We start from the raw sequence: 231,461 nt of genomic DNA, 5'->3' as shown, positions 1-231,461 counted from the left end.
CAACGTAAAATTGAGGCTTTCATCCTGGGACGACATCACAGTTTTGCTCATGAATATGGAAATGTCTTTAGCATAAAAACCAAACAGGACTTTAAAATACCCTTTGAAGTAGTGGAACAAAAGTTGAAAATTAGGTTAACTGAGAAACAAAGGCGTAGTTGAAAGGTCTGTATTAAAACAAATTGATTGCAGCTACCTTTAATCTCTCAACACAGGTTTAGAATGTCCACAAATGTTAAATCCTCAACCACCACTGCTAATAGACGTGGCAAAAGATCGCATGATTTTCAATAATTTACTACATCTTGCTACACCTTTTCTTGGCGTACATGAATAATTATGAGAAATTTCCATTAAATTTTGGGATGGAGGAAACCGCCGACTCGGACACAGAGTATAGTTTTTTGTGTAACGTCTACTACCTGTTTCGGTTATTACAGGCCTTACGTATGTTATCAGTTCTCTCTGTCTGTTCAAGTTTTCAAGTGAAACCTAATCAAAAATCTTTTGGATATTACGTGGGTGTGGTGAATCGACGCACATACATTCACCAAACACATACCGACAATATGCACTTCTGGGCCACAAAACCTATTTTCGTGCAGTATCGGCTTCCCTGTATAAGTATGTAACAATATCCAGGCATAAATTTAATTTGTTGGAAAGCTTTCGGTGGTCATTTTTTGTGCTGACACATTTGGGAGTTATCGCTCAGATTTCTGTTCCCTCTCTCATTCTTCGAGTGGCCGCAATATTCTCTGTTGGCCACCATGGAATTGCGTTTAATGTGACACGATGAATTCGGAAACATTGGCGTGTTACACTGTGCGGATATGATGGCACTTCCTCAGGGGCCTTTATGCGACGGAGGAAGACAACGTGGCGATGTACAAGTACATATTGGCACAGCCTACAAGAACATGATAAAATGACAACACCTTAGAAGACCGAAAGGAAGATTATATGCAGCATCACAAACAAACTAAAATCTCACGGCAAAAGTCTGACGATTATAAAGGCTTAGTGTGATTTACAAGGCAAAAATAAAAAACAAAAGACCCATAAATGATTTTCATAAATGTTGAGTCTCTACATATTTGCACTTGCCGTGGTACCTCTGGATCTGAATTGTCGTCTCCAGCGGAGGGGGGGAGGGGGCAGGACCGATTTTTTTTTTTTTACAAAGAATATTTCTTAGGTAAGAAAGTAATCGCTATATTTATTTATCAAATATTAGCACCAACATCCTGACAAAATAACACCATGAAATGAAAGCCAGAATGTCGGGACCGTGAGTGAGGCTTTGGATATTTTTTCTCCCACAACATCATGTTTAATGAGCCCAAAGCTGCATTTGCTTTAGAGTCCCGTCCCCCACCACCGCCACCAAAAGCTTGATATGCCGCTGATTGGCTACTCCGTCAAAAGTAGGTACTTGAGTCTCAACTGAGGTTGACCTTTATAGTTACATGGGTGTGCAGTGTTGTCCTTTGTTTTGGTTTCGCTTTCTCTTTTGAAGGACAACCGCAGAACCCACAGAAAAACGCATGCGACAAAGGAGAGACGCAGTGATCAATTCTACATAGGCCTGCTCGCGTGTGGCTGGGGACACGACATCGAACCCAGGCCTTGGTATAAATGACAGGCGAGCGCGATACGTGTGCCACGTGATCCAGAGAAGTGATCCTCTACCTCATGTTTCCACAGCAATCCCGACGATATCTCTTTTCCAGGATGTGGCGGTAAGAAAGCCAGAGTGGTGGGCGGGTTTCCCTAGTCTAGTCATACATGCATGCACTGATGCGTTGAAAACCGCCGACCGGTCACTTGTGACAGCTTCTACTGAGGCTTCAAGAAGTCAGTTAGGCCGCTTTGCAAAGTGGCTACAAGATTGGCCAGCAAGATTCATCGGGAAGGAAAGAAAACAGTGAGAAAGAAATAAAGTGGGTCTGTAAATCTGATTTGAGGATTTTTCACTTAAGTCGAAGGTGTTCGGAGGAGATGTAAAAAATTATTGAATTATCAAAAGCAAATAGTACAGACTCTTTCGGCGTGAGAAAGCCTGCATATGGTTAACGCATATGGTTTTTCACGAAACAGTTTTTGAGTGAAGATAAAATCTTCTTGTCCAAATCAGTAGAATCCTATACAGCAGTTGCTGTGAAAGAAATAAGACGTATGGCTCAATCAGACCTTTCTTTGACTTCGTCCTTCCATATGGTGTGCCTTGTCATTAAAAGTTGGGGCCAGACAACAGTTCATGGCATGGATTTAGGAGCGTTAAGCAATCGTGCATGCTTATACAAGCACGAAAGTAAAGAGCAAGTGACGAAATATGCTCAGCATCAAAGCATCTATTTAGACTGTCCAAAAGGCAATTTAGTTCAACAGCTATGAACAAAGGTCCCAAACGCCTTAGCCAGCACACAGGCGCTTAAATTGTCCTTAACCGACATCATTCTCATGTATACTCCAAAAAACTGAAGTTGGATTCTCGGTTGGGGGTTAAAGGCACTGTGTCTTGACTCCTCCCCGACATGACACCAGGATCTACTTCTGAATTCATTTCAAACAAGGTTTTGACGAGGGTGGAAAGCAAACATATTCCCCGTCGAGTGATGTTTCACTTAACCGTCCCGTTTCTGAATGAATATTCCCGTTCATCGCTGGCTAATCGCCGGGGAATCTGCTCTGCACGCAATTGCCCTCCGATGCTGGATGAGCGGCCTTGCCTAAGCATTTGGCGCGAAAATGATTGAGTAAGCCGAGTGAACCCGTACGCAGACCAAAAGTGCTGCTGATAAAACTAAGGGATCCGTGTGGAGAGACGAAGAATCGACAGACGCTGCCACGGACGATGCCGCTGGCGACCTTTAAGTATAATCTCCGATTCAGCTGATGGCAAGGGGTTTGTCTCATCATGGTTCAACTGGCTGCAGTTTTAAGTCAAGGCCATAAATATTAATGTAACACCGTGTGTTATCGAAATCAAACACCCGCTTGTCAAAGCTAGTTGACTATTGAGGTACATTAAATTGCTTTATCTGTTTAAAGGTGCTTGTGAATATCCGTCAAATATTCACACGCAGTTGGTTGCCTGGCGCCAAGTGCATGTTAGTTGTTACACGAGCACACGGAACTTCGAAGTTTGTTACCTCACAGCGCTGAACCTTAACGTCTTAAGCAAACGGTATATTTTCTTCTAATGTTATTCTGGAGTTTTGCGAAAATTCAAATGAAAATGGCACACTAAGACTGCAGTGTGCTGTACATGAGCACTAGAGTGCAGTGCGCCTGCAGCTCCAAGAGACTTTTTTTGCCAGGCCCTCTTGGCCAGGCACGACATTTTGCTACTTTTCTATTCCATCGTCAGTCAACACCTGCATCAGTTGCCTTCCAATGCTGGGGAAAATACATCCCAATGCACTTAAGTCGACATGCAGGAACGTGGCGGTGACAAAATGCCGATGATTTAAGTTCTAGAGCTGTGGGCAGCCATTAATAGATTGGATGTGGTCATGACTGCACAACTTAAAAAAGAATGTATAATTGAATCTAGGAAAAAGCTACCTGAATTAGAAAAGAGAGGGTTTTGCAACAAAAGAAAGCAGCAAGAAATCCCACGACAAAAGTCAATACTTTTTTCTTAAAAATATCACTAAATTAACTTCAGAGATTGAACTATACATATACAACATTTTGGAATGAATGAATGCTACGCTCGCTGCATCCAGCTGAAGGAATTCCACTTCAAGCTAGGCCTATCTTGCACAAAATATCAGTTAGTGTGAGTTTTTCAGTCTTCAAAATAAGATGGTAATTAAATGATTTATTTCTGACTGAGACCAATGTGTAAAATTAATTTCGACAATTACATCTATGGAACTCATATAAAAAGCGCAAAAAGTGTCCCTGCAGATGTTGCAATGTACGAGGTCATTCGCCTGAACTTGGTATTGATGAAGCGTAAGCCAATAAGATTTGCAACCGGTATATCGCGAGTTTGATCTGACGGTGAGTGGGCAGGCCAGATGAAATTAAACTCGAGGCAGACATAGAAAGCATTTTCCAGCTAATTCGATTACATTCAAGGTTGTATTCCTCATGAAGCGCAACTAATACAAATCACGGGACGAAATCGTTTGCCTCTGCCGTCTGAAGATATTTTAATTGGCATGTAATAACAAAACCATGATTTTACATTAATGCAGTCAGACCTCATCACTTCTACATACCGTACTAGAAATCCTTGAATGTAATCGTATAGACTGATTTCTAACACAGTTGTTATTATCGTCTCGTCAAACTTTGAGGACAAAGTTGAGGCTCAAAATCGTGCTGCGCATGCGCCGTGGGAAACAAAGATTGAGCGAGCGGCAACAGTGCTTCGACGTCTTAAATTAACCTGTAACAAGTCCAGTTAGTATAAAAGAGGTAATGGTTTCTCCTACACGTGAATAGACCTCTCACTAGTAAATTTCATAATTATGCTCGCATGCGCACAAACATTCTTGGCGGTAAGAAGTGTGAAGTACAGGGGTGCGACTTCGACGATCATTTTCTCTGAGGTTTTTGACATTGTTAAGTTTTTCTTCAGAAAATCCCATTAAATCTTTTGCTATTAGTTTCTAATTTTAGTGGAATTGTTGGTGCTCTGTTAAAAGTTTTAATGTCGTAATTTTTCCTATGTGCACGAGATCGTCGTTTCTTAGTGTGGCCCCCTTCCACCCTAAACTATATATATAAACTACATCGTCAGTGACCATGGTGCACCAACCTGTGCATTTTGTAAAACACCGATGTTCAATGTACATGTATACTGTGCGTACATGTACCTGTACATAGCTTACCATTGATCTTGGTCTTAGCTTGGAGTACTCCCAAAAGAAATGGTATCCAGTTGTTGTGTTTGGAGTTGTACAAGACAAAGTGCAGATTCCAAAGAGAAAGAGATTTGGTTCTTCAGGTTTCTCAAGTGCAGAAAGCAGCGAATCGAATGGGTATAGTACTGATACATGTACATTGAACCATGGAAGTAGACTGAACATCAGTACGCGTTTTTACAAATGTACAGGTTGGCAACGATGTAGTTTATATTACTATGATAGAAGGGGCCATACTAAGAAACGACGATCTCGTGCGCACACGAAAAATTACGATTTTAAAATTTTTTCACAGAGCAATGGGATTTTCTGCAGAAAAAATGAACAAAGTAAAAAAACTGAGAAAAAAATGATCATCGACGTCGCGCCCCTGAACATGTACATTTTCAATGGCCCTCTCACGCTTCTTGCCGCCAAGACCATTTGTGCGCATGCGTGCATAGTTATGAATTTATTAATGAAGAGGTGTACATCATGGTGTTTGTGCTTCAATATGAATGCCCTTTGACATAGGGGCGAGCCATCCGAATAACTCTCACAACACACCATCACTGTTGTTGGCCCGGGCACCCACTGCGATACCGGTGTTGACATGCACTTATGGTACTTTTTGACAGGAAAGAATATTGATTTGAGGGGATGAGAAGAGTGGATAAACAAATGAAGTGACCACGTCGCGCGTGACTGGAATACTGAGTAAAAACGGAGACATGCAGATTTTTTGATAAGGTCGGAAGTAGGCATACCGCAACAATTGCCAGCAGTGCTTAGATTGTAGGGTTGCAAGCAGAATGATTTGTTGGGCTGCAAGATTTGGTATGAGGGCGCAAAACTTTGGAGATGCAGCATAGCATGTTCCTGAGTTATTCCAACCATAACTAACAATTTTGTTATTTGTTGTATAAATCTGCTGAATATTAGGCCAAGTTAAGAAAGAAGTGCGATGCCATCAGAAAAAAAAATGATGAAATGATGCAATGGTTTTTTGGAGAGAAATCTTCCAAATGTTTGTCAAACTGTACTGAAATTAAGCAAGATGGACTACCTTAAACGAAGGAGTATGAAAAAAGTTCTCACAATGCATAACAGGACTCGGTAGTTACAATTATTTTGTTATTCTGCAAAAACGTGATCCTACCGATGGGTAAATTTTGAACAACGACAATAGCCTTATCCGATTAGACGTCATGACTACGGTAGCACCACACTCACGCACATTCTTCAGCTTGACAGACGTGTGTGTGTTTCGCAAATCATGACACTGTACTGGTCGAAGAGGCATGTAACGCCCACGTACCTTTCCACGAGCCTTGTGCAACCAACCTTGTTCTCATGGGTACGATCTTACAGCGTCATGTTGGTTCCCACCTTACCTTGCGCGTTCTATTGAAGGCACACGCACATAGCCCATCGGGAGTCGAGGATGTTGTGCAACCACAGAAATGCCTTCTAGTAATTCAGGTTGTTTAAATTAACTATAGCCACGTATGTTTATGCCCCACAGATACGATCATTACAAGTGCACATGCGCACTTTATTTTCAAGGAGACAACAACTTGGTTTTTCGTGCTAGCAGACGACGTTATGGCGCAGAATGTTTCAACCTGGTCGCGTAGCTGAGGGTTCCGCACATCACAAGTCCTCGTCCTAATGAAGTTCCTGGTTGTGGTCAATTTCCAAGGCTACCACTCCCCAAGACTCCCAGGCCATAATTTTACAACCACAAGCCTGACCACAGTTTCAGGAAGTTATACTACCCAGCCTGCATCCCCCTAGGCTATATAATCACCCCCCCCAAATGTTTCATGGTCAGTCTCCATAGTCTGTCCATAACGTGTCCACTAGCCTTCCCGCTAGTCTTCAACTCAGTCTTCCTCGCTATTAGTTTTCCTAATAAATCATTGTCGACCCAAGTATCATTGTCACCATGTCAGTTCTCAATTTTAACTCAACTCCTTGTCAGGCGACGCTTATAAGCTCTTGTGTGACAAAATTTAAGCGTTACAACTGGTGGCAGCGGTGGGACAGTTCTCAACTTCAACTCAACTCGTTGTTAGGCCACGCTTATGAGGTCTTATGTGACAAAATTTAAGTGTTACAACACCTTCGCGGAGGAGAGGGCTGACTGCAGTTTTTAGGCATTGGTTTTCAGAGCATTTACAATTTTTATCTCTGTGTTTTCCTGGACGTCGTGTTTCTCTGAGGAAGTGACCTTGTACTCCTAATCTGTAAAATATATAACTTTTTCTACAGTGCAACTTGGTATGTACTAGCCAATTAGAAGGAGTTCGTCTGGTATCAGAGAGCATGTGAAGTTTTGTGGATAGTGCAGATCTTTATACTTTTAGCTCGATGACGTAAGTATCTATTTTTTCATTCCATCATAAATGTGATGTTTGAAATCGCTAGGCGGATTTAGGCAAGTGTGTGAACGCATATACAGTACTTAGAGACGAAAGGAGAGACATTAACCGAGTAGTCAGTAATACTAGTAGTTAGAAATGTTTTCCGACTGCAATCGTTTGTCATTTGTGCTCATGTGTGCATATTCAAGGAGCATACAAGAAATGTATTATAGTTTGTTTTTATCAATAAAGTACATAGCTTTGAACGTTTTAATGATAGAAAAGCGTATCATGTATTTATGAACAGCCGCCATGTTTGTAATTTTCATATAGCCAAGAGAAGCAAGAAGTTGAAAACCACATTTACATGTATATTGCGAGTTGGAGTCTTACTTTATTCAAGTTTCAGTCGATTTAGCTTGGTGTTAGTAAATAGTTCCGTAAGAAAGACTCTTATTCTTAGGTCTACATAAGACGGTCGTTGTTTTTTGCTATGAATGTTTGTTACCATGCAACAAGGAAATGCTAAGTTGGGTACCACATGTGTATTTCTAGTACATGTCTCGTTCTCATTCTTCACTTGATCTGATCAGTATAAATGGGTATATCTCACGACATGCCAAATATTTATATTTAGGTTTGATCTTATTTTATACGAGTGATTGTCATTGCAATTTGCCAGTGCTGTACGAATATTCGTACTGAGACAGTCAAAACGTATAGACGAATATCTCAACAGCTGTAATGGCGTTTTGTAATCGCTATGTTACCAGATAATGATAGAATTAATAAACGGCGGAACAATATTGGCCGGAGCTCATGGTACTTCGCTACCGCCTTTTAGGGCCTAACAACTGGTCTTGTGTACAATTCTGTGTAGTTGAGTATAATTAAGACTACATAGTCTCTAACATCTTGCACATGACAACGGGCCCCTCTTCATCTAATAACAAGAAGGATATTGATAACTAGCGATGCAACTGTGCCCCACTAGTGGTCGTCTAATCCAACCATCCATCATTCGGGAACTCAAACTATGGTGAACTATAGTCGTTGCTCTAACTTGTTGTAAGCTGTTTTAACTCTGCTTCCTTTTTATATTGAAGATCAGCGTGTGCCCTCACAATTCCAACTTAGTCCTCAAGGTAAAAGGTCAGGACTACCAAAAACTCAACCAGGTCTCTTTGCTGTTTCAAATGATAGAAAACAGTGTTGGTGGTAAAATAATTTGCACCTGTGCGTCTACTGTGAGATGAAGACAGGCCGATCGTCAGAAGCTCAAGTCGATTGAATCCAGTGAATGGAGATCCTAACCCCTACGTATAAAATTAATGTCCACCTTAACGAAAGCCTAACGGTGCCATGAAGTATATAGGCTATTTCAAAAAGTTCAGTGTATTGTAGCGCCGGCGGGTCCGGCCGGTGGGGGCGCCAGCTCGGACCCGCATGGAGTTGGCTGGCTGCCCGCGCTGGTTGCGAACGGCCCGCGGTTTTCCCGCCTCGCGCCTGCGCAGTCCCTGCCGTGAGGCGCCATGTTGAAAAAAAAAAGGGATTGTCGGAAGAGGACATTGTGGTGCTGTCAGATTGCGACAGAATAAAGCAGACATTTTTGTGACCAGAACAGTGAGTTGCACCAGCGTGTCGTTCTTACAGCGTCGAACCCTGTGCAGCGGGACACACTACAATATAGTTTTCCTATAAATGGAAAATAAATACTTTCCAAAAGTTGTTTTAAGAAGATTCTTTTCTCAAGTTCGTTTTTAACAAGGAACTTTGAAAACGCATTTGAAACATAAAAGAAGTAAAAAGAACTCTACTTTTAGAAACACTCAGTTGCTAGTCTCAGGGAAAATTTTTACAAGAGGTTTTTCAAATGCGTTTTTTATGAGATATGTATGTTTTCAAGTTCATTTTAGGAATACGGTTTGCTTTCGGGTTTGTTTTAATATAAAAAAGAAACTTAAAAAATATATGAAACGAACTGTGAAAATAATGTTGTAAATATAAATCCTCTCCATATAGGAACAATGTTCTTTTTTAAATTAGATCTCGTGAAAACGAAGCTTGAAAAATACATCTCATGAAGAGAGCTTGAAAACAACACATTTCACGTTTGAAAATGTATACCTGATGGTGAACTTGTGGGCTTCGTGGGCGATAGACAACCAAGATCCCTGAGGGAGCAAAACCAAGACCGGACTAAACTCTTAATACTAAGATAAGTAAGATTAATTACATTGTCTCTGATATCCGAGAGAAGTTTTGCTTTCTAAACCGGAGGGGACTTCAAAATATTTATTCAGATGGTGTAGTCGATAGATATATATATTCTTAAATTATAATAGGGCTAGCGTATTTAAGGCATAAGGCGTCAGTTCTGAAGTAACGCTTACACCCTGCGATTTGCACGTCTCTGACATTCGGAGGTCACCAGATGTTGACTAACTAGTTCACAGCTATATCGGGCCAACCTGTTTCTAAATCTTGGTTACCCTCTGGCGTCAAGTTACATTTTTACAGACAAAACCTGTGCATGGCTTCTGTGTGTCACTCAAAATAACGGCGGACATTTTGCGAGAAAGGAATTTGGACGGGCGGAGTATTTTTCCTATCCTTCTGCGGCCTTCTAGGCGCATTGAAATGAGAGACCGTCAAGTATTAAGCCCGAATCTCGTCAGCAGCGAGACGGGGCGTTGTGTGGCGGGAAGAGGAAATTGCAGTTGAGGTTTTTATTGGGCCCTGAGGGCCGAGGTGGCGCGGGCGCAGCGGCACGTGCACATAGGCCTGACCAGTCACGATCACTCCGCTGCATCGCACACGTCGCGGTAAGCTCTGGACGCGATGAGGGACGACCCGCATTTACAGCAGAGGTGTGAGCGAAATGAGAAAATCCACGACAACGATTCTATGGCTGAACTCACAGACGGCATCGCAGCAACCGTCTGTTTCTTACACGTGGTAATCAGAAGATAATGAGAAACTAAGTTCATTATCAGTGGGTTGCTACGGGAGATATTTTGATGGAGCGGTTATAATCTGTCTCATGAGACGGTAGAACAACGATTGTACTAATTATGATCGGGTGATTCTGGGCTATACGATGATTGACGGAATTTACCTGAGACGTCACCGTTCAATTGTCAGTCAAATCCTGTTCAGTCATTGTGCCATTTACAGTCAGGTACTAACTCTGACTTTCCGGAGTCCAAAATATAACACTAACATATTGCAAGGATATATCCCGAGGTTCAACAAGCGAGCCTCAACGATTATGAACGACCCTACTACTTCAAGGAGTGGATAGCTGTCTGGGACGTTTTTCCCAGCTAATTCCTTTGACGTCAAGTGCTGGGTTTTAGAGACAGTCGACAAATGACAAAGTTTGAGTAAAATTTCCGCACCTCCCCGACCTACAATGACATGGCCTTTCTGGCGCCATGCACAAACATCAGGGTAACTTGTACAACAAATTAAAGGAGTCCCATCAAGAATCACTTCAGTGGAAAGTGTGAGGGAAAAGTAGCTTTTCTGCCTTCTTGCATGCCAATATTGAAGACGTTGAGTTGACCGCGTATTCCTTCTGAGTGGCCTTTGTAATCAAGTCCTTTGCTGTTGTATAATGTAAATGACCGGAAATGTCATTGAGACAAAGGTATCAGTGTGAGGGAAAATCAGGAAAAAAAATCAGGATGTGTAAACACAGACTAGTCCGATCGATTTGCACTTACCTTGGACTATTAAATGAGATTAAAAAAAAAATGTCATGGACTTTCCAGACTGAGCTCTTGTGACCGGCCTGACCCTGCCACAGATGGCGGCAGGCTTGATAGAACGTGTATGCCCTCGGGGACGTACAGTCAACAAGCAAATGTCTCAAGCTATGACCCACTGTAACTAGATGATGTCCCACCACGGAGAGACTCAAATCCAGGGGCTTGGAGTGGCGGGGCTTTTCTTTAGGGGATTGTCAACGATCGATAATAAATGCGTTAGATTACCAATGAGAGGAAACTACTGGACACCCCAAAAAGTGATATTATGGCTCCATTTCCTGAAAAAAGGCTGAATGGTGATGCGACTTTCTTGAGATGTGGCGTACAAGAATAATCTGCGAGATGATTTTCTGAAGTGATCGGACAACATTTTCGTATTGTGCACTCAACTACCTTGTAAGGCGAGGTTTGGGGGAGCGGGTTAGCGTAGTGGTTCTTTCCTCGCTTTTCGGGACCAATGAGGCCCGGGTTTGAGTTCCGGCTTGGCCCAGGCTGGTTTCCAGTCCACAACTCGCACTTGAAGTTTTCCTCCTGGTACTCCGTTTCCTCCTGCTCCTAGTACGGGACCATCTTCCTAACTCTGTAATGTGATGCTGATTAATAAAGTGTATGAATTAACGTATACTTATTGGCGCAAGTTACCTGAGTTGCTGAAACCGCTATTAAAAACAACAAGGCGAGAGTTTTTCGTAAGTTAATTGGTGCTCGTTTTTTTAAGACAAAGCTTAGAGGAGGACGAAAAGAAAGTATTTTGTATGGTCTAAAGAAAACCAAAGAAGGGTCGACAAGACAGAAGGAAGAATACAACCCCCCCCCCATAAAAAGAGGTTTCCCTTACCATTAATTTTTGGGGGGACAACATAACCACACCGCCGCCATGTTTGTGCTGCTTCCACTTTGACCTAGACTGGTTCCCGTCCCATGCGTAGTCTCCACACGTCTTACAGACGTCCTTAGAACGTAGGGACCGGAAGCAGGTAATGATTCCGGAGGAATCCAGCCAGTTTTATGTCAATAAGGAAATTAGCGTGTAACATTCCCAAAATACAACGCTATCACGTGACAAAACCTTGGAAGCCTTTCTAGAATAGATTAACACTCTCTCTATAGAGTCATTTCTGCACGCAACACAACTTTCCGACGTATTTACCTGTTTTTTTAGGCATAGGCCTAACCGCTTCCATAACTATTGGGGAAAAAGTTTATGAAGTTTTACTTGGAGCCACGTGTTCGGCTGTCACGCGCACGAAAGGTTGTATGTAAACATCATCTCTATGAACACAAAAACGATTGCGAGCTAAACGAATCAGACACCAGCAAGCTACTGTCTCTATGGGTGCACCCCCGTAAGTAGGCCAAACTATGTCCGTCGAGCTCATTAACCAGAGTTATACACTCAAAATATTCTACATCAGGGTGTTATCAGAGCCATGCAATTTAGAATTGAAGAAACATGGCACTGAAGCTGTGGCCTCGACTGAGGGGTTCCAAATTCTGAGCAGTTTTGGATGGAATCAAGTCCAAAGGTGGCACTGTTCAGCCGTTTTGCAGAGGGATGCTTTTCCAAAATAGCAATTTCTAGGGGCAGGGAAATTGATTGCATTTTTGGGTGGTCTGCTTTGGGCGAAAATTCTCAAAAAGTCATTGGTTAACTTACCAATAATTGAAAGGAAAACGAAAGACGACATGTTGATCATCATTTTTCTGTGCAGCCTGAACACCTGTAATAGTTGTTAGTATTTATAAAAGAATTTCAATTTATCACTGGTGTTTACGGGAAGGGCGCACCATTCAGCGCTGCCCTGGCCACTGTGCGGAGGACCGGGAACCAATCTATACGGTCATGACAACGTTTTCCTAGGCCATTCTTCCTACTTCACAACTTTGTGTTTGTAGGTCGGGAAAAGCCTTGAGAATTCATCTAAAGTGGAATATTCGAAACGGTCTCCAGAGCATCGTACGGCTAAGCCTATTTTTGGTGTGTCCCCCGCGTATTTCCAATACGCGAAGCTAACTGCCGAGGACGAAAGCTCGCAAAATTGAAATCGGGAACTTCGCCGTCAATTGGACAGCGAAGCAGACCAAAAAGGGTGTTTTTTATTTTGTTTTGCCCAGATCTGAATCCGGAATATCGGTGGATCTGAGCACTAACTTAAAAAAAGAGAAAACCTCTGGCCTGATACTAGTAATGGTGGAGGCTAAAAAGACAATCGTATTTAACCGGTGCATGCTGCAGAGGTACATTTAATGTACGGATTTATTGTGATAACCCTAAGTTAAAAAAAAATAAAAATCAACGAAGATGACAATATCAAGGCATTATTTTTGATAGGTCCATCTTCAGCTTCCACTGATGTGAACCGTAAAAGTCGGAGAGAAGAATGGAATTGTGAAGTTGGGGAAAGAAGAGGTACACTCAAGATAATAAACATCCTATCCGCGGTGATTTTAATCAAATTCTAATGGTAACAAACACTGGAATAGATTTTTTATAGTACCGCTATTTACCGCTTTTTATGTACCGCTAAATCCAATCCTTTTCCCTGCCGTGTAGTACTTCATTTGGTAGATTTGCTAAAGATACAGCGAATTTTAGATTTATTTCCATTACAGCAAATCCTTCATGGATTTTATCAAATTATCTGACCGCTGGTTGACGTTTCACTGGCTTTCTTCAATTTCAGTACTAATATGTACCGTACCGTATTGCCTTGGCTGGATTTAAAAATAGAATTTAATCATTTGAATGGTAGCTGACAAAGGGGAAAGTTGATTTGATGTTCCTAGCTTTCAAGGGGGGCCAAATTACATGGCACGTAATTGCAATCCCATGCATGCAAGGTTTAACAAAAAAGAGTATATAACTACTTTAAACGAGGAATGAAAATACGCATGAAGTTGAATGCCGTCACCAAAAACCAATATGAGATTCAGTTTACTCACATGGCAAGACATCTCATAATGCATCTGATTTAAAATCATTTGGTGACAACCACAATGAGAGTTTGTCGAGTGTTTTATGTTGCGCCAAGTTTGTCGTTTATGTACAACAGATCAGGCCGGTTCTGTTTGTCGGTATGCGACCACACGATCCACCGGTCAGAAGTTAATTGGTACGTTTTACATATTCCATGACAAAATACCCTGCGTTGAGTCGCGAGACTGGAAGTTGCCAAGATTTTGTAGAGCTTTCGTTTCATCTGCAGTCGGCAACGGTTTTCTCGTTGTGGTTACAGGTTTCGGAGGTGAAGCGGTGACGATAGGGATGGGCGGGGCATAGAAGGTATCATGGCATCTATGTGCACAGTCTTTAGTTTCAGAGGATAATTTCGCGATAGTGCAATTTCTTGGCAACTTGGGGAAATCGGCCTGGGAATGGGACACCACTGCTAGCGTTTTTATCAATCTTCGTCCCAGATATGGACTGAAAGTGGTGATAGATATTTGTCAGAAAGCCTGGAGCTTGCACAATGCCTGTCGCATTCAATCCGCTCATATTTCATGCCCTCCCCTGCAATTTGAGAACGATCCTCATCTTTTTTTGTGTGAGTTTTGAAAACGCCAAGGGAGAAAATGGCAAAAGTATAGGTAGGCCTAGTGAGGCCGTAAGAATCGCCATTTCTCTCTTCTGCATATTGTGGCCACTGGCATCAAAACAAAAATCATATCGGATTTCGATTTATAACCCCTCAAAATGTGGTAGGGAACAGCCAATAGTTTTCTTTTTCTTTTTTTTCCATTCTGGTCTTCCCCATCTGCCTCTGAAATAATGCATCCTCTTTGCGCTTTGGGAACACATTTTCACTTGACACGTTTCAACATCTGTAACTCTCACAGAGGAATACACCAAGGAGAGAGCGAAAAAAGTCGTGCCAGCCTGATAAACAATTCTGTCCTCGTCCCACGCCAAAAAAGAGCAGAACAGCACGAGAGTTACACATAGCTGAACAAACATGGCATTCCTCTTGAAACGAAGGCTAAAGCAGCGGCAGAGAGGAGATTAGGGCCCTGAGAGCGGGGAGACGGAAAGGAACTTGAAGATTATGAGGACGACGACAGCAGAATCTGAGGGGAAGTACACTATGAGGTTAGATCTTTCACAGGGGAGTAGAGGGCATCTCATCCGCTACATTCGCGCTGCGCTTGGCCACTTCAGTAGGTATTCTGTCGATAAGATGATGTGGTATCTCCCATTTGATAACACAGAAAAGAACTGCAGCTTCACTCACCAAATCAAAGTAGCTCAGAGTGTACCATGTTTACCAAAATATGAAAAAGTAGAAGGATATGAGGCATGTCATACCTCACACACAGTGGTGTTTCTGACGGTTATATCTCAATAGATGATCAGATTTAATTTTATTAAACCTCCCCGGTCAATTTATCACACCTGTTGTGGCATAGGTGTATTATCCGAACACTTCAAAGTATCCTCTTGGGAGGTGGCGTAGCCACGGGGGGGGCACTGGAGGAGGCACGTGCCCCCCCCCCCCACGAATTCCCAGTGACCCCAAGGTGCCCCTCCCCCACAAAACAAACGGATGAATGGCTATTGAACAAGGCTAACAAAAACCTGCCAAAAAACCCACACCACTGAAAGCTGGTGCCCCCCATGAGATGCTGGTGCACCCTTTGTGCCCCCCAAGTAAAATCCTAGCCACGCCACTGCTCTTGGTCTTTAATGGGTTTACGTTCAATCTTTGCGGGGTTGGTGACTGGCCCTGAGGGTATTTGATGTACCTGACGGCTCGATTTATCTATAACTGTATCAGCTCCGTATAGCCTCTGTGGGGGCCAAACTGCATTGGAAAAGAGAAACGATTGTAAGCTTTAAAGTCAATGAATTTTAAAACAAACTAAGGGGGAAACAAAGAAACAAAAACAAACAACTGTACATTCCAAATCTCTAGCGTCTCACCAAACGCTGATATCGCGTGGAAGACGTAAACCCTCTACACATTCCTTGCTGAGCGAAGTGCTGATTTAATTCACTGAAGTCATCATCAATTAAGAAAATCCAGATAATCCATCTTCACACTTGATTTGAAAAGTGTTGGGGAACATTGTGTTAAAGTTATTACAACGCATGTGAGGCGAATAGACATGCTAGGCGATAACGAGTTGGCCACTTGATTACAGGTCATACATCGCCAGTGATGACATCGATTAAAAGCAGGAAAACTCGGTATTAATGATTTTGTCATGGGCAAACCGTGAATTCAGTTCACGAGTGTATTGATCTCCACTTTTTCTTGGGCCTGGAGTGAGCCTCAGTTTCCTACAATCAGTTCCAAACTAGCCATGCATTGAAATGTAATCCCTGAATAAGTTTACCCAGACATAACTAGAATGGCTTTCGAAATATAGGCCTTAAGTTTGAAACATTTGAAACAATTTGCTGCCTACTTTTACATGCGTGAAAGAGACACAGATGTTTAAAAAATTGCTACAATAAACTGCAGGTGAGAATAACGTAAGCCGCTGAAAACTGAATAAAATTGTTACCAAACTGCATTTACAAGCAAGTAAAGAGCTCGGGTGGGAAAACCGGTGATGAGGAAGCAACAAAAGAATAGGGAATTACTTTTTCAGCAAAATGCGTCCAAGCCATGGTCAAGTCCGATTTGGCCTAGGTCCCAGTAGGTCTCGGCCCGACTTAACCGCAATTTGTGTTTTTTTTGGGGGGGATCAAATTAATCTTGAGACGTGACCGATACCCGCAGTAGGCTGTGGTGAAAGAGTTTCATTATTTTTGTCCTGTTTGTTAGAGGGGCGAAAGTCAGAGACAGGCCTTTTACTGCAAGTCCTAAAACACTTTAAAGGGACTTCAAATGAGTTCACCGCACGTGAACATTTTGATTTGCTCTAAATTTCACCTGTGTCAGATATTACAACAGTTGCTTTCCCCATCATATTTCAACCCATTTGACCTTTAAGAGGACATCGGAGAATTATGACGGGGCTTCCATGCCCGGCGGGCCATGCATGGAAGTGACACCTCAAACCGTTACATCAAAATTGCTTTGACATCAACAACAGGTTTCTACTCCGGAGAATTCTTCGGCCGCCACGGAAATCCAATTACGAATTTATATCTCAGTTCCAGAGCAATTCAATCAAAAGAAGATGAGATACGAAATATATGGAAGAAAGGACGCAAACATTCATGAGATGCCGGAAGTGAATGGTTCAATTAGAAAAAAGAATATTCACGGTTTGGATAGCCTATTACTGTAAATACTGAACGCCAAGCTTGATAATTGTGGTCTGGTCAGAGTACCTACTTTCAACCTGCAGGTAATTGCTATATATCTTTACACCTAAAAACCCACAGAGAGCAATGACACCGAACATACAGTGATAAAAGTACCATATTGGTTCCCTACATACCCACGCGGGATGCGTTGGTTGCTGTGCTATGAAATTTGAGATATTGATTGAATAAAGGTAACCAAATTATGCAAAGATACCATGGTCACGTGTTTGAAATCTGTATTTGCCTCAAAGTAACAGTAATTTACGAGTCAGTCCCTTGTACATGCAAATACGCTGTAGTCGACCTGTACTGCATTCTCACAGCGCCTTTATCGGTCAAAGCGTAACCTACTTTTAGCAAGTGTAGCAAACCGCCTTTGGTGGTGTATGTTTTCTGCGGCACTTTACTGGTTTGCACGGTATGTGATTGACTCTCGAAGTCTTTTTCCAATGCTACCGCAACCTCAACAGGCTGAACTCTTCGAGCACAGTATTCTACACATTTTAAATGTTCATATAAGTGTCACTGACTGGTGCAGTCGAGGGTTTGAAAAAAAAAACATTCTGAAGGGACAAAAACCTGTTAAAGTAGTTAGACATACACGCTTGAATACTGGAAGGTAAGATTTACCTTAACTAGCGATTTCTTATTTGGTATTCCTCATAGTTTTTGTCACGGAGATTTAATTTTCACTGGCATAAGTAATCCACTACGACAGGCTCCGATGTTGACGCGGAGCCAAGAATTCTGCCTCTAATCCTGCGGCTAAGATCCATCAAGATCGAGTGTGAAGCGTGGTTTCTGTTAAGATGACTTGCCACGCTGCATGCGGGGTGTCTACAGAGCTCTTAGCAATACATAATGCTATTGAGGGGCGCTTCGTCAACAGTAGAGATTTTGAGCACTGGTGTGAACCGAGCCTTCAAAATGGCTTGTGCAGAAAATGTTCGTCAAAATTTTCTAAATGTATGCGTAGGGGCCTAGACTCCTGTACTATACCTATTACTCAACCACACCCCATCTAAAACACGTTAAAATTACGCAGTAGCAGGATTACAGTCGATCAAGCAGACCAGAATAACCAGAGACTTTTTTGGCGTAAGCAACAATGGCGATCATTGCAGGAGTAGCGATCAGCGCCTACTCGTCTTCCACGAACATAGCGGGCTGCACAAACAGCACTCGAGTGTGACGCACGGGTTTCTGTCATGGTCAGAATGGAAAGAGCAGCAAATGCGAATACACGCAGTGCTTTAATGTCCCCGGCGCGGGGCAAGGAGCACATCTCCTACACTAAATAACGCTTAGGGCCAATAAAAAGTTCCGGTTTCTGGTCAGAACGCGCGTCACCATAGACCTGCATTTCAGTAAAATATTTTTTTTTATTTTAAACGTATCGTATAAACTACGATGTCCAAAAGCTGCCAAACTTCCTTAATCGACTGGAATCCTGCTACTGCGTAATTTTAACGTATTTTTGATAGGGGTACGGTTGAGTAATATGTAAAGTAAAAGAATCCCTCTAGTTCCCCGTACATTTAGTCGGACACTCTTTTTCAGATGACGTCATTTCTGCATTATACATTTACATCTGGGAACTAGACAAACGAGGAGGTCTTATGTCCTGTGTGCATGTACAAGCTGAATATGCTTTTAAACAGTAAAAAGTGCGGGGACCAGTCTATTTTGGTGTTGGTAGCGGTCGGTGCTACGTGCGCATGCAGTGGCGTGGACATCGTGCGTTATGCAAACATCATTTTCAAAAAAAAAAAACAAAAAAAAAAGATACCGAGGTGGAAAAAAGCCGCACCAATTTTGGAGCCAGCTCCTGACCAGAAATTGGAGATTTTTTTGGCCTAGTGCCAAAGCGGCTATCCATCCTCATAACTAAGATTACACAACTACAACTCAGTGGACACGACACATCAACTGTGAGAAAAATCATCATTATGCGTAATATTTTGTAGCCTGGCAACATTGCCCATGCGCTCGACGCGTAAATGATACATGCGTGCTTGTAGCATATTGTGATCAATTCAGTGATCAATGCAGTGTGCACGTATTTCCTTTTAAACCCTTCTCCATTTTATTCTTAAAGTAAAGGTTCAAGACTTCACAGATGGGTCAAAAGTCATAAGCTAAAAATCTTCAAGACCAATAACTCTGCGGCCAATGACTCGAGAGCCGGGTCATACCCCAGCCATCGAGAGACTGAGGGACATTTTTCAGGAAGGCTCTAGGGGATGGAGGACGGGGAGTACCATTGCGCGGCAAAGTACGTGCGGCCATCGATGCGCAGCTAAAGACATGACAATCATTTTGTTCTTTGCTAGCTGATGTAATCATCCCCAGAGGTCATTGACCTGTTCCGCGAGGAGAAGAATCCTCTTTCCTATAACGCAATTAATCACTGTTTTCTTGAGATATCAGATATAAGCAGTTAACCGCAAAATGAAATGTCAAAAGACTTGAGCTCCACAGATTCTGTGAAAACTCCGAATTTAAGAAATTCTGTAGAACGACTTTTATAAGATATAAGAGGCGATAGTGTCATTACAGTAAATTAAAGACGATCCTGTATTCGAGAAAATGGTTCATGATTCATGATGGTTCATGGTTATGACCTTCATAAGCCATCACAGAATACCCACTGCTGTCTAAGAGAGAGTGCAATTTAATTTGTAACAGCCACATGTGCTTCTTTTTATATTTGACCTAAAGACACCCCAGGTGCAACACTGGATAAACCTGAATGTGAAAAATTTGTTTGACAAGAAGTTAATTTTTTTAAATTATAGTGGATGCTTGATTGTGCCTTCACGTCTTCGCGTCTTGTGGATGTCTACGATTCAAACGATCATATGGAAACCAGGCTTAATCAGCAGAGTGATAGATTGCAAACAACCACGAATTCTTGGAGCAAACAATTATTAGATCTAGCCATTCTCTAAGGATCAAGTCATTTTAGCTAATACTTCTGTTAGCAATGTCAGTTTGCAGACGTACATTTCTATAACACCTTGAGTATAGAGTACGGAGGGGAATAATCCACTTCACGCACACCCATGTGTGTAAAGGACATCTTCGTGAGAACCAGCTCTTGAACAAACACGCTCGCGTGTTCCATTCGTTTGCACTACATTCCCTAGTCTGGTTCCCTGCTTAAAGATTCCCTGACGACTCTTGATAAAAAATCTTAGGTCAGGCATCACCCACAGATATAAACAGATAAGACGCAAAGGTGAGGGGTTACAAGGTGAGAGCCCGGTTGTTTTTGATTTCATTACAGTGGTGCACCCTGCATGTGTATTGGTCAGTCGTCGTCAGGTCCTTATTCTTCCTAAATTCTCCTCTAGAGAGGTTATCCCGAGGACACCTTCAGGGTAGTGATATTTTATTCTATATTTTATTCTATTTCATTCTATTTTATGAAGTCGTTGAAGTCAAATAAGTTCGGATCAACAGCTGTCATCAGGATACGGGAGTTTACCGTTCAACAGCTAGCCTACCTTCCCGGCCGGGAAAAACCGAACATCAATGGTACCATCCGAACATACTGAATATAGACGGAACGACTACGCAATATTTAGGTCATTTCCGGAAAACCGGAGGAATTCCTCCTGTCTTGGAGCGTTTTCGAAAAGAGTAGATTCGACTTAGACTTCGGTACTAGTTCCAGCCAAAGCTAGAACATGTGGTTTCATGTGGTTTCAAACGCTGCTCCAAAATGACCGGAACCAGCGAAACCAAAGTTTAAGCCGATCCACTCGTTTCGAATACGCTGTCTGTAACGTACGTGGACATTGGGTGATACCGGATCGTTGAGTCGTAGAGTAGTCAGAATCATCGGGTCTGGTATTCAGACTATACACTTCCTAGTTGTGCGTGTGACGTATTCACTTCGGCATCTTTCCGGTTCGTAAGTGTGACGTCACTTCAGTTTACCCCCCCCCACTCCACATAGAACTACATGTAGGTGTAACATGGAAACGGAAGGTAACGCGCAACTTGAGTGCTCAACCAATGGAAACTTGCAACATGCAGTGGTGCGTGTTATGACGAAATCACTTACGAATTGGATAGACCTTATACGCTTGACGTCACATTAAGGGCTATTTCTTCCTCAGGGATAGGTTCGGGTAAACGTTTTGAGCATTCATTTTAAGTAAATTGAAGTAACAAAGAATAGCCTCTGACTCTTCCTCAACGCATAAGGTCTATGGAGTCGTTTCATAAACGTGGTACCTGTATAAAAGCGGGTCAGAGCGTCAATTTTCCGTCCATAGTTTCCATTGGTGGGTCAACTCGATGTTTGGTTCTGAAAAAAAAAGAACTTAAAGTCGTCTATTGCATTCATACACTGATCGATTTGATTTTGGCCATGCAGACGAATGCTGTTATCTTTCAGTATTCAAATCATTGCCTTCTCCCCGTATTAGACCTATCAGGCTCCAAAATTAACTGACTTCCGAACGAAGAGAAAACATTATTTGAAGGATTTTCTGGAAAAACACAAAACTCATTTGAATGAAAGGTTAGTGGGAAAAAATTACAAGAAATGCCACCCTATTGGAGGTTATAATTGACAACTGAGTGTAATTTATAATTGTTGACTGCATAATTATGATTCGGGACAAGGAATTACTGAACGATTGGTGGCGGAAGTCTAATTCTCATTGTAAAGTCGTTCTGAGCATGCGCATGAGTTCATTTGAAGTTCAAGAACCGGTCAAGGGACCCATGCCAGTCTGCACCGTTAATTACCATGTAGGCCAAACTGTCAGCATGCAGGCATGTTGCTTTTTCCTCAAGGCCATTGGTAAGAGCTATCTTTAGCAACCAACGTTGGAAAACAAGAGCGAAAATGAAGTGAGAACAAGGCTGGTGAACCCGCAGCCATTTTGCTCATTCTTCCCAAGAGATGCAAAGCCAATTACTGGCGATTTAGAGTAATTGCTTTGCCTTAGATTGTTAACTTGCGTTATGTACATACGAATATCCAGCTGATATGTTACCGTTTTGTAACTGCATGCAAAAGAAGCAGATAAATCTCCCCAAACAAGAAATATAACACCTCTGGCGGATTTCCCAGGGGATTTGACTAGGGTTCTGAAAACGATGATCGGACCAGCCATCGATGTTTACTTCCATGCGATTTCATGAGACAAAACCGTGATACAAATGCGGTGAGGCGTCAAAACAAACCAATACGCATTCATTTGCGATAATTGACTCATTTTATGGGAATGAACTGATCAAGAGTTTTAGGGGTAGAATCAATCCGGCCCAGCCAAGTGCGTTTGTTTTAGGAAAAACATGTTTTTAACTGTCCCTTGGCGTTTGGAAGAAAACCCTGTACTCTTTTTGTACATTATGTTCACCTTGAAACGATGGTATAAACGTCATAAACGCCATTTTGTTGGGCACTGTAGCCACACTTTGCCTTTCTGGGTGTGTGAGATAATAGTCCATCCAAATAGAGCCACTGAAACTTCAGACAGGTAAATAGAATGAAAAGGTTCGCATGCTTTAACCCTGGAGCACTCCTACAGTTTTTAAGTGATTGACGTCAACCGTGTTGTAGTGGTATTAATGATTGGAAAATGATAAGAGCCTTTGTCTTTTATCGCCGTGAACCTGTACGCACGTCATCCGAACTTCAGGAACAGACTAACACGTTGATTAGGCAATGTGAGTTACCAATGACAAAAGGGGTCCACTGTGGTTCAGTAGCCATACTAGTAGGCAAGTAGATTTATCTCTGAAATGATTCGAAGCAAATCCTTTCTTTGTTTCCAAGACGTTGCATTAAACCTACTTTTTCACTGGTGAAAAAAGTGTAAGTGATGCATAGGATGTATACAGAAATATAGTATACAGGACTGTTGGTCATGAGGCATGGCTGTGATTTGAAGCAGCGGACTTGAGTAAAGACTGCAAACGCCTATATAGGGAAAGGTAATCGGCACTTTATTTTTTCAGCAGTAAGGACGGTTTCGGATCTGTGATATCGAACTCGAACTAGTATAATGCCTACTGCTCTTCCAAGGGAGACTCGCGGCAGATTCTATCCCTCGCTAAATACCTTCCTAAAATCCCACGATCAGGTGAAGTCCCCGGCTTGGTTTGGTGAAGTGGGGGCTTGGAAACTGTCCGTCTTCAATCTCAGGCGATACCATCACCAGGCCTTTTACAAAAGCCTGACTGCAGGCTCCGCGCTCGCCGATGCCAGCTAGCCAGGGAGTAAGGGGTGAATGCGATTTTTATCAACGGGTCGTCGATCACCCACGCACTGACTGAAAGCGCCAATTGGGTCACCCTTGGGGTAACACATAATTTGTACCCGTCAAAGTGAATTCAGCCTCCAACGTCACTTGACATTTCTGTATTACGTTCTCTTGAATTAATATATATCTTTATACTGCAAAATTGCCGTATTTTTCATACTTGTGGTACACAGGTATAGAGGATTTTCAGTCGCGTAGTTTTTGACGGTCAACGTTCAGTTTACACGGCTGTGCGCGGAAACGCAAATCTCTCAACATTCTGGCGTACATGAAACTGCCAACAGAAATACATGTACACATACACACATTCGAAAATGCACGCGCCTCCACAGACTCGGCACGCTTCCTGCAATACCTTTGCCTGTCTCGTTATGTCACGTGAAAAAAACTTCTATAGGGCAGTGCACGGACGTCGTAAACGTGGAAGCCCAGGTGTTTGTCCCTTCTGGAAAAAACAGAAAATTTAAACAAGAAAATGGAAAGGACAGGGGAAAGAAACCAAAGAAAAAAGCGACAAAAACCACCACTTTACTTTAAAATACCTCGCAGTCGACCCCCTTTTATTGTAGATGGTTTTGCTGATGAGTGCGTTTCCAGTGGCGGTGGAGTAGGCGCCCCCAATACATTCTTCTTTATGGAAGGCGCGCCATCATTTTAAAAACGGCACTGCCACTTGTGGAGGGGATTCTTTTGGGGATGAAACGGTTTGGACGGTTGTTTTCAGAAAAAAATCCCATTTTACCTTTCTTCAGGGCACAAGACCTGGATACGCTCCCCCCAGCTTATGTCGACCAAAAATACGAAATACCTTACAGTATGTAGTGTATCTTTTCAACGTTGCATTGAGGGAGAACCACTACGCCGACTGAATTGTCATGCCATGTCATAAGCCTTATCTGAAAACAGATTCATAAAGAAACATTAACCTTGCTGAGACAAGAAAGAAATGCGAATTATACTAAACAGGTTTGCCGTAGCACCATGGATAGGCTATATCATTATTCGCCTCGAGCTGAACTGCACCCCCAAACGGCAAAAAAAGAAAGATGGTTGTAAGTTTTCCAAGCAGGTTCTTGCACGCGTTCTGCGTGTATGCAAAGACCATACATTAAGGAATAAATTCATTACGCCTACTCGGTGCGCTCCGCGCAAAGCGTGCCATTGATTTCCATTATAAACGCCCGGCTATATGGTGAGTACCTAAAAAAGAACGCCCTCTTTTGTTCAACTCGAAGCGGATATCCACGGTGCTACCTCCACCATGAAAAGATTCAAATCTCAAAGATATGTAAAGTAATTTTCAAACTCACATGTCAATAGCATTTAAATATGGAAAAAAAACGGCAAGCATAGGTCTATTCCAAGGAGGAAACCTCAATGTTTAATATGTTTGGATATTTCGCTGTCCTCATTTTTTTCTTGTTTGTGATTCATTGTTACACATGGCAATGTTTAGTCAGCAAGCAGCCTTTCTCGGAAAATGCAAAATTGGGGTTCACTATTGAGAACGAAGTAAAATGCTTTCCCGGAATGATATCAAAACAGTGTCCTAAGCTGTCTGAAAAAGCGTGGATAGTTTAAATGTTTAAAAGAAATACACTGTCCAGTACGCTTTACTAAAAACAGATATCAGAAAGCTTAAAGGTTTAAGTTCAATTGTAAGCATACGCTAAAAAATCTTCCACATTGGTCGCAGATGCTCCTTGCATTTGAGACAATCTTTCAAAACATCAGCGTCTAGTAAGTGGAAGTGTGTTTTCAAAGACAACAAAATCGAATCCGAATCCCAACCAAATTGTATAAGCAAACAGAAATTTCAGAGAAAGCCAAAAGGAAAACTACAGAAAAGGTCCGTCGTAAATATTTGTGGTTATTGCCCATGGGTATAAAATGATATCTAGGAAAATAATTGAAGGGCATCGTTGACGATCCGAGTTGATTATAAAGTTGCTTTAAGTCGTAATCAGATCAAGTTGACTTGGAAACCGACGGTTCGCGTGCTGCAATTTTGCGTGGGACATCGACAGCATTGAGCAGATGGTCGCGCCGTTAACGGCGAAGTAACATAAACACTCGAAGGCAGTTCACTCTCGGTCAGAGTTGCACGTTCACTTCCTTGCAAATTGAGATTGGAGCTGGGTGGCTTCTGAAGGTCACAAATTCACATCCCATTTTTGGAAATATGTTTGTTTCTCCCAAAATTGAATTGTTTACCTATATTCGTGAGGCCCCCCATGATTACGATGGTGCTTTGACATTGGAAACGATCTCTCAGTGAGAATCGGGGGGGACGGAGAGCTCTTGTTTTTTATGTCTTGATTTAAAAAAAGGGTATTTGTGATACTTTCGACAAACTCTCAATTTGTTGTTGTTCATCACACATTTCAGACTTTGGCACAAAAAAAGCCCCTATCAATATCGCTTCAACACACTTCTTGTGAGATTTCCCTCTTTGCATGTGACTTTCGTATGGGTTTTTATTGGAATTAAGATGGACCAAAAATCGCGTTATTAACAGCAGCCAAAGAAAACACATGTGCATACACTGTCAGCAAGTAAAATACGGCTAGGTGAAGATGTTTTCTGTCTTTTTCTCGCTCTACTCAGTCCACCTGCCTTAGTGCTCTGCTTATTGGTGTAAGCTTTCACGTCGTGAGAAATTTGAAGTTACTTTTGTGGATCCATTGAAGCATTTTTTTGGGTGAAACGTAGTGATTTTCAGCAGAGATCCAAGAGCTATTTTTGAAATATTTCGGGGGAGCTTTAAGACTGTTTACACCGTAAGCACATTGGTGTAAATTGTCCTATAGATGCCAAAGCGTAAATTTAACACCAGTTTTACACCAGGGTTTATGCAGTGCATAAAGTTTATAGCTTTCCACGATAACCCGGGAGACGCATAGTTACTTGATCATTGATGCAAAGCGAGGACGTCTGATTCCCATTGGAAACTGCACGGCTTGACAAATGTAGGCAAGTTCGCATACGTAGCTCGACTACTTGCATCGGCGCGCAAGCCGGAAATTTAGTCCCACGCAGCCGACCCTACTCGAGCTATTTTTCTAAATCCCGCCGCCACATTTTGCCGTTAATCTTGGTTCCACGGTCGTAGTATTCATGACTGACTCTACCGTCTATGTGGTTGCCTCGGTGCTAAATACAACTGCAGGGTCTGGTGTGAAATGGTTGCTTAGATAGCTCAACTGTGACGTTGGTCGAACTGTTTGAACTATTTACTCTCCACTAAAGTGTACCGTACAGTGAGAGAGTCTGACCGTCCTGTCATTGAATTGACCTCAAAGGCCTATTGCACTATAATTGCAGCCTTGTCAGTTTGTCAAACAGTGAATGGTGCCTTATCATTTGTTCACACTAGATGCCATGCTTTGACCATGTTCATGGACCTTATATAGTTCTTGCCCTTCCCTGTACTATTTGAAGGACAGGAGATACCTGCTACCCCTGGGATGGGCACTCGTGCTTTCACTAAATGAAGTCCCATTGTAGGTACCAGCCTGTGTTACAAGCAAGCAAGTTATCGTGGACTCAAGGGAAATATAAGCGATGGTCCTGCGGTGACGCGTCCCCTTATAATGAGGCTGCGACTTGTTTCTCCATACATTTTAGTTCTTTTCACTAACGATATTTTTGCTATTTTTTAAGTGCATCGTTTCTCACTGAGAATGAAATGAGGAAATTACGTGCAAATCCATTCAAACTTCACGTACATTACAGGCTTTCTGTCTGTGCGTGTTATGATCGTGTGCTCTGTATGTTAAAAGAACTTTTTTTTTAAAGATGACATGTTTGTGAAGCAGCATTTAGGCATTTTTGTTTCAATTCTTCACGTTTTTCTTCATTCCTCAAACGTTCCAATGTGCAAAGTACAATGCGGTTTAAAACTTTTCCAACGCACTCTTGCTAGCAGTTTGTAAACATGTTTAAATACATAACATATTGATGGATAATGAATATTTAACTGAGCATTGATGCTTATGAATCAAACACGTAATATAATCGCTTCTCAATATATATTCACGAAGTGATATCAAGACTGTCTTTAGTTACTACACGTTGTCTTTTCAGTGTATTTTAAGGGTACCTTTTAGAGCACTTAGTTTTAAAAAATGTCAAAATATTGTCATGTATTAAGAGGTATTTATAACGGGACACAGAGTGTTTGAGGAAACTTCATCACCCAAACCCTTTAAACTACAGCCAACGAGGACATATAATAAAGACATAATTCTTATATCTCCGTGTTACACTCCGGTCACACATGTACCACTTAAAATCGACTAGGAATTGATCGGTAACGAAACGAAATACCCGAGTTTACGCCCAGAGAGTCTTAACATCGTCTCCGTCATTCACCGCCCCAAGCGCTTTGTTCAATCAGTTCCGCCGATCCTACATCGCGATCATCGGGGAGCAGCAAGTAGGCCGTGAGCGTTCAAAGCTTGACCGTGCACCGTCCGGGGGCCGCGAGATACCCGCTGGACCGCGGTTTGGTTTCCCGCTCTAGGGCTAATCATTATGGCCGTGACCTCCCGTGAATTGACTGCCTCTCTCGCTCCTTAAACAACAGGCGCTTCGGGAAGTTCATAACGGCGCAAGAGAAAAAAAATGACATTAAACAAAAACATCGGATTTCTTAAAAGTTAGTAAGGCCGAGAGATAGAAAGGAGGGCTCGTCCCACTGACATTTAAAAGAAGGTTAAAGCAAGGAGCAAATTTGAAAAAACGGCTTGTACTCTTTGTGCTTGGGCAATATTTGGGCAATAAATTAACAACCTTAGGGTACATGTACTTTCTCAGTTGGCAGACGATGTTATTTTCACGTTGAATATAATCTTGGTTAAAATGACGACAAGGTGTCAAAGCTGTCATTTGCCAATTGGGTTGCCTTGTAAATATTAAAACAAAATGAGCTGAAACCTCCAATTTATTGCCATGAAAAAAATATGTGTTTGAACATATAAAGAAAAAGATCCTTGTACCATGGTAGAAAATGAACACTGTAAAAACAGATCAACTGCACCAAAATTCGCCCTGCTTTTCTTAGTTACTTGTTTCTAGTCATTTAATAAAAAACATTTACTGTTGAGACAGCCCCCCCGTGACTTCAAATTTATTGTCAATGAAGCTTTGGTGCCCCAAATATGCCCCACCAAGCCCGTTATAAATTTTATTCATGTCGGGCCGGGCCAAATTGAATGTTTTTGAATGTTGAGAGTACAAAGGAAGCAATAAAATTCAAATTTCATGACAAATTTGCACCTGTTTACTCCGATTAATCATTTCAAATTATGATTGAACACAGACTTGTGCCTTGCCAAACTCTGAAAATTATTGAAAAGGAGGCTTGGAACGCACAGAAATTATAAACAGTCTGGTACCATTCCAATCGAGAGTCTGCAATACATAAAACAGATTTTGGGAATAAGATCAAAAATGACTTTAACATGAACAGGATCCATAAACAACGACAGCTAAAGCGTTATACCGTTGAATATGTGAGGAACATGCGTAGCAGGGTGAAACAGGCAATTTAAGATGTCAACTGACACTTGTGATGAAAAACTCCACCATGCACGTTACAAGACATGCCTCGTAGAACTGGCGAACTTTGATGTTGTTATCAGTCCGATGTAATCGCATCAATAGGCTATTCACGTTAATAATGGTCAGTTCATATTAGTTTGTTTTCCAGTCAACGATGCCCTATCTTGAACTCGAGACCTCGCCGGGGTCGTGCCGCTGCAGCACAATCAGCAATATGACGGGGTTGAAATTCGAAGATGAGAAATGGGTTATCGGCTGGAACTGGATGAGCGGGGATTCGTTTTAGATTGCCGCATGTTGATATGAATCGTGTTGCCGGGTAAAGCCACATATTCGGGGCCGGACGAACTGTGGCACAACTCAGTCGCGAGTTCCGGAAATGGCGGGCGCAGCTCAAGTGATCCGCGTCTGGCCACATAAGCCTGCAGCTCGCACACGTCTAGACACCGAAGCCTAACAGTATTTGCGATGATTATAGGGGACAAATCAACTGGAATATAAACCGGGTCATGGAATGAGCTGGTTACATTGGGACTTACAGGAATAAAAATTATGGGGTCACGAGCCAGACCACTGACGACTGAATAATGAGTAAACTGAAGGCAAAATAGCGTGATTGGTTCTCAATCGTAATAAACATAAACGAGCAACCGTATACAAGCAACATGCGTTATTAACGAACTAAGCAACCTGACTTGCCGACTGACAAACAAGGCAACTGACTAATCCATCAACCTCCCAACCAACAAGTATTGAATTAATTAAAAAGGCAAAACTGAAATCCGTTTAAAACAATCACTCATGTAATGGAGTCGCTGCTCCATACTCACGATCTTATTGCCAAACATAATCGATAATCTCCCTCATCCAGTTACAAATTAGATATTAAAGCCAAGTAGGAAACACATATGTTCCAATGGGTAATTTGAAAATGGATCAGCAAGTACATTAATGTTATTTTAATCACGACATGCCTTCGCATGTTGTTCAACCATTCATAAAATCGGACCACGGAGCAATAACTAGCTTGTCACGCTATCACTTGTGTCCAAATAAGTTGACGAGATTGTCACAAGTAGGCCCTACACCCTAGGTTGCAAGACGGAAAACGGATAGCATTTCGACGTGCTCGCATCATTCTCGCACGACGCAATTAGTTCTGTGAGCGAAGCGTTCCTTGGAGGGATTTACAGAGGATTTCCGGCGAATTAGCCGCATCTAGGTATTTCCAGGGAAAACGGCCTGATGGCCGGGGGGGGGCTGGTTGCATGACATACCTTTCAAATACCTCTCACGCGAGTGTTTAGAAAAGATTACAATTAATTGCAATTATGCCTGCATTGTGTACAATGTTTCGCTTGTCTTCACGTATCCTTGCCCATGGTAATGATGCGTGAGAGGGCATCCGAAAGTGAAGTGACAGTTACCACCGCATTTATAGGCCTACAAAAACAAATGCCATAAGGGGATTACCATGGTAAACAGTAAACTCCCACAGACCAACAGCAATGTCACTGAACGGAAATTCGGACAACTCAAGTTCAGAGAATAATTTCGAAGTTGAAATGTAACGTAAGCTTGAATTAATGGGCTCCAGCACTATAAAGAAAGCTTATCAGTGTGTTAAGTTCATTTGGCAATCAGCCGCCAAACACTTCTAAACCAATCCAACTGAAATGGGATGCATAAAAGTTCCTCTTTTTGTCACGTGACATTGGGTGATTCCGGATCCCTGAATGGAAATAGAGTAATCAGATTTATCGGGTGTGGGAACCAGTCTATGGCAACGTATTCGAGCGAATGTCCTTAAACTTGAGCGCGCGCGCGCACACATGGCAAGTCATCACAGCACCCGATTGGTTGTAGGGGAATGCAATGCACGCGTGGCAGTTGTTGGCGATGTTGATGCCAGTCGTGGCTTCCAATTCCGGGCCACCGGTTTGGCTATATGAGGATATCACAATCCATGCATCTGTGGACAAGCATGTATCGCCCCCTGTCTTGCCAATCACTTCAGAATCTGGAACAAAGTCAACACAAGTCAGACGTGACTATGTGAAGATTTCAGCCCAGACCCCAGCTTGACTCCGGGTCATTCATTCAATGAGCGGAAAGAGTGTCCATTGTACCTCTCTCACCGCTATGATTAATGGGACGGACAAGTTCACTAACATCCCGTATGCCTTCCTCCCCACTCCGACCACGCACATTGTTGACGATAGCGAAGTCTAATGATGAGTCGCTGGCACTGGCAAATCGAATATCTGGTCTGACATCCCTTCCAGAGTTTACGCTGACTTGATTGCTTTTAGATAACAAAAAGCTAAGCCCCTTTGGAATATACATGGATGTCTCTTCATTTCAGCTCTTGTGCTTGGAGTGACTAGCTCGTGCCTCTTGTGCCGGAAGGCAAGTGGCTCAAACCTGTTCTCGTTTTCCGGTACAAAGTTCGGCATTCCCAATTTCTACGCCTCAACGTCCCTTGCGGGGGTGTTTCATCAAGCCCGTAGTGTCGTTGCTTAAAAACGAGTTTTAGACAACCTAAGGCTGTCTGAAGACATTGCCATAGAAGCTTTGTCGAGACTGCGAAAACTTAGAGATTTCTTGCTGAAAGAAAAGGCTGCGGTTGAAATATACTTCTTAAACCATTATTTCAACTTACGCCGTGTCCGAAACGGGCTTCCAGAGCTACGGCTAGGTCTACTGTCTACGCATCTCCGCACATTTCCAATGGAGGGAAGACCTAGACCTAGCTCTAGACAACAGATTCTGATGCAGCCGTTTTGCATTCATAGGGGTAATAAACTGAACTGAGCCAAACGGGCACAGGTTGTTTATTGATTTCTTGTGTGTCTAATTTCATCATGCACAGGCATGAATAACAAGCAATGAATAACAAGCAATTACAGGTAGTCTCATTGGCTGAGTTGTCTATTTGTTTACTTTGTATTGTTCGCTTTGTTCTGCAGCACTGCTCTTTATTTTATCACATAAGACAGGCAATGGAATAATTACTTGCTAACAGACTTGTCCCTACTTTTTGACAACATAGGCCTACTGCAACGTGAAATCTGACATGCACATCCCTTGTTTACGATCATTTAAAGTTCCCCAAAGGAAAATGTAAATGTTTACTGATAGCTCTTTGTCACCAATTATAAATTCATGAAACTACTTCTCAGCAATTTTTTTAGGAAGGATACCATGCCCGTAAGAAGCGCGCTTTTCCCCGAAAGGTAAATTATCATTTCAAATATTGAACAAATTTATACTTATCTTGGTTTACACTTTTGTACCAAGAAAGCCTAAAGGTTAATTTTTTTAAAGAATGAATGCTAATCGAATTCTGAGTAACGAGCCGGCCGAAATGGATCTATTGACATCTGGACTCTCCGTTTCCACGTAACGCGGCGTTTGAACCAAGCTGAAAGTGGCGAACTAGGTCACACGGAAAGGGCGCTGGGACAGCAAAAAAATAATGAAAACCATGGAAAAACAAAAACTGTCAAAGCGACTCGAGAGTAATCATTCAACTTAATGAATGAGATTGCCGTGGTATTATAACACAGGACATGCAACCAACTAACCACGGCTCAGTGGTTTGTTGGAAGCCAAGGATAAGGATGGAATCAGCGAGGCCTAAAATTCCATCTCGAAATTGAGTCTTGGATGGGTTGCGACAGAAATCCTGCGCCTCGACACAGTACAGGTAAACTGCACCGGCGAGTGCAAGCCACCTAGATTGGCAGAGCATGCAGGGCCGTTCCACTTGGTTTCCAGAGGAAATCAAGCGCTTCAACATCGAACTGTAGGCGGAAACGAGCTCATATAAGCTGTCTGATGAGTAGACTTTTGAGTAGACAAGGTGTTGGTCAGTCACTGATGTCAAAGGGGGTGCCAGGATTCGCTCAGCTGAAGTCAAACTATAAAACCCAACGATACAACTGTCCTACGCACTGTACTTCGCAACATAAGGGACTCGTTCCGTGCGTACGTCTTTGGTCCATAGTGTATCGTGTATCCGTTTCTTCCATGTGCATTCCAAATAGACGCACCCCACGACTTACGCATACGTACCACGACACGCACTTAAGTTGTGTCCGTGGAAACCACACCCTTAGACATACGAAGAGAGACCCTGCGTCAAATGGTAAAAAGACAGCGCGTGAAAATTGTGTAGCAAATACAAAATCTGGTAAAGAAAATACATGTAGGCCTAGGCCTAGATCGGAATTTTCAGACGTGATCAAGAAAAAACTAGGGACGAGGTTATTTGTTTGAAAATAGCCCGATTGGATCGATTGAGTTTCCACTCGAATACATTTCTCCTCCGACAGTAACACTTCTAAGAGAGTAAGTTGCAATCTAAATTGTTCGGTCCTGAATTTCAGGAGCCTGGTGATGGAGTGAAATTTCAGCCTCTGTATTCCACATACAAGAGACCCTAATTTCAAATTGGTCTTTTCTATAATCGAAGCCATCTATATTTCAGAGACTAAGTTATCTACTGTACTTTGTATTAATTAACATGTTTGTTTTTCTTTCCATGTGGATGCATCTTCCATTCTCCACCTATTTGTTCCATTCGTTTGTTTCCATATGAATCCAGCCTCCATTCGCCATCCATTTTTGGATCACTGTCATTCTTCCGTTCACCGTGCACTTGCATGTTTAATCAATCCTGAATATGACATCGAATGATGCTCTAAAAATGTTTGTGACATATTCAGTACAACCATGCCACTGAAACTGAACGTGACTTATTAAGTACGACCCATTCGTTTTCTTCTTGAAGGCTCACGGGTCACGCTTGCTGTAGCTGTTTGAGTATTGACCATTGCATGCTCTAATTAAGTCCACCCAGTAATCATTGACAGGAACAGGAACTTTGCTGTTCTTGCGGCTGATCATTAACTCACAGCTACCGTAAGATTGGTCCATCGATGCGAGACGACGTCTTTCTGGCCACTGCAGTACACATAAAGCCCTCTCTGTTGGCAGATTCTAAGAAGCCCCTCAGAGAGAACTGTCACCCCCGTTCGACCAGCAAACCCATTACTGCACGTTCCATCAACGCTATGACTTCTTGACAATGACATGACCTGCTAAATGTAACTGAACCAAACGGCAGAGACGGTACCGGTACTTGTAAAGCCAAGTGCATCGTTGCTAGCCTATGTAAGTTGCTCAGCAGTTATGTCAGAATACATTGATGTATACTCTCTCTCAAATCAAACACTACAGTAGAAAGAATTGGGTTCCTTCAACGCGTCTTCCTCGGTCTTTTGCGGAATTCCAACTACCATTTTTGAAATGTCAACTACAAGAGTGTAAATCCAAGACAGATCTGCTCATCTGTTTAAATAATAATTAAATACGATACTCATAAACTATTGTGAGGATTTATCGTGCACCAACAGAGGCACCAATTACTAAGCACTAGCCGAGATAATGTGAATGTCGTGGCACACAAGGCGTTGGCTGGTAATCCATGCGATTAAGGAAAGAGGTCGATAACGCCATGAAATATACCGGTCAACAAACTAATTACAGTCTGCATGAGTGTTGTATGTGTGAAAGAGCTAAAGCACGGACCAATGAGGAAAGGTGACCTCAATCAGTTTAATACCCCTGTAGGTTATATTTCCCCGCACCGTCCAAATCAACAATATCAACATGTATTATTTTCCCCTTAGTATTCGCTGGCCTCTTCTTTGTCCCCCATGGGATCATTTTGACACTTGAGAGTCCGTCTGGTTACGAGAATGTACAATTTCCTTTCACCCGTACGGTTTGTTTGCTCGCCTGATTCAATATCCGTTAGTCCAGTGTCGCAATTGTACAGCTAGGAAAACATGCCGTAGAGCGGCGTCCAGAAGTCCTCGCGTGGTCACATTTTCCGTTACTTGATAAACGCAAACCCTATATGGGTAATAATTACTGCACACCTTGTAGTCTGTGTGAGTGATGCAAGGTTGTTGTATTGCTTAAAGGAATATGAGAAATTTTAGAGACACGGAAACTGAAATTGTAACTAAGGTGTATGGCTTCAGTAGGTACTCATAAGGTACCACGACGTTTACGGCAGTGAACGGATGAGAACCGTCATATGCCACGAGTAGGGGAAATGACCGACATACGAGTTCCATGTGATCGGAAGAAGGTGATATATTTCCTTTTTCAGTTCCATATAATTCCCCTGAGATTGATTGTGATCGCAGTGTATGGTGACAAATCAAGGTATCCATTGTCCTCGTTATATTCCAATATGCACTGCGGTAAACATTGTTACGTCATCAGTACACAGGGCTATTGCTATGGTGCACGTATGAGACACTGAAATACCATCAAAATGGAATTTTAATTTGTTTCACCATTCTCACTCACCCCTGAAACAACCGAGACAAGATTGTTACTAACCATACCAACCCAAGAAATCGATTGCTAAAAGACATCTTCAAATAACAGCAAAAGCCGGCAAAGATTCATCGGCCCTAGCCAACCGGCTGCCAGCTTACATTAGATCTTCTGAGATCTCAGCTTAGATTAACAACATGCGTGCGTATTTAAGCATGTCTACTGCTGCCATCGTTCTCTCTATATCAGAGTTCTAGGGACCTAGATTTTGCTCAGGTCGTTCAACAGAAAAAAATGTATTAAAAAGAGTATATGACACATTTGTATGTGTGGGGACGGACACGTCTTCTGAAGATATACATTACACTTCATTAAAAGGGGGGGGAGCATTTCAAAGACATCCCGAATACAAATTTTCTAATTACACCTCTGACAGCGTTGAGTCAACACCTTCTAGTGTTTCCAGAGAGTTCATGACTGCAGATGTATTTGTTTTAACACTTTTTAATACAAAAAGGAGGATGCGCACAATTGATTAAGTGCATCCGGGAGGCGTTTGGGAGTGCGTGGCGCACTAGCACTAGTGAGTCGGAGTCTCTAAGTCACCTGTGAGAGAGTTCTCCAGGGTTGAGATCAACAGGAAGAGTACTATGCAAGAGGCATCTCCAGTAGTTTATTTTCCTATGTGAATCATCGTCTTTTTCCCCCAAGATGTGATACCCGCAATCGACCCTTTGACGACTCAAAATGCCTCGCAGTATTCAATAAATCACGATTACTGAGAGCCCGATGAAACATCCAAGTACAGCTGACTCGATTGGCTTTGACAATCTAATGGACGATGATTAGGGAGAGTAATAAGGATGATACAATGACGAATGGGCAAGGAACTTCTTCAGTTTAAGTGCAAAATATTTTGTGCAGTGTCGATGTTGAACAGTGGCCACTCAACCCACGACACTTGTCGTTAGCATTTGAAAAAAAAAAGACAAGAAACTTGTATCAACAATTCACAAAAGCTGAAATTCGACGACCTGTTCGTTTTTAACCCTTGAAGAACCCCCTTTTATCTGTTCAAAGTAGGGGGAAACGATGCTAACCATTTAAAGGCAGGCTTTATTCAGATGATGTGGAGTAGAAATTGTTTTAATTGATGCCCTGTAAATTTGCAAATTACAGACATGCATACCAAATAGGACAGAACGCTTTGGAACGAGTGTTTTCACTTCGGTTAGGTGCTCATTTTCAGTGGGCTGTTGCCGATATTACAAATACATGTACAATAAGATTGCACGACAGGCTGCGATGAAACCTTGACATGTACTTCAGAAGGACAGTGTACAAAGCAAGGTGAAAACCTGTGGCATAACTGCGAGGGGGACAACGGGGGCACGCCCCCCCCCCCTTCGAATGCCCGTGTCCCTCCTTCCGGTGCCCCACTTGAAATCTGTGAATAATCTTTGTTGAGTTTGTGTAGCTGCAGGCTATTTCCCTGTGGTGCTCGCTTGAAAAACTAGGTGCAGCGCGGGTGCCCCCTTGGCATTTAGCCCCAGTTACGCCACTGACGAAACCTGATTTAAACGCCATGGGGAGAAAATCAAACTAGAAAAACTGTACACAATCTACAAATGTACGTGGCGACAATATCAATAAAAAACAGAGTGGCGAATCCCGAAAGGCCTTTGTTTTCATGACGACTCAATACCTCGTCAGATACGGCCCTTTAATCTCTGGAAGTACACTTGTTAATTTTTCATATGCCTTCAGTTACCATCAGTTGAAATTTTCGCGAGCAAATTAATCTCCTGCGCTCCCGAGGACACGCCAATGGCAATGTGTACAGGGAGGGCCCTGCGGTGCTTGCCGTATCACTTACTTATTTCCAATTGGTTGTTAATGCATGATCGGGTACATTTATTTTGCATTAGCCAGCATCGTATGGACGATCTTTTCACTTTGTCAAATTAAAGATCCGTCAGAATTGAACTGAGCATGACAATGATTCGCTCTTTTAGTTTGGTGGTAAACAGCATTTTGGAAGCGGTACATGTTATTTAGGTCGATAATAAAACGTTATACGCATCAAAGATCCAAAATGGATCCTCTGGAGTAGTTTCTATAGAACACACCGGTACGGCTAGCCTGTCCAAAATTTACAGTTCATTACTCTGAGTGCACATTGGTGTACAGTTCTAAAGACAGTAAGTTTTATCTTCAACACTTTTTTTACTTTTCTTCGTAGATTTCTCTGGTAGAATTTATCTAGTAGATCATGATAAACTGCATGAAGTCTTTTAAAATAAACCCGCTTTACCTTGTCATACACCTGTTTGCCGTGAAAATATATCACTTTCTGAAAGAATTTATGCATAAGTACAGTATATCTCCAGAGAATCCTGTTGCCTCATTAGGGATGTCTTTGTTTGAATTTGACTCTTTTTATCTATTCTCTATACAAACTAACGACAAAGGGTGCTATCTTTAGATAAATTCTTTGCCAGATGAAATAATCTCACACAAAGAGATATCACTTTTGAATGGGAATATATTTCAAAACTGCAGATGATATTTTTTGTGGCAAATGGGTGCATCCTTTCATGTTTGTCTCTATAGTTAAGCCCTTCTGAGCTGTGGAATATTGGATTTTATATAACCATATACCATAGAGGTATATCATATAATATTAAAGGGTCACCCAATTTGGATAATCACAATAGTTACCAAGGAAATACACGAACTACCGAAACACTTGAAATATGATTTCAAGTAAAATGTAGGGAATGCAAGCAAGGCAACGACATCAGCGGAAGAAATTTAAAACATCACTTTTTCAGAGAGAGCCTTATGTAACCTCTTTTTTTTACTCTAATGAGAAGACACGGTGGATGAAATCCTGTAGCACTTAGCTCTTCCCGCCACATGCAAAGGCACTTGTCCTGTAATGACTGCGCAGCGACAGCAATAGTTTCTGCGGTGATATAAGGCACAGGCCTACATTTTTTTCCCACAGAGATCAACAGGCACACATTTCGGGCCATCTTGTCCACTTTGATCATTGTAACCCTATTCCGTTAATGCGTCTTCTCTACCGATGCATTTGTCACGTGCATCTCTTAAGAAGCTTGCCCCTGGAAATGTCCGTGGTAGAATTTGACAACTGTAGGCCCTAAAGGCTATTTGTGTCATAGTGCACATAAGGAAGCACTAAGGAGAGAACTTCGAGTGCGAATGCCATTTTGCAGCAATCGTGGTGCAGAGGAAAACTTTTTAGTCTGATTCCCTGACTGACGATTCCCTGACGACTTTTGAAAAAAATGTAAGGCTGCTATGACTTGAAATTACGCACCACTCTACGGGAACTGTGTTGGGTCAAAACCATTGCCTCGTGCATAGTTTCAGGCCACAGCCAAGTAATTCGGACATGGCCTTATGTCAGGTATCGCCAACGGATATAAATTGATCATGACGCAACATGTCAAGGGTCACAAGGAAAGACCTGGGCGGATCCTATGTTTATATATTAGATGTGCTGGCATACAAGCTCTTTATATATGTTGACAGTCACTTGAAAACATGGACGAAACTCCAAAAAATGCGTAGGAAGGGAGCAACATTGTGTCTCGTGGGTAACAAGCACAGACACGGCTGGAAATATCCAAACATCAACGATGCTCTCCGAGTGTAGACGGAACGAGTTCGGAATATTTCGGCAAATTTCGGAAAGGGAGAGGGAAGTCCTTTGGTTTTGGTCACGTGGATTCCGGACCCTTGATTCGACAAGAACAGACGGGATCATCGGGTCTTCTATCCAGACTATTAGCCTTTCGGAAGTATAGCGGACACAACAGGGGCGCTATGTGAAGTGGGTAAATTTGGAGTTAACACCAAAAAAATTACCCAAACCAAATAACGTCCCCCTAGTGTGTGCGTAAGGAGCGATATTGTTAAACATAATGTATAGTAGATAGGGAATAAAATTATGGTCTTCACTCCGTGCATATGTGAGCCTGAATAGCCCATATTTTCTGGATAGAAATAGCAGCATCAACGAGTGTGATACCGTTGTGCTGTGAATTTTCGTTGATCGGAAACATAAGTCAAATTCTTCGTGGTCAAGTTCATAAATGTCAGCAGCCTCGTTCCGGACCAAGTTCATTCGCGGAATCTAAAAACGACAAGCACTTCCCCCGAGAGCAGTTCCATTTAATTAAATGGGAGGAAAGGGGTAGAAAACGACTTCATGTTTTGGTCGTCTATGTGTATGGGAGGGTAGACATGGGGAAATCTTTTGATGAAGAGATAGCGGTACCGGTACAGATGAATGGCACGAGTAAATAGAATTTTCACTGGTCAGCCGGGAATAACATTTGTGTGTGAAAGCATGTAAACTTCAAGGCATTCGCAAACTTGGAGGCAGAACAATGGAATATATTTTTTTTCTCAGAAATACTCACGGGGAAGATCTACTGACCACGGGGTACCTAATTTCGTGGTATCCAAGGCTGCGGGAAAGAGTTTATTATGTCTCGCCAAGCTACTGCCCATAATCACAACAGCGAAAATGACATGCTGTATATTTAAACTTACAGTGCCTCAAACTTTCCGTGTTATTTAATACAGTCACAATATATTAACATATAATTGGCTGGAATATCTTTGTGCTGCTGATCGATGGAACTATGTAAAATATATTGAAGCCATATTTCCTGTAAGAAGTTGTACAATATAATTACATGCGCATGTTTGCACTAACGGTATTCCATGATAAGGAGCCTACACATTTACAAATATTGTGATATATCTCTTCAGGGTCTTGAAAAGCCCAGGGTGAATATAGGATTGAATATAAAAATCAGTTTTGGCCACGTGGTATTCTACATTAAACAGAACTCGGGGAAATGTTTAGCCAAAATTTGGACTTTTTCTTGGTTCTATTGGATGAAACGGCGTGATTGTCCTTGAACAGCCAACAAGGGCACTTAAAATACGGTACAATTTTATTTGCCTATTCTAACGACATGAGTGACACTTCGGTGGTTACGACCCCTTACGATATACATGTATAGGTTATATTGAGTGTTTATGTTCGTGCTGATCCGATGGACGCTTCATGTGAGTACTTCATTTACTAAACAATATTTACAATAGATTGATTGGTTGGGGGAAATACCAGAAAGCTGATGTGAATGCAAGAATTGACATCCTTTCTGAATGGCTACGTACGACGTGCAAAAATCAGCCAAGCTGGACGACACTCCACTCATAATTACACTGATGCGGTTGCAAGTTTGATTGCCTCTGGTTCTAGGAGGAGCAATCCATGGTTAGTTGAAGTATAAATACTTTATGTTGCATATCACATCAATTTTTTTTAAATATTAATTCCACAGGTTAGTTGAGAGGGTGTACCTGAACCTATTGATTAATAAGATCTCAGTAAATATATTAGGTCAAGTTACCAAAGCTTTATATACACACTTTGACTGTTCACTAAACGTTTCTAGACGTGCAATGTGCTTTCAAGATATGACTGACGAATTATGAAATATTATGTATGAATAATTAACAACACAGAAATTGCAATGGCAAGAATTCTTCAAATGAACACTATCATGGCCTACTCCACAAAATCGCTGCCGCCGCTGCGATAAAAGGAGTACTTGGCAAAGACGAAAACGCACCGTGCAGTTTTTGTTGGGAGTTTCGCAAAGAACGCAACGAATTCAGTGCTTCACGCTGAAACTCTTGTGAATGATGAACCGGGGTACGGGTTAATTGTCTTTATCAACAGACATTAATTACCGGGCGAACAATGAATGTTTCTAGTGAATTCTCCGATGCACTATTTGTAAAATGCCTGTGGAGGTATGTGCTGAGGTTATTAGAACGTTAATCTCAGTGCTACTTTATTTTTGAAGGACTCGTAGCGAGCCTTTGTATACCAATGCACAGCAACGTTGAAACTAATACTGGTTCTGGCTTAATGTAAAAACATTAATTCACATGATACGCTTTACTGTCAAGCAGGGATACAAAATGGGAAAAGAGAATGCCCATTACTTTGGACATGCTAGTATTTGTACAGTCTGTTTAGAGATCAGAATTACGTCATACCAATTAGTATAGCACACTTCACGACAACATCATTAACTAATCAATTATAATCCAACGTTGACGTGAGGTAGAGCACAAGGAAGAAAAACAAAGTAAATGTTTGAAAACCAGCTTCTCATGTCGATATTCGCGGAGAAATAAGTCATGTACCTACGCTACGTTTACTACTGCCCTTTTCCTTAAAAAAGTTACTCCATTCAATACGGAGCCACAGGCAAATATTTAATTTTTTTCTCTTGATTTCAAGTGAATGACAAAACGACAGCTGAATGTTGACAACTTGAACGTAGCTTATATATTAGGTTATCATATTGCAGAAACGTTGTCTCACTGTATGAGAGGTCTTTAGATATACGAACGGTCAAAAAATACAATCCCTTTCATATTTTTTAGCGAATTATGTTAAGACTGCTAAAGAGAGTTCTACTCCCAGCACTGTGTCATTCTTACGGACATCCACAAACTCAGCCACAAAATGGTTCTGCATTTTTTCATTACGGCCGCAATGTGTTGCACGTAAAAACTGTGGCACGAATCTCGGCATGCATAAACATCACACAACTCTCTGCTTTTAACCCCTCTCCCAAACGCAAATTCTGTGTCGATTCGTGGTAACGAAACAAAAGAGGCTAAATGTCCCGTAAAACATCTCATAATGTATAATTGATAAAACATGCTTTATAAAGACAACTTTACCCTGTTAAATGAATAGCCTTTTTTCACCAAAAATTAGAGTGCAGCTTCAATCAACCATGGCCTCTGGGATGCAAAATAGTTTTTAAAAACCAACAATGTGGAATATATGCATAACACTAATATTGCGGTAGTATTTTACAGAGATGTCAATGTTCTAGGTAATAAAAAAAGACTTCCAAATAAATTTCGTCGTCATAAGAGCAGTATTTTGTGTTCATTTTTTGTCATGTCAACTCTATCGCTTTAAGCTGTGAACTTGTTTCCTTTTGTCACACATATGGCATTCGCACACGGGATGAAGCATTTTTCACCTCATTATCGAACGCGTCTTCCCCTATATTCTTGTCATATCCAGTCCTCCACCACTAACTACTTGTGCAGATTCCCAATACAGAATAACCGCAAATCTTTAGACTCGACTTACTGAAAAGGATCTTGTCCTATTGTATCAAGGATATGTTGACATTTCAAATTGGTCGTTACTTTAATCAACGAGAACTCGATTAATCCTTTTACAGCTGCTCTGTTACAACTTGTCTTTCTACTTGCAATTCTGAAAGAAAAGAACTGTTTTTCATATCTATTTGAGCAGTTCAAGGTTTGCAAATATCTCTCATTTATATCCTTAACTCATCTCATTTTATTCATATCCTTTTTCACCTCACGTCCATTGCATAAAATCAGTCATTTTCTCCTCTTAAATTCCATTCATTCCATACTTCACCGTGTATCTTCTCTTTAACGTCAAATTTTCATCATCGTTGCAAATTCTTCTTTGCTGTCTCACACTGTTGCCATCTACACTTACAAACTCCTCTCAATCTGGTGTACAACTCTCTCTCGTTGGTGGTGTAAGGATAACGTAACCTACTCAGCTCGAAAGAATTGAGTTTTTTAATCCCTGTCATGAACTGCATTGGTTAATCTGTTAGTCTGGAGGTAGAGGTTTCCAACATTTTCCCGTTGTTAAAATATACTGGGCTAACGTAAAATTCTTGACACGATTTGCATTTGAAAGGTGATTGTAGTTTAACACAGTAATCTGTTTGCTAAATACTTTCCGACGCTTTGTTGGACGAACCTGTTACTGCGAGGTCACAATTCATTACTCGCATCCAATGAAATGCAATCTTAGATATCCTCTGCTTTAATATGTGTTCTGTTGGTACCCGACTCGCTGGTGTAAGAATGAAATGTAGTGACAGTCCTGCCGTTGTTGCGCATGCGCACCATGCGATATCCGCCAGTTTCATCTGCATCCTTTCCCCCGCAGGAGCAAAGACATCTGGCGATTGCCCGTCGATGGGTCGTGCTGATAAAATACAGGATCCAGGGATTGAAACAGGAGTTTGTGTACGCGAAGACGCGACTACAGCGGCGAAAGAACTGAAACGCGGCCATCTCTGAATCATTAAGCTCGTAAAGTGTTTTGAAGTGCACCTGGAAGTACAGACTGAAAGCGGTGACTGGAAACCAGAAAACGCCAAAGAAAACTGCCATGATAATCATGGCGATGGCTAGCCGTTTTCGAGCTTTGTAGTTGGTGCTGCTGCGACTATTGCTGTTCGTCTTGTGCGCCCCTTTTGTCAATATCACAGCGACTGACGTGTAACAAAATCCCATTACTAGAAGAGGCAATATGTACAACAAAGTTATTTGGACGCTGACGTACGCAATGGTTCCCGGCTCTCCAATATACATATCAGCACATATTTTGGGTGTATCTTCGTTACCTTCATACAAAAAACCAGCGGTTATCAGTACAGGTAAGCTTATGAGGAATGTCATTCCCCAAATAAAAATCATCGCGCCCAGGACTCGCCGACTGGTCCTCATCGAACGCATCTCCAAGCCATGTACTATGGCACAGTACCGCTCCACACTCAACGTCATCATAGAAAGAACAGTCACCCCCTTGCCAAATACGGGAAAGAAGTTGACAAACTTACACATCCCTACGGTGTCGTACTGTGGTACAACACCCAGTTCCATTTGGATGATGATTGGTAGGGTAGAGACTATGAACAGCAAGTCACCAATAGTCAAGTTGATCATGAGTATATTGGGCATGGTTCGTAGATGTGGGAACCGGATGACAAGAAAAACCAGACTACCATTTCCTATGACACCAAAGACGCAGAAGATGCAGAAAATGGCGATGAAAAGGTGTTTGTTTGGTACCAATCCCCCAATGTCTGGTTCGAGAGTGGAGTTAGCAAACTCTCCTGACATATTTCCATCCATGCTGGTGGGGCTCTCGCTCATCTTTTACCCGCAAGATGATTTATTCTGCTTGAAGTTCAACCAACCGATCCTCTGCCGGGGAAAAAATGAAAAATACTTTAGGCAAGACTCACAAGACAAAACGACAGAACAATCGCCATATTGTGAAATTGTTTCATTCAATAAATGCAATATACTTTTGGAAATACTGAAAATGAAAACAAAAAAGTACAAAATTACCAACTAAAATCAAAATTTCGTTGTGTAATGATATCCTTCTGTGTTTATAGCAAATTTAAGGACATTTACACAAAATTATTTTGACCTTAATTTTCACCCGATCCGACTACCGATACGATAATTTATTACCATCACAGTTTGAGAATGGCTATTTTGCTGCATAGGCCTCACTTATAAGAAGCGGTAGGTAGTCGGATAAGGTGTAATTTTACAACAAGTTCAACTTTGAATTCGTGAATGTATGCTTTCCGTTAATGAACTTTTTATAAAGGTCCAAGATTCAAAGAAAGTGATAGGTTCGACCAGAAAAATAAAAATCATCGTAGAATTAAAATGAAGATCTCACAATTAAAAATACAAAACGAAACCTTCGAGCGAAAATCCCCGATATAATGTCTCGTTGATCATTTTTGTCACTTTATCTACATTAATAAGTGTATATTTATGGGTTTTTAGCATGTAATTTCATGCTTCTGGTAAAGCCTGGTTTCCATAAGGTCGTAACAAACGCCGACGCCACACAAGGCGTCAAGACGTAGCCGGTCAAGGAAGAGACGCTGCGTGACTTTTTTCCACGAAAACTGTAAACAAAATGGCATCCGAAACCCGGCAATTTTCGCATCAAAAGCCTTTGCTAGCCGGCAATACCACCTCTTGAAGCCAAGCTGACACTCCAGTGTGATACATCAAAATGAGTGGAACTAAGCGAGAAGGACATCCTTGAATGCCCTTCATGCGAGCGTGCGTGTTTGTATAGGCTTTCTCTGGCGACTCAACGCAGACAGTCGGTAAAGTTGAACCCGATCCAACGTTCTCAACTGCGTCGATGTTTGCGCTGGTCACTATAAAGTGTTTCCATATCATTGCGTAAAGTCGGGGACTGATCAGCGATGCCCTCTGCATCTCTTGATGTCAACATGGTAAGACCCATGGGACATCAGTGGACTCCACTGGATGGGTCTAAGAAGTAATAAATGAACAATTGCTAACGATTTTAATCAACAAGCATTTCATACTGGAAAGGCTAAAACAGTTTCTCTAGATCAGGATTAGAGAAAACCTTTGCTCCTATGCAGTGTTTTAGTTGAGTACATTAAGAGTCCATGACAAGTTATCCAGTCTTAAGCCAATTAAGTTACAAGCTATTCAAATAAATGATTCCTTTGTAATTGTTCACCGTTATTTATGACTTGTCTTGGAGAGGAGCTGCAACGGGATTGATAACGAAAATGATCACATCTGCTCTTTTTACAAGTACATGTAACTACGAGCCCCATGGCAAGAACTGACGAACAAAGAGGTTTTCATGCTCCTTCACTCAAAGACAATGAATACACAATTTCAACTTTGCCAAGATGTATCACAAGTCCTTCCTCACAGGATAGCCTCGCAGGCACTACAACATGATTGAAAGGGCTTTTACGACCGTACAAATAGTTGAATTGGTACTTGAATTCAGATCAGTTTAAATAGCCATTTCAACCAAACAAATGCTTACAATCTTATTTGCCTGAACTAACATTCGTAGAGCGAAGTAGCCATATTACAACTGAAATGACCCATTTGCAACATTGAAATGGTTACGAAGCCCGCTTTTAATTTTTGTTTTCCGTGCCTTCTTATTCACTACAGTGGTTTCCTTTTGAATGGTGTGAATGACACACTGAACTTCACGCTCAGAAAAAAACTACAAACCAAACCAGGCACAAAAACGTGGGGTTCGGTATTTAATACCTGTATCTCTACCAAAAGAAACTTGGAAAGAAAATATCCTGCCTTATCCGAACGGAATTTCCTTCTTTCCACCTTTCCAGTACGTTTCCTTTTGATCATGTACTAAGGTATCAAGATTAAAGCCAAGCACGGTTTAAGTTATCGTTACTAGTTGAAATCATTGGATCGTTTCTAATTTAAGAGCAAATAATGACGAATTTCAAAAGAGACCCCGTGTCAGGTCTGGTCTTATGGATGTCACAAGAGTGGTTGCAATATTACGAAATCGTCCTTATGCTGAGGTTATTGTCACCTTAGGCCAAGCCGCAAAAGTTAAGGCGGCAAGAAACTGGCGCCAAAATACGCATGCGTGGTCTCATAGGGTATCTATAGGAGCTTCTCTGTGGTCAAGATCCAACAAACAGCAAAAGTATAGCCCGCAGAATGAAACTCTGAGCTCAAATCGTGTGTGCACAAGATAACCAACGCCCTAAATAAAGTAACTTGTGTCAGAATCACTTGGCTGCGGCTGGAACATACACACGACTCCATACAGGTAGAGGCTGTAGCCACAATCATTTACTCTTGTGTGCTAATGACCTACCGTCGGGTACTGTACCAATATTCAAATGCCAGCTTTATTTTACTCAGTAATCAACGTCATCGTGTAGGCTCATTTTCGTGTTAACATCCCTTATGGTGCTTGGTTTATTCACCTTTGAATTAGACTTTTATACCTTGACGGGTTAATATGTCCTTCCAGGACAAAATATGTTTTCTTAAGTTGAAATCTTACCCATATAATATTTCACTATTTTATTTATTTATTAACTTATTTAATTTATTTTTTCTATATGTTTATATATTAGTCAATAGTATTGGAAGGGGCGGCTCTCAGACTCACGTTTATTAACTTAGCCTTTTCTCTTCCTGGCATTTGCTGCTGGTTTATCCCAGATCCCTTGTCCTTGGAATTTTTACACGTGTTGTATCTTGTTCTGTGTACTGTTTTTCCTGAATGCCAAATAAATAATAATAATACCACTATATCAGACAGAGGACTGAGGAGACGCCATTCCCAACGCGCGATGAAGACATTGGATGAAGAAGCATTTCCGTTTGCTTAATTTCATTGGTAGCTGTTGCAGTCTTATAAGCTGGCATACTGCGAAATATTTTCTTCCGAAAGACAGTCGATAGTCGTATCTTGATGCGTGCACTTGCAGTCAAAATACCGAAGTGGTCATTTTTGGTCGTTGGATTAACTTATAAGGTTTTTTTTTCTGTAGTTTGATTTTCCTTGTCTGTTCGTGACGAATGCACGTAGAACACAGCGTCAGCATGATGAGCGGGTAAATATTTGCAAGAGTTGACCACGCGCCGTGGAGCAGTCAGACGGACAACAGGGTCTTGCAGTTCCGGAGTCTTCAATGAGAGGCATATCTCGAACTACGAGGCCCACAGTTTCGGGCTCCTATTCCCTGCCCAAGCTTTTCAGGGCTGTTGATTGCGATCTATGGACCTATGCTATTGCCGCTCCGTCCATTTGGCTGGTTTCGACTTCGTTACACGCAAATCTACGTTGTGACTGTACCTACTTCCCATAAAGTCGTTTGTGATTTAAAACCCAGGTAAGTAAATTTGGCGCAGCCTCAGTCTTTTGCACATAAACAAAACAGAAGGAATCATTGGGCATACTTCGCTCCCCCCACCACCAAAATATGACATGCAAACAAAGGTTGGGCATGTTGCCCTTCAACTGAATCAATATCTGTGGTTCGAGTACTAATTAGCCTTCTGAAATGAATATATGTAAGACTTAAAATACGAAACGAAAATACTTGAATGGCAATTGGTCTACTGCGGCTGGCCATTTCCTGCTCAGAAAAACAAATGTTTGCTTGTCTCGTTCACATCGAGGAATAACAGTCAGACAAAGAATGATGAATCTGTTCTGAAATCGAGCATTTCGACCAAAATTCTGAGGTAGCAATTTGTTGCCGTGGAAGAGCTGGTCAATCAGGTCCGGAAACCCAAGACTAATGTGTTGACTCTTGCGGTGAGAAATCCTAACAGAGGCGATTTCCGGGCATTGAGTTCGGTAAAACTCAGGTTATTTGTTGTTTGCCCTGACTTGATACTGACGGTGCCCAGGAAACAAATTCTAACTAAACAGAGCACTGATAAACGATTTCATGAGAAGCACTGAATTGCTAAAACTGCTCCGAGAATGTCAAACACTGAACAACGTACAACTGAATTGATATTCTTTCTTCTTAAAAAATCCGAGTAGCTCCAGCAAAAATTTCACATCAATTACTTATCTGAAGATTAGTTTTTAAACTTTGATTCATCACAACAGTTGGCTGTTTATCATGCACTTCGCTTAGCACGTGGCCCGTTAATGTTTTGAAAAAGCCCTATTTAATTTTAACGGCAGCATGAAGGCAGGGCAATTAGCGACTCTCACACACAATGAGTGTATGTTTGCAGCATAGAAGGCAATAAATAAAAAGCGACAAGTTTATGGCGACCAGCACCGCTGAGGCGATCAGCAGCAATTTAATACACCTTTTTTTGTTCTGCACTGCCCACCCCTTCTTAAGATGATGAGGCTGTCTTAATACTCGGAACTGCAATCCTTCCAGGGACAGCAACCGACAAAATAATATCTCGTGGAAAGAGCCGTCCAGTGTAATTGAGAGTCAAACATCTCGTGCAGAGATGGGCCTCTTTACGAGCAATATCCTCGTTTTGTTCAACGCCAGCGTCGGTGCATCGGCAGTCTCTTACCGAGTACCAGACAAGGATAGAATTCCGCCCCGCATTCGCTATTGACAAGAAAAAAAGTCAGAGCGTGGGCTTTCTGGTCAAGTCTTTGAGCGGTGACTGTAGCCTAATGATGGATATAACTTGAAAACAAAAGGGCCAAAGAAGACAGCCTAACAGCAGAATTCCAACATCTTGGAGTATAGTTTGAGCGGCTTAAAGGGCGTTAGGCCCTATGATTATTTGTTATTGAGGATGCAGTACATAGTCTTTTTAGGTTCTACTTCCATCAGTGATCTTTGGGAACTTAGTCGAGGATCAAGTTCTTGAAGGTGGCCTCTGTAGTATTATTCCAGTTCCCCTCACAATTAATGTACCTCCGTGTAGTGAGACCACAGCAAGCACTTCTCAAATCGCTGCCATCTGAACAATACACTCAGCCCTCCTTACAGCCCTAAATTAACTTTACATTAATTTGACATCCTTGCTTGAAACCTCTAGGAACTTAGGAATACATGTAACTACAAATACACGAACAAGTCTATGAACAAGTTCAAAAGAGAAGAGGATGTGCGTTGGCTTTGAAAGTGGCGGGATCAATTTAGACCCTATTCACGTTAAATAGACACGCCTGTAATTGTGCCTACCAATGTATCCAAGGCCAACTATCCCAAAAGCTTTAGTGTGGTAGAGGTTGATAATACGTATGTATCATTGCGTTGTTACTGTTAACATTGTCGTGTACCGGAAAGGCAATCAGTTGGACACCTGAAAACACCTGGGCTCTAATATACCACTCGTATGTTAATTTCCTGTGGTACTGAACTGCCCTCGTGCTATTGTAATGATCTTTCTCTATGAAATACATGTAATGCAACTGCATCCAAGTCACTTATTTCTTCTGCTTAGTGAATCACAATCTTATTATAGAACCAGCAGTCATACTTGCAAAGGTTGGACTCGTTATGGATACAGTTTTGATTAGTTCTCTCCTAAAATCTGAACAGCCGTGGGCATTGTCTGGGGCGGCCCAGGCACATTGTGCACACGCTTTGCCGACTAGGAAAAAAATCCGACACACAATGGGACCATATCTGATCGGAAAGACACGGCCCTCCCGTTATTAATTTTTTTAACGACTCCATTAGTTGTCAGAAGGAATTTTCGATAGCAACGAAGGAGGGGTGGGAGAACCGAATTGCATGTAGGCCTACTTGAGTACCTTTCAAGATTACAAAACGATGCGGACTTTGGACCATGGACATTCAAGCCTTTTTGCGCTTCTTGTAGTTGTCTGTCAAGAGTTGTTTTCTTTAAGTTAATTTTTTATGGAACTAGAAAAAACGTATTTTTCCATATTTATGTGGTAGAACGACGTGTTATGAAAGAGTTCAGGAGCTGAAATTAATCACCGATCAGCAAATATGTTCCAACAAGTTTCATTTTCATTAACACAAAAATGCCAAGCTGTTAGTTTGTGTTCGCAATTTCAATTTTATAAAAATGAAGTTTCCTTTCCTCAGGCAATTATGAAAAATCTGGCTGTCGGGGCGTTCTTACTAAGCCCTGAAAGCGTGTTATTTATGTTGAAGTGAAAAACTCAGATTTCTAGAAGATGCAATTTTAAATACGTAAATACATTTTAAATTAATCGACATCTTACGACTTTGGTGTTTTGTTGAAATACGTAATGCCCGTGTCTGATCAGAAATAATTATTAACTCTTCTTTGGAAAGTACTTGGGAAAATGCTTTGCATTCTCTAGACCATTTATTGCAAGGAATCGAGGGTATCTCCACTGCTTTTTCTAGCAAAACTTAAATAAACAACATCGGTAAACTACATAACAAGTCGTTAGCTGTATTGCTGTGGCCCTTCAGTCTCAGAATACTTGAGTCAGTCGAGCCTTCCCTCTTCAGCAGCATCTTTAGCCAATACTCCTTCCATTTCCGATGATCATTTCCCCATGGTAGACAGTTCTGGTGGACGGCTCAATTTCCCCCTAATTACCAATGACGGGAATATGGTCCTTACGGACTGATATCACCTGTCTACTCTTGAGGGCTCTCGAGGGGAGAGCAAAGAAAAGTAATATCGATTAGGAGGAGTCTTTCACTAAATGCGGGGTACGAAAACATAAAATAATGAAAGGTAGAGGAGGAAGTGCTGCCTTCAGGAGGGTATGTGCCGTGTTTTCGCAGGGGAATTGAGTCGTCTTGACTTGCCATAACGAATCCTCAAGACTAGCATCCAGCAGGGGACCTGACCGCACAAAAACATTTTATGGTAATAAACACAAGCGGGGCTGGGGACCAAGGACTAATTAGACAGCCAGTCTCCAGAGGGCGTGTACCCATGGAAACAACGCATCGGCCGAAGAGGCAGAGGTCTGGTGCGAAATTTACTCAGGATTTCATTTTTTAGGTTAGAAATAAATAGTGAGCAGATACTGCAGGATAATTTTGGATATAGGCCGTCCAACCACTTTCGGCACGGTGGCAGCTTTCTGATGGCGTACAAAAATATAATGGTGGATTTTCTTAAAGAAATTTAAGACAGTATGCTTCCTGCCCAGACGACGGTAAAAATACTAACCGCCTACATCTTGAGCAAGTGCTTCCTAAAGAATGATGAAATTTTGCTTGCATTAACAACTTAGGAATTGTCAAGGATGGCTCTTGATACCTTTTAAACCATTTTTCCACCAAGTGCATACAGGTACACGTTTTGAAGTCACGCAGCACATGGACCAATATCATTCAATTTATTAAGCAGTAAAAAGGGCTTAGCCAATTTCTGTGCTAGGCATCGGCCAACTGAAAACCAGTCACGAGTGACAGACATCGACGGAATCTTTGGCTGTTTTTTTTCATTCAGCAAAACACTTCTTTGCCCAAGTTTCTGTCCTTGGCGGTGGTGACTGCTCCATGTATCAAATCTTGTTGAATAACAGGTAATGGCATCTGTTTGGAAGGAGTCCTGAACCGTCAGAGGTAATACATTTTCGTTAAGTGAGCAGATAAGTTCCTGCTGTTTCTGACAACTTCTTTCATTTCTCCAAACGACTTGTGGGGCTATTTTTACGCATTGCCTGGCAAAAGCATGCAGTGTTTAACCAATCGAGGGCAGGTACGTGTAATGAAACGGGGCACTTTAATAAAACAGGTTCAGGAATTTTCATTGTACCTTTCGACCATGTAAGCGATCTTCAGGCCCAATTTCCCGTTGCTGGTATGAGATTTCTCTTCTGCGGATGCCATGAGAATCAATTGCCTTTTAAGCAATTTGCATTTGAATGAATTGGGGAGACGGCTATCTTTCCTTGCTCAGTATGGTGGGCCATGTTTGCATTTATCATATCAATACCCAAGGGGAGTAACTGACCGGGTAAGTTTTTTGAACCTCAACTGAAAGACACGTCCCTATGGGCAACCTGCAAGATTGCGATGGATTTGCCTCCTCTTGCCTTGCGCATGTAGTAAAAGCGTAACCTACTGGCTCCACCGAGGTTACCAATGGTAACTGATACTGAGCCAAAGATGGACAAAACAATCCATCGTAGACCTGATGCCCCGCCACGTAAGACTTTATTTGCAAAATTCCTCCCTGGAGATTTCCAATTAAGAAAGCATATTTATGATAGTGTAAAACTTTGTAGCATCAGTTCAGTCCTTCAGCGTTGAAGAAAACACACTGGCGCACCGGAATAGGAAAAAGAATTCAGCTAGGTAACGAAAATTATTTTAATTGGAAATGATGTCAGTTGACGTTGGTATAATATGGACAGGTCAAACAGTTTGGAGGGAATAGAAATATCTTGAGAATGAAATCGAGTTCAGGTTCACGACCGACCAGAAAAATATTACCTTTCCAAGAAAAAATCTTTAGAGCTTAAATTATCTCGCATTGAGAATAATGGATTTTCTTCTTAATGAAATCTACAGCAATCGTCATTATGGTCGTTATCTTTCCATTAGGGAAAAAACTGACGACAGATCTACTTGGAAAGCAAAAACAGGTAATTGCAGTTAATGTGACTGTCCACCTACGCTAATGGTGGTGGACAAGCTGGCGTAACGTTTCGGAATATCATGACGGCATATGATCAACTTTAAAGCAACTTTAAGGAGAAACCACTGTTGTAAATTTCATCGCACAGGGGAAGCGAAACTCACGTGGGTTCCACACAACGAGTTTTGGTACTCTACGACAATTGTAATGCAACAGCTGACAAAAATAATTTAATTTTCACTAGAATGTGTGAATGGGCCTAAATTACGATTTACTGTACAACAGAATGAGGATAACTTTAAATCACAGTTATTGACAAATTAAAAAGGCGATTGATTTCAGCTTCCACAATCGGTATTAACCCCCTTTCAGTTATGCCAAACAAAAACACATCAATGAAAGAATTGGCGCTGTGTTTCAAATTTTGCTCATAATTTTGGACAACACGATTTAAATTCCTAGCCACTGGAGGTTTGTAGCAAGATATTGCTATGAACATGCATTAACACTGTTACTGATTGTGATTGAAAAGATTTAAGGACGGTTTATGGGCCCTAATGGGGTAAGGTGGCGGCAGGAAAAGCGTGTTACAGTAGAAAACAAGATTAAACTCGGGGATGTCTGAACAAAAAATTGCCAAAATAAGAGAATTCAAGAAGGTCAGTGTAAAAGAAGACAACTATTTCGAGAAAACTACTGAAATTACTGACAAAAGTTGATAAGTAATTTACTTAACAACAAATTAAGAAATCCTTTGAGGGAGAGGATTTAACTACTAGAGCTAATCCACTTCCATCCAATGGACCTTTTCCATGATATATGCAAATTAAACAGGCGTATGCGCGCTATTACCATTGGTTGCAAGCGCAGCCGTCAACACTGTCAGCACTGTAGGAGACCTGCTGTAACCATAACCTCGCGCCTTGAAGGTCAATAAAACTTTGTATCAATATTACAGCCTTTGTCTGATACATCAGCAGGCTTTTCTCGAAACTAAGTGAAGTTTTCAGTGTCCTGAGGATGGAAAGTAACAATTTCTTGTCTTTAAGTTTGGCACTCATGTCAAACTAAAAGAGTATAGAAACGGCGTGTATGATGAGCTCATAGTTGCGCGCACATGGGGATTTGTATTGTCACGTCGTAGCTTTTAGCAACTTTATCGGCCAGTGGAAGTAATGCCATTACATTGTAATACAAAGGGAGATAGATGTGTGGGGCATGGCATATGGGAACGGCCATGGATAGTCAGAAGAGCAAGCCAGTGGTCGATAGCCGAATCCATAGTCCAATTCCATGCCACCGAGACGAAACGATAAAAACCACTCAAAATCAGTTATATCTGACGAGGGGGAGGAGACGGCCGAAAATCTGTACAAGTAAGTTTCAACAGGGAGACATGGCTTCAAGAAAACTACGTACATATCAGGAGAATCCTTGTACAAGGTCAAGAACATCATAAAGTGTGTTAAAAATCAATATTGTTCTCACGAAACACTGACGTCAGCTGCCGTCACAAAACATCACGTCAAAAATTAAAGCAATCAATAACGGAGTGGTGATTATTTCAACGACAAGACAGCGAGTTCGTGTATTTAGGCACCATCATGTCTTGCAAGTTGGAACCTCCCCATAAAAAATCAAAAATGGCAAACGAGACTCTAAGGTAATATTAATATGACATCGATGGAATAATAGAAAAGTGCAGGTACTGGTTAATTTGCTGAGAGACAATTTAGAGCAGTAATGAATTTTCATGTCGACGAGGAAGCCCATTCAATGGAATATAAAAAGATGGTTGAGGAGCTAGACTTAAGACGGCCGATTTATTGTGATTAGGTTGTTTTCTCAGAGTTCATAATGAATTACACTCTGCGTAAACGCTCATGTAACCTGTCTCTCATGTGTAATTACAGGTTTATGAGATTTTTCAGCATTAGAACCGATGTCTAGTGTGTCCTTGAGAAGGCTAAAAAATAGCACTAATTTATGTGGAAATTACAAAGTTGATGTGGGATTTTCTGGTAAACGACTCCAGAAATAGTACCCTGACACGACTCCAACTCCGGTTAAGCCCAGCATTCAGAACAAAACGAGGTATGGAATCGCCGAAAAGGTTGCTTATTGGACTTTATTCGGAAAAATATGCCCTTCAGACAGTATGAACATTTTTACCCACTGCAATTTACAACCAGCTTCATATTTTTCGGGTCATTTTGTTTGTTTCTTTGTTTGCGCTTTGTGAGGTCCGTGTGAAAGCAAACAAAAAGTAGCAACAACGGAGTTTTAAAAAGTGAATTTGACAAATCCTACAAAATATAGTGGAATGACTGTCAAAACATTCCCTACAAGAGGGGCGGACGAAAGAGATAACCGATAGACTGCCTCCCAGGGCGGTACCATTTGCCAAATTACACCTGTTGGCTTGCTGTGAGCGGAGGACTCCAATTGTCCGTCCTTCGAAATGTGTCTTGGTCATTTGTGGTGTGTGGGCGGCGCTGATCATACGAGACGATTTCAGAGCAACTGAGAAGAATCCCGTCTCAGGCATCCTCAACACATGTTTTACATGCTAAATCTATTTTGCTCATTATCCAGAGTAATAAACGACTTAAAGTCTACATGGCGACACTTGCTTGAGAAATTAAAGAACGTGTACTTCCCTGTTTAACCTTTCCGACTGCTAATTCAACTCGTCTTTAGTAATTTTGCTTAGTTTCATGCACGAGGGAAGAATTTGAATTTGTTTTCAGAGAAGAGAATATGAAGGGTAAGATCTTGCAGGCCAATGTGCCATAAATCAAATCCTTTCAAGTTCTGTGTTTAATAGGTGACCATGTGACATCAGCGGTATTTTGACTTTTGGCGGTGAAGTCATGCGCAAAGTGACAATGCAACTCCACATATGGCTGACACTGTAATTGATCACGGGAGGGAATCACTGTGCAGGGAGCTATTGACGATGTGAATGAAATGTAGTAAGTGGTGCAAATATTATTGGGTTGGGGAGTGGGTTAGCGTAGCGGTTCTTTCCAATGAGGCCCTGGTTCGAGTCCCTGCTTGGCCCAGGCTTTAAGTGCATTTGGTTTCCAGTCCATACTCGCTCTAGCAGGTTTCCTCCGGATATCCGGTTTCCTCCTGCTTCTAAAACTGGACCTTCTTCATAACTCCGTAATGTGATGCTGATTCATAAAGCATATGAATAAACGTGCAGTTATTGGCGCAAATAGCCTGAGATGCTGAAAGCGCCATTAAAACAAAACAACAACAACAACAAATATTATTGGAGACGAACCAATTTCAGCCGAAAAAACGTAACGACTCAACACGTTAGGAACGTCACGTCATGTCAAAGAGAAATTCAGAAAGCATGCAAAAATACTATTGAAAATACATTCTATTAGCTGAATGTCTATTTTCTTTCAGTTTCTTGGCCAACAAACAAGATCATGTAACTGGGCTAATAGGTGCCAGAATTTCTACCAGATATTCATTCAAATGGGCAGTTAGATGCTGCAGGAGAGTCAGGCGTGAAGCCACCCCCAACTCCCAACCCAGTTTGGATCCAAAAAATAAAGCAAAATAATAAAAAAAAATAACAATTAAGGTTCTAGTAAAAAAGATGACGTCATACTCTGTTTATACAAGGGTAAGTGCATCAGTAACACTGTAATGTGTTTTCTCTTGGTTGCTGCCCGTCTGCACCGATTGGAAAATTTGACAGACCTGCTCCCAACAAACTTTCTGAATCCACCCCTGAGACGGTGTGATAAGAACTGGCTACCGTTTCCCTCTTCCGTGCTAGCGTGAGCAATCTGGATCAACTTCCATATCGTGCTTGGGGTCCTTGATTACCATACCGTATTTGTATCGACCAGGAATTAGTACAGGGGACTCCGGCCTTACCTCTCGGATAGTCTGCTTCAGACACTCTGACTACGATCCCACGCTCCGAATCGATAATATTAGGACCAGGCTATGAGAGATCCCATTTACAAATCGCGCACTAGGCGTCTAGAAACATAAATGGGGAGAAATTGAAAGGGGGCACGTGAAATTAACTTTTAAGCGTTCGTTTCTAGAAAGCCCAAGATCACTGAAACGAGGTGACATTTGATATTTTTAATGTGAGGAAACGTGGATGAGACATGTGCCAACCTTCAATCTTGACGATGCAAGTTACTTCTTTTGGATTATAAAACGTGAAGATTGAATCGGCCATTCAAGCATATGCCCTGTAGCGCCCTCATCTTTGTACAGACCCACTGGTGTCTATCACTGATAATTGCCTGAGCTATGAATCTGGAATAGGGAACTATCTCGTCAGAGCACGATTTCGATTAATGTCTGGACATGGAGGGCTTGATGTGTGTCAGCTCATCTCAGCCAATCTCCTCTCTTCCTGTGAGTCGTCAACACTTCCTTTGGTTGAAACATGTTAATGCCTGGCGAATGTTTGCAGAATGTCCCCCCTTGGTTATAGCAACAACTTTTGCCTAAAACCAGACACGCCTGGGGGGGGGGGGGGTCGGGGTCAAACAAAGAAAATAATGAAAACGAGAACCAGAACATTATAGTACTAATAAAAAAGATGATACCTTACTTATGTATGAAGGTAAACGCACCCGTATTGCAATGTAGTACCTAAATGTATCCGCCAGTTCGCAACAATGCGACACAAACAATGTGACGGGCCTGAACCAACCCTGAAACACTGAAAAGTGTACATTTTGCTGCATCAGTATTGAATTGGGTGTCATTTCGCATAAGTATTATTAGTGTTCTAATGTACTTGCAGCAAGGTTTTTGTTAAGCCAGTGAATTGCTACAATGGTTTGAACTCACAACCAGCAATGTTGGCTGGTAAAACAGGACCTAGTGCGAATGGTAAGCTTCATCATATAGGCAGCATCATGTTTAACCACCACTAACCTGACAATTTTGACGGACATACTTTGCCTCACAACCGTACAGCAACAGGTTGTTGGGCCTATAGGTGCATTATGGAATATGTTGCATGAATTATCACAGTATACACGACACAAACTGGCCAGGCCCTATTGAACACCAGTTGAAAAACACGGAACTTTGAAAAATGACTCGTAGCATTGGATGAACCCTTTATACAAGTCATGAAGGTTTCTAACGTCACGTACACCTATTTGGAAAAGTATCAAAAAGCTATTGTCCTATTACTCATGCAAGCATAACGAGCGTTAAAGGCGGAAGTACGATGATCCTTCAAAAATAACAGGACTGAATACTTCAATCAGGTTTCTGCACATATTTTTTCAGAGAATTCAGATATTATTGTTATTTGTAAGTACGGCAATTGTTATTCTCAGTAACTAAGCCCAACGTATTGTAAAATATAAATCTACCAAAGCGAAATGTAAAACATGGAATTTAAGAAATGCGTATGCCTATCCCAGTGGATGTGGCACGAACTGCTTTGTAGTAACAAATTGACACTCTTTAATTGATAAACGATTGAAAAGTTACTTTGGGTGGCGATTTGAGCCGCTTAAAATGACACCCTTTCTGCCTAGTAAGCCAAACATATGTAAAAAACGCAACTTTCAATAACCAAAGAGGGGGGCAGCGTCTGGAAAGGCAACGCTACTGTTATTTTTAAGTTTTAGTTACCTAAAACGGGAAAAGTGAACAAAAAATTGATTTGAAAACACCCCCCCGTTAACGAATACATGTTCAAATATAAAAAAAACCTACTTAACAACTCTGACATAGCAAGTACAAACAAGTGGCCAACATTTCCAAAAGAGTCTCGCAAGGGTCGAAAAAATGCATTTGACAGGTTTGAGCCAACACGAAACGAAGAATCACTTTTTGCCATACAACCCCCTTCCAAAAAGTATCATTTGGCAAATGATGGGAATAGGAGGGAGAAGGCAAAAAGGAATTTTTGAAATGAAATTTGAATTGCAACGTGAGGAAACTTGGATGAGCACGTAAAGGCCGATACCGTCCATGCATTTTCAGACCAACAATGCAACAAAGGTTGGAAAGGCGATTCAAAGCCTACAGTGTGACGCACTCATTTTCACATGGTTTGAACTATTGCTTTCTGTTGCTTTAAAGGGACAAACTACCACACGCGTGCAGAACCTGACATGCTGCCACTTCATGCTGTAATTGATTGGGAATGAGGAACTCTATTGGCAGAATACGGTATCGACTAATAAGCCAACAAGAAGAATATTAAGTCTGGCAACTTGAATCAACCAACAATCTTTCCTCCAGTACACGTAGGCCGCAGACTGCTTTATTACGTGTATCAAACCGACTACGTGTGAAAACCGTTGCTTTAACCAATGGACTCGACTTGCCGGCATTGCTAACATTATATACATAAAATGATACGAATCGGTTTAGATACCTTGACGAAGAACAGAAAATATTGAGATCACTCCTCCCGCACAGGTACTGTCTTGGCTCGTTGAAAAGAAGTTGAATAAAAGATTTCAATACAACAGTCACGAAAAGAAGAAATAATCGCATACAAATGGTGGAGTCAAAGAGAAAACGTCGCTGTACTTCTCCCTGCTTTCCTATTTTCATGCGCACAAACGCAGTGAACTTAAAACGCATTCTTAAAATGAACTGAACCGTTTACACACAGATATGGAGAGGTCCGCCGTGATCAAAGCCAGCCACCGCAAGGTACTGGACCAAGGACTCCTCTTCAGAAAATTGTCAGAAGCTCTTCTCCCACAATGCATGCACAAAATAGGCTTAGTACGAACGGCGTAGCGAGAAGGCCTTGAAAATAAAGATATTCGGGTACCTAAACAATGGACCAAAACGACAACAGTAAATACCAGTCGTTATTCTCAGCAATGGTGGGACGCCACTTTCTGTGTCGGAAATTGAAAGAATATCATTCTGGTTAACCATGCCATACAAGTGGCTGTAATTTGTATACCAGGCGCGAAATGGGACAGAGGGGTACCCCCCCGCAAGTCCAATCCATATACACACTCCTGCCTGTTGTCACTTAACACATCCCCCCTCGACGCTGAAAAGAATTCTTGAGACACCAGTATAACAACGACTAACACAAAGGCGGGGGGGGGGGATTCTCTCTGTCCCGTAGTTTGCTTCATGTGGTAATTTGACTGCAGATTTATATTTTCCCCGTCAAGTTGAACCTAATAATAAAACGTGAGACTTGAGTGACAAGGAAACGACGAAAGTGAGTCTCAAAAAGGAAATGTCAGCGGGGCGCAACGTTTCATATCTACAATTTGTGGTGAAAAGTCTACATACAACAACGACATGTTTCAATCTCGTTTCGAGTACTTGGGTAGTTAATGGAATTTAGATTTATGATATTCTGCATTAGTCAATTCAAAATTCCTTATAATTCAGTACAGCATTAGTGTGTGAATTGATAAATCGTGTAGACAAACAGAGCGTAGACAGTAATAAGGAAAAGAGGTTAACCTACTGAAATGCGGATGACTACCGTGGTGGTAGTTTCACTAAATATGTAATTGTGAGCCAGAGTGCGTTAGTAAAGCAGTCAAGTGCCCAATTTTCACTTAAAATGGTCAGTATAAGGTAAAAAACGTGTGTTTCAAAACAATCTGGAGAAGTACGCAAGAATAATAGTGACAACACCACCATAACCATCAATACTACACAAACACATCCCTCTCAGAACGATGTGACAATACCAATGGTATACGCAGTGGAAATAAATTTAAAGATATGGACCATTGAGAAAGAATTCTTGCGGGAACTTTAGAATGCTGAAGTTTTCTGATTTCCTAACTTATTAGGTTGTCAAGTGCATGCGGCAGGGGGATTAGTTCCTCCAAGTTTATTTTGGCCTTGATGGATCCCAGCCAATATTTACAAGACGACCGACGAGTGGAAGAGGTCGGCTCTAGATCTTCTTTCTCTCTAGGGCCGAGACGGCGAGGACTTGTCGGCTGGGGCAGGTGTATTGGGGCTATAGTCCTGAGACCCAATCTTCGATTCCATCTTGAGAATAAGGAGATCAGGGGTGAAGCCCTGTACAGATGAGGCTAACGAGAGGCCAGTTGTTGTATAGGTTTAATGAAGTGGATGCTGTTTTCATCCGGAGGTGAGATGTCTATCTTTAGTTGGCTACGTGCTCAGACTACATTATTACCGTGCTTCCGGCAAACTTCAGACGCGTTTCTCGAAAAAAAAAAAAAAAACACTTCTCTTTCAGGCTACACAGTTAGCACTGGTCCCTCGTGTTACACAACGCATAGTCTATGAATGCACTTTATTACCCCGTTGCAACAATGTGGGTTTAAAAATTCAGCCACCTCTATCGCACTTCAGCTTCTTAGAAATCCTTCCTTTATGATTTTTGGACACCCGTTCTTTATACTAGACACACTAGCTGTGCTTGAAGTGGCACTACAATTCATTCTTTTTTTTTCTCACCACAAAAAAAAAAAAAAATCACTTGGAACCACCGAATATTGCAGAAGCATAGGCACTGAATAGCAATGCCTATACCGTGGAACACGGTAGTTGCAAGTGCAGTCATTTGCAAAGGTTTAGGACCACCCATACAAAATGCATTAATCTGAAGAAAACCAAACTTAAACCAATCAATCATGGCAATTTATGTTTATTTTCAATGTGTAACCTTGGTATCTTGGTTAAAAAGCTATTTGACTACATTTTCATGATTTGAATTGTTAACAATCTAATATTTATTGTGCCTTCCTTTATGTCTGATTAGTTAGACTGGCGTTTCTTACCCGTCCTACCTTATAGACTAAATGTCATAATAGACCTGCCCTTGCAAAAATGTCATTCAAACGGGTATACAGCACTACATACTGATGCACCACCGTAAAATTAAGCAATCATTCAATGAGACACTGTAATACACAAATACCAATAAAATTCTACGTGGTCTTAAACTTTTGCAAATGACTATATTGTTCTTCCGCAGTTTGTAATTTCTTCTCATGTTTGAGCCTAGTTCTTGAACCGTTTTTCGATGCCTCAAGTTTTTGAGAGGTACATCACGCTGGTGTTACTAGACATACGACACACCAGCCCTTGTATTCCGCGAAATTTACTGCATTGCTACTGAAACATGACGAGGACTGCATGCGTGCAGAGATAACACGCAGAAATGTTGAATTCCAAATCCACGTCTTAATGTGACCGACTACAACCCGTAAGTTCGTGGAGACACGCCTTTGAGACGACAACGTCATTTGTTTGAAGCTGATGTCTTGATCGACTGCCTAATGAGACGTGTCTTGTGTACCTACATGTTGCAACCTCTCTCGGTAGAGACAACTTGAACACGTTCAACACATCAGCAGATGACGGACGCGGGGCCCATCTCGCCTTCAACACCCCTCATTTATTCTCCGGGATGTAAGACATCAGGGAAAGAGCAAATCTCAGCGGGGGAGAACAGCAAAGAAGCGGAGGCATTTCGTGGCATGACACTGCCGATCACTTTGATATTTATACTGCAAGTGGAAAAAGTTTGCGGTGAAGGGGCTGGGTCAACGAACAGGGACAGTAATTAAAACGGCCCATCACTACTTGGAGCAAGCAGACGGGACTTGACGTGAGGAACAGATGTGCTCATCAGACACGGTAGGAAGCTGGTGCTGGCCTGGTCGACAGAATAGTATGAAGGCCAGGGGTGAAAATCATCATGGTACCTCGATGGATTGGCCTACATTTTGATCGACTGGCCAAGGAGATGAAACCAAGGAATATATTATTTTCTTAGTCGAAAGTTCTGATGTTATCAATCCTGCGGTAGGCTTATACTGTTGTCAATTTAGCCAAATGTCACATGCCAAGTGCAAATTCAACCAGCTCAAGCTTCAAGTCAAACATGGATCAATTCAGACAAGTCCGTGTTAAAGCCTCCTCGTGTTGGCCTGGCAAGAAATGCAAGGTTCTGGAGCACTCCACACGAGAGACCAATGGGTCAAGACCCAGATTTGCACCAGTATTGCCCAGCGTCAGTCAGGCCAAATGCCATGTGCTAATGAAGTGACACGTAGTAAACTAGCAGAATCTCGGAGTCAAACTTCGGGGCAGTTCAGACACATCCAGCTCAAAGCCTCCTCTCGATAACCTGAAACAAAATACCAGGTTCTTGGAGCGCTCCACGCGAGACCAAATTCTTGTCGACCCAGATTCACACCAGCCACATTACGAGTCAGTATGGAAAATACATTTAACCGATCAGTGCTCTACCTTGCTTGGATATTCGTTCATGTAGTGGGGCTTATTACATGGCATTGAAATGACTTCAAGCAAAGCCTCATATGAGACTCTGATAAGTCATGGTTGTCAATCAATGCACCGAGGTTGATCAGTTGCTTTAATTAATGCACAATATTGAGACAAACCGACGCGGCTTTGAATGCTCTTTTTGTGGAGCGTCGATTCGCACCTTTTTGGCATGAGGCGTTTATGACATGAAAACATACTATGAATTGAACATAAGTACTACATGTATCAGAACAGAGTGAGCTGCTTGTCACTGGATACTGCATAACACACAACCAAGAATTACTGAAAATAGCAGCCATTTACAATCAAGCACAGGTAAACTCACACATTCGTGAGCACTTCTTTCCACACTGCATGAACAGTATAATGTTAAGTCACACCGTCGATTTTTGAAATGACGAAAGGCAAAAACAGCTTAGATCACGTATATCTTCGAGAAGTCATTGCCAAACCAGTTGTTAGTGAAGTCTAACACCTGTAAGTCTAAAAAAGGCATTTCTCTAGCCTAGGAACGCACAACTGTTGAAGATTTAGGGGGTTATCTGTATATATACGATGAAATGATTATCGGCGGAACTGTTAAATATATGTTTTCTGCATTTCGTTACAGGCATCGAAACACATTTATGTCCAATTTATCTTTATTTTCACATTTCGCATTACCTTCTTTTAGGGCATTTCGTTTTAAACACCAAATGGCCAAATTCAGTGGAGGAAAAAGTACATGACGTCAGACAGAATCGATAATCGAAAGCATTAATGTTCTGGCTGCCTCAACATTCATGGAGGGGATGCCGAGGTCAAATTTCTAGAACTGATACTAAAATTGACATTTCGTGAAAAAGAATAAATCAACATGAAAAGCCTTTTAACCTACGAGTCGTGCACGCTGATTTACTGAGTGTTTAGTTGCACTGACGGTCTATTATGTCTCTTTATGCTTGGCCAGATCGTGAGAGGCAGATTAAGTGACAGGATCAGAAAACAACGAGAACCTTGTGCGCTCTGCTCGTTTTTTTCAAATGACTGAATGACTTCCACCCCTTAAATCAAATACTTACAGGCGTGGGCAGAATATTCGTGTTAGATTTCTTTGGAAATGTTAAACGAGTATTTGAAAGTTAATTTCAAACTAGTCCAAAATTAAATTTTTAGCCCATCGGTTACAGTTGTATATCTATTTTGGCGGTTGATGATGTGTTTGGGCGTACTGAAGGCGCGTTGTCGGCATTTATTCACACTCTCCTCCGACAGCTATACACGCACCGCGCACATTTATTGTTGTGCCTGTCAATTGCTGTGCTATTTAAACAAATCTTATTCTCTAGGATGAAATTTCTTCCAAAATTTTTCTCCAAAATGACAGGATTCCAGGCGGAAAAAATTACTGACGTCTGACACTGCTTTTTACTAGTTAGAGGGAGATATTCAAAGGTAATTCGGCAGTCCCACTTTTGAGATGTAACAAATGGTGTATCCACCTTTAGCAGAAGTACCCCCTCATCGGTTGAAAAGAGAGTTTTTTGGTTTATTTTGGTTTTTTTTTAGCCACGCAATCGTAACTCGTGCATTTTGTATAGTCGTTTGTTAACCAGTGAAGTGCAGTCCCCACCAAAGGAGACTTCATTGCAAGGAGACTTCATTGCTAGGAGACTTGCGCCCCCTCTTGGTCGAGCTGGGAGTTCATACTACCTTTAAGGTTTATTCACACTGGGTGTAAGCTACAACGATGCGTTCTACGCGTACCATACTGTTGTACATTTAAGCAATAAATAATCTGGTTACAACAATTTGCAATCTGTTACAATTGCCTCTTGACAATTAAAATAATCAGGCCACCTGCACAAAATTGCACACCAAAAAAGAACCAACGAGAGCAAGATGGCGAGAAATGTACTTACCTAGCGGCAAATTCCAATTAGAGTCACCCAGGTGCGCGAGTTAATTGCCGGTAGTTAAAGGCGGGAAAGGATCGGTTGAGTGATCAGTGATCAGCGCCGCTAGTCGTTCTCCTGTTAGTGTTCCTCGGGTTAAGATTGGCGAGGAGGACGTAGAGGGAACGATCGCATCAATATTGACTTAGGAATGGTTTGCTCCCGAGAGGACCTTTTGCGATTTCGAGATCTGATTGGTTTGTTTTAGTAAGGCATTTAATACATTTATTTATATAACGGGTTTTGCCCTTACCCAACGTATATATTCATAAACACTGTAGGCCTATGCTCAAACAAAGATTACTTTTATTTTACTTTGTTGATACAAATGTGCCCATATTCAAAAAATATTAACATTAACTGCAGTGTTATGCCTTGGCCAATTTAAGACAATTTCTTTATTCATTTGTGGTATTAATGAACGATGGTGGCCGGTCAAATGAACAAAACAAAAACTAGCAATAAGCATTGCAAAACTTTAACACAGTGGAAACGTTGTTTTCAACGGTTTTGGCAGCGAGATACATTGACAAGACGCCATTACCTGACTTGAAAGTTGTAAATGCAGGTTGTTCACAGTCAGTTAATTATCTTTACAAAAAATACAATCACTCATCTGCACAACAAAATTACACGCAAAATTTACAGTAAACCTCACTTCAATTTGGGAACGATATTGACACCTCACAGTTAATTTGATTTTTACCGGTACCAAAGTAATTGACTATTTTATAGTGGATTTTTTTCTAATGGATTTCTGTCGTGAATAGTTGAAACTGACTTTGTGCGTGCAACCGTCCATGGAATGTTCAGTTGTGAGCGCTTACAAAGTTTCCTTAGCGTGTGAAGTAGTTAATTGATAATTAATATAGGCAACTGCACTTGTGGATAAACGAATTCACTGAAGAGAAAAGGCCATGTTTGTATTCCACTCTAACAGTCATGACATTTTTGCAGCATGTCCCCAAAAGTATTTCGACGGTTGTCAGGATATTTAAGAACTCTCTCTACAATATATAGAGAGATTTTATTAGTTACTAGCAAATATTCTTATTGGAAGTTTTCAGAGTCAGGAATTGATAATTATATCGCGGCAATGATAGCCTTTAGCTGTGTGAGTTGTTAAAGTTAAAGACCATTAAAGTCTATTCGCAATGACTTGCCCTTAAAATATATTTGGGAAGTCTTTATAAATCGCATTAACTTTGAAATGACTTACTACATTAACTGAGTTCCTTAGATTGCCGAACTATACTTTGCCTCCATGTGTGGTAAACAGCATGAAACTAAACAGAACACGTCGAGAATAAGTCAAGTCTTTGACCTCAGCAGACCTTAATCCTCCAACGGCTAGAGGATTCACGACTTCCAGGGTAAACAAACTTGTCCTTCTGTCCAAACTTTCAACCATTTTCCGCAATTTCACTGAGGGTTCCCCGTTCACATTGTGTGAAAAAGGCCTCAATGATTTCATGAGTTCTTCAGATGATGAATGTTTATGATCGCAGTGGTACCAATTTCAGAAATTCCCCATGACGTTGGAATTACAGAGAAGTCTTTGCTGTGGAATGGAACTTCTATACCTCTGTGGTATTGCTGTGCTGTGCGTGCGATGACTAATGCAATGCCACGTGATTGACGACCCACCAATCAGATAGCGGGGATTTATTTGGGCGTTTTATATAAAAACAAGATGTGCATTCTATCAAGCTTGTGATTCTGGTCTTGTGCCGAAGAATTATAGCGATGGCGATGATTAATACTCAGGGGACAAATAATCGTGTCATGTTGAGGCGAACAGCCCACCACCGGGACACCAGTCATTCTCATCGGCAAATAATTAATATTGACATTCCTAACTGGTCTGCCAAACTGTACACAACTGGTTGTCTTCACACCACAGAGTCCTCGAAATGTCTCTGTCTCCTTCGCAATTACTGTCGATCGATGCCATTTTAAATCCTGTACGTGATCGCTGTCTTAATCTTTAACGGCTATGCTGAAAAACACAAATCACAGGGTTGATGAACACTATGGCACAGTCAACACATGATGCCTGGCACGGAGTCTATGCACGGCAGCAGAGAGACTGGTTGAACCTATGTAAACAGCAACTGATCAACCTTTTCGAAGATTTAATGGTCCTTCGTTTGCCGCAGGCGGTTTGACAAGGGTAACATTTGGACCAATCTGCCTGGTCTAGAGTAAAATCCTGGGCAATGTCGTATGAACCTGGTGAAAGTAAGCACCGAGTTTGAAATTTAGGGCGACTGATCAAATTGAAATGTTTTCTCGACCTAAATACCCAAATGTAATATCTGGATTTGCATTTCATCTTCCACTGCAAAGCGACCTAGCTTTCTCTTGTGCAGCATTTTTGGGAAAGTCCGGAATAATCCAGCACTTGCAGGAGTCTGGACTTTTTTATTTAATTAAAGAGTGAGACTGACGCAAATAAATAATGTAAAATCCAAGGGATGTTATGGCGCCGCTTTTTGATACATTATTTTTTAGCTCGAGTCAATCGATCTCAAGGACTGAGGTGGTGGATGGTGCAAACCTTTGTACTCATAATCTGTTGAATGATGGCATAGGGATGCTGGAAACTTGAGAATACAACTTGGAAACTCCGTGTGCGAGAGTTGCAATCCTGGGTAAACCCAGTGATGGAGCGCCGGCGGGTGCTGGTCACTGTTGCTTGACCCTACGCCCTTGCCGGATGCAAAGAAAGACAGCTGCTTCAAGATGAATGTAAACGACGTAATTTTGTCGAGCATTCACACGACAGAGTTACATTCGAAAGAGCAGCATGAGTCAAAAGTTCCAAATGTGTGTGACATCTGCGCAGCGTACGCACATGGAAAACATATGGAAAAGGAAACAGGTAGGGCCTACACGTGTAAACCCACAATGCTTTGCCCGTATTTGGCTAGTGTAGTGGAGACGCGCAAACCAGCCACATGCCGCTCTCTGATGGTCACAAGGATGTCGTGCATTTGTTCGTTTGATGATCATCCTACCGACAGGTTTCAGAAAATTGTTTGTTTTGTTCCAAACTAACACACATCAGGACGGTCGGTTAAAAATGAGGATTAAATTGCTGATAAGCAGTCAGTAATACTATAAAGGTTTGTTATTAATGTCAACTTGTTTCACCTTGAAGCACTTGTAAATTTGATGATATTGACACTGTCGAAGGCAACTACAAAGCACTGGTTATCAAATTAACGTGTTAGACAGCGGTTTCGCTGACAACCAGCCACTGGCATGTACATGGAATATAGCTAGTATTTACTTTTAAATAAAACTGTTTTTGCTAAGTAAAACATTCTCCGTACTGAGCATACTTCGATGCTCATTAAAAATTTCCATATTTTTTTCCCCAATGCATCGATCGTGTCAATGAATTTAAACCATACCACATGCAACTTCAAGGGACTGAAATCAAACCCCTGTCTGCACAGACGAGACTAATATTGACTTCATAATTATGTGACAAACGTTATGTACAAATAATGGTTTTCTTTATCAACTTTGGCAACTTCTGGTCACATATTGTTGAATAAAAACCATGGAGGAAAAGATCTGATGCCCCATGTGGAAAAAGCCTATATTTTGGTACGTCCCTTTAACGTTTGAGCAGAGAGTGTTAATGATAAACCATCGAAGATGCACTTTGTGATTACTGTAAGTGAACATTCCGAAAATGTTTTGATTGATTTGTCAAGAATTTAATTTTGGGTCCATTTTTACTGCCAAACAGACAGGCAAAATCGACAGCAGATTGATTCATGGAGTGGCCATGTATTTACCTTCAAGCTGCGTCCTGGAAACTCACCAAATGAGACATTAGAACATTCGTCAAAGAAGTGACGCCAGCAATTGGTCGGTGCGTCAGTGAGGTCAACATATTCCACATTTTCCATAAGTGGAAAAATTTAATGGAAAATTTGAAAATATATTTTCAACGTCAGTTATATTCACAGAGAGTAGAAACGTAAACTTCTCCTGTGGGAGGGGGGTGCGAGATGGCGACAAACACCAAGAAAGACAGCCGCAGATCCTTTGATATATGCGATAAATCTAGGAAGGCGAAGTTCTGTCACAATGTCTGACCTTTAGTCGTCTGGGATAGCCCGTCCTGGTTGCGGTGACAACAGAATCCCATCAGATTTGCTTCAGTGTTTGAAAAATTCATCAGAATCTTATCGGATCAAATCAGACTGCCTCCACTGACAATCTTCAACATATCTTTAGACAGTATTGAAGTACGCGTAATTTGTCATTGGGATAAGAGAACACATTGCAGCCTTGATGCAGAACTCATTGTAGGGGACCTTCGCCCTCCAAACATTGTCTAATGAAGTCGCTGTTAATTTTCTTTCTTAGTCGTTCTTAATGAGAATGAAGTAATCAAAAACAGATGTTTCTGTTTAGTTTCGGAATGCACGAGTTAATGTCCTACGGGACGTTATGTCAATAGTAATATCAGTTCCAATCTCTGGAATCCTTGAGGACACAACAGGCATGGTCGCTTTAATTACCGGCAAATATCTCTAATTACAATCGCTGCTGGCTCAGGGCCAAGGGGTAAAATGAACTCTTTCTGTATAGGAAAAGGCTACTCGCTCAATCAATTTCTCAGTGGTATTGAGAATTATCCGAATTTATGGCTGACGCGTTTACACGTACCGGAACCAGTGTAAAGACCTCCTGTCTTACTCCTTTAAAGAATTTACCGTATAGAACGTGATTACTTTTCCTCAACCATACAGGCTCGTGTCGGGGAATTAAATTTCAATATTGCATTTCCATAAAAATAACTGTGTGAACGAGCAGTCGCCATTAAGATAATGCTTCTATACCTATCACACGCATTCACTTGATAATTACTCCATAAAACTACTACATCAGTTGTTCCTTTTGTCAGGAACAAATCGTTTTCTGTCTGACAAAGGGCGTAAAGCCATCTGCGGCATTGTGAGCTGTGCTGGAACAAAAATACCCCATTGTCCTTCTGCCAGTCACACAATGAAATAATTATATACTGTCTAGTCCATGTTTTTACTGCAGAGATGTATTCTACATTTTGCAGGTTGACTATATATTGTTATATTCATTAACGTGGCTAAAGCAAAAGCCTTCGGCGTGTCTTCATAAATCAGTATGTAAACGTTTATGACAAAAACACAAAATGCCAACAAACTGTGCATGCCGCGTACAGTTTTTGAATTGTTTTTTAAGGCGGCGAGATTTTGTACCATTGACTCTCAAAAAAGCTTTCACTGCTTTCTGCATTCCCCAAATAACGCCAGGGCATATAGCTGACGAAAAACATCCCGTATGAATGAAAACACTCCCGATGAAAATTTCTAAATGAAGCAGAATCTCAGTCAATTGACTTATAATACAGGATTAATAACTAACCTCAAAAGAACAATCATTGATGATAGTTGACACACCACAGTCAGATGCACTTTAAAACCATTAAAAACAGCAGGTGGCAATGAAAACGAGTCCACTGGAAACATTCTGCTTCTTTGACATAATTCGCCGTTTGGCAACGTCCAGAAAAAAATACTAAAAAATAACACAAAAAAGGCAACTCCCTTCAAATTAATTTTAAAAAGTAAACAAAAATCTAAATCAGCGCCAGTGCTCAGGTTTTTTCGTCTGTCAATAGTTCAGAAAATTAGGAAAAGACGTACAGAAAACCAACTTTCAACACAAACACTACGGCAGATGTGAAGAAAATTTCCTCCTTTCTGTTTGAATGATTGGCCATGGCTGTTTGGTTGAAACAACGCTAATTTTTCACCATATTATTATTCAGGGACCATAGTTTTCTTCCTGGCATTTAATATTCTCCAGTAATAACTGCCAAAATGGCTATTCTGTGCACGTTAGTTTACTAAATCAATGAATGAAGAGCCAAAGCAAACAGTTTGCGAGACGGCTAACTCATTAATGAATTCCGTACGTGGAACAACGAGGATTTTCTAAAAAGCAAAACTTCTATTTTAAAACAGCTGGTTGTGTTTCGAAATGTCAGACGATGAATGTACTATATACACACATTTTGATATGATCTGCACCTGGGAGGGACCTTGGATCGGAGTTTACCTACTAGCAGTGTTTTGTTGAACGTTACTCCTGATCTCAAGGGAGCGAGTTCTATCACTGAATAGCCTCTCAAGAATGTGTTACATCTGGCAGCAAAGGTACGGATATGCTGGTTTTCACATTCCACACAGTTATATACTTTTAAATAATCTTTGTCTGTATAAAGCTGTACTTTTATTTTTATTTGTTTTTGCAAAATCAGGATGAGCCATTGAGCTTTAATTGGTTCTCGGCAATAGGGAAACGTCTGTTAGTATTTTTTCGTTCCTTCTGTTGTACGAATTTATTTGTCAATGCCTTTCTTGTACTTAACTTTGTTAATAGATTTTGTCACATGATTGCAGAATGCTGTATGCACACTATTTACACGATGTAGATATTATTGTTTTCAATATGGTTTAAATTTAGGTTTAATAAACTGAACGCATTGTGCAACTCACTACATGTACATATGTCGGCATTTTATTCAGTAACTTCAAAGTGAAAACTACTTCTCACTCTGGTTATTCTTTGGATTTGCACGGGCTACTTACCTCATTACAAGAGCAGAAAGGAAAAAGGCTGAGGGTATATTTTCCCCTCAAATCAGGCTTAAGTTTGATGGTGGAAAACCTTTATGTGAGAGTAAGCATTTTGCACACGCCCTGCATTATGTGTATATAGGCTAGTTTTGACAATTGCAATTTAGACAGAAATACGAACTGCTTGTACATCAGTGCATTGTTACTCAAATAACCAGGACGTAAAGCCTGTTTGTCAACGATTAAGGGTAAACAAGTGTTTTCACAAGATCCTGGCGCATTTTGTCCTTTCGGGTCTTCTGAAGATGACAACTAGGAATGCAGACCACTTGCCAAGCACCTCTTAGTTCTATAGGAAACCTTGCAACTTGTGCCCAGGTAGAACTCAGGGGATTAACCGCCTCAAGGGGAGTTGTAACACATCACTTACCATAATAAAGTCAAAAAAGGTCCAAGTTATATGCAAATGCTACCTACCTGAATGCACTTTAATCTGATTAGAAAAAATGGCAAAGAAATAAAAAGAATACCGGTGTCTATCTTGTGTTCAAGTGCCGTGATCAAACGGGACGATGTCACTGATGATGGTTTTTAAAGTTTCATTTTTTTCTTCCATGTAGTGAATTTACTGGTCTAAAATATTTAAAAGCCGTGGTTACAGAATATTTCCCAATAACGCATACAGCAACCAAAGCGCCAGCAATGCAGGTATTGTATGACGTCATTTCATTGGAAATACACTAAGTCATCATGGAGGAAGGACACAGAGAGTTTTAACTGCCCAGGGCTATAACTGTGGCCAATTATATCGCGTTCTTGCATGCCCGGTATGTCCACGGCAAGAGCGCAGCGAGTGCTTGCTGTACATGTACACCCCACCAGTTTCACGGCTACGAGACCCCTTTGTATCTTATGATCGCCACTGCAATTTTTCGCTGGTAATCCGCATCCTTAAAATTATGTGAACTGAAGGACAGGAAATTGAATCTTCTTGTCTCTGATGATGCCTTATATGATCTCACAACGTCAAATTTAGTGCTTGACCTAGTTGCTTGCGTTAGGTCATGTGCCCTCACTGTTATTTTGCAGTTACTACCCTTCTCGAACGCTTCCTTCTGTAATTATTTCGGGAATAAATAGTCAAATTTGTTCATGTGATTTTGTATTTTATTTGAATTGTTTTGTGTCATTTACAACACAAAATTATGTCAATAAATCAGTTTATGTCAATTGTTAAAAAACTAATGATTATTAATCAATTATGTCATTTATACAAAAATTGTAATTTCTCAGATCTCACTGTCAATCCTTGTTGTGAAATAGCGTGTTTTTTTCCAAGTGGTGATCAACATGTTGTTGGCCCGCCCTTAGTCAAGGCGCGCGTGGCATCGGTGCACCATGGATGCTCGAGTGGTAAAGACCATTGCGCGTGGCGAAGCGAGGTACGAGTGAGTCGTGTCTCCAGGAAGCCAGGCGCACCTCGAATAAAGGCTATTTGTTGGCAAATCCTAGCCAAATTACCAACTCTTTGAAAACTGATGTTTTAAAGGGACGAAAGTAAAATTTCGAACATTACACGGATAGTGGAACAGTGTGTGTAAACGAAAAAGTTTATTCACGATGGCAAAAGTAGGTCTAACGTTAGGGATTTTTTTCTCTATATTCTTGTTACAGTAATAAAGTTGAAGTTAAATGCAAGCAAAACGCCGTAAAATATCCGTAGGATATTAATGGCCCCACTGTAAGCAGTGATCGGGCATCTCTGGAAAGTTTATTATTGTTCGTCTTACTAGGCGGCGATGATCACCGACCACTTTGAAGTGCCAGAGTTGTAACTTCGTCTATATAGTTATGCCCTTCCATGGTTAACAGTGTTCATGGGAGGCGATATGCGCTTATAAAAGCCGAGTTACCACTTCTTAATCCAACAGTTATCAGTATCCAAATTATCCTCAGGAGCCATTCTGGAGTTTCACTGTCACTCGCTGACAATGCACTACGTGCCGAGGGCGATAAGCGTGAAGAAAATAAGAAGTAATCTCTCAGAGTCTCTCAAGGGAGTAATTTCACGACAAAGAATCACCACACACGCAAAGGGACGGTAGCGCAAACGCGCCGCAGGAATCATCTGCTTTTCCATTATAGAACGTCCAGGCAATAGATTGAGTACCTGGCTTTTTGGCGCCAAACCTACAGGGAGGAGAGTTCCGATGCCAAGCGCACTGTGTGATCATTTCCCGCAACCTCTTCCAGTGATAATTAATTCCCAGCATGGAATAGAATCATTCATGTGAAACTGCATCTTATTCAGGTCAATACAACACACGTAAGTTCCAAACCTTCGGACTTGTTTCGAATACCATCTGTCCGATTTCTCAATCATCGCCCAAAATTATTGAGCCTTTTAGACATGGAAAAAGAAAGGAGGGATGGATATATAAAGAAACATTACCAACGTTAAGCTGTGCAAAGGACAAAAATAACACGTAAATAGAAGGAGCAACTTCTAAAATGGGCAATTTTTTTGGCAGCTCCAATTTAGAACAAATTCATAGCAATCATACTAATGACGTTGATATGTATATCGATAACTGGGTTAACACAATGTGATTAAAGACAGTCAAACATGAACCACAGAAGGCAGAACAACTTTGTAGTCCCCTGCCAGCAAGCAGAAAAACTAATTGCATGAAACGATTTCTTGCGATGTGATCCCCAAAATGGAAAATCAAATGAAACTACGCAAGTAGGGAAGGGGCTGGAATACACCCATTTGCTTGAAAATACCTTGAAAGTGAAAACCATCTTAGGGGCGTCCATGCATAAAGGGCGCATGGTTATGAATTCAAACAGTCATTTGAAACATCAATTTCTAAAGTAGATTATGCATAAATTCAGTGGTTTAATGCAAATCAATAACCCTATAAGCCAAACATTCAGAGCTCCTATGCCTCATTCTTCTAAAGTTTGAATAGTCAACATCATTGTAACCTCAGACATATAACATCTGCGTCAACAAAAGTTGAACACAAAACTTTAGTTTCTGTTAGTGAGCATGGTGACTTGGCATAATGAGTAACTTATGTCCAAGTAGACAGATGCAGAAATACGTGCGACAGTTTCAGCCTGCGCCGTTTCGAAACATCCGCTTTAATGTATTCAAAACGGTGTGGACAACTGACGAGAAGTAGGATACTTACCAATACAACTCCTTAAAGTGAATCTTTGCTTAGCGACGGCAATGTGGCTATGACTGTCATGAAATCCTTTTCACTCAATCCTGCTTCAATCAGCTGATAGCATTCGAGATACAAAGAAGTGATCGCAGGCGGAATGGAACAGGAAGCGCACCTCTTCCACAGTCGAAAAGACAGTTGCGTTAATTCCGGCGAACCTTCAAGCCAAAGCTCATTCTCAGCCGTGCGTGATTCTTTTATACCGTGGACTGCTCACTACGTGAATATAACCACCCGCGGCGGATCTAGCGCTCGGTTGCTGGCTGTCACCTGGCCCACAACTTCATTGGCTGATCCAGTCGGGGCGGTGACACTTAACGATGTCACCTTTGTGCGGCGTACAGTGCTCGCAAATATATGTGTCGGGTTTCTGAATGCGGAATTCATTTTGAAGTCAACCGGTCGGAATGGAGAAAAATCTCTCGAATGTTTTTCCTGGTGCACGCTTGAAATGATAAACACGCAATCAGGAACAATCAGTTTAGAAGAGAAGACAACCCCAAATGTAAAGAGAGAGTTAATTCCAAAACAATGATACAATTAATGAGTTTTTCCTTTTGCGTGTGTTTGTGTTTTATTCCTCCGTGGTTTGAAGCATGCTGTCTCAGGCATTTCAATCTAAGGCACGTTTCTGACCAAAAAAATTATAAATTTATATCCATTGGCAGCTTGACACTTGGAATCGACATTGGAATGCCACCTTCTCGCGTAAACTTTAGGAAATATGATCGCAATGGAGCTTATGGGGATGGCATTGAATTAAATTTGTATGTCGTGCCTGTATTCGCGTATTCACTGTAATAGCGCCACCACTTGGTTGTTATTTTGCAACAACTTTTTGCATGTGTACATGTACACGGGTGTATCTTCTTGAGTGCACAGAATGTCATGCACAAAACAGATGATGTTCTTGTCCTTCCGAACACTAGGCATGCCGTCAAGGAGTTGGGTATTTGAGACTTGTTCTCTTGTATGGTTGGAAATTTATTTCCCCCGTCCTCCAAAGATTGGCTTAGGTCCAAAGATCCTGTCATGTCACTCTGCCTATTTTTAAATGTATATTTGTTTGTTTCTAAACTGAGGAGGGTGGTAACTCAGGTAGCGCCGTCTGTCAAGCTGCATGCTGCCAATTAAAACCTCCATGGATGTTCAATGTACAAAGGAGATGCAATTTGATACAAGTGTGTAAAGGGAAAGGGGAACTCACACAACGAGCTTGCTATGAGCGTAAATAGTCATTTTAAACCTGGCTTTAGACCGAGCGTTCTCCAGTTATTGGAAAGACATTGAATAAAGGCGTGAGAAAGCGATAAAAATGGTAATTCATAGCAGATATGCCCTTCTGGCCCGCATTGCTTCCTTCTCTGGTTCAAATTTGTTTTTGCAATGCACTTCTTTTACCCACAACCATGCTGTTTACTTGTGGCCAGGATAGCAATTAAAAACAAACCTTCGGAAAATAAATTAATTTTGACACAACTCACGGCCGACGTCAAACTTATATACTATGAGTCTTTCCCTTTGTAAATCAGAAATATTTGAAGTTACAGCTGGTATGTATTAGAAAGAGGGAAAAATCCATCATTGTGTGAGGCTACGTCCTTAAATTTGGACTGATAATGAAAAGTTCCAAATCACGCTCGCATACGCTAAGGTGAAACTGCAGCAAGTGGTCAAGATTCTCCTGGTTAAGTAAAAAAAATTCGGAAACTTCTATGAACAAATACTGTCATGTTTAAAGCTATGGCCTTCAAGGTGTGCGTTTTTTTAAGTCATTTGGACTTGTGATTCACCTGGGAAATATCAAGGCCCAGATTTTGAGACAAAACAAATTCATGAAGATTCCATGAATGATACATTGTCACGCCTTAATGAATACCAGTATACACTCTATTATGAGTTTCTAGAATACTTATGGATTTTACTCCGTTTGAAACACTAAGGAGGCTGCATATAAAATGGTTACATGTAATTATTGGGAAGCCATACCGGTACATCAGCAGTAAGAATATCTGGTTCTAGTTTTCTGGGGTATTATGCGTCCCCTCAACAAGCATAAACGGCTATATGAAGTAACCATTGAGGTATACACTTTGAGGTTTACCACTCACCATGCTTTTGCGGAACCCGACACAGCCAGATCAAGATCTAAATGTACCACTTATAAAAGATGACCTACATCTTGACATATCTGTAAAGTAAATAAGTAATTTACTTCATGATTAAATAATTTAATTAGAAATAATTATCAGCCCTATACATAACTTCGTTTATGCATGGACACACACATTCACTCGCCATTAAACAGAAAACTTTAATGTGCATAACCCCCCCCGCCCTCGATAAGTTCAGGACACGTGTAGTGGGTAATTCCAGAAATTAGGGGTCCACTTGTTTGCGTCCCTGTCACATCTGACATATGATTTTTGTAAGTTCAGAACGAATTTTCTAATTTCCAAAGTGATGAATTAAACTACCTGCCAAATAAATAGTACTAGTTTGAAATCAATTCCGGTGATATTTCCAAGTCAAATAACAAAGGTTAGATGTTTAACAGGGACACAAAAATGTCACACTTTTGGACCCCTAATTCTGGAATTATATTAGTGCATAAGAGGTGAACTGAATCGGAGGCAATATATGCCGAGTCATGAGCTGCGTCAGTAAGAAATCAGATGCTATTCTGGAAATCATTACTAAAAATGTCTCCACGATGTCGTGAGTTGAGGATTTGTGGTAACTTACAGCCGCCCCGCTTTTTACAAGTCTTACATGATAGTCAATGGCAAAAACGAATCGGAAATAAAACAGGTGTATGAATATTTGCTGCACTTTATATTGGCAGTGTAACGTTGCCCATGAAAGACTGATTCCTAGGCTTCGATTGATCTTGTATTCAAATTTACGTATGAAAAAATAAACATGTGGTGCACTGGCAAAGTCAGAAATCACAATGCAGTGTAATGAAAGATAGCTTTGTTTTGTTTAATTATAGAAGTCTGTTTCTGTACTTTTGTGACTAAAAACACAGCTGCTCCCTCAAAAACAAATTGGCGTTGGTCCTGTGTATTTATTGCACTCTAGCTCGAAATGATAAGGTCGCACACAAATGAGGGGTTTATTTTTGAAATTTATTGTTAATTCTTATCGAAATCCAGTGTATTTAAAAGATATAAGCAATCACTGGGCTTATAAAATGCACTGGAGGCGAAAAAGAGGCAAAGATATTTGTTTAATACAAAAAATATCAAAGCCAGCCAATGCAAGCCAGCCTCAGGAATACGGTACTACAAACAGCAATATCACCTCAAGCTAGGGTATTATCAAAAAGATGCTGAACAGAGGCAGCCGGTTCATGATTTGAATTGCAACGTGAAAGGTTTGACTTATTGTCTGTATTCCGTTCCAGTCTTTGGGTTCGTGGGACATAAACATAAACAAAAACAACAGAAGAACCTATGCCCTGCCACAATATCGGAGACGACGGCGCACATGACTAGACACTTATGCTATTGAAAGCTCTTTCAATGACCGGCTTTTCTAGTCATTCATCGGTATGGCGTATGAAAAATGATCAATATAAGCCGTCGAGTCCTTGGCACTGAACGCTTTGATAATAAACCTAATCAGTTGTCAAAATAAAGATGTTGGTACAAAGCAAACCAGTGCGTGAATTAGAGTTATGTCGTATCTGCTTGACTAAACTGCACGAAAACAATTTTGCAATGAAGTTGCTACTTAAAAGAATACCCAATAACCTTTATCCCTTATGGGTTAACTGTGAAATTCACTGGAGGAATGGGAAATTTACAGAAATTTTGTACTCGCAACAGTACTACATGTGTTCAAAACTGTAAGCTGTCTTATCTTTAAAGCTTGTATGCAGCTAACCAATAAGCAGAGCCCTTCGTCCTCGTCCGTTTGATTATTGTAACAATCTTTGGAAACTTTGGAAAATACAGAAATGTAAGTTAGGAGACGCAATAAGTGTGTGCATTCATTAAAGTCTAAATTAAAAACTGCAGGTCACAAGTGCCTGCTCAATTTATAATTTTGTCATTTCCTGTAAATTAAATGCAGGAACCTTAGCCTACTAAGACCGTCCAAGATCGACATTTGAGTGTTTTATTATTGAAGCATACGTATCGACTACTATTGTACCAAGTTACAATTAGTAGGAAACAAGTGTAGTGTCTGAAATTAAATTTCGTGGCATTAATCGTGTCATGTTCGACGGAATATTAGATTAACTTTTTAAAATAAGTTAACTGAATGTGGAAATGACACGGCCTGTATACAAGTCTGTTCTTAAATCCTAGGAATACAAGTAACGGTTCAGTTAAAACTTCACGAAAGTGGCAACATTCATCAGATTTGAATATGTTCACCTTTGGCGAATTCAAAGGGCAAAAACATGCACTGAGTGGAAACCAGGGGTATGTACATTCCGTTTACGCAAACGTGGCCAGTCTCTGTGAAAAGTTCCCTTGATAGGTACAGTGAAGAATATAAATAATTGCATACCTTAACTTGCTGATTTGAAATGACCGGATACGGGCCTCACATAGAGGGGGTATACTCTCACGCGAGTGCACCACAAGTCTGTGTATCCAACCATTAATGTCTGTCACGGGAGACCCTCGCATTTCTTACCTGTGAGGTGTGTGTCATTGGCTCTCTTGAGTAGATCAAAGATGTTGCGCCATGTATAGATCCTGCACAAAGCCATTGCATGGAGTATCAAGTTCCATGCTGAGGTTGCGAGAGGGGCTACATCCCTATAGTATTGAAGCAACAGAGGAACAGTAATACGCTCATTACTGACGGATATGCCTCAATGCATGTTATCCTTAATGTTGGGATCGTGTGCCTCCTTGTGCTCATGTGTTCTCTTTTACATCCGCCAAAGGTGTTAACCGTTCACTGCAATTCTCGCAATTAGTAAAATTAACTTGACATTCACTCCATCGTTGATTATAAATATTTCACATTTCATTAATGTTACCAATATCTTGAATGTGTGAATTAAGCAAACGAAAGAATACATAACGAAGACCACCAAACTAAATAAACCACACTAAATGCAAAGAAATACAGTTTTGTATTACAGCCAATATAACAGTTACACTTGATCACAAACTGTTTGCGTTGATTCTCACTGAAAAATCGATACAATCCATACCAAAAGCTTTGGAAATGCTTTTCAAATTTATCTAACTAGTGTTTCATTTTTCTGTATTGGACAACCGCTATTCTAATTTAGATTGTTGACAAGACTGCAGCTCGCAGATATATCTTTCCAAATGAGATACAACGTCCACCATCATGAAAAGGCATGATTAGCTTATCAGATTACAAAACAAGCCTTGCATGACTGTACCACAAGGAATGAATAAATATACTTTAATTATATCACGAAATGAATACCTTTTATGTTGTTATATAGAAAACATTGTTACCAAAGAGGTTCAACTCCAAGCCGACGCTAAGGTTGATATATCGCCCTGTTACAGCTCCGCAGTTAATATCCTGGAGACGGGGTCATGCCCCAAGAAGCAAACAACTTTTTAAAATAATACAAGTTATAATTAAGAAGTTATAATTTTGAACTATTTCATTTAATTCTTTTCAAAAAAGAAAAAAGCCACCAAATGTAGCCTCGACTCTAAATTAAAGAAGACTGCAATAAAACTTGGTTCTGGCTCTCTCTTCACCAACTATCAAATCTATCATGCAAGTTTTCTAGTACAATACGGGCTATTCACAATAGTGTTCCTCCAAGAGTTTGCAACGCGTTGGCCAATCACAATGCGCGAAATCTGTCAACCCAATGCGCTTTTGGAAAGAATGGCTCTCGTGCGACAATCACATAGGCCTACACAATCACTGAATTTCAACTTCTCCTGCTCGCCATCATTTCTGATATCGGTTTGGTGTTTATTGAGCAAACCGAATTGGAGTATTGTACCAAGTGGCTGACTTAAGATACAATGTCATGAATTCTTCGTACAAATACGTCTAGGTCTACTGTATGAATTACTATTATTTGGTTTATCATTTTTGTGTTATTATTGTTATTACCATATCATTTTTGATATTATTGTGCAATTAAATTTCACGCTAAGTATTCTCTATTGCTTACAGGAACTTGAGGGTAGTCGGTTGGAATAAATCTGCTATAGTCACTAATGTGCAACTAAAACGTCACCTCTGTGTCATGTACAGAGAAAGAAAAAGCACGAATTTATCCTTACGCTCCTTTAAAAAACAATTTGTAAGAATGGTTGAAAATGTCCAGATTTTGCTCTTCAATCCTTTCTTCGATTAGTGATTTAATGTGCCACAACCTGGACCATTATTTTGCTCCAGTGAGTGGTATGTCCTGCGTGCAAGAACACGCGGGAGAACCCGTGTGGTGAAAAGGTTTAGCAGGCAGACGCGAACACGGCAGCTGTGCAACTTCCTCCATTACCCAGGGACTTGTGGGCTAAGGCAGAACCTTTTACCAACGCACTACATCTGGTTGCTGAAGGGTGGAATGAGAAAGACAAATCATTTCTCACTTCGTGTAATGGTGCCTCCAGCTTTGAAAATTAAAAAAATATGAAGAGCTCGACATTCCAGACCTCCAAGGGGCAATCGTTGTGAGATTCAACCTACTTTTTGCACCCTTTTAAATTCCGTCAGGGAATTCCTTGAGAGACGGACGTTTTCCAGTTCCTGAGGAACAGCACAGCGATGCCCGCATCCGCAGCGGCAATCTAATGGACTTGGGGATGCCTTGGTGCATTCGGAGTCGCGGGGCCGTCTCGGAGTAGAAACACACAGTGGCGTAGCTATACAGTAGATCGCGCGAGCATTTTTGCGATGGTTTCTTGAGCATTTTTACTTGATGAGCCGAGACCGCATATTGGAGAAAGAAGACAACGAGCAAACGTCTTCAGTCGATGTCCACGCTGAGGAAGCAGGCATGACTCAAACGACAATCGGGAAATTTGGGGCGAGTGGTCCATTAGGAAGGGTTACCGATGACAGATGGGTTAGGAAAATGACAACTTGGCGCATTGCATTTTTTACGTTGATACAAATCGTTTACTCAAATCGTAGCATCAAAAGGCCTCGAGGTATGCATTGGCGCTGAAATTGCGAAATTTAACCTGGCGACACTGCGGACAATATTCAAGTTACAACACTCAAAATAATTGCTTTTCACGTCTTACGGGAAGTTTACTTATTCGACACTGACACCAGAAACCGAGGCACCACGGTCATGTTTAGTATTTGATAAAAAGGAGTGACTCTTTCGATATAAAATTTGAATCATACTTCGTTATTCGCGGCGATAGGTGTTTCCAGTGTTGTATTTAATGATTTCAGTTAACTTTAAACAGGATTCCAAGAGAAATGTTGGCCTATTTTGACAGCCTGTGACCAATATATATATAGACCCACATATAACGAACTTTATCATTGCGTTTCCCGGTTATAGGAGTTCTATTTACATCCACCGTGAAATTGTTTAACTGAATGACAAAGAAAGTGAAGCAGCGACAGCTGCACAATTATGCAGGTGATATGCTAGACAAATGCCTCCGAGGTCTCATTTAGCTTGTGTACATTTAGTGAGCGCTCGCGCGGTATGGCAACCCCGTGTCATGTGTCTTTGATCAGGTGGACGCAACCTTCCATAACGTAACGAGAGATGTTCAAACACGACGATGTATTTGATATGGGGGAGGGGTGGAACTATTCCTCACCCCTCCTTAATTTCTAGACAATAGACACTCCCACTCAAAAGGAAAATCTCCCACTAGAAGGAAATGGAGATCTGCACGATCGTCTCATGGCGCTGGGCGATTGGTCGATCTTGCAGTGAATCACTAACTTTTTTCCCTTGTTAAAACGATCTTTCCCAGCATATGAGAAAGAAAGAAAAGGCAATCGCTTGATGAGAAATTGTCAACCAAATTTACAATATTAAAATCAGCCGATCGCACAATGCACTCCTTTCGAAATAAAATTCAGTTGCTGAATAACAACAAAAAACTATTGTTTTTTATGGTAATGAAAATTGACGATAAACAATTATACGTTCTGACACGCTCTGTCTATGAACCTACTTGAAAACAGGCGTTTTTAAATGAGGTCTGTTATACGAATCTGCTAGTGTCACGAGTCATAGTCATGAGTGCCGTTATGTGTTCATCAGCGTGTTGACAGGTACAGGCTTATCTATTGGCGTTAATGTATCTTGCAAATGACCAAAGACGACTGTCAAATACTCTGTACTGATGGTGATGATGGCATAATGAGGCAGGAGCAGTTTAATGATGGAGAAATTCCTGCAAGTTATTACAGTGTCTGCATGGTTGGTGTCACATGCAGCGGTAAGTTGACATGCCGTGCGCTTCACGCACTTGCGTCTGGCCATGAAAATGAATTCCACACAAGGTTTGTTCCAAGGCACTCGGAGACAACCTCGTTCTCATGACTTCGAGCGGTACGCTACACAGGCCATCGCCACTGGCTAATTTTTACCCAGGCAGTGTTTCAGTCGAGATTCCCACAAGACCAGTGACAAGTAACATAGTTAACAGATATAAGACTGTTTTTGTTGCAGTTCAAACTGTCTCATTGTTGGCATTGAAATGATCCTGAGGGGTCTCAATTTGGATGATTTTTTTTTTACTACAGCACTCTACCCTCTTCAGGATTGGCTCTCTTGAATATCCAAATATATCGCTTTGATAGTCCCAACCACGGGTAACGTACTTGGAAAACTGCAAGTTGTTTTGTTTGGGGGATTTTTGTATTTCGTAGGAGATGGGTTTTTTTTCAAATCTTCGTGAATTGTGACGTCACGAGTTGAATTGTTCGCAAAGTTGGAGTTACAGACCCTATTCACGTAGAAGCCATTCAATATTATTTCCTGATTCGATTTTATGATTGATCAAGATTGCACAAGATTGTCTTATGATTGCCGTACTTTGCGAACCTCCTTTAAAATATTTTTGTAAAGCTGCATTGGAACAATTGGGCATGTTTTATCACAAATTTGAAATTATTCATCAGAGTAGACAGGTAACTAATTTCATTTCTATTCTCAACTTTAAAAAAGAGGAGATTTAACCTCACTTTCAATTTCAATGTGGCCGATCCATGAATTAAGTCTATTAGCTGACAATACTACACCTGCAGTGCTATTACACTTGTACATCAATCAGGAAATAAGGAAACAGTTGATATTGTTGTGTATGTAGCGATGTCATCCGCAGTCACTAGTACACTCCTATACGTGGTTACTGTGAAATCCGTTGATTCATGAGGGATCCAAAGTGGATGTTAATAGGTGAAAAGTCTCAATTGACGGGTTCAGGCCTTTCCATCATTTTCCAAAACAGGAAAAAAATGATTCACAACAGATGTCTGTAACCCGCCACCCCTCTTGAGCCAAACACGTCCCCGACCCATGAAGCCGCTTTTGGTCCACTATCGAGGCCGTTGAGGCTTATGGGAGATATCCTGAAACGAAGTTGACTTGAACTGAAGTCATTGGCCAGACGACCTCGCTCATTATAGGATGGTATCAGCTGTGCCAGAGTTCAGGAAAGATATTTGCAATCTAGCAGATAGAGATTAAGATGCCTTTGGAGTTTGGAATGTGTCCACGTGCATGGTGTGTATCACTCCCGGCTCTGCGCGCACACCGGAAAAGGTGCCTACGTGAAATGTAAGTGAAGTAGAAGGTAAGGTAGCTTCGCAATTGCCTACACGGACAACATACCGCCAATCACAGATTGAAAACTAACAGAGGAGGTGAGCAGGGAAAGGGACATATTATGCTGCTGTAGTACATGAGCTTATGAGAGAAAGGAGTACAAGCAAAGACTCCAAATCAGACACATACTTCACTTTTCAAGAAAGGTCCACTTGCGAGACAGCTTTAACAGCAAAATGGCAGCTACCAAATCTGTGAAAGGGGGGCACTGTAAAGGGCTAGTAGACACCTATCCACCAGGAGCAGAAACACCCCTCATCGGTTGAAAAGAGCCATGCTGGTTGGGGAGTGTTTGTTTTGATGGTGGTGACGCGCACGCAAAGCGTGCATCTCATATTCGTTCGTCAACCAGCGAAGTGAAGTTCCTACCAAAGGGCCGCCGTTGCTAGGAATATTGCGCCCTCTCTTGGTCCAGCTTGCGGCCCATTGTACAAACACGTCCGAGAGCACGTGATTTGTCAAAATATTACGGCACTATTTCAACGTCGGAAGGGAGAGCTTCGAAAACAGAGGATATTGTTGGAAAAAGATCTAGAGCTGACGGGGGATACGGGACATAAGAATGAGTTTATTCTGTCTGATTTGAACACTCCGGGAAGTTACTGATGACCTTTTCATCTTAACTAAAGTATTATTAAGTACGGTGAGTTTGACTTGTAGGGCAATTGTTTTAAGAGACAGACAGGGATTGAACGTGCAATCATGGAAATGATTCCCCTTGGTGCAGGTTTCCAATTCACCTTGTGGATATCCATACACCGTTTTCATTTCAGAAGCGACCTTGGCGAGGGAATTTTGTGTTACCAAGGCGAGCTCGGAGATGCTTTTGTCGCATAAATTGGAAATTCCTTTTTGAAAGCTTGACCAACACCCACCTGCTATTTAATGCAAAGTGGCCGATGTATCGTTTATAAATCTATTCTTTAAGGTGATTTGAAGATGAATGCATGGCGGATCTTGACGGTTCATATCAGACCGACGTTTTTCATTTTATTTTACTACTCAAGTCTCGTGGTGCCAATAAAATCTCCAACAGACCCTATGCCATTGTTAATATTATGGACACTCCTCTTTTAGCCTCTTATATGAGAATAGATTTTCAAGCTTGCGTTGGCAACATAAATGTCTCAAAATTCAAGGCTAGATACAATTTAAAACGACGTGCAGATCTGATGTCCTGCATCCCCTGTGCGTGACTCTCATTAGAGCACTAATAGGTGCCCGATTTCATGACTTTACCCGTTTATTAACTTATCAACGTTAATTCCAAAGTTTCTGTACAAATAAGATGTATACGACAAATTTTCGGGAACATGGACACTATTTGTAGCTAGCAAATTTTAAGGTTATCTCCTCGGTTATTTTATCTACTTCGACCTCTCAAAATTCGTATGGTTAGCGATAAATACCCATTTATTGCTGAGAAACGTGCATCAGGATGACAGCTTTGATAATGGCGTAATGATATGATGTTCAAGCCGGTACATGAGATATGCCGGGCCAAAAAAACGGAAGCTCGTCTCCCTAATGTAAGAAAGAAGCCTGCGGCAAGGCAGAATACGCCAGCTCACACCGGCCACAATTCTACGACGATACTGACATCAGGAAGAACAATGCAGATATTGCAGTACAGCTTCCCCCCGCATGAAAAGCTCTAACTCGACGAGATGATGACCAGTCCACTCAATGTTCACTGCAACCCCATCCGTCAGACATCAAGTTACTGCTACAACCGAGACAGGTTTCAAGACAAAATGGGGTGGGGGAGATTTCAGCCTCTTCCAATTGGTCCAGCGACGGTGATCAAAAGAAATATATATATTATTCAAGGTCAACAACTAGTCAAGAATCTTGTTATGAAACATTATGGCGCATTTTACTTAATTATTTCATCAATATTAATGAAAATATGAACAATTCATATTTCGCTTTATAAATTTAATTTATGTAACGATCTATCGTTTGGAATTTTGCCGATTAATTAAAACCAGCAGCCTATTATAACCCCAGCAATTTGCTTACGTGACCAACCGAAATATACATGTGGGATTGTAGACAATATGTATAGGCATAGTGGTTCACCCTCCTCCAAACGTGAAGGGAAAATCTTTTGCAATTAGCAATTTGTGAATTTATGAAACTGTATGTTAATTACCCCTCTGCGAAAGAAAAAAACACCTGAATTGCGCAAACTTCATGGAAATTGATTTGTCACCATTTGGCATTTCCGATAATCGAGTTGTTTTTAGTCTGGTCACAGATTTGGTATCTAACTCTTTTACTATAGATGGCAATGATCACACCAGACTCTTATAATTGGAGGCATGCTGCCAGGAAAGGGCGATATTTAGAGCAAATCAAATGTATCATTCCATCACCGCATCCCAGCAATGCACCCAAATCGTAACTCAGTGTTGACGGCCCAATAATTAGAGTGGTGCAACATTTGCATTGGCGTATCCGGGGGGGGGCAACTCCCCCAGACGGTCTATTTATTTATTTTCATTACAAAAAATACTTCATAGGTGGGTAAGAAAGAAAGTGATCGGTATATTTATGTAGCAAACATTAGCGCCAAAATCCCCAAGAAAACAACAGACGCAAAGAAAGGCAAGGATGTCGTGACCGTGAGTAAGGCTTTTGTTTTTTCTTTCCCCCAACATCATGTTGAATGAGCTTAAAGCAGTCGCTTTTGAATTTGTCCCCACTGACACCAGAAGCTGGATAGGCTGCCGGACATTCGAGAATGCCCATTTGGACTAGAGTGCAAGGACACGGGCATCGATTCACGATGTGCCACTTTCCCACAGCATAAAAACTAGACTACTGAATGTTTAGTGAATCACGTCGGTCATAGAAAACATGGAGTGACGACAACGATCTATGCAGCTCTCCATCTTAGTGATGACCCGTATTTCCCGCATTCTGGGCACGTGCTGTACCGGTATTTAAAAACGTACAAGGCGAGTGCAGTGACGTTATGCGATGTCTTATCGTGCTTTTTTTTGAGTATACAATGCGCTGGTGTTGAAGTCTTGTTCATTATTAATGTGCATCACTTTGCATCAAGCATTTTTGCCTTCATAATTCATGCAATTATCGTTTATGTACAATACATGTACGTGTAGTATTCAGTTGGAATTCCATAATTTCCTCATTAAACTGACTGTACTGTGTTATATACGGTATTTAAAAAGCTCAAGGAAAAGGGAATGATTGAACTATACTGTCGAAAAAGATTGCATGCTTCCAATAAAATTCACCTTTCCTCGTCAAATTTCTTTTGGTTTGTTTTCTCTGCGACCCATACTCCATGGTCATCTGGGCGTGCATTTCAGCTAGATTTGCAATTCAGACGCTTGTACATGTACACTGAAAATGGACCTACACGGCTTTACGGGTGAGTTAAACATCTATTGTAACGGCACATCACTGAGTTCCAGGCCTAACATGTTTAGATGATGGATGGTCACCAATATGTCCAAACACTTTCTTGTACTCTAGGCTATAACTACACACATGAACCATCACGAACACAATTTGGTATCAAATATAATAGTACACGTTCAGCCAATTTAAAGTTATTTGAATAATTATTGATGGTTGATTTCTAATTAGGTTTACTGCCATATAACAAATCTTGAAACAAATAACTCGATCGACATTCCATTGGGACTTTCTTTATGGACAGCGGCATCTCCCTCCACTAGTTTAAGAAATTGTGTTCCTAATATTTTTTGTAATGTGTATATAGTTGACAATACAGAATCGTTGATAAATGTGCACTTGGGGTTCACTAAATGGTTTACAAAGAAAAAATAAAATGAATATGCCATGATCTAGGAAAAGTAATTTCAACAGCATTTCCATCGAGCTAACGACAAATCATTAGGCCTTAACGAGTAGACTCTTTTTGCAGATCTTTAATTGTGTCATCCATCATCCAACACAGAACGACTACTGTTGAGCAGGGCAGACGCATCACTTGTATCAGGAAACGTCACGCTTCGCCGCATGGCCAGAAAGAACATTGCTGTGCCGTGTCGCGTTCGGTCCAGGACCGAAATGGTGACCTGAAGATGCCACTGTACTAAATTGGAGCCCCAAATTTGAAATCTAATTTATTTAGTCCACGTTAATTGCCTTTTGCATTGGGTAGATTTCATTCACTAACAAGGTCATTACAAGGCCCTCTGTTAATTGATGAACAGCCTGAGAACCGGAAATTTGATACAGCATGCCATGAGCATCAATATTTTATGAGCAATTTTATCCAGGCCGTGTTTTCAACTGATTCCACCCTCTCCCCAAAGACGATTGGCATTGGGTTTTGGAGTTCTATCATGGGTCGTCCAGTTACTGCTAACCGACCTCGAATCGTGTAGATTGTCACGGTAAATATTTGAGTTCTCTTGGCAGTTTCTGCATCCCAGATTAAATACATCTGCGCTCTGTTTATACGTGGAAAAGAGTTTGCTCAGGCCGAGATGACGCTACGCAAACTTGTCTTCGGCTAGATGACCCGGGAAGGCCATTTCATCTTCCATCCGTCGGCCTAATTTTTATACATCACCAACTGAACTGATCTGTATCGCAATATGCTCACGAGGAGTTCTTGCTCTTATCTAAAATAAAATTATACATGCTATTGATTGAAAAGTAGTCGATCTCTCTTCCCGAGTGAGACTGTAGAGGGCGCCGTGCACACAAATAACGGTCCGTTTACCCAGCTCCCTGGCGTGACAAGTGCCACAGTTTATCACGACGTGTGAGCGTTGTTTGATATTTTGCTGTTATTTGGATCTCTCCCCGGTGTCTGTTCATTTAATAGTGCTCTTCCAGTAGACACTTCATGTATTTACTTCAACAAACCCTCCGGGCCATTACTGTAAACTGTACATGATCAGATGAAGTTTGGTTGGTTGCAGGCAATTTAATTTGCTGTATGTAAGATTAATTTCTTTAATCTTAAAATGTTATATCAGTACAATGCACTTAAGGAAGAGAACCAATATAAATAAAACGACAAGACAATTTTCTTCTCTGAAAAGCTGTGACGGAACCCAAAACACTTCAAATGTGAAACGAACAAGAGGGTCGATCCTCTGTCAAACTTGATAAATTTGCAAGAAATAAAAATCGGACCCAAACTTTAATTATCCATAGAAAACGTGGGGAATGGATACCTTACCTCTAAAGTGTGATCCCTGAGGCTTGCCACGGGACTGAAAGCAGCATCTGTGACATGGACCGAATCATTAATCAGTATACAGCCAGGTTTTGTCTATGTGTTTCTAGGGATGAACGCTCTCTGTGGTGTTTTCAACAGCGTCTTTTGTGGAACGTATATATCTCCTGAGCTCCACACAGTCCAAAGTCGTTTGCAACCAAAAGCCGACATGAAAGAGCCTTTCAATTCTAGTTCTGGAGCACGTATGCAACCTCAAGAGGTTCGGTCTAAAACAACTCCATTTGTATGTCCTGTTATAATCCACTGTAGCGGCTTCTGGGCTTTCTCTGCTTAAATGATGCTACGGAAACGGTCTGTGCACTCTTCAATGCTTGCAAAAACTGTCCTAAGGCGTTTTAAACTAGTATTAAAACATTGACGACCATGACTGGCGATAGATCTTCGGTTTCTTTTAATAACAAAACAGAACGCAGGCTATGGACTGTAAAATGTTCTCACGCATAAAGGATTGCAATCAACTGTTCTTTCTGAGGAGATTCTATACAACTTGTCGTGAAGCAGACAAGACGCCTGAGAGCTTAGGTTTAGTTAGGGGAGAGCTGGAACAATAAATAGGAATTCCGTATTGAAAAGCATTGAAGCCACAGCAAGTATACAAAAGTAGATCCTGAGTTCTGTAGGGATTCTCAGTTCTTACGCTGGTTGGTAATGGTTACATTTCATATACATGTAGTAAAAAAATAAAAGGGTATCGAAAACAGATTCGCAAGTGCGCACATGTTGTCATAGTCAAACATTTGTCCTATTCATGAATGTATATAAGTGAAACGTCAAGATATTTCTTGCTGAACCCTGCTATCCAGAGGGCAATTTAGAACAGCTTAGCTAAAACTGAGGTATTAACCATTATCATACGTACTAAATACAGTAGTCTAGTAGTCCGTCCAGTACAGGAAGGAAGTTTTCCACGAGTTCTTTCGACAGACATAGTATTACTGAAAGGCCATCGCTTCCATGAAGGGCTTACGCGTGCGTAGACGTGCTGTGTCTTTTTTAATGTACCAACAGGTGAAGAAACACTGAAAGAAATGAAGGGGCGGTTATGTAATCAATTAACTCAAGGCAATAAGCAACTTCGGTTGATGTTTGACGTGCTCTTGCAAATTCAGTTTTTATTCGGGCTTCTCTGTTTTGAGCTGAACATAAATAGCATGATCCAACTGATGATCCGCCGCGAGCAGAAGCACCCCCTCAGCGGCTGAAAAGAGCCTTGTCGGTAGTGTTTATTTTTGTCGGTAGCGACAAAAGGAGCCTCTGTTGTAAAGAAAATTGTCCCCCTCTTGGTTCAGCTCGAGGCTCATTATGGGGGACGCTTTCGGCTATACAGAAGTTTACCTTCACCTCAACAATTGTATGTGTGGTTATTTCATACAGTAAAATATCAACAAAAGAGCCTGAAAGTTGACCCCAGACCGTGCGCTTCTAGAACCCTTGGATTAGAAAAATATTACTTTCAGAAGGTTTAGAAATTCCCATTTTGTTCGTTTTCTTCTTTAAAACACACCACCGAAAAGGCTTGTGTAAAGCAGCATACTAACTCAAAGAAACTGAAAAATTGCCTGAAGAGAAATAGGCGCACCCTGCCAAAAACTGACCTGTCACTTCCGAAAACCTAAAATACATGATGACTAGTGCAACTCCGTGTTCTCATAAGCAGAAGAGAAAGTACGAAATTATATTGTAAGCAGTGGCGTATGGGGGGGGGAACTTCCCCCTTAACGGATTATTTTATTTTATTTTTAAGAATAGATCATAGGTAAGCATGAAATAAAATAATCGGTATGTTTATTTGTAAAATATCAGTACCAAAACCCTAAGAAAACAGCATCACCAAATAAAAGCAAAGATGTCGGGACCATAAGGCTTTCGATTTTTCTACCCCAACTTGAATATGGCTTTGCTTTTGAATCCCCCCACGCCAAAAGCTGGATACGCCTGCTGATTGTAAGCCAGTCTTTATCTAAAACATACAGAATAAGTTTAGCAGTTTCCATTTTTTACGGAGTTGAAATTCCACACGCAATCTGCATTTACAAAAGATTCTAAAGTCTGCTGTAACCGTTGTTGACGAGAACTGCGTTAGGTCAGCGCGACTGAACCCATCGACTGCAGGTAGGTAAATCTTTGTAACCTTCATTCATTTTCGTGCTCACGTATTAAGCACATGAAATGAAAGAAAACGTGTACGGACACCTCGGAATGATAATGCCACAAGTGAAAGCTTGTAAATTAAATTTGTTTTTGTCCCCCACATCCAGGTAATTCTCTCCATATTACTCAGAGAAGCACATGTGAAATTCCGAAATGAGTGTTTATTGGAGTGGTTAAGAAAAAACAAAAATTATACATGTACATGTGATTGGGCGGTCCCCTGTAAAATCCCCATAGGCGGACTGCGCCACGTATGCGGAAGCTCGCAGCGTGACCGCCTGCTTTCAGGCTCTTGGAACATCTCCGGCCAAAATCATGACCTGCAGATATGAGGATCTGGTGACAAATGCAGACGATAAAGTGATGTAATTATTATCACGGGAATCTCTTGATATCGACGAGCACTGCAGCCCCTGGCCTGACTATACAGACGCATTGAGGGGCAACAGGGATGGGGGTTATCATTCGGGGCAGAGGTTAGTTCGAGTTGGGTTATATTATAAGACCATTCCAAACTCGTCCGTTTTCGTTTCTTCGTCAGTTGCTGAACTGGTGGTGACACACACAGAGGCACAACTTCTGGGGCTACGGAAGTGGCTCTAGAACCCCCCCACTGATACCAAGCTGCCCCCTCCCGTACACTGACACCAAGCTGCCCCCCTCCCGTACACTGACACCAAGCTGCCCCCCTCCCGTACACTGACACCAAGCTGCCCCCTCCCGTACACTGAAACCAAGCTGCCCCCCTCCCGTACACTGACACCAAGCTGCCCCCTCCCGTACACTGATACCAAGCTTCCCCCTCCCGTACACTGACACCAAGCTGCCCCCCTCCCGTACACTGACACCAAGCTGCCCCCCTCCCGTACACTGACACCAAGCTGCCCCCTCCCGTACACTGATACCAAGCTGCCCCTCCCGTACACTGAAACCAAGCTGCCCCCTCCCGTACACTGATACCAAGCTGCCCCCCTCCCGTACACTGACACCAAGCTTCCCCCTCCCGTACACTGACACCAAGCTGCCCCCTCCCGTACACTGAAACCAAGCTGCCCCCTCCCGTACACTGATACCAAGCTGCCCCCTCCCGTACACTGATACCAAGCTGCCCCCTCCCGTACACTGAAACCAAGCTGCCCCTTCCCGTACACTGATACCAAGCTGCCCCTCCCGTACACTGATACCAAGCTGCCCCCCCTCCCGTACACTGATACCAAGCTGCCCCCTCCCGTACACTGATACCAAGCTGCCCCCTCCCGTACACTGATACCAAGCTTCCTCCTTCCCGTACACTGATACCAAGCTGCCCCCTCCCGTACACTGATACCAAGCTGCCCCCTCCCGTACACTGATACCAAGCTGCCCCCTCCCGTACACTGATACCAAGCTGCCCCCTCCCGTACACTGATACCAAGCTGCCCCCTCCCGTACACTGATACCAAGCTGCCCCCTCCCGTACACTGATACCAAGCTGCCCCCTCCCGTACACTGATACCAAGCTGCCCCCTCCCGTACACTGATACCAAGCTGCCCCCTCCCGTACACTGATACCAAGCTGCCCCCTCCCGTACACTGATACCAAGCTGCCCCCTCCCGTACACTGATACCAAGCTGCCCCCTCCCGTACACTGATACCAAGCTGCCCCCTCCCGTACACTGATACCAAGCTGCCCCCTCCCGTACACTGATACCAAGCTGCCCCCTCCCGTACACTGATACCAAGCTGCCCCCTCCCGTACACTGATACCAAGCTGCCCCCTCCCGTACACTGATACCAAGCTGCCCCCTCCCGTACACTGATACCAAGCTGCCCCCTCCCGTACATTGATACCAAGCTGCCCCCTCCCGTACACTGATACCAAGCTGCCCCCTCCCGTACACTGATACCAAGCTGCCCCCTCCCGTACACTGATACCAAGCTGCCCCCTCCCGTACACTGATACCAAGCTGCCCCCTCCCGTACACTGATACCAAGCTGCCCCCTCCCGTACACTGATACCAAGCTGCCCCCTCCCGTACACTGATACCAAGCTGCCCCCTCCCGTACACTGATACCAAGCTGCCCCCTCCCGTACACTGATACCAAGCTGCCCCCTCCCGTACACTGATATCAAGCTGCCCCCTCCCGTACACTGATACCAAGCTGCCCCCCCTCCCGTACACTGATACCAAGCTGCCCCCCTCCTGTACACTGATACCAAGCTGCCCCCTCCCGTACACTGATACCAAGCTGCCCCCTCCCGTACACTGACACCAAGCTGCCCCCTCCCGTACACTGATACCAAGCTTCCTCCTTCCCGTACACTGATACCAAGCTGCAAAGTTCTCCCATACTCTATTAATTAACAGTATGGTAGTTCAAGTGGGCCGGCTTACAACAAGCCTTCCTCATCTTTCCATATTGTTTTCCAGTAAAACTTATCACACCAGTTTGGAGGTAAAACCAACTGAAGTGATCTCAGACAAGAGACTTGATGTAAAACACATTCAACTGCGTGGGTTTAATTTACATGTACTTCATGCACTAACCTTGAGGGATACAATACACATTACATTTAATTTGCATAAATATATCAAGTCATTTCCATAACACTGGAGGCAGCCGCTACATAGAATCTCCATAAAATCAAAGCAATGTTACTTAAAGATAAAAACCATGTTATTCCCTTAATAGGCAGCTGAATAGGACTCACTGAACGGTGATTACAAAATGTTTTTAAAAAACTATGTATAGTACATGTACATGTGCTTTACAAAATACAAATTCTGCAAGTTGGGACAAGATTTAAAACATCAGTGTTGGCAAGTCGTCCAAACTTCAATAAATCGTGGCTGTACATTTTTCATCCAGGACGCCACGAACGTTGTTCAACGTCAGGAAACTGTTGCACAGGAATTAACAGTGCCTTCGATTTCCCCGCGCTTACCATTCAAGGTTGACTGCGTTCGATTTCGGCACTCACGTCTTCTCGTGACTCAGCCCCCCTGGCCCAAGTATTAAACCCGGCTATTTGAGAAGTATCCCACAATACAATGCGAACACATGGCGGCTTAGTCGAATGATGCCAAGGCAAAATTGGCACCGTTGCGAGGGAAAAGTGACACCTTTGTAAACGATTAACAACCGAGTGACAGCTCGGTTGAAATTAAGTATAAGTTACGTGATGGAAAGTCTGGAATGTGTGTTTGGATGTCATTGCTTCCGACGTTTTGAATTCATTTTGCATGCGTTGCGTCACCTCTTTGGTCCAGTTGTGGCCACTGCTCTCTACACTGGATAAGCAGCTCTGCTCTGCGAATTTGAAGCGACTGCGCGGCCATCTTCGGTTATTCAATACAATGGCATTTTCCAAGTCACCAGCTTTAGCGCCGTGCATGAATGCACTTTAGTGAATGGACTGAAGTTGGAGGCCATTGCACTGAATATCCTAAGATGGCCGCACGGTCACTTCAATTCACACATAGGCAGTGACATGTACTGCTGAGCAGCCTATCCAGTGTATAGATATCAGGGAGTTGGGGCACCTTGGATAACCCGCAATTGTTTGTTACCACAGACTGTGCAAGCCCGTCGAATCCTGCGACGACACCACGGGTAATTGCGGGGAAGTAATTGAACGCAGTGAGCTTTAAGTTAGGCAACATCATTCACACAAGACAGTCTCGGAATGTTTCTATGCACTGAAAGGAGTGTGTTGATATTCTACCTCTGCAGTGTTGGGTTAACAAGAACAGACGCTTTAATGCACGTGTAAGTGCTTTAATTTCTTGTTTAGCTCCGTTTACAATTGAAATTGAAACTGTCAACTTCTACAACTCGAAAGTACGTTGTATTAGGAGCACTGTTCATGCCAAAAGTCACTAGTTTTACAGCACTATGTATGAAGAGATTTCATACCATACATTAGAACCCCGTTTCATTCTGGTTATCGTACAACTAAAGATTTTGCTCTGTTATGATACATTCAAAGTACCATTCGTCAAGAATAATTCGCAACTCAACCATCTAAATGTCAAAGAAATCTATCAAACATCTAAATTCTACGTTCACTTTCATATTGAGCAAAAGCGTGGAATAAATACGATTAAACCAACGATAAAAGGCTGTATGAAGGATAAATATATGTTTCGTCAACTATCATGGCTTTTTACAAAAAATTATAATTCATAATATGTAATGGCCAATGGCTATTTTACTTAATTTGTTACAACCCGTAACCCTTCACAATAGTTTGATGGCATTGTATTTTGTGCTCAATATATTATTCAAGACTTTCGTGGCATTAAAAAGAGTCACTTCAAGAAAATCTTTAAAAAAATATTTAAAAAAGAGTTCCCCATAGCCTGCTAGAAGATACCAGACTTGTATTATTGCTTTTCACGTCATCAAATTGCAGACAATTTAAGTACATCAAAATGATAACAGTTTCAAAACTTTAAGAAAGCATAGCAAGATAATGCATTGATGAATTTTTAATACAAAGCATCCTCTGTCTCTGAAGCATCTGTACAACTTAAGCTTTATGAATCGAACTGTTTGTGAAGGGGCTCAGCATACACAAGCCGCACTAACTGCACTGTAATTACAATGGCAACTTTCTCTACATTTTGACAAACGAGATGTCAATTTCATATATTTTGGTTATGCAAAACTAGAATATCAGCCCACATGTGTGGGATCCATTATGACCGGTTCATGGTTCGGTTCGGTTCGGTGTATGTAAGTTATTCGATTTGACAAGCAATTTTTTTTTCTCCTCAGGAGTCCTAAAGGAAAAAATGGAGGTCAGCTTTCACATTAAAACAAGAGATAATGGTCTTGATGTGAAAAGCCGTTTCACAAAAATAATATCGCACATGAGATGTTGACTGTATCCATGCATATACACGAACAATGTTATCCACAAAAGGAGAAGTACAGAAATCAATACAAATTCCAGGCAGCATTCAGTCGGTGAAATTACTGACTTATTCAAACCGAAGTAATTTGGTTCTTTGACGCTTGAAGTAAAACTTTATACAACCGAAACAAATCACTACAACTCTTTTTATCATAGACACCGTTTTACGGTGTATAATTTAGATCGAACGTTTTTGTATAGAAAATATCTGGACTGCGTGCATTTTCATGCTAACAGGCTACAAAACTAACGAATACTACAAAATTTTTGCAGATAAGTAATATTACCTTAAATAATAGCTGAAACATAGTTGTATTTTACAGACACTGTATTTTACAGTGTATTTTAGACAGTCAAAGAAAACATGCGTGTACAAGCAATGGCGCAAATTATAATGCAATGAATTCGAAAATCTCGTTTAAAGAAACCGGAGTCTGATGTCCTCACTTAATGTTCAAGTTCTGCCGAGACATGTTCCTCCACTTTTATATTTTCAAGGACAGAAGGCACTGTAAGTTTTCTGGTCTGGCAAACACAAATAACTTCACGTTGTTAGTGATCTGAGCGTGCTGGCAAACATCCATTATGCATTCAAAGACAGACAAATCTGCAGTTTAGCGCGTCTCAACCAAGTTCAGTGAGTCTTTTAATATGAAAGATGCAAAAAAAAGTACTTGTTGAAGAAATAAAAAAATCTGAATTTCAGGAGCAACTAAAATGAAGTAAGTTCACCGTTCACTCTGTCGCCCCAAACCATACTCTTTATTGCTTTAACACGCCCATTCTGCTTATTGAGGTAATATTTATAGTATTTCCCTATTCATAAACTCTTCTAGTGCTTCTGGCGGAAGCTCTCTCAGTCAGAAGTTGACGACAGAAGATTCCAACAAACCTGTAAACTCAATCCTTGGTGATTAGAATTCAACGGAGAAAGTTCTACACACTGTGTCACGTAAAGACTGCAGAAATGCTAAATGGTGATTTCCTTTTTGTCTCCACCAGCACTGCACGTTCAAAAATATTCTATCCCAAATTACACTTGGATTTGAAGATGGATTTAAAACAGAAACTCAGGGCGTGGGAAAAATCACCCTCACAGAACTGCTCGAGAAAGTGAAATTCGAGAAACAAAGGACCTGGAGGTTAATACTTCCTTCAGAGTTTTTCAAGTAATTACCCCCCCTTAAAAAGTAGACATCTTACGACAAAAATGCGTATCTATCTATCTTCTACAAGTAGGCCATCTCTCTTGAACACAGTTGCTGACAGAAACTCTGAAATGATTTCAGACTTATCATCACCACAACATTCACTTTCATGTTCTATCTGAAAACTGGTTTCTTACTTGTACTGCTGCCATTTCTCCCTTTGGTAGAGGGCGCTTTAGGCTGGGAGGCTTTCCTCCCCAAGGAGGCTGTCCTTTTCACTTTTGCTGAGGAACTTGGCACTTCACTGAGAGATGGAGTGTTGCCGTCTGCTCCAGCGTCATGTGACGAGTCCCCGCCTTTCTCCCCCTTCCGTCTAAGTTTGTGAATTACCTGACTCAGTTTTCCTTTACTTGACTTCTTGACATGGTCACTGTCTATTGGTCCGCGCTTTCGGATTTCCGGTGGGAGGGAGGCCGTAGATTTTCCACGACTCAACCTGCTACTAGAGTCTGACTCATCCGCTGAGTCTTCTGAGACTGATGCAGGGACTGGTTTGAGATGGGAATACAAGGATGACATGCGGGGCACGTGTCTGGTCTCGTTGCTTGCTGAGCTCTTCTCCTCCTGGGCCGATGTGCCATCTTGGGACACTTCCCCTAAGGAGAAACAGCTCTCGCTTTGAGCCTCACTGCCTCTGTCGTTGGCTTGTTCATCTAAACTTACTGAAACCACGGTGGCATCCACTGCTTGCACGGTATTCTCAGAAGTATCCAATGATGCCTGAGTCGCAGAGATGCTGGAATGTAACTTTGAGCCTTGCATCCCACTCGGTGCTGTGGTTGAGGAGGCTGGTTCCAGCTCACTCAGGCCAAATGTGGCACTGCCCATTTTCAAGGGGCTTTTTGTCACTGATGCCGCCTGTGCCGATCTTGGTGACTGGGCTCCCACTCTGCTGCTGGCAGATGGAAGAGTTTTAGACGGTGAACTGACGGGTTTTCTTGTCCCCGACTGTGATTGGAAGCTATTTGATTTTTGAACAGATGATCCCCTTGGTGTAACTGACGAGGCGGATGTGTTTAGTTTTGAACGGCCAGCAGGCTTAGGTGAAAGAGTGCTGGAAATTGGTCTTTTATTGTCTGTTACTGTTTTACTGCCCATGTTTGGTTTAGAGTCAATTCCAGTTACTGCTTTGCTAGGTGATAAACGACCTGATGATCTCATTTCAGTAGGCCTATTGGAAGGGTTTTTGTTTGCAAACGGGAGTGTGCGCCGCTCAGGTGCTGAACGGACAAAGGGCCCAGCCCTTGTAACAGTTGATCTCGCTGAAGAGCTGCCACAATTCACAGGTTTAGTCGTCGATGGTGTCGTCCTGGAACCAGTGCTTTTGACGCTACTGGTTGAGTTGGTGGACCTCACACTGGAGGACCGAGGTTTACGCTCTTGTCGAGAGTCCGTACTGCATGACGACGTTGTGGAATTCGATCTGCTGACGCGTGTCGTCAATGATTTGGTACCTCTTGGTGAGTGCAGGTTTCTGCCATACCCTGAGGATCTTAGGGAAGAGTTGCTCGCAGTTGACACTGAGGAAGAGTTGCTGTGAGAAGACTCGCGCCTGTGTCGGGTCTCTGAAGTTTCTGACATTGGGAGGGACTCAGCACTTCTACCCCTTTGCAAACTTTTGGATGCTGAGGATGACTGAGCTAATGGTGACTTTACCGGTAGATTACGAGAGTTTTTCCTTACTCGAGGACTCGATCTTGGCAACGACTCACTGACATGAGCTCTCACTGATGTGTTTTTCCCCGGTGACACCCTTGATGCTGTGTTTGTCAGTCTCGAGGTTATCTTGCCCGTATTTGTTATAGCAGTGGGGCGAGTCAGTGGAGTAGCTTTTTTAACACTACCACTTTTGGCTGAGGGTTTTTTAGGGGATGTGGAAGATGTTGAGGATGGAATTTCATTGGCATTCTCATCACTTTTCGTTTGGATTGAATCCCCATTAATGTTCTTGGCTGTCCCAGGATATCTTGATTTTTTCTCGGCGAGTGCCTCAGATGCGGTACGTGCCGGAGGCTTGTCTTTAAGAACGTAAACGTCATCATCTGTTATTTTGTACACTGTCTCAGTGGCATGGGTTTCCACCGAAGATACCGTCACTTCAGTCTCTTGGGATGCTACTTCTTGACTGCTCGCTGTTTCAATGTCCTCAACCTCCAGATCATCTTGGACTTCTGTTGAGGTTCTGATGTCAAGCAGGTCTCGCCGAATTTCGACTTGTTTTCGATCGATCGAAGCCCAAGTTTCCTCTTCATTGAACGCTTCAGCCAATGCCTGTTTCTGCCTGAATTTTGCTCGAAGGGCTTCTAAACCTTTCATCCTTGACAAGTCTGATGATATTTTCCTTGGAGAGCTTGGGTCATCATCGCTGTCCTCGACACCAGCCATTATTTTTTCAATCGTCCGGCGCTCCTGGCGGATTTTCAGGCTGTAAGACTCGGCATAAGATTCCAACCCTTTGGCTAACCCTGCTTCAATGGGTCTATCCAAGAAAACAGTGCTTTCGTGATCTTCATAAAGACTGGAAGCTCGTCTTTTATCTGTTCGCTCCTCTTTGTTTTTAGGAGTGTCCCACTTAAAGCTACCTGTTCTCCACCTGGAATATCGCTGCTTTTGCATCCTGTCTACATCAGATGTGTCATCATCCCTGGAACGATTCTTCTCCCGGGATGACAACTGTGACTCAACAGTATCAAGAGCTGCTTCGACATCCACTGCCTGGACTTTGCTTTGCCAAGTGGGTTTCTTTTCTTCGACCGAACTGCCTCCATCAGTTTCATCCTGCGACAAGGTGGTTGTTGGAGACCCATTCTCGCTTTCACGTGCAGCAGCTTCCCTCAACCCTTGTGCCGCTTTCCTCACATCCTCGACACTGAACTCACTTTGGCTTCGGCGGAGAGGTCGTCTGCGTGGTGCGGCACCCTCTGTCGATACTCTGGAGCTTGTCACAGCTCTCGGCTTAGGCATTTCGCGTTGTAATGTTGAAATTTGTTCAGATGGTGCTGTAGAGCTCTCAGCTATTGGACTGGCCTGGTGCTCAGCTGAGGCTGAATCCACAACGTTGCTGTATTTAGCAATACGGTCCTTCCTAATTTCTGCACTTGCACTGTCAGAACTCTGTTGGACAGGAGTGCTCTGAAGTACATGGTCAATGTCTGATGTTGATATTTCACTACGGGTTCGGCGGTTTAATTTGAAAGGTTCTGTTGGATTTCTGGCATCATCTCCTCGCATGAGTTCTCGAATCCGCTCTTTTTCTTTACTAAGGGAGTGAGATGGAGTGCTCGGCTTGTATGACTCGGCAATTTCTGTCTGTTCAACATTCAGCTTGTTTCGTCTAGCCAGCGTTGGTGATTGGCTGGGTGAGTCCTGTCGCTCACGCGAGTCGCTGGCTATAAAATCCAGGTTGTTTTTCTTTGTTCGCCTTCCACTCCGTCGCAAACTGCCGTCTTTTTTGAAGTTCTCAAATTGTGCCAGAGCATCATCATCATTACCCTGGACTAGCATGTCGAACAGAGAGTCATCGTCCGCAGACAGGGGACGAGGACCTGCTGCTTGTGATCTCTGACGTCTCACAATCACAGGGTTATCAGGTGCATCCTCTCCAAATGTGCTTTGCCTGTTGTCAGCATGGAGCGTCCCATCAGATGTCTGGTTGATTGACTCAGCAGCATTCTCTGAAATGGCATTCAGGTTCTGTTCAAATTTCTGCTTAGATCTTCTAATTGGGGTGCTCCTGGTGATCACTGCCGGTTGATCGTCTTCGGGACATGGGGACTGGGGCTGACTGCTGTCCACGTCAGGCTTGGTCTTTGGATGGGAGAAACCGCCCTTGATTCTCCCCAGTAACTTATCCACAATGGAACTGGTTTCTTTCCCACCAGGTAGGCTTTGGCTTCGTGGAGTCTTTGCCTTGCCATCCTTCCGGCGCTGGGATTTTTGATCTTCACTACGTTGTCTTCTCTGTTCCATCTTAATTTCCTGCATTCGCCGCGTTTCATTTTCCTGAAAGGAATAGAGACAAAAATAATTTTTTACCATACAAACTTCTCAATAACATCAAGATCCTTAAGTGCCTCAAAGAATGCATTGCTGCTGATAGAGTACATGCAGTAAGTTATCTTAACTTTGTCGAAGTCCTTCCAAATGCAAACCATTCCATCGGCCCACAATTATAAGCAGTTGAAGAGTCAGTTATCAGGACAAGGTATATGAGATCTCTAAATGTTACCTCGGACAATTCTTTGCAGTAGAATGCATGCAATATAGCTAGCTTTTTCAGGGGTGTGAGTGGCAACTTAAAATTAAAGCTGAAAACAGCTAGCAAAAAGCTGAATTGTAAAAAGTTCCCATACTTTTGTATAGACCGGGTGTAAAAACAGCTGAAATTCAGGGTCAACATCTAAACAAAAAAGCTCAAATCAGCTGAAATGCTGAATTCTCACACCCCTGCTTTTTGATGGGGCATTATTACGCTCAATATAAATACTAATTCAAACAATTGGCGATAACACTAAGTTAGTTATAATGTCATTGTTAAAAGCTGCATGGCATACGGCTAATCAACACTCATAACCCAAGCAATCACAAAAATCTGACAGTTTTTGTAGAAGAGAAAACCTGCAATTCATATGTCTAGAATCCTGTCAAGCTACTTACTGCTACAGCTTTCTTGAACTTCTCACAGAAAATCTTGAAGGTGATGATGCACTCCTCCAGTTTGAAGGTGTTGGTATCCTCGCAGAAATACTCTGCAATTTCGATTCTCTTCTTTTCAACAAAGGCCAGCATCTGCCGCACCTCCGTGATATCATCTTCGGCCGTCTACAAGACACATACAGAAGAAGAAGACATTCAAATAAAACACCTTAGGGAGAAAATAAGAGCATGATGGCCAACGTTTTTGTTAAGCACACCATAATTGAAACCAGTTAACTCTTTCTAAAAAAGGCAGGTGTAACTTCTCTAAGAAAACGGTAGCAAGCAAGATCACATGGCATTCAAGTCAAATGAAGGGAAAGATACTAGAAATACGGGTAAAAGGAGAGTTCTCCTTTAAAAAAAAAGATCAAGGAGAGACACCTCAGTGGGAAGATTACCTTCTCAACTCCCTTTGAATGACAAGTTTTGTCCAAAACTGTCAGGCTATCTTATAATTTCGGTTTGACATGTGCAAATACTTCCTTCTAGTTGCTTACACTTCTGTATACTCTACAAACTGTATGCCATCTCACCTTCAGGAAGGCCTCAACTTGTGTCTTGAATGCTGAGATAGTTTCATCTGCTTCCCCGATCTGTGCAGCGGTGACGTTGACTTTTTCTTCTAGAACTTTGATGTCTGTTAAAAGTTGGTCCACTGAGAACCTTTAAGAGAACAACCACAAGAATGGTAGATAACAAGAAGAAGGTAGTATAGATAGTTTATTAGACCCACAACAAGACACTAAGATGAAGATGAGACAGGCAATTGCAGCAGGCAGAGTACTTAAGTTTGGCTACTGCCAGCAATGAAAGTTTTAGGATACCAAACTACGAGGTTGGAATATTAACATAAAATCTCACAAAAGGAAAATCATTATAATACGGGTTACTGGAAAGTCACACTGAAAAAGTCAAAGGAAATTTATCCCAGCATTAAACATCTATATCCAAAATCATATTCCTGTTATTTAAACCAATAAAAAATTCGATGTTTGCAAGAAAGATTTCATCTACAGTTAAGGGCTGTTAAATATAGTACATAGCTTCGAAGAAATTGTCTTGTGTGATAATGTTTGACTTTGGCACACACCTTGAAGCCTCCTCCAAATGCGTCAACTCCTCTGGGAAGTTCAGTAAATTCTTATGCTCAGCTTGCTGTGAATTAAAAAAATTAAACCCTCTAGTCACCAGAAAAACATGCCAATTGTTAAAACTACTTCACGTTTGAAGGAAAAGTAATGAAAATGGTAAGTGTTTACAGTGTTGAGGGGAGACAATTTACCCACTCCTTGTTCTGTTGTGTCATGGATACTGTTGTTACATTGCCATGTGTAAAGTTTGCAAAAACAAATGTGACATTGTGTCACTCAAATGCCACCTTGTGCATTTTGCATAATGTTCATTAACTTTACAGTACAATCAATTTAAAATTATGCACTGCTGAGTTAAACACAACTTTGACATGTTTTGAAGTCGTTTAGAATGAAATACACGTACCAAAGCAATTTCTGAAAGACACACATTTTTCCTTTTACCTATTTAATGATGTTTTATTTTGTGTCCCCTAAATGTATATATGTGCTATGTTCAGAAACAGAAGCCAACAGCTGTTTAATGTTTCAAATCAACAGGTCACCGTTTGGTCACTGTGATTCACGGAGGGGAAACTAGCCATTCTACCTCTATAGCTGGAACAAAATATGGCAAAGCAGAATATAAACTTACTGAGGCTACGTAGTGCATGAGATTCATCCGCGGTTTGTTGGCTCTTGTCTCCACTAATTTCAGCAGTGAGGAGATTTTAAAGCCGATGGCATTCCCAGCATAGCCACCCTGCAAAACAACCAGGTTACCCATTAAGTACTTTTAGAGGATCTGCTCGATTCAAACGTTTTCTCACCTGACATGACATCCAACCTTTTAGTATCAACAAGTCTTTTATAATATGGTTACTTTTAACCATAAGGCATGTCCAAAATGTCAATTAAAGAACATGACAGGGTAAGTTTGAGTGAGACCCCTTTGACAACTGCAGGTCGATTTTCTCTGGTGATCTATGTACAAAATGTGTCCAGGGTGGCAACCAAAATTAACAAATGGGACTGATAGAAAATGGTTCCATCGAAATCGCTAATGTATACCATTACTTGGAATTACTACAGATGTTTTAATATCGTGTCAAAGAATGCAACTACACAAACTTACTGCATTGAGAAAATTTCCAGTGAGAAGTACAAGATGTAGAATCTCTCGCAGGGAAGATGACGAAAGGATTTCTGGAAGGGAAAACAAACAACCAAATATATTCAACAAGTTATCCCCCTTAGTGAAAACAAAACTGAAAAAATATGGACAGTATATATCATCTCCCACACAGTGGGTTTTTGCACAGCTGATGAGTCATTAACTAACCACTGGTTAGTCAGTGGGTTTTTGCACAGCTGATGAGTCATTAACTAAGCACTGGTTAGTCAGTGGGTTTTTGAGTGAATCTGCTCATTGTTGATGCTCATGACTAAAGTGCTTTTGTTGAGACTCATAACTGGACATTATCGGCTGTCATACGAGTATAGAGCCATAAACATGTAAATCCGTTTACCAATTATTGGCAACAAAATAAAAACGGATCCAAAAAGTAGTAAGAGTGGAAGATTTTAAAAAATTTTCAACAGAAATCTGTCCAAAATGTGTTTTGTGCCGAGGCCTATATATTTCAGCCCAAATGTCACATACTCCCAATTCCAATGATATTTATAACTACCACCCAGTCAACAAAAATCCCATCAAGGGCCTCATTTCGGTGGTTGCTGGACTGTGAAAAAAACACCATGACTCAGTGATTCACTATTCCTCTCCGCCCAATCGCTCTCTTTATGTTAAGAACAGAAAATGGTCTAAATATACTATGTTGATAATGCAAACTGAAGCTAGCTTTGCAATGTGGTTATGTCGCACCAGTCACAGTATTCAGGAATAAGTTACTGCACTGTTGGCAGCTATCAAAATGAAACAGACTGTTACATTTCAAAGAATGAAACAACTGTTTCACATTTTCCTGGGGGTGCGAGTTAAGCGTGCAAGAATTTCACCAAAGTACATGTATACTGTATGCGAACTTCATGTATTGTGAATACCCGAACAAAACAGGGCCAGCTTTACTAGTCTCCTATCTTTGCAGTGCGATAACTTATCTCAGAAATGTCTTTTTATTGCCACAGACTAACACCACATGCACACAATGTTATGAAAGCAAACCAAGCTTACATATTTCAATTGTGTGTCTCAGTGCGGTAGGACAGAAAAGACTATGCCAATGTCAGAGAATTTCATTTACTACAATCTGCAGTTGTTCTGCTTGTAGTTGTTTTCCTTGTCAAGTCAGTTTCTTCAGGGGTCAAAGTACCTTGACAAGCCTCGATGATGCAACCAATGGAAGGGATTAGGTAGTCCATGTTGGAAGCAAATTCCTCCTTCAACAGCATACTTTCCACCCGCAACTTGTAACTGCAAATGGGCAAGAATGCAAGAGAAGCAATTCTATGACTTTCTTGTTTCAAGTCGTTAATGGCAGAAGTCAGGTTAGAAGTCAACTTATCACAGGAAGAGTGTATGCCTCTGCTAATTTCGAGATTGTTTATTTTTAAGTTTATTCACTGAAATACACAAGCGTGTCCATCTTATGCTTGCTTTGTTGTAAATGGGAATAGGCAAAAAACATCATCATCGGTGAATCTTTTCAAGGCCTTCTCCATCTGACAACATCATAATGAAGCAGATGCAGTGTAGAATTGGACTACTTACAATGGAATGTTCATGAGCATCAGATAGAATTGCTCTGCTGGTGCTAGCCTAGACCTGTTGCCATCAAAGGAGTTTAGCATTTCAACCTTGTCCGAATAAGAAGATAGAGTTCTAAAGTCAAATTTCATTCAAAGCAGACTTCAAGCAGTTCTCACACAATTCACTGGGAGGAAAACATTTTTATCTTATATGGTACCAATCGTAAGTGCTTAATTAAATGCCAAAGAGCCCATTTTTGTTAAACATGTTGATGACATTACCATGCAATACTTTACGAAAAGCTTTATTAAACAGACAGTCATATATTTTCATATATGGTTTGTTGCCTTTCTATGCTATTTTGTTACAGTGTTGTTAATGGTGACAACTGAAATATCACCTCTTCAGATTCCGGAAGGACTTTGATGAGACTCTTCAGTTTTTCAGCCCCAATAGCCTCGCTTTTGCCTTGTTGAATAAGCCGCACAATGACTTCATTGGTGCTGAAAAAATATAACCAAGACAAAGTTTGCACAGATCAGATAACGGAATCCCGAAAAGTCTTTTTCATACGGGCAAAAAACGTAATTAAAAAACTCGCATTTATACAAAAAATCTGCCGATTCAGGAAACATTCGATTAGCTAGTATTAGCTAGTTTCTCTCGAATTTTCTGGAAATTGTCTTGGATTTTGCTGGTGGGTTTACTGTGCAACACTGTGTCTAATTTTACACTGTGTTTTGCACCTTGTTTTGCAATAAAGATCTGGTCACTTTAGTCATAAGTTTTAAAAAATTTCAAAATATCTCTGTTGCAATTGAATTGGAAAAAGCAAAATGAAGACTTCAAGTTCAAAATACCTCTTGAACTGTTTCAGGAAGATGTTGACATTAAGACTTCGCCTGCTATCAAGAAGATTTATCTAAAAGAAAAAATCATAAATAAAGCACACATTGGATGCCTTTTCTGTATAGGCAGGTTTCTTTGTGGACTCTACAGAATAAAATTTCCAAAATAAGTTTTGGAAAAACTTTCACACTTTTACATTAAAAATGATTTAATCGTGTTTGAAAAAAATCAAAGAGCTAAATTTGAATACAAATCAAAGATAATTTCAGATGCGCCCCGAATAACTGTGTCTTAACAATACTAGATTTAAAATTTAGGTGGTGCATTCATAAGAGGTTGACAATTTAATGAACAGTGCCGTATACTTGACAAAATTTATTTTTAAATGTTGCTCACCATTTCCACCGATTCTTTCTTTTTCTTCTGGGATTTGTCCTCATTGCCGTCAATCTGGGTCTTTTTGGCCGCATTCTGCTGACAGAACAATTCCTCCATTGTCTCCCAGTCGGCACTGAAACCATTCTGGATCTGAAGTACGAAAAGGTATATAAACATAGCTAAATTATACATACACATAATCGAGCATCTGTCCAGGATCTTTTTGTCTGAACTCCAACTTCAACAATCTAATAAAGTTTAACTTATAGTAATTTACCTCGTCAGAAAAAAAAGGTGAATTGGTCTTCTATGTTTTTTTATAGTGTATTTGTTGGTTAGAAGGATTTCATTTTTTAATGCTTCCTGTTTTGGCAAACCAATGCTTTCGTTCGAGGTCACAGTGTATACATTGTAATAAAAAGTGTGGGTCCTCTGATGACTGGCTCAAATCGTGCACTTGTTTTGTTTACGCAGCGGAACTGTTCCTGCACAGGAGGTTATACTCAAACGAAGAATTTAACACCGAGAAACAGCATCGAATATCATTGACATCATCAACTGAGTGAAAACTAGACTGGATCAGCAGTGATTGTTTCCTCTTCAAGTAAGAGCCCAAATAATTCAAACAATGAGACAAAGATTTAGTTAGATTGAATAACGATATCAGTTACTTATTATTCCTATTCCCAGCTGAATCTGCCACCGAAACTCTACCAGCCCAGACATTTCGTACACTTCTTGTGCATGTACTTTGCTCATAAATGTTTCACAATCAACTGCATGACTTTTTTTCGTCATTCAGAAAGTGACACAGATATGTGATGATTTTCCTCCCAAAACTGTTTCAATTGCACTTTTCTGGTCTTCTGCACGACAAAATATCTCGTCAATTAATTTTTCCAGCCCTTCATGGTTGTTTGATCTATCAAGATATTTTCTTCAATAAACGAACTGACTTCCGATCCCCTTTATACCCCCCCCCCATTTAAATTCAAGTTGCTTTTAACTGCCACTTGGCCATTGGTCAAGAGTTTAACCGGCCATTAAGGACAAAAGACCGCAGGTAATCCACCCCAAACTACATCGTGATGACTCGGAAAAACCCCAACCCACACAAACTTTGGCCGCAAACAAAACGACTAAAATTCCCCGTACGTGGTTGTAAACCTGTAAACTGTTATTACACATGCTTGAAAATTGCCGTGTGTTTGCATTTGGGGATTTAAAATACAGAGGTCGGGTCTAGTTGTTCTGGGGTAGCGTTTAGCGGCCCGCTTTGTAGCGGTCACAGGCTCCTAGTGGGTGCAGTCTTGTGTTTGTTTTAGCCCGTAGAGGCTTAAATTCGAGCTTGTGAGTAAAGTTTATGTAATTGTCCAATAACCCTGTTGGAACCGATAAATCCACGTACAGTCAAAGCCCGTAACGAGTATTGAGGTACATAAACAAAGAAGGATATTGGACAGTGAACGGAATTTCGTAGGTTTCTTTTCGTTCCTCCATAGATGGACACACAGCAATGAAGTCAGGAAATTTGGCGTTTGACACACCACCTGGGAAGTTCTTCTCTTTGCGCCATTCTGCTCTACCTTGTCGAACACGCGTGCTTGTTCTGTTTGTGGGGATCATCCCACCTATGACCATGGTGAAGAGTTAACTATGTGGACAGAAGTTTATTATTCAACGAATTGCTGGGTTGGGCATGGAATTGGCTCATACACAGCAAATGTTCTGGTATAATATCTAACTACCAACTTGAAAGGGCATGTGAAATGAACATCACAGATTCAGCAGTGAGAAAAACCGTTTCCATAAAACGGCTTATTTAATATTAGCCTCCCTACGCATGAAAGGGGCGGGTAGCTCCATCGCCAGCGGGGGTGGAGGGTGGAGAGGGTTAAAATCATGGAGGAAGGAAAACAGATCCTTAAACCAACACTGAATGTAATTCGTGGTTTGAACATTGAAAAGACACACAATGTCCACTTATCCGACCGCCAATATTATTTATACAGGCCCGAGTTCAATTCTCCCACCGAATTCCTTTCACTTTGTAGTAATTCTTTGGAGTCGAACAATGGAGGTCAACATCCACTTTGCTGGATGACTCAACGCTTTGCATTTAACCCAACAATTTCTTGCATTGTGGCCCTGGCCCACAAATACCATCCCTTTTACGTGGGCATGCCAGGTAACAGAATACACTGCAGTCTGCACGGGATTGTCCCCGTGTTTCAGCCTCGATCACAGTTTTGGCTAGGTCAAGGGTACCGTTGCTGAATGAATGACGACGTTGACGAGCGTGGACGAATTCGTCTGGTTTTCCTTTTGAGTAGATATGTTATTGGATATTATCGGGGGGGGGGTATTTCTCACAAAAAATCCCTGCACTTATACAAAGAAAGGTATTTTGCAGCAGTCAGAATTGCGCATTTTCTGAAGTACCAGTACATTGCAAGTGCAAGTCAACATTGTGAAGTAGGATGGGAAATTTTATAATGAGAATTCACTAACTCACATTTCACAGGGCGGGAAAATGATTTCCCACTGTGGTAAAATCTGTGAAAATCATTTCCCACTGCTGGGAAATTCTGTGAAAGTCTTTGCACACTTTGTCTCTCCCCCCCCCCCGTAAAAATCTTCGAAAATCTTTTCCTACTTGTGGGAAAATCTGTGACAATATCTTTCCCACCTTGGGGAAGTTTTTCACGACGGTGAAATGAAAATGAAATTCCTGGGGAAAAGAAAACGAGTGGGAAGATTTTCCTCCGTGAACTTGTACTACGCATACATGAACATGTACTGTAGATAAAAATGTACATGAAAAGTCGCCTCATCAGGTACAGTATTTGGAATTGTTTTGCGCGTTTTCCGGCATGTACTCGTGGCCTTCCGGAACTCGGATTTCCAAATGTCCCAGTGTGTAACTAGATACATGGAAGGTTAGGCGGGGTTATGTGTAATGTAAAACTGCAACCTCAGTGCGCATAACATGTTGTTGCTTTGTTTTGAGTATGAAATCATATGGAAGTTCAGTGCAATACGATGAAGAAAAAACCAAGCTTTTCTTAAGTGCCCGTCACATTCAACTAGGATGTAGGCCTTTATACGAGTACGCTTCCTATTATATGTAAAAGCTATGTTCCTTTGTGATTTTGCTCTATGTCTGTTTTCTACAATTAATTACTGTAATAAATTGATGCTGTAAATAAGTACATGTAATGAAGCTTACAATACACGTTTTGTGTGAATGTGTTAAGTTCACAGAAAATAATGAAATAGTGTGGAATGCTTTGCGAATCTGATCCATGGGGACTGTCATGTATGTACAATGTTCGCGCATATAGTTGCATTTATCACAAATATAATTTCTTTAGAGACTTACCATATGAACTTTCGCCCATATGCTGTTACCGCTCATCACTTTGTGCGGTGGTAGTTTACTCCAGTTCAATGTTTTCATTTTCATCTTGGGTTTCACCGTGGGAATGGCTGTCGAACTCGGGATTGTCTGAGCATGGGGCGTGGCCCTCTGAAGCACCCCTCCAGGCAGAGGTGGGGGAGGTGGCATCCCACCCGGGGGTGGCGGTGGGGGTGGGGGACCTCCCCCTGGGGGTGGGGGTGGGGGTGGAGCAGCCCCTGGGGGAGGTGGTGGAGGCACAGGTGGCATTGAGGGTCCAGGTGATGGCACACTATGTGAGGTTTTCATAATCTCAGAGTCCTCATCGCCTCCTTCGATTCTGCATTCAGGAGGTTGGGTCTCCTTATTTATTCCCATTGTGCCCGATGAGCTTATTGCACTTTCCTCTGCTGTACTCCCAGACATTCTCTCATTCTCTCCAGTTGTCCTCTTCCGGTTTTCCAACGGGGGCATGTTATCCCTGGCACCTCCAGCTGGTTGATCGGATGGAGTCCCCTGTTCATTCCGTGCCTCACTCGGCTCGGCTGATGAGGCGCCACTCTTAAACTTGTCCTTGTATGAGGCCACGGCCTTGGCTAGGTCTCGATCGCCCAGTTTCAGCAGCCGTTCCCGTTGGGCTTTGTTCTCCAGGAGCACGGCCTTGTGGACCAGCTTCTCGGCGGCGTCCCACACGGTGTCGCTGATGGTATCGCGGGGCTCGATCCGTAGCAAATGCTGCAGGATGGTCAGGAACGGAGTTACGTGGGGTGTATCGCACACCTGGGTAAAGACACCACACAAAAAACGTACATAATTATGATTCCTGCCTCAATCAATTAGCGATGACGTGAGAACGTAAACCACAGACTGGAAACAAGTTTAGGTGAGCAGTTTATATTGAGGCAATCAATATCAGTTCTTTTGAACACAATAGCCTTCATCTTGGTTGAAGTACTTCCCTTGGTAGTGTTATATTGACAACTCAACCTCGCTATCCGATACTCGAGAAGAGTTTAAGTGACACACATTACAATGATCGGTTAAAAAAACAGATCGTGCTTCCTGCTTGTGAAGACCAAAAATTGTTAGCATGGTTGAATGTTAACTATCGGCTGAATATTGTGCAAGATCACGTAGTCCAACAGTGTCATGGTGAAATTTTTCTACCACTAACCAAACAAGGAAACAAGGTAGAAAGGTAACGGATATAACAGCACCCTCTGTCAAATTCTCGAATACATTTTCCAGAAAGAAAACGGATGTTCTGTGGAAAGTGAAACAGACACATGGATGAAAAAAAAACCAGAAACTGGACACAAAATGAATAGCATTTCCTCGTTAGTAGTCTATCCACGTCAGTAAAGGCGCCTTGAAAAAATATTTAAAATCCCCTTCTGAGTCTTCCATTTTCCTACCTCCATGGTTTAATATGACATGTCTCTAAACTGCTTCTCGATGGACTCTGCTAATTGTTACAAGTTCACAAATCCAACAAGTGTTTATGGTTGACGCGGAAACACTGTAGATAGGACAAGAGATCTATCCACATGGTGTTATCCCAAGCCCTCTCTTTAGTGTACATGTATACTGTACACTGAAACTCAAACACCTGTTAACAATACGGAAACAAATAACGTGAATCCTCGAACAAATGTCCTGTGACGAGCTCACACTATTAAACGACGGATCATGGACAATCAAAACAATGAACAGACGGAACAAACGTTATTTAATTTGAAAGTCTATTCATCGCATGATAATTTTCACAATAATCAACCAACAATAACATTTTCCAATTGGAAAGAAACAACCCGTTTCTTTGCGAAGCAGGTATCTGATACAAAACTTACACGTCGCCGTTTGTTTTACAAGGTAGCAGTCAGAAACAAAGTTGCCCGCAGACTGACATTAAAATCCACTCAAGGGCTTCCACGATGTTAAATCCCTGTGTAATAATTCATACCAGGAAAATATTCTGGTCGCTTGAGCGGTATTTATATGATACTGATAACATACTGTTCGCATTCCATCATCTGCTCTCTCTTGCGCGAACCAGGTAGGCACTACCCAACAATGATGACTCATCATGGGGCATGCCTCGACGTCGTCACTGTTACTGCGCACACAATGTCACATGATTGGTTCACCAGGTCATTCACTGAATACGTCATCAGTATGGGCGTTTTGTGAAGTTATGCATGATGCATGAAAAATGTCGTATCAAAGACTACTAGTGCATGCATGATGTATTCATAATGATGTACTACTCTGGTATGAATGTAAGGCTGTTGAGCCATAAAGTTCAGGTTATATTATTAAATCTACAGACATGTTAAAAATGTCCTGAGGTGCATCGAATAAAGAGACCAAACAAGTAGGCCAACGAGGCTACGTGCTAGGAAAGATGTAGCCCAATTTTGCCTGGTCCATAATGATTCAACAGGTTTCTAAAGGGGGCAGATAGGTTTCTAAAAGGGGCAGATAACCAGCAAAAGTAATAGCACATGTTATGCCGTTTAATGTCAGTGATCATTTCTAATTTATAGGACATCTCTATTTAGGCATTTTTTGTCACAAAAATACGCTTGTATGTTTAATTTGCAAGCAGAAATAAACACAGAGGGACTCCCACGCATCTAACGTATAAAAACCCTCCAGTTGGGAGCATAGAACAATGTTGGGGGTACAAAATGGCAACTCCATTAATGTTTAAACATTAACCCCAGCAATTAGCAGAGAAACACTAATTTAAAACTGCCAAAGCCGAAAATTGGTTCACGACGCCCGATACATACAAGACACGTCTACAAACTTTCCCCCATTCCATTAGCCAACCATTCCTAGAATACACTCCCGAAGTAATGATCAAAAACTACACCCTCATTACCTCATTCAATGTGGTACATGTAACGTGGTTCCATACTTGCAAACCACATGACAGTTTAGGTTGGAAAGTCCTTCTTTGTGTGCGGAAACCAGGTGACACCCGGTCTAATGGTAAAATTGGAAGGGAAACTCCTGCATGAGTAAACGTTTGACATCCGGACGGCCTTGCTGTTTTGGCTTTTTAAGTTCTGACATTAAAACGCACCGAAAAGTTGATAACTGAAAATATGAAGGTCATTTAGAAATCCCATTTAAGTGCAAACCAACTCCCCAAACGGCGATGCAAATGTTTTCCTTTCCCACAGAATTTCCTTGATCAAATGTAACCGTAAGGTTGAGCTTCCGTGACCAATGCTATATGATCTTAATTAATACCAGCCACACGCAGTTTCTAGAAGGTTGTGTGACAGAAACCCCAATGAATGAAAGAGTGAGTCTACACACTCAGGTGAAGAACCGGACAAGCTTGCATGTGAAAAGCCTCACTGAAAATCGATTGTGCTCCAACAAACAAGCCTTTTAACAATAATGGCATTTTTAACTGGCAGCGGTCCTTGCCGTCAGACATTCAAACTTGTCCCCAAAAAGACAGAGTGGACGCAGGATGAGGGAGACACAAATTAGTGCCAATTATCCTGGGTTTGTGTTGCAACAGCCTTGATTTGTGGGAGGAACTGTAAGTGTAAAGAACAGAACAACAGCTCAACCTTGTCCATTTTTTATGTGAAGGTGAACCAGCTTTCGACTACGAACTGCAGACAGGCTGGTGTCGAAGTTACTCTTGACAAGAAGGCTAAAAAAGTGAGCCGACTGTTCACTTTCTTATTTTAGGAGCATTCACTTGCGTGCGCTCTCCCTTTCAGAATTGGAGAGATCAATGGAATTATACCATAAGACAAAACGGAAAAGGGCAGCAATAATATTTTTTAGAATAATATTTTTTCTCAATTCCTCAATATAAAGAAGCTCTATATGTGACTTCTGAATCAGAAAAAGATTCGTATTCCTTGAAATATGACCTATATTTAGACACAAACTGCTCCCTACTTCATTTTTGCATAGTCACAATCAAAACGAAACCGTCAATAATTTCATGTTGCTACACACACAGCTTGAGTAAAAAAATGCTCGTGTTGACACCGCCGACTTGTGGCTATGACTCGACTGTGATTTCTGACTGATTACTTTTTCGTCTGGGTCACACTTCGACATTACTGGTGTGTGAGTCAGATCTACTGATAATAGATGAAGTCGATCGAGTGTGATATGAGGTCTTTTTGTCGCACAGAAACACAACACCTGTACTGACAACATCCACTCGTACTCCTCCTCGACCCCCCCCCTTGCGCTGTCCCTATAGATCAAACAGTATTCCAGTGCTCTCAGAACACTCAACGAATTTCTGCTCTAGAACGTTTCTGCCACTGTGCCAGAATTTCTATTACTGTGCTGACTTATCCTGCCAATCAAGCATTCTGACAACGCAGTATACATGTACAGTTCCGTGCGTTGAATAGGTTATGTAAGTTTGAGTTTGTTCATTGGTACACTTGCCAACACAATTTCTTTGTCTACAGCATGTTATCAGTTTTACACAACAGGCTTGGTTTGCAAAATAGTCACAAATATATCCTTCACACTGAAAAATTGAGTTTAAGTTCCCACAAAATAACCCTACAAACCACTTAATAAGCTTTGATTTTGTGGAAATAATTAGAAGATGGGTTCAATTAATAACACTACATTTTGGGGCTGGGCCGTTATGAAAAAGATAGTATGAGAAAGGAATGTTTCTTTAATGTTTCCGTATTGTTAAACTCAGTCCCGAGATTTCATGTAGGCTGTGATTTCCTCGGGGGGTTTCAGGGGGAATTTGCTAAATTGTTTGTTGATTAAATGAGGCCTAAGGGTGCACACAATAACAATCCCACGCATTTGGTTAAAAAAAAGAAAAAGCAAAACAGCTTGCGTCATTTAAGCCAGAAATAGCCATCAAGCAACGTGTACATCTGCGGTTCGATACACAGTTATATTATAAGGACCGAACATAGTCCATGTTTGATTTCAGGCAACGAACTTTGTACCCTGGATTGATGTGACAATAATTCGCAAGAAGTCCAGAAATGGAACCGTTAATGATTAGGAAATACCTGCGGCTTCATATTAATGAAATACGTGCATTTTGCAAATATTTTCGACATGACAACCAATGGTAACTATTATTATTAAGTTATGAAACAAAGAGCAGGTAAAGAAGCAATACGTGTAGGGCCTAAACGTGCCTGGAAATCCCAGTTTCATAGAATATAGCACTGCTTAACATATTTGTCCCCGTTGATTCTTCTGTTTATAGCCATAAAATCTGCTGCAGCGATTCCAGTGCACAACCCAACTTTTGCATTTCACAACCTCAACCTGTAGGCCTAGGCCTACAGTCAATCTGCTCTTGGCAATTTTGTACGACTGCCGCAGACCCAGACTAATTACCGCATTTAATGCATAACAAGGCTAAAACAATGACGCTAAATCAATGACGCTTGCGGCAAAACTCCACTTTTAAATGTGGGTTCATATTGGGTTTTTGTTAACGTACAGATTTTCCAGTCAACCTACAGACTAAGATCAATCGGCAAAACAAAATCATGCTTTGCTTTAGCCGTGCTGCAGCTGCGGTACCTGGATAATCTTAACTGTCTCCAAATATCGGCTATTCAATGCAAGATCCATACCTGACGCCGACGTACTTCAGCGTTGAAGTATTATGTCACTGCTGAAGTCATTGATGTTCCTTCAGGGAATATTGTCTCCTCCTAAGCCCTGGTAAATATCCTTACCAGTGAGATTCATTTTCACACTTCTCGGAGAGGATGTTTTCCTGTGTACTCCCAATTAACACGATCCAGGAAGTAAAATGGCCATTCTTGTATTTACTCTTCCAACGACAAAAGGTAATGGAGAAACTGTCCAAGCGTTTAGCGATACTTCCTGCTATAAATGCACGGACAATGCACCGACCAGCCATCCGAATCACACCAACACCCAGGCATGCCAAGCAACGTATAAGTCAGCCAAAGTTTTAAAAAAAAATTCTGTTTTCAATTCATAAGCCACGAAGCAGGGTTTCCTGGCTCTATGCATAAGCCTTCTATGCATAAACTAATACCAACTTACCTAAGGTCAAAAATGCCCTATGGGAAGATGAAAACCACCACAAACCGAACTGGCATCAGAACCCTTAACAACCGTCGCTTTATGTTCGCTTGATACAAGCAGCTCCTTGTCCATGTACATGTACACAGAAATGAAATACATGTACATGTATACCTAGTACCTGATTGTTCAATTTCATCACAAAAAGAAAAACCACAATACCCAGATGCAAATTAAGTATAGGCCTATAGAGAGATGAAATTGGACCACTTTTCATTATTTCTGTGTATATTCACCTGTATCCTACAAATGTCGGTACTGAATTGATTATCTTAACGATAATGACCCACCTATGGATGCACTTTCAAATGCGGTCCAGGTTCTTCGACCGACCACCAACCGCCTGCAGTCAATTATGAGCTTATATCAGCTTATGAAGGCAATATTCATTTCAGTGGGCGCTGCCATATTGTACAACTTATACATGTCTCGTGATGTCTAATAATTGACGGGCCATACGTTGGGGAGAGAGACGAAGGTCAACCACCTAGCCACTATTCGACCGCGAACGTTCAAGCATGAATCGGTATGCCACTATGCGCACTGCCTACTGTGAAGTGATACATGTATATCCCTCTATCTTTTATTTAGCTCTCAGAATAAGCAGGTCGCGCAACCAAGTATACTCTATCTACGTTCTTTAAACAGGGCTAGGCAGGGGTTCCACTTCAAGTACAGCAGGGTTCAAGCACTGAATTACAAACTCCATGTTCACTTTCACTTCCAAAAATCTAACCGATGAATTTTTTATACATGTATAAAACTTTGACAAAAGTAGGCGTGAGCATATTGTAAGAAACACACTCTCTTTGTTTAGTAAAAATGCATTTACTCCAAAAAACACAGGCTGTACAAAAAGCAACCTTTGAACAACTTATTAAACGACCTAGGACATTTTCTTTAAAATTTGTGCACAGAAATCTTTATTTTTCATTAAAATAAAACTGTTGCATACATACATCCTTTTGCCGGGAAACGATTTTTGGAAGTGATCATGCTTCCCGGCAAGAGGACGTAAGCGTTTAAAATGCCCTTCTTTCAGGCTCACGACGAGGTGTAATGCACGTCAATATAAGAAGTTTAGTGTTAGGTCCTACATTCCTGTCTCTTACCTGTTTGTATACCGCATTGAACACATCCACGGGATTATTAAGATCAACATCTTGGGGTCCAGTAAATTGCTCTTCATCGCTCACTTTGTTCTGATCAAAGACGTCCAACTGCACAATGAGATCTTCATCTTCCAGCTCGGCTTTCCTGTCATGAACAACAGCACAGTTTGACAGTGTCACCTGAAGTCCACATCTCCCGCGAGTAAAGAAAAAAAATACTATGTTCAATGTGGAATTTTCTAGACTTAAAGGGGCCTGTAGATGGTTGAGTGTTGCGTGGTTAGGGTTTGTAAGTCATAATCAGGAGGTGAGAGGTTCGAATCCAACTGCTGCAAATCCAGCTGCTGACACAATGTGGTGTCCGCCGTTATATAGAAAAGCAAAGTCACGTGTCCCTGTCTCTCTGTTTTGCCAGAGAGGCTTTGGCATAACCGCGCATTTCGCTAAGACTAAAAAAGGAGTAGTTAGGCCTACTTGAGGTGGTCTCGCAGTCCTTCCAGGAAGAGAACAGAATATTTTTAGCTATTGCCAAGGAGAATAGAGACCTCATGGGCCACATTTACTTCGCACTGAGTTTTATGTTCACAACATGGCGACTGCGTCGGTGACGTTTCATGACCATTTGAACTTTTCCAATCCAAGCGAAACTTTTTAGAGTTCAACTTTAACTTATTTTCTTCAACAACTGCATCCTGTGCACGTTCTTCTGTCATAATACATCACGTGTTCAGTTTGGGAGATGGTTTTACATAACATGCATCCATATTTTCAGCTGCAAAACTAATTAATGTCTACAGACAAAAATGCTACATAAGTGAGAACTCAGATTCTTTCAAAAGATTTACGAAAACAAAAATGCACGGAGCGGACGGGTATTTCGATCTACACCTAAAGGGAACGTTTTGTGCTAAAATGATGAACGGTCCAATACAACAAGAGTGACATGTCTCTCCGCCATATAGAGCAGAAGTCAAGGCTGTCTCACCATGGGGCATAAGCTCTCACCAATGTGTTGTTCTATAAATGACTTTGCCCCTTCTGACATTTAGGAACACACGAACCACACACAAAATACCCCCAGCCAGCTGCTACGGACAGTCCTTGGTCTGTGCTGAAATACAGACATTTTTATTGGAATAGTCGCCAACAAAGTCAACGGTTGGATGACAATTAAATTGACCTGTCATGTCTCATCATACCATTGAAATTGATTGTTTTATAAAACTCGCAAGATTCTATATTTCATGTTTAACATACCTGCTTATGTTTGAAACTAGGATGATATATCTGTCTTGACCGAGAGGGAAAGTTTTTTCACCACAACCCTTGTACATGCTCCCAAGATGTGTTGCAATTAATTTCATTTTACATTTGCTACTTTAAAAGATATCATTGGTGCCTCTTTTGTTTTCTGCTGATGGGAATAGCCCCCAATATAACATTTATTTGTGCTGGAACGTTTGAAACTGCTGTGAATCTCCATCTCTGTTTGTTAGAGTACATGGCAATAAGCAAACGAGCGATTTTTTCCCAGTGTTTCCAAAGAAAAATTTGGGTTCGGATATTTTAAAACAACAAAATAAATCGAACAGTGTCCTCCCTGAAAAATACTGGCCAAAGCGGGAGATTTCCTGCAATCTACAATAAATAAAAGACAGTTGGCTATTTTCTGCCCTAAAGCTCCATTTTCTTCATAATAATTTATGGACCGGCCGATTCTGCATCAAAACAAAAATACCGTGTCCAACACTGATTTCTTCAGAAAAGGGCTATTTAAATCCGACTATCTCTGTATCGTGCATGCAGCGTGGTACGGTACCAAGCAACCTTATTCACTAAAACAAGAATTCCACTTCGGTCAACGGCCTGAATTTCACCCTCTCCCTCCGCTCAATAACACCCCTAGCCAACAGCCCGCCGACGAAGCCCCTCGCGACCTTCCTGAAATAGACGGATATTCATGTCCGATTCTTCAGCCCCTCAAGGTCCCATCTATCATTTTATTGTGATTCCAAGAATCCTACAGCACAAAAAGGACAGTGCTTCCATGTGGGGCACAAGAGACTTAATACAAGGTTATGGTCACCAGCAGAAGTCAATGTAAAAACAATGGTTTGTTTGGGTTATCCCGTTAACGACTTTGACGTCCTCTGGGCTTTAAAACCTTCCCGCTTACAACCACCAGCAGTTGTCAAGTTCAATGAAGCATTGACGAGATAATTCCGGCCAAAAGTTCCTCTACCAGTTACTTTTTGCGGAGAATGTCCCCGGAGAAATGAGACAGATTTAGTGGAAATGGAGGCAAGGTGTCATTTTGAATGATTCAAAAAGATTTTTGGGCTAAGGCGGTTCGAAGAACATGCTTTTCCTCTGTCTGAAACCGAAACGCTGCTCTCGAAATGTCAAGATACCATTTTTCTTCAAAGCCACGCATGTGTAGACCATACACAAGACTGGGCATCGTTACCGGGTGTAACTATAACACTTAAATCTGTGAAATAAACGTGGTCTGGTTCCCACATTTAAGCAAACGTTTCTGAAGAGTGAAGGCAGTCAATTTTATAACAAAATTTCGCAAATGGCACGAGTTCACTTTGAGGAACAATAGTTGAGTTTTTTGCATTTCTGTTTCATCCATGAGACGGAGCCTGATACCACACTGCTCGTTACATGTGGAGCTGTAGAAGAAGTGGCGTTTCCAGCTTTCACGATCTTTGTCATCCATTTATTTTTAATTTCGCTCTCACGCAAACAATTAGAATTTGAAGGTCAAGGGCACTGCAGCGTTGGGGTTTTCCAACGTCGAAATTTTAAGTGGTTGGCAAGTGGACCTCGATTGTATATCATTCCCTGTGGAGAGTATCGGAGAGTCTTGAATGATGGCGACCTCATAATCAGCAGCAGGTTAAGGCTAATTGCATCAACTGTTGAAAAATACTTCACAAACTGCACGTGGAAAGATTGAATTTGCAGCAGTGCAGGTGGAAACGGGCGGTCCTTGAAATTTTCCGATGTTCTAAACTTGTCAATAAGAGCTTGCAAGACAATTAGTCAAATTGGTTTCTATATCTGTTTAACGTCATTCCTGCTATCCATCGACCTCGGGGACAGAAATAACTGCAGCACAGTTCAAGGGTATAGCGAACATGGAGAACTTGATGAATTCCCCACCTTCGGTATCCAGAAAGTGGGAAAAATGTGGATCTCGTCCACTTCACCTCAAAATCTTAACTCCGTGTTATTCTGACCCACTTCTATGTTTTTTTTCTGTTTCTTAGGGGTGTTTGTTTCTGTTTGTTACAATGGATCAACAGGTGTCATGAACATGTTTTGTCAATCTTTGCAAAGAAATCCGTGGAAATCCAGTGCAAAATTGAACCACAGTGGGCTGGATGATTTGTTTTGAAGCTCTATCCGTCGGACACAACTACTTTTCTGGTCAATGAAAAACGGCCTTGCACATTTCTATGAAGTGAAATCTTTTCGTCTCACATCAGACGTTTTACAAAGCATCGCGCTGTCATATTCAAGAGATGTGTAATGCTTCAGTGCAATTTTAAATCAAAAGCACAATTTCAAGAAATGTTATGCTCACGCATCCCTCAACTCGCTCAGCTACTCTGCCTCAGCAGTCGACAAGGCCGTCGAAATCCCATGTGCCCAAAGCACATTCCAGCATTTTCAGTACCCAGGGACCCTCGAGGTCAGTGGTATTTATTAATGTTCCTTCCTTTTGCGCACCTCGAAGAAAGAAATGTACTTCGTGAAACTCCTTGTGGGGAAAGCGGTATTTAGATCAACTTAAAGGATCGCCTCCACTGTCAATCTCTCTACCTATTAGTATGGGCGATTTGGTTACTTGAATGACAAGTCTACTGTCAAAAAAACTCTTTCTTGCAAGAGGAGCAAACTGAATACAGAACTGCCCGTTAGTCTCATCAGACAGGACAGCTAAACGTGATCGATCCTGATGGGGAGTTGGTGGCATATTAATTTTCCTTTCAACAGTAAAGCTGATGTGACGGTATAGACTTGTGAGTTTTTACCATGCCTTGTTTACCAGCACAGTACGAGACCTGAAATAAATTTAACAGAATTAACGGCAATGATCTCAGATGCAGCTTCCCAAGAATTCAAGGTAATCTTCAATAGTATAAAAACGATGGTTTTTCTCTGACTTTTTCTTCTACTTCAAAACGATGACTTAATGTTTCCTACCTCCTTGGGAGTTGGGTCAACATAGGTGCGAGCACAGAGCAATAACTCATTAGCAGGTTTATTTTTTTTCCATCTTTTCTAAACGTTCCACTACTCTAAAGCGAAGCTGTTGCGAGGCACTGCCCATATATTTTTTCGACGATGCGTCTCCTCCTGAGAGGGCGAATGCAAGGCCTACCACAAAGGAAGGAAATTTTCTCTTCATCACGCACCCATTGTTGGCTAAAAACTTGGAGGACCTGTGCTTGAATATGGGGTCAGACACATATTCGCACGGACACATCCGCACGGGCCGTTTGTTTATCCAAGACGGTCCGTGGAAAGCTTCCAAAACAATGGCATCGATGGGCTCTGTTTTGTCACGTCCGGCACGCTCCGTAACGAAGAAAGTGACCCCCTCCGAGCTCCCCTGTGAGGTTTCGCTTTGCTACGCCCTTGCCGTAGGGACCACGGGGAGATAATGCGGAAAGTGGACGGCACCCAGCGGGGAAAGTCAACACGCCGGACAACCATCCAGTGGGAGTGGCCTAAGAGTGTTCAGTGGGTGGATGACTTGAAACAGTCTTTAAGACTCGAGAAATTTTACTTCATTTGTATGGATTCGCAAAGGCGTTTTGGGACTTTATCATCGTCTGCTCACTGTGTCATGGTAGTTATAGTCTTCGAATTCTATAAGGACGACCGCAGCAAGGCTATCCTAGTTTGCGAAGAATTAGCTTCCACTGCATAAGAATGCCAGCAATATAAAATTAACCAAGTCGTCAAATTTGAAGAAAGAAGAGGGAAACGCTTAGCGTCACTCTCCAGGCAAACAATTCTCAGGATAAATGTACCTAGATGAATTATTATACGCACAAGGCTGGCACGAACACTGATGCATCATAACAGACACATTGAGGCACAGCTCTGGTAGTAATGGAATAAATTCCACACGAGCAGGTGTTGAAATTAAATGCATTCCAGAAATTCTGTCCTTTTCCCACTTAACACTGCTTCCCACTACCATATGAACCCGTGAGCTGTGCACAGACATGACAGATACTGAGATTGAACTCCGTAAATAGAGTATAGAGCAAGCGTGTTGCAAAATGCCTTAACTTGCCTCGTCTTAGTCATCACAATCATGGAACACAATATTATTTGAAAAAGGGGAATCATTCATGTGAAAAATATAATGTTTATCCATGGAGGGGTTTATCCCTGAACAATCCTTCAATAAGAGTAATTGGTCTTGCACGGGCTTACTATGGCTGTAAGGATAGCCAAAAGAGCTTGGAACTTCGTTTTATAATCTAGAAATTATAAGAACGTATTTACTCACCTAAGCGAGGTCAAAACATCCAGTAGTTTCAGACCTGAATCGGAAAAAGAGGGAGAAGATTCCAACATTATTGCCAAGAATAAGGAGTCCACACTCCTCCTGGAAATACGTCAGATGGCCTGATATCTCCTCATATTCTCCGAAAACAACTGTTGGCGTGTTTGGCATTCATGTTTCCCGGGTTAAAAATCCTGGAGATCGGAACTTCAAAGGGGACGAAATGTAGCGAAACCAGCTTGGTTTGAGTCCTAAAACCAACTGAAAACTTTCACAATGGACAGGCTGTTAGAATAGCGGGAGCTTTATCAACCAGTTAAGAGCAAGGCTCAGATTGCGATAGCATGGTTTGTAACACGCAGCGTCGAAGCATTAATGTTTCCCATTCTGGCATGCTGCTTTGTAGCGTGCCCCATCCACCACACTGCTCACACTCCGGGAGTATATAGGATTCCCGCTTTTCCCCTTTGGCAAACAGGGGGGTCACAGAGGTTGGCCGGTCATTAGGGGCCGTTTGTTGGCCCTGTCACCGCCACGGTTCGCCATCCCTCTGATCCCCTACAAGTGGTTGGCGGTGCGTTGGAATGTCTCCTGTCTATCCGTAACCGTGGCAACCGTCCATAAATGTACACCCACAGCTGACTCGGGTCAAGCCCTGACCAGACACAAAGTCCTTCAAGAATGTGGTTTGTTGTGGGCAGCGTTAACAAAACGAGAGGTGTTCTACGGCAGTTTCTTTAGATCCACAACAACAAAAATCCGGAATTTACTCAGATGTAAAGACCTACTCCAACTTATTAAAAATGAAGTAAATTTGAAATGAAATTGAACTGTCGTAGAATCCACGGCACAAAAACTCGGATGTTGTCACTTTTATCTCGGGAGAGATTTATCAAGTTGTCACGCCACATTACCAAGGAACTCTACAATAATAATTCATCTTTTATGGCATCAAAACAAAACACTTTAAACCACTTAAAATAACGCCACGTGTGCATCCTCGACTTCGACACTATACTTGTTTCAAAGCAATTGTCAAAAACATTACTGTGAATTGTTGTGAAGGGTGTCTTTTCAAGGTAAATTTTTTCCGTCATGATATCTATAACTTTATCAATCATTCGTGAAGTCAAAAAACGACAGAAACTTCAGAGTTTCCATGCCCTTTAGCTGTTCGTTTGAATCTCGTGATTTAAGCTTCAAGAGTGTTTTTGAACAACGTCACCGGTTAACACATTGCAAAACTACATTTATTTTTCAAGCAGTGCGGATTCATCTTGCAAGTTCTGGTCCCTCGGTGAGTAAAGGGAAAAAGGCGCTGCTGCCTAAGGGCTTAATAATATGAAATACTTCCGGGTGACCTTCATGTGGTTGCATACTTTCCTCCATGATTTAATCAACTCAGAGTCTACAGAGGCAACTCAACTTATTAAACTTTTGCCTTGTGGAGGGATTCTTGAGGCGGGAATACCATGGGACATTGTGTTTTATTGTTGCTGTTTTCAGTGCTAGGAACTCTGCCCGAATGAATTGGGCATATTTGATCAGGTGTGGTGGGACGGATTAACAAAATATGAAGGGGGGGGGGAGTGATTGTTTGGCCGCGTCCGAATCACTTGGCTACGATCTGAAATTACGTATTAGTCTATGGGAACGCCGCGGCCACTACGTGACTGTGACGCGTCTCACGTTTCTATTAATCTCACGTGTGCACAGCGCCCCCTGTTAATTGCTATTAATGTGTGCGGTGCAGCATTGACTACTCGACTGGAATTCACTGGAACTTACTATCGTGGGTCTTGGGTCGCCCATATCCACTATGTAAACCCACGAACCCCATTTATTCAAAGTTCAAACGCCCTCAAGCACTCATGTCTCACAAAAATATAACGTTTCACCCCCTCTCCCGATCTCCCCCATCCATACACGTGTACATGTATGTACGGATATATTGCTGGAGTGATACAAAATGGAGTAGGCGTACTTGACAGGGGTGGGTTTCCAATCTCAAACTCGTGGGACTATGACTCAAGGGTTGGGGTTGAGGATCGAAACCAACCCCCCCCCCGCTCTGAGACAAAAAAGGTTACAAAAATGTGGAAAAATTTTTTAAAAGAATGAAACGAACTACAAAAAAAGTAAATTTAAAAACGAGATAGCTTCCCTCAGATTCTTATAGTGAACATTAATACCATTGTAAACAATGTATGCCATCTAATATTTCACCATCCTTTCTGCTTGTCCTCAAAAGTGAATAACAAATCTCAGGCCTGACTCCTGCCCCCCGGACACCTTCTTGGATCCGCCCCTGCCAACTCACCCATCCACCAACTCCGCCCACCTCAAATACAGTTGCCGTTTCCACTTTATATATTTCTAGTAGTGGTATCCAAATTCTATTTTTTACATAACCCAACCATATCGCTTTCAAGAGTGCTACTTTGCCAGCACCAACCGTGACAAATCGAAGTTTGGTAGGTCGAGACCTCTCGCATTCTGGGAGACTCCGTAGGGACCTCGTCTTTTACCCCCAGTCCTGACCCGCGTACGTGACAATGTGCGCGTACTATCTCAGGCAGACACCTCTGCTCCCGGAAACTCCCGTTATCTTGACAGCGCGGTTTAAAAGAAATCATATCGGTGGACATATTTTCCGCAATAAAAACCCTGAAATTTCGCCACGCAAAAGCACAGCGTTAATATTTCGCAGTGGATCAGACGTGCTTTTGTTCCTCAGTGATTTTCAAGCCTAATAATTATGTTCAGGTGTACGGGCAAGGGACGTGCGCGGAGCTCGTCTTTCAAAACTGCGGCGGGGATGGATCGGTAAAGCCAGCACATCCACTGGAGAACCTTGGAGATAAAAATCAATTTATAGCTTTAAAGGGGAGGAGTATGTCCCGCCCCTCCCATTTCTGTTTTATGTTCATGCATGGTCGACGCATTTTTCTGGGTGGTTCTCAACTTCAAATTGGCAAGATTGATAACAGGATACTTGTAGAAGTCTCATAGTGTAAACGCTAGAGTATTTCTTTTCACCGAGTTCAACTTCTATAGAGTTTTAGACTCGATCAAACCTCTAATGTACCTAAAAATAATACTTCGTCCCTAAGGGATCTTTACAGACGTGAGAACTCTTTCATTTGAAACCAACCGGCCAGAAATAATCAGAAAGTGTTGCCATTATTTGGCATATCTGGAATAGTTGCGTTTCGAAGCATGCATGTTTACAGCACGGTTAACAGATCGCCCGTCCTTGGCTGACTCCGCGCGCTCGAAGGGGCGTAACACTCCGACACCTATCGTCATTCTCTTTGTGGTGGCGCCCTGTGAAAATACCACCCTTTAAAGCGGGCAACAGCAACTCCACTGCGTTACTTCCACTCGATCAGAGTTCAATGGTGCCCCAACGAAAACAGTTTCCCTTTTGCCATGGTTACCACATAACAGTGGCAATTTCTCATGCGAGAGTTCGGCAAGTTTTACTCCACTTTTTATACTGTCACACTTTCCTATCAAAAGTGCTTAGAAGGTTGCACGTTGCCGAACATGCAACGACACTTAGGCATTTTAATCAAAGCAGTCATGCACAGTTTTCGTCTCTAGGCGCGTTGTGTCGGCGTGTTTTAGGCACAGCAGGCGATGGGCGGGGTGTCAGTACCCGATGTTTAAGTTCGAGCCTATACAATAGACACCTGCCATTCTTAAAAAACTGCCTGCTTGAGCTGAAAAAGCACATTTTGGGAAGTAAACAGCAGAAAACACCTACGAGGGGGGTGGCATGGTATTTATCATAGTTTTTGCAAAACCGTTTCCAACTATACATCCTCCGATGAATTGTTCAACTTTTAGGACCTCTTCTCGAACCGTTATTAATTTAGAATCGGCTTTTAGAAATTTACCCCGTAATTTAAAGTAACTTTTAATATTTCTTCCCAACGTCAATCAATTGCTCGTGAATTGACCGCAAGCGTCCCAGTTCTGACAAAGGGCCCCAATCCTGAGTGGCCAGAAATACTTGCGCCAACTTAAAAATAACTTTGATAAAGCTGGTTATCAATGACAAGAGACCAAGGTTGTCTCCACTGTCGTCTCTTCATACAGAAACTGACTGAGGCAAACACAAGCCCATGTACGGTTGTCATGTTGTTGACTGGAGGTTGTTCTGACAAGGACACTGAAGACAAATAAATTGTCAAAAGGCCAAAGATAACTTTCTCCCCCGCCAGTTGAAAAGCCCCGATTTTTCTTCTATTCAGATCGATGATAAAGGCAAGGGTCAGAAAGCAGGGAGGCTGTATTGACCTTTTTTCAGAGTTGTACTAGACGTAAAGAATAGGACATTAAGTGGTTTCAGATCTGATTCTATAGTATCGAGCCGGGTACCAACAGTTACCAGTATTTTTGTATCGTGGGTGGTGTTTGAAAAAGCGACGGGTTATCATTTCCAGGATTGTTGACAATCTGCAGCATGGACAAAGGACAAAAACTGGAACTTCCGTGGCAATGACCAGACACATCGACACTCCAAAACTGCGCGAAAATTTCATTTGCTTTGAAATAGCGTTGACTGCATGATCTTGCTTTCTTGTCAATTGAGTAGCTTACCAAACGTTTCTGATTCGCTAATGCTGGTCCTCGTTTTTGCCATGAAGTTGCGAACTAGGAAAATTACACTATGTCTTAGCAAACTTTGCAAAGTCTCGAGATGGAGACTAAGGAGAGACCACTCACCAATAAGTTCACTGCGTAGGCTTATCCTGTCTGGCAGGTTTTCCGTTGCAAAAAGTACGCAGTTGATGAACGCCACCAACGCCGTCTGATAAGATGTAACCTCCGACCTGTTGAGCTCCTCCAAGATCAGACTGAACCGAAACCTCTTTTTTTTCAGTTTCTGTGACGAAAAAAAGACAATAAGTTCAGAAACGGAACCTAAAGTGGAACAGGAAAGAACATGCCTCTGTTAATTTGTTTCAGCGATTAATAAATAAGTAGAAGATATAGAAATGACAACAGGCAACAATTGAGTAAACGATTCAGATCACTTTTAACCAATTTTGTCAACTGACGAAGACACCATTCGTACTTTTTACCAGTAAAGGCAAGATAAACACAACAAGACATTTGAACATATTTTATTTGCGATCAGAAAGTTCTCGTTTCGATTTTGTCAGGTTTTCCCCCAATGTCTTGACAAATAGTGCTTAGTTTAAGAGGTTAAACCTCCAGGCTTTCGAGTGGAATTATCCTACCGCATTACTAGGTTCAGTGGAATCTGAGATCGTAGCCGCACATTGTTCCACGCACTCGAACTGAGGGCCTCCGAAGATAAGAACAAATAAACAGCCCGAGTGGTAGAAATTGAAAACACGTGGAAGCATGTGTAACCTTGGTTCACGCCAAGAAAGTACAGTCATGTAGAACTACCGTTTAGTAAGCAAAGACCTCCGTAGTTGGAACAATTTAATGACAGTTCTAAAAATCTAAAGTGAATTCTGAAGAAACAATATTATGCCTGTGCACTGTTATTTTAGATTACAAATAGAGTGTAATGCGTAGTCATTTTTATGAAGCTACCTAAGTCATGTGTGCGAACAGGCACGCCCCCACTATGACATAGAACATGAATAACGTCGGCTGACCCAAAGCAGTATCACGCATGTCTGCCATATACATGTACATGTATGTCGCACGTACGTACGTGTACAATCAAGTTGTCTTCCAGGCCTCTTTAAAGGATGTGGGGGTTGGGTAAACATGTCAGGCTTTTCCTGTCATTGTGGGTTGGTGTTCATGCCACTGTGATACTGACTACGCACCCATCCCTGGGCCCTGGATGTGACACCCAAGAGGACACGTCTAAATACCTCCCGTGGCACAGATACAGAATTGAAGGGTAAGATATAAACGCAGGAAAGGCTCTGTACATGCTTTACGAAAACCGAGTGTTAGAAATTGTGAAGGATGTGAAGACCGCCCTCTTGTGAATAAAAGAACGATGAAGGCATTTTCGGGTGATCAAGAGCTCGGAACTCGAGTGAAAACTCGATCTTGTCGATTGGAGATATTTTACTCTGAAACGTATGGTCCCTAGTTTCCGACTGTGGGAGTGAATTTTCTCTCGAAAAGACCGAGTTTTCACTCTTTTGAATTTAGAGAGTGCGAGTACACGTACTGAAAATAGACGTAGCTCCAGCTCTGGAACCCTGCTTGGGACACGGCATAATCCGGGCGCAGGGAGGTGGAATTTTAATATATTTTTGTTCTTTTTTTGGGGGGGGGACTAGGAATTTTCAAAACATGGCTTGCTCTGACATGCCGCGGGACGTAATTTGCTGCTCGACGAACTTTACTTTTGAGGCGACTGACCCCCTCCCCAATGTAGGTATCTCCCGCTGTGGAAACCAAGCGGAACAACAGAGGTACATCCGTTAACTTAACCATAGCAAACTGGTTTTCTTGCTGCACCATCTGACTCCGACTCATACATTCAGTATTCTTTTCACCAATAATAAAAACAGATTGCCCAAAGTGGTTGGGACTGTGTGAAGTGACCATTTGCGGATAACAATCTGTACGATGAGCCGTTATTCCAGTCTCATTAGACACACTGGTTGGACTCATTAAATTCCAAAAGAAAGGGACGTATTGTGTTTCTACGGCTCCCGATCACAACCAACACCCCCGTCAATAATATTGATCCAAGTCTATTTGTCCAAAACTACAGAGATCGGTAGAATCCACTGCTAAGCCCCCACTCATTGGCCCTATTCTGTTTGTCCTGCAGAAGTTGTGGAGGCAATTGGACCTAATTGCCATCTGAGATTGAGTCCAAACTAAGGTAACAGTCTCTAGACGGAAGACCCCTCGATGCTGCCCTGCTTCTTTCACCCTTTTCGCTGGATCTCCTCAATCGGCTCCACTTGAGGTTCTTTTTTCACATTCTAAGTCGGCTGTCCTTGTTTTTTTTTCTCACACGCTTCTCTGCTTGTTGGAACGGTCGGATAATTCAAGAGCCCCAGGGTATTTTCAGCATCCTTTGTGGAGGTGTTGACGATCGTTATGCGGGTATTAGTCCGTCATTATCTGCCGAAAACTCGGGTTTCATTGATGTGATGCTGTGACGTGAGGTAATATGCTATCTCGATCAAGAAGTATATCGTGGGGTATTAACTGCATTGAAGTCTTATTTTAAACTGTAATGTTATATTTCAAGTCAAACACGTGTACATTGAAGCCAGCTCACGAACGTGCACTATGAAAAAGCAGCTTCCACCAACAAAACAGTATTTTTTTATCAAGCACAAGGTGATTCACAATGGAGCCATTGTGAGAAGATAAAACCGAACAGACAAAACAAACACTAGGTCCTGATAAGAGCCCAATTTTGGCAGTGTCATCAATCTGATCATGTCACGTGATTAGGCTGTGCTTATTGTTGCATTGTGCATGTCGGGGATCATTATTTCCCGCCAAACCCTGTGTCATCTACGTAATGTCTGTGACATGCCACTCATATTTCGAAGGTAACTCTTTTTGGGGCAAACCCCTGGAAAGAAATCGCTGGACAAAATGGTAGTTAATCCCCTGCTTATATTTCCTGATCCAGCTTTAACCCCAAGGGGGTGATATAGGGTCGCACTAGGCTTGCTTGGGAGGGCTCTTACACCCCTCCAACTGACGTAAATATCAGTTAAAAAGAGTAAACATTATGACAAAGAACAACACTCCAAACGGCGCCGCTGACTGAGCAAAGTGTGTCACGGATTCACAAGGAATGCCACTAGGCCAACATAGCCCAGCCTCTGTGCATTGTCTGGTCATACCAATGTCTGGTCTAATTCAGTGTTTTCGTAGCAACTACCCGAATTTTTTTAGATTTTCGTACCCAACGTAGAATTTTAGGTCTTGAATAAAAAGTGAAAAACAAACAAACAAAAACCAACCACAAAGGGCAGACGACTTTTATTCCCAAGGCTCTTGCGACCTTAATGCATACCACCGTATTAAATACCAAGCACGGCTCATTCTGTCGGTGGCTACATCTAAAGCCAATCTACAACCTTCTTGGCAAACTCAAACGCTCAGAAATTGAAAACGTAACACTATGGGAAAGGGTTCGTGAGAAACATAAGTTTTTTGACTGACCATAAAGTGAACGACCAAGTCTACTTCTCAAGTTTCTATTTTGTTTCCCATCAAATAATTTAGATACACCGGAACAATAACATTAAAGCCGAGATCTCCACAGAAATACATGCTTTGATAAAGCAAGCCGTTCTCGCATAGCAGAAAAGGGAGATTTCAGATGGCTGAGTGAAGAAAGAAATGTGGTGTTATTGCAGCAACAACACCATTCGTAAGTTAGGAATTAACTTGGCACAACCTTTTTTTTTTAATTTATATCCTATTTGTCCCCAGTAATCCATCTCTACCAATCCACGGCCAACGGTTGTACCTCCCGCGGGCTGAATTCTTCAATGGTTCAAAACGGCACAGTAAGTATTCAAAGGGGACTGAAAAGAAACGGGGAACGGCACAGGGTATCAAACTAGTTGAAGTGAAATAAATCACTTGTCCAATGCCAGAAAAAGATAATTGCGGGAAGCTGAAATTTGCTCCACGTTGCCTGCGCGTGTGATAAAGAAAGACAGGTTCCCACGAAGTGCTTAAAACCCGGCCCATGAGCCCTGAAAAAGACAGTACCCTTGGGAAAGCACTGAGACAGATTTCAGGCAGCCATTGGGGGTATTTTCCTCAAATAGTCTGCGGTTTCAGCCTTGGTGGCTATAAGGATGTTGCTGTTGATAATCTCACTTCATTTTATTTTATTTTATACGTATCTGTCTTTGATTTATATATTATTAATTAGCCTTATGTTGACAGAGAACGAACGTAACAGCTGGGCTTTTAATTGTCATTACAGATGTTAATAGCACTTATTTTAACGATACCTTGCTGTTATCAAGAAAATTTAAACATGGGCATTAGATGCGACATGAAATGTCAACTAATTATTGTGACGCATTGTCTGACACGGGGTTGCTCTACTTTTTACAGGCATTCCTGTGTCGACCTAGTATGTGGCGGTTGGACCTTTGTGAGAAAAGCCACTTTAGTGAATCTGAGCAACAGGAGTTTTGGGGTCAATAATTTGCAGATTAAAAAATAAATGTGGCATTCGTTAAGAGCAGCGTCATGCAGAATGGATCGTTAACTTATAGACGTTTGCAAGTTCCGAGTTCCTTATCATGCTTCCGTATAGATAGCTAAGAAAATATGCTTGGTGTGGCCAGGAATATCTGCAAAAATTGCATTACATGTGGTGCCAAAATAAGAGGTTTTCACCTCATTGGAAAAGTATTTCAACATCTGAAAAGAGCATACTGTGTTGGCCACAACCGATTCGTCAGCTTATGACACATATTATTCCACAATTTCCGTGTACTAAGCTTGCGATGAATTGATTTCCTTGTCCCCTATTACCATCACATACAATGGCTCCAAGTGCACCGTATTTCACAAAGTCGCAGCGCTTTTGCAAAGAAAAAGTTTGCTCCACGAATATAAAACTAGGTTAGTCTTGGGGAGTATCGACACCAGTTGTCAATGTAGAGTTTCACAATTCGCATCGCATGTGCCACTAAGGAAATCCCTTCACACAAACCCTCTTGATCGGAGCAGTTTTCAAATGATTTAATTAGCGCTGCTGGGTTTTCTGGCATTATACACCCGGCACCTAAATCCTCTTAAAGTTAACACAGCTTCGTTTATGTAAAGGCCCACCTTGTATTCATCCCAAGTAGTCTGCTGCCAGACTTTCGCTTGGAAACTGAACAAAAAGGGCTTGTCACAGCACATTACCACAACACCAAGAAAGCCCAACACTGGGAGTTGAGAAAACAAGTTTATGTTGTCTGAATGACGCTTGTTAAATACTGCGTATAAACTATTCCATGGGTTTGACTTTACAACCCCCTAGATATGATCTCAGATCGATCCTGATAAAAATATTTAACAATGAAAACACCTCCTTCACATGGTCTCCGATTGATCCTGATACATGCTTCACAATGAAAACATTTCTTTCATGCGTTTGGAGGATGCATATTTCCAGCGTTTGTTTAACCCTAAAAGAGCCGGGCTATTTTAGCCCACCACACAGTCCGGGGATTCCGGCTGTGCCACATCCGATTTTTATGAAAGTTATTGTACATGTGCAGACACTTTATATCATTACAAATGTAAAACTTCAACTCAATCAAACGTACGATTATGCTTTTATGGTCATTTGAAGTTCATGGCTAAATGCGTGCAGTTACATGTGTATTGAACACCGCAGTGAAAACCATATACATTTTTGGCGGGCCCGTCTCGGGAAAATACGCACTGCGCGAGAACGTTATGTTGGATTTTTGCAAAAATGGTGTCAAACTGACTGCAAGGAGTTTCTCCAAAAACTTGTGAAGGGTTAACTCCTGAAAAAATCCCAGCCCGGCTCTTTAAGGTTTAAGGCCCCCTTTTTGGTGAAATGGTTATTTAGAACTGTATTAAACGTGAATCGGTTGAGATCATAAGATCAGTTAGAATATCAACAAAACTGTATAAGTAGCAGATTAGACGATTAAACTTTGTGAGTGCAGAGGACAAAAACAAAACCAAAAAAGCCTGAATATTGAACTCAGATTGCCTCAAAATCATCTGGACAGGTGTAAGAACACTATTAGGTCGGCACAGCCAAGACCAGTTTCAGGTCAAAAGGATTCAGATGCGTCTTCTCTACAGGGAAAGCTTAATTGAATTTCTGCATACTGCTGTAGCCAGATCACACAATAGGATAACCCGACTCATCTGCAGCATCCCGTGCATCTGTTTGCTCCCGCCTTCCCCCTCTCGGCCTCCGCGGCTCCTGTGATAACATGGAGGCTGGCGATAATTACAAGTGATGCGGCTCCGGAGACGAGACAGCGAGTCTCCGCATTGATTTAGCATCCTCTCGTTTGTATCAGGGGATTTTGTCATTGCCAAGGTCAGCAAGTAAAATGTTTTTTTTGGTGAAGTGGTCAAGAGACCAGGTAGCCTTGATGACCTTGATCTTACTGGTTTACATTAGACACCCGCACTCGAGGGGAGCATGATTAACTCGTCGGTTGTGATAGTTGGTCTGGAAAGTCCAAATGCCGCTCGAAAAACCCGGCAACAGAAACGTAAAGCATCGCCTCCCAATAAAGAAAAACAAAACAGGAAAAAATGACAAATCTTGTCATTTCCTCCTAAACAGACCAAATGAACTTCCTGATACAAAAAGTGAACAGATATTAATTAAGCTATGTAGGTCACATGTTGTTGACACACGCGTGCTCTGTCCAGTAATGCATTGAAACGAATGCGCAGTACAATTCTACCCACGACTCGCTATTCATGCAGTACTACGATTCTTGTGAACAATACGGTGATATTTACGTCGATGATTGGGTACCTATTAGCAAGAATTTTAAAGCGCCTCATAATAATTAATGAATTGTACGGAAAACTTTGATTGTGAAAGGGACCAGTTCATTTTGCTTCAGTTATCAAAATCCAAGTTAGAATAGTAAAAAGTGACCAATTTACATATATCGTATGGGGGGCAGTTACCCTAGTCTATTAATAATCCCCAAACCACGTTCATTACCTTTAATTACTAGTGAATCATAACAAAATGACAAAGTAACACGTGACATGAGTGATGTTCTGTCGAGGTAATCACACAAGATGGGACCCACGAGAATACAATCTCGGAAATGGACGATCGTGACGAAAGCCCCAGATAATTTGCCTCGTGACCAAAACATGGCGACTTAGTTGCGACTGGCCAAAATGTGATATTAATCACTGATTAATATCAATGTGTTTTACTTGCGGCCTGTAATTGATCAACAACGACAGCGAAATATGTGCATGTGCAAAAACTTGAAAGTAACATAATAGAATGGTATGTTAAATATGGCAACCCACATGCTCTGTTTACTGCGTATGCAAGTGTCAATTTCAACCACCCCCTTGGTGTCGATTTTATGAATACAGCCTTAAAAATCAAATTAATTCTCCCTGAGCCATATGTCTGCACTCTGAGGTTGCTAGTATGAATCAGCGAATACAGTGGTTTTTTTCAGTAAATAAACTTTGGCAAATCCCGTTAAAATACCGCAATATTCCAACGGTACCTTTTATCCAGTGAACCGTCATGCACATACCCAGCATGAGACGATTCCAATTTTGAAATTACCACGTTGGAAAAGGCTGAGTCACAAGCTCATTATACTTCAAAACGCAGACAAGTCCCTTGACAGGACTACCTAATATTTTCTGATAAATATTAAGTTTCTGAGTCATAACAGCTACGTTTAGCAGGTTACGCCATCTGTTCAGTTTCCAGTGGACACGCAGCAAAATGGTTCCGGCGGTGATGCGCGTCAAAGGTAATACAAGCATGTGTAGGCCTATTAATGAAATTCGGTGTCAAATTTACCTTTCAACATATGCATTCGTATAATTTTGGCACTCAACTGAGTTGGATGTTAGACTGATTGTTCCGCCTCCCATTAAATTGTATGTTTGTAATAGAATTTATTCACGGGATAGCCATTTTCGATCTCGTCCCCTGACTCTATCATATTTAATGCAATCTGTTAAATGGGGTAGTGCCAGACTACTTTGGGTTCCAAGCCTTGCTTCCAGTTTTTTATGTGGCTTAAAGCATTTAAATATAGTTCATAAAAATTTATTAAAATAGAAATTATTCTCAATGTAAACTGTTACGAGTTTGTAATGAACTTCGGTTTCTTTGCTATAATTTGCCCTCTCAGGTCCCAAAAACTAAAAACCGCACTTTCAATTCAAGATGGTCGGGATATGACTACAATCTCCCCATAATTCAACTATTTCAGCAGAGCTACGTTTCATCACAATTTTGAATCGTGTAACCTGAATTGAAAGCTTCTGTTCCTACTTTTATTGCAGATGAAGTGAAAAGCCTTTCGTCCGTTCAAAATCGGAAAGTGGTTTTGGGAAATCAACTACTTCAAAATATCTCACACTTGGAAATGTTGAAATTAGCACGGGTATGAAGGACTTAAGTTTAATTCTTATCGAGAATCTCATCGTAACCAGTTTGGCCATCTCCAATCTTGGGATGACAGAACCAAGGGCAAGCTTCAGAAGACACAAATAATTGTGACACGTTCTGCTATGTTGCTATCGGGGTGCGATGGCCCCAAAGGTTGCGAATGTGCAACAGCATGTGACGTCAGCACGGAGCACTTTTCACTATATGCACAATGCGGAGCCACATGGACTGTATGTTAAGTTATGAGACATTTCAAGATTGACCAATATTCTAACCTATTTTATTCAGCTCTTACAAAGCGATAAGGAAAGAAAATGAACTGTGTAAATTTTTCTATCAATTAAAGTAATCTAAACTTATTATTGACAAGATGTCCATAAAAGAAAACCATGTTAATGTCAATAATGTAGGCCCTAAACTAAATTTGTCAGCTGTCCTTAATGATGAAGTGTACACTCCCCTATTGGTATCATTAATTAACTTTGTGAAAAGAAGAGCTTTATAACATGCAATTGAGAGGTACAGGGTGCACGAACAAAGGCCAATCAAAACTTTAAGATGCAGTTTACAATTTACAACGCAGTTTACAACAGATCAATATTGTGTATATAGAAGTCAGAACAGATGTAAACATTAATAACGAACCTAGAGTGGTTGCTGAATAATTGGATGAGCTTTAGAAGGCCACGCCTGAGATACCAGGCAGAGGATATGGATTAACGTAAAGTTCATTTTACCATTAAGCGATTTTTTTCCAGTCGCAGCAGTAGAATCCAATACCCATAGAGAATTTCAGCTACAACGTTACGTTCTAAAATGTGCTTTGTGTTCTACTGAGAATTTCCACCAGCCAGATTGTAACTAACGCTTATTCAGACATCCAGTTTACCATCTTCCAAGCTTACAGAGAATGGCTAGAGTGACAACACGGGAAATTGAAGAGGAAATGTCTCTATGGACACATCAGCGTGGTTGTCTTGATTCAAGAATTATATGCTTCCAATAAAGCCAAAATGCATGTCTTGATGGCGTAACGCCGAACGCCATCAAGACACGACGGTAACCTAATTCTTGCCAGTCTGTCAACTTGTCAAGTCAGCAGACTCGGTAACATTTTTAACCAGTCCAAGACTAATATTCACTTTCACATTTCGAAAGAATAAAGCTGTTATGACATGAAACCCGAGAAACTAAGTAGGCTTTCGATTCAAAGAGGGAGATATTTCCATTCATTCATGTTATATTCATCGATCAAAATATACCCATTTCATTGTTTATCAGTTAGTTCCTTTTGAGTTTGGAAATATTCTAATAATCTTAACCATATTCATGGTGACGGACAAACAAAATTTAATATTAGGTAATAGGGCATTTCCTATGTTAAATTCTGTGTTAAATGTGTATTCGTAGGTATGGCATAAGAATAATGTCATTTTCCTCGAATTCCTTCCACTGTAGAAAATATTCGCACGAAAAGGTTACTAAATAACAATTGCTGCTGATTTTGGTGAGAAATTAGCGATGTATGGTGTCGCGTTATTTATATTAAGTGAAATATATGATTCATATATCAAGCAACGAAAGAGCAATTTAAATAATTAGTTCGATGAAATTCTTCGAAAAACCACTGACTCCCGAGACACAATGGCAATTTACTAAGAATATTACAGTCCCAGGGTATCGGGGTTCTGTTTCTTCAGGAAATAATGGGGGAAAGTCTGAATTAATTGGCGAAAAGATGGACCACAGATCTGAGGGTAGAAAGCGTGCATAATCTCGTTAGCCCCTTCATGAGGCAGGAACGAGGAGGCTCAATGCCCGGGGCGCTTGGGGCTTGAATGCTTCCCTCAAATAACTCCCCTGATCGAGATATGATTTGCAAACCATATCGGAACCTAAAGGCAATTATGTGCTCTTCCCTGGTAAATAACCCGCATCATTTTACGCGGTGTTACTGTGTAAACCACCAGACTGATTAGCTGCTCAAAAGTGCATTCAATCCAGACACACCACAAAAATAAACCTGCTGACTTCTTAATAACATAATCGAGTTGGCCACCATTAGGTAGACTGGGAACACCTAACACTCCAACAGCTCGATTTCCTTCCACCTCAATAAACCTGCGACAAACAACGTTATACTTCACTGTTGGATTAATAAAGCTGAGTAAGAACATAATCCTAGCCAGGTTATTTTCTGCACTGCATATGGCTTCATGATGACCCTATTTAAAGATATGAACAAATAGAGTTCCAACTACTGCCATGAATCATTCGTTGGAAGAAGAATAGTACAACACAAATGGGCAAGGCTGCTCCACTGGCTAAGACCATAAAGACTCAGATTTAATAAGATGCATGTCTCTTCTTCCTAGCACCGATACAAACGCTGGAATTTTCTGATTGGCTTTGCCATAAAAGGGGCCATTTTTAAAGACCGCAACAACAAGCTCTACGAAACAGGTGCGCGAGACACGGACACCATTGATTTTACTGACTTGATAGTAACAAGCTCCTGAATACAGGACATCCTCCAATTCAACCAAAAGGTAAACGATTCTGCAACAGCGCTTTCGCTGAAACTACCAACTTTCTCTGCAGGTTTGCTATCCGCGCACCTTAGCAAACTTGCAATTTCTGCAGGCTTTCAAAAATCGCCGGAAAAAATTAAGCTATTTTCAGCGGATTCTAGTTACAGATTCTAGATTCCAGCTTCAGGAATTCACACATGAAGGAAGCCTAGATTTAACGGGCCGGCCTTCGTTACTCTCGCCTCGCTGCGCTGATTGGAGCCAGGATGGCAGAAAATGCGTTTGACTTTACCAAAGAGCAGCGAGTCGAATTTTGCCGTTCTACATCAAAAGCAAACAGAACGACAAGAATTCCAAGGCAGCAGGAGTAATGATAATCGGTCCTTGAACTTGGCATAAACTTTGAACTACAGATACCCTGTTTTCCATTCTTGCTTCGCCAGAAGTTGATTTGAATCCATCGGCAAGAGTGAATTGTGCGCTGGGAAACCAACACAATAAAAAAGAAGCAAGTATGACAGAGGAAATGCAGTCCGTCTGCTCGGAACTGTTTCAAAAGATGCCAAAGAATAAACTGAAGCAATAAATTCAAAGTGGTTTGCACAGCACCGGGAATTTGCAAGATTCCAAGTTCTTAATTTGTTTAAACTTCACTAAGTTAAAACAAAAATTCACGATTTGTGTTATATATCTTTTTGTAGTGATTGATAATTGCCACGTTTTGTTCGCTGTCCGCTATGATAGAACGATATATATATTGTTGTTCATGTAATAGCACATGTACTAAATTTAGTGGCGCCACCCTGATACAGCAGGCTATAGTTCCAAGGCAGATAATGCGCGCGAAGTTGTAGCGCACGTTAGTGATAAATTCCTTTCCCGCACTCGCCATTATTGATGAACTATTCACCGCCCTTGGGCCTTTCTGTCACTCCCCAGATTTCGGACAATGGACTCCACCGGTCCCCAAAGGTGACATTCCAAATGGAGTATAACATGGCGACTGGGAGGCGCTTCAACAGATCTCTCGCTCAAACTTTATTTATCGTTTCTAGAGAGGAAAAAAATGATAAATTGCTTCCTTCTAAAGGTTAATCCAACAGGAAGTTGAGCAATTATCTCATTTTCGCCCGATCTTGTACGCGGTGCAATGATCAGTTCGCCTCCATCTTGCTATTCTGGTCTTACCTAGAATAACAGTTTGGTGGTTTTTGGTTTGGTTGATGTTAATGTCGGTTGGGTCATCTTACATCCATTTGATCCATTCATTTTTAGTCCGTTTCGGCTTTTAGAATCTTTTGTACCAGGTAAAGACCCACTAAAAAAGAAACCAGATAAAAGTTTGAAAAACCACAAAAATACTGCCAAGTGCCCAATTTGTCTTCGCACAAGTTGTTCTGAATGGCACTCCTTTAATTGCAAAACTGATGTGAATTTCGGCGGACGTAATACGCTGGCCAGCCTGAAACCAGATGTATTGTTTAAGAAAACAATATTTTCACTTAAATAAACGGTTACCCGAATAAAAGCCGTTCTTGGGTCATTTTTTCAGTGGACTGACAATTATGGACACTTCGTTGGTTCGTTGCAAGAAGTCCAAGCATGTATTATTTTGATTTTCCAAAGTAAAGGTTACACAAACAGGGCCAGGGGTAAGATAATTAAATTCTGGGTTTAACCCGTTCCAATCATTGCATTTCTTTGAATAACAGAAATAAGAAAAGGAAACAGTAATTTCTGAATGAACGACAAAAAAAAAACATACATACATAATGGAGTTTCGATTGAACCTTGCGTAAGCTTGAGAGATTGTTTTTTTGGTCATTCAAAAAAGAAATTGGTTTCCTAAATTCCTGTGACAAATAATTTATATGTATGAGAAAAATCTTGGTTTGGTCTTCAATTTTTAAATAAAAAAAGTTTTTACAGTTATTTCCTTTGTACTATCAATATCCGCAAACAGTTTTCCCTTGTCTTTCACGATATGTTGCTGTGTTAATCCGTGTGGTAGATGTCTTGCTCGAAAACTCGAAGTCAGGATTGACAAACAAAATGTGACTACAGATTGTTAAACAAAAAGCGCACAATGCTGTGACCATGGGGTAAGTTGCAGGAAAGCGTATACAAAATGCACAGAATAAATGCATTTGCGACCATGACTCGTTCGCCATTTTAGTTATGAAAGACTGGTGGCGTTAAGTGCAGCAAGAGCACCAACGCGGACAAATCACGTGGCTTGCCATTCTGACACTACACTTGTCGAGCTATCGGTGTTAGCAGGAAGAGCAGATGTAGGGGGGGGGGACGATTCATCCACAGCCCCGTTAATCTTAAGTCAAAGAAACAGATATCAATAATACTTGAAGCATATACCGGGAAATTCATCGTGCTAACTCTTCTATCAAGGATAATTGAAGAACGCATGTTATGAACAACATCCCCAAATACACTGCACAAAACTGAAAGGTTAACTTCAACTGTATTGGTTTGCATAACACAAGGGCTATACTGATCTTATTATGGTCCTAAACGTAGTTACTGAAGGTTGTTAAATTAACATCGCAATTGCTCAAATTTACCCTCCTTTACCTACTAAAAACTGTTAACATTGACCACGGTAAGGGGGAGGAAAATGGAACCACTGACCATCTACCTTAATCACGAAATGAAGGACGATTGAACCAACACCGGGTGTCAGCAAACATGGATTAGCAGCACAACAAACGCCAATAAATGATTACAGAAAATATGAATGTCTGGGAGTGATCCTGAGAGACGCGGGATGAGAGCTTGCAATAATGGCGCTTTCTTGATGTACTTTAACAGGAGTTAAACACGAAGATGAATGTGTGGAATGTAAATCAGCACTCTAAAGAAAACGGCTCACACGTTTTGAACCATGTCTCGGTCTGCATGATCGGACTCTGGATAACAGGAGAGCCGATCTGACCTGGGTGTTCTTAGAATTGCCAAGAGAATCATACCCGTTCATTACACGCGTATCATAAATCTGTTGTAATTTGTCTAATTTTATTGGAATCGAGTCTACATCTAAGTGATTGAGTTCACGGATGCCGTCCAGAGAACTTGCAGATGAATCCGTTAACAACGATAACGCTATGACCAATAACTGGCTGTGACCCCCGCCAATCGCAATCAGCATTACGGTAGTTATTGTATGTAGGGAGCCGCAGACCCATGACAGTCGATCCGTACAAAACCGTCACAACGCTTTCCGCCATTAAAGGGGCCACTGGGGCCATCGTCTGCAGACAGATCCGATGGCCATGGTAATTCTATCACCAGTATACTCCAAGTGACTTCCACCTATGGTGGTAAGGGTTGTGACGACTACTGTACGGGAGCCGCTGATCCATGACAGTCGATCTACACAAAAAAAAACATCACAATGCTTTCCGCCATTAAATGGGGCCATCGGGAATGTCAGTGAAACATCGTTGGATTAGCCTTAAGAACTGGGCCAAACCTGCGTTGCATTACATTTGGAGCCAAACGCACTTGTGCTGTCGTTGTGCGCTTTTGAGGTTCACATAAATCCTTCTCTTGTCACTCAGCTGGTTTGTAGCTGGAAATAGGGTTTATGGGTTATCTTATCTCCCTACCTCATCTGAGCTGTTACTCATCTGAGTGCGCAATTTATGCAGATCTGAAAAACATGCACTGGTACACGAAATACATGTGACTGCTGGTGAATTCCACATACGTGAATAACCAGGACGATATATAATAATGTACCATGGAAACATTGGCCCCTTCATCTTGCGATCATCAACTGCACGTTTGCAAGGTATTCGGCTTATTTAGGTTAAAATTATTTTAAAATTAGAGAAGGGACCGGCAGTTATTGGTTTAAAAACTGTTGTCTACTCCTCTACGGGGCACTTACCTACCACCACTATCATCCCCAAGTACATTATCATAACCACAAGCACCATGAAACTGACGTCACTGATGGCAAAGAACACTGCAGAGTCAGTCATAGTAAAATTCGGCGCACAGCATCAAAGTTCAACAATGTAATTAAATGTATAGATCTGAATGCAGTTAGGCCCATGTCAAAATGTCCACATTCTCTGGTCACCCACGCTGGGTATACGCTCGTGTTAAAAACAACAAAAGAGAAGAGGCTGGAAACAGGGCAAACAAACAAGATAACACGATCCACTGCACTTCTAATGCCACGGAAGTTTTGCCTATATTCACAACATTAGGTGTGGATCTATGGAGAGATGCATTTACATCAAAGACAACACATGACATCTGGTTGTAATGTACCATTGAACTATTAGAATATGGACGCCGAAAGCTTTAGGCCTAAGCAGATACAATTTTTCAAAGACCATAAATGTTTGCCTTTTTTTTTTAAATATTACAGTTCATTTATTTTCTACCAAAGTTTGCTTTCCACGACAGGAAGCTTCTGTTGGTGATGGGAAATCGACTCTTGCCACAAACGGGATCGAGGATGATTAGGCCTATGCATTAGTTTCACGGATTTTATTGTGATCAATGAGGACGTGCATTCTGGGGATTGTGCTAATCTTGCCTGGCCCTGTTTTGAAAACAACAGATGTTCTAGTGGCCATTTGTCATGTTTTGGCGGGAAAATATCAGCTCCTGAATTAAACATAAAATAAATACACGCATAAATGTTCTTGTGACGGTGTGGTTCGCTTTCCGAGGTGTTGCTGAGTTGTAGGTTCAATTACCTAAATTGCCCGGTTCTAAATTTTGATCCCAAATGCCATAAAATGGTGGTTATGGTTTTATGTAGGCTTGACCCGCAAAAACGTCGCAGTTTTTCTCTGACTCTTGGACTCTTGTTTCCAAATCCATCTGCAATGTACAAGTTAGAGTCTTCCACGAAAGCACGGCAACACATCCAATCAGACTAATGAAGTGTCATGGTATTTCAAAACCTAGCGGCTTTAATCTAATAAAATGAAGATATTTTTTCTAAATACTTGTCTCATTAAGCCAAGCTTTGTTAAACCTAAACGTTGTCACTAGAGCTTTTGCTCAAGAAGTGAGCTACATACATGTTTTTTAATATTTATCTAAGCATGCCCACCCTCTGATATTCTTTGGTCTCCGTTATGTTACCGTATTAATCAACACTTCTGCCAGGTGGTGTAGCCTACATCTCCAGAACTTCCTTGGTCTGTACCCGCCGGCCACAACTGCATAATGCATGGCAAAGTACACAGCTTATTCCCTATCTCCTATCAGACGACGGCGTTGGACGAGACTCTAGCATATAATTGTGTTTAACCAGCATTCTAGGTTTTGCGGGGCTTTCGCTGTAATTGAATCCTTTTTGTCTGCCAGCCTCAGATAACATGAGAAGGGAGAGCTACCAGATCGAAATACCATGTGAAAATATATACAGGGAAACCTTGCCATATGGCAAATATTCTACCTCCATGGCTCAGGCTTGTTTCTTCCACAAGGTTTAGCCCAAAATGCACAATTGAAGCTATGTAGAATGGGCCACTTCCACAAGCCTCGTTGAAGTAAGAGAACCATGGCATATACTTTATGAAATAACTGACTTGGAAAATTCTCCCCAGCGTTGCGTGAATAAACCAAGATGGAAGCATATTTTCTTTATTTTTGTCCAGTTGTAACTGCTAAAGTTGAGTTCTATTTTAAGATTTCAGAAATCACACACAACAGGCAAAAAGAGGTGATTTATTACCCATTGTTTTGGTCATCCATTTGTGTTGAACAATAGATTGGAATACTTCTGATATACAAAGAGCGTGAACACAGCATGAATGGTAATCTAAGCACAGTTAAAATGCGCCTAATGAAAATTATCCATGTTTATATATTTACCTAGACAACAGGGTACATAAATATCTTCGAAGAATAAATGCATTAAACAAATGAATATTATTTTGTTTGATATATGAAAGTGATATGCCTGTAATCCATAATGGTTCCTTGCACTTTGCTAAAAAAAATTAAAGTAATAAGAATGGAATAATGAGTTTCTAAGCAAGTTATTATTTGGCAACTGGTTGCTATGATGAAATAAACGGCGGACCTGGTGACCGTTTTGATTGATCTAGCAGCTGAATTCAATTCATCTGGTGTAACGTCGTAATTTTATGATTTTTCACATTATTCGTGTACAGTGTATATCTAATTGCGAACACTTAAGCCTTTTTATGCAATACTAAGATATTGCCATGACGGGAAGATATGTTGAAGGAATCTTACCTCATTGCAGATTATCAGGTTTGCACGTGAACGTTACGCTGTATTACGAACAGCTGCATGCATTCAGCGTGATGACTGACATGTCGGTGATGCTGCGAAAACATTCAAATTCCAGACAGTGTCCAAAGTCTCAAAATTGCGGATTTTCTACCAACGTTTATACAAACACCGCCCTTGTCGTGTCTTCTGGTACAAGACGATATGCGCGTATCACCTTTGAGACTGATTCACATCCCTCCAGGGAGGCTCGAGACAAAGGAGGGCAGACGTAACGACACTGCAACGTTCAAAGAGCACTACCAGCACCGCGATGTCTCCCACACGTGTTTCCATTCTGGAGCACATCTACGGACATGGTGCGAACATGTTTAATATACATCACTGAAAGAGGGTGAGGCCAGGATATTTGCTGATGGATAATTTGTCTCGTTCAGTCGTCGTAGCGTTGGGATCAAGCAGTTAAACACATGGAACATGCTTCCTTGCATACAGCGACCACACGCAAACGCAGCAAAAGTGTTCCCGAAACCAGGCGCGCGAGTAAACAGTAAAGCCTACCGACGACCGATGGCGCTGTGTGTGCGTACCGCATCCAGACCTAGGCCGTGTCCGAAACGGGCTTCCAGAGCTACGGCTAGGTCTATTGTCTGCGCGTCTCCACGCATTTCCATTGGAAGCGAAGACCTAGACCTAGCTCTAGACAAGAGATTCGGATGCAGCCCGATTTACAGAGACACTAGCGACACGAGTGTCTCAATTGTAGGAACCAAAATGGTGGACTGTACGTCAGTGCACATGGACAATTACAACAACAAAACAGCCATTTCAGTTCAAAAGTCTGAATTAAGTTGCCGTACTCTCTCTGCATATAGCTCTGACAGCATCATTATCAAGTTCAAAAACCATTTCAGAGGTATCTTCTTATTTTACCATCAAAGTACAACATGTATTTAAAGCACGACAAAGTTGATATCTATACACAAATTAGGTGAATAAATCTGTCCAAATTTAGCATTCAATATCACTTGCAGCTAAAAAGTCTCAAAGTGGAGAAATTTCACGCTGACGAATTAACCACCATTGGTGTTTTGCCATAACTGAGATGTTCATGTACGTCCTGTGGCAAGAGTAGGCCTATGTGTACTTTATCTATCCCATAAGATAACTTAGAGCTCAGGTGCCTTTAATGTAACTAAGAGAGCCAATTTCCAAACTGTAAACGTCATGAACTTGTATCCGGAAGCCTCTATTTTTCACTAGAGGCAACTGATTTTATACACATATCTTCCAGCGCAAAGCTCTGTGTTCCCGCCTACGTGCGCAAAGTTAATCTCAGGTAAGAAAAGAGCGGGAAATTGTTTGTATGGTTTGCAAGACAGATTCAATTCAACATTTTGTAGTCTGAAAGAAATTCCAAAAAGTGCAGTACGGTTCATAGTACTTAAGCTCATAACGACAACATAAAGAAAGTGGAATTGATCTGCCCATAATGCCCGGTGAATTTCTACACTCAAATACGTGCGTACCACCTTGTTCCAGGGAGCTCGTTGTAGACAACTCAAACTGGGTTGGGGGCAAAAAAGGGAAGCGCCCAAAATATCAACCTCACTGCGAAACACAAAAGTACCATGCCCCCTAGAGGCTAGGCCAATAAGCCCAACTCGACCTCGGCCATCTTGTTGGCCTGTACACCTAACACTACAGAGCCGGTGTTGGCAACAGTGGTGACATGTTTTCAGCGTTATCATATGCAATTTGGACTGCCAATTGTTTACATGTTTGATTAATCTATCGATTAGTTTAAGGTCCACTTGAGTGTAAAGCAGACATGACTAAGTTGCATAGTCGCCCAGTACTGCATGCGACGTCACGCAGTAGTTCATATTGAGAGAATGCTACATTTCACCCGTGAGAAAAGAAAAGATATCCTTACAATACGGTGGTCTTATACAATGTAATGCAGTAGTCAGCAAACGCGCACGGGCTATCACAATTTCCAACATACAACTTCAAATCTTTGTCCTAATTTAGTGAGTCAAGTAAAAAGAATTGGCGGTATCCGAATTTAGTACAAAAGATTATCACTTATAATAACTGAAGCCAAATTTTGACAATCATCAGGTTTACAGACGAGAGGTACGATGTTATGGTGTTATGATAATATTAAAGTAACTCTCGGGTTTGAATTACGCTCTATCAGTAGGTCACTGAAAGCTTCACCGGTGCAATTAAGGTAGTTGTCATTTTGTGACCTAGTTCCATCAAAACGTTTCAACGAAGGGCGGATCTTGGGTCTCATTTCGAAGGAAGGAGGCAAAGCTGTATAGTTGTATACAACATAGAGTTTTTTCACTTGACGGCCAAAGGCAGTTCAGGAAATATTCCAAGTCCTCAGCGGCGCATGCATTGTTGAACATGCGTCTTTCTACAGGTAGATTCATGTGCACCCAAATGCTGAGAGACTTTGAAGGTGCACTTTTCCGCGAACATCTGTTTAAACTGAACGCTGAAAAACCCTTTTTGCAGTTTTGAGTTTCCGTTCGTGGTGGTCCGCAGGAAGGGAAATACGGACAAAGTTTCCATGTTCAGAAGAGCAAATGTGTGCATACCACCTCTGCGATGTAAAGGATAATAGATAGCTATACACTGCAAAAACTAGGGTGTTAAATTTAACACCCCCGGTGTTATCAGAAGACTACACCAACACTTTTCACTGGTGTTAAAATTTTGATGTTATTTGGTGTTACTTGTAACACCTTCTAATGCACTGTAACACTTACAGGTGCGCAAAGTAACATCATGAGTGTTAAAGTAACACCCTATAGTGTGGTCTTCTGATAACACCCCCAAAGTGTTGATTTTAACACCCGAGGTTTTACAGTGTAGTCGTAGGTGGTCAATAAATGGCACTGTGGAAGGAAACAAATACCCCACTTATCAGAATTTCTTGGGCAATAGTTTCAGTGCGCTTTTATGAGTCCAGACTTAGATGAATGTTTCTCCCATAATTACATCCTACCCACTTGGCTTGCAAAAGTGCTCGGTGTTACGTGAAAGAAAAGTTACATTTTATAGAGGAAGAGAATATGACACACTTCGTTAAATTTATAGGCCTACTAGGGCTCAGGCATGCAGAACCCTTACTGTGGCATATACGACTCTGTGTAATTAGACATTGTATTGCAGTTCTGAGTTTGTCAAGCAAAAACCTGATTTAACAACCCACTGCAAACTCCCAACGCAAATACGACATCTAATCTGACAAGGAAATAAATATTTACAGCCAATCAAGAACCTGGAAAGCACAGAACGATGAAGAATTTGTCGAAAACAAGCTGGGTGGTCTTTGTTGATTCCACGGGCAAACTGCGAGATGTTTGTCAAAAACCAGGTTAGAATTCGAGACGGGTGGGAACAGTGAATGGAAGGGTACTCCATGGGTCTACCGTTTACTTGTGACAAATCAACAGGTGCAGCTTTGAGGACAGAAGATAGAAATTCGAAGTTTCTCATGTAAACATCAATCCCAACTATGGAATGCTCATTCAAAACAACATTCCTCTAAATGTCCTGGAACCACAAAGACTATTTTCCCCAGTACAACAAATGTGCTAGAACAGGTCGGAACGGTCCTCTGTTCACACGAACTTACTTCTCAAAGGCCGTTTCTCGTTGTTACTTAAACTTTGCTTAGCCGAATAAAGCATCCCTATATATGTACACCAATAAACAGTGGATCAGGGTTCTTTTTCTATGGAGTCATAACCTCTGCTCCAATAATGTTTACGCTAATTTCCCGGCTCCAGACTATCTCATATCGAGAACCTTACCTGGTTTTCACCCTCATGCTCGCTCACGTGACCAAAGCCCATTGCAATGTGGAGGGAGTTGGGTACACACGGTTCCCTAAGGTTCCTCTCAAGATGTCTGTTCTCTCGTAAGTCATAACACTTTCTGCCCAATATAATCATCACCCTATTCTCATGTACATGCACGGCGCCATTCTCAATGTCGGTCGATTCCTTTTGTAGCCATCTTTTACTACATTCTTGCAGTGAAAGCAGAGATAGTACGGGGGTCACAGATACAATGTCTATTATTTTTACAACAAGCATAGCGCCTGAAGTAAAACTATATGAGTGAACTGCGGAACTTCAAAGTTGAAAGAGGAGTCCTGATTTGCACGATTACCTTTAGAACTAGTGGAATTTACCAAATGATTTATATTCTGATTATTGTGTTTGAGATGACAAGTGTGATTCCTGTTGTATTGTCAACGTGATGGGGTGGTACGGTGAGGCAACAAAAGAAGGTGGAAAATGGAATGTGTCGCAGCAGCAACAAGTTCCAGGAGATTTAAGACCGCAAACTGAACGTGAATAAAGAAATATGTGAGCCACGAGTTCCCCTGAATTCGTGGCAATTGTTTCAAAGCTACCATTCTTCGATTACTTGGTCGTGCTTGGCAGAATTGAAATGTGAACGAACAGATTCTTAACTGAGCCAGGCAGAGTGTGCAGCTTTTATCTTTGTTGGTCAGTGCAATCACGTTTTCAGGGCATGACCTTATAAAGGAGATCTTTCAAATTCACAAAACAGCTATCGAGTCTGTCCCAGAGGTAAGCAGGAAGTGATTTTAAAAGGGTTACTTCGGATACATAAAGAACAAACGTCCCCCAACTTACCTCCGCAGCACGAACGAGTATACGAGGTCCTTACATATGAACAAGTTACATGTACTGCCATGTTCAGCAGAAAATCCCACTCATAGTCACAGTCTTCCGGCGAGTTTCAGTTCTGCATTCTTAAACTATGTATCTGGCCATAAATCTGAGAGCATTTCAAGCAAAGTTGCAGGTACTTTCGTAGCTACCCTTCACAGTAAACCAATTCCATGCAACTCGGGTGCGTCAAAAGGTCTTTGAGCACAAATAAGAAAACGTTGGCATCAGAGGTGAAGTGTCCTGACCGCGCGTTGATCGAACCAAACAACCTACTTAGGGGGTATCAATCAATCAAGTCACGATTAGTGTATTATTTCTTCTCTACACATCCCAAACTCAAACAGGATCACGCAACGTCAATAACTTTGTCAAGGGAAAACCTGCCGAATCATGCCCAGATTTATTTGCCAACGTACGCAGATGAGTCCATGAAATCGCAGGCAAGGACTAGGGGTTTAAACAGGTTACGAACGTAAAATACCTACAATGTCCAAATAATTACGAAAATAAAGAACACATGCTTGTAATAACGTGGCGTACTATAAGGTACGGGACATAAAGTCGAAATAGGGGATGAGCTATTTACGTATGTAACATGGGTCTATGGCCGTGTCCAAATGAGCCAGCTGTGACTGTGAGTAATACATGTGTCTATGGGAAGTTCACACAATCGCTAGTCAGCAGCTTCCCTTTCCAGCCATTGAACACTTTTAACCGTAAATGAGGTCATCAGACTTTTGCCCAGGTTCAGAGGCATCATCAGCTTCTATGTGCAGTGACAACTAAACTTGTTTACATCATTAAGCAGACATTGCTGTAGACATAATTTCTGCGCTAACGAACATCAGCTGGGAACCATAAACAAAAAATACGATACGCACTGTCGACATTTTAGCTGGTAGTACGTTTTTGCTGGGCAATTTGTTTTTGGTTGTGCAAATTTCTGCGCTCAGCGGTTCTATGAAATTGTCCTAGTTCCTAACTTGAAGAGCACTTAAACACACATGTGCGCTTGTAGACATTTGTGTAGTTGACCCCGCCTAATAGGTCATCAAGACAACAGGCTACCATAACGGACCAGGCGATTTCTGACTTAAAGCCCAGTTAGGAACCAGACGAACTCAAGGAGCTTGTGTGTCAACATTTCTGCGAATCCCACTCAAAAAAGTACAGAATGTCTGAGACTCTCACTCCCAAATGTTTGCCTACAAAATTCTTTGAACAAGTGTTCTGTCATAGTTCAATACAACACTCGTCTAAGACCTTGTCTTCTTGGCCCTCCTGAAGATCAAATGAGGAGAGACACCATTTGTCAAGCGCGAATCAGAACAAAACAAAGATCTTTCTTGGGTTCTGTCTGTCCTACAACACCGACGAACCCAGTGGCAAACAGTGCAAGTGCCCTGCTGTTGCAACTACAATTCATCATTTATCCATTCACTTTAGGACACCATGCAGATCGAAGTGAGTTCATCGGAACCAGAGTCACGCGAACAGTTCAAAGGTTGGAAGTTCGACCGGGACGGATCTTTTCACCAATAACAGGTGTTGTTCACTGAAAGTCACATTTATGCACATCACTTTCTTTTTAAACAGTCTCAAATTCTAACTAAAAACTATATCAACTATACCATTTACAGTATTATGTTTCACGCTTGCTTACATACTGTACACAAAAAAATACCAATTCCAAAGCTTCAACTAATGTCTAATACACTACATTTGTAATTTCCACTGACCCTTACATTTCAGGTTTGAGGAACATGCACATGAAGGTACATGTATAAATCAGCCTTTATAGAGGATGATTTATACATGTACCTTCATGTACATGTTATTGCTAATAGTATTGGCATTTTAGGCAGTGGCGCACTACAGAAGGCATGTGCCAGTCCAAGCGCGCCCCCCCCCCTTCAGTGCCCGTCCACCCAGGTGCCTTCCCCGGTTACAAATCTGAAAATGAACATAAACTACACACGGGCTACTGCTAGTTCATGTACATACTGAGCCCCAGAAACTATTTTATACCTTCACGCCCCCCCCCGACGTCACACCTCAGTTGCCAACTTGCCAGGTCATCACATCTGTGCGCAAATATTTAAGACGACTTCTGCATACACAACTCGACATTTCGAAAACATACAACAGCACACATATCTCTATATGGCATATCCATCAGCCAGTCCAATGTTCCTTGTATAGTGATAGCGTCAACACGCTATACGCATGCTTTCAACCGTTACATTCACCACCGAGCAAGGGACCCATGCATTAACAAGGCGGTCGCACATTTCATTCAGGCGTGGGTGAGCCGTCCATTTGTAAAATTTTTCGTTTGGTGTAACTCAATTTTGAGGTACATTTTTACCAATTCTTTATATACAAAAGCTAGTCTGGACGTAGAGTTTCACGCTGATAATTACCAATGAATGACGTCAAGGATTGTTAACAAAGCTTGCAAGGAGGCGACGAGGTGAGACCGTCACGGATGGAATGAATACATTTTAGGCTGGTGCACGCCACCACACTGCAGTTTCTCCTTAGAAGCAGTTCGGGGACGTGACCAAAATGGCAGCAGATTCAGCAACCAGACATCAACATTTGGGTGTCCTTACCTTGTAATGGTCTAGTGCATCGATAGCCCTATTGTACCCCTCCGCATTGTACATGCATAAAGCGGAGAGGAGCTCGAAAACTTGTTTCTTCACGGTGGCATTGTCCGTGTCCAACGCTGCGTGAGAAAAGAACAAAAACGAACAGCGTTAGTTAAGACGTTTGAGCAAACACCGCTAAATGATCTGATTTCAATCGCAGCGTGTCGGTAACACTCAGCTTTGCGCTACCTCGTTTCATGCATGAAACCTAACCGGACGAAGCTACAGTTTCAATGGTATTTATATTTGTTTCGTGCGGATTAACCTTCGATACTTGTTCACACGGTTTTTCCAGTCTTTACAGTTCAAGTTTTGAACCCTGAATATCGTTCACCCAGTGAATTAAAGACTTTGTAGCACATTGAAGACACTCTTCACCATGGTTGAGTTTATGCTGTAAAATATCGGCAAAAGTTTGACGAGTTGCCGAAAACCCATTTGGATAGCTTGGAAAGATTAGATTTACATGAGGCAAGACCTTCAGCTTCGGATACATGCGCCTCTACTTAAAAGCGAAAAGAAGATGAAACTCAAATGATGACTAAACAAGACATGAATAAAAAAAACCCAATAAATAACTACATGTATTTCCGAAAAGAATTGTTTACATGATTGTCTGAGTTCAAAGCATTTCTAATTCAACGTTAATTGTGTAAATTTTCTAGTGGAAATGAGTGAGAAATGAATTATCTCAACCGAACATGTACCACGTTTTCTCTCATAGTCTACATTCTATGCATGTATACAGGTGGTTTGCTTGCTCCAGTTTTCGGTTTTCGTAGACCCAAGTCAAGGAGGTGTCTTCCTGGGAACATCATGGGCCCATCCTCTTGTTTACTTTCGCTTTGTCCAGTCTCTCTGCAAACGCCAGTAATGGATGTTACTAGGATTAGAAGGCACCGTTCCTTTTCACGATAAGATTCCCCGGTGCGCCCCAACAAAACCAAGACAAGGATTAATGGAATATACGGTCTCCGTTGACCTGAACAACCTTGCAAAGGAAAAGTAGGTGGCTTCTTTGAGATGTTAGAAAAGTGGGGTTGGGAGCTGAGCTGGGATTTCGTTTGGATTATCTTCCCATGGCAGCAGATTTTGAATGCTTCTGTGATCAGCCAGTGAAGCACTGTGGATAAGAACATATACTGTATAAGAGACGATTCTACAGAAAAAAAAAGAAAATCATCTTGGGATTTAGAAGCAAGCGAATACGTGGGATGCACCTGTCACTTTCGATTTATCGAGGTAAATCCAGCCTGCATAAAGTCTGAAATTGGGAACACACACATCTAAGATGTTGGAGGAGCTATTTTGGCCACAACAACATGGGCTTACATTCTTCATTCTAACAGAAGTTTTGCGAATCATGAGATAGAAGTGTCATACTTCAAGCCCTATTTGTGGAGGCTTGACAAGCAGTCTCGATTTCCACTTTCTACGCCCCCTTGCCGTGTTCTTTTTTCTATTCAATTTCTGTACGTGTACTTTTTTCTCCACTGTCAGTCCAACGAGTCTAATATACGCTGCAGTCTTATCTAAAGGTGGCCTGCTCTCTGACTCACCATGGATCAGTTTGAGCAGGAATGCTACAATATTTGACTAACTTTGAGCATTGTTTGAAGTTAAACACAGCTCCTACGATACGGGTATTTACTTCCAAGTCAAACGTCAACATCGCAGATTTCAATGTGTAGTGAACAGAAGGTAGCACGAGTTACAGGAATGGATAAACATTATCATTCACGTAGCCTTATTAGGGATATTGGGCGACGTTAAAGATGATGTGTATACTTAAGCTATAAAGTGGTTAAAATATTGTTCATTACTCGTGTTTTGATATTTTATCTCCATCGCGACAACTTGTCCGGCAATAGGCCATGCCATGTAGTGATGAAAACTGCATGTAGATGCAGCAATATAGGCTTACCCAAGAGCGCAAGAGCTTTTTTAGGGGGAGGGCTATTTAGAGGTACTTTAGTGAAGTATTGGTGATGTATGTTATACAAGGTTAAGATATCGAATTGCAACAGTAGGGGAAAGATAGCCAGTGTTAGTCTTCAGTGATAACAACAAAAAGCATGTCAACAGTCTGAGAGTTGTTTGTGACACTGACTTGAGAGGTGTCTATCTAACCAGCAGAGGACAGAGAGGCTCTTGGACCTTTTGTCTGCCTCTTAAATGTGGAAGATTTACAAGCGGACGATAATTACCTTTTCCCTTCAATGAGAGGGTTACATGTTCGGCCAGACAAATATCCTATACAGTCATTAGCCGTCTGTGGGTCAAACGCGACGTGGGGTGGTTACAGGACCTTTTCTTGAGCTCAGGAGGTAAGGTTAATGAGGCGATTCCAAGGTATGGGAAATGTTTCCCCGTCTACTTCAACCCTGTCCGACAACCATGGCTATTATTGATGCTTTAATTGGGAATAGAGACGAATGCATGAGACTGTATATTACGGAATGAATGCTCGCTGATCAGGATTGTATTCATTTACAATAAACAAAGCCAACTCCAACAATAAAATCTTTCGTTATTTTTTGTATTTCAAAGTGTTGGATTGTGTTAAACTTGCAGCCTAATATACGTCTTCAGACAGAGACTGCTCTTGGTTTTTTTACTAAACATAGGGCAAGAGTGTAAAAATACAATTTACGCAAATAGCATGTTTAAAAGCGAATTTAGCCTTAAGGAAGACGATGCGTAGGTCGTCGTTATGGTCAGGGCAATGATAGCATTTTGATTTTATGAGTTGTCATCTGTTCCCATCGTATTAGCAAAGCACAGATAATAGTGGTGTCTTGCCAACTGCACACGCAAACACACACCGCTTCATTCACTGCTTGTTTGTTCGCAGGACGGTGTCCGAAAACAACCCACAAAATCTCGGGGCAATTCGCCCATACTCCGGCCATTGAAATATTTGTCTCTCCGTTATAAAGCATTTTCTTTCCGTTAGCATACTGCTGTTTACTCTCAGCCCGCATGACTAGGGGCGGATAGGGTGCGGCTTTTGGCGAGGGTGCCGAAACCAGGAAAGTACCCAGGACCCTATGGACCAACACCCTGGGGAAAGATTGGGGCCCAACCGCTAATTAAAAATTGCGCTCGGAAGTGACTTTCTATACCGAGCACTTAAGAGGGCTGCCAGTGAGGCACTTTTGCAGGTGTGTTCCCCTCTTGTGATGATTTGCAAGAAACTACCGCGTGCCTCGTACGCCCCCGAGGGTTCAACTTGGGCGAGCAAAGGCCGTAACTTGAAAGATGTTTGAATGCTGTTTTAGGTGTGAAGTGTGGTCACTTGTGTGGATTCCTGCTTATCGCGTTCTTTACTGATGATATGGGTACTACAATAGTTATCTTGCCAGTACCAATAAAAAGGGGTCAGTACATGCACTTGTACACACTGCAAACAGCCAATGATTATCTTCATGAAGATTTTGAAAAGACTGCCTAAATACACCAATAGGCCTTTAAGCTGACACGCAACTGAATTTCAAAACCGAAGGGAAAAAAAATTCAAAAACTAAACTAGAGTTCAGCGTGTACCCTTAACAAAAGCACTTTTAATGGAACAGTACCCTTCTCTGTTGTATTAGGTGACCGCCTGCATGAAAACCACCGTGGAGTTTTCCTTGGCTATCGTGGGCGCCAACTGAAAGACTGTCTTTTACGGCCATATTGAGTGAAAAGCGTGCAGCGCACACCGCAACCCCAATTTTTCTTTATGCGGCAACAGAGTGGAAATGATCCAAAGGTACATGCATATAACTGACCCTTTCTCTGCGCTCTAATGCCGCAAGATCTGATTTGACACGTATATATATTACAATTCGTTTCTTTCTTGAGGCAACATGCTTTGCTTGGGACACAATAACAATGTGACATTGATTTTGGCTACGAAAGCGAAGCGCGCCACGGTTGATGTTGCGTTGACTTCTTATGCCTGGATAACATAGAGATTTCCCTTTTCAAATAGGCAGAGCAGCTGGTCCTAATGACGTGCAGGTCCGGCAACTTTTCTTTTTGTAGAATCAATAATTCGCCGTCCTTCGTGGCTGCGATTTTTGAAAAGATTTCAGCCGATTGTAAAGAGGGTTTTGTCCGCACCTCTGAAGGACATGTCGGCCAGAGGCGCCAAGTAAGAATGGCATGGCCCGTGCTGAAAACAAATCCCAACGTACATGGACGAGTTTGGACCAAATCATCCACTGCTTTCTTGAATGACTTTTCAGTTCGAAAGCTTTCTACAATAATCCAACTGGGTGCATACCACACTGGAGACGCATAGTGACAAGCAGCAGAGGTGACACAATTTAAACGTTGGAGTTTACGCATAGACACATGACTGCAGAAAAGAGGAGTAATCCCAGGTCTTGGTAATGAGTTTATTCGAAATAACCAGTTCAACATTTACGGATGATGATTTCCTTTTTGGAAAGAGACTTAATGAATAAAGGATGACGCACTGGTCTGGACTATTTGCTCTCCATCCTTGGATTTACAGAGCGTCGAGCCAGGTGCCCTTCGCTTGAATAGGCTGCAGCAGTGTTGGGGATTAGGATTTATGGTGCATATGTACAGTTTGAAGCTTGTGGCTGGGCAAATTTCATCGGATAACACTGTTACCATCGAGGTGGCGGATAACACTGTTACCATCGAGGTGGCGGATTCCTGTTTCGCAAAAAGCGGTACAAAAAGATTCCCCGTCCTCCGATTAGGCCTAAAGGCACTTGTCCTCTTCTCACCGTGCAATGATTACAGTTGATGCGAAATAAGAGAGAAATGAGGGCTAGTTCAGTACTGGAACGAGAAGGCAAGGTATTCTAACTTTCTAACTCGAAGCCCTGTAAAAGTGTCTCCTTCCATCTTGGGTCAGAGGTCAACCCTTGATGGAAGTAAACAACGTAGTGAAAAATATCATTTAGACCTGGCACTTGGTCCAAAAATGTAGTTTCACAAGTCATTACAAACTCAAATTATCCACACGACTGCAAGGACATTTCATAATTTAGGAACTTGTACATGTAGGCTACTTCGTAATTGCGAATTTTTCTAAAAACGACCAGGTTCCTCATGAAGTGTGGCACCGTGGTAGCTGAGAATCTGCCGAAACCGTATTAAATTTTTATCATTTCAAACAGCTGTCGAGGTTGAAAGCCTCTTGCAGGATTCATGGGGCAATTTTGATTGTTTGGTCTCCATGCAAGACTGTGGGGTTGGTAGGGTATGCAGAGTGCAACGGCACAGGGTTAAAGTTGAAGACCCAGTAATGATACCAAAGGGTAAGGCGGGTTAACCCGAATAAATCATACACACAAAGCAAACTTGTCAATCATTGAAAACACGGGATCTATACGTGTGTGCGCGCGCTTAAACTACTCGTGCGGTCCAGGTCTCGTGTGGGACGGGTGCTTAACAGCTTACCTGTTGCCAACTTGCGAGTGAATTCCTGATCCTCGATGATATAGTCCAAGCCATCTTGGCTGTTCATCACGGCTTTGAAGCAGGCCACAACTTCGACCTGGGCGTAAGCGTGGGCGATACTCAAGGTGGTCGGCTGGCTTAGTCTGGCCAGCGCCACAAACAGAACTTCCAGGCCCCGATTAAGTTCCAAAAAGTCCAGCATCCATCGCGAGTCGCACTGCGTTAGTCTCTTTTTGAGCCAGGTGAAACTTTGCACGAAGGGTGCAATGTGCAAGAGGCGCACGTACTGTTCCGGTCCATCGGTTTCTGAAGGGGGCGCCACGCCTATTGTTCCCTCGGGTTGGGTTCTCCTGGTGGCGTGGTAAGATCTACGCCGTGACTGCTGCAGCAGTCGAGTCCATCGCCGGTGGACGCTCCCGCTGCGTCGTCGCACATCAGGATTCTCAATTGGTCCGCCAAAATCTGTCCGTTGCTTGCGCTCTAAATCTGGCGATGTTGGCGTGGATTCACACATTCTGATCAAAAGATAATCATTTGAAATCTGGTATCCATGTAGCAACGGTCGGGGAGCAAATCACCATGTGTATCCCGCCATGCTGTCATTTTCAAAGCTGTAATGAAGCAGGAAGTATTGGAGTGGTGTTAACAAAATAATTCTAATTCAATCCCTCAGAAAATTAGATCTCTTGGATTCCAAATAAGGTACAAATTTGATAAACAAACCGTATTGCTCTCATCCACATGGCGCGACACATGATTTATTTACCAACTCTCTCTAACTTGTGAAAAAAAAACCACCGCGGAGTGAAATGAGTGAACTGAAGATGTGAAGCTATCCGGCCACTCCATCTTTGAAGTGTGTTTGAAAACCAGTTCGTTCTGTATGAAGATGTACTGAAAGGCAATTTCTCCTTCGGAAATTCAGTTCTGAAGTGTTTGTTTATATCGCCCACAGGGCAGTAAACTACTTGAGAATAAGTAAACCCGGCTCGAGAGGAGGCCACCTACCTGCAAAGAAGCCATGGACCATGTTTTTAGACAAAGATTAAATTAACTCAAACTGCTTTATATATTTTAGCACAATGTAAAGACACGGTGCCAATGAATTGAAGCAGAACATAGTACAGGGTCTATTTTTCTACATTTCAACACCCTGCAAAGCTTGTCTTTATCAGTTTTAACATCCTCTCTATACTCTTTTTCTTTTTACTTTTGAACCAAATTTGTTAATAGATTACCATTGGTACGTAAACGTCGTAGGAATGACAATTTTTCTTCATGAATTAAACAAGAACAAATTTCTCTAATATCAGAAAGGAATCCGCAGTCACAATGCCATGACTCTTAATTATGCAACATATTATATGGCTGCCACTCCTACAACCTTTTAGAATTCAAACCGATTCAATACCAAATATTTGTTGTCTTTGTATACAATAAGTGTGCAAATTTAGGAATTGAAATAGTGTGCTTAAAGGAAAATTCGTGACAGGTAACATCCAGCCCTTTATTGAAACCTTTAAGGCAGGAAATGGGCGATTAAAACTGTGCTGACCCACAACTTCGATCTCTGCCTTGAACAGTTGCCATCAGATGTAACTAGATTCGTCCGAGGTAAGATAACATACCTTGAAGTATGTCCTTGCGTTTTAAACAGGCCGGGAAAACAATATCGATTTCCTCGGACAGTGACTTCTAAATGATGAAGGATCAGCGAGGATTTTCCGACTTCATGTGTTTAGCGATGAGTACCATTAAGGATATATTTTAAAAACTGAAGTATATTTTTACAAGTTCGTTTTATGGTATCTATTTTTCATTTTCAATTTCGTTTTAAAACATAGCCTTGATTTTATGAGACATTAAAACCAACTTAAAAATGTTACTTTATATCTCATAAAAACAAAATTGAAAAATACATCTCGTAAACAGTATTTTCCCGGCAGTAGAAATAATGTTTCAAAAACAGATCTCGTAAAAACTAACTTGACAAAATGTATCTAGTAAAATCCTTAAAAAATATCTTTGATGAAGAAACATTCTTCATTTGTTTGAAAATGTACACACGTAGTTAATGGCGCTACTGGGCTTTCGTAGATGAAAGAATATGAGAGAGGGGCCTTTTAGAATGAAAAATAGATGAGATGTTTACACGTATATTGGAAAACAATTTCTACTGAATTTCATGTGTTAGTTTGCCTTTACAAAACTGTCCAGACTATTCAAAAGATATTTTTGTTCTCAATCAGTTCAATAAGAGAAAAATGGAAACAAACTAAAGAAGAATCAACATTGCTTTGTGACTAAGGGCACCTGTCCAAAATGCACCTATTTGGTCCGTTCAGTAGTTTGTATCTGTTAGTTTGGTTTCACTCTGGTGCAATTTCATTAAGCACTTGCTGCAATTCACATACACGAACGCAAAGCGCTCAAAGAACGTGCATTTGGAAAGGCGCCTTAAGACGAAATAAAGTACACGCAACACATGTCATGTAAAGACAGGAAAATGTTACGGTGGCTCATGAAAGATGAAAGATCAGTTAAGAAGAAAATAACAAATGCGGTACAAGGAATTATCAATAGTATTTAGATCAAAATAAGTCACAATATACTTATCACGTCTACACTAACACACATATATTTAAGACCACGGAAGAGCAATTCAGCTTATTTTGAATCATGGCATTACTCCTAAAATAGAAGTGGAAATTCGAAAATTCAACGTTCGTGTTTAAAATCACCCACACACTAAGACCCAAAATACCAAACTCAGGTGCTTGAAAGCTTTTAACAGCTACTTTCGTTGTGCCTTTGTGCTATTGCTCACTCTATCTTATTGTCCGATATGCTGGAATTTAACCAGCATCAGGGGCAAATGATCCAAGATCTCTAAAACTCCGGAGCTCATTAATTTACTGCCTTTATATCGAGAAATAATCAATAACACAAGTGTGCTTTTGTTATGTGGGATACCTACTTACGTGAACCCTATGGGTTGGTCAGTCGATACAGCTACAAAAGAAGAGCATTTACTTGTGCTTTCCAACGGAAAAGAAAAAAATCAATGATTTTGCTGCAGAGGAATTTGGAGTATCCGTATCTGTTTAAGCCCGGGACCGAATGCCTTGTCAAATGGGGGCGCTATGGAGAAGGCAAAGCGCGTTCGTTGCCACTGGCAGGCTAGTAGGGCCGTGTCCAAAACGGGCTTCCAGAGCTACGGCTAGGTCTATTGTCTGCGCGTCTCCACACATTTCCAATGGAGCGAAGACCTAGACCTAGCTATAGACCACGGTTTCGGATGCAGCTTATATCTTGGATCACGGATGCGCCACAGTAATGTCTACAAAACACAGAACACCAGTCCTCTCAAGCCATGGCATGGAAACTTTAAGCAAACACAAAAACTGTTCGGTTTCGACTAGGCAATGAAGTCCACTCGCGGCAACGGAAAACACGGTAATAGGTCATCGTAAGAAATTACAATCCAGACATACAAAGAGGAAACGAGTTTCTTTGCGTGCCAAAAAGCTTCCACTTCTTAAAACCTGTTTTGAGTTGGTCAAGCAAAAGTAATGATTATGTAGTTTTCCAACAAGGGTACGAAGATACAGGACGCTTGTACTTTTGTAGAGGCAAATTACTGCCAAAAAATATAGGCTGGTTATTAAAATCCAATTCTTGATATTCTATATAACCGTCAGAAATAAAAGTCGACTTATACAATACTTTAAATTCCTGGCCTGTCGATAGCTGTCTCACTAATTACGGTGTGTGAATTCTTCCAATGGCTTATACCGTTGTTTATCAATCTAAGGTTTCTGTTTGCTTGTCAGTCCATCTTTGGGTCAACTAACTGCTCGTCAAATTGTCTTTTATAACCTGTTCCATGACAAACACACTCCAAGAAAAGGTTTGAAATGTTTTAAAAGCACTACATGTATATAAATTGTTCTAAAAAAAACGTTAGGGAAACCTTCTGAAAATACATTGCTTTTAATTGAACCAATAATTGAAAAATACTAAAACGAGACACACCAGACGATAACCTCCTATCAACCAAGCTTAAAAACCGAACGGCGCAATGAGCTTACTATGGCACCAGTCTATAACAAACGCAGCTGTACTAACTAAAACTGACTTCCCGGATAATACTGCCAACTTCACTATCCTGTAATGTGTGCTCAAGTCTTACCGCTTGGTTAAATCATATCCAGGTCATGAGATTCCGTTCAAACAATCACAATTAGCTTCGTATGATCCATCTCGCTTGTCTATCATTACCATTTGCTATCCAAAGTCTTGATGTGACATTTGATTAGAGTGACATGGAACTAAAATACTTCATGCGACTTCACACGACTGTAACACCCCCACCTTCATCAGATTGGTGCCTAACATATTCCTTTACTCTATTTAGCGATAGATATCTGGCTGGCCTGTGTTTGTGTTGTTGATTTGATTATAGATTTATAACATTTTGACAGCTGCGGCCCTCCTACAAATGTACACAAGGTTTATCTCGGCCATGAAGAGCGAAGTGCAGTCAACTTCCTAAACACCTGGGCATGCAAATCCATATGAATTGGGAGACACGGCATTTTTTGCATTATGGTCATTTTGGTGTTTTGTTTCTAGGTCCCGAAAGGCCTATCTACGGGCCTTACACACTCTCTCTATCTCTATACATTTTTCATTTTTTATTAAAGCCAATTATAAAATTCACCAAGGAAAGAGCTTTATTCACAAGGACATCATTTTCAGACTGCACTTCCGAGAAGCGTTTTATTTATTTGTATGCTCTGCTCTTAGATGACGGCTTCCTCACTATGCACAAACTCTTGAGGGGGGGTTCAAAGAAGAAAGGGAAGCCTTGGCCTGTCTCATCGTTGATAAGATTTGAGGGAAAGAATGTGTGGAGTTCCTCCTTGTCAAAGAAGTAGAAACGGCACGACGCTACGACAAAAATATGGCGGATCCACAAGTACGGTCGGTAAAGGGATCGTTTGGGAAGGTGACTTTCGGTCGCTGATGCCCCCGCCCCTGTCCACGCAAAATGTACGTAGGTCTTAATATTAAATAAATCTGTCTGACTGGGGATTTTGGGCCATCTCATTCACCTTCAAATTAACATAATAAGTTAGAAACAAATAACAAGTAGCAGAATATGACCTTTTTGTTTGCACATTTGCTTAAGGTCGACCAATAGCAGAAACCACCAGACGTTCCCTGTGAGAACTCTTGCCCCTGTCCCCTCCCTCCCGAGAAAAACCTGGCTTCACCACTGAACCAAACTAACAGATCACAAGGTGTCATGCTTTTTGTAATGGCTGTGCACGGGGTCCCAAAAATAACACGATTTTTTCACTATATAAATGGTACAATATTCTCAGCGATCGCCTCCCATTCGACTCAAGTAACCGACTTGTGAATAAAACAACCTAGGAGCCCACCAGCCAACGTGCCATATTTGAAGACCTCATGGTGACGTCACCGGTGTGACGTTATCATCACCCAATCGCGCATTGCCGTAGAATGTTCGCGTGCAAGACATGTTGGTAACGGTAATCGCTGTTGGGACTACTGTTTACATTAAGTTTCCGCGTAGTCTGTTTCATTATTGGCATGAAAAGCTCTTGGACATGCACAATAGTCGTGTACCGGCAATAAAGGTAATAGTTTTCTATATGTATAAATCAGTAGAATTGAGCCGACATGCGAACGCTAGCACTTTAGCTGGTGACAACAGTCTCAGTCTGGGTACACTTTATGCCTGTAACAAGAAATTATGCAGTAATATTACGCATTAGGACATATTCCAACATTTATTTATCCCTAGATCTAGTCTGCAGATGTTTTGTTTGTCTCCTTTCTTAGCTCTTTAGTGTAACAGTTATATACAGTAGTGCTCGCATCGGCACATAGAGAGAGAGATAAATTGAGTTTAAAGATGTAAACATCCAAATTAGTTGTTGGCACATAAGAAAAGTACAGGGAGTTGGAACAGTGCTTCCAAAATTCTTAATTGTTTCCCTAGGAATTCAACCCTTTCGAAGTGGTTTTCCCTTTTGTTTGAATTTATGACAAATGGACGTTTATGAAGCAAGACGAATTACAGCGACGGAATTAGTCACTTTGACAATAGCAGAACTCATTATGATACACTGCTGTTGATCAAAGTTGTTCAGCTTATCATCTGTCACTATTGTCCATTGTTAAATGCCGCCGTTATGACGGGGGTGCATGAATGCATTGTGGGAAAAAGCGTGTCTTTAACGGGGTACCCGTCCACAGAACCAGCTAGTTATTACATCTGAGGATTCCTCCACTTAAATGTTGATATGGGAACCAATTATGTACTGACAGCAGTTACAAATTCATTGCATGACGTTTTGTGCTACTCTGCGGTCAACGGGTTCGGTCATATCAAATCTTGCTACCGGTTCGTTCCTGTACCCCTATAACGAGGGAGGCATTTGGAAATTTATGTTTGTCTAACCATTTATCGTAAAGCGCAAACATGGGGTAATAGGTCAACTCTTAAGTTGACACACATTTACATTACTAAATTATCTGGCCAGACGATAATAGTTAATACAGGGCAGCAAGCTTGTAAAACAACTTGTGTGAAACCCCTCCAATGTGTAAACTCGAGGGAAATGTGTAAAAAAAAACCTGAGGAATTAAACAGCCTAAAATCTGCACTTCTTCCCTGACCGGCAATGCTCAACAGTTGGCGTCAATCGATCTTTCCAGAGTGTACATATACCTCGACACGTCTACTGCAATAAGTCTTCCAGGAGTATGCCATGAAGAGACCCCCTCCCTTAATATACACAGATTTGGGGGAATGCAAGACAGATACACTTTACGTATCTCTTTCTTCTTCCAACTTTCTTCCAGATTTCAAACAGGAAGGGGAAATGAGGAAATAAGCCAAATTCTTGTTTCAAGCGAAAAGAACTGGAGCAGAATGAAACATTCCAGCGATTCCTCAAAGAAGCAGATTTGATCACTGACAGCATTGGGATGTAAGGGGTATCATCGTGCACCAGACTTTGGGAGGAGAAAAAAAGGGGTAGCATCATAAAACGATAAAAAAATACTTTGATAGAGGCATTTTCTTCGATATGTGGACGCTGGATCCCTTTCAAACCCACTGCCAGACCCAAGAACAAATATTTCCAGTTGACATCTTCAGACGACAAGTATGCCGCTGGAGACAGTTAATCTGTTAACGATTTCAGAAGAGAATCATTCGCGAGATACGAAGAGCAAGCGTCATTGGAATTCATCAAAAAGTAATAGAAGACTCACGGTACAGACCACAGGCGCAATACGATTTTGATTCATCGAGATAATTCATTGCAACATCTATACGAACAAACTGCACAATTTGACTGGGCCTGTTGGCTGATCCAATCTCGAAAAATATCATTCGTAAAACAATAATGAAGTTTACACTCACCAACGGATAGTCTCGGTGATACATAAGCTTGGACCTCCACTTGAGCATTTTTCATGTCCTTCTGTAACAGGTCGTTGAATTCTTTAGCAAACTGCAACAATGGTCCCGATAACACCCGTAGCCCGGATGACTCCAAACTTGACGAGGAAATCCTACGCAGAAAAACCAGGTTTTTCAAGTACTCGGGCAAACTGACCCCCCAAAAGAACAAGTGGCTCAAGAGACGTACTTCTCCTTTAGACTATTAGCTAAAACACATTCACGCTGAACAAATCTCTGCGTTAGATTGGATGGCATTTATTGTTTGCACCATGCGACCCATGGGAATGATTCAGAAGTGGTCTGTGGTAAAGCAAGAGCAGAGATCATAGGTTAAGTCGGAACTACAATGATAACAATGTGCGGCTGGGCTCGGTGTTTTCACAGCACGATACCTTTAAAGCACTCACAGTATCGATACGGAAGGCTCACATACGTACGACCCGACGAAGCCGCAGCGATCCGATCTGAAGGATCAGGACGGGCATTTGGCAGTTCAGTCCCGGTCCACTTAACCATCACAGCGCGGTGGGCTTGTCAATGTGGGCAAAACAGCCGCGGGCTGGTAGGCAACTGCTCTTACGCCCAGGGCTCCTGTGGGCAAATACATTGTGAATTTGAGCCTTCTTACCACCTAGAAAGTTTAATTTCGTTACCCTCCTCTTGGCATGTAGCTGCAACATTGAGGAATCAATACTGAATGTTGTTACTGGCAAATGACGACTTCGGACAGCTGTCAGAATTGTCACAGATTCATCACTGAGCGCATTGCACGCTGTGGCATTAACCCGTTACCGACCAGCACAAAAATGCTCAGGAAAATCTGAATGGCTGTCATTCATTTCAAATTCAGGGACAAAGCACAAAGAGTTTACTAATGTACATCATAAGAGGAACACCAGCCAGATTTCATCGGTCAGTACGCACCGTTTAGGCTTGTGAACTTTTCTTTTTCTACGTCGCAAGCACAGCTTTTGCCAACCAGTTATTGGCCGTGACTACAAAACCAAAACAATGATTCCTAAAGTTTTAATACACTTCATGCAGAGTTTAAAACACAAAATAATAAACACTTTCACTAAATTCTGAATGAAAAACGCCTCTCGTTGTAACACTAATGAAGCAAAATGTTGCAAAGCAAGGCTGAACTTTCTACAAACTGTAGTTTCATGTACGTGTCATTAACCGCAGATCCACTCCAAATTGAAAGACTTACTCATTATTAATAAATGTTCAACCAAATCCATACTCATTTGTCCTAGGAATACTGTTACACAGTCCTTCACTGGACACTGAAACGATACAGACGTCATCCTCAAACCGACTGTAGCTGTCGAGAATATAACTTGTAACAGCAACGGATCGGAAAAAAGTTGGTATCGTCATTAAACTGTGACACTCATGGCGCAGCATCTCAATACATCTCACAAGAGATGCACTGAGAACGCTGCCGGCTAAAAATTCTTTAGTTTCACCCACAGATTTTTCCCAAATCTGTTGACCCCGAGTAAAGACACGTGACCTCACCCATGTCAGGTGAAAGAGGTCACTGTGCTTCTGAATGAACTTTAAATTAAGCCGGGCGGTCCAGCGTCGCCTAGCGACAATCGGTTCCCCGTGATATGCTCAGTATCCTACTGGGCAGTAGACAACGACACACATCCACACCTCTCCGGAATGACCGACACCGAAAGATAACCCAATTAAAATTGTTCCACCGGTGACGTTCTATTATTGAACGTATTTGCATGTGTTATCGGTCAGAGGCCAAATGGATTTGCTCTCTTTTTATTTGGGAAAGATGGCAAAATATCCTGCTTGATAGCAGGTTCTGAGTAGTCAAATTTACATCGTTTTGAGAATGGGCTATGCACACGAATGGGCAAAAGGGAAGACATGAACACGGGTTTGTAATTCAAATATCAACACCAGAAGAATCACGAGGAAATCTTGAATAAAAATGTTCTCTAGTCTTCAACAGAATCACAAGGTCCATTCTTGATGGCACTGGAGAATTCTCATTCCTGACGAAGTGCAAAATTCAACGTGGATTAAATGGCACAGATATTAAAAATTCATCCAAAGAAACCATACATACAAACGGGTAGAGCGTGGGTAACCAACTAGCCAAAAGAAGAGCATGTAGTAGCACGCAGGCACAAAGTCATCACCCCAGGAGGAAACCACCCACTTAATCTTCTAGTCAAAGTCAATCAATGGGTACTATCAATCAACCAGCAAACTAATCCTGACAATTACACGCCTTTCACAGTGCGACAGAAAGACACGAACAGAATATCAGTCTATGTCACCAGTTCAACTGTGTCAAGGCGACCCAGTGGGTGACAAATCACATTCAGTATCTGATAAATGTCGCTTCTGAAACAATTTCAATTTTCCATTCAAGACTCATGCACGCGTTATGCTGCAAACAAACGCATGCGAAACAGAAAACTTTCGATGTCGGCACATTGCTCTGATATATCAAAGCTTAAGTTGAGTGTGGAGCACGTTCGACGGTGTAAACAACTCAATCCACCAGTCGTAAATCTCTTCCATATTGAACAATACAATGCGCAAGAATGGAAATAAAACATACCCCCCAATTTTACCATGCTAAGCCTCATTGAACACGCGCAACCTGCGGCAAACAAAGTGCCCTTTTGGCGAAGAGAATTGGCAGTTTCACCAGAAAGGCTGTCGTGCGCCTTTGGCGGACTTCGGGAACTTTGCACGCGAGCTGAGCAGTGGCGCCAAGCCTGCAGTCTCCGAGGGTTTCGAGTATTGTTGTCGGTCTGGTTGCTTGGGCAAGCAAGCAAGCAAGCACGAACGAAATAATAAACCCGCACCGGAGTGAGCAAGGTAGGGGAAAACAACACGGGACACGGGCATTGGAACCATGTGACAGACGGATAATAGCTGAAAAGAACAAGAAATAGACATGACGTGATAGAAATGGAATTCCATAGAAAAACGTCCCAGCTTCTCGAGCTCGGTCTCCAGGGGCCTGTAAAATACAGTTTTGGGCATTGTGGACTAACTAGCAGCAGAATAGAGGGCGCACTTGGTTGTATACGGACTTTAGAAATTTGCCTCTTGCAGACCACACAGTTTGGCGTGAGGAGCTCACCTTGATACCACAGTTAACCATGGTTGGAGCAAAGTTGCTCGACGGTTGATGCTTTGGACCATGCTCGTGGGCACGGTCACACCACTGGTTAGCCGATTCTATGTATTGATACGAACCATGAGAGGCAGCAACGTGGGATGGTATTTCAAAAACAGTTCATCTAGTCTAGCTTTATTGCGTGTGGACACTGTTTTAAAAAGGAATTGAGGAGTGTTTGAATTAAAGTTTTCCCCAAAATTTGGACTTTTCCGATGGTCTGATAGTGCAGTGAACCAGTCACATAAAAAAGACGTCCGTGATGGGCTTTTGTATCTAGATGGTGCACTATGGACCTGTATCAGAACAGCATACATGAAATTCAGACTCAGTCTCAGCAGTTCAATAATGTTACCAAAACAAATCTCATTTAAAACATTAACTACAACTTTTGAAAGTCACATGAATATATGAAATGAATGCAAATATTTATCAAAGACAAACACGAAAATCATTTGAAGATGTAACACGTCAACCTTAAGATTTTGTTAGAAAATAACGAAACAATAATCAAAGCAGTTGTCGAAACTATACAACGATGATTTTGTCTTTTTGTAAGTAAGGAGAAGGTATTAAGTAGAGCACCACATACGTCTTTTACGATATCGTTCGCCTTAGCCGTCTCCCACAAAACGGTATTGTAAACAGCGCCCTCTCTCAAATGTCATGGACAAATATTTGTGTTCAAGGAAGAATGCAACCGACACGCCGTCCAGATTTTACCATTAAATTTCAAAATTATAAATCAAGGGTTTTTGCCTGCGAGGACAGTTGCTCGTAATAGCAGACATCCTTCTAATCCTGTGATCTGTCGCCAACATTTTTGGGCAGATCTTGATAAGAATTTTAGGATTTGTAAGTGTATATCATCCCCTAGGCGACAATGACGTCGCACCCAATCTCTTTGTCACGATATGTATAATCTGTAATGTAGGATAATTATGAGGGGGAATGGTAACTTCAGAAAGAGTTAATTCAAAAAGCATTGTTTCAACCATGATGAATAATGGAGTTGAACAAGAATTACAGAGAAAAAGCTCCATTTGATTATGTTTACTGATTTCCCATTAACACATATTCACGCCATTTTTGGTTTCATTTAAAGCAGTTTGCATCAATTCTGGATGTTTCCAAAAACGTAAACATGAAAAGAAAAAGTCTTAAAGATTAACAAGTTTGATACACAAGTATATTAGCTCATTTAGGTGACCCAAAACACCTCTGACCTTTGCGGAAAATCGAAACCTGTGGAACACTGAGAAATATTGAGCCTCAAACACTTCATTTTAAAAGCACGAATTATCTTTCCACAATGCACATATAAACTCATACAATCAGTAGGATATGAAATGAAAATTGCCGTCCATAACTGGTTAAGTGCATGAAACCCGAGAATAACACTGCTTCCTTAGTTAATAGGCAATGGTATGGAAACCTACCTGTCTGGTCAGCCTAGTGTCTTGAGAGGGTTGGGTACTGAGGGATTAGAGGATCCTCTCTCGTCCTCTGCAGGGCCCAGATGCATTTCCATCAGGCTCACGCTGGGGCATAGTCTCTTCATCATTGCCAGTGCTACAGACGATCCTGTTTCGAATTCACTTCAACACACGTTCAGTGCACCTAGATTTCAACATCTTGGACGACAATAACAGCTCGCGCTCTCATCCATGATCGTCTTGCTCCATTTCCTGAGGTTTTTATTCACTGCTATGCTGGAATGCGGTGAGCACCGAAACCATAATCAGGATGCCACATGTGCTTATGGTTCTGATATGAGAGAGGTAAGAAAACACAGGAAATCATAAGACACAATATGGCTCAGTAAGGATACAGAATACATGTACACGGAGCAAAATACAAATACGATTGTACTAGAATATGTCAAGATATTAAGTCTCAGTGTTTTATGGTATAAGCTTGCCCCTATAGGCTGAGGCTTGCTCTGTTGAAGCAAAAGGTACATATTCTCTTCTAACTGACCAGTCCACACTGACCCCCTAATGGCTACCTATTTTTTTGAACAGCTTGAAATTTCTGCATTCGGCACTCTCGACCGGTTCCAGGTCTTTCCCATCTTGTTACACAAAGCCGTAGAGAACTGCTGTACTGGAGACCTTGGAAGGTGGAGTGAACTTGACCGCAGAAGCATGAGTAGTTATACTCTCATGACGCCACTAACAGGTGAAAATGCAAAAAAAGAACATTTTTGTCCAGTCACTGACTCCACGGGGGTTGGGGGTGGTAACAACATTCGGTAACTGGCACAGATCCAAAGTTTACTCATTGCACGTGGAATTAAAATAATCCACCTGTTGCACGCTCCTACATAATTCGGCACTTCCTCGTTTTACTGAGGTCGTAGAGGCAAAGACGGACTCCATCCCATGGCTTTCATGATTATTGTTTTTTACCAAAGTGGCTCGCTTTTGAGGTTGTTGTGCACAACATATTTACCACAAAAATAATCTTTTGCTTATCTTCCAACCATCAGCGTTTCTAGATAAACATAGCCTACATAAGGTGATGTCTCATGCAAGATTTTTGTTTCCGTCACAACATTCAGTGGAAGAGATTAGCTGTTCAGCGGGCCCTGAATACGGCTAAGGCGATGGTATATTCAAATACAACATGTTGTTCGAGAGTTTTCACATTACCGTGTCCACGAGCCCTAGATAATAGTTCGCTTGTCCCGGCGCTGGCATGGGCTAATGTCTTCAAAGTACTTTATATATGAGCAGCTACTGACGCGCAAAGCACTGTTTACTTGCTCCCTATATCAACGAATGCACATAATATAGACCTAGTAGAAGTTTGATGTGGTATCTTTCTCACCTCCAGGTTTCTATCCGTAATCCATCTACACCAGCTTCTCCAATTTCGTGTTTTGTGGCATATCCCCCCTTGGACTGCAGTAACTGGGCAGCGTCTTATGGGGAGGCATGCAGGGCATATGGGGGGACGGGGCCTCGAGAGCACTGGTGATGCAGGTTAGTAGCTACTCAGCTCAGACGTGCTCTGATCTGAGTTTATTTGCCTGTATCCATTGTTTTCTGGACAGACTGCGGAAATTATAGGCAGTATAGTTCGGTGAGGTCCTGTACCGTTTCCCCATGTCTGGTAAAGTGCTGGTTTTAGGGTTCTTTGATATTAAAGTTTCATTTTCTTGCCATTTCCGTCTCATGGTGCTGCATCTTTTATCTGTGATACATCTAGTTAGAAAATGACGCCATGCGTCCCGAAATAGCTGTCTGCCCAGCGCATTGTGAGGGCGCTGTCGATGAGCGAACTCTTTTCTCCCTTGAGAGCCACTCCACACATTGCTAATATAACAACAAACCTGTCGTTTGTTTTTTTACTGGATTAAAGGGTTCAATGATCAGAGTCCGGCAGTCACGTAGTGGAGATGACTTGGTTAAGTCAGCAGTGCACATCGTTCGTGCTATATTCAGGTATAGCAGCAGACGCGCATTACCACAACTGAGCAGGAAAAAGCTTCAACTTAATTACATTTGTCTGTGAGTACCGTCCAGTGTACTGTCTGACATCAAACCCCGCCGCCACTGGACGATGTACAGATTTACTCATCAAGCTGAAACACAGAGTTATGTCTAGATAAAAGGAGGTACTCCTATAGCCCGACGACATGGCGCCGACTCATACTACGAGCAACATGACTACGATCACGTATGCACGAATCATTAAATTCATGGTCCCGCTAGCGTTCACCAAGTTAGTCGTCATATTCGGCAATCAGGTTTGAGTAGTAGCAACCAAATGTATTATTCTATCTTGGAAGTAGAGGTAGGCCTCCACATAGCTTCGGTTGGTCATGACCGTTTTCTGTTTGCTATCTGCTGCGCTCAAGTTTGTACTCCCAGTGTGAAGTATAACTGACCAGGCTCGTTAAGCGTTCAAATTCTGGTCAGCTTGGTCAGTGTAAGCGACCCTATGTCCCTGATGCACAAGGAATACGATATTTAGAACGTTGATTGTACCAGTTAAACAATGAGATGCCTGTACAGTAGGCCTAATGTGGTAAATTTTTCGAAACCAAAGATTTTAACTAATAACCAACCTGACATAATTACGCTGCAAGTATCAAGTGCAACCTACAAGATAACATTTTGATTGGTTTCCCGCGTATATTTTAGAATGGGAATTTCGTGTATTTTGCAAATTGACCTGACCTTTGATAAGATACGTAATACTACTGCTAATGGAACTTCTAATTTCAAATCGAACAGCAATATTTACATTGGTGTCTGGAAAAGTTCTGTAGCAAGTAATAACACAGAGGCTTCCTTGTTCCCAGTGCACATGCCGACTTTTATTCTTGAACCTTTCCGTTTTCTTATCTGGAGGCTCTGAGTAGGGGTCTAACCTCCGCAGAGAATGCGACACAGGCTTTGGCCAGTTTTGGTATCGCCTTCTTCATCTGTCAGTTCATGGTTGGTATTGTCTTCGAGTTCACCAATGTCAGCCTGGTCTTAGTACGCAGCAAACGAGATGGTGTCGTGGCGTTGGTCTGCATGCTTGTTGTAGGCGTGTTGATAGTTGCCACGGCACTGCTGATCGGTACGAGTTCATTGGTCAGAAATTACAAATTTCTCGCTTATACTATGTTGCACGTATTCGTTTCACTAAGCCAAACACTTACACTGTTACTCGCACCCCTTTATGTATTACACTAGTTACTCTGCAGTTTTCACGTTCTCACCTAAAAATAATCCTTGGAGTATCGGAAGTTTGCTTGCTTAGCTTGATGGCGCATTTCCTGGAATTTGCAAAAACTGCACTGTTAATTGCAAGAATGGACAACTTTGTACAACACAGTGGAAACAAAAACGCCTTTTCAGGGCTGTGTGATGGTCATATCCCTGACCATACGTGCTGAGAAGTGTACAAATTTGAGAAAAGAAATATGTAAAAACAATAAAATATTATTGTTATCTCAGTTTATATTTAATTGCTGTACCTCTTTTATCTTTAGCAGGTTTGACAGCATTTGGTACATTTCTAACTGACACCGTTTATAACCTATCCCAAGATGTTGCTCTTGATGTGAGAAAATGCATGTTGTATTTAGCAATATGGCCGCTGATAGAAGGATTGGTAAGTTTTAAAGCATTAGTCTTGCATCTTGTGTTATTGTTATCTGTTAAGTTTATACATATAATTAAAAGAAATGCTAGTAGTGATTAGGTAGAGCATGAATAATACAATATGTTGGCACAGAATTACATCAGGGAATATCTTCTTTGCAGTATTATGTCATTCAACATTCTTCAACTGACTTTTTATAGAATTACTCCTGGCTGATAATCGCATTCACTTACATTCAAATATTAGTGGAATTGACGATAATAGCTATGAAAAAATATCACGCAAAGCATGTGTGCACTTTATGAGTTAAACATAAAGTTACAGATACACTTATGTCTTGTTTATTTACTGTTGATATCTTATTTGTACCACTGATATACAGAACTGGTTTTTGTTTGGCCTACTTTTGTCTCGAGAGCACAGTGTGTTTGTTGGGGCAGCCCAGGTACTCGATATTGTGGTTCGGGTAAGTGCAAAACAGGAAACGAAATCCTTTGGAAGAGCACCTCTAAGGAAGCATGTTTTCTCTGATTTCATCTGTTCAAATAAACACGGAAGCAATGCATGTAGCCATTGTTCAGCAAGCATAAGGGTTTATCCAATACAAACACAGGGCGAGGGTTCCCCTTGTTTTCTCTGTTTTCTCCGAATGAGGCAATCTACATGCATCTTGGCATGAACAGGAAAAAAGCCCTTTAGCTTGTTATAGTTAAGCTCTGAAGACAAATAACACTGCGTTCGATTAGGATGCTTCCATATTTACTTGAACAGATTAGAATCAGAGAAAAAAGATTTTCCTTTGAGGTGCTCTTTAATGGAGAAATTCTGGGCTTTTTTTTATTGTGTTAGGTACATCAATGATTCCAAAATTAATACAAAACCCAAACCCAAAGACAAGAACATTTCTTCTGTTCAATTCTTTTAGTTGGAAAATGCTTTAACTTTCATAGGGTTACATTCTGCTCTTTCCTTTGAAATGAAACAATAGCAGAGATGACCTTCGTTCGACTACTATCCCACTTCACCGTTGGCGTAAATCGTGGGGGATGAGGGTACACTTTTGACTGGAGGGATGGGTTCTTGGATCGTACTAATGACGGATTTTGAGGTGTATTTACGAACATGTATTCAATAGTACTAAAGAGGGAAGAATACTTACAAAAGCAGTGAAAACGCTGTTTCGATGTGAGATAAATTCGTGTAGCTGTACATAAATGAGATGTATACAGGTACGTCTGTACAGAGCTCTTTATAGAGAAAGTTGCGCCAACTTCAGAGTTTGGAACCACAATGGCTATTAGTTATGTGTGCATAACAACATGCAGCTACTGTGTGCTAACTGTGCATGTGCATAAGCACTGACGCATAAGCCACCATTTTGGTTCAAACAATTAAGACACTTATGTCTAAATTTGTCTCAATAAATGCTCTGTGTCTGTATCACTTTTAGCGCCCCTGTGTAGTATCCAGCAACCCCTCCCCCTTTTCGATTTCCGCGGCTGGGCCAAGCTTTTAAAGTCACCCCCAGTCCCCAGCAACTATTTACGCCTCAGCCCTTCACTTTGCCATTTCATGACGAACACTGTGCAAACAATGTTATATAAGCGGGATGTACACTGGGTAAAAGGTGGAACTAAACCATCATAATTTTTATTTGGATGTAATCCATTGAAACATGTCTGTCTCTCATCTTGCAGGTAGTTTTTCTGTTTCTACTACCCATGACAAGTCTACTACAGACTAGGCCGCTGCTGATCCCAATTCTATCCATGTATACGGGGATGTTTTTAAGAGTATCTACAGCATTGGCAGGATATGTTAAGTACTTACATCGCACACTGGAAAGGGACACGCCTGTAGATGCGGTAGGTTTGCGGACTATTCAGCGTGAAAAAAAACACTGTATATCGCCTTTATAAAAGTGGTCTGTCTTCGTAGCTCAGCTGATAAAGTCCCTGAATGGATCTCTTTCGGCCAACAAAATAAAGCAAAAGAAAATGTTACTAACCACATCCTTTGTGAGGTGGAAGTCCAACTCCTTGTGATACAAAGCCGGCCTCAGTAGGCCAAAGAAAACAGACGCAGGATGGAGTCCATGAAAGACAAATGACCATTGGCGACTAACCATCGCCTCCCTGAACGAGAAACTGATGATTTTCTTAAAGTTGACATCAAGAGCATTTTCGAACAAAGCTACTTGTGTTTACAGATTATTCCATATTTTCACAAAGCAAGTGCAGAAGTTCAGGTGCACTTAAACTCGTAACATTTTGTTTTGAATCTACTTGACATAATTTGATGTATCGCTCAATGCAGTCGATTGCTTGCCAATTTCTGCTGGCAACATCTCAGTGCTCCCAAATGTTTTCAAAAGTTTTACATATGCAATGAGTTTTGCAAATCATTTTCTAGCGTCTTACAGCGAGGCAAGCCTATTCCTTCTGGTTGCCCCTGGCAATTGTGAACGTGTGTCAGAATGTTAGTTTCCCACTTACCAATCTTCTCGTTGCTCGGGATCTTGCAGACACCCCAGAGGAAGCGGCCAAGGTAAAAAAAAAAAAAGGAAAAAGGAAACTGAGAAAACAGTAAACAAAAACGAAACCAAAGTATTTTGTTCAGAATGTATTTCAGAGACCAACATTGTTGTTTGAAATTTGAAAGGTTTTCCACTACAATAAGAGAATAAAATTATTTCGTTTAAAGCCATATCCATGCCGACAAGCAAAGCTAAATGAACAATTTTGAGCAGGTTTCATTGCAGTCAATCGCCGACTATGACAAATTTTAATAAATGATGCAATTCCAATATAGTTTGTTTCGTGAGTTTTAAACGAATTTAAAACGCCAAATCTTTCTTCCTGCTTGGTATAACTTATGGAAAGGTAGTCATGTCGCTTGTGTCGGTGCAATCTCACTTGGAATGAAATAACGAAGACTAAGTTGCATTGGGAACCAGCAATTCTGTCCAACATTTCTGACACGAGACATCCATTTTTATCGTAGGCTATTGCAACGCTGTCAATCTGCTACCCTACATCAATGATGACCTACCACTGGCTCATCGATGGAAGATTCCTCTTTCCACTCTATCTTGATGTAATATTTATGAAAATGCTTGTCATTAACTTTCCGTTTTGGCTAAAACCAGGGAGATTTAATTGGCCATGAGCCATTTAATTTACGGCATGATTATTAAGGGCCCTTCGAAGGCAAATCAAGAACCAAATGTTCAGGGGAGGAATATTTTAGGGGTTATACATTTTAAAAGTTTTTAAGTAATCTTAAAAAATCTTAAAACAAGGAATGTATCCAAATGAATCCTATCTGCTTTGTTTTCGCTACTTACCTCATACGTTGAATGTGCTGTCAATGCAATCTGACACTTTTGTGCAATTTTCATCTCGGTATACTTTTTATGTTGAAACCCTGTATTTTTTTCACCCTAAAGCCAAGCGAAGAACCCGTGGAAAACGATAACAGACGGAACACCGTCCACCACATCACGCGTTTCAACATCGGCTACTTCGTGATTTCATTAACAGTGAGTATACAACGCAATCAAGCTAAAATCAAACCACTGTAAAAATCATCAGTTGGAAAAAGGAAGTCTAAAATTTTCTTTGGTATTTATTGTTTAAGCATTCACCTTTCTTCCGGACTTTGTCATGTAGATCTGTGTTATTCTCTTTTGGATACCTGACGTCATAAACAATGTACTGATGACTTTATTAGGATTGGACAAAACAATTGCTGATATGTGCATCGTACCACTAAGAATATTGACAGCAATTCCAATAACAGGTAGGCGGTCATGTCATTTTCGTCCCATCTTCCTTGTGTTATTCTAAGTCCTTTTTACGTTGGCCAATTGAGCTGCTATGTTTCATCCAACCGTTAAATGAAGTGGAAAATGAAAACGCACAGAGCAAAATCAAAAGAGATTGTTTCAACTAGGCCTTTGCTTCATTTTCAGTATCAATCAGAACACACCTGACATCTTGGCTGATGTGCATCAAGAGAGCAGAAGCCGTCTACCCTAGTGCTGCAGTGCGTCTCGTCTTCGCTGTAGCGTCCGTGTTTGTGCTTCCGGTTCTTGGGTAAATATGTCGAGAAATGACTGTTAGTACAGGACAAATGTACTCGACTTTACATTCACCACTTATTTCTGCTGAAATTCCTTAAGTTTAATTTGACAATTTGGGGGAATTCCGTATGCCTGCACTCTTCTTTAGAACTCCACGGCTTCTTGACGTATAACTCGTATCCTTTTACCTTTTTTATCCCAAGAAATGACGTTAACCACAACATTGTGTCCCACACAAATAGAATTTTTTTTCTGATCGACATCCTGTACGTGTTAATTATGAACAATAGTATTAATCATCATTACACCTCATAAATATTCATGATCAATTGGAGCACGCCATAGGCCGATTCTGTTGGGAACTTTGGTAAGGTACCTTTGATTAGGTATATCAACTATTCCTTTCAGAATGCACGGTGCTCCGATGGGCGCCTTGTCTCTGGTTATCTGTTTCACCTTGGAGATGCTGGCAGTCGTCGTTGCGGCAGCCTTCATCAACTACTGGAACAAGGTGAGGCTTATATACAGAAATGTGAAGCTCAGATGCATGAGACCAAGTTAAAAAGCACAAATGAATTTCATTAAAAATTGAGTACATCATGCTACAGAAAAGAAAGCCAATTTCCAAAACGAAAGTTTTACCATGTGTCTTTGAATGGTGTCTGAACAGCTTTCCCATTCCTCGTGAAGTTACACTACAGCTTATCGAATTTTGGGGAACCAGAAATACTTGGCAAATGAACACTTGCTTTTTTTAATTCTCCGTTCACCTTTCAATGCAGAACACCACTGTAATGGGCCACGGTATGGGATGTCTGAATGCCAGCTACGTTTGCTGTGAAATAGTCTTGCAATTTTTTTGGATGGGGAGATACTCTAAACAACCGATTGGGACTAACTCGTTTTTTCTCTTTTTTTACCAGAAATAATTGTTAACTTTACTACGCTGCCTCCTGTTTTCGTTTTACCAGTGCCGTCAGTCAGACTTGACTCCCACATCGAGATACCACCCTACTGAGGATGAACTTTATAATTACCGCTACACGGCTGTATCAGGACAGGAGACGAGAGTTTAAGAAATAATCTGTTGTGTGCTCCAGGAAAGAAAAAACGATCTCTAGAAAACAACAACATTGGATTTTATTACAGAATCATCTTGTCTTCACTTAAAGACTCTTTCAGAATTCTAAATCAGGGTTTGCTGTACCTCAATATGACACTTTTTTGTTTTGTGTTCTTTGGTGTTTGTTTTTAGCTGATGCGTAAAATACTTGAAAACATGTTTCCCGGTTTACTCTGCTACTGGCACTTGTGTTTAAATTATATGTAATATGCGATTGATATGGAGTCAATACTGATAAAAAGGCTGCACTGTGTTAATAGTGGGCATGGAATGCAATAATACAGGTATTCTTATAAATTGGATGTTTGGGAAGTTTTCTGAGAAACGTCAGAATTATATCCATTGTTTGAAATCAAGGAAATACAACAGAGATATATATCCCAGTTTTTCCACTGACCAAAAGATGAAGAAAGTGGGACATCCGTAAAAAAAATATGGTTTTTTCGCTGCCATGAATAATAGGAAAATCAGAATGACAAAATATATTTGCTAATAATAAGCTTTTTTTCTTTCGTCTATATCTCCTATAGTGCCTCAGAAGTGAGAGTACCGTCGTAAATGAGGTCATATAAGTGATCAGACTCCTTGTCTGCTAATTCTGCCAAATTCCGTATGTCCCAATTAGTACCCAATTTGTTTCGGAAAAGTTGTGACGTTTGCTAATCAAAAATATCATACTTGTCTCCCGAAAATGTACGTGATTCTTTTTGGGCAGTTACGTTTTACCAATATTTTACCAAAAATGCTCAACATCTTCCCCAGTCCAACACATTTCCCAAATCTCCTGCCACACTAGGCAGGAGATTTGCAGACTCGGAGTGGATTTCAAAGGAATGTCAGTGTCCTAATTACGTTGCAGTTATCAGGAAGGAAAACAGCACTAAACAAATAACAATATGGCGTTCTCTGTTAAACCATACTATAATCAGGCTAACAAGATCAATTGTTTTCCACTCATGAAATGCTTAGACTCATATTGAAAAGACAGCTTGTCATTTTAGTAAGATATAAATAAATATTGTCGTGTCAGTCAAGAAAGATGACTCGTGAGTATGAATCAATTAATTCTCGTGGTTTTAGTACTTCTGAAAAACCTTGTAAAAGTGATATTTTTTTTCAATTCATAAGACTAGAGTCTTCCAACATTCAAATTGCACTTCCTCATTTTTTCATTACTTGAAATATAACAACAAAATGTGTATCTTTATTCACCACAGACTAAAAAGTGAAAGCCGACTTGATAATCAGAAACGTCAAAATTGTGTATAAAGGCAATTTTAACCTGCAAAGTAGGTTCAACTTGGTTCAACTTCAACTGAGCGGTTTATATGTCCCCATCCACTCCTATGGTTTGCAAAGGCAGTCACAGGCGACAATTTTGAACTTCATGAGCAGATGAGTCTAACTATTGAACACTCATTACAAGGCAGGTCATACACAGGTAGACTTGCAGAATCTGCATCAAAACTAGGTTTGTAACCCAAAAGGTGTGGCGAACTCCGAAGGACATAAATTATACGCTTTTAAATTTCAGCCATTGCTTTGCATGAATGGAAGCTGTTTTTTCTGTTCATAAAATATCATTTCATTTGAAAGACTTTAAAGGGAAGACATCTGTTTGATTTAATTTGTGACAAATGCTTGTCGATCACAACTACCAATTGATATCAATAGCGCCACCACGCTACGTGGAAGGTCGCTGAACACAGAACTTTTTACTCAGAGTTGCGACATGAGTGTCTCAATCAGTGGATCCAAAATTGTGGATCACACAATAGCTGCATGCTGTATTGCACACACAATGAACAGTTCTGTTGGTTCCAAAGTACAGTTGGCGCTACTCTCTCAGTGTACAGCTCCAGTCGAATGATTTCAACAGCGCCACCAAGACTTCAGTATGTTGTTCCTTGTCTGCCAATTAAAATGATGCGCGTCCACCTCTGTTGTAAAACACCGCCCCCTCCCCCCCAAAAAAAAAACTGGTGATTTTTTTTAACAATCAGTGTGAAATTTTTAAGTGTCTTAAATTGAGGTGGTTTTGTATCGGCAGAGCCATTTTGTTCAGGAAAATAGTTTCCGCGCAGCTGTTCGATTGTGACTGGTGCGATCAGTTAATGGAAAAGTGCAGCGGGATGCTGCGTACTTATTTTGCCCCCCCCCCCAAAAAAAAATCCGGTCTTGAGTGGAGCTGGTTTGGTTATTCTTGATACTGTACCTGATTGCTTTCATTTAACCCTAAGTACTGAGTGTAAGTCATTTTGGATTTTGATTGTGAATGCTCCACACAAGATCTGTTCGGGGGAACAGTTGGAAGTGAGGGACGTATATAGGCAAGTCATGAAGGCGTATCACACACAACTTACATGCCAATCATCATGCCAGGCGACAAGGTATTTAAAAGTGCCAACGGATAACACTTGGAAAAAAAGTCGACACACGACGTTAAGGATCAAGGCAAACTTTAGTTCCGCCCCTCTTTGCTATGTTAAGTTCATATTAAGTTGGGCCAGAGAAAAAAAAACAAACTCACATGTATATTAGATATAAATTGCAGCTAACTAGCGTATGGTGACAAATTTCATTCAGCTTACAAGAAACGAGAAAACATAACATTATATTTGAATTCAAAATTTTCAAAACAGAACTTCAAGAGTGGAAACTTATATCTAAAAAGTAAAGGAAACTAGTAATATCTTTATATTCAAAAGGCAGGAAGAACGCAAAAAGCCTCTTTTTTCTCTCGCGGTTGTGATTGTCACTGAAACCCTCCGTATCCCATTTCTTTCATAAAGACAAGTAGTCTGAATAGTTAGTAATGCAGAGCGTCAGAAAGATGGACCCTCCGACCTTCTGGTGAGCTTTATCAGGTGTCTACAGCCTGAATCCCGCGGGGCAGAGGAGTCTGTAGCAGCAACAACATCTTTTACACAGAGGATGAACAGGGTGTAGAATTCCGCTCAAAACACCAGCGACAGGTCAAACTGATCGTGTGTCGAAAGATCTTTACTAAAGCCGCCATGCCTCAGCCATCCGCATGGGCGCCCAATAATATTTGCTCATCTGTTTGCGCCTGTTCTCTTCCCTAGTATGATGGCACTTTTTATTTCTTGATGTTGAGGGTGGAAGGATCATGTGTAAACATTCTCCATTTGGCTTCAAAGTGGATCGGTGAAATGCTCGACAAACACAAAATGCGAAGGTTCACCAGAAGAGAATAATAGTTCATCTCTCACTCAGCAGAACTTGTACCGATGATTATCGTTGATTTGTTTCTGTAGCCAACTGGTGAATGCAGAAGTTTTTCGTGGTATTTTTTTCTTGTACTGGGAAACAGCAGTGTGACAGTGCCATGTTTCCTAAACGGTAAAATGCATGAGTGAGCCAAATGGGAGTAGGGTTGTGTGTGAAACATTCCATCAAAACAGGAGAGAGATGCTCATCTGCTCTGCTGATGTAACATTAAATTACCAGAAAGGTAATTGCTCACAAATAGGGGAAATATCTTAGGGTCAGCTACCGTGAGAATAGAACTGCTAAACAATTCAACGGGTAAATCCCATAGCTATATTGGACCCCCTTCCCCTTTGTGGCTGAAAAAAAGAACAGGATTTGAGGTATTTTTAACTTTCCAAGAACCCAAAATGTATTCAATGGTACTGAAAAGGGAAACAATACAGAAACTTTAATTAATATGCCGTATCCTGTAATCCCCCCCGGCCCCTTTACGAATTCCAAAACAGGGCACGTTTTCTATTTTAGTCATTTCCCATTCCCCCGGTACAGATTTTCGCCACAGCCAAAATGGATTATGTAACAGATGCAATGGGGAGCCTTCATAACTTAATGGCACTTTTTACAAGATTGGTCTGTCAAAGCGGCAGTGATCAGGCCGAGGTGACACGTACCTCAAATGAACAAATCACTGATATGGATTGCGCATCGTGGCCTAATGCTTGACGCCACTAGTCGCCATTGGGAGGTACAGAATTATGCTCGTGCGCTTTACTTCAATATAAAATATCTCCACGAGGCTCCAAATCATTACAATGGCCTGTTGTGTCAGGACACGTACGATCCATTTTAAAAACCCTCGGTTTATCTTTACTTATGTCATATAGGTATTAGAGTAATTTTTTTCTGTATTTTGAACCCGCATTATTAGTTATTACTCGATACTGCTCGAACACATGGAAAATTACAAACGTGACGAGCGTGTTGTGCGCCACCACGTGTTAGCAAAAGAAGCCCAAAACATCGAGCCAAGGAGGCGTTTGTTTGCCGGCATTGTGGACGCGTGGCCTGTTTATGTCACACGGATCCGTATCGCTGATCTTACAAATTTGGTTGTCCAACACCAAAAACCCGCCTTATGGACCAGCTTTGGGTTCATCCGTGTGAAACGAACAGGCCCGCAGAGATCAATGGATGCAAACCGTGTGGGATAGCACTCTACGAAGCCAGAGGGTTTTACTCCTTTACCCGCGAAGAGATGCGAGGAATGCCACTGTTTACAGTGCTATCCTACAGTGTCAACAAGTTGGAGTCAACCGGGCAACCGGAGATGTCACATGTTCATTAGTCCATGACCATAATATCCATGACGGATGCAACGGAAAACGCTACTCGTATCTGGATTAAAAACCTTCACGCCTAGTTTGTATAACTTGGTAGGGTTAAGTAGAGGAATTCTTTCTTCGAGCTAGAGGACGACGTCTTCAAGTTGATAGGCTTCTATTCATTTAAACGTCTGTTTAAATGCGTGTACTTAATTCGTTAACGAAGCTAAGGAATACATTTTTAATTTCTCCTGAGTTTCGTCTTTGCATACCAGCTTTGCATTCAAACAGCGACAGAAAGACTTCACCAGATTTCAGAAGATACAAATGTCTTACAGTTCCTGCAAACGTCATTTCTGTTAGTCACGAATTTTACGTCCTGATTTTACGTTGCATGGACTAGGAAGGCCGTCTATTTTGGCATCAGAATGAAACCAGGATTCCGGGTATCCAAGGAAGGATCATCCCCCACAGTCCCATGTCGTGTATGGGCGGTCAAAACGGCCAAAATCGATTTTACCAAAAATAACAATTTCGAGCAAACAGCATTTTCTTATTAAAAACCAAACTTGAAATTCATGATGGCGGCCGTACTCCACTCCACCAAACTTAAGACGTAGAGGCGACATGTATGATTACGTCCCTTCCCTATCGCTGCGCTTGCCTGTCGCTGTATGCATGCTGCGCTGGTATGTGTTAGGCGCTCTCGGTCGATCTGCACCATCGCACGATCGCATTGCGCAATCAGTAGATATTGCAAGGATTCTCCAACTTTACTTCCCCTTTTGGAAACCATCTCCCATAAATTTTAACTAAATAAAGGGCAATAAGATGATGTCAAACTTATTGCCAAATAATATTGAGCAACAAGATCGACAGGCCGAATCAAGATCGCGCGATCGTGGACATCGACCAATTGCGCCCAACACATGGTTGTGCATGGCATAGGACGCTCCCAACGATGGAACCAAGTTAGTTGGTTTGAGAATTTATCTGTTGATTTGCGTTGAGTTTGTTTGTTGGGTTGTTGGGGTGTTTGTTTGTTTGTTGGGGTGTTTGTTTGTTTGTTTAAAAAAAGTATTTTGATTTACTGTTGTCATTTTTAGGAACTTTTTTTCAAATGTTGATTGTTTATTTAAATAATTTCTTTTATGAATGATGTTTGTGTTTGTTTTGTGTTTCACTATTTACATTTTGATAAGAAAATGTTTGCCCGTAGGCCTAATCGTTTATTTTTGGTGAAATTAATTTTAGTGACATATTACTTTTAATTTTTCTTATTTAATTTTTTAATAATTTGTGTTGTAAATGGTTTTTGGCGTTTGTCTTGTTTTATTATTTAATTTTTCAGTAAGAATGTGCTGTTTGCTTGTTATTGTTTATTTTTGTTAAAATTAATGTTGGCGCTTTTGGCTGCCCATAGTTGTGAGCCGCACCAGTTGCACCATAGACGAAGCCACGCCAATACCTTCGAGTCCATTACTAAGGGCAGCCTGACACTTGTCAAAAGGGGCCGCTGCCTTGACTGCAGAGTAATAGGTATTCTTGAAACTTTTTATAAACTTGTCGTCACACTACCCATGTACATCGCTAAGTAAAAGGGTCCATCGTGGTAAAAGGGTCACTCATAGTAAAAGGGTCACTCGTGGTACTGTTAGTATAATTTACACCTCAACTCAAACTTCTTTCGTTCTTCTTTTGAACCACCACAATTTTTACTTGTTTACAGCATGGAGATACGAAGAGCACATACGTGTCCGATAAGCTGGGATTTTCTCGGAACACGTATAGCTTCTGAAGAAGCACTCACTTCTCTGTAAAGACACTCGAGGACACATTTCTGGAAGCCTACGCTTCACCTTCTGTGAAATTATCGCCGGCAGCTAACTCTCACATCCAAGCCGTGGGACTGTTTGTGTGCTTTCCCCAGTCTCCTGGCTTCGCTGAATTTGCCGGGGTATCAGATACTCACAAGAGATCTAGGTCTGGGATCTCGGCGGAAGGGTTGACATTTTACCACTTACTTTTGCACTCGTTGACTTTTTTGAAGGGATTACTGTCGATAACCATTCGGTGTCGGTGTCACCGGAATATTAACAAAGAGGGGAAATGTTGTCAACAGTATCATTGGAACTGTGCTTTTAGACGGAGGGGGATTGGGAAAGATTTTCGATTCGAAAGGGATGGGAGGTGGGCGTCCTTTCGGTTCCTGTATGAATCCCACAAGTACGGTGAAGCATGCATAATATACCTCGATGTTTTTACGGTTGTCCTCGTCAGTGTTCTCGCCAGGTAATGGGCAGATTAATATTAATTCGCTGGAAAAATGGATTACCGTCAAACCAGCAAATGTTCCCGCTTGAGTAGCTACGGAAGTTGTCAAACGTGCCTTAAGCAAAGGTCTACGTTTGACCGGTCCCACTTCAACACAGGAAGGCATTACAGCTACATAACAAATCTGTTTCTGACAGGTAAATGGGAGACATTAAACGTACTCCATTGGATCGAGATCGGCAAGCACGGACAAGCAAAATGTGACGCATGGAGAGACATCATACAGTTTGGCGAGTGGACATTGCCCTAGTTGTTTATGCATAAGATTTAGATGTATTCCATATTTAATTCCAATTCTCCCCTTAGATAAAGAGTTCTTCTTTAATGGTATTGAACGAATAATAATTGCAGTTACTCTAGCCTGCATGGGATACAGAATCTAATGGAACATAGTTCAAACCCTGGCCCTTCATCTTTCATGCCAGCTTTTTCGTTTTACCTGATGGACAATATAAATTCTTTTTGCTCAGCAGCATAGACGACAATTGGGAGCAAGATGGTGACAAATACCGACACGTTTTCAAATGAAAAATAGTTGGTAATATTCTATGAACTATTCCTTTATCTTCCTTTTCGCTAGGTTTTTTTTTCTTTCTTTCTTTTCTTTTAGGGTGTCTGTCAGAGATTGTTTAGATTTTGGACCCACCCGATTTTCGCTTTACTTGAACGTTACGTGCATTGTATGCGTCGCTGTGCAATTTCATTCTCAAGCACTGGATTATACATGTAAAATCTGTATACAATACTGGAAAGTACTGTAGTGTGAAAACAGATGTGGGAATACGCTAGACAATAGAGGGATTTCATGTTAGCGCCGTCTGTGTATATCTGCTCGAAACCGAGGCTCTCTGTGTTGAACTTGGTCGCGCGCGCGCGCCCGCGGAGTCCACACAGTGCATGGAATATCCGGTTCGTAAGTGTGACGCCACTTCAGTTTTAACCACGCCCACCGCACAAGATACACGACCATCGCAGGTACGTTTAAGTTCGCGGTCAATTGTCGTTATTTTTTCTTTTGATTTTACGTGTCGAGTCATCCTGAAAGACTCTTCCACAAAAATTTGCAGCCCGAAAAGTCTGAATTTAACATACCGTTATGTATTTTGTGTCTTGACTCTTTACTTTCAATCGTCTGATCGTATTAAGAATTGAAGCTGACACATGCAGCCTCGTTTTCAAACGCGGAAGTGCGCAGATCGACGCTAAAAGCGTCGTATTGGGATCCCTCTATAAAGACAAAGTTTCTGTAAGTTTCTTATGGATAACATCCATGAAGAATCTTTGACGTTGTAAAAATTCCTACAAACGTCATCTGTTGCTGTGGGACACTTCGAATTGCAAAAAAAAAAATTACGTAAAGTTTGTCACAACGTTGGAAGTAGAACTGGACGAATAAAACACGAGAGAAGAAAGGAGAAACAACAAAAAGAAGCGATAATTACCGAAGCTTGCCATCTTTCTCCTGATCAGTAAGTTACATTAGGTGCAGGGAAACGGAAGAAAGTAAAGTCTCAAGGGGGGAGCCGGGGGGGGGAGAACGACACGAAATATAAAAGCCGGTGAGGATGAAACAAGAACATCAGCAGAAACCTCAAAGACCGCGAGTTGTTTTGCAGCCTACGGGTGCTGATAATTCAACATAGTCGTCGGGGGGGATTTGTATGATTGATGTCCTGTCGCCAGGCAGTGTGCATAGTACATCCAGCTGGTCTAACGCCAAGACAGGCGTGTTTGCATTTAGCGCGCCCTTTACCTCCGGGGCGGTGGATGCTGTTTGTTAGTTGCTCAGAAGGGACTAAGAGAAGAGCCGGCGATGTTCAATTACATTGAGCGCATCGTCCAGAGAGTATGATGCACATTCTTCTGGGAAACACACGACTTCGTGTCGTGGCAATCCAAGTAACATAGCGACTCATTTGCCTATAGGGTTTCTTTGTGTCACCAGATACAAGAACCTAAAAATGGCGACTTTCTAATCAGTCCATTTCACTCCCCAGCATACAAGGAACCTTGTCTGGTAAAGCCTGGTTTCCATACGACGTAAGAAATGCAGAGGACAACGCAATCAAAACGCAAACTGCAACTCGGATATGTGGAAATGTGTCAAGCGGAAGTATCGCTGATAACATAGCCAATACGCAAAGCAGCCCGAGACGGATCGGCAAAGTTGAGCCCTGTTCAACTTTGCCGACTGCATGTCTACGTTGAGTCGCTGAGTACGCCTATACAAACACACACGCTGGCATGACGGGCGTACGATATTCCTCTCGCTTAGTACTGCTGCAAGTCATTTTGTTCATTTTCCCCTTCATGATTACTAGCATATGCAGCCCCAACAGTCAAGAAAATAGCTGACCATTAACAAATTACATCAAAATGAAGTAACACTTTGGCTTCAAGAGGAAACACTGCCACCTAAAAAGGGCATTTTGGGGCGAAAATTTTCCAAGTTTCGGACGCCATTTTGTTTAATTTTTGGTGAAATATCTGCGCCGTGACGCCTTGCGGACCATCTGTGTTAAAAACGACCGTACAGAAACCAGGCTTCAGAGTTGAATACAGCAGCATTCATGTCCAGGCAAATCATTGGAAGTATGTTCTTTATATGGGTTCACTCAGTGCCTTCACTGGCAAATCCAACAGAAAATGGCATTCTAAAAGAACATGTAAGGCAGAACCCAGCATCTAGCGTTGCAGCATCTAGAAAATTACAGCTCACAAAACTCATCCGAATAATTATGGTAATCAGCCTTTGGTAAGGCGTTCCAAATAGTCACTCTGATGATCAGCGTGAATTATGCATGCCCAAAACGAAACAGCAAGAGAAATCCTCTTTAAGAGACACATCCTCTTTAAGAAATGCCGATCGTGATTCTCATTTTCGAGGACGAAACAGGTCGCATAGTAAGCACATCATGCGTTCCTGGAGGCGAAGGAGTGTGCCATCATATTTGTAGGATACGAGAAGATGAAGAATGTAGATCGTCGTGAATGTGAGGAACAGGCACATTCCCTCACGCTGGCATCGCTCTGTGTAAATGATGGCCGCACAGAAACTCAAAGAAAAGATAAGAACACTGCTAGCCTGTACGACTACAAAAATGCAACCCAATTGTCATAAACACATCAAAGGCCAACAGATACAACTAGTACATATGGACAGAAGCGATTTGAGGGCAAACAAACAAAAAATACTGTCGTAAATCTCCTTGCTGCATTCGATTCTATGACGATGCTGTTTTGCATTGAAATTGATGCCGATGAAATTTCAAGAACCAAATCATTTTCGAGGTGAAAAAAGATGGATTCAGATTTTGGCAGGTGTGAAAGAGGAATATCGCCAACAAACGTTCTAATACGGTACCTCTAACACAACCCAGCAACAACCTTTCAACTTATTACCAAGAATATCCGAGCTTGCCCGTAAAAGCAACAGAGCTTCCACGGTTAAGCAGATTTTCATCTTGATCTTTTTAAGGTCAGTGACTTTAAAGAAACCAAGGTTAGCAATGAAATATGTAAAAGTTACCACTGTTAATGTTTTTAACCCGCGTACTTGCTATTGCTATTGAATTTAACATCCAAATTAGCGGATTCTGGTAGGGTTTGTTTTCTCGACAAGATGCTAAACTCGAATGTTACAAAAGGACTGCAGATGATGAATAAACATAAACTGGCTTCCTTTAAACTATCTCAAATGCATTTTAAATTGTTGGAAATCTCAAAGGATCACTCGCTGCCACTCGAAAACAAGATTTCCAAAATGAATGAGAATCAGATGTTATGAACAGCTGATGGAGGTGGAGTTTAATAAGGGAATGTTGAGCTTAGTCGGTCTTATGGTTCGTTAAAGACCAGATTAAGAGATCGCATGGTAATTACCTTCCCCAAGCCGAAGGCGAGGGACACTACGAGTTAAATGAAACATTTCCAACAATTTTGTTCAAACGATTTTACGTCATTTTTTCAACACCTCCTCTAGGCATGTTTAGTGTGGTGTGTGCTTCTCACTAGAAGTCGTAAATAATCTTTTGTGGAGAGAGGCGCACGCGTGGGGCAGATACCACGTGAGATGGCGCGCTGTACGCAATGAGCCAGTGTTGTGTGCATTTGGAACTCTCCACGGGCGGACTCCTTGGTAGTCTTTGCACAAACACAGAGTGAAGTGAAGTTTGTAAACGTTTAACCAATCCAAGGGAAAAGGGACCAGATTTCATTGGAGTCTAAATAACATGTAAAACCGGAGAGGTGTTAAGACCATCCAGCCGGTGCTAAAGACCGGCCACATGGCGGCCTCTCGACCAATAGTAATGACTGAACCGTCTGAGGTGTTAATGATCATGTTAAAACCTGGCATTTGGAAGACATTTGAAATTGGTTTAGGGGAAAACACCAACAATGTAACGAGCTGTTATGACAGCCAGCTGATTGATGTTGGTATATGCACGTTTTAAACACTCCACTAGGGGTCAGATTCCCACAACCTTTTCATTGTTGACATTGCAACACCTTTCCCAGCTTGTTATCCTTTCATCAAACATTTACTGGCAATCTGTCATGAAACATCAAGAAACTGGGGTTTGCCTGCCGCTGCTTTTGAGCAGTGAAGCATCAAATTTTAGTTAACTTTCTCGGTTTTGCTATGGTCTTTTCGTGATTCAAAATTCGCAGAGTGGTATAAACATAAAGATGATCACTGGTTATTATTTCCTCAGAGAGATAAAAGTTAAGATCAACAAAGGATTGAACCAGTAGCTTCTCAAGTTTGTTGACACAAAATAAACAATGCAAACTCATAAAAAAGGCAGTGTTTTTCTAAGTCAGAGCCTGCTAACTCGGAAACCCTCTGGTCTGGTATGGACAACATACATACAGACAGTGTGCAAAAAAATCCCCCCATCGGTGTCACCCACTTGTCACTGTCGCCTCAAAACCACTGGACGATGAGTCAATGAGATGACATATTCTCAGGTGAAAATATTACCCATGCTGGGCCCATATTATTTTTTTGTCTATGTTGGGCACCATACGTGTTGTTCAAGTGGTCGTCGTTGCTAGGTAACACGCGCGCCCTCCCTCGTTCAAGCACGGAGCTAACACCTTCAACACCGGCGAATATGAGGTCGATTGTTTCTGATGCCAAACTGTCATGCACCATCAGAAACAGATAAGTTATTTTGCGAAAACGTACATATTAAATCGCACCATCACGTCCAAAATGAACGTCCTCAGGAACGAAACTTCAACACGCCAGTGTGGAAGATACTTTAAAAAATACATAAATTTTTCGTAGTTTTGTGTCAAGCAGAAAACTAATCAAATTTGTGGGTTCCTATATTCCCCAAAAGATAAATAAACCAGAGTATTTGGCACCACTTAACATAATCAGAAGCCGACTACTGAATGATGTCGCGGGATGCGTTGTCCGAATGTCCGGACTTCCGAAATGGCTGTTAATGGTCATGCATGTCAGATCTCATTCGGATAAATTGAAAAATTCTGCAGCGGTGTTCTCATTGTTAGCATGACAAATAGCCTGATAATGGCAGTGAGATGGACTGCCCGCCTCGGCTGCCTGTTTGCAGTCCTCCCCTCACGTTATTACCAATAGGTCTCCTCATCATTCATTAAAGAGGAGCCCGAGTGCTTCCCCTGAACAGAAAACAGTAAAGTTCCGTCAATAAAATAGTAATAACATCGAAGAATGGCGAGATGACTGTATTTAGCGTGCGCCTGACATTTAGTTCAGAATTCAATGACACTTTGCCGGCGAACCAAGATACTGAAATTACTTTCGAGGAACCATTAGCAGATTTATAATATTGGGTTTCGCTCATGATGAGCAATTAGCATCCGCCTTCGAGGTATTTTTTTCATTTAATGACCGAGTCAAAACATTACACACGGCATAAATTGGCGCCAAGGTTCAAAATGCCCTTCACATGGTTCCGAGGTCCTTGAACATAGTAACAATAATAACGGTGATTGTGCAAAAACAAAAACCACTTTTGAGGAACGAATCGCCGATAATGTCCCCGTATCGAGCAAAAAATGCTTCAAGAAAGAAACTTCCAAGCAAATCACGTTTGTATAAATGAGATACGTACCAGACCAATCAGCATCCCTTAAAAGAAAATCCGATGAAAATACCGGTACTGCAATACAAAATAAATGTACCGTGGGTCAGGGTGCTTACAGTTTTCAATATGTCGTCTTTATTGTGTTATTCGTCCTTTCAGATTTTTCATATTTTACAACATTCAAGAGTTAAAACCAAATGAAACAGCTAAACAAAAGGCTAGTTGCTGTACACAAGGTTTTACGACCTATAAATCGCATGTACGTGTAACTGGGTATCGTTTTTACCCGTTATGACGACAGCAAGCTGCAAATTTCAAAAGAAATATTTCTGGAGTCTAAACAACTTCGCGGAGGTGAATCCCGCTGTCTTAGTAACGTGACCATGCTGTGAAATTAGATGAGATTTGTCTCCTGCAATTTTTTTATTTCCCCTATTGTTTGATGCCAACAATTACTCTTGTCGACGTATACAACTTGGAACGATACAAAACTGAGCGTTACATTTTAAGCCAAACTCCACGAATCTTCCCACCCTTGGGATCCAGCGGATAGGAAGCTGGATTGCCTGAGATAATCATGAAGAGAACAGAGGGAGTTTCTAGGATTCGAATTGGATTGGAAAAAGGGCTGCTGCTGGGATGACGTAAGTTGTTTGCACTTTGCTGTACCTGCCTGTCAACAAGAGCTCAGCAGGAGACTGCACAGCCCAGTCACGATCGGCAAACAGACAGATGCAATGATGAAGTACCAAGGTAATGAACGGCAGTCTGGTGCTCCTTGCACGACATCTGTCATAACAAAAGGGATGAAACGGAAGACACAAAGCAGGCCAACTTCGAATGAAAATTGGAGATCATAATCCAATATATATAGCGAGTAATCCCACGAGGCAAGAGGTCAACAAAGCAGATGGCGTGTACTTTTCCTCATGTACCAAATCTCCTGTTTTGGCACCGTCTGCAGTTAGGTGTCCTGTGCTTTCATGAAATATAAATTGACAGTTAATTGAAACGAGGAGGGCAATCCCCGTCGGTCTAAATGTGAAAAATTATAATTCAATACGCAGTTCCTTCCAACTTGTCATAACTTTATTCCTTCTTAGCTCTCTTCTTTAATTGGCCGATGAAAAGTCTCAAAGCTATTGTGGCTGGAATAAACTTTTACAATTGGTATAAAACAAGGGAATTAATTCAACAATAACATTTGTTGGCTGCATCGCTGACCATCAAGAATTTTCTGTCAAGACATAATTATTACGAAGGTTCGGCATATGCCACATGTAAGCCTTTTTGACTGCGGCAATATCACATCCTGCGGGTAGCTGTTATAGACAAGCATATTTATTTCGACAGCATCACTTGTAGTGCTATTGAACACAGCTTTACGCATGCATCCAAGACTGTTAATAGCAGGATGTTGATGGTGGACATTCACTAAACTGTAGCTAGCTTGGCATTAGTCGTTGTCTTAGTAATAAACATCTTTCTCTTTTTTAGAAATGCATGGCTTCAAAATGCCACCTTCACCCAGCACATCTCTCCTTAGTGTTACATGTTTTTTGGGAACGTCAACATGTTGCCATTGTCATGAATGTACTTTGTTATCTTTGCCTTGAAAATTGCGCTTTTTGTGAATAAGTTTTGTTCGGACCCCACTGCCACTCGCATGAGCACAGTGGTTCTGCACTCTTATTAACATATGAAACAAAAAAGAAAAAAATCACCAACTAAGTAATACTATTAATCACAGAGTTTAAATAGCCTATCCTCAATTTTTTCTCGTATGTAAGCAAAGGCACCTGACAAGACATGTAGCATAACCTATGTCGTGTCTATCTCCTCAAATAAACATGAAAATCTGGACAGTCGTGCAGCATTTGTGGCTGTACAGCAATGGAAAATGACAAAATGACAGCCGTGAGGACGAGCAAGGGTGAGAGGTGTGTGAGGCAAACACCTACAGGACAACGTTGTACATCTCAGTTGATGGAGTACACTAAATAGGTTTACCAACGGCTAGTTTGGTTTTTTGTGGGGAACATTCTCGTCAAACGACGAGTAGTCACGCAACCACGTTAAATGCACCACACACTCAGCTTCCAAACGCCCGCGAAAGACTAGGATGAACAAACTGTTGGAAGCAAGATATGTTTCAAGATGTTTGGAAGGGTTAGACGTATCCAGAAATTAAATAGATCATTAGGCAAATACCATATACCATTCTCTCCTCAGGCAGACCAACTGGAAGCACAGTGCTTTTATGTTAATTCGTGGCGGAATAACCCCTATCCGTCGTTAGAAATGGCATGTTGATAATATCTAATGGCCATAACAATATTGCAGCGAAGCCAATAGGGAGAGAAAAACTAACGTTGTTGGGATAGGATACGAGAGAAAAGGCACCATTTACGAGTGCTGGATATAAAAGAAAATGGACTAAGCAAAGAGCAGACCCTAAGAAAAAGGGATTCAAGTCAAAGACAAAAACAACGAGGTGAAATAAAAGAGCAAAAGGGGATAATTACGTCAATATGAGATGTCAAGGGAAGCTTGTTTTCCCCTTGGACAGTCAGTAAGGTAAGGTATGGATCGCCGCTTTGGTATCAGGGGGCGAGGGGGCACGTACCAAATAACGGACACACTGGACAGACTGTAAACATTGTGTAAATGTAACACTCCCGTATTTACATAGATACAGAGGGTGTTGATTTAACACCTGTGTATGACCACAATTATGGCGATGTATGAGTCGCAATTTGGAAACAGGACGGACAGGTTCTTACTTTTGCTAAAAGGTATAGGAAAATGGCGTCCTTTTGCAATATCTAACAAATGATTACGAGCGGGCGAGCGTACGCAAAGCCATCCTAAAGAGGCGGTCAACTTAAAGGGACCCTTCAATATCATTATTTCACTTTTAACCTTTGAAATTGCGCCTTTGTGTTTCTCCTTTTTTAATTTTAGTGTTGCTAAATTTATCTTTTCTTTTGGAGACACCATGACTGCGGTGGCACCTCAGTCACACGCATTCTTAAACTTGACGCGCACGTGCATTTGGAAACACCCCATTGGTCGCAGTAGTATGCAACGCGCGCGTACCGCGTGTCCACGTGCGTTGTGCCACTGCAATAAAAAGCTTCTTATTCTAATCGCCGAATTACAGTAATTTGCAAATTTATTACCAAATATATGAGGTTATCCCAGGCACTAAACCACATAGTTGTATTGATACGTGCACGAAAAACTACTAGAATGGTTTAAATTTTGCTGTCGTAAATTTACATTTCTTTGGCAATTTATGGTTGTGTAAGTATTTGCAATAAAGTAGCTTACAAATTATGGCAATTTATGGTTATGTAAGTATTTGCAATAAACTAGCTTACAAACTTTTCTCCGATTTTTTTTCCAAATGGCAAAGTTGGGTTTCACAGTTTATACAAGAAAACATGAAAACTTTTAAGTGTCTTCCCTGATTTACACAGCAACAACAGCGCCCTTATTTGTGCAGGAAAGCTTCACTTGAGCACTGTGGTTTTTGATGTTTATAAAAGTGCACTTTTCAGTACGCTCAAGTCCAAGTGGATTTCAAACAGTTTTCAGGCGTTTAAGAACATTGACAAGATCCACAAGAAATGAATCGTAGAAAAATTCATGGCACGGATCCTTTAATGGGCGCAAAGAGACGGGGTTCTGCATCGCAGGTATGTGCTGGTAACTAAGGTTGATCACTGCCCGAGGAAAGGTTGCTTTCTTCTGAAATTAAAATCCAGACGGCAAACAAGCATCTCAAGAAAATCATTCCCCTCCACAGCCGGAACGTGCTGATATACCTTCCGGAGTGGGTAAGAACCAGCACCGCGCCCGGGGCGTCATGAGTGAGGCCACGTCTTGTGCTGGTGAAAAGGAGGAGGAGAGGAAGAAGGGAAGGACAGTGACGAGTGGGTGGGGAGGTGACACTCATCCGACCCCGTTATCACTAAGATATCGCTGATGATGAGTGTAGATTTGAAGGCAGGCCATTCACCCTAGGGGGGATGAGATGTGTTGACATGAGGGCTATATATATAGCCACGCAGCTGATTCTTGTGGTCTGAGATCAGGTGCACGTAGGACTATATAGGCCTAGGCCCGACAATCCCTGGAAAACCAGTGTCCTTTGAGCAGATATGAGGTTTCCCCATAGTTGTGAAAGTGTGGTTATTTAAAAACAGAAAAAGGGGTTTAAATTACAAAGACTACATCTTCGGTGTGTGATTCATCGGAAGCCACATGCTTCTTTTTCTAAGTAGGAGGAAGTGCTTTTCTGCTCCAAGATTGGATTTTTTGCTAAAAGTTATCCTTCATACACTCTATTGTCGCAGAAATTTTTTCCCTCCCATCGGTTCGCGATGAACCTAGATACGAAGAATTTATGTACTATACCACCCCAGTCGTGCCAACAGCTTCAGCCAACTCATCTGTCAAGTGTATAGCTCTTTGCATTGCAATGAGCGACTAATAAACGGCTGAAGTCACATCAAACCTGGAAGCGCAAGCCTTACACCTTTTCATCGAATGCCTTTTTCTAAAGCTAAGAGACAAGGAGAAAATTGATTCTGAACAGGTTTTTGTCTGCTTTAAAAGCATTTAGGCGTGGATGCGTGAGGATGTTTAAGCATTTAAGACCGTATTATAGGTTGACGTACTTGTAGCAATTCTTTCCTGCATGGCGAGGCGGTATCTCTCGTAATAAATGCCGTCTGGCTTTAAGTAATAAGTAATGGAGGCATGAAAAGCTTGTGTTGAATTCTGTCAGAAGAAGAGTGGCCTGAGAAAGTGGCTGCACGATTTTTCATTTGTAATTTTGACGCCTTTAATGTTTAATGCGAATGCAAATTTGCGTAATCCGGAGTAAGTATGATTTTTATCTCGGGAAGAAACCTCACCCAGATATTATGCATCTAAATTTGCCAGAATATTGGATATTTATGTTTTCTATCTCTAGTTTATGTTCAGGACGTTCAGGACACTTAGCCCTTAGTTTTGTATAAGAAAGGGGGTAGAAAGCAATGTATTTCTGGAGTAAAAACAAGTGGGCTACTCCGGATTTTGTGACGTGGATCGAGAACAAAAAAAGTAGTCGTTTTTTCCAGATCACTGTCATCATATTTTTTTCAGTTCCTTGTTTAGGCTTCGGTTTCTTTTGGGGGTTACATAAATCAACAAGAACTGTACCTAAAGGTTTGCAGTAAAGCAAATAGGTATAGCCAGAGGTTGTTTATGCGTATAGATCAGGGGAGATGAAAAACAGGGCATTAATAAAACAAGATTCAGCCTAATTTGTTTTCACACGGCCAAACACTACTTCCGCAGACACGATGGGCGGAGCTCGCTTCGATGAATGTCTGTGCTCTCTCAACCTCTGTCCCACTCGTCTATGTTATCCTTCCCGGGGATACATGGTAATTGAAATAAACCCAGACGAACAGGATAATGGCTCAGGCTGGGAGTTGCTACGCAGAAATGTCACTTCTGGAGGAAAGCATTTAGCCCGGTGCTCTCAAGGAGTTACTGGACCCGTCTGCGGCAAGGGCAGCGTCCAAATAAAGACGGGAAACAAAGTTAGACTTCAAGCTGCCTCAACATTTCCCCCTCAGACATTTACACGAAAATGGACTACGAAAGAGAGCCTTCGTGCATTAGGAAAGCATTTCAGCAGTATTATATTAAATGTGAATATTGATGATTGCTGCTGTATTTTGTGTTTCTGTGAAAATGGTTACGCAAATCACCGACCAAGGTGCTTTATTCGGTCCAATTAGGTTTGTTTAAATTCCACCCCGCAGCGGGTCAAACGCAAACAGACAGAAACAGACTAAAGGATACCAAATCACTTCATGTATACTTGCTCCAGTTCATAACCAAACCACACTGTCCACAGAGTCCACGTGACCTTATATTCTTTTCCGATTGCAGCCCTCGTTGTAACAATTTGATTATGCCATTTCCCTCACCGTACAATGAACTTGAGGCTAGAGACGCTGGATTCCTCGGCCAGCTGTGTCGTGTTATACCAATGCACGGCATTCGCAAGAGGGGGGATAGGATTTAAGGTAATAGGCCTAAGGTGCAGAGATAACTCAGAGGGCCCCATCATCAAATAGGCCTACTCCATAAGGCACCGCAGTTATCCTTGTCCTTGAGCTATAGCATCTGATCGTCTGCCTCCTAGACTGGGTAATAAATAAGGTTCTGCGCTTGCATTCCCACAATGTCGCAATTTTAATCACCATGGGGAGGGTCCCTAGGCTTATCTCCATTGGGAGCGTGGTCTCCTATGTCGTTTGTGGGGTTGATTTTTGGCCAGTTCTCAAGAAAGCGGGACATCCGACTTTTCGGGCACGATGCCCCACATTTATCTCGACATAATATAGGCTTACCTAAGTGTGTGAGGAGCCGCATGTCAGCATCAATTCATCCTGGAAAATTAATTATAAGCACTGAAGGAAGCATCAGACATCAGGGATGAAAGGTTTGAATAATGTACCATTGAACAGTATGCCGAGACGAAAGTGTTAACGTACGAGTGTATTCCTCCCTACGTATCAATATAACGCTCTCTGCACAAACCCATAGATTGCGACTGGTATGACAAGTTATACCATTCACTACACAACTTGAACATTTTTACCAGTATAACTTTTCTAGCAGGGTAACCCAGTCAAATCCAGAACCAAATTGGCGTTGTCAAATAAATCCGGTAAAGGATTGAAATTCGAAACATAACGCCGCCGAAGGTGTCAGATAATACCATACTGATCATAAGCCTGTCCACATAAAAACAGCCTGTAGGTTGAAACTTTAACATACGATGGTGTTACACATTGTGGTGATAAAAAAATGCGGGTTCTCAAAGATTTTTGTACGTCAACGACCTTACTTGTACACAGGTAATACGGGTTTCAATCGATTTGGGACCAAGAGGTTTCGTTCGCAAGTCAAAACAAGAATCGGATAACTGTGAAACCACATGATTAAGAGGGGTGACATTTAACGTATCAAGAAGTACCAAACTCCAGCGTTAATCTGATATATGCGTCTTGAGCCTTTTACACCCACAAGGGAAACCTAACTATCTGCAAATCCACAAAACCTTTGCTTTTCTCAACTAGAAATCCCTTTTACATTGCAGGAATGAAGATTGGAATCGGCATTTTACATGGCGATTAGTTTTCCTACCTTTCACCTTAATCGAAAGATTCTTGTTGAGCATGGCATTTAGAGCAGAAATTCAAAGGTTAAAAGAGACGTCACTGTTGTACTTCGCAGCATTTTACAGGTTTATACAATTTTGAAACAAAGTAAACAACAGCGATGGTGTTTACAATATTTCTTGGGACCTGGCTGTGAGGGTTACATTGCTTTGAGTTTTGTTCTTTGTAGTAGTCGAGTACATCAAAAGTCCCTACAAGTCACAAGTTATTCAGTCTTAAGCTAAGTCACAAGTGTCTCAAATAAATTGCAAAAAAAGCATTTTTGTCATTTCTCACCTTGCTGAAGCATAAGTATAGTTATGACTGGTCTTGTGAGGGATTCCTCTTCAACACTGAAGAACTAGTACTTGGCGATTCAAGCCTGGTATGGTACTACTGATGCTTTTATCTGTCACTTGAAGTTGAACGTTCTCACCTGCCGCCACTACCAAATTGGGGTTGGTGCAGGGTAAGGTTTTCGGATGTGAATTGCGTTTACAATTGAGTAAGTTGGTTTGTTTCCCCTCTGAGAACATGGCAATAAATGAAAATATTTCGGAGGTCGCAGATTCAAGTCCCGCTCCTGTCAATTTTTTTGGTTCATCTTTATAATCATTTTTAAGCACCTAGTCGGTTTCCCTAAGCAGTCTTCTAGACGGTTTGAAAGGTTTCGAAATCTTGTCAACAAAGAACTGTCTGAAATGGCCGATGATAAAACAGATTATTCGTTGCAGGATAGCAAGTAATGACCTTATTGAGACACGCACGGTGTAAGAATTGTTTTCCTCTTATAATATGGGCGTTTCACAACAGTGCACCTCCAAGAGTTTGCAACGCGTTGGCCAATTACAATACGCAAAATTTGTCGGCCCAATGCCCGTTTGGAAATGTTCGACAGATTCGTGCATTGTGATTGGCCAACGCGTTGCAAACTATTGCCAATATATGTACACATTCTGAACGTGCTCAAATCGCACATTTTTTCAAGACAACAAACAGCGGCCAAAGGGACCACAAGTAAATAAGAAAAAAAAACAGTCCAAACGCTCGGGGGGGGAATCGATCACCGATTATATAGATAGACGCACAAATTATTAAACGGGACAACACAAACATGCAAGTGGAGCATTTGCAGAAGACGGTCGCTACGAAACACTTCATCCTGGGCAGTTGTTTTGTTTTGTTTTGTTTGGGCAAGCGATATCAAGATTCATCGGCGGAGGACGTGATGCAATTACGGCCTTTGTCCTTACGCAAGCCAAGCAAGGCTAACCAAGGTAATTACTTCAGGCTCCCAACTCACAAGACCTGATCTGCTGTCACGTTTTTAATATCATGAATGGCATTCGGAAAACTCCCTTCAGACTGCTTTAAGGCAGTACAAGGCTTCGTCACGACGGACGATGTGCAACTCAGACAACTGAGCTAACTCTTAAAAATTAACTTTCATCCGAGTATGTAAGTCTCACCACTAAAAATGAAGAGTTGATTTATCTTCAAACGCCTTGCCCCAAAATGATAAGGAAAAGGGGAAAGATACAGTTGCTGCAATTCACTTGAGCTCTATGGTACTGTTGTTGAAATTCGATGGCTTTTATTTTTACTACCTACCTACTTGTAAGCAAATCCAAACTTGTAACGGGACACATAAATCTCCTTTTTTCTCGCATAATTTGTCTCAATCACCCACGAGGTTCAGCTAAACTCCTCCGATTTCGTGCTAAATCGAATCAAGGGCACATTGAAGGCATCAAGCAATGCGTGCGTCACCTTTGTCAAGGGATGCTGCACCAATCAATCCAGCAAGGAAATACAAGAGACTTCAGCAAATAGCTTGCCACAAGAGGCAAAGATGGCGGGAAAAGGACTTCTGATTTAGTTTTATTTGGAACTTCCAATTCACGGCCGACACTGTAGGTGCCGGATCTGGGGTGCCCGGCACGGACGTATATAGAAAAATCTGGACTTGCAACGCCTTGTATGAAATAGAAGCCAGCCAGCGGCCATTATACTGAGCCGGATACAAATGCACGGGTCGGCTCGTACCTATTGACGCCTATAATGTATTCGGATCGGTAAAATGGCCGTTAGTGGATTCAATTCTCTTAATGAGCTGATTAAGGGCATTGCGAGTCCAAATTTTTTTATATACGTCCGTAGTGTGCGGCGCCGATTTTTTTTTCCAAACTGTTTTGGTTTTCTGTCTTGTGATTGGTCTATTACATGCAGATTTAATTAATGCATAGTTCTCGACCTCACAAACCAAACTTATGTTTAGAATATTCCTTTCGCACTTGTTATTTTACAAGTTAAAAAAAAAGTTGTAAAACGAGAGAATTCAAACTTGAGAGGAGGATTTCAAGTAGGGAGTACCGGTACTCTTAACCAATCCACACATCAGCTGCCAGGTTCCGGTGAATTAAAAATCTTTATATCTCATATAACCACTCTTTAAGGCCTTGGACAGAATTATGAAGAATGCTCAAACACAAAGGGCGCCCTCTTTCGAAACTGTTGGCACTCGTTTGGCGAAAAATAATCTGCCCGGCAACGGGGCTATGTCCCCATCCAGAAAGGCCCATTATTAATTACGAGGGAAACACCAAGTGATTTGGAGGGATCTGTATCATATTTCCCTACATATCCAAAGTGTGCAAGTCTCAGAAAAGCCCCTAGCACCTAAGGAAGGTCATTAAAAGGTCACATAAAGAGTCCCCCCTTCTTTAACAAGTCTGATTATTGTTTTTAACCTTAAACTATGAGACTGGAACATTAATTCGTTTTGTGTCAGTTACCACGCAACGGGCGCACTGGGAGGTATGAAACTCTACACTCAGCAATGAATAAATATCTTCTTTTGTTACAGACAAGCTCAAGGAATATTGCAACCACCTCTTCCTGTGACTGTAAACCATACGAAAGGCATGTTTCTTTGCTGACATTATAATATTGTTGTGTGGGCAGAGTGCACTTTTCTAAAGAAATTGAAAGCGCCTGCTTTGCAGAAATGATACTGCTACCCTTTTCGGGGTTGGACTCTTTTCCGGACGAAAATTTGGACGGTCGAACCAAGAGCTGGATACGTCACTGCGTGGCTAGCCTCCACCACTGTCATTTTTCTACGGCTAGGTCTATTGTCTACGCGTCTCCACGCATTTCAAATGGAGCGAAGACCTAGACTTAGCTCTAGACAAGAGATTCAGATCCAGCCTTAGGCTGTTTTTCTGATGCCCCCAACGACCAGCTAACTGCTACAACGAATTGTTACCCGGACAGAAAGAAGTTGAGTTAATAACCTGAACATTGCAGGACCTGCGGCAGGGGACAAAGAAGAAAAAATTCCCTGATTAGTGTTGGAGACTGGCTTAACCCCGTATTTTCAATGCATGGATAGAGCAATGAAAAAGCTCAGGCAGGAAGAAATAATACAATACATCCTGCTAGCCCAAGTAAACGGGAGGTGAACTCAGATGGAGTCAATAACCTGTGAGAAGAACAGGTTGCCTTGGAAACTGCAGTATTCCGTGGCAAAACGGCTGTCTTATACTAAAAAGGAGATATGTGACTGTTGGGGTGATGCGCGTATTGTGGTTGGCCGTTCATTCAACGCGAACTGACACGTATACACTCTTTGAACCTACTTTACTTCAGTCGTTACACCACTGGTACGTTTGTAAATATTACACTGCAACGCCTGTAGTAAAATGCCGAGGGGATTTTCACAAAGCCAAAACCAAAGCCGTGTTCCATGGAAAAGCGGTTAGCATTTAAACACAGTCCAGAATTCATGTTGATGTAGAATGTAAAATGGGTATAAGATAAACTGTTTAAACTATATGCGCTGTATGGTGATCTTCAATGAAAATGTAGCCTGGTGCCATGCAGATATAACGCCTTGTACAATGACCATTTCAAGAACGAACCACATCCCCATACCAAGACGGATGTACTTATTCGTCATGATTATTATGCGATTCCAAGTGATGTTTAAATGAAGAGTAACTCCGTTTTAGATGACAGCAGAAAGAGTGAATACATCTGCCGCCAACTACAAAATACTGCGTCGACAAAAGGTTTTCAGAAAGCACATAACACAGGCTGCTAACATTGTGGAGAAAACTACATCAATATGAACTGCCTAGAAATTGGCAAGTTCTGAGTCCCCTGGAACGCCGAAGGCGGTTCTGATACAACAGTATGGGTTTTCTGATAGCGACGGAAGCTGAATTATGAGTCGTCTTTCAAGCCGACTAGTAACCCGAGCGCTTGGGAATAATGGAACACTGTGGCGTTGACTTATTCATATACTTCAAAAGTACCAGAAGCTTGTGTGGGTTCGAAAGATTGGAGCAGCAACTATAGCACTCGGCAAGATCAAGAAGTTCTTCCGTACTTCCTTAAGAAAGACATATTTTTTGTAGAAATACCTATTCCCAACCAATCCATCTACCGGAATCGGAATGATATATCCCTCTTTAAGGAAGGAAGGACGAAGAGAATACCTGATGCATACAAGCAGGCGGCGCTTGACAGGGATGTACGCACAACCTAATTCGTTTCAAATTGAGTTTATATTCACGTTTGGAATTAGGCGGCATCCTTCATTTGAGCTCCATTTGTCAGGGAAAAAGAAGCCTTGTTCCTCTGATCTTAGCTCCACGCGAAGGCAAACCTCCTCGTTAACAGTAACAAAACTGTCGTTTTCAAGTCTTCCGAATATTACCCAAAATGCTATGTGAATAATGCAATAGCGCATGGTGGAACTCCCTGATTTGAATTCATAAACCATAACAAGCTAAGTAACAGCACCTTATAAAGGTTCCACTTAACACCGTGATATGCTTGAGGACGTGGCCGTCATGGGGAATCAGAGAGGACACAAGCCCCTTCGCACAGAAAAAATGAAAACATTTTGATCCAATGTGTGCAGTGGGCAAGACATAATTGAATCATTCGGGAGTTTCACAAATACAGAAGGAAATTTTAATCTCGACACACCTTGTTGTACTTCATAATCCACAGAATTGCAGTCGTCTATACAATTTAAAATAATAAACCTTGGGCAATATGAAATTTAATAAGAAGTAAAGGGAACAAAGAGCATTTCATTATTGTGGACCGTTTTCTTTCTTGTTTCCGTATTAAGCCCAATATGGAATTTTGCAAGTTGCGTTTTGTTTGTCTCTAATTTTATGCATCCTGCGCGCATTTCATACATATCCTGCAATTGGACAATATGGCTATTTCCGAATCGCTTTTCTACGGCTGGAAATTACGCACGAGGCTGCGGCTGCGACTAGTACACATTAAATCGTGTGTAAATTTTGGCTGTAGCCAAGTGATTCGGACACGGCCTATATTGTGTATTGATTCTACCGCGATTCTAAATATGGCGGACACAACAGGAGGGCGCTTATTGGTTTAGGTAAAATTGTAGCGTTGACCATAAAGATCATATGGTAAAGCTAGACGTCTCAGTTTTTTGTTACTCTAATTTGGCCCCAGAGCAGGGCAAAATGTCATTCAATTAAACCGCCATGTTACAAGCACGCACTTACGCGGTCCGGTCCGCATGTATGTGTGTGTACGTATGGAGCAACAAGTGTGTTTGTCACACCGTCAAGTTTGATGAGTGTCACGTCTTAGTGCTCTGTGCGCGTTTCACACGTACACGTAAAATAAAAAGACTAGATTGGCAGTGTGCATACGCCCCACTAGGTGTGATAAATGAGTGTCATTTTTTTTGCTCCCATGGACGCGCAAAATGACCGTAAAGAACAGTGTAATTCGACAACCAGAATTAGAAGCCATTACTGCGGTGGCGCAACGCTCGTGGGCAGGTGGTACGCGTGCGTTATATGCCTCTTCGACCAACGGGGTGTCGTGATTTGCAAAATGTACGTTAGTCTATCCGGTTTGTGAGTGACTTCGTCACAAAGGTGGACGAGACACGATTTGCAGGCTCCCTTTGGACGATCGCTGAAGTTGCACGATAACTTCCAATTCCATGGTTCCATATTAAGGGCGATCAATACATGTAACTCTATGTGCAGTGCATGCGCAGTTGGCGTAGTTTACATTGAAGTGTCTTCACGCTTCGGGTGAGAGTACCGAAGTGTGATGTCACTGTGAATTAGAAAGTGCAGTGCAAACGAATGGATTACGTGCACGTATCGGTTTAAGCACTGGTTTTCGCGCAGATACCTTTTACACACACACTTGTGCGTGTGACATATTCACTTTGGTATTCTATAGACTAATCCTATTCGACGCCATAACTGCGGTGGCGCCGCACTCACACGCACATATTTTAGCTTGATGCACGCGTGCATTTGGCACACCATGACACCTGTTGGTCAAAGAAGCGTGAAACGCGCACGTACCACCTGTCGACGAGTGTTGAACCACTGCAGTAATGGCTTTTAATTCTGGTTGTCGAATCACAGTATACAGCTAAATGTATCTTTCCTCCAGCACGTGACCTAGCACAACACGTGTGAAGCTGTTGAGCGTCAAGAGCCCGCAGCGTACATACCGTGGACTGCGTTCGTCACGATTGATGCGCGTTTTTTTCTTTATCTTCCCACCAGCACGCGACCCTACACGCAAGACCGCGCGTAAACACACACTGCCGATCTAGTCTTTTTTCTATATCTATGACGTAGGCGTCCGCAAGGCTCCAAGGTGTTCGTGCGTTACCGTTCAATTTTATGTGCCTCAATCCCTTCGATCCCCCGAGCGGAAACAAAAGAGGGCGTGTTTTTAAACACGCATAGGCGAGCAAGCCTATGCGCGGATGACACGGAGCACACTGAATACGTGCAATGACTTTATGCTGGAACTTACGGTCTTTGCTTGCACGCCGAACGCGTGCAAGAACCCGTTTGGAAAACTCCATACCAGTCTGTCTTTCTTTCGCCAGTGAGGGCGCACAGCTTCAAAGTTTAAAATTTAGATTGTTTGATTACTTATCGTGAACCTATTTTGTTTTGAGTGATGTCTAATTGGAAAGATTATACACTCCTGGACAAACGCATGGACGATTTATATTTTAAAACCTGTATGTATTTGCTAAAAACGTCGGTGTTTTTATTGCTGTCGCTTTCGTTTCGTTTAAATTAGAGAGAAAATACTTAACTTAAATGCGAGAGTTACAAGGACCATACCTCAAGCCTTACGCACAAAGCGAACTGTTGATCATAGAAACACACAGGACAAAATGGTTTAAATTTCGATGGAAAGAGTATGGAGAATATCGAAGCTAATCCGATGGAATGATACGGAAAATGGCAGAAGAGCTAAGCGACTTCACAAATCGTCGCTTCGAGCCACACCAGGCCCCAGTGCACCTCAGAAGATATTTTAAAAACTTCGTAAATGCGTAATTTGAAAAGGAGATGGATCATGGAATGCAGTAATTATAAGTGAAACCGGCGATTTGAGTATTGGGAGTATCTGATTGTTGAATAGAATGTTCCGGAGATGCACTGCAGTAAAGGTTTCGACGATGGGTGGTCATCATATTTCAAGTGAAAGAAACAATCTTGCAAAGTTATCGAAGTTGTGGTCAAATGCATTGCCCTGACGTAATTTAATATTAGTTTATACAACTTGATATGGGCCTTTTGTGGTCGATTACCGACAAAAAACAGTCCAGGATATTGGTTCTTGTGAAGAAATCATGCCAACATTGCCAGCGATATAAAATCACATCGTGTCCAGGGAAAAACTTAAAACGCCTTAGAAGAAGCGTATTCCAGGAAGAAGAATCACGGGTATGGCGACAAAGCCCGTCCACTCTCCGGAGCATAGTTAAACGGAGAAATTGGCTGATGGCTTTGGGTTTCTCTGCCCCGACTTTGGGGAAAGGTAAATGAATACAATGTAACGGATTCTTTTCAATTCCCCATCTGCACGTTAGTGCGACATCACGATGCAACCAGCAGTGCCATGAAAATGAAGATTCTGACAGAGGGTCATAAAGATTATGGAGAAACCCTAGCTGAATGACCACACAGAATTGGGTCACATTCCATTTGATATGCTGATGAAGATTCGACGCCATGCCACAATAAACTCGACGCCATTAAAAGTAAATATCTGTCCATAATTATATATACACAGAGGTTTTTGCTTTACCACAACCATATGCGGGTTGTCCACCTGACATCATTACCATCAAGCTGTTGCCATCGCCCCATGTGGGACCATCGGCTGGGTAATCTCGCCATCTGCCTATTCCATCCTTGTAAATCAACTAGTCTATATATTCCTTCTTCCTCTGCTCTGACCGTCACTGTCATTCCCTGTTATCTCACAAATCATAGAGTGCCTCTGTTAGTTTACATCATTTACGTATCTCGGTCCGTGTGAGCCGTCTTGATCAGTTGCAATTACTGGCGCTGGACGAGACTCCAGGAAACGAAAGAGTATTCCCCCATCAAACATCACTTCATCATACACATTTTGTGACAACGGACGTGGGCTTGTCAGTGGATGACTATATGAAGGGTATTTCGTCAAGCGTTGTTTCCCATCACTATAAGAATTGAACTGCATGGCATGATGACGTGCCAATTAAGTAGTTGTCTTTTTGTGCTAAGCTCCGGATATTGATTGTTGGCTTTGCCTGAGGAAAGAGAGAAAGCTTAAAAGAAAAACCGTCGGAAACGCCTTTGTCTGGCTGAATTGAACAGGAAATTTCAATGAAAAATGTCTGGTACATGAACAAACTGGTGTTGTATTCAACTACACTTCAAAGAACAAAGAGAAAACAACTTTCTTTTCCATTTCCGTTATTTATTGTGACAGAATAATTAGAATAATTACAAATCCAAGGATGATCACTAACATCAGCGACATAAAATACAACATAATAAAGATTGAGGACTTACAGGACATCTCACAAATGATCTCTTGCTAGTACTAGAGACTTCGATGATGTAAACATAATCACACAGCCTCATGATACATGTACCATTAGTTAATTTAGAAAATACACATGTCAAGAGAAAACGATAACGTTTTGACTAAATTAATAGAGATACAACTTTTAACTTGTAGGCATTTAAGTTGAAATAACAACGTAATATTTTACAATTCCACTGTCTCCACAGGATATTTCGAAAATCTGTTTAGAGATGATGGGAAGCGCTCAACTCCACAAGAATTTTTTAACTTGTTCACTTCTTCCTAAACAACAAAACAAATAAGCTCGTTTTGATGAGACGAATTTTGTAGCAAGCTCTTGAGATAGTAACAATTCCGTTTCCAAAAAGATTATGGGCTGTGCCACTTCATATTATATGGTGAGAAAGCATAGTTATACATGAGAACCCTTTAGTTATAAAAATGGCATTTAAATTATCCAAAAAGGCCACCTTAAGAAATTAAAATACACCTCCCCAGGACAGATGAGTGGTAGTGATCATCGCTTAGCTAGATTACGGCAGGCTGACACGGCGCAGGTAGTCACCGCCGGCTGCAAATTATAATCAGTGTTTTATGAGGTTGTAAAAAAACTCAACTCGCTTCCACTGTCTTGCTTGTCAAAGAAGCCGACAATAAAAAAAATGAATTAGAAAAAACTCTCAGGGATGTATGTGGGCTTCCATCATTAAGAACACTACTGTCCATGCATGGACCAATAGGACGGTTTGATGATGGCATGGCACAAGGCTTGAGATAGCTTGAGTAAGCTTGAGATAGCAATCATTGTTATGTTTGGTACGGAGGCAGACACGCATGCTTTCCACGAATCAATTTGGCACCGCCTGGCCCACTTTTTCTCTGGAGCAATTTCATGCGTGGTGTATTTTCCAAATTATTTGACATGCCGATCAAATGGATGTAATTTCCCGCTGTAATTCCTGAGAGAGAAGACGTCGCTGCATGAATTAAAGGGGTAGGATCTTTACTCTATTAAAATTGAAAATCGTGGCCATTCACCGCAGCAGCTGGCCAAAGTTTCTACCTTCAGTTGCTTCATCCATAGAGAAAGGCCCCGCTCCATGCTTCATGATACCCAAAAAGCTTCAGATTAAAAATAATCTCACTATCAGGCCAATCCTTGGTTTAAAAAGTAGGGGTTGTAAGCATCTGAGGGTACAGTAGAAGCTTGCCAGCCGTCTTGTTTCTGCTGAAGGAACGCAGGACCGATTATTACCGGTGCGTGTTTCCCTTGCTTTCATTCACTGAAATGCACATTTAACTTGAAGTTAATTTTTGATGGAGACGGCTCACGGTACCCAGATCTTGGGAAAGGAAGATAGTTTACTAAACAGACACAACGATTACCTTCACACCTGACAGCAGATATCACAATCGGTGTGCAGACAAGCCACTATACCTTGCTTTGGTCACAAATACTGCAGGATATTTTGAATTGGGTCTAGTAGGCTATACATAAAGGTGTGAAATATTAACCTGATACTGACAAAGGAGGATGACTGACTACAGGAGATGTCGCGCTGCGGTAGAGCTGCTGTCTGACGTCTGATCTGCAACATGACACACGTCTAATGGGAAATCCAACCGTCTGATCAATATGTATTCAAGAAACATTGAGTGTCACGGGTGATGACACTGTGTCACCACACTGGCGGAATATGAACAGTAAACATAGCTGCACAGTGTTAGCAACAAAATGGTCGAGACGTACTAATCGGCGAAATACATACATCACCACAGGCAAGATGATATCTTTCCAGGAAACGGATGCACCAAAAGATAATCCAATTTCATTAACTATAACTGATTCATACCAACAGTGCAAGACATATCAACAATATAATGTAACAGCAATTGTCATATCGAGGCCAAACTAGTAAACTCAACTTTGAAAGGCTCATACGATGTATTAAAGGACCGATCACACCCCAACAAAGGAGATATTTCCAGTATTTACACATGATACCATTCAACCAAATGTGCCTAAAAACAATTTCCATTTTTAAGTGTATTCTCTGCAGTCTGGGGAGTTAGTGTTAAAGTGGGACTCCAAACTGCGCACTGTCATTTTATTACTTTTTCAGACAGCTCACTCCTTTTTCAAACTGGAGAAGTAGGTTTCATGAGTAAATATACGGTTTTGGAAATCGAAGAGATGTTTTATCCACGACCCACCTCTGCTCGAAATGACAAATTTGTGGGATGTGCCAGAACTGGGGAAAAGTACAGCGATCTGCTTTGAATGATTTCATCTACTCTGCATTTTCTCTGTCCAAGTTGCTGAAACATTCTTCCCAGAAGTGTTTTTTTACGGATACTGCAGATACTCTTTCAACAACAGAGATGAAAATGTGAGTTTTGATTAACTCTATACATCCAAAATGCCACGAGGAATTTTGAGAATCCAATCTTGGCGAATTCCCAGCGGTATGAGGAATCTGCTCACCTCCAACGCGTTCTCAGCGGAGGAATCTGAAGGGTTCAAACGCTAAACCTCCAGAGTTAATGAATTCCGTGAACCTCAAGCCCTAGTAAGGATCAGCCCCGAAATTCACCACCTCGGTTTTAATGAAAATGCACTCGTAACTGTAATTGCTCGCTTGTTCTGAATACCTCCAATTTATCAACCTTGGCCTTATGCTGGCGCGCAAGGGAAGCTGCAGGAATGAAGAGTGGAATCGCCACTTCTTTTTTTTTAGCGATTGATAGGAAATTCGTTCATTAACGAGACATCGCTCAATTACATCCAAATCATTCAGAACAAGGCACATAGCCGGGGCTGCTCGTCCAAATACTGTACTCCTACATTTTAAGTCCACGGACTATCCAGAAAAGCGGTGGATCGGCTGATGTCTGTGATTTTGCATTATCTCTGAGGGCTGTTGGGAGCGGACGCTCCTTAGGACAACCCCCCCCCCAAGTTTCCGGTTTCTAGTCAGCGTGCGCGTCGGCAAAATAAGAAAGTTTTTTATTTGGTATAAAATGATGTCCAAAGCTGCCAAACCTCCTTAATCGACCGAAATCATGCACTGCATAATTTCAACGTGTTTTTGGTAGGTGTACAGTTGACTAATATGTAAAGTAAAGGAGCCCCCCCAGTTCCCCACACATTAAGTTGGACACTCTTTTTCAGATGACGTAATTTCTGTATTATACATTTACATCTGGGAACCAGACAAACGAGGTGGTCTTATGTCCTGTGTATAGGTACAAACTGAAAATGCTTTTAAACATGAAAAAGTGCGGGGGCAGTCTATTTTAGTGTTGGTATAGCTGCTGGCGTTACGTGCGCATGCAGTCGCGATGGCCACCGTGCGTTATACGTACATCTTTTCCAAAACAAAAAGTTAGGGTTAAAAACAGCTGCGTCGCCGCACCAGTTCTGGAGGCAGTTTCTGACCAGAAACCGGAGACTTGTTTTTTTTGGTGTGTAGATTATGTCCTGCACCCGTTGCAATCGGCAGCGCTAATAGTCCAAGCATGGCTTGCTGGAACTAATTCTTGGCTTCCTGAACCCTTTGCCAGCTCGTTGATAGAGAGGGTCTGATAGGGTTGCCCAAGGTTTAGTCACAAGCAAATTAAAATTTCAATTTTTAATTTATTTGTTGAAACCATGGTAGCATATGTCTTTTTTAAAAAAGGGGGATTACCCCTTCCCAATATCTGACGATGCTCAAAGCCTGCTAAAATACAGTGTGCATTCATCAAAGTCCGTGTATAAGATCCGAACATAGTTATATATTTTATCTTCTCTTTTCAAAAGCAAAGTAAAAAGAAAATCGCGGGGGGGGTCAATCCCCGAGGCCCCTCTTGGGTGGGAGACTGGAATAAATATGGACATTTTTAATATTCTAAGACACAGATCGTATTTTTACTTATCATGATATGAGGTCAAGGCCAGGTGTTGAGCTACTACAACAGGGTTTTCATCATAAATATACAGTAAGCTTTGACAGAACATTTTTACACCATCAGATTTTCATCGATAACGGAGGATTCTTATTAAAAGAATCCTCGGCGTTCTTCTCTACACTGCTAATTAACTCTATCGTCCTTCAATCTTCCTCAACCTATCACTTGTTGAGAATTTTATCAAGGGGCTCTGGTTTATTCCTGCCGAAGGTTAATCCCGGTAAATTCATAATGGTGAGGCACTCATGCAAAGTGTGAATATTTCTGAGAGGAAAGGCCAGAATGCAGTCAGCGCGTCGGGTATACGTGTGCTTAATTTAAATGGTGTTACCAAGCAAAACAGTTCCCGGCAATCGCATGGCCACAGAATATCTTGCCTTTTTTTTCAATCGGAAGGACTGCGTCTCACTTTCAGCTTGTATGTGGTTTCATGCATTTGATTCAACCAACACTTGCGCGATAGCTTCTTCTCAGAGCTCCAGCACGGGGTTGTCAAATATACCTTTACTTAACTGGTGAGATTCTATCCTGGAGAAGATCAAGATTCTGTGAGCACACGTCGAGCGTGGGCGAAATGAGCTTACACCCGAAAACCGCTGACAGAGAGAGGTACTGGCTGCGAGCTATATCTATCCCAATAAAGAAGGGCATGGAACGAGCTTGAAAATTGCGAGGAACTACGAGAGATGGAAATGCAAGTCACGACACGATGTAATTAGGAGCTGGTGAAACATTATCTAGAAACCCACCCGGTTAAGACGAGGAGTTAAAATCAATCAGTATTTGAAATGCTGCACTTTGTGTTGAGAAAATACGTGTATCGCACTGTGTAACACAGTGTTGAAAAAAGAACCTAAATTTATTTCACAACAGTGTCTCACAGAACAGGGTACGTGCAATGAGAAATTTCAAAGACTAAAATTTGTGAAACGTACATTAAATATATGAGTTTTATCAGACAAAAACAGTTTAAATTAAATGAGCGTCAAAATTTAATAGGCAGTAATCTGGTTTGTTTTATTTTGTCATGCTCAAAACATTGCAGTATACACAGAAATCAGGTAACAACAACAAGCAATATAATACATTTTGTCTAACCACCAAGCCTTTGAACTTATATTTGTACAAGGCAAACCTCAAGACGTTAAGAAAGCAACTATCATACTCCATTCAACACAAGTGTTTGGATTTACTAAACACACAGTTGGGATGTTGGCATTCTGCGTGCTTGCACAAATAATGCCGGGGGCGACGCTTATAACCGAGGATTCTTCCCGGAAACTAAAATTTGACATTGCACCTGTCTTAACCACCAGACCTTCAATACTAGGTTAAGCCGTCGGGGTAAAGAGGTGTCTGGTTGCTTGAGAAATTGAATAGGACTACAATTGAATAAAGACATCAGATGCACTACTGTTTCAAGTGATTTTCGCATTGAACAATTATGAATGAACTATAACAGTAAACATCAAGTAATAATTGTGAATTTTCAATGTGGTTAAGGATTACGCTTATCAGTACACCGTGTGTAATATACAAGCTAAAATTGTTTCATGTAACAAGAAGCCACCTTTTAGGTTTCGCTATGATCTGAATAAAAACGTTATTTATTCACATTTTTTCAGTTATTTCGTGCTTTGATCTCTGTAATCAGAAAGGTGCCTGATATGTGTATCATGAAATAACTAGATTAAGTCGAAGAATTCGTCTCTTACAAAGACATTCGACAAGCGCTGCCGTCGCCTTTGTCCGATAATTGATGAAAATTGCAGCTTGTTTGGGGGTGCGCACAAGACTATTGCAGGCGGCACATTCACCGACAGGCGCGTATGCGTGCAGTGCACGGTGATGTGTCCCAATCAAGGAGCGCCTGGGATCTCATTCAACATGAATGTCTCAGGCTTCTGCCATTCGGCGGGAATGATCACTTTCGTCCGCCTCGACGCCCCTGCATTTCAATGAGCTCACTGCGACACTGCGAAGCCTAAACTGGATACCTAGTCAACAGTTGTTCTCACATTTCTCAAACAGTTTTGAATTAATATGTGCGATTGTGGCTTCATCCTTATCACGACTTGTAGCGGGTCATCGGCACAAATACCGACAACAAACCAAAAAAAAAAATATATGTATATATACTTTACACTCTCACTGTTTTTTCACAGTAATTACCGATACTCGCGCCAAATCAGGGAATGATTCGGCAAAAAAAAAACTCAGTGAGGACAGTCCTTTTTCATGTCACTCAATACGGTAGGAGTGTCAGTCCGTCCAGCTGTTTGTGTGTTACTGTCGGTCATGTCAATGGACGCACAGTCGGTATTTTCCCGGTAATTCGCAAGTCAAATATTTAAACGACTGGAAAAAAATTTAAAAAACCGTAAATCTAAATGGTAACCTTCCTTCTGGAGTTCCCCAGGACTTGGAATATTATGGTCGTCACACAGAACCAGCCTTGGCAACGAGAAGCTGCGCCCAGCTAGGTTTCAACAAATAACAGAAAACCAATTTGGGGGGTGACAACTGCAGCATAGTTACGGTGGGCTAGCGTTGGTCACAGACCCCATCATCACTTATTATTAGAGAGCAAACCGAATGTTTATTCAGGATATCATGAATGTCAAATCGATTCCTCTCAAGACCTACTTCAGGTGAAGCCTGTCTCCCTTAAACCTGACAAGTCAACCAAACTGACTCTAACCACCCTTGAGTTATTTCGACAAGCAATATCTCAGGAAATGTTATGCTGAGGGTGTGGCGAAATCTACATCTTTGTCACGCTCCATGTCAGTCCCCTATTGTTTACAATTTAAATTGTTCACAACGAAAACGATCACAATTGTTACCTAACCAGTCAAAATCAATCGCCACAAACTTGAAGAACTGAACCGGAAAATGTTCATTCATCACCAGGATGCAGTCAGTCGTTAAATGTGCCTATGCTGGTCCGTCTGTTCTTCCAACCGAAAGTTGCATCATTCATAAAGGGTCTAATCATGAGAAAGCCACCCACAAATCGTCACCGAAGGCGCAAGTTGGTTTGCTAATCCTTTTATCTTACCGCGAAAAGCATGTTGACAGAATTACCGACGCACACATTCAGCAATCCGTTTTCTGTACAAGCCACGTTCGAGTGTAAAACTGCTGATGAGTTCTGAATGCATTTCCACCTTCGAGCCATAGGCCTATGATGATCATAAACTGTTTTCTTAACTTACGCGAAAGACATGGTTTGTTACGCTGCTGTTAACTCTTTGATCTACTTTAACCCCAAACGCTGCAACCACGTCAGTCAACTTATATGCGATTACTTTAAACTTAACCAATGGTGCAATTATGACCAAAGGAGACCGTGTTGAGCACAACATCAACGATGACAGGTTAGTCGGGCAGGATTTACTCACAGGGCGACCGAGCCAAATTTACTTCTGCTGAACGCAGCATCGCTCCCACATAAATAAATAACCTGCGTGTACATGAATTTACTTGTATCACGACAGGACAGTGATGAAAAACAGGCACAGATATACAAGACAGGGTGGCGATTTAAGAAGAGACAATCATCATCAACCGCTTCGGTTGATATGACTTGGAAAATGAAAAGGGAGCAGCAACGGGCTTGATTGCGCGTAAAACTGAGACGGAGCATAGTAATCCTACGGGGTCCTCTTATAATTATGACTGTAGATTGGGCGTACCGCAATATGAGGACCACCGTAAATTAGCCGAGGCAGGTTTTTCTTGGTGCCGAGTCATATTCTTCGTATCTGTTTGCACTATCTTCTAAAGACAGACAGATCCGAGTCTTGAGCAAGTTCACAGGACTCAAACTATAGAAACACACGTAGGCTTAACAAGTCCTGTGCTGCCTCAGATACTTTCTCAATATCACAGTCGAGAACCGTTCCTCCCTTTGGAAACACTCTAGGAGTTGAGACTCACGCGAGATAGGTTGACATACACACACGACGTCAAATGCACGTGCTCATCACGCATACCACACACGCGGAAACGAATGTGTCTACTGCCAGCCTGTTCTACTTGTGACATATCAGTGATTTCTTGAAAATTGTTGTGTCGAGCAATCTTTAAATTCCTGGAGCATCTTCTAAATGATCAGCATTATTTCAACTTCAAAATAATTACACATTACGGTAAGCAACATAAAGGCTCGAAATGGTAACTTAATACATGTGGAAATCATTTGAAAAACTAAACACGGGAACATGTTACCAGCTAAACAAAATACATTTCAAAGTGTTTTCCATTCGGGACGTGTGAAACGACATAATATGCTTTTCTCAAAAAGTAAAGTTTCGAGTAAAGTTTCAAATTCCAGGCAAAACGTGCCCGCAACAACCTCAGCAGTACCATTAACGACGCCTGCATGTTGCCTGCAATTTAATTGTGTTTTAAATATTCATGCATGTGTCTCCTGCAAAGCGAAGGCTATTTACACGGCCAGCTTATGCATGCAACGCCACAGCTCTTGCGTGCTCTTGTTGCTTTCTCTTACGGTTGATTACTTAACACCAAAACAAGGCGAGGATTGGTTCTCTTTCAAGAGGACGGGCTATGCCCCCAGGCAATAATTTTTTTAACAGAATGAGATGAAGGTAATTTGGGAAGCCGTTTCATTCCCCTTCCTTTCCTGAAGCATTTCAAAGGCTCCACAATTTAGCCTAACCTCTCAGAAAAGCTACGAGAGGTTAAAAAACAAATTCTACATTTGTTTTGACTACGGAAAACAGAATATTCGTCGTGGGTCCCCCTCTTGTTTCCTTGAATTCTCCAATGTCAACACTGCGTATTTTTACCGCATTGAGCCTTCCCGTTTTCTGCCAATGGATTGCATCCATTTGACAACATAAATTGTTATCTGACATACCTTTCCAGGAAAAGGTACATTTTCCAAAGACAGGTCTAGGCTACATTTGCACAACTCTATTCAGTGACTGTGCTCAAAACAATGAAATCAGAAAAAAGGTAAGACAGAACCCTCCGTTGGATTCAATTGAAACTTGAAAGACATAGTCATAATGGATGTTTCATGTGTTTGCCAACTTCAATGAAAAATGATTGGTCATGAAACAGCTGATTCTGGAGTGCCTGCGGTTGGTCCAAAAAGAAAGTCACCCAAACCCAGCCTTTTATGGGGTGAATACAAGCAAAAATGTGTCTGTAAGCACGATTACTGTCACAAAGAAGACAATATTAATGCCGCCCCTAGTTATCCACAGCGTTTGTAACACACACGGCTACTACTGTTTCAGTCCGATGGAAATGACATTGGTGATGAAGGAATACGTCCGTCAAAACTCCATTAAAATTCGGGGGAAAATACGAAAATGAAGGACAGCATATTAGCAAAACAACGAGAAAAATTTAAATAATAACAATTGGAAACAATTGGATAAACATTGGACCCTCAAGACGTGGATATTGATCTTAACACCATTTCCGATACGACCCTTGACTTAGTTACAGCTATTAACAGTGAGCCAGAGCCCTTTCTTGTCAGGAAAGAGCTGGCATTAAATTGTAAACTGGCAAGAGAAGCTGAAGGAAAAGTTATTATTGGTCATTGCTCATTGATCGAGTAGCAGTGGTACCCGAAAAGAACCAGTCAAACGTGATTAATGAGTTCCAAACATTCCTTTAAAATAATTATGCAAAGATAAATTCTCTGACAAAGAGCTTAAACAGTGGCACCACTCACATAAAAGGCACTGTACTAATAGGTGCTTTAAATATTAACGGGACATTTCCAGCTTTGTACACCACTGAATTTGGCCCCACACAAATATTTACCACTGTTAAAAAACACAAATAGATTTGACTATAAAAGTTCTACTGATGGAGTGGATTTGAAGGTTTCGTTTCCTGTACATTCAATCATTTCTCACAACACTGCACTGTGTAATATTATCGTACTAGAATCGATGTACTTCATTGTGGTGAGTTTACATTTCCACTATTTTGATATCTACTCACAAAAGCAAATCAGCTAAAAGCCCACACTTTGTATTACTCAAGCACGTGACGAACACAAGTACATGTATAACAATCCACAGTGCACCTAACCGGAGAACAATTACATCACTCTTTTTTTTAAGATTGGTACCTTTGATGACCAGCCTAAGCCACAGCATATTAGGTGGTTGATTCCTGGATAAACATCAGCAACGTGCACCATGAATTAAAAAGGAAAAAAATATAGACAGGAGTATAAGTGACCGTTTTAAGTGCCAAAACATCATTGACAGATGTTTGTCATGCATTTCTCATTAATGTGTGCATTTTTACTGACTTGTACATCTGTACCGTTCAACCGCTACGAAATAATTTACAGAGTATTTACATGTAACACTTCCATATACGCAAAAGTCAGAAAATATCCTACTCTTACTTCTAGATACTAACAAATGAATGTTAGCCGTTCATAAGGTTAAAATTACAAGGAACCACAAAATGTGAAAGAAAACAATGAAATGAATATGTCGTTGCCGGTACCCTGGAGTGACCTTTCTCATCCGAACACCAACTCCAGATTTGCCAAAGTTTGCTACTTAAAAAAGCAAAATATCAGTTTTGCTTAATTTTCTGATAATCATTTGCCTCCAGTCCCACCAAGGGACCTCACTTACTTTGCTTTATTTCGAGATTATAAATGTCTTTCTACTTAGACCTACTTTCCATTGATCATTTCCCTTAATTTTTTTTCTAACTGACTCCAGTTCAATGCAAATTAACATTCAGCGAATTCACGGTAGGACCTTTTGTTCGTTACACTGCCCGGACATATTATAATACACACCCTCAAGTGTCTTCAATTAAAATGAATAGATTCAGAGGATGAGGGTGAAGATAGCACGAATGAGGTATCTCGTCAATGATTCACTATGGCACAACATACCAATTCATTAGGGCTGTTGGCTACACAAAACCTTAGAATCCAAGTATGCAGGATAGCAGGTCTTGTACAAGTCATTCGTGGAATATTTTAATATTAGTATTAACTTTTCGAATCTACTTTACACAGGTAAGGCACTGTTTGTTCTGATACCAACTGATATATGTAGCAAGAAATATACTGTCCAGACAATTATTACTTTGTGTTCTGGGCACGCAAAAGAACAGAAAAATTAACAGATTCGACTGGATGGAATAGTTTACTGCACAACTCTGTCGTCCTTCATAAGTCCATTTCAGTCATAAAGGAACATTGATTTTTAATCGACTGGAGTATTATGTCCCTGAAGGCTATGGAAATGGTTGTTAAACAAAAAAGACACTTCTTATGAAAATAAAACGGACAAGACCTATTGGCAACAGACCGTATGTCACTATATTGAAACTATCCTTAAACCATTAACGAAAATTCAGCTAAATTTATCATTTCCAAATTTTGAGATACTAAATAATTCATTATTTACGACCAACATGCACAAAAATGTTCAGTTCTTCCAAAATAAGCAAAAGTCACTTTCAGTGGCCAGCTAAGATATACTTGTATTTACACCTTAAAACTGTATAATTTAGTCCTGCAATCGAAAGGGAATTTAATTAAAACTCGAACCACGTATTCATTTAAAATTATTTCTCTATTTGGTCTCGAGACTCCCTTCCAAAGAGAATAATTCAGTCTTTACACCAATTTAAAATTTACAATCAAAGGATGATAAGGCATTTAAAGTCACAGTATAGTCTGCGACCAGAGTTCAAACCGCGCGCGCGACGTTAATTCCACAATCAACCTTCCAATCACAATTCTTGGATAGACTTCACATCTATAGTCCTTATGTTTTCATATACATGTAGATGGAACAGCTAGACTTTTCAGTGGGACTGGTTGACAGTAATTTCTGGTTTTAGAAACCGTAATAATTGCAATCCTAACATCACATTCTCAAACACTGCACACGAAGAATAATAAGTCAGTGAAATTTTGAGTATGCTATTAAATGAAGCCCGCAAGTGCTCAACAAATACGCAATGTGCAGATTTCTGGTTGTCCAATTTGTGCAAATGTTCCAAGCTGGCTCGATGTTCTTCAAGTGTGGCTGTAAATATCGTCTGCTGTGCTCGATACAATAGATGGAGACAGGAGTGCGGGCATATCGATCAGTACAGCAGCAGTTCATCGGCGTAGTAATCGGGATCCATTCTATTAAAACGAGTACACCAAGCCGATATATCGGATGAGGTTCATACAAGAGGTATCAAAGCTGATGGACCCAACTCTCTCCACGAGTCTGTAATTTACCCCCTTTCCCATGACAGTCTTTCCATCAGATTAAACTTACCTTCGTTGAGTAACGAGCTCTGGACGTGCCGTGAAGTCCTCAAAGCACCATTGGGAGTACATTTTCACCCGTGGAAAATTATATCACCTGAAGCCATACATGCATTAAACAGACCTGATCTTATCTTTATGAGCATTCCCGAGTATGATATTTTTAAGTCAGAGGTTCAGTTGGAATTTCGCAAGAAGAGCAATAGTTTTCTCTTGGTCCCGTGGTGGTTGCGTCGTCTGCGACTTAAACCTGAGAATCCCTGCAGATGTCCAACAGACTGGAAATGGCGCTGTTCTGCGACGTGTTGTTAGCCTTTCGGAACTTGTTCTTGCCAAAAGGCGGGAGGAAAACCACACCAAAGGCGGCCCGATACCTACTACTCATTGAAATGTAAATCACGGGGTTAATAGCTGAATTCGTGTAGGACAAGCACTTGAAGATTTCCTCCAGAACAGCCGTGGTGCCCATGGGCGTCACTGCCTTGACCAAAGACAGGATTTCATACGGCCCGAGTAAGACAAAAAATACCAGACCGTTCACTATAAGCATCCATGCAATCTGGTTGCGCAACCTGGCGTTTTTGTCCTTGAGGCTTGTGAGACGTGCACGTCTGACGGACGCATTGAGGCCACGCACAATATTCACGTAAAGAGCCACGTTGATGAAGAATGCCACGATAAATGGAATAGTTTGCGCGACGTGTGTGTAAATGGTCCACCATCGCTCCACCGGATTGCATGTACTCCACGTACCCGGCCAATGACTGAATTCCTCCGGCCATATCAAGCAAACTGTTTCGTATTTTAGATAACTCGGTATAAAAGTTGCTGACACCGTTAGGGCCCCTAGCCAGGATGCCAACAGTAGCCAGCGATAGGTTTTGGTTCCCGTGCGATTGTGACTCCTCTGTGGATGACAGACTCCTTCGTAGCGTTCCATAGACACCAGCGTGACAGAACACAAGGCAGCTAAGTAGGTGGTACTTTTGGTGAGGTTCCCAAGCTCACATCCTACCAACCCAATAGGTGCGGCATCAGCGTAAATTGGTGACTTGCAGTAAGTGTACAGTCGCTGTCCTATTGCCGTCACCAAGAAGATTATATCGGCGATGGCCAGATTGGCCAAGCATGCATTGGTTACTGTTTTCATGCCCCGGACTCGGAAAACAACGATGAGAAAGGCGATGTTGTTGAGAATGCCGAATATCAGCAGGATTGGCAAGAAGACAGTAATGGTGGTTCGGGCGGCTGGCGAATAGCTCAACAAATCCGTGGCATTGGCTGCCACTTGGAAAGTGTCAGAACAGATTGGATTTGTGTAATTCATGTTCCAATCCATGGTCACGGTGTCGATTTAAACTATTTTCAGCACAATCAGAGTAACGATATGCATCGACGTTCGTCTGTCCATGTTCTGGGCTCGTATACCAAAACACTACGGTTATAGATGGCGCGGTATGAGCGGAAGCTCCCTGCCATCTACGGACGACGAACCTCATGCAGTGAGAAAATTGGGACCCGCACTGCGCATGTCTTCGAGAGTTAGTCGCTGTCAGTGCCTCGTTGTCCCGTTGCGTGGGGAGGAGCTCATGAATTCAAGCTTGCATGGTGACCAACAGCGTGTACTCAACTGACTGTGAATGCTTTCTCCACGCCTGGTTTTACACAAAGTGCGCGTTTGCCTCCTCTTGGCATCCCTGGGCGCACAATTCATAGTCAACACGGGTCACGTACTTGTCTCATGGATTACCGAACGGTCATGCCATGGCTTTCTTCCCTTTCTGGCCGTCTCCATTTGTCAGCCTCTCTACTTTTTTATCGATCTCGTGGCACTCCGCGGGAGTTGATACAAGAACTCTCCCTGGGAATCCAGACAACTGGATCGTAACTGGGTTTGTTGGGGATGCTCTGGCGATGCATACTCGCCCTCCTTACATTTTGAAATTAAAAGTGCCAGCCAGATTGAAATTCTTTTTGTGAAGTGGTCCTGAGTATTCATGCGCTGTTCAGGCATAACTCAATTTTTTGGGATTCATGTCATGAATGTGAATGTCAAACAGTGGTTTTCTGTTCATATCACTACTTTATCTGGATCACTGCTTAGATCAAAATTCCGCATTTGTATATTTTGTACTTACATTCTCCCATTCTAGAAAATAATTTTATGAATCTGCCAAACAGTAATTTAGCATTCAATACCTTTGAACTCACTTTTCAGCATATTTTAATCGGGCAAAAACCACTATCCCCACTGGAGACAATATCTCTCACAACTGCCGTGGATGTCTTGGGATTAAATTACCTTTCCGCCTTCGTCAAGGCTTTGAAATTATGATGATTTTTTATTACGTTTCGAAGTCCACGTACAAAAAGACGTTGCCACAGCAACCTGATGTGTTCTCCTTTTTGATCGGTAAAATACGTCGACTCCACCAGCTTGGTGTTTCCCATGTGGGAACGGGTATTCTGGATTGCCAGCTTATATCCTGTCGTATTAACGGCGTGGCGTTCATTTGATCTTGTACGGATTAATATGCATGTGCATGCTACTGCGCGCTCCACTGAGTATCTTTATACCATTAAGTGTTACAATTATGTGAATAGAAAAATAGATGTATGTTATGTTTCGTGGATTCTCTATTTGACAGGAATATGGATACTCTTTTTGTTTTTCAGGCACTAGAAAAATAATTTCACAGACCCTGACGGTCTCTACTATAATGTCGATGTCCCACAGACACCACGCTGTTAAGCACTGCAGCGTGACAAAGAGCAATGTTCGCTGTGGGTAAGAAGTATTCGCCATTAGATTCTTGCACGATGTTAAGGGACACACGTCACTACCGTTCATGTTTCTCCACAAATTTAACAAATGTACTTGGACAGAAGCACACGAGACAGAAAAAAAGACGACGTTTCACCGAGGGTTTCGACGAGACATCTGAGGGGAAATCAGCGCACCATCTCGGAAAAAAAGTGTCACGTGATCCGGCTACAGCTTGGGCGTACTTTTTTCGGCTGAGTCTTATTCGATGTCTGAATCATGAACAGTATTGATGCACAGAAACTGTAAGTAATGAGAAACATCAACTTTCAGGGATGTTTTTACCAAGTTTCTTTCCATTTTTTTCGAATTGGGATAAACAGTATCAATGGTCTTGGTATGCAGCCTACACGTATGCCCGCAATTCGGTGCTTTGACCATGTTTTGACCATCAGCGACAGATAGTCAACCACTGGTCGGTTTTACCTAGTGCCTGTTTGGTGCACAGACAACCCGGGAGAATTGACCAGTGCACAGTGAATGGCAAGTACACAGTGGAAACTCCTTTGTCACAGAGCGTTGGCTCTGTAAATACAGTTTCGTTTCGCATAGGTTCTGTTCGTTTCCAGGAGATTGCTTGAGAGTTAATCAAATTTGTCTATGTTGCTCTGAATTTTTGGGGGCACAAAACTGCGGCTGCAGCTCCAGAATCACTGAGGCTCCGCTGATGTTTTTTCGTCAAATTTTGAAGCAAAAGTTTAGTAAGTCTATTCTTGAAAAAGGTATTTGTGAATTTTATTATTGCCAATCAGATTTTGTTACGGTACTGTAAGTGAATTTGCCTGTCAGTATGTTAATTAGAATTGGCACATTACAAGTCTGGACAGACAAATCCTTTGCTTTCAACAATTATGGGGACTATCAGGGACAAAATGGTGAGTTTGTTATCGCCAAAAAATATTCCTGTCGTTTGGCAACGCATGTCCTCACTTTAGGGCGGCATAATTGGATAAATCCATCTCTGTCAAATAAACTAGCAATTACCATATCATTCAATTTCCGAGAACTATTATAAAGAACATTTGTGTTATCATTAAGCTTGTCACAGCAATAAACTGGTTGGTAGCAAACCAGCAACGTTTCTGATCCATTTGTTTTATTTCACTGGATGCAATATCGTTCATCAATCGTTTCTAACAATCATGAGCATAGTCGGTTTCTGTTATGCCAGAAGCTAGTTCAATAATCCTTCCAGGGTAGCAGTAAACGATGAACGTTGTCATGGTCTGTTGATCGTAAGATCACCTTTCATAAGGAGATTCTAACGTCTTTTGGACGGCCTTAATTTTCCACGAAGCAAATCAGCGTTAAAACCTGAAGTCAAGTTTATTCTCAGAAAATTGTTTTCCTTTGCCAGCGGGAAACGCTTTAACCTTCTCCTGATCTTTTTCTTAAAATGTCGAGGGAAAGGAATAATATTACATGCTCTAGCTGTAAATCGATACACAGTGCTGTTTTGTGACCTGCAATAAAAACACCGAAGTTTCTCCTACATTTGCCGTGACAGTGCGAAACACAAACCCGAATATCCAATTTATACACCTCCTCGAAATTGGATATTTCTGCTTCTTTTCTGGCATAGGGCAGGAATCAACTTGGACATCACTGCTTGGCGAATGAATTGAGAAGGGTGAGAAAAATGAAAAAGGGAGACATTCAATACTCACGTCGCGGAAGGGATTGGTTTCCTCTAAGATTGGGGGTAGGGTTTCTCTGATCAAATATTGCGGTAGAAATAAAAGATGGCACAGATTCCTTTACATGACTGCGTTGCTTGTGTGTTGTTGTTGTCGTCGGACCATTATAAGTGAAAGGAAATCTTACAGCAGTTTTGTGTAATTGACCTGTATTATTCCAATTTGGAAAATATTGGATTTTAAGGCTTTTCTCGTGACGGTTTCTTTTCCTTTCAGAATACAAAGATGTGCGTTGCCAATATCGTCATTCATGATATTTGAGTTTAAAGTATAGAATTTCTCGCGGGAGCACGAGAGGAGTTCGGTTGGGAATGGAGTGATTTCCTCAGTTTATTTTTCATCTTTGTAACTGGCTCGGTATTTAAGATTATGTTTTTATTTGCAGTCTTTGATAAACAAATAAGGAGTGTTTGTTTAAAAGCTGAATATCCGTTACACACCCGCACACTCCGTGGATAACATTAAAGCCAAAAACTTCGTACAGGATATTAATGTTTTTAAAGTTCATGTATTGTACAAAGAAAATGTAGGGCTGATTTATCAAATTCTCTGGTTAAGCAAGTTTTTCGATTGACTGAAAATAGGCAAACGAAAGAAAACGAATATTATGCCCCGCTTTAAAATTTCAGATTTATTTCATGGAGAAATTAAGTATGCCCTGCAAATATCGGGATTGTAACCGAAGACTGCTCCTCTCAACTATATTATCATATTATAAGAATATACATATAACGTCTGAATTTTCAATACTTCGACGTGAAGAATCTCGCGACACCATGAGTCTGTCCAATGTTGCTTCAAATTTTGTCCCAAAACCTGTTACAAAACTTGCGTCGAGAACACTGTCCAGCAAAATGACAGGTGCAAACATTTATTCTCTGACGTGTTGTCTTCTGGCGAATTTATGTTTTCGTTTTATTCTCATTTTCAGAGAGGTTGCAAATATTTACCCTCCGGTCGGCATGGCGCCCCGGGGCAAGGACTACATGCTCCCCATCGATCCACCCAGCAAGATGGGTCACGAGAACCAAAAAGGAACGACTTAAAGCTGGCATTTCCACTGAGTTCATTAAGGACGCAAAGTGCGTCAGCCGAAATGACAGATCACCTAGTCCATTAATTGTCCTCCATTAGTTGCCGGTCGGCCGTCTAGCAGGTGCTGCATTACACGGGCAGGGAACGACAGAAAGTGACTTCCCACCACCAATCCTATCTTGTTGGCGGGGAAAGAGCTGTAGTCATGTTCCTACATCCAAAAGTCGTGTTTTGCTACACGGCCGCAATGAAGGATGTACTAAGACATCCGATTTAGTTTCCATTCTCTTCCTTCACACTGAGTTACAGGCCTACGCTACCGTTCATACAATATTATTTTTTGCTATTTTTGACATTTACCAATTCCTACGATCACCCATTTGACTTTCTTCTATAGATTCGAAATTGTATAAAGATGAATATTCCTGATGGAAGTGAAAATACGGCAGAATCATATGCATGAGTAGCGGTGTGACAAATGGCGGATTCTCAGATGGATCTGTTTCGTGGGTGGGCAATCGTTTCACTGGTCCCCGTCCCAATTATCAATAAATAAAGGGACCGGCAGCTAGCTTGCATTTGACGTGTCTGATTGGCCCTTCTGTTTGAATTTTGAAACATTAAAAGCATACTAGTTAAGCCGATGGGCATTATTACGCGTGCTTCACGTGTCTCGCAGGCAGCCTTGGTTGGCTGCTATTAATCACGCTGTTACAATTTGCTTTCTTGCTAAACATTAGTCTCGTCTTTTGCCAATTAACTTCAAGTCACTAATTATCTTGCTCAACTCATAGGAGCGACCCAATATACTGAACTGGTGTTCAATAATAAACAGGAAAAAGCAAAAAACCGAACGAGGAGAAGAAAAAGACCAAGCCAGGTTGTCGTGATTTGCCAAATGCACGTGTGCATCCAGCTGAACGGAATACGCGGTTGAGCCTGGTGCCACCGCAGTTACGGTGTCTTCTCGAATTAGTCTAGCTATTTGGAGCAAGACCTAGTTGGCGAGGCCTGCAGTGATCAAAGAGAAAGCATAATGAAAATGCTGCATATTTAAGGGCCATCTAAACAAACAAGCAGTGAAGGCAGGTGATGTTAGAAAATGGAATGTCAAATATAGGCAATATTCACATTTACATATCAGGTGGAAACCCGCTCAGTATGCAAATTATTGACATTCCATAATGACAATAGCATCCCCACCAGGAATTATCAAGATAGCGACGAAAGTATGTTCAACCATGCCAGTTAGTGCAAGACCGCTGATTGACAAGGAGTGCTGTTTAGATGCGATCTTCGAAAACTCGCTCATGCTTTCAATCACTACTCTTGTTACTTTAAATCGCCTTATCGCGTGGTGTTTTTCGCTCTCGGTTTATATAGTCTCACTTACGAAACCGTTTGTGGTTAATATCTCGTGCTTTACGGAGTTCTGACCTCGTTCAACGTTTCTGCGTAAATAGGTCCTTATACTTATGCAACCGAGGTCGACCATCGAGAGATAGTTATTGTCACACTCGGCAGAGTAAGTAATAGACTGTCAGCGGTCGTTGCCCAGCGAAATCCTTACTCGAAACAAATGTTAAAAATATGTAAAGATAGGAAAATGGTGGGAAAGATTGGAAATTGTCCTTGTACCGTCGGAAAAATGGAGGGGGTGCAAGAGTGGTGATTTTGTAGATGGAAAAAGTATTAATAGTTCTATTCGGGGGTAGACCGGGGAGATGAGGGTTGTGCAGCTGTTTTCAATAACGGGTTTCGCAAAACAGTTGAGAGTTCTGCGCGCGTGTGTATCTGGCAGTGGATTGAGGCTCATTTACTCACGTGCGCGGCACTAAAATGCGGTAAGAGAAAGCGATAATGCTGCGCAATACGTCACGTTAACACAGAAGCACAAACTTGATCGGTGTTTGTTGTAAAGAAACGTGTAAAACAACAATGGCATAGTAGCCAGACCATGACGTCATGCCCAACGAGTAAACTGATTGGCCATAACCCAGAGTCTCAGCGTGGTACCTTTGGATAAATTACTTCAGTTTCTAAAAACAGCGGTTTATCGGGTGGTCGCGCGGTTTTTCGCTCTGAATCTAATAACCTGGTAGAAAAACCATGCGCTGTACATTTTGTGACCGCGCAGAATTTTATTACCTCGCGTTTGTGAAAATGGAATTTTATGCGGATCTGGCTGAACAGAAAAACAATATGCAATGTTAGTTGTGGTAAACATGCCTACAAGTGACCATCCAGAAGATGAAGAAGGAGATGATTAGGCAGAAAAGGCAAGCACAGTCATAAACGGGGAGACTCGGACAGAGTGGTGGGTGAAGGTTGTATGGACTCGAGAAAAGAGAAAAGAAAGAAAAAAAGCTGGGTGAGATCTGTACAAAGACGAAACTGGAGATTGGCAGCACATGGTTTCAGAAGGTGACCCACCTGTTTCAGGATTAGGCGGTCTAATTAGCAGTAAACAGAAAAATGGTACCAAGATAAGTATGAACAATTTGAACAAATTCCACAGCCTGTTTGTTTCCATGTTAGTAACTAACAGAGCTTTGGGCAGACAATTTTTCCCTACTTTCCCTAAATTGTCAAACACAAAGATTACTTGGATCTGCTTATTTGGGAATAGGAACAAAGCATATAAGATAGAGATGCACATGGAAATGACATGGCAAAATGTTTTAAAGAAGTTAAAGCCTATCCTGGCCGAAATGCAAAGTCTGATAGTTAAGTACTGATGACGAACTCAGTTAAACTAAAGACACTGAAGAACACCATGAACAGAAGAAATGAAATGTGGATGATTCAAAAGAAGGATGCAGACAAAAATACATAGGCAGAACCGGTGAAGGAGGAGAAAGTCGCAAACCAGACAATTTAAGAATCATTATCACTCAAACTAAAAGGAGGAATAGACTTAATGGACTTTCATAAGGCAAGTGTCAATGAAGTTGACTTTGCTTTAAAAAAGGGTAGAAAGGCATGGGTGCCTAATGAGACTCTTGATAAATGACAGGAAGATGTAAAATACAAGAAGATATAGGAAACTGAACAATGGATTGCGACAGGAAATGGTGAAAGTGAGAAACTTTGACGGATAACAAATCCATCAGGAATGTAGAGAATGAAGAAAAAAAGGAATTGATTTTAGGTAATGCGAGGCAAATGTATACAGAAGAAAGAAGTTGAGGACAAGAATGAAAGCAAACTGAAAATCCAAGAATGTGGAGGATGTTGAGGAATTACATGACAAAGGGAATTAACCAAAGATACTAGATGTTGTAACTGGAGAAAAATCGAAATGGATGAGATGATGTTGGACCTCGCATTAAGAGAATCAGTGATAGAATCAGTGATAGAGACGGTTTTGAAAGATAACAGGAGCGGAAAAGCTACTGGTCCCGAGGGTAACGTTTATTTCAAAGGCGCTACAGTGTACATGTATAAAGCCTTGTGGGGTATATCTGAGGAAGTGGCGAATGGACAGGAAACTTTACAAAGTTAATAATGATCACATTTGCAAAGGAAAGAAAGGCTAGGATATTAAAAATATCGAGCAACGCGGATGTAGGTAAAGCCCAGTTTGGTTTTAGGTTAGGCTGCGGGAACATAAGAGCTAGACAGAGAACTGTTCGTATGCTTTTAAGATTTAGAGGAAGAGTTGAATCGGAAGTAGTGGGTAAAGTTGATAGAAATCTTGAAGAAAATGTACGTTAATTGGAAAGGTCGATGACTGATTAAATATATGCACCATGCTGCAAAGAAAACTGCGAAAGATGTAGGTCAGGTAAAATAGAGAGAGGCGTGAGGCAAAGAAATTTATTGTCACATTTGTTATTTCACATTTATATAGAACCGATGGAAGGATCTTCACCTTTGATTGGTTAAAGATTGATAACGGGATAATAGATAAAATGAAACTGGTTTGCTATGTGATCAAGTAATTGCACTGAAAAGACTCTGGTGTCAATTTAATATCCACGGTGTTACCAGAGGACTAAACCAGAATAGGTGAGGGCCTGCGATAACACCAAGGGTGTTAAATTATCGCCAATTTAACACTTCAGTTTTTTGCAGTGTAGGTACAGCCAGAGGGAAGATTAAAAGAATGACTGAAGAGTTGTGGAGAAATATGATGTGAAAATGAACAAAAAGCTATACCGAACGAGACTCCGGGGAGAAGAAGCTAATAGTCAGTAAGTAACCGTTAGAAACCCCCAAAATCCAACAGTTCATTGTATATAAACTAGTGAAAGAACGGCACTGAATTAATAAAACGAACATCAATGGGCAAACTTAAAATAGAAGGGGCGATATTGACCAGCAAGATGAAATAAGTCCTGAGGAAAGATCTGTGAAGTTTAATTTGGAGTGTGTCAACATGAGGATCAAACATTGACAATCAGAGTAACTGAGAAGA

At 41.5% G+C, this 231,461-nt stretch overlaps 4 protein-coding genes and 3 long non-coding RNA genes across 17 annotated transcripts in view; 3 read left to right on the top strand and 4 right to left on the bottom strand.

Moving 5' to 3' along the window:
- Positions 1-39,951: 39,951 nt before the first annotated feature.
- Positions 39,952-75,539, bottom strand: LOC110973266 (galanin receptor type 1-like). Of its 4 annotated transcripts, none has more exons than XM_022223956.2 (2): positions 75,289-75,537; positions 39,952-44,592 (listed from the first exon to the last, which is right to left on the bottom strand). In XM_022223956.2, the coding sequence occupies exon 2, from the start codon at positions 44,539-44,541 to the stop codon at positions 43,408-43,410; it is 1,134 nt and encodes a 377-aa protein (XP_022079648.2). In that variant the 5' UTR covers positions 44,542-44,592; positions 75,289-75,537; the 3' UTR covers positions 39,952-43,407. The 4 variants fall into 4 exon arrangements, 3 of the variants coding, with proteins under 3 accessions (XP_022079648.2, XP_022079649.2, XP_086989121.1); XM_022223957.2 differs by lacking the exon at positions 75,289-75,537 and adding an exon at positions 59,627-59,835; XM_087132995.1 differs by lacking the exon at positions 75,289-75,537 and adding an exon at positions 58,162-58,308.
- Positions 75,540-94,981: 19,442 nt separating this feature from the next.
- On the bottom strand, positions 94,982-171,963 carry LOC110973168 (uncharacterized). Of its 4 annotated transcripts, XM_022223766.2 has the most exons (21): positions 171,825-171,963; positions 171,256-171,583; positions 167,061-167,244; positions 166,612-166,763; positions 159,147-159,757; positions 153,684-153,799; positions 129,194-129,353; positions 124,463-124,496; positions 118,924-119,068; positions 111,701-112,495; positions 108,337-108,468; positions 107,952-108,013; positions 107,492-107,594; positions 107,113-107,198; positions 106,715-106,815; positions 105,517-105,587; positions 105,037-105,144; positions 104,402-104,466; positions 103,845-103,974; positions 103,270-103,434; positions 94,982-102,615 (listed from the first exon to the last, which is right to left on the bottom strand). In XM_022223766.2, exons 5-21 carry the CDS (start codon positions 159,658-159,660, stop codon positions 98,728-98,730), a joined length of 6,675 nt encoding a protein of 2,224 aa, XP_022079458.2. In that variant the 5' UTR covers positions 159,661-159,757; positions 166,612-166,763; positions 167,061-167,244; positions 171,256-171,583; positions 171,825-171,963; the 3' UTR covers positions 94,982-98,727. The 4 variants fall into 4 exon arrangements, with proteins under 4 accessions (XP_022079458.2, XP_022079459.2, XP_086988602.1 ...); XM_022223767.2 differs by lacking the exons at positions 167,061-167,244; positions 171,256-171,583; positions 171,825-171,963 and having other exon boundaries at positions 166,612-166,919; XM_087132476.1 differs by lacking the exons at positions 153,684-153,799; positions 159,147-159,757; positions 166,612-166,763; ... (1 more) ...; positions 171,256-171,583; positions 171,825-171,963 and adding an exon at positions 150,175-150,231.
- On the top strand, positions 108,400-111,601 carry LOC147799927 (uncharacterized). The gene is made up of 3 exons (XR_015424212.1): positions 108,400-108,483; positions 108,793-108,922; positions 109,821-111,601. It is a non-coding gene; the product is annotated as an uncharacterized LOC147799927 (long non-coding RNA).
- LOC147799926 (uncharacterized) lies at positions 130,145-139,393 on the top strand. Of its 3 annotated transcripts, XR_015424528.1 has the most exons (6): positions 130,145-130,355; positions 131,247-131,300; positions 131,474-131,589; positions 132,881-132,957; positions 133,520-136,920; positions 137,462-139,393. It is a non-coding gene; the product is annotated as an uncharacterized LOC147799926 (long non-coding RNA). The 3 variants fall into 3 exon arrangements; XR_015424529.1 differs by lacking the exon at positions 131,247-131,300; XR_015424527.1 differs by having other exon boundaries at positions 131,247-131,589.
- A 1,223-nt stretch (positions 171,964-173,186) lies between the features above and the next one.
- Positions 173,187-181,169, top strand: LOC110973169 (mineralization regulator ANKH-like). Of its 3 annotated transcripts, none has more exons than XM_022223770.2 (12): positions 173,187-173,570; positions 174,178-174,391; positions 174,807-174,928; positions 175,302-175,385; positions 176,617-176,784; positions 177,332-177,466; positions 177,923-178,015; positions 178,368-178,460; positions 178,591-178,720; positions 178,893-179,016; positions 179,412-179,514; positions 179,975-181,169. In XM_022223770.2, the coding sequence occupies exons 1-12, from the start codon at positions 173,460-173,462 to the stop codon at positions 180,077-180,079; spliced, it is 1,482 nt and encodes a 493-aa protein (XP_022079462.2). In that variant the 5' UTR covers positions 173,187-173,459; the 3' UTR covers positions 180,080-181,169. The 3 variants fall into 3 exon arrangements, with proteins under 3 accessions (XP_022079462.2, XP_086988603.1, XP_022079463.2); XM_087132477.1 differs by having other exon boundaries at positions 173,189-173,500; XM_022223771.2 differs by having other exon boundaries at positions 173,189-173,570; positions 174,810-174,928.
- Positions 181,170-193,251: 12,082 nt separating this feature from the next.
- Positions 193,252-231,461, bottom strand: part of LOC110973217 (uncharacterized) — an 87,129-nt gene continuing 48,919 nt past the window's right edge. The window contains exon 3 of the long non-coding RNA XR_002597442.2: positions 193,252-193,885. This is a non-coding gene — a long non-coding RNA (uncharacterized LOC110973217). The remainder of the gene's footprint in view (positions 193,886-231,461) is intronic.
- Positions 214,181-223,066, bottom strand: LOC110973216 (kappa-type opioid receptor-like). Its single transcript, XM_022223867.2, has 2 exons — positions 221,496-223,066; positions 214,181-221,356 (listed from the first exon to the last, which is right to left on the bottom strand). Exon 1 carries the CDS (start codon positions 222,822-222,824, stop codon positions 221,730-221,732), a length of 1,095 nt encoding a protein of 364 aa, XP_022079559.1. The 5' UTR covers positions 222,825-223,066; the 3' UTR covers positions 214,181-221,356; positions 221,496-221,729.

Source organism: Acanthaster planci, linkage group LG02 (assembly GCF_054643075.1).
Source record: "Acanthaster planci isolate LZ-2023a linkage group LG02, COTS_SCS, whole genome shotgun sequence".
NCBI classification, from domain to species: Eukaryota; Metazoa; Echinodermata; class Asteroidea; order Valvatida; family Acanthasteridae; genus Acanthaster; species Acanthaster planci.
Note: the sequence above shows the minus strand (reverse complement) of the source record. Positions and strands in the feature narration are given on the sequence as shown.

Coding starts and splice junctions, on each gene's coding strand:
- LOC110973266 (XM_022223956.2), bottom strand. CDS start 44,541: ATGAGCGAGAGCCCCACCAGCATGGATGGAAATATGTCAGGAGAGTTT.
- LOC110973168 (XM_022223766.2), bottom strand. CDS start 159,660: ATGTGTGAATCCACGCCAACATCGCCAGATTTAGAGCGCAAGCAACGG. Junction 105,145..105,516: donor CTGGAAATTTTCTCAATGCA/GTAAGTTTGTGT, acceptor GTTGTTTTGCAG/GGTGGCTATGCTGGGAATGC. Junction 104,467..105,036: donor TCATGCACTACGTAGCCTCA/GTAAGTTTATAT, acceptor TTTAATTCACAG/CAAGCTGAGCATAAGAATTT.
- LOC110973169 (XM_022223770.2), top strand. CDS start 173,460: ATGGCGCCGACTCATACTACGAGCAACATGACTACGATCACGTATGCA. Junction 178,016..178,367: donor TCTTTCCACTCTATCTTGAT/GTAATATTTATG, acceptor TTCACCCTAAAG/CCAAGCGAAGAACCCGTGGA. Junction 178,721..178,892: donor GACAGCAATTCCAATAACAG/GTAGGCGGTCAT, acceptor CTTCATTTTCAG/TATCAATCAGAACACACCTG.
- LOC110973216 (XM_022223867.2), bottom strand. CDS start 222,824: ATGGATTGGAACATGAATTACACAAATCCAATCTGTTCTGACACTTTC.